This window comes from Petromyzon marinus, chromosome 2 (genome assembly GCF_048934315.1).
Source record: "Petromyzon marinus isolate PM22_M1 ecotype Great Lakes invasive population chromosome 2, UKy_Petmar_22M1.pri1.0, whole genome shotgun sequence".
NCBI classification, from domain to species: Eukaryota; Metazoa; Chordata; class Hyperoartia; order Petromyzontiformes; family Petromyzontidae; genus Petromyzon; species Petromyzon marinus.
The window spans coordinates 14,816,919-15,105,276 of record NC_133668.1 but is presented as its reverse complement, the minus strand read 5'-3'; the positions used below and the strand labels follow the sequence as shown (position 1 = coordinate 15,105,276).

The window sequence follows — 288,358 nt, the reverse complement described above, 5'->3', positions numbered from 1 at the left end:
ACGCCGTTTCGTATTTGCGCGCTTTTGAATAACCCCCCCCCCCCCAAAAAAAACAAACAGATCGCGTGTTTGGCGAGTGAGAGGAGGGCGGAGAGTGTGTGCAGGTCGAGCCTTGTTTACGAGCGATCGGCACCGAGATCGAGCGAGTGTGCGAGACGTCCCTGCAGGGGATGCATCTTACACCCCCACCCCACACCTTCGGATCGCACCTCGCTACCGCTGGTGACCGCGCGTTGCCACAGGGGTCACGAAACCGAACCGTGGCACCCGCTCGTGATGGAGCTGGGTTCAAATCCCGGTAGCCAGCCGTAAATAAATTCTATGTAAGCCAATTTCATTGAGCTATTATCACCTGTGGCCAGGTCGCTTCTTAAAAATAGCTCGGTGGGCTTTACCTGGTAAAATTAAATATAGTTTAGTTTTCTTTGTATTTTTTTTCGTGATTTGCTTACCTTTCTTATACTCTGCACTCCTATCGTGTTTTTCTTTTGTTTGTTTGTTTGAACGTTTTGACCCACCCTGACTGGACATCTGTGAAAACTGGCATTAAAGCTCATCCGATTCCTCCAGTGTAAATACATATTCTGATTAAACCGGGCTCTCGACTGTAAGCAAGGACGCCATTGAGGGCACATTAATCATCACGATTAAGTTTGCACTTGGAATAAATACTGTGGCTTTATCTAACATTGGTTTGACTGCCGTCTTGAGGAATATTTCTCTGGCAGGGGCATGCAAGGAAATGCGCCCCCCTAATGCGGATAGCAGTCGTTTGAAGGGGATTTCAGAGGCGTTTCTGTGATGTCTCCTTCCGTGGGCCGTTCTATACGCCCACGGTTACACCGCTCTGCCAAATTTCCGGATGGACACTTTGTCACTTGACATAACGCCGACAGCACGGTTTGCATAAAGTTAGGGAAATGCGAAAGAATGCTCCTGTTACTCTCGCTGTCGCCTTGCTTGAGTCACCTCACTTTGCATCGCAGTGCGTATACTGAAGCCCTGCTACAATGCGTGGGTGTGTAGTTAGTCTTGCGTCGTTGGATGTGCCATCAGTTGCCTTTGGTGTTGGGATTTTTAGCCCCTAGCTGGTGACGAACAGGCTGTGCATAAAGTGTGAAGTTGTTTTTGGTGGTCACATGATATCACCGCTTTTCGTGAAATGTTTCAGCGTGTTGTTATAAAGTAGACGGTGCATTAGACCTATCAGTCAATCAGATTCACAACCAGGTGAAAACCCAGCGGTGTTTATTGTTACTTCAGGAACCTCATGCATGCGATTCATTATTCACGGGATATTTTTTTTCCCCTTTCGCCATGGAAAATGCTGCAGTGGCTTGCGTCAAACTTTACGGCCAAACGATAAGCCCAACTAGTGGTAGTCGGACGGGCGATAGCTTTTGCCCTGTAGTGCTCGTTGTTGTGAAAAAATAAATAGCTTCGGTTTATAAACACTTCTCAAAGGACCTTTTAATCCTTTTTTGCGGCTTGATGAGTGGTGCCCCTGGCGTTCCCTGGGGAGAGGAGGGCGCAGTGGTGGCTGGAGTGGGGTCAGCGGCTGGCTTGCGCTGGTGCCAGATTCTTATCTAGCGTGGGTGTGCGTGCAAGCACCCCCCCCACCCCCCCCGTACATCACTCATCCAGGCCGGAGGGGGAGGGGGACCGACAACCCCCAGCAGCAGAAGCAGCCCTTGAGCGCAGGGCTGGCTAATCCACCGAGCTGTATATTTTTGTTGCCAGGATTTATTTTAACTGGATGTATTTAAACTGCCAGAAAATGACTGTTAAGGAAGACGAGTGGCGCTGTTGCGTTTGTCGAGTTACTTAATTTTTTTTTCATTATCGTGTAAATGCGTGCATTTTTGTGATAAACATCGCATTATAGACGCAAGATGGCGAGAAAAGCAGTGATATTTTTTTTGTAATTAGAAAACCGTACCTAAGTTTGCTTGTCGATTATAAATCCCACGGCAGGACTGGGTCCCTCCAGGGGCGATGGGCCTCGGTGCAGTTGCACGGCCTGCGCACGATAACTACACCCACCACTGATTCGCTCACTGGGTAACAATCTCTACGAACATTTGAACCTTTTTGTGAATGTCATGATTCATGAAACCCAGTATGTAATTTGTAGATTTCTGGTTACGGTCATGTTGCAACCAAAGCGCAGGGCAGTTCTGAGTAATCAGAGTCGTTAGTGGAGGTTAACTTTTGTCTCCTGAATATATATCTGGAACAAGTCGGTACCCACACTGTTATGTTTGGAGTTGCCTTTTTAATGAAAACAGCAAAGGTCATGGAGCCCACGGTGAATGGGTTACCTGGGTGGGTGGAGCAACACTCCAGTCAAACCTGCTCTGTTGAATAGCGGTCAACAATGGGGCTTAACGATGTAACGATCGTGTTTATGTAGCCACCATAAACGTTCAGAACACGTATGATGCGTACAATTATACATTCTTTGGGGACCGCAGTGGGAACGCATTTTAAAGCGAGAAGTTACCTTTGGCCATGTGTTTGCTTTATCTTGCCAATTTTATGAGAAGTGAGCTGATCAGAACAAAACATGGCGAGATTGGTCCACAGTTCTGTAAACTTTCTCCAACAAATCGTGCTGGTGAACGCAACTCTGGAAAGCTACTTTGCCGATAGACAAAGACATGTTTTGCTTTTATGCGAAGCTGTGGATATGCTCACAGCGGCGACGCGGTGGCGAGATGTTAACTCCCTCGCCTGGTACACACGAGGTCGTGGGTTCGATCCCGATCCCGACCCTGACGCCTGCTGTATATTTGGAGTTTTCGGTGCCTCTCTCCCCGTGGTCGCGTGGATTTTTCTTCGGGTCCTTCGGATTTTGCCTCCATATTTAGAAACGTGCGTTTAGAGTATTTGGCTGCTATACATTTAAACATAAGCCACTTCGTTGAGCTATCATTTGTGGCCAGGTCGCTTCTGACAAAAGAGCTAGATAGCTCAGTGGGCCTTACCTGGTGAAATAACGTTTTCAGTTATATTTTTTCATTATTTTGTTTATTTCCGCCATTTCAGCAGGGGCCTCGGTCGTGTATTTTTGTGGAGCACACCAGCGCGCGCTTCATTTTCAGCATTTAAATTGTATTAGCAATAAATAGTTTGTGTTTATTTGGTTAATTGTAAGCTGGCCGTGTTTTTGTAAACCAAGTAATTACATTTGTGGGGGTGATTTTGTTTACTCTGGCACACAGGAAAATGATGGCTTGTTCCACATAGGCTTCATTCAGTACCGGTACTGAAAGACGCGCATAGAAATGGTTGAAGACGCAGTGCAACAGAGAGTTAAGGGAGGTAATTATCTTCACAAAGGGTTGTAGATTATTGGAGCAGCCAGCCCTGTCAGTGCTGCGGAGGCAGGATCCGCTCATTTAAAACTCATTTGCATTCTTAGCACAGGATTTGTCCTGGGCTCGCACTCAGCTGGAGTGAGTAAAGCTTCGACTGAATAAGGGTGAAAATAACAGAATGCTTGTGTACGTAACAATTCATCAACTACACAAGTGGCCATAAAAAAGCAACCCTTATGCAATAGGGAGACTTTTTTTTTCTAGCCTGATTTTGCGAGAGTGACAAACAGCCCCATCCCATCCGTCAGGAGGCCTGGGCCCCAAGGGCGGTAACGGCAACAGCAAAAAAAACCGTGCCAGAGACAGCAGCAATTAGCTACAGCCAAGGTTGGGGGAGATTTTACTAGCTCAGATCCCAACAACCTCGTCCCACCAGCCCCCTCCCTGGAGACAGTGCTGATGTGATCTGCCCTTTTTCCCTGCACGCCTTGGTGATCAGCTTTCCCGTCTCCGTCCTCCCTATCCTCCCTGTTGGATATTTAGTATGGTATCTTGAGTGAACTTTTGGGATGGGTCCTGTCTTACACTCCCACATGATTGTGCAGGGGTGCTGGGCATAACTTGTTTAGACTGCACATGCCAAACTCTGAACTTGCAACAAAGTATTGATGTCTGAAACGTAGCAGTTTAATTGACAGATTTGTTGGATTTTGCTTACACAAGCCCTGCTTAAAAAACTTACACAGTGCAAACCGCCTCGCGTGCACTTTGTAAGTTTTTAAGTTTTCCTTGAACGTTCATCATTGCCACTCATCAACCTTCAACAAACATCAGCATCATCATCTCTCAACCATTATCTTGCATTGCATATGAATCGCCGTCCATCTTCAACCCACCACCATCAACATTGATCAACCATCATCCGACATGCTTCATCGTCCGTCGTCAAGCACCATTTATAATTGCCCAGCATTCGTCAGTCATCAAATGCCATTCATGCACCCACGCATGCACAGTGCCGGCTCGGTTACGTTAAACTTCGCCAACGCCTACGACGTCTCTGATGCTACCAAAGTGGAGTGACGTGGACAGCAATTTTGCCCTGCCTAAAAAAGCCCTCAGCCTTGACGTATCGCGTCCTGTTGTCGTGCTGCATGCCCGGAGACCCAGCAAATGGGGGGCAGGGGGGGGCTCGCGTTGCCTGTCGCAAGGGGTTTCCCATCGTAGGGTCATGTCGTCGCATCACGTCGCTCACTGCCACTTGGTTCCCACCGCGCTCCGCTGCAAACCGTCTGATCTCGTCGCACTCCACTGTAAAACGTGTGCCCACATCCACGCTGCTCTCTCAACGAAAGACGCGTGGGGAAAACAGGCAGCAGCAGCAGAAGCAGCAGCAGCAACAACCTCGCCGAGCCAAACCGTGAGAGTGTGGGGGCTGACGCCCTCCTCCTTCTCATTCCCCTTCCTCCTCGGCCACTTCTTGCCGGGGCTCCCGCGCCGATCGGATGATCGGCCCCCTGGCACCAGCGCCCTCTCTGAGGGACACGGCTAAGTGGCTGGATCACCACCGCCCGGAGTTATCCCACACACACTCCCCACGTACATCACCACCACCACTAATGCGGCGGTGGCTGCGTGCACGCGCGTGCCCGTGCAGGCGCACGTCGCCGACCACGGCTAGCGCTAAAAATAGCCATGTGAATATGCACCCGCCCCTCGCCCCTCCTGTGGGTCGGCCTTAATCCGCTGTGCAAACACTCACACGAGTGCGAGCGCGCGTAAACAATGACGGCGAATTGGTTTAAAGTCACCCCTCCCTCGCCCTACTAATAGCGCGGCAACGCTGCACGGACACGGTAGCCGTTAGTGAATTACTACCCGCGTGCCTCACACACACACACACGCTCGAATTACACACCACGCTGACACTCTCCCCACACACACAGAATTCACACTACACCAATCTTCTGAACTGAAGTTTATGAATGGCGCGTCTATAGCAAACCCTGTACGACCCGGAGTAAATAGTCGGCGAGCAGCGCCTAGCCTATCCCTATTCAATCCCTGGGTGCACTCTCACCCTTCTTCTCACCTCGCAGACGCACCCACGGTGTCGCACAGACGCGGTGGGAGTCGGAGGGACGAGGGTACCAGAGGTCTCTGCCTGGGGTCGAGTTGTAGCAGCACTCGCCAGCGTCCCTTGGACTCTAAGAGCGGCTGGGAGTCGGACCGGGCAGCTGAACTGCTGGAGGAGAACTACTCAACGTTTTCCCCCTCCCTCCTTTTATGCCCTCGGAAACCAAAGATCCAGGGTCACGTGGTGTTATCCTGCGCGGCCAATCGGGCGCCTACCTTTCGATTTTAAGCCTCGCCCCTACCTGGAGCGCTGCTTCCCATTCCGCCTCGATCCATTGTCTACGCCCCCGTCCTCCCACCCCGTCCCGCGGCATACGCAGCTGCAGTCAGTCCAGGAATTTCTCTCCCACATACTCTTATGCGCTGCTCGCTGAGTTTTTGCCCTCGAGGCCCTATCTCTCTGTGCTGTGAGTGTCTCATTGCGGTTCGCCGGGTGAGCTTCATCGCGCCCATTCAATTTAAAGCCAATTCACGAGGGCCGCAATGCAATTTGGCCTGGGGGGGGGGGGGGGGGGGGTTGGCCAATCTCCTGGCACTGGGAAACCGTGGGACATCCCCACTAGGGGCTCCTCGTGTAAAAACCCAGGGAACCAGGTGACCCCCCCCACGAGACCCTACGTGGTTGCGTGTGTGTGTTTAGTGGGGGTGCGTGTGTGTGTTTAGTGGGGGTGCGTGTGTGTGTTTAGTGAGGGTGTGCGTGTGTTCGTGTGGAGGAGTGCGAGGGGATGGCAGCGCCGGCGGAGTTGCTCTGTTGCTGTGGCACCACAACAGCGCTGTTGATTACAAACTAGCTTTTTTTGCCCATCCAAGGACGGGTGGAAATTGCAGTAAATCCGAAATATTCATTAGAAAAATTGTTCAGCTCATGCTTATTAATGAGGTGAGTGACGTCACCCGCTAATGGTTATTGGGGAGGGGTGCAGCATGTGGAGTGACGTTGCCCCCTCATGGTTATTGCAGAGGGGTGCGGCATGTGGAGTGACGTCACACGCTCATGATTATTAATGAGAGGAGGGGTGCGGCATGTGAAGTGCGCGACCTTGAGCGTTCGTGTAAATTTCCATGCGTGCATGAATATTAATGAAGGGGGGGGGGGGGCTCTTTTGCAGTGACGTCACGCACGGATGTCGCACTGTACTGCGTAGATTTATTTTTTACCGTCACTTTCTGTAAAGAAACGTCATATTTGAAGCGACTTTACGAAATAAATGATTAAATTCAGCTCGACCTTCCTCTGCGTTAGTATAAAAATCCACCCACTCATGAATATTAATGAGGGGGTGTGGTGGGCCTCATATAGAGTAACGTCACGTGTGGGACACACATATTCTTAGCTCATATTAGTATACTAGCTGTACTAACCGACTTTGCCCGGGACTTGGATCCACCACGCTCGGCCGCCTTTGTCTCCCCAGTAGCGATGTTCACACACCACACCAGTTACTCGTTTAGAGGCTGAGTCGACCTAGGGGAGGCCCAGGAGCGGTTGAAATAATCGTCACCGGTGGTGGTCGTGAGCGGGAATCGAACTCGGCTCGCCGGGTTCGTAGCGCAGCGCAGCGCTAACCACTACACTACAATGCGTTACTCTTCCACACACACACAGACACACACATACACAGACACACACACAGACACACACACGCACATACACACACAGCGTGCTAACCACTACACTACAATGCGTTACGCTTCCACATGCGCGGGTCACGTGACAGATTTGACGTCACAGCTCACTTGCCGTGCAAAGAAAATACGCATTATTGAGCTCCCCCCTCCAAAAAAGTGTATAATTTTTGCATGGTGTACAGTCTGGAAAGTACCCACATGGCAAATTTCAAGTTTGTTGCATGTCGGGAAGTACGCTAAACATTTTGAACAGACACACATCATCACAACTTTGCCTTTTATACATGTAGATAATACGTGATGAAGAGTCGGTGACTGACACGTGCTCCAAAATCGTCGCCTTGGCGTGGTGCGAGTATCCACGACGGTCCGAGGTCAAGAGAAAATTGTCCCAGCCATGTGACTGGACATGCCATCATTAGCCTAGGACCACCAATGGAGATGAGCACTTTCCAGCGATCGACGCGTAATAATCAGTCTACAAACCCAATGTAAACCAAACACAACATGCAGACGGCACCGCCATTTGAAAGTTGTGCAAACAATTAAATATATATATATTTACACCACACGGAAGGTTGCAAGTAATGTTTACACGTAAAAAAAAAGAATAGCGACATGCACACATTGTAACATCCGTACAATTATAATCCCTCGAAATATATTTATAGCAGCTGCTGCCGCAGTGCCTGCATGATTGGGATCTATAAACGTTCACTGACGATTGGACAGAGGCTTGTGCGCGATTGTTTTGTCATTAGTTGATGTTCCGTGGTTGTTGCTGTGGGTGCCCATTGTGAACGTCTCTCCCGGTGTGCGCCTCACAAGAGGCCCTGATGAGCACTCTGCTCGAGTGGCGGTGCCATGGCGAGGCAAATTGCCACCTCGAGATACGGCGTCTTGAAACAGTGGCGGCTGATTGCTTGGGGAGGTCTTGTCATAGCGATAGAGCACAGCGCGCTGGCCTGGTTCTACAGCGTTCCATAATCTCAACATGCAGGACGAGGACGTTATGTATAATAATACTGTAATGTCAATGGCATTTATTTACAGAGAGAACAGCCTCGCCGAATATGGCTCTTCTTTTCAGGAGGGTCCTGCACTGGGATGTTTGCCCAAACTTCGTAGAAGCAAATAAAAAAATGTTTTAGCTTAGTATGAGATGAAACTGGATTCCTCGGAGGAAACCCACTAAGAATACTAGAGAACAACACTGTTCATCATCAGGCGTGAATAATCCACTGCTGGATGAAGACTCAACCCCTCCCGCCCCAAGCCTTTCGCACAGATGGGTTCACGAATCAAATTGCTGTCGCAGCCCATGGGGGTTCAGGAGCTGTACACACCTGTATGAGTCACCAAGCGCTGAACGCCACAATAAATAAGCAGAAAACGTCTCATGCTTCTGTCCCTGCACATAAATAATAAAAGCACTTTACGCTTATATTTGTGTGCACGAACCCCCAAAGCGCTGTTCGATGTTGCCCATACGTTCGTACGCGCGCTCACCTGTGCCTGAGCTGTTGTCTATTTTCAACAGACGGGTCTACCTGGACCAGCCTGGGTTCACCTCTCCCCACGTCCCCGTCAGCTTTGATCTACCCCAAACCCCAAATCCCCTTCCTCACGTGCCCGTGCCTCCTCTCTCGCACCCTGTCCTCCGCCCTTCTCCCCCGTGCGTGCGAGCTTCACATCAGATTGCAGGGCGTTTGCTCATGGAGAAGGGATGGCCGTGTGTGTGTGTCATGCGTGTTTGGGGAGCAGTAGAGAAACGGTTTACGGGCTGCGCTCCGAAACCTGCGATCCGAGTTCGATTCCCGCTCACGGCCAACACCCAGTGACGATTATCTGAACCGGCCATGGGCCTCTCCTAGGTCGACTCGGCCTCAAACGAGTGCCTCGTGCTGCGTGTAAACATCGTCACTTTGGGTATAAAGGCGGCCGGGCGTGGCGCTGGCCACCCACTCCCTCGTGCACCGTGGCCGGCCTTTATAGGTGCTCGCTAAAAGCACTTGCCCCAACGGTCTTGTAATTCTGTACGGGGGATGTTTGTGTCTCTCTTGTCATGCGTGTGCGGTGTGCGAGGGAACGTGGGGTGCCCCGGGGCGAGGGTGGGTGCGTGTCTGCCGTACACGGGGGAGACAGGCTCCAGAGATAAAGTGTGAGTGACAGAGTGAGTAGCGGATACCTGGGGCTGTGGTCTGTTGTAGGGGGCAGTGGGAGTAGCGGTTCTCGTCGGTGTGTGTGTTCCAGTGGGGGCTTGGCGAGGAGTGTGTTGGGTGAGCTGTTAGGTGAGTAGTCGACAGGGCATGTAGGTGGTTGGGGGGGGGGGGAGTTACTGTGCTGTGTTGTAAAGGGGAGATGGGGGTGGTGTGTGCTGTGGGGTTGTGTTTGTGCTGTGGATGAGTGGGTGGAGCTGTAGTCGGAGGGGGAATTGAGGGGCGGCCCCTTTTGGAGGAGGAGGGAGGAGGAGGGAGGATGAGGGCGTGGGGGAGGCTCGGGTCTGCGGTGGAGCGGAGTTGTGCTTGGCTGTGATGCCACTCGCTGCTGACTTGAGAGACGGAGTGGGGAGAGCGCGGCGTGAAGTCTCCCCTCCATCCCTGCGGAATTGTGCAGCCCGCTGAGCCACGCGGAAGCCAAGTGGGGATGCGGTGCCTCTAATCCAGGTGAGAATCGCGGCTCGCACAGATCTCCCTCCTCCGCTCGGCTCGTCCTGATGTCGTCCACCCCCTGATTTCTGCTCCGCTCTCTACGGCCTCCAATCTCTCTGAGGTTTTCGTCTTGAGTGTCCATACCCCGCTCGCTACTCCGTTGCATTGCCCGAGAGAGATGGTGAGAGTGGGTAGTGGTGGTGGGGTCGGTCTCTCTGGACTGGAGCCAGAGTGAGGTTCCCTGCAGGGACCTGCAGGGAACCTCACGCTGTGGGCTCGCTCACTCATCCTGTTATCCGCGCTTGATCGCGGTTATTCGATGTCGCCGTCGCCAAAAGGAACTACGTGGAGGGTTTTGGTTTCACGCGAACCACATTAAAGCACACGCTTGCGTGAAGGCGTGGACGAGTGCGAGATATGTGCGTGGGTGTGTATCTGTGTGTGTCGTGTGTCGCGGTTAGCCAGCTGCGCTACGAACCCTGCGACCCGTTCGATTCCCATCTCAAACGCGTACCTGGTGCGGTGTGTAAGCATCGCCACTGGGGAAACAAAGGCGGCCGGGCGTGCTGTTGGCCACCCACTCCCTCGTTTTTGCCGTGCCGGCCTTTATAGGTGCTCGCTAAAAGCACTTGCCCCAACAGTCTCTTAAAGGCTATACGGGGGATGTTTTATCTTCGTGGTGAATGGTGAAAGATCATCACTGGTGAGTGATCTCTGAACTGCTCCTGTGACTCTCGCCGAGGTACGACTCAGTCTCAAAGGAGTATTTGCGCTGTCTTCTGACTAGTAGCGTTCGGGAGATAAAGGCGGCCGGGCGTGGAACCTCCCTCTCTCCAAACCGTAATACGCGCTCGCTAACAGTCTATAACGGGAAACGTTGAGCGAGGCAATGATCTGTAGAGAGTCGAGGTTGCTCCCAGATGTGTTTACGCATGTTGATATCATTGCCATTCATTATATACTCTCTATAGACATGCATGCAGGGAATTATGCTGACACAAATGGGAACACATTTATCAGAACAACATTTAGATACATGTTGGCTGTTAAGAAAAGCAATTGGGCTCGGGCAAGGCACAGTGTTGGAACGGATGATGGCCAATGGTAAAGACTGGTAACAGTGGCAGCCGAAGGCGTGAACATCAGATGCGCAGGAGCGAGATCGATTTTTGGCATTGTAGGATCGTAAGGTGAACGCGGCAACGTGGGAAAGGCATTCGTCCAGTAGTGGACAGACCAAGGGTGATGAGCAGCTGATTAAGAGCCCAAGCAGCACATGCGAAAAAAAGATTCCTCTATGTGGTCCATTGGCTTCCCCAACGTTAAAACAGGTCCCTGCAGGGTGGGCTGGTAGGAACATTGGAATTTTGCGCAATTTTATTTTTACACCCCAACAGCACGAGATTTCACTTCGTTAAAGTATTGAAAGGGGACGGACGGACGGACACATTAATCTATTGCAGGCTGGTACACTCAGTTTACAACTTCGTTCCTACCAGTATAATTGTGCATCTACTGAACTGCCAGAGCAGCCTGTATTTTGTAAAAAAAAAATCTATGAAGCGTCGGCTTAATCAAATCAATAACTTCAGCTAATACTATATCCCCCTTTAAACCCCATCGACAGCTCTGTGAAAATACCATGCATAACATGAATGTGGCCTATCGGCAATGAAACGTTAATCTTATTTCGCGGATCGCTCTGATTTATGAACATTGCGTTATTAACCCGGGAAGGTAACTGCGCTTTTATAATGATCAGTTTGAGCAGATGAAATAATTGCATCCCCTCCTCCTGGAGAGGCCGTCATCCAGCAGTGGATTAATAATGGCTGGCGATGAGTACGAAGTAAGCCTGTTGTGTGGGTGCACAACATAACAAAGTCGCATGTTGAAAATCCCGAATAACACATAATCCACCATGAAGGCACTCCGTAACGCGGCGTTTTGGAGTCTCAGTCGGGTCTGTCCGTGTCGGCGACCCTGCAAATATTTTCGCGCCCGGCAGGACAACATCCATCATGCACACCTCTCGCTACGGCTGTTATTTTTTTCTTTAATATGCCTTCGATAGCAATTTATTATAATGCGATTTTGTTTTGTATGGAAATAGCTTTTATTGTTCTTGCGATTTAGTCTTTTAGTAATGTTTTATTTTATCTGTACAGCACTCGGAATTGCATCTTTTGCACGAAATAGTGCTATAGAAATAAAGACTGGATTTATTGATACTAATCGCGCGCCTCTTATACGGTACTCCAGTCTATCAAAGACTCGACAATATTGAGTGAGAAATCATTGGGCACTGGGGAATGAATAGACGTATAAAGCACGAGTATTGACGTGAACGGCGCGCGCAGGAATAGATTCGAGGTGACGTCACCTCGGCTCCATGCGAGGAGGAGGAGGATCGTGGCTATAGAGAGAGGAAGGGCAGAGAAGACCGTAACCATTCCACACGCAGTGGCCCGCAGAGCCGCGGCGCGGGAACTAACAATGGGGAAGGAGGGAAGGGAGAGAGGCGGCTCCATTGCGTGTGAGCCACGGTGACTAGGAGGTGTTAACTAGCTCGCTCGGTACGCAGAAGGTCGTGGGTTCGATCCTGACACGACGCATTTGGAGTTTGCACGTTGTTCTCGTGGTCGCGTGGATTTTTTCTCCGGGTCCTCCGCCTTTTCCCCTCCACATTTAGAACCAACACACACGCGTTTAGAGTATTTGACTGCTGTACATTTCCACACGACCAGCCACTTCGTTGAGCTGTTATTTGTGGGCAGGTCGCTTCTGAAAAAAGTATTTGAAGCTCAGTGGGACTTACCTGGCTGAATTCAAACAAAATAGTTTAGTTTAGGACATCGGGATCCTGACGATGCATCACGCATCGGTTAATAAGAGACGGATATCGATTGTTTATGCTCACGTAACGTGCATGCATGGAAACTCATGCAAATCATTGTGTGAGAATCAGCGTTTTTAGATTCGTATATGCTGTATGTAATGGGTTCATGAGATTTGCTGTTCAGCCACTCGACGCTACTTTCTTCGCCACAGTGTGCAACGGATTCGGCGACGGTGTCACTCGACGAAAGCATTCGATGCCACCGTATTCTGTATATGGAAGAAATGCAATTATCCGCGTTGATGTCGGAGGAGCCTATCAATATTTCGCTCGCTGATAACTGGAGTTGTCAAATAATATTTGGTGGGGAGCGGTGGCGCAGTGGTTAGCATCATTGTTGAGTGATATCTGAACCGGTTCTGGGACTAAACTTTAGTGGCCCGCATTGACCTGCGTGGTGAAATATGATAAAACAATTCCCATGACCGGTGCGGGTTGTTTTGACAACAGCCGAATGACTAAGCTGATGTAAATGATCAATAATTTATTTAAATATGCCAGGGGAACGTGTGTGTGTATGTGTGTCTTTAATGCAATGCCGTGTGGTTGCTACGTGTGGGAAATTATGTGGATCATTGGGCATACACCCTGCTCCCATGTACACAACACGGCCTTGAACATGGAGATAATGTACAGAGACAAACACAAGCGCTGCCTTTTGATTTAAAGCTTTCGTGACTGCAGGGATTCATATTCTTGGTTCTTTCGGTAAAGTCACGTTGAAGGGAAACAATAAAATAATAAAATATATAAAACAATAAAATTATCACGACGTTTCGACTGTAACACAAACAGTCACACCTGATGATATACTTTATTATATTATTGTTTCCCTTCAACGTGACTTTATCGAAAGAACCAAGAATATAAGCGCTGGCTTGTTTAATACATTACTCTGGTTCACAGGTAACGATTCTCCGACGCCTGGTCTAATAAATGCATGAAATTAATCTTAAATCCAGGATAGCAATGTTGACCACCCACAGCCAATGGCAATTGGCATTCAACCTACGCTTGACAACAGGGGGCGCGCTGCAGTAACACTATGTAACACCATTTTTGTTCCTGGGTAGTACGTTTTATTTTCGAATTGCTTATGCCTCAAAAGTATAGAAAATGGATATTATTCCCCACAAACTTTGCTTTTGTGACCGGGACTTTATGTGAGGGAATGACACATTCACCCGTTTTCTCATTGAAAATAGATACATAAAAAAATATCACTGTCCTGGTCACAAAAGCAAAGTTTGTGGGGAATAATAGCAGCCAGTGTCTATACTTTTGAAGCATAAGCAATTGGAAAATAACACTTACTACCCAGGAACAAAAAAACTGTTTAAAAAAAAACTGTTACACAGTATGATCAATCGGAGAGATCTGCAGCCATATGCTTGCATCGAATTTATACTTTCATATTCCAGGACACAATGATAATAATTCCATCTGTATAGCGCCTTTCATAAGAAATCTCAAAGCGCTGTACAGGACACAGCGGCAGCAGCAGACACGGAGCATTAACATAATTATGTTATAAATACATTTTAAGAATCCATTTGCAACTGCTGTGGCGAGCAACAAAAACCAGTGACAAGATTGCTAAAGATATAATTTGTGACGCAAACCAAGTAAAACATGAGTTAATTTCTCGTGGAATATCCTCCGACCCCCACCAAATTCCCAGTGGATATTACCCGGGGCTCAGCTCCGAACAGCTCTGGAATGACATTGTAAGTCCTGCTTGAAGATGCAACCCAATTTAATAAAAACAGCTTTTATCTGCTAGCTACACATCGAGGCTGTTTGCCCCAGGCTGACCACACGAGTGTGGCACTTGGTTGATGAGTGAAACATACTCTAAATGCATGTCTGGTGAACTTCTTTCGCACCGTACGTATGCAACCGTGCTAATCGGAGGTGCGGGCTAAACGGGCATTCCTTTATTTTTTGTTTATATCAAATGACTGTATTTGGTGAAACTGCGCTGGCAATGAGTGATGCACAAGCCCAGAGAATGAAACGACTTATTCACAATTCATATACGGCCCGTTTGTTCAATCCACTGCTGGATAAAGACTTCTTGACCGTTTTTTTCCCCTGCGTCATAATACGTACATGGAATCGAGCGTCTAAGGATCGATACTTATCGATAGGTAGTGGGTACAGTAATGGGCATCACGTTAACCCGGCAGACACTCGAGGCGCTACCAATGTAAAAAAATGATAATCGGCTCTTTGAATCGAATTATGGGGCCCAGACACTTGACGTCATTGAACCGCCGGGGTGTATTTCTGCCTAAAAAGAGGAAAATGTATATCGGCGACGTTTAAGACAATTGCCCTTCTTCATAGCACACATGGTAATGTCGAGTGATATCTGAACCGGTTTTGTGTGCTATGAAGAAAGGGGGGGGGGAGGGGGGGGATGGTAGTGAATCATTCAAACGCGAACAATGACGTGTTGAATCAGTGTACAGAGTCGCTGTGCTGCCTCTCGCTGTGCGGCGAGCCTTGCCAAGTGCCCACCTTTGGCCGCGGCCCGCAAGTTTGTGAGTGGCTGCTCTGCCGCTTGTAGCTGCGGGAGATCAAGTGGCCTTATTGTGGACGCCTGCGTTGGGGGGGATGGGGTGGGTGAGATGGGGAGGCTGGGGGGGGGGGGTTAGCATGGGGGGAGGGAGATGGGGCGGGGGGGATACTGGATGGGGGTAGCGTGATCAGGGGAGTTGCAAGGGACGATGGAGCGCCACGGTGGCTAGGAGATGTTAACTACCTCGCTTGGTATACAGGAGACCGCGGGTTCGATCCCGACCCTGACGCCTGCTGTATATTTGAAGTTTGCACGTCTCTCTCCCCGTGGTCGCGTGGATTTTTCTCCGGCTCCGATTTTTTTCTTACCCCCCTCCACATTCAGAATCGTGCGTTTAGAATATTTGACTGCTATACATTTCCATGTGATGAGTCGCTTCGTTGAGCTATCGCGGCCAGGTCGCTTCTGGAAAAGAGCTACGCAGCTCAGTGGACCTCACCGGGTAAAATAGAAAATAGTTCATGAATTAACGATTCTCGTTAATTCATGAACTACACGATGGTGAACAACAGATGTATTGTTTTCTGTTATACTTCATTCGGAAATTTTTGCCTGTACCAAATATGTTTTGAGAATATATTTGTAAAGGATGCAGTTACATCTCTAACGTTATATAATTGTTGTTTTTTGGGGATTCAAATTAAACCACACCACAGCAAAAAGCCCCTTACCGCCCAAATGTTATCTCATCGTAGCCTGTAAATGTACGTAGTTATACGTTTTGTGTGTTGTTTACGGTGATGGCGGAGTGTTGTAAACCGCCATTTATAACATTACCTAGCGTCAAACGTAGCCGCTTTAGAGTGGGAAGCGAGAAAACGTTGCTAAGGTTGTCAGCCGTGCCCCTTTGTGCTTGTGACAGATTTCTTCTGCTCGTGGTCATTCATTTACAAGTGCTTCACTTTCGAACGAACGCAATGATTCACCCATAGCCGCAGCCCTTTCACTCTCCGCGCATAACAAACGAAAAAATTCGCGCGTCCTGGGTGCCAATTAACATAGATTAAAGCCAGTGTTTGACGCCCTCCATGGGTTCCGTTGTGAATCCTTCACGTGATCACTGCTGGTGCTCGGAGCTGCTGTGCAGAGTTGACAGTCGGATCGTCGCCTGCATTTTGTGGTGTCACTGAAGCAATTTGCACTCATTCTCACAGAGACCTATTCAACATTGGCTGCTACCTCATTATATATTATAATCACAATTTTTCAATCCTGAAGACCTTCCCTCCCCTTTTCAGCTACGGGGCTTGTTTGACCATACTTCACCATGCTGGGCAGTGTGGGTTTAGTGAAGTGGAGATCCTTGGATCTCTTCGGAGCTCCACTGGGTTCACGGCACACCGTGACCACCACTGCGCATCGCTTCGCACCAGTAGTTGCACCCTCGGATTATTGTTTCTGTAAAACAAAAGTCTCAGGTCTCCTTTTCAGGAGGATACAGCCATGGGACATGAGGCTCATTCCATTCATACGTTGGGTGAAACTGAGTATCCAGAGAATATGTATGCACAATACTCGGCACAGCAAGCGTCTGTCCACCTTGCAGTCTCATGTCTGCAACACCTCACAAACCCTCGAGATCTCCCGTTAAAATACGAGGCAGGGCTCAACCCCTGATAAGCTTCGAGATCCAAAGTGAGGTTGGGGTGCATTTAGAATGATTTGACCAAAGGCTGTGCACGTACACATTTGCATGTTTGGCAGTGGAGATGTTCAGTGCAAAGAAAGGTTGGACACATTTGGAATTAAGCCCGATGCTATGGCTGGCTCCCGCCCCCCAAGAGTGGATCTCATCATTTCCTGGGGTATTGATGTGGTGGGTAGAGCACTACACTATATCCAATTAGCGAGGCTTGTGGCGTTATTCTGAAAGTCATTTACTGCACATAATCGCGCCCCCGCTTGCCTCACAATGCGAGCTGTAATATGTCTCCCACTTAATTTCCCCAAATGTCCAACGCCCACTCGGATCGTGCTCAAGTGCGTGAAGAGCGGAGACATTGTTTCTTGCTTGCCGGTGTCAACAATTGAGAGACGCTCGCCGTCGACGTAGCTGGAGGCGGTGTCCGTCCCACTTTTACCTGTGGTGGGAAGAATTGGGTCACAACATGCAATGGATTCAAAAACCTTTGCCCTAGTTTTTTTTTTTCCCAAGGCACCCAGACGTCCTATTATTGTTATTTTCACTAATTCATAACTCAATGCTGCTGAGTGAAATATTTTTTTCTTAAAAAATATTGCGCTCTTTTACCGCAGTGTAAGCTGAACGCCAAGCAACGGAGATGAATGGGACTCGTGTGAGTAACATGATGCATGGGAGCGCTAGCGCGCGTGTGTGTGCGCGCGTTTGTGAGTGTGGCGGCCGGTGCACACGTGTTGTGTTAGCGTGTGGACAGGTCAGAGTTCATCAGCACGAGGCGCTTTCTTTCCCTTTAACCCCACCCCCACCCCCAGTGGGTCAAAGCTCCACGCAGCACGAGCAACGCATGAAAATCCCATAACGCTGCACATCGCCCGTGCACTTTACCGACCTCGCTTGACGCGTGTACGCTCCCGCACACGTGGCCGATCTTGCCACGGTTGCGCGTTGCCGCAAGTCAAACCACCGCTGCCTCGCAACATGGTGGTGTAGCATCGCAGTCACCCTGGGCAAAGAGACTTGCAAGCCGGACACTGTGGAAGCACAGACAAGAGCGACCCACATCTCCGGTCTTCTCTCACCCTCCATACTTTTCCACCTCCCTCCCTCTTCGCCCGCAACCACAAGCTGCAAACACATGCGCTCACACAGGCCGCCCGAGCGAGGAGGTTCTTCAGCTCTGGCGTCCAAGCGGACCGTGAGTGATGGGGGGGGGGTGGTGCAGAGGGTGGTGGTGGGGCGCCTTTTTGTCCCACGATTGCTCTTTTGTGCGCCGTCCTTGGGCTGCCTGCAACGGACGCTGGCACGGGAGGCATCGTCTGTGTGTGGGTGTTGTTGGTTGGTTGTGGTTTTTTTTTTTCTCCACGGTGGGAAGCCTGGCAAGGGGGAAGGTGTTTGGGGGGTGGTTACGAGGTTGGTGTTTTGGGTTGCGCGGGTTTCGTGTGTGTTTGTGAGAAGGCGGTGAGGTTGGTGGCGGGCGGGCGGGCGGGCCGGCCGGCGTAGGGGAGGTGGTTGGCTCCTGACGGTTGCTGGGGTGACAGCTTTATTCAAAACAAAGTCCGGCGAGAGCGACGCACAAAAGCGTTCCTCTCGCATCACAAGCGGCCGGGGGTGGCCAGAACCATGATAATCCGGAGCGCTCTCCCCTCCTTGCTTGTTCCTCGCCTGTCGGCTCCGTTTTTCTCACACGGTCACTCGCCGGCCGGCAGCGAGGCGCACGAGGACGCACAAATCCACCCCACACATCCAGCAGAAGAAGGAAAAAAAATAAACGGAAGCGTTTGACGAGAGTCTCAACGTGGATGGACCAAAGCAGCGAAGCGTGTTTGGTGACGTTTGTGTGGTGCCGAGGTGGCGATGTGATTGTGAGGTGGCGAGGTGGCACAGTGTGTGGGTGGTGGTAGGGTCATGTGGTGGTGAGGTGGTGGTGGTGAGGTGGTGGTGAGGTGGTGGTAGGGTGATGTGGTGGTGAGATGGTGGTGGTGAGGTGGTGGTGAGGTGATGTGATAGTGAGGTGGTGGTGAGGTGGTAGTGGTGAGGTGGTGGTGAGGTGGTGGTAGGGTGATGTGGTGGTGAGGTGGTGGTGAGGTGGTGGTGGTGAGGTGGTGGTGAGGTGGTGGTAGGGTGATGTGGTGGTGAGATGGTGGTGGTGAGGTGGTGGTGAGGTGATGTGATAGTGAGGTGGTGGTGAGGTGGTAGTGGTGATGTGGTGGTGAGGTGGTGGTGAGGTGGTGGTGAGGTGATGTGGTGGTGAGGTGATGTGGTGGTGAGATGGTGGTAGGGTGATGTGGTGGTGAGGCGGTGGTGAGGTGATGTGGTGATGAGATGGTATAGGGTGATGTGGTGGTGAGGTGGTGGTGAGGTGGTGGTGAGGTGATGTGGTGGTGAGGTGGTGGAGAGGTGGTGGTGAGGTGATGTGGTGGTGAGATGGTGGTAGGGTGATGTGGTGGTGAGGTGGTGGTGAGGTGATGTGGTGGTGAGGTGGTGGAGAGGTGGTGGTGAGGTGGTGGTGAGGTGGTGGTAGGGTGATGTGGTGGTGAGGTGAGGTGGTGGTAGGGTGATGTGGTGGTGAGGTGGTGGTAGGGTGATGTGGTGAAGTGGTGAGGTAAGATGGTGGTAGGGTGATGTGGTGGTGAGGTGGTGGTGAGGTGATGTGGTGGTGAGGTGGTGGTAGGGTAATGTGGTGAGGTGGTGAGGTGAGGTGGTGGTAGGGTGATGTGGTGGTGAGGTGGTGCAGTGGCTTTCACTAGATGGACCGTCAATAGCCCTCACCTCGTTCATGCCCAACAGCACTTCCTTGACTCCAATGTTTGTCGTGGTCAAATCTTGTAATAAAAATTTAGTCCACTTCCTGTTGTCCAATGAATTCCAAAGTTTGCACACGTACTCAGATCCGGTGACAATGCATGCCTGTATCAAAATCGGCATCAATTAATCAATTAATTTGCTCTTTTAAAGTAATTAACATTTTGTATGGACGACTTATTAATTATGTATATTTGTGGTGGTCAGAAATGACGCGGTCCCTAAATTCTCGAATCGCCTCGCCCAAGAAGCAGGCGCCACGTGTCTCAGGCGCGTCTGCTCCATGCCAACGAGTTACGGGCACCCTCACTCCACACAAACAATAGTTGTACAATGAAGATTCATTTCTAAAGTAATCAATTAATTCAAGTAAGCGTTGATGTGTGAGCAGGCGCCGCATCATTGACGTATTGTTTCCCTTCAACGTGACTTCACCGAAAGAACCAAGAATATTAAACGAAGTTATGAAAAAAAAGTTATTAAACTTTCATTCGTGGTCAAATCTTGTGATCAAAATGTCGTCCGCTTCCCGTTGTCCAATCGAGTTATTTACTTTTGAGTGCACTTTAAAATAAAACCGTTTAAAAAAAACTTTCTTAAAGGAGTATTTTTCTCTCTCGCTCTTGCACCAATACATGAGCTTGCGTTGTTCCCTCTTTGTCAAATTAAGCTTCAGCAGAAGGGTTGCCGAAAGAGACTTCGCTGTGCACACAGAATGGCACAAGCGGGATCATTAATTCACTTTTCCAAACAAATATTTTATTCTTCAATTGAGGCACACTTATAAACCGAATAACAAAAAAAAGAGATTAATACATATAATAGGGAGCATGGCGTTGTGCTTTTTACACTCATTCTATATTTTAGGTGCTGGCAGTCACAGCACGTGCGTGTACGTGCGCGCGCGTTCTGTTTATAGCACACGAATGCGTGCATGCCTGCTTTATTTCACGTGAAGCCCTCTCGTTGAACGCTGCTGCCAAACCAAACCTCGCGTGTGTCCCAGGATGGATTTCACAGGCGCTGGCTTGAGAGTCGCTCCAAATCCGTCCTGGCGTCTCTCCGCTGGGACCTGCTCGAACCTGAAGTCTCTCTATGTATTGATGTTAGCGAAGCACAAACATTTGAGCCCGACTCGAGCAGTGTGCCCTGTCCTCCGCACCGTGTGATTAGTTAACTAAAATGCTGCCATCGGCCGAGGGACGTCGGATAAAATAATAATAATATGATGATGATTATTGAAAGCAGATGTGCCCGGCGTGCCTTCGCGAGCGTGATGAGAGATGAGCGCACGGAGGGGGTCGCCCGTCGAACCGGCCCGCAGTGGCCGTCTGGGGGCTCCTGGCACGACGCGATGTACCTCAACGTGAGGATAAACCGCTTCACAAATAGAGACAATTGCCGCCGCAACACCTCTCTTCGCGTCCAATAATAACGTGGCCGAAAACGTTCAGGAATATAACGGTACGCCATGCCAGCACTGCTCAGCAAGCGTGCGTACTTGCCACTGCTCAGAAGGGTTCGTATTCCTATACACCACGGTGTTTCCGCAAAGGAGAAGCGGCAGTGAACGCGGGCCGCAGGACGAATATGTTTCGTATCGGGAACGTCTTCATTCAACGTTTCAACTGCTGCTTATAATAATAGTTACTAAGAATTTACAGCACTTTGTCGATTCGCATCAACGAGCACCACCCAACATGTCTTTGACTTATACTTTTGACTTCTATCCCCCCCCTCCACCACACACCACTCTGGGGTGAGGTTAGAGTCGGTCAATATTTACCGAGACTGAATGTTGATTCTTTATGCGAGAGTCAACAGAAGCGAGGCGAGTCCAACCGTAGCTGTTTCAGCAGAGTCCTCTTTTTTTTGTTGTATAACCAAACGGCGTCCAGCCGTCACGGCTCTCTCTCTCTCCCTCCGAACACTCCACACGGCACACCACCGTTGCTCGCCAGGTCAATTAGCGACACCGCTCGACGTCGGTGGCAAACGTTTGCCGCATCACGCCACCAAAATTCCCTTGTAAGCGAGGCTAATGCGGTGTCAGCCGATTGTGAATTGCCCCATCGCGCACGCGTGCGACCTCACCCCCCCCGTTACCTGCTGCTGTTGCATCACACTCGGCGAGGCATCTGTGGGAGGGCGGCTTGCACGCCTCTCTCAAGCCTTGGCTCGTCTCCAGGACTCTCCGGCCAGTGCGCCGCAAGTTGTTATTACTCCTTCCCCCCCCCCTCCCCCCGTTTCACAGTGAAGGAGCGCGTTGAACCCACTGGGAGATGAGGAGCAGAGATTTTGGTCAAATTGTTATTGTCCAGTTCTATAGGAAGTTTCAGCATTTACCGGATTTCAAAATAAATACGGGCGGGTGTTTTCTTGCACATATAATGCGTGAATGTCTAAACAGCTTGGTAACTTGTATTGTACGGACAACTTCAAAACACATCAGTAAATCTTTGAAAGGTTTAAGGGTTTTTTTTATCCCGAGTATCCATATATTCTCCCACTTTTTTTCCTTGCCACAGATACGTACCATGTCGCACTGGCAATGAAATTCAGAGCGCAGTGACACACGGAGGGGGGTAAGGCAGTGCCGGATTATCCTAGTAGCAAAAGTAACTACAAATGCTACAGGACCCGCGCTAAACGCTTCAGTGATTCTGCACTTGCTCTATTACTATAGTACTATACCGCCTTCAACTTTTATGAACAACCGGGTGTTTAAGGTTAGCGATTTGTCGTATTATCTGGCCGTATAGCAAATGAAAAAATACAATTACTTTACTATGCGAGTAATACATTTGTGTTTTAATATTTATCTATTTATTTAATTTAGGGTCCCCTTTATAACATATGCTACAGGCCCCGCACTAGCTCAATCCGGGACATGGTGGAGGTGCTCTTTAAATTATTGACTGCGTCGAATTTCCACTTCCCTCCGCTTGTAGGGAGCCTCCCAGGGTCAGGCAGAACTCGCAAACTCTGCCCGAGTTTTTTGTCGGCCGTAATTCCTCTACGGACACCGAGCCACTGTCTCTCGGGTCACCTGTGCTGTCACAAAGCTCGGCCGAGGTGCTCACGGGATCGCCCGTGACAGGCGCCGGCGCGCGCCGGGGGGTGTGGGGGGTGGGGTCGCTGGAATTTCGGCATCTGGCAGCCGCTGCCGAGGCTAAGACGGTGAGGGTCATTCACGACGATGGCCGTGGTGACGGTCGTGAGGATGAGGACGTGCGTGGGTTGAGTTTGAGCTGCCTTGCGTGGGCAGCTATGGCGCCTCTTAAAGAGCGGCTGTTATTTACGGCTGGTAGCAAGGGTTGGAGCGCTCGAGAGCAGATGGTTTCTATTGCTGGTGAGACATTAATTCACTCATTGTCGTGGTGCTCCCCATGCGTCCACGCGTGCATTTGAATCGGTCCGTGAGCGGATATTGAAAGAATAGCGCAGATTGAAGTAAGTGTTTTTGTACGTTGGCTAAACACCCCTTTATAACCCATTGTTTTTGGAGGCTGTTCTAGTGTATGGCACCCATAAATCATCAATTGTGAGATACATTCAATGGTGGCATTTAAGAGGCAGCGCACTTACTGGGTTTGCGGACCAATGTGCGTGGCGTTTGCGTGTTATCTAAACGTACGTGAATGCTTTTTTTCCCCTAAGCACTCGTACTTTTCGATTTTAAGCTTTCGTGACTGCAGGGATTCATCTTCTTGGTTCTTTCGGTAAAGTCACCACGTAGAAGGGAAAGAATAAAATAAAATAAAATTAATTATGTAAAATTTTTTATTATTTTATTATTTCCCTTCTACGTTACTTTACCGAAAGAACCAAGAAGACACTCGTATTTCCTTTCACTTATAAACATCCTCAAAAGGGAGCTGGTAAAGCATCGCTTGTGAAGATGAGTTCCGAGATTAATTTCAGGAGCTCCTCTCCTGAAGAGCTAAACTCTCGCTCCTCTCACAAACTCAGTCTGCAGCGGTCTTTCTGTGATCTTATAACACATCACGACACACGCCAAAAGCACTTTAGATTTCTAGCTCTGAGGATAACAGCGACGCTGCTCACTAACATTTCACAATTCCGACTAACACGATGCTAGCACCTCATTATATATATGGATGCTTGAGGAATGAGGCCGTGTACTTCATGAACCCTGGTGCTCCCCCGCCCCCACCCGACTTCTCCCTACGTGCAGTGCCATCGCGTGCGTGTGGCTGCTCTGTGATTAAGGAGGATTTACCCGGCTGCTCGATTATGCGATTGCAATTATGATAAGGCCACCATCCGCACATTAGAGGCAATCAAATAATGAGCGGTGCAATTTGACCAAGTGCGTGCTTTTGAGGGTGAGGCGCTGCTGTTGCCATGTTTGGGCGCAGATTTGTTATCCCCGTGGTAAAACTCAAAGAGGTGAGAGGCTATTCTTAGTTTTTTCGGTAAAGTCACGTTGAAGAGAAACAACAAAATAACAAAATATATATAAAACAATAAAAAATTCTCACGACGTTTCGACCATAACTCAAACGGTCATCATCAGGTGTGTCGGTTTGCATAAATTTATTTTGAAAACGGCATATTTATTTATATATATAAAAATAACGTTTGCGTCACGCGCAACGATGGCAGTTTGCCAGGACTAGTCCATCTATTTTTTGAAAAGAGGAGGGGGGAGACGAAATTTGTTTTTATGTATGCTGTCTGAAAGGCACTGTAAGCGTGAACAATCAATCAAGAACTGAAATGATTTATCAAATCTTTCCAATGATTGCTAAGATAGAATCCATCTTCTCGGTTGAAATTGTCTCTGTGTTTGTATATGTGGATAGCCTCATGAACGAATCTCTCATGGAAGCCAGATGGCTTACAAAGAACCTCCGTCTTGGAAAAGTCAATGGCATGTGAGCCTACTGAATTAGAACAATGATCTGCTACGGCCGAGGTGTTGGTCCTACCGTGTTTAAGGTCTGCTTTATGTTCACGAATGCGGTCCGAGATATGGCGTTTGGTTTCTCCAATGTAACTACTACCACAGAGGCAACTTAGTTTGTAGACACCAGGGTATTGTATGTCCGGAATCACATCTTTTACAGACGGAACCAGATCACGGATTTTATGTAATGTGTTGAAACGGACCTGGATCTTGTGTTTATTCAAGATTTTGGAGATCTTTTTTGTGATCCCAGCAATGTAGGGTAAAGTGATGGTTTTGAAAGGCTCCTCAAGAGGGTTCTTCTTCATGGTTTGAGTGATAGCTTTGCGGATTGTATAGTCGGAGTAACCATTAGCCCTAAGAGCTTGGTGTACGTGCTTGAGTTCACTGCTTATGTGTTCCTGGTCGGATATGCATTGGGCTCTATGATACAGAGTCTTGATGAGAGAATTCTTCTGTGATGGATGGTGGTGGGAATCCGGTTTCAGATAAGCATCCGTATGGGTAGCTTTCCTGTAGACAGAGTGGCTCATTGAACCATCAGGTCTCTTTTTAATTAGGACATCCAAAAAAGGTATCTTGCCATCTATTTCGACTTCCATGGTAAATCTGATGGCTGGGTGTATGGAATTGATGTGGTCGAAGAATTTGTCTAGAGCAGGCCGGCCATGTGGCCAGATGACAAAAGTGTCATCCACGTACCTCTTCCATAAGGTTGGGCGCAGAGTGGCAGTCTGGATGGCGTCAGTCTCAAATTTCTCCATGAAAATGTTAGCTATAACTGGAGAAAGGGGGGAGCCCATTGGGGTGCCCTCAGTTTGTTTGTAGAAAGTTCCATTCCAAGTGAAGTATGTATTGGTTAAACAGTGTCTCACCAGGGGGGGTACCTCAGTGTTTAGTCCTTGATGAACCAAGTCTTCAATGATTGCAATGGTGTCAGGTACAGGAACCTTGGTGAATAAGGAAACTACATCAAAACTGACAAGCAGGTCGTCTGGGGACAGGGAAATACCCTTGATTGTTGATACCAGGTGAGTAGAATTTTGTACCGTAGAGGTGGTCTTTCCAGTGAAAGGACGCAGGATTTCAGACAAAAAACGAGCTAGTTTGTAGGTGGGGGAGCTGATAGTAGAGACTATGGGACGAAGAGGTGTATCAACTTTATGTATTTTTGGTAAGCCGTATAATCTTGGTGGCCTGGCAGCAGAAGGTTTCAACGAAAACTGTTTAGATTGATCAATTAATGCGGTTGAATCAGAAATTATTTTGTTGGTTTGTGTGACGAGGCTGTTGGTGGGATCTCTTTTTATTTTTGTATAACTACCATCGTCGAGTAATTCTTTAATTTTGTTGTTGTATTCTATTTTATCCATGATAACAGTAGCATTGCCTTTGTCAGCTGAGAGAACTACAATATCATTCCTCTTTTTTAATTTATATAATTCAAAACGCTCATCTTTGCTGAGGTTGCTAGCTGGCATCTTAGCGTTTTTGAGGGTTGCAGCGATTTCAGATCTTGCTACGTCTGCAGCGATGTGACCCAGGCCCCTGAGAGCAACGTCTACTTGGGCAATTATATCATTAACTGGTATGTGTTTAGGTGTGACTGCAAAGTTTAGACCTTTAGCTAAAACGGATTTCAGACCATCGGAAATAGAACTGTTACTGCGATTAATTACGACTTTATTAACGTCTAACTTTTTGGTGTGTGGGTCCGGTCTTTTGTTTAAGAGGAGGTTAAATTTGGAAATCAGGTTTTCCTTACATTTGGTCGACATAGTAGCAGCTGAAGAGGCAGTCATATTGTCTACATGTTCCCAATCCGATGTGGACATTATTGCCGTCAATGATAAGTGTGATTTGTAGAGTGTCTTGTCTAACTGATCTAGTTCTGTGCGTATAAGTCTGATTTTTTCTGAGATAAGAGCTAAGCTAGTTTTGAAAAGAATTCGTTTCGCATTTGAAGAAGTTACAGTAGCAGAGGTGAGTGTAAATGCGATTGGTATTACCCCAGAGTCGCGGCATCTCTTCAGGAAGGTGAGAGACTCGATCAGCTGAGCTTTCTTATCCCGGAGTTTGTTGAAAGATCTTAAAGTTATGTGAAAACCCTCCCCGTAGAGGCGATTAAATTTTGATTTAAAGCTTTCGTGACTGCAGTAATTCATATTCTTAGTTTTTTCGGTAAAGTCACGTTGAAGAGAAACAACAAAATAACAAAATATATATAAAACAATAAAAAATTCTCACGACGTTTCGACCATAACTCAAACGGTCATCATCAGGTGTGTCGGTTTGCATAAATTTATTTTGAAAACGGCATATTTATTTATATATATAAAAATAACGTTTGCGTCACGCGCAACGATGGCAGTTTGCCAGGACTAGTCCATCTATTTTTTGAAAAGAGGAGGGGGGAGACGAAATTTGTTTTTATGTATGCTGTCTGAAAGGCACTGTAAGCGTGAACAATCAATCAAGAACTGAAATGATTTATCAAATCTTTCCAATGATTGCTAAGATAGAATCCATCTTCTCGGTTGAAATTGTCTCTGTGTTTGTATATGTGGATAGCCTCATGAACGAATCTCTCATGGAAGCCAGATGGCTTACAAAGAACCTCCGTCTTGGAAAAGTCAATGGCATGTGAGCCTACTGAATTAGAACAATGATCTGCTACGGCCGAGGTGTTGGTCCTACCGTGTTTAAGGTCTGCTTTATGTTCACGAATGCGGTCCGAGATATGGCGTTTGGTTTCTCCAATGTAACTACTACCACAGAGGCAACTTAGTTTGTAGACACCAGGGTATTGTATGTCCGGAATCACATCTTTTACAGACGGAACCAGATCACGGATTTTATGTAATGTGTTGAAACGGACCTGGATCTTGTGTTTATTCAAGATTTTGGAGATCTTTTTTGTGATCCCAGCAATGTAGGGTAAAGTGATGGTTTTGAAAGGCTCCTCAAGAGGGTTCTTCTTCATGGTTTGAGTGATAGCTTTGCGGATTGTATAGTCGGAGTAACCATTAGCCCTAAGAGCTTGGTGTACGTGCTTGAGTTCACTGCTTATGTGTTCCTGGTCGGATATGCATTGGGCTCTATGATACAGAGTCTTGATGAGAGAATTCTTCTGTGATGGATGGTGGTGGGAATCCGGTTTCAGATAAGCATCCGTATGGGTAGCTTTCCTGTAGACAGAGTGGCTCATTGAACCATCAGGTCTCTTTTTAATTAGGACATCCAAAAAAGGTATCTTGCCATCTATTTCGACTTCCATGGTAAATCTGATGGCTGGGTGTATGGAATTGATGTGGTCGAAGAATTTGTCTAGAGCAGGCCGGCCATGTGGCCAGATGACAAAAGTGTCATCCACGTACCTCTTCCATAAGGTTGGGCGCAGAGTGGCAGTCTGGATGGCGTCAGTCTCAAATTTCTCCATGAAAATGTTAGCTATAACTGGAGAAAGGGGGGAGCCCATTGGGGTGCCCTCAGTTTGTTTGTAGAAAGTTCCATTCCAAGTGAAGTATGTATTGGTTAAACAGTGTCTCACCAGGGGGGGTACCTCAGTGTTTAGTCCTTGATGAACCAAGTCTTCAATGATTGCAATGGTGTCAGGTACAGGAACCTTGGTGAATAAGGAAACTACATCAAAACTGACAAGCAGGTCGTCTGGGGACAGGGAAATACCCTTGATTGTTGATACCAGGTGAGTAGAATTTTGTACCGTAGAGGTGGTCTTTCCAGTGAAAGGACGCAGGATTTCAGACAAAAAACGAGCTAGTTTGTAGGTGGGGGAGCTGATAGTAGAGACTATGGGACGAAGAGGTGTATCAACTTTATGTATTTTTGGTAAGCCGTATAATCTTGGTGGCCTGGCAGCAGAAGGTTTCAACGAAAACTGTTTAGATTGATCAATTAATGCGGTTGAATCAGAAATTATTTTGTTGGTTTGTGTGACGAGGCTGTTGGTGGGATCTCTTTTTATTTTTGTATAACTACCATCGTCGAGTAATTCTTTAATTTTGTTGTTGTATTCTATTTTATCCATGATAACAGTAGCATTGCCTTTGTCAGCTGAGAGAACTACAATATCATTCCTCTTTTTTAATTTATATAATTCAAAACGCTCATCTTTGCTGAGGTTGCTAGCTGGCATCTTAGCGTTTTTGAGGGTTGCAGCGATTTCAGATCTTGCTACGTCTGCAGCGATGTGACCCAGGCCCCTGAGAGCAACGTCTACTTGGGCAATTATATCATTAACTGGTATGTGTTTAGGTGTGACTGCAAAGTTTAGACCTTTAGCTAAAACGGATTTCAGACCATCGGAAATAGAACTCTTACTGCGATTAATTACGACTTTATTAACGTCTAACTTTTTGGTGTGTGGGTCCGGTCTTTTGTTTAAGAGGAGGTTAAATTTGGAAATCAGGTTTTCCTTACATTTGGTCGACATAGTAGCAGCTGAAGAGGCAGTCATATTGTCTACATGTTCCCAATCCGATGTGGACATTATTGCCGTCAATGATAAGTGTGATTTGTAGAGTGTCTTGTCTAACTGATCTAGTTCTGTGCGTATAAGTCTGATTTTTTCTGAGATAAGAGCTAAGCTAGTTTTGAAAAGAATTCGTTTCGCATTTGAAGAAGTTACAGTAGCAGAGGTGAGTGTAAATGCGATTGGTATTACCCCAGAGTCGCGGCATCTCTTCAGGAAGGTGAGAGACTCGATCAGCTGAGCTTTCTTATCCCGGAGTTTGTTGAAAGATCTTAAAGTTATGTGAAAACCCTCCCCGTAGAGGCGATTAAATTTTGATTTAAAGCTTTCGTGACTGCAGTAATTCATATTCTTAGTTTTTTCGGTAAAGTCACGTTGAAGAGAAACAACAAAATAACAAAATATATATAAAACAATAAAAAATTCTCACGACGTTTCGACCATAACTCAAACGGTCATCATCAGGTGTGTCGGTTTGCATAAATTTATTTTGAAAACGGCATATTTATTTATATAAAAATAACGTTTGCGTCACGCGCAACGATGGCAGTTTGCCAGGACTAGTCCATCTATTTTTTGAAAAGAGGAGGGGGGAGACGAAATTTGTTTTTATGTATGCTGTCTGAAAGGCACTGTAAGCGTGAACAATCAATCAAGAACTGAAATGATTTATCAAATCTTTCCAATGATTGCTAAGATAGAATCCATCTTCTCGGTTGAAATTGTCTCTGTGTTTGTATATGTGGATAGCCTCATGAACGAATCTCTCATGGAAGCCAGATGGCTTACAAAGAACCTCCGTCTTGGAAAAGTCAATGGCATGTGAGCCTACTGAATTAGAACAATGATCTGCTACGGCCGAGGTGTTGGTCCTACCGTGTTTAAGGTCTGCTTTATGTTCACGAATGCGGTCCGAGATATGGCGTTTGGTTTCTCCAATGTAACTACTACCACAGAGGCAACTTAGTTTGTAGACACCAGGGTATTGTATGTCCGGAATCACATCTTTTACAGACGGAACCAGATCACGGATTTTATGTAATGTGTTGAAACGGACCTGGATCTTGTGTTTATTCAAGATTTTGGAGATCTTTTTTGTGATCCCAGCAATGTAGGGTAAAGTGATGGTTTTGAAAGGCTCCTCAAGAGGGTTCTTCTTCATGGTTTGAGTGATAGCTTTGCGGATTGTATAGTCGGAGTAACCATTAGCCCTAAGAGCTTGGTGTACGTGCTTGAGTTCACTGCTTATGTGTTCCTGGTCGGATATGCATTGGGCTCTATGATACAGAGTCTTGATGAGAGAATTCTTCTGTGATGGATGGTGGTGGGAATCCGGTTTCAGATAAGCATCCGTATGGGTAGCTTTCCTGTAGACAGAGTGGCTCATTGAACCATCAGGTCTCTTTTTAATTAGGACATCCAAAAAAGGTATCTTGCCATCTATTTCGACTTCCATGGTAAATCTGATGGCTGGGTGTATGGAATTGATGTGGTCGAAGAATTTGTCTAGAGCAGGCCGGCCATGTGGCCAGATGACAAAAGTGTCATCCACGTACCTCTTCCATAAGGTTGGGCGCAGAGTGGCAGTCTGGATGGCGTCAGTCTCAAATTTCTCCATGAAAATGTTAGCTATAACTGGAGAAAGGGGGGAGCCCATTGGGGTGCCCTCAGTTTGTTTGTAGAAAGTTCCATTCCAAGTGAAGTATGTATTGGTTAAACAGTGTCTCACCAGGGGGGGTACCTCAGTGTTTAGTCCTTGATGAACCAAGTCTTCAATGATTGCAATGGTGTCAGGTACAGGAACCTTGGTGAATAAGGAAACTACATCAAAACTGACAAGCAGGTCGTCTGGGGACAGGGAAATACCCTTGATTGTTGATACCAGGTGAGTAGAATTTTGTACCGTAGAGGTGGTCTTTCCAGTGAAAGGACGCAGGATTTCAGACAAAAAACGAGCTAGTTTGTAGGTGGGGGAGCTGATAGTAGAGACTATGGGACGAAGAGGTGTATCAACTTTATGTATTTTTGGTAAGCCGTATAATCTTGGTGGCCTGGCAGCAGAAGGTTTCAACGAAAACTGTTTAGATTGATCAATTAATGCGGTTGAATCAGAAATTATTTTGTTGGTTTGTGTGACGAGGCTGTTGGTGGGATCTCTTTTTATTTTTGTATAACTACCATCGTCGAGTAATTCTTTAATTTTGTTGTTGTATTCTATTTTATCCATGATAACAGTAGCATTGCCTTTGTCAGCTGAGAGAACTACAATATCATTCCTCTTTTTTAATTTATATAATTCAAAACGCTCATCTTTGCTGAGGTTGCTAGCTGGCATCTTAGCGTTTTTGAGGGTTGCAGCGATTTCAGATCTTGCTACGTCTGCAGCGATGTGACCCAGGCCCCTGAGAGCAACGTCTACTTGGGCAATTATATCATTAACTGGTATGTGTTTAGGTGTGACTGCAAAGTTTAGACCTTTAGCTAAAACGGATTTCAGACCATCGGAAATAGAACTGTTACTGCGATTAATTACGACTTTATTAACGTCTAACTTTTTGGTGTGTGGGTCCGGTCTTTTGTTTAAGAGGAGGTTAAATTTGGAAATCAGGTTTTCCTTACATTTGGTCGACATAGTAGCAGCTGAAGAGGCAGTCATATTGTCTACATGTTCCCAATCCGATGTGGACATTATTGCCGTCAATGATAAGTGTGATTTGTAGAGTGTCTTGTCTAACTGATCTAGTTCTGTGCGTATAAGTCTGATTTTTTCTGAGATAAGAGCTAAGCTAGTTTTGAAAAGAATTCGTTTCGCATTTGAAGAAGTTACAGTAGCAGAGGTGAGTGTAAATGCGATTGGTATTACCCCAGAGTCGCGGCATCTCTTCAGGAAGGTGAGAGACTCGATCAGCTGAGCTTTCTTATCCCGGAGTTTGTTGAAAGATCTTAAAGTTATGTGAAAACCCTCCCCGTAGAGGCGATTAAATTTTGATTTAAAGCTTTCGTGACTGCAGTAATTCATATTCTTAGTTTTTTCGGTAAAGTCACGTTGAAGAGAAACAACAAAATAACAAAATATATATAAAACAATAAAAAATTCTCACGACGTTTCGACCATAACTCAAACGGTCATCATCAGGTGTGTCGGTTTGCATAAATTTATTTTGAAAACGGCATATTTATTTATATATATAAAAATAACGTTTGCGTCACGCGCAACGATGGCAGTTTGCCAGGACTAGTCCATCTATTTTTTGAAAAGAGGAGGGGGGAGACGAAATTTGTTTTTATGTATGCTGTCTGAAAGGCACTGTAAGCGTGAACAATCAATCAAGAACTGAAATGATTTATCAAATCTTTCCAATGATTGCTAAGATAGAATCCATCTTCTCGGTTGAAATTGTCTCTGTGTTTGTATATGTGGATAGCCTCATGAACGAATCTCTCATGGAAGCCAGATGGCTTACAAAGAACCTCCGTCTTGGAAAAGTCAATGGCATGTGAGCCTACTGAATTAGAACAATGATCTGCTACGGCCGAGGTGTTGGTCCTACCGTGTTTAAGGTCTGCTTTATGTTCACGAATGCGGTCCGAGATATGGCGTTTGGTTTCTCCAATGTAACTACTACCACAGAGGCAACTTAGTTTGTAGACACCAGGGTATTGTATGTCCGGAATCACATCTTTTACAGACGGAACCAGATCACGGATTTTATGTAATGTGTTGAAACGGACCTGGATCTTGTGTTTATTCAAGATTTTGGAGATCTTTTTTGTGATCCCAGCAATGTAGGGTAAAGTGATGGTTTTGAAAGGCTCCTCAAGAGGGTTCTTCTTCATGGTTTGAGTGATAGCTTTGCGGATTGTATAGTCGGAGTAACCATTAGCCCTAAGAGCTTGGTGTACGTGCTTGAGTTCACTGCTTATGTGTTCCTGGTCGGATATGCATTGGGCTCTATGATACAGAGTCTTGATGAGAGAATTCTTCTGTGATGGATGGTGGTGGGAATCCGGTTTCAGATAAGCATCCGTATGGGTAGCTTTCCTGTAGACAGAGTGGCTCATTGAACCATCAGGTCTCTTTTTAATTAGGACATCCAAAAAAGGTATCTTGCCATCTATTTCGACTTCCATGGTAAATCTGATGGCTGGGTGTATGGAATTGATGTGGTCGAAGAATTTGTCTAGAGCAGGCCGGCCATGTGGCCAGATGACAAAAGTGTCATCCACGTACCTCTTCCATAAGGTTGGGCGCAGAGTGGCAGTCTGGATGGCGTCAGTCTCAAATTTCTCCATGAAAATGTTAGCTATAACTGGAGAAAGGGGGGAGCCCATTGGGGTGCCCTCAGTTTGTTTGTAGAAAGTTCCATTCCAAGTGAAGTATGTATTGGTTAAACAGTGTCTCACCAGGGGGGGTACCTCAGTGTTTAGTCCTTGATGAACCAAGTCTTCAATGATTGCAATGGTGTCAGGTACAGGAACCTTGGTGAATAAGGAAACTACATCAAAACTGACAAGCAGGTCGTCTGGGGACAGGGAAATACCCTTGATTGTTGATACCAGGTGAGTAGAATTTTGTACCGTAGAGGTGGTCTTTCCAGTGAAAGGACGCAGGATTTCAGACAAAAAACGAGCTAGTTTGTAGGTGGGGGAGCTGATAGTAGAGACTATGGGACGAAGAGGTGTATCAACTTTATGTATTTTTGGTAAGCCGTATAATCTTGGTGGCCTGGCAGCAGAAGGTTTCAACGCAAACTGTTTAGATTGATCAATTAATGCGGTTGAATCAGAAATTATTTTGTTGGTTTGTGTGACGAGGCTGTTGGTGGGATCTCTTTTTATTTTTGTATAACTACCATCGTCGAGTAATTCTTTAATTTTGTTGTTGTATTCTATTTTATCCATGATAACAGTAGCATTGCCTTTGTCAGCTGAGAGAACTACAATATCATTCCTCTTTTTTAATTTATATAATTCAAAACGCTCATCTTTGCTGAGGTTGCTAGCTGGCATCTTAGCGTTTTTGAGGGTTGCAGCGATTTCAGATCTTGCTACGTCTGCAGCGATGTGACCCAGGCCCCTGAGAGCAACGTCTACTTGGGCAATTATATCATTAACTGGTATGTGTTTAGGTGTGACTGCAAAGTTTAGACCTTTAGCTAAAACGGATTTCAGACCATCGGAAATAGAACTGTTACTGCGATTAATTACGACTTTATTAACGTCTAACTTTTTGGTGTGTGGGTCCGGTCTTTTGTTTAAGAGGAGGTTAAATTTGGAAATCAGGTTTTCCTTACATTTGGTCGACATAGTAGCAGCTGAAGAGGCAGTCATATTGTCTACATGTTCCCAATCCGATGTGGACATTATTGCCGTCAATGATAAGTGTGATTTGTAGAGTGTCTTGTCTAACTGATCTAGTTCTGTGCGTATAAGTCTGATTTTTTCTGAGATAAGAGCTAAGCTAGTTTTGAAAAGAATTCGTTTCGCATTTGAAGAAGTTACAGTAGCAGAGGTGAGTGTAAATGCGATTGGTATTACCCCAGAGTCGCGGCATCTCTTCAGGAAGGTGAGAGACTCGATCAGCTGAGCTTTCTTATCCCGGAGTTTGTTGAAAGATCTTAAAGTTATGTGAAAACCCTCCCCATAGAGGCGATTAAATTTTGATTTAAAGCTTTCGTGACTGCAGTAATTCATATTCTTAGTTTTTTCGGTAAAGTCACGTTGTATCATAGAGCCCAATGCATATCCGACCAGGAACACATAAGCAGTGAACTCAAGCACGTACACCAAGCTCTTAGGGCTAATGGTTACTCCGACTATACAATCCGCAAAGCTATCACTCAAACCATGAAGAAGAACCCTCTTGAGGAGCCTTTCAAAACCATCACTTTACCCTACATTGCTGGGATCACAAAAAAGATCTCCAAAATCTTGAATAAACACAAGATCCAGGTCCGTTTCAACACATTACATAAAATCCGTGATCTGGTTCCGTCTGTAAAAGATGTGATTCCGGACATACAATACCCTGGTGTCTACAAACTAAGTTGCCTCTGTGGTAGTAGTTACATTGGAGAAACCAAACGCCATATCTCGGACCGCATTCGTGAACATAAAGCAGACCTTAAACACGGTAGGACCAACACCTCGGCCGTAGCAGATCATTGTTCTAATTCAGTAGGCTCACATGCCATTGACTTTTCCAAGACGGAGGTTCTTTGTAAGCCATCTGGCTTCCATGAGAGATTCGTTCATGAGGCTATCCACATATACAAACACAGAGACAATTTCAACCGAGAAGATGGATTCTATCTTAGCAATCATTGGAAAGATTTGATAAATCATTTCAGTTCTTGATTGATTGTTCACGCTTACAGTGCCTTTCAGACAGCATACATAAAAACAAATTTCGTCTCCCCCCTCCTCTTTTCAAAAAATAGATGGACTAGTCCTGGCAAACTGCCATCGTTGCGCGTGACGCAAACGTTATTTTTATATAAATAAATATGCCGTTTTCAAAATAAATTTATGCAAACCGACACACCTGATGATGACCGTTTGAGTTATGGTCGAAACGTCGTGAGAATTTTTTATTGTTTTATATATATTTTGTTATTTTGTTGTTTCTCTTCAACGTGACTTTACCGAAAAAACTAAGAATATGAATTACTGCAGTCACGAAAGCTTTAAATCAAAATTTAATCGCCTCTACGGGGAGGGTTTTCACATAACTTTAAGATCTTTCAACAAACTCCGGGATAAGAAAGCTCAGCTGATCGAGTCTCTCACCTTCCTGAAGAGATGCCGCGACTCTGGGGTAATACCAATCGCATTTACACTCACCTCTGCTACTGTAACTTCTTCAAATGCGAAACGAATTCTTTTCAAAACTAGCTTAGCTCTTATCTCAGAAAAAATCAGACTTATACGCACAGAACTAGATCAGTTAGACAAGACACTCTACAAATCACACTTATCATTGACGGCAATAATGTCCACATCGGATTGGGAACATGTAGACAATATGACTGCCTCTTCAGCTGCTACTATGTCGACCAAATGTAAGGAAAACCTGATTTCCAAATTTAACCTCCTCTTAAACAAAAGACCGGACCCACACACCAAAAAGTTAGACGTTAATAAAGTCGTAATTAATCGCAGTAAGAGTTCTATTTCCGATGGTCTGAAATCCGTTTTAGCTAAAGGTCTAAACTTTGCAGTCACACCTAAACACATACCAGTTAATGATATAATTGCCCAAGTAGACGTTGCTCTCAGGGGCCTGGGTCACATCGCTGCAGACGTAGCAAGATCTGAAATCGCTGCAACCCTCAAAAACGCTAAGATGCCAGCTAGCAACCTCAGCAAAGATGAGCGTTTTGAATTATATAAATTAAAAAAGAGGAATGATATTGTAGTTCTCTCAGCTGACAAAGGCAATGCTACTGTTATCATGGATAAAATAGAATACAACAACAAAATTAAAGAATTACTCGACGATGGTAGTTATACAAAAATAAAAAGAGATCCCACCAACAGCCTCGTCACACAAACCAACAAAATAATTTCTGATTCAACCGCATTAATTGATCAATCTAAACAGTTTTCGTTGAAACCTTCTGCTGCCAGGCCACCAAGATTATACGGCTTACCAAAAATACATAAAGTTGATACACCTCTTCGTCCCATAGTCTCTACTATCAGCTCCCCCACCTACAAACTAGCTCGTTTTTTGTCTGAAATCCTGCGTCCTTTCACTGGAAAGACCACCTCTACGGTACAAAATTCTACTCACTTGGTATCAACAATCAAGGGTATTTCCCTGTCCCCAGACGACCTGCTTGTCAGTTTTGATGTAGTTTCCTTATTCACCAAGGTTCCTGTACCTGACACCATTGCAATCATTGAAGACTTGGTTCATCAAGGACTAAACACTGAGGTACCCCCCCTGGTGAGACACTGTTTAACCAATACATACTTCACTTGGAATGGAACTTTCTACAAACAAACTGAGGGCACCCCAATGGGCTCCCCCCTTTCTCCAGTTATAGCTAACATTTTCATGGAGAAATTTGAGACTGACGCCATCCAGACTGCCACTCTGCGCCCAACCTTATGGAAGAGGTACGTGGATGACACTTTTGTCATCTGGCCACATGGCCGGCCTGCTCTAGACAAATTCTTCGACCACATCAATTCCATACACCCAGCCATCAGATTTACCATGGAAGTCGAAATAGATGGCAAGATACCTTTTTTGGATGTCCTAATTAAAAAGAGACCTGATGGTTCAATGAGCCACTCTGTCTACAGGAAAGCTACCCATACGGATGCTTATCTGAAACCGGATTCCCACCACCATCCATCACAGAAGAATTCTCTCATCAAGACTCTGTATCATAGAGCCCAATGCATATCCGACCAGGAACACATAAGCAGTGAACTCAAGCACGTACACCAAGCTCTTAGGGCTAATGGTTACTCCGACTATACAATCCGCAAAGCTATCACTCAAACCATGAAGAAGAACCCTCTTGAGGAGCCTTTCAAAACCATCACTTTACCCTACATTGCTGGGATCACAAAAAAGATCTCCAAAATCTTGAATAAACACAAGATCCAGGTCCGTTTCAACACATTACATAAAATCCGTGATCTGGTTCCGTCTGTAAAAGATGTGATTCCGGACATACAATACCCTGGTGTCTACAAACTAAGTTGCCTCTGTGGTAGTAGTTACATTGGAGAAACCAAACGCCATATCTCGGACCGCATTCGTGAACATAAAGCAGACCTTAAACACGGTAGGACCAACACCTCGGCCGTAGCAGATCATTGTTCTAATTCAGTAGGCTCACATGCCATTGACTTTTCCAAGACGGAGGTTCTTTGTAAGCCATCTGGCTTCCATGAGAGATTCGTTCATGAGGCTATCCACATATACAAACACAGAGACAATTTCAACCGAGAAGATGGATTCTATCTTAGCAATCATTGGAAAGATTTGATAAATCATTTCAGTTCTTGATTGATTGTTCACGCTTACAGTGCCTTTCAGACAGCATACATAAAAACAAATTTCGTCTCCCCCCTCCTCTTTTCAAAAAATAGATGGACTAGTCCTGGCAAACTGCCATCGTTGCGCGTGACGCAAACGTTATTTTTATATATATAAATAAATATGCCGTTTTCAAAATAAATTTATGCAAACCGACACACCTGATGATGACCGTTTGAGTTATGGTCGAAACGTCGTGAGAATTTTTTATTGTTTTATATATATTTTGTTATTTTGTTGTTTCTCTTCAACGTGACTTTACCGAAAAAACTAAGAATATGAATTACTGCAGTCACGAAAGCTTTAAATCAAAATTTAGGTGAGAGGCTGTTTTCCTTTCGTGCAGGTTTTTGCACTGTAAAACAACAACGCAAAATAAGAATTGGCATTCTTCCCAGTGGCATTTAAAATGTTAATACTTGAACCCAGCCCCACCCCCCGCGTATCCCCACACCCACACGCCCCTTCCCCCCACACTTCCATACTACCGCAGTGGTTAAATTCGAGTCACAGTTTTCACAGGAATAAGGTTGCGTTTTTGTGATGGGCTGCAATGAACGACGATTCCACTGTCCGTTTGCATTTACTCCGCAGTAAAATACATTTGGATTCTTGATGCCTTAAAAAGAAGCAGCTGCTAGAAAGAAAAAAAAACGCTGAAACTTAAGCAGTCAAAGCGAAATAATCGCACGTGCTGGCGAGCGTTCTCAATCGATGAACACATCGTGGACGATGTGGACGGAATCGAGAGCCCGACTGCAGCCGTTACTCCCTGGAGGCGTTTCGTCTCCTCCTCGGAGGCGGCGGCGAGCTCACCAGCGTGACTTCATTTTATTGCGCTAGGCTCCACTCGAGAGTTGCACCCCCGTGTGGAGCTGCTGCTGCCAAGAGGAGGGCGCTATCATGGCAGCCCGGGCCCCCCCCCCCCCCCCGATCTTTATTAAATGGCCCAGCAGGGTTTAACGAGAACCCAAGGGAGAGGTGGGGCTGAGTGTCTTGGAAGAGCCCACCTCTCAATTCTGTCCATTGTGAACGTATCCGTCTTGCTGCAGTAATGGTTGATGGTATACACCGGGATTTGGCAAAAGTCCAAATGACGTTTCCCTCGGATAGCCCGTTTCAAAGTGTTGTTTTGGATTTGCCTGTGAATCAGCGAGATCGCAAGCAAAAGTGGGGTCTGTGCCAAGGGCATTTACGAGGATAAACCTACAGTAGTAATGAGCCCCTCCTGGTGAGTCTGATCTGAGAGTGACCCTCGGACACGTTGCATTCAGAGTCATTGGCTTATTATTTCATGTGGGAATGGCCGTATATTTAGGGGGATGGCGAGGCAGGAGAAGTGGGTGAGTTTAGTTAGTGGTGGTGTTTTTTTTTGTCGCGTCTCGGTCTGACGACGGCAGACCGTAAAACGCTTAAAGAAGCGTTTTTTCTGACGCCGTCAAAGAGTTCCAGTGGCGGGCGTCGGGAGTTAATGGGGCAAAAGGCGCCATGGCCACGCGGGGTGCAAAGTGTCACGAATTATGTTGCTCCTTTCATTGCAACAGCGGGCGTTAAAAATAGTGTCGCTGCCGCAATAAACGAGTAAATAAATATAAGAGAGAGAGAGAGCGAGAGAGAATGGAGCATAGAGAGGGGCGACCTCCACGTGCTTGTACATGTTTACGGGGACGGAGAGGCAGACCGGGTCAGGGCGGGGGTGGGAGCGCACGGCCGAGCGACGTTTCCCGTCGGAGAGGCGCGTGGGATTGACGCCCAGTGGTGGGGCGCCGGGGTGGTTGAGACACCTGAGCGCAGAGCGGCGTCTGACGATTCCCGACAGCGTGGCTACATGTCTCCCTCTCCTCGCTCGGATGGCAAAGGTCGATCTCTGGAGGATGATGCCACCTGCGGTTGCCGCCTGCCTCCTTTCCCATACTTTACGTACAGTTGCTTTGGGAAAGTGACATGCAGCGTCACACAGGCAGGCTGTCCACCGGTATTTCACCGTAGTCTGAAATAACGAGTGGGTACGCTCTCCGGCAAGGGCTGCCAAATGTTTTATTTGGTGGATCGCATACTTAAGATCTCTTTGCGGATAGTCGTGTCAGCATCAACCTGACCTATTTCTCGAAATGGGTATGAGCGCCTGTACCCCACAAAGTACTGGGTATGAGTAATTTAAGTATAAAATAAGAAAGTACTCCTATGCTGTTTGCAACGTTTATCACCCAGACTACAGGCCTGCCGCATCCACGCGCCCCACAGCAGGATAGGCGTGCGGTTTAGGATGCATTGCCGCACGGGTTTGTGAGCCAGGAGGTCATGTGGATTGTTTTACGGATCTCGTGGCTCGGGATGGCGGTGACGAGGTGGCACCGTGACACTGTTGTTGTTCTTGTTGTGGGGCATGTTTACAAAAAATTGGGCCATGGCGAATGCCTGCTGAGATCCGCCACAGAAAACATGACAGGAAGATTGCCTGTTTCTGTTGAACGTCAAGCTGACAATTTAACAAGGTTGCCACGGACTCTACCTTAAATCGTTCCAGGTGGTAATTGTTTTTCATCAGCTGTCGAGTGATGGGACGAGCAATAACCAAAACACAAAATGAAATAACGACTTCATTATCTGAAGAGGCTATCATAGATTAAAATGCATATTCAATTTACGCCAAATCGCGGCGTGATTAAACACCTCTGTTTGGCTAAAGGAAAATTACGTGGCGCTCCCGCTCCTGCATGGGTGTAAAAGCTTTCGAGAAATTCAACCAGTGCCTGGTGTCCAGATTTAGCCATCGTGGTGTCTCTGGGGAGCTGTGTTGCGGCTGAGCTAGGGGCCGGGGTGTTGTAAGAGGGAGCATTTTTTTCCCCTTTGCGGTTCATTTGCTGCTCATTCGGCACATTCCTGCCAAAGCCTTCCTCCAGAATGGGCTCCTCTCTCTGTTCACATTCCGTTAGATTCCGTCCGATCAGGTCGGTGCACTCGAGTTGATACTTGCAAAAGGCATTCACTAGAAAGCACAAACGCATCCCCACAATTTGTAACAAAAAAAAACAGACACGCTTCATTGTCCGGTACATGTAATGCATTGCACACGCACCATTACCGGCTTTGCTAGTTCAGGCACACTTATATGCGGACAAGATTAGTTTAAAGTTCAGTGGTTTGATATTACACTGATTTGGTTTCGTCACTGGTGGACATTTCCAGAACACAATTTGATTAAATACCCCCGCCCCCCCCAACCCACCAAGAGGGTGGCGATGAAACATGAAAACATTTGCCGAGAGTAGCACATGGTGCATGGTTGCGCGCTATCGTAGCAAGAGAGATGAGAGAGACGGGAGTGGCGAGGAGCCGAACTTCGCCACTCGACGCGCTCGGATGAAAGGGGGGGGGGGGGGTGGCAGCTGCTGCCCTGGACACTGTGGAGCAGAAGGCTCGGGCAGGCCACGGCAGATGCACTGGCACAATGCAACCAATCGACACCGCCGCCTTAATTGATTTACGGCGACACCTCACTGAGTTAAGGAGGTCATTAAATCGGGTCGCAGACCGCCGTTAACAAAATTTTGCGTGGAATATTTATTGCGTTGCCAAGAGGCGGCAGAATGCGTTTGCTGGTGACGTGTGCACGGCATCAAGCAAGTTGTTTGTCAGATGTTGCTGACGCCTTGCGTCTTGTGCAGAATGTTGGTTGTGAAATGAGCCGCTATTATCTGCCAGTCTTTTTTCAAGTATTCCCCTCTGACTTAAGACACAAAAGTTAATGTTCTACGTGAACCCCTTTTCGGCCTGGGACTTTGTCCCCCGCTCCCTCCACCCTCCGCTGGTCGCCCCAGCTCACCCGCTCGCTGTCTCTCTCTCTCACCGCCAGTTCATTTGCGTCAAATCTCGCCGGTGCTCGCCGGTTCTAACCACGCGCTCCACCTCCACAATTCTCCGCCCCTCCCCCCCGTCATCCTCGACTCCATCCCTCTGAGCCAGCCACGTAACCCCCGCTCCTGCCTGTGGTGGCTCGGTTCTCATGATGCTTCGCTGTGCGAGCACCCTGTGGGGAGAATTACAGAAAAAATAGCTTGCCCCCCCCCCTCGGCAGCCCAGCAGCCAACGCTGGCAAATCACTCCCAGCTGGCGTGAAGAGCCCTGGAGGTGGATTGGGAGATCGACTGTCAGGGATCGGGACATCACAGATGGACATTAGATAGTGGGGAACAAACAGTGGCACACAACTGTGGTAGCAGATATTACGTAATTAATTAGTTGTTTTCCCTGGCCAGTCTTATCCAGACTTTCTTAGGAAGGTTCATCTTTGGACGGTCAATGCAAATAAATGTGTTTTTTTATATTAGAGGACGTGTGAGTCGCTGGGGAATCCCCATAATATTTAGGGGGAGAGTACTCAATTTCTGCATGGATACATTTTAATCCGACCAGGCCGCTTGTGTCCTTGCAGTTGAGAGCTTTGGGTAGGTGAGAGAGTTGAGAGCCAAGTGAGGGCTCATTTACTGCAGAAGGCTCTTCTTCAAGGAAGGCCTTGGGTTTTAAGAACCACAGCGCAGCAAAACGGCAAACACGTCCGAATGTTGTTGCAAAACAACATGAGAAAAGATTACAATATGGTGAAGCACACATTCTCAAGAACAAACAATCGTGAAGCTAAAAGATGAGACATTAGGACATTTTCTTCAGCAGCTCCTTCTGTGTGTGAGCGCTTGCCTGGAAGCCTGGCATAAATGACGCTCGCCTCCCTTCTCGATCCAGCACCAGGGCCCAATTGACATGGGCACGGTGCCCACTGGGTGGGCACTGCTAGTACCGCATCAAACAGCAGCCGAAACTAATTTGGGAGTGTCGTGCCTCCAATTCTGAAATGGAATCGCGGATCGCAGAGGGGGTGGCCGTGGCGTGCAAGCGCTTTGCCGTGACTTTTAAAAACGATTTTTTTTTACCGAGGTCTCATTTAAGACATCATGAATCACACATTCTCGCACCTCCGATGAGCATAGTTGGCTGTGTATAGTGCGAAAGAAGTTCCACATACGTAGATGCATAAGACAACTTGTGATAACATCTTAAATGAGAAACTTGTGACCGTGCTCAAAGCAGGAACAATTGAGAAGGCAAGCAATACAGTAAATAATGAACTGACCTAAATAGCTAACGCAAGTACTAGGAGGGGCATGCAATTGATTTATTTCACTAAAGCTTTCGCTCGGTTATATTTTTTAATGTAATGGCATAGGCAACCTCTTAAATCAATTCTCTTGTAAAACCTGTTGTTAAATATACAGTATACAAGCTGGCATGCCAATCACCAACGATACAAATCAAAACAACAGTTTCCCCCCCCCCGCCGCCTCGCCTCCCATTCAACAATATCAAAAGTTCTGCCGGAATTATCGTCAAAAAATGCCAAACACAAAGGTCGCTGTGGCTCGGGTCGCTGGAACGATTCGTGCGTCTCCTCTTTGTTCGCCCTTCGCAAAGCATGGCAAAGAGAGTGGCCAAGTTATAGCCGTGCCCTATTTCCAGGGCTGCTGGGCCACTGGCAGATTGCGGTCACATCGGCAAGGCCTTCTCGTTGAATTTACCGCACTGGCGCTGTCTGTCTGCTAACTAGTAGGGGATCAGGCGACGCTTACTCACAGATATATGGCGTTCCTCTGCTCATGAGCGTCATTGCCCTTTGCGAAATGCGTCATTGGGTCTGAGAAGTCGAGCACACGCTAAGCCATTTGCCATATGTCATTCACCCCCGACTGCAGGCTACGGCGCGGGGTGCTTTGATAAGAGAGGCGCAAGGTCCAGTCCCCCCTCGTTAAGACTCTTTCCAGACAATGACCCCCCGGCAAGGACACGAGCGAGAGTTTTCGTGGCAAGCAGAGCTGCTCGATGGCACAGGGACAGCCTGGTCCATGGGGTGTCTCCCAGGAGGCCCAGCCAAGGCTCAAACTCTCAAGCCGGCTCTCAGAGCAGGAAGCCCGGTAGAAATTCGAGGACCTGGTCAATTGAGTTGAATTAATAATGTGTACATCACACTGGTCAGTGTGGGATGGTGGATATTAAGTTGGCAGAGCAGGACTAGTTCGGATACCACGAGCCACTGATGTAAGCCATGGCTGAGAATCGAAATCCCGTTGCAGGATTAATAGCACAGTGTCGCTCGCTCATGGCTGAGCCACTGCTCTCCCACCCAGTGGAATTCCAGAACTTTATTCCCGCAGCGAAATTCTTTAAACTGTAAGCCATGACCACTTGCTCAGCAAAATAACAATAAATACTTGTGGAGAGTCAATTTCTACCTGCAATGAAGGGGTAGACTCGTGTTATATTGCTTGGCTTCATGCAAAAACAAAAATAAACGAAAAAAGTTGTTCTTCTGCCACTAGATTAGGTGTAAGTTGTGATTGGCCGAAAACGCTTAAGGATCAGCATTTTCGTAGCGCGCACGCCGGCTATGAATTGTTTGCTCAGTTTTTTTCTCTTCTAAATTGTCAGCGAATCTGCTCGGAACGTGAGAGACCTTTGCGCGAGAGCGAGGGGAAATAAACAGCGTTAATGGTTTCGGTTGTGTAGGCTCTGCGAGGGCCGGGGGGGGGGGGCTCGCTGTGGCCCCCCACGTGCGGAGCAAGGCCTTTGATCCGCTGGAATGCACATTGCACTGCCGAGCGACGCTCTCTCCGTGGCGTCGGCCTCTGTGCAAGGCCCCCTGTGCCCCCCACGCATGAACTTGCAGTTGTCAAGCAAGCGGACGCAAAATTGTGTTGTGGGAAATCACCACACGGCCAAGAGGGAAACCCCGTACGCCGCACACAGTGCCGTGGATGCGATCTAGGAGGCCAGTAGCAGCCTCTTTGTGTCATCGAGGCTGGTGAGATCATAAGCAAACATGGTCGGGGCGGTGTGTTTGTGTGTGGAGTGGAATTGCAGGTGGGTGGAGTGGTGTTACTCATTTCCCTGCGTGTGGGATGAGAAATGGTCGCTAAAACACCACAATTGATGGAGTTCTTGCGAACAGTGTTTCAATGTTTATGTTTCACAATTGTAATTGTATTGTGTTTATGTTATCGGAGTGTTCATATTTTTAGACTATCTGTCACCCACAATGCCGTTTTCACAAACACTAAATCCGTGCGACAAAGGCAATATTATATATAGAGCTTTCGTCTAGTCTGGCTGGCAACCCCATGATTAATGTTTAACTCAAGTAAACAACTCATGGCAGCGCCAAATGATTAATGTTGTGTTGTGATGGCCACACTGAGGCGGTGCTGATAAAAGTTAGTGACACCCCGGCACACACATGGGTCATGGTGTCATTTTTATAGCGCTCAAGAATTTGGAGTTTAGACCAGGTGAGGTAATTTCAACCGTGACGCCACCAAACACATCTCAGTGTGCACGACAATGCCAACGGACGGTTGCTGCAACCTAGGCAAACGGAGGCATTCAGCGTCACTTATTGTCGTGAAAACTCTTTTTTCATCATTTCGTTTCGTCGCCTCGCCCCTGGCAGACTCGGCGAGGACGCAGCGAAGGCACGGACAATGTTCGGGCAGTGGCTGTAAGGTGCGAGATCTTCCACCGCCACCGCCGCCGCCATAATGGAGCTGTTGGGAACGTCACGCCTGCGATGGTGCCGATGGGTGGAGGCGACGTCGTTCGTGCGTGTGGCGCTGGTGCTCGGCGCCGCGGCGGTCACGCTGGGGGACATGCACGACGGCTCGTGCTCGCGCAAGGAGCACCCGCGCACGGCACACCAAGGTCAGCCAGCCAACACTCGCTCACCTGCGTCGGGCCCAGGCTATTACTCGTGTTGGGACAGAAATGGGTGGTGTTGACCCAACGTGTCTCAACGCTGATCGTACCTTGACCCAGCACTGGCCCAAAATTGAATTAACCTTTACTCAACATTGCCTATTTTTTGCCGAACATTGGCCTAGTATTGACTCAACTTGGCCTGAGATTTGCCCAACATTGGCCTAAAATGTATCCAAATTGACCAAACATAGTCCCAATATTTAACCAAACAATGACTCAACATTGCCCAACATTCACTCAATGCTTTGTCTATCTGGAATTCGGTTCACACGAAACGAAGTTCAGAAATTTTATTTTCAAGTGTACTACGACAGCTGTCTCTCTCAAATGGTCACTCATCCTTTAAAGCATTTTGAAGTCCCACTATAAACTATAATTATCCAGAAGCCCTATCAGCTGAAATGTCAACATCTACTTATCCTCTAATTCAAAAATATCATCCTACTTTGATATTTACCTGCTGTGCAGTAATACAATGTTGTAGGCACTGGTTGTGATTTATAGCTTAGAGAAGACAGGAAGGAGATTGTATTTATTTTTCTGGGATGGCATTTGTAACCGTCAGTAAAAAAATCTATATATATACTTTCCCTGTCTCCTTGTTCTGAAGGAGGATCATTGCAAAAGTATTAGCTTGGAAACAATTTTAGTTGTAATGCAGCGTTTGTTCATGATTACTGAGGCTTTATTTTGAACATATACGTTGAGTATTTTAAACATTTTATCTACTCTGATTATTGCACGGAAATAAATACTGTCATGAAGATGACTAGGTGGCGCTTGTGTTGGCGATGAACACAAAGGGAGGTCGTTGTGGATGTGTCTGGCTTAAAGGAACACAAAGTCACTTTACAAGCCCTGTCTTGTGATCGTCATGCATCTAATAAGAGGCCGTTGTTTTGTTAGGAAGAACTATTTCGAAAAATAAACTGTTCATGCGGCACGGCAAAACAACTTGGCTTACTTATATTCCGAGCGAAAAACAACAACGGGCCCACAGCTGCTGTCCGAGCTGCGCTCAACGGAGGCGTTGGTGCGATCGCTGCTGCCAGACTCCTCGCTCTCTCAGACTCGCCGTACCTCGAGCGAGTCGTAGTAGAGCCCACGGCCACTTCTGCTGCACGCACACACGCACGTATTAGTACCCCCGGACATCTGGTTTCGGGAATTTACTGACGCAAATAAACAAGTGGCACTCAAGCGCTGACGGTAAGACTGGCCCGACCAGCTCATGTGTGAAGTGCTAATTGTGAGAACTGCCTGCAGAAAGTGAGGTCGCGGGGTGGAGAGGCGGGACATCTGGCTCGTGCTGCGGTGGTCGTTAAGTCGGTGCTTGAGACATAAGAGGGGAATTGGAACCGAGTGGGTGTAAATCCCTGGTCTGCAGCAACCCCTTTAAATGGAAGTGTACTTTCCAGCGCGACACAATGATACGGTTTTAGGGGTGGCAGCAAGACGAGTGGCTGGGAGTAGACAGGGGTCTGGATCTTAAACACTCAGTGCCTACTTAAACGCATCTTCAATCACTCACTTTTAATAATGAGAGAGAGAGATAAACCGCTGAGACGGCACAGTGGCAATGTGAGCACGCCTTACATGTGACGTGAAGTGAATATCCCACAAGCAATGGATAATAAAATAAACAAGAAGCAAACTCTTAATTGAGTCTGCGAGAAATTGAATCACAGTATAAATGGACAGTCCTCTGTCATAGTTATAGAGCCGTGAGGCAGCTTCCCCCGATGCGGTAAATACGCAGCGCCTCTCGTCCCCCCTGGCTTGCCCCGCTGCGCCGAGCGGGGCAAGCCAGGGGGGCGCCGAGCATCCCAGTAGCGAGCGCCATATGAAAGGTGCCTGTTGGTATGTATGCATGTTGAACTTTTATCGCACCGTACACAGCCAACCACGCCAATCGGAGGTGCAGGAGGAAGGACAACAAACTAAACGCAAAAGCAGTTTTAAATGAAATGAGTTTTCAATCTAGGTTTGAAAGTGCACAGCTCCAGTGGCTTCGTAATGTCGGAAGATTCCACGTTTGAGCTGCCCGCGTGGAATCAACCTCCTCGCCCTGGGCACTAAACCCACTAAATGGGAGTGATGGGTTGCACATGCAGCGTTTCATTAATTAATGGAGCATAGATTTCAAACGAGAGCCCCGGAGGCAGGCGGCCGGCCGAGTGAGCCACGGCTGCGGCGGGCTGGAGCGGAGCGGCCGTTTTGATGCTATCGCTGCAAGAGTGAGGGATCTCAGTTTACACTCTGCCGTGTCAGAGCACAAAGCGACCTGGGCCGCGGTGGCTGCGGGGCCCCCGTGCTCCTGTCATCGTCGCTTCTCGGCTCGGAGCGTCGCGTGTCACGCGGGGGAGGACGCGCTTGGCACGGATCGTGGGTCCCATGCCACTGCGCCTCGCTTAAGCGCGCGCGGGGAGTGATGCCGGCTTTGCGTGCAGTCGTTCCGCTCACTGATGTTTACCGGCTAGTTTCCCAGGAGGATTATTGGCCAAAGCTTCATTTTCCCAGAAATCCCAATGCACCCCATCCTTGCTGAAACTATTTATTCCATCAACAAACACACATGTGTGTGTGTGTGTGTATGATTCTAGTGGGAACCAGTGTTTGGCATGGACGTATTTAACGTCAAATAAACGGACGCATCAAACGTTGGTGATTGACTGCCGTGTAGGCACAGCCTTGATATGTTCATCTGTGCAATAAGTCACAACCAGTGCTGCCTGTGATGCCGTCGGAGCCTTGGGAAACAATGCCTTCGCCCAAGTGTTACCAATTTTAATGCTGAAGCAAATGCTGCTGGGTAATATTGGTCTCGAAAGCCCAATAGACCGATGGACTATTACACAGTTTTTATGTGCGGAAAGAACAGAGTTTAGCATGCTTTTACCCATAACGCTGCACAGCAGGGCATAATGTGTTTCTGTTCTTGTCTTGGCCCATATACCGTGGGATGTTGGTGGCAGACCAGGGGGGTGGATGAGGGGCCCTGTTTCGGCCTTACCAAAGGAGTTGTGAGCAGGAGGCTGTCGTAAGGTGTGAAAGGCCCCTCTGGAACAGTTTACCACACTCCGGGAAGGGGGTTAGATCAAAATTAGTATTTTCTTTTTTTCTCTTAGACCAGCTTTTGCAGCTGTAGGTGATTGCTTCCAGATTTCGTGCACAAACAAAAATGTCCAAGTGAAAGTAACACTCGATGTGTTTCGCTGTTTCAGTTTGTGTTTTACTTACAGCGCCACTGTCCACAGTTTCTCTCGTTCTAAGTATGCGGAGCGCAGTCCTCCTTCCGCCGCGAGCCTCCCCGTTGAGGCTGGGCATTGCCGGGTTGCGTGCGTGCGTGCGTTCTTTCTGATGTTCAACTTAGATATCGCATGGAAATGACGCACTCAAGTTTTTTTTTTGGCCTTATGATCCACTGCCCAGCACGCGTGGCAGGGTATGTGTGTGAATGTGTACACACACAGAACAAAACCGCAAGCCTTGTCCGTGGAGGTGGGAAGCAAACGTAGGGTCAGAAGTGTGGCGCACATTTTTGGAATTTTGAGAAAATCCATCCAAGGAATGTAAATCACGGTCATGTGTCTACTCTGTGCTCCGTTTACTTGGGAGGGGATAAACATGAATCATCGCTGGTGCCGCACGATCTGCCTCGACACACGACCACCTTTTCTTTACCCAAGATTGTGACCTCTCCACGTGTCTCGCAAAGCATCTTTTGAGGTTAGAGTAAAAAAAGTAAAAAAAATAATTACTTGAGTCTTGAGCCCTCTGTGCTGGTGCTTTGCCCCTTTTGACACGCTCTGCTCCCACCCACACTCGGGGCCCTGACCCCTGTTACCCCCTGCTGTGCACAGATCTGGCTCCGTGGCTGCACGAGTTCACCTTCCCCGCTGCCCTCAACTACTCCCAGTTGACGATCGACCCTGCCCGCGCCCAGCTCATTGTGGGGGCCAGGTAATGCTGACCTTAGGCTCGTCGCCCCGTCACACCGCGCTTTCCGCCACGCGTCACCGGGACCCCACCACGCGTCACCGGGGCTGTACCACCAAACACCGGGGCTGTACCACCAAACACCGGGGCTGTACCACCCACCCCGAGACCCTGGGTGGCCTGCCCATGCTGCAAGTAGCACGGCAATCGTGGTTGTTGCACGGCTGCTTTTTTTTTTTTTACAAAATGACATGTTGTTTGTGGTCTTTTCTCGAGTTTACTCCCTCACTAATATTGGGAGTCCTGCTCATAGCGTCTCCCGTTTTAAACGTCGCTGTTTACGCAGCATTTTGATGGGAGATCTCATGGCAGTAGGGACAATTTAAGTGGGGTTTCTGCAGTTGTGGAAGGTGGCACACTGTGCTCCCAGCTTCGGGTCGGTTGAAATCTTGAACAATTTACCTTCTTGACTCTGCCTCTATCCCAGTATAAAGGTCACACCATGGCAAGCCAATTGGCATACTGCTTGTGGTGGGGTAAAAGTGTGGGTGCCCGATTAGTTCCGAAGTTAACCTTTTTTTCTTCTTTGGTTCTTTCGGTAAAGTCACGTAGAATGAGAATAAAATAATAAATTGATAAAATAAAATAACACAATAATATTCTCACGACGTTTCGGCCACAACACAAGCGGCCTTCATCAGGTGAAGGGGGCGAGACTGTCTGGTAGGACAGCGCTGGAGTGAGAAATTTAACCTTTTTTTCAGTAAAAAACAACGCTGGCAGAGCAGATTACGACAAAGACAAAACAAAACACACGCTTGCATATCGTGCTTAATCACCGGTTTCAGTAACGTTGACAGTTTGTTTTCATCCATTTTCTAGGAACTATCTGTTCAGACTCAGCCTGGCCAACCTCTCCTTAATTCAGGTGAGTTTAATTCTATTTAAATGACCATGCACAGCGAATGGTGGCGGGGGGGGGGGGGCTTAAGAGTGAATGGCGATCAATTCCACCGATATGCACGCATAAACACGCGCAGAGCCAACAGGAGGCGAGTGTTTGTGTAAAAGAAAAGCTGATCTCCGGCGGTGGCGGTGGCTGCGGCGTGTACGATGCCCCGTTGGTGTTTGTACAGCCTTTGTGCTGCTACGCCGAGCGCGGTGAGCAACGCACTCCCAAAACACCGCTGCGCTTCGTTTCACCGCGCGGCACACAACTCCCCAGGCCGCCGGGCCACAAGGCTCGGGGAGTGGGCGAGTGAGGGAAGAGGGAGAGGGCGAGAGAGAGAGAGAGAGCCGTAGTGTTTGTGTGCGACCCAGCCATGATGGGGCCCCGGCCAGGGGCGCAGCGATAGGGGTGTTGTGGAGTTGGCAATAGGAGGAGGGGGGAGGGTGCAGGGTGAGTTCTGGTCAGGTTAGTCGGAAGGAATTGCTCAGGGTGGAGATGGTGGGTGGAGACTGCAGGGATGGTGAGAAAGTGAGCGGGTGATGGCGGGAGTTCATACTCCGCACCCCTGGCTGATCCCTTTCACGAGAAAAATCACTCGGTGCTTCTCAAAAAACGTGCGGTGAGATGGCGAACAGCAGCCAAGGGCTGATTGGGTTGATTCCTGACCAACTTTCCGTGCCACTGCTCTTAATTCCAACAAATCCTGTAAGCATGGATTAAATTGCAGGTTACTTGCTTGAATCGCTTTCTTTTGAGTTCGAGCAAAAGACGTTCATTGACATTATTTTCCACAAGCCACATTCGAAGTCAACTTTTCCATGTGTAATGTTGACTTTTGAAAGTGCAGCAGCCAACTCACTGCTCTGAAGAGATGCACTGTGAAGTTTAGACGGGAGTTGCACATCGAGCCTCCGTGCCTTTACAGCCAGAGCACATCTGGTTTAGGCTCTTGGGCCGCATAGAGGCTGGTTCATTGAGGGGGCAGCTGCTGTCAGGAGGCCCCCTCAGTGTGTGTATATGTGGCCTTTATCCCGAGCTCTGAGCCACTGCAGGACAGATCGTGAATCCACTTTGTCTGGGAGACGGCCAACATGAGAGGACTAGCGTGCCACCATCTCTCTCCCACGAGTGAGGGAGATGGTGATTAAAGACCAGGTTACCTTGGCATTGGTATGCACAATAAACAAGTAATTTGCCTGAGAGCTTCAAGTCCAGCGGGTTGGTGTTCTTATTTTCTTACGATTGTACGTCTCTTTTTGGAAGATGAAAAAAAAATCGGATACATTTTGAATGGTTGCGTTGTGGCTTAGCTTTTACTGGCACGCACGTGAAAGTTATGCAAAACGTCAGAGCCAGGAATTAAATCCTTTTCCTTGTGTTTCGAGTCCGGCAATCGCAGCCAGATGGCTGGTTCTCATTTTACGCCAACTTTGGCCTCCATTATAGGTGACAGAGTCAGTTTTTTTTGCAAAAGAATTACGCCTGGTTTGTCAGCACCATGCCGTAGACTTTTCTCTGTTTAAATAAAAAAAAAAGTTTATATTTAAGGCACATTAACTTTCACTTTGTTGCTTGCATATGCATTTCCAGTGTTTATTCAAACTTATAAAACAAGTGTGTATGCTCATCTTTGCCCAGCGAACTGGTGCACATTCATCATCCATGGACCATGGGTCAAGGTTGCTGGATTATGCTCAGATCTCCTGCTTGAGAGATACCCACATGCACGTGCAAATATTTTCACGCTTGAGGCAGTGCAGCAAATCAGTTGCCGATTTACCTGCGTAGCGTTTGAGGTTTTCCTCGCACATACAAAAATAGGCAGACACAACATTTTCATATATTGGCCAAAAGTAGGAATCTCTGGAAAGCTTCTTGGATTAACAAACAAGCAACCCCTTTTTCTTCGCCAAATACATTCCTATCCTCACATCCCGAGGGTTGCCATGCGAGACGTCTCTCGGCCTCTCTTCTTGGTATCTCACGTTCGCGCTGTGACCCAAAATCTATCGGCAGCAGGGACGGGGGACGGCGGTGGGGGGTGGGAGGGGGGAGGGAGTGAACGGCAGGATTCTCGCTGAGATTTGCCACGTGGAAGAGCTGCTCCCCGCCAGGATCGTCGGCGAGGTCGAGGGTCGTCGTCGAGGTCGAAGGTCGTCGGCGAGGTCGAAGTTCGTCAGTGAGCTTCCTGTGGCCGTGCGGGGGCTGAGCCATGCACCACCAGTCCCGATCATCCGCAGCTGTGTAAATCGCTTATCTCTCAGGTGTTAGGAGGATGCGGGAAAATAAAGGCAGCTGTGAATTCTGCCTTAATTTAGTGGTTGAGGTGCGAGCGGAGGAGAGGTTCGTGAAGTGCGATTACTTTTGCGGAGGCCACTCGGAGACACGGCGTTTGGACCTAGCTGTGTCTGGAGCTGCTGCGACATCTCAGCCGAGACCTTGCAGGGCTCGGCTCTGTCTCACTCTCTGTCAAGAAAAGACACGGTAGGGGTACAAAGAGAGAGAGAGACAAAATGAGAGAGACATCTACCAACATAGAGTCAACTGCACCGAGGAATCTTCCACAAGTAAAATATCCATTACATTAAAAAAAATACTAGCGTCTGTTATGCTACATAATCGGCAAAAAGTGTGAAAATATTATGCACGTTTAAATTCAAGTAACAAAAATATATCCACAAAAAAATACTGCGGCGCTTCTTCGTGTTGGGATTTCAATGCTGGAATGTTTTTCCAAATGAAAAGAAGAAAGTGAAAAAAAAAAGACTTTCCGTTCGTAAAGAATGATCGAGTGGCTACCGACGTATTGGCTCGGTTCTAGGTTGAGCGGAGAGGCAGCTCGGCCTTTCAGCGGCGCGCGCGCGCGAGAGAGCGCGCGGACGCGCGGGACCCGGGCGTGCTTTGTGAGTGCCGGTAGAGACTCGCGTGCGACCCTCCCGTGCCGCCTGCGTGATCGCTCGTGCTCCCGTTGGCGCTCCCCGCATGTACGCGTTCGCGCGGTGACAGATCGTTTCAACGGAAAACCGCCGCCACTTCTGCGACTTGCCGGCGTGGTGGCTCGAGTCCATAAAAAAAAAAAACGGGTTTTCTTGATAGCATTAGTGCCGCTCCTTGCCAATGGGCCTCGGCGAAGTTGAAAGCGGTCCAAATTTGCGTGTTTTTTTGTGTGTTTTAAACAAATGCTGCCGCGGTGCGTGGACCTGAAAGAATGTCCACGGGTCAAAGTGTTGGATATCATATCGTTTATTTCAATGAGGCAAATCCTCTTGCCCGTTCTTTTAATGAGTCCCCCTCTCCCCTCTGTGCGCTTTGCTCATCCAGTTTGAGTGCTGCTTTTAGTCAAAGGCTGAGTGGAGTCCACCAGGCACCGTTTTGTTGCCCAGGTGCCTGTGGAGCTTTGGCTGTTCTCGGGGGCGCGAGACAAATCCATCACGCAGAAAGCCTCCGAGCGTATTTTCCCAAAAAAATCCGGCCAAGCGGCCGCACTTTTGGGCGCAAAGGTCACACGAAAAGCAAAACAATAGGCGGTGGAGCAGCTGGATCGGGTTACCTGCACGGCCGCTTGGCACGCCCCTCGACACAACTCGCTGCCTCCCTCCCCCTGGCTGGCTCGCGCGCCACCTTACCAAGCGGATCGTCCATCTTGACGCGGCAGTGCCAGGGAAATGGTCGATCCTGTTCCCCGCAGGAGGGCGACAGTGCCCTGCACCTGGTTTTGTCAACACCTGGTTTCATCAGCAGTTCAACGGAGTGGGGGTTTTTTTTTCCCGACCATGGCGGCAGTGTGAGCGCCATGTGGGGAGGGAGGGTCGTGGGCTCCTGATAGACTGGGGGGGGTGGGGGATATTCTCGCCCTCCTCCCACTGCAGGTTCAGGGCCATGCTGCCTTTACATGCGGGATGGGGGCGGGGGAGCATCCGTGCATTGGAGCTTTGCCAGATTTTATCAATAACATTTACCATTTCACAACTAACTGTTTTTTCGTCGTTGGTGATGTGCCAAATTTTGCTGATTTTTTGTCCAGCAAGCTTCCTCATTTAACTGCACATTGGATTCTAACCCATGCCCGTGTGCATTTGGGAACACAGAATGCACCATAACAACCCGCTGCTTATGTGACCTTCACTATCAAGTACAGAACAACATTTTATTCCGCACATTTGTAAGCTGCGGTGCACAGTGTGAGCAGAAGAACGGTTTGGCTGAGGATTAGTTAATGGCTTATTTAACCAACAAACACTTGGAACAGAGCATTTGAAGTTATTATTGAACTGCTAACGCTGGGAGGAGGATCATTTCCTGAATCGGGGATGCTTCCAGAGGAGGGATCAGAGCTTCACAAATGCCAGCTGGGAATTTATTTATGCCACAGAGAATTCCCGCTTGCAATGTGCCGTCCAAAGTCGACTCAGAATTTCCGCAGACTTCCTCTCCTGACATTTTTTGTTTGCCCTTAGTGAACGTAAAGCAGAATGGCACATCTCTGTGTTATTAAGCAGTCACTCACTTCCTCAATAACGCTGATAAATAAGAGACCTCTTCATGGCTCAGAGAAGATCTTATTTTCATTCTTAATGGATCTTTTTTAATCAGAGTACTTCGACAAAAACACGATAGCTCGCCATGAAAAACAAGAGAGCTGGCATATTAGGGTGAGCAATAATGAACGTTGACACATCTGCCGTTGAGCGCTTGCCAGCATCTGACAAGCGGTGCCGAGGGTTCGGACGGCCTCCTTCGTCAATCGAGGCCGCGTAGACGAGAGCGGAGAGCGTGCAAGTATTCTGGCCCGGTGGTGGCTCAAGCAGCCTTGCTGCGGCGTTGTTTGGACGTGGTGGAACGCTGTCTCCTCTCTGCGTGCCTGCAGCGAAGACGTGGAAAAGGGGAGATGGAGGCAGGAGCATTTTAACTGCACCTGACACTCTTGGCCACTGCCCTGTTTGTGCAGGCGGTGCGGCGGAAGAGCGCCCGCTCGTTGCAAGCGGCGCCCAGAGCCAAAGAAACGAGCTTGTGAACAAGGCCGCCCCGAACTCATCTCGGTGGTCAATCTGCACCGTAAACAATTGCCTGGCGCGATCGCCGTGCGCCGTGACATGGCCGTTTCCGAGTTGCGCGGAGGAGGCGAGAGGCAGCGGTTCGGGGTCTGTGGAGCGGGAGGAAGATCTGTCCGGGCGCACAGATGACTGCCGATGCTTGGAGAGGCAGCCTGGTCTCGTTTGAGTGTTTTTAAATTCCACAAGTCACGCACTCTGTGCCCGGTGTTTGTTGTGGTAGAGCCCTTCGTGGCAGAAGAGCGCTTGTAGTTTTGTGTTTGTTCACTTGGGTGCATTGGCCGAGATTATTTTGTTTGTTTGCTCGTCGTGTATTCCCCCAGTTGTGTTTACACTGACCAAAAAAAAACATCCTCACCTAACTTTTCCCTACCCACCTCCAGTAACGCGGTTCTCATAAAGCGTTTGCAGTGTCGGGAGCAAATAGACGAAGTGGGACGAACACAAATGCACAAAAGCATCACCAGTCAAGAGTGGAGTGCGGGGGTCACCCTGGTGTTGTCACTTTTTAGTTTGAGCGCAAGCGGACGCACCCGGCGTCCGCTTGTGCGCGTGCTGGGTTACGGCGAGCATGTCACCTGTCGTGCGCGTCACCGCCTGAGACCGGGTTCCTCCCCACCACGGGGCCGCCTGAGCCGTCCGGAGCTCGCGTCGCGCTCGCCGCTATTTTCCTTTCTCGTCGGGAAAAGGTCGAGAGCTTTTCCCACGCAGCAGAGTTGATCGTTTCTGTCAGGTGTCTTCCAGAGAGGCAAAACAAAACAAAAAAAACACGGCGTTCACATCTTGCCTCTCGGTTAGAAATTGCCCCTTTCAGCCGGTTTGAGAAGGTAAAATGCAGCCCAAAATAAAATCCATCGCGAAAGTTAAGGGTGCTTTCATTTGTTGCGATGGTCGTGCACAGGGCAGGAGCTGACATGGAGCTCGGAGAGGGCTGCCACCATTGTGACCACTGTCACGAGTAGATTTCTGGGGTGCCGCGGTTTGCGAGATGTTATCCGCCTCGCCTGGTACTCAGGAGGTCGTGGGTTCGATCCTAAACCTTGGCGCCTGTATACTTGGGAGTTTGCGTATTTTCTCGGCGTCCATCGGTTTTGCGCTCCACATTTAGAAACATGCATTTAGATTGTATGGATCATATACATTCCTACATGATATAGGCCACTTGAATGAGGCATCGTGTGTGGCTCGGTCGATTCTGTAAAAGAGCAAATAGCTCAGACGCTGTTCAAGCTTTTCAAGGGGCTGTGTACATTCTTACAGGGAAATGTATAATGTTGAAGGGCAAAGGTTATTATTCATAACACCTAAATTAATGTTGTGTTATGAAGATGGACCATTACCCAAAATGTCGCCGATTATAATTTTCCTTTTTAAGGCAGTGTAATTGACGAATGTGTTGAACGTTTTCATTATGCTTGATTGTGCTTCACTGCCAACGATGCAGTATCACCAAATAATGTGTTTACATTCTTACAGGGGCACTCTTATAGGCTTGCAAACTACAATAACAATGTGGCCAAAGTAAAAAAATATCGTGGATATGTGCACTCTGGTTGCATTTTAAACACCAGTCAACTCAGCCATACTTGTGACCGGATGTTTAATAATCTAAATTTTCCGTATTTTTTTTTATTTTTGCAAAAGAAACATTTACACAATAAATGTACTGCAAAACATGCTAAATAGATATTTCCTTCCTTTTGGGGTTTGTATTTTTATCATTCGCGATTTCTTAATTATGTCCATTCATTCACAAAATGCACTACATTACACACTATTACCCATAATTACATCTTGTTTGTTGGGATTGCATGGTGGCTTCAACATTTTACTGGGCTCTGATTTATACATGCAAGGGCTTGTCGTGCCAGTCTGTGATGGGCTCAAATTGCAGCTTTTGCGGTGTTTTCATGTCCACTTTATTTGAATACTGTGTAAGTAGTGCAGTAGGTATATACAACAATATTGTCATGCTTCCAACACAAGATTTTTTTTTTTACTGAAAGTGCTGTACTAAAAAAATGTTTTCTCGGAGACTTAAATTGCATCATCCACTGCACAACAACGACGATCAGTCTGCCCTTGGTTGGGGATAAAGTTCCCGTGCTGCTCTTGGATAGAAACCTCGTACTACACAGCAGGTGCATTGCGATTTTCTGTCACAAGAACGATGATATATTTTTAGGGCCAATTATCGCCCTTACAGTAATGAATTAGGAATAGGTTTTACCCTTTTAACTGGCACAAAAGCTGACACCTTTATTCAAGGCATCATGTTTGCAATAACAACAACACAAGCAGTCAAAATGCATATTATTATCAGAGTTGTCTTTTTTGTTTGCATTTTGACTGCTTGTGTTGTGGTTATTGCAAACATGATACCTTGAATAAAGGTGTCAGCTTTTGTGCCAGTTAAAAGGGTAAAACCTATTCCTATATCTTGTTACTGGCAAAGGAGGTCTCATAAAGTAATGAATTAATTACTTAAAATCACCGACAGCTCACGCCAAAACAAAATCGGATTAAAGTGCAACCCTGATGGGAGGCAAGAAAATCTTTTAACAACAGCATTCGCAGAGACGTTTGCAACAAAATAGCACGCGTAATGTACTGTTAAGGTTTGCCATATTATGATCTCATTCACTGGACATTTTTTCAGCACCGCCAAAACATGACCGTTTGGGTTCAGACACATGGCGAGTGCCATGAGAAAGTAAAAAAAATAATATAAAGTGATTGAGTATCATGTCACTGTGTGGCGGAGAGTGCCTTACTACATTTAGCATTAAGAGAGCCTTGAAAAATAGTGTTCGAGATATATATTCTTGGTTCTTTCGGTAAAGTCACGTAGAAGGGAAACAATAAAATAATAAAAAATATTAAACAATACAATTTTCACGACGTTTCGACTGCAACACAAGCAATCATCATCAGGTGTGAAACCCACAACAAGAAAATTTTAAAAAAGTGGCGGTTTTTAACGGTTTTTTTACGTAAAAAAACCGCCACTTTTTTCAAATTTTCTTGCTGTGGTTTTCACACCTGATGATGATTTCTTGTGTTGCAGTCGAAACGTCGTGAAAATTATATTGTTTAATACTTTTTTATTGTTTCCCTTCTTCGTTACTTTACCGAAAGAACCAAGCATATGAATGCCTGCAGTCACGAAAGCTTTAAATAAAACTTTAGTGTTCGAGATGTTATAGATGATCGCAGGAGTGACGTGTCTCGCAGCGAGTTTTGTGGCCAGAATTTAACCTGTGGCCATCACCAGTCATAAATAATAATAATAATACTGTACTCAACTGGCCACTGCTCTCAACGTGATACAGCATGCGGACGCTGTGCCATGGAGGTCACTTTACGGACGGATAATAACAGCGTGAAACGCCAGAGGTGACGCACGCGCGAGCACGTAGAGGCTCTCTAGGCAAGCCTGCTCACGTGTGGTGTGACACGGACCGAGCCGGCAAAGCTAGGAACGAGGAGGTGTTGGAGGAGGAGGAGGTGTTGGAGGAGGAGATAAAGACAGGGGTGGGTGCGGCAGGCAGATGGTTTCTCAAGCGGACGTGTAACGCGACGCCCTGAGACCCTGCACGGATGACTGTCGCACACCGCACACGCCGCTCGGACTTGTCGCGGTGCGACACAATGAGCAAAATCATCCCGACTCGCGCTCCATCCTCCTTGGCAGAATTGTCGGCGCCTTTTTTTCGGAGACTCTGCGTGCGACGACGGGGGCGGCACTTTATTCCCCACCGCTCAACTAAAAATAACCCCATTGTGCCACTGCCAGCGAGTTGGCAAGCGTGAGCAGCAGCAGCAGCAGCAGTCTCCGTCGGCCACAAAGGGAGAAGTGGAGGTGGCCCTCTGCTTTTGTCAGTGGCACGCACATTTCATAAAGACCCATCGGACGGATTTCTACCGCACTGATGGTATCAGAAATGATGGCATACTGTCAATAAAATACGTACTCGCCAAGATTCCCTGGTAAATTGTAAAAAAAAATGTGCTGTTTGTTAGCACCTATTGTGTGTATGTTGAACTTCTTTTACACCGTATGTAGCCAACTCTGCTCATCGGAGGTGTGGGGGAAAGGACAACAAACTAAACACAGTTATAAAGCAATGTGCATAGCTCAAGTGGCTTGCTAATATCGGAAGGAAGAACATTCCAGATGTTTTATTAATAAGAGCAGCACGATATACAAGGGAATGATCACCATACCTAACCACCTTCATTTTCTCACAAAGTACCCATGTTAGGCGAGGTTCACTTAGGGGTAGCTCAGACCAGGTTCAGTTATTATTCGATTTGTTGTAATGGCGAGTATTAAAATGCGAGTTGAAAGATTGCAGTATAATGAAATAGCCGCTAAAATACCACTTCTGCTACAAACACACACAGCACTCTCGCATAGCCGAAATCCTCCGGCGAGTCATTTTCGTCGAGTGGAACCCGCGGCCGTGGAATTACTGCTCATCCCCTCTCCGCCTTGCGTGAGCCAGGGCAGTGAAAGCTCGGATTGGCGTCACCTGGAGCCAGGGGGCTGTTCCGTCTGACCCGGGGCACATTCCACTTGGCCAGGTGTCATGGGACGTGCTTCCCCTCTGCCTTCCCAAAAAGACACCTTGAAACAACAACCCCTCCCCCACCACCCCCCCCCCCCAAAAAAAAACACGCCGGATAAAAACTCCCAAAAAACACAAGCAGTCATAATGGACTGGTGATGGATAGAATATATTAATATTTTTTTTTCTCACTCAGGTGCATTTGGTTTTTCTTTTATGTTTTCTAAAGGGCGGATACAGCAATGAAAGCGACCGTGTTTGTAATAATGTTTAGTCTGAGTGTGGTTTTGTGTTTTGCTGGACTCACACCTTGATGCTATGGAGCTCTCGCTTGCCTGGCGTCCACAATGAACATACCCCCTTTGATGCCCAGATTCGGGCACTCGCAGCAAAAATAACCCCTTCGTGTGCCGCTCCATCCTCACCGAGACACTGCTTTGGTTCGATGTTTTAAAAATAATAACTTTCATTAGTTTCCCTCCGTGGCAGTCACTGCTGCTGCTGCTGTCAGTCGATGTGATACGGTTGCATGTCTGTGTCTCGTTAGATTCCTGAACAACAAAGCTTACAGCTATGCATGTGACAACAAATGGCAGCCGTGGGGTTGAGTTTTTGCCTCCTACAAAAATAAAATTTCTAGCACCGATATCTCTCAATAAATTTCCACTTTTCTTCACATCACAACAAGGAATTAAATCCTGAGGGTTAACAGATTTTACAATGTTTACGTGGTGCTGCAAGCAAACACATAAAGAAAAAAATGTTCTTGCCGTCTAAAATAATAAATGGCAATAATCACTTCTGTGTCCAAGAGTTGTGGGTCGCCACAAGCTGCCGATGACAAACTAAGACACACGCAGGATTTACAATAATACATCTAGCTGGACTCGAACTTCGAAATCAAGAGATTATAGTGAGAATCATGAGAGAAGAGAGAGAGAGAAAACTGTGTCCGTATAGCGGTTGTGGCTGCCTCGTTACCGGAAGGCCTCCTCTGCGTGCGTGCGATGCGTGCGCAGGCCAGCGAGTGGGGCTGTGACGAGACGACCAGGAGATCCTGCTACAGCAAGGGCAAGTCGGAGGTGAGCCTCGCCATGAGCACAGCCGGCGTCGTGAGCCTGCCCAGCGTTTGCTGGGCATGCCGAACGAGTCGTACAAACCGTGGGCGGGCATTTGTGGTGGCCGAAGTTAAAGCATTTATCCGCCCGATTTTGTTCGTGCTCTGCAAGTGTACTGTGATATCACGTGCTGTGTCATCACGTCCTATTTTGCGCCAATGACGCCTAGGCAAAATGCAAATGCCGGAATTTGTGGAGTAATTCCCACAGCACCTTTTGTTTGTGCTCACAAAGCGATGCAGCGAGTCGCCCCAACCCAAGTTTCCACCGTGCCTCTGCAAGGGTTACGTGTCTGCACCGTCGAATCAAATCAGAACCGTTTAAGCTTGAGAAGCATGGCTCAATTTTAGAGAGGCAAACATTCTCCAGGGTGTGTGTGTTGTCATGGAGCTCTGAGGGAGACATATTTGTCGTGATAAGGCCATTGATAAAATTAAATATTTACGATGATAATGATAACGATGACCTCTTCGGGTAGTCAGCTCGAGGCGGCCGACATTTACACACGTTCATATGTCGCCAGAAAATCCAAAACGTAACCAGCTGGGTCATTCTAATGTCTTGGCTGGATTTGCTCGTAAATGGCCATGAAGGGCGAAAATATTGACTGATGATGATAACGAAGACCTCATCGGACAGTCAGCTAGGTCACACAGACATTTACATCATTGTTATTAGAAGCAATATTATTGTTAATAAATTACATACACTCACGTCGCCTGAAAAGCCAAATCATAATTGGCCGAGCAACTGAAGTGTTTTGGCTGCGTTGCTCGTAAAGGGCCATGCGCTGGCCAAGATATTCCCCGATTTTGAGTTGCGGCTCAGCACGCTGCCGCTCGTGAGCAAATTGAGTTGGTGTCCGCGTCCCTCACGAGAAATCGGAGCCAGAAGGGGCCGTGCAGAGCCATTCCCCACGTTCCCACGGACCGCTTTCGTGTTGAGCGTGCACGAGCGCAATGGGGGTGGGGAGGGGGGGCAGCAGGGGGGCCCATGGCCATGGGGGGTTGGGGTCACTGAGATTACAGCACGCCGAGGACCAAACAATGATTTCCTTTTAAGCGGTGGACTCGCTGGCTGCCTTCCACTCGTGTGCTTTGGTGATTTATCTGGCCCGCAACCCCTGGGGAGGGTGGATTAAAGTGTGACGTAAGGAATGCTGCTGCTATTCATCGTCGCTCAATAAAGAGATTCTCTACGAGATTGATGGAAATCCAGTGATGTAATAACATACAGCGCGCTCGCGATGAACGCTTCATCCCAATGCGACCTCTCTCCTGCGACGCGTGGATGGTGGCTCCTGCCGGGCGTTAGGGAGGCTAAACCGCAGGAAACACGAGAGTACGGCCATGCGGACGAATAATCTCTCGCGTTGGTTTTATGACGAGCCCCTCTTGTGCAATTGCACGCATCGCATTCTTTGCGGAGGGCTCGTCGTCGATATGACACCTGCATGCGATGAGTCCCCGAGAGTTGTCGTTTAAATCCTTTTGTGCGCCGGTGGCCGTATATTCGTTAGTTACTTGTGTAGTGAGTCCAACTGAGTCGCAGACGTTGTCTTCGGGAGCAACACGTTTTATTCAACTCTTAGCACAACACACTCCAGGCTATTAACACAACAAACTCTCGGGTGGTGACCACCCAACTAACCACGCTACGATGGAACTAGACACGGTTCCACTATCCCGGTCCGGACCACAAGCTGGGTCCCGGACCGCGTGGCTGGAGGCTTCTTCAAGCTTGACATGGATCTCCTGCCTCTCCAACAGCAAGAACCCCGAGCCCCTCACAGAACCCCCCTTATATTGGGCCAGGCTGGGGCTGGCTCCGCCTCTCGCCCCGCCCACCTTCTCGATCTCTCTCGCCCTTGCCCGAAGGCTCTCGAGAGTTCTTCCCAGACCATGTGACCACCCATTGGCCCCCTCCACCGGTGGCCCCCCCTCCAGTATCATCCGGTCACGTGTCCCCCAAGTCAGCCAGAGTACCATGCCCCCAACGTAACCCTAGCTGGCTGACACTCTCTCGCTCTCTCAACGCGAGCCCGCACCGCACGCTGTGCGTGGTGCCACCGCGCTTAACCAGCGCTCACCCAAGCCCCCACTAGGGCTGGTAGTACACCCCGTGTCTGGGGTGTACACACAACAGCATACATCCCGCCGTGGCCTCGCAGGCCCGGCACCACGCAGTGACATTCCCAGTCACTACACTTGAACTCAGGCTGCTGGGATCGGCATTGCGATCCCAGCAGCCTGAGTTCATTCTCTGATCGTCATGCACAGCAAAATTGGAAACCACCATCTGAACTCGGCCTAAACCCACACTGTCAACTTGGCTTAAAATTAGCAACTGGTTTAATCATGATCATCAGCGCTGGGAGACAAAGGTAGCCAGCCATGTGTGATGCTGTTGACAAGTGCCACTTGATGGCCTCGATGGTCTATTGGGTAAACGGTGCGATGCTTTGTCTGTGTACAAATGTGCGTTTTTTTTACCACAGCCAATGTGTGTGCGTGCGGGCACGTGTGACACAGGCGGAGTGCCAGAACTACATCCGTGTGCTGCTGGTGCGAGGAAACCGACTGCTGGCGTGTGGCACCAATGCTTTCACGCCTCTGTGCACCAACCGCACCGTGAGGGCCCCCCTCCCCTTCACACCACATGCTCACAGTCGCTACAAACTCGTATACGCAGCAGCAGCAGCTACAAAGCCTGTACACGCAGCAGCAGCTGGCAAGGTGCACAGGTCTCGGCTGGGGTTTGTGACGGTGGCAGGATGTGCGCAAAGATTAAACACGTGTTTGTTAATTATGACATATTGTCCATTTTAATCCAAACACATTCACAATCGTGTTACGTGGTGAGGTAGTAGAGCATGCACTGCACTATGAACCGGTGATGCTGGTTCAATCATTTGGCCTTCTCTGGGGTGAGTAACGATTCCTCTGGTGGAGATAAAGGCCATACAGTTTCCCCACATGGTCCCGGCCACACCACTCCCTTGTGTGTTTTGCTGGCCCTAAAAGGTGCTTGCTTATAGGGCTTTCCCCAGCAGTCTGTTGGATAAATTCACACGCTATCAAAACGTTTTTGCCGATCCTAGTTGAAAAAAAATAAACCTCGTTACTAACTTGCCCAATTTTACCAAAGTCAAATCACAGGTTTCGACGCGCAACACGAATCTTCTCTTGTTGTGTTGTGTCTTCGTCACCGTAGTTATCGTTGTTGCGTCCGTGCAGCTGGGGAACATCAACCGTGTGTGGGAGACGCTGAACGGCGTCGCGCGCTGCCCCTTCGACCCACAACACAGCGCGGCCACGCTGCTCACGGCGCGCGGGGAGCTCTACGCCGCCACCGCCGTGGACTTCGCAGGGCGTGACCCGGCCATCTACCGCAGCCTGGGCGGCCTACCCACCCTGCGCACCGCGCAGTACAACTCGCGCTGGCTCAACGGTAACCGCGCACCGGCACGCGGCAACTCGGCGTCACTGAGAAGCCCCGGGCGGGATGGCAGACCCTGGAGTTATTCAAAACAGTCAACAGGGGATTATTGAAACAGCCCACGCAGGAACCTCCTTGAGAAAGGAGCCTTGAGACTCGGCGAGGGAGAATAAAATGGTGGCGTTATTTAAAAGCGGCGTGCGGAATCGATACGTCCGTGTTGCTGCTATAATTAGTGTTTTGTAAAAAAAAAATGTGTTTAGTTAAACATTTAAACCAGGTGAGAGCCCCAGTGGGATGACGCCTATTTAACAAGGGTGACTTTGTGAATTGAACCTGTTTGCAACGTGGCAGACATCCCAGTACAGCTAACACACACTCATTGCTGCTTGCTTCTGGCACTGATATCCCCATCACGCTGGTTGCTGTAAAATTCCGGGAAAAAGTTAACTTTACGTAAATGATTCGTCATAGGGAGGATTGTAAATCTGCAGCTTGACCTTTGATTTGCTGACGTCTCTCAGGGAGCGGATAGCCCAACACGTACAAAGGGATCATTACAAACATGCTCCAGATATTGCTGTGCGCAATCCATTTTTTTTTAGATTTGGGAGTAACGTGAAACTAACGCCTTCCCGATAGTGGAATTGGCCATCGTGAACTTTAGTTGGCCAGAGGTTTGTTCCCTGGTCTGGGGGGGGGGCGCAGTGGGGGGGGGGGGCGGGGGTGTAAAATGAGCAGATCCATCGTGGCTCCGCTCGAGGTACACGTCGAGAGGGAATGTGAAACACCTGGCATTTGGCGTGACACCACGTTGGCCCCATTTTGGCCAAAGGATAAACATGTCACCTGACATCGCTAAATGGCGAGGTTTACACGACGCAGGCTGCCCTCATAGTCTACCATAAATATACATGGCGAATTGGTATCAATTGATATTTTCCTACTTTTAATGCATTCAAAATAAATGTATTAACCTTCAAGGTTAAGGTAATTGTGGTTTCGTGTGCCCTTATTTTGCGTGATTAATAATTGCACTTTTACATGAAATGAAGTCACTTGTAAATATCTTAGTTTTACTTTCTCTTAAGTGCATATTGACACGGCGCTCCTCAGCACTTGGTGGTTTGCGTCGGGCGTAGATCCACGTCGAAAAGCTTGTGTGCACAGACATACGTAAATATATTATCACATTGCTCTCTGCAGCTGATGTTGCAACACTTGGGGAGAAATTCGTTCCAACCGGGGTTTCATTTCTCACTCAATACATATCCCTGTCGACAGTCGCCTGGAGCTGACAGCACGTGACTCATAGCCGCCATAGCGAGAAGTAGACTGGATTTTACAGCCAAGTTATCGCAGTCAATCCAGATCAAGGAAACATTTTTTTGGATCACTGGCTGGAATTAAGCTCCGGTTTCCACCTCCTTTTCTTTGCCCCTGCAGAGCCGAGCTTCGTGCTGGCATGGGAGGCAGGCGGCTTCGTGTACGTGGCGTTCCGTGAGGTCGCCGTCGAGCAGGAGTGCGGGCGGCGAGTCGTGTCGCGCGTCGCCCGCGTCTGCGCCAACGACCTGGGTGGCCGCTTCCTGTTGGAGGACACGTGGACCACGTACATGAAGGCACGACTCGAGTGCTCGGGGACCCTGGGTTCCGCTTCGCCCGGGTCCGCGGCCGGTGCCGCTCCCGCCCAGGACGTGGTCGACTTCCCGGAGCTCCAGAGTGCCGTGTTCGTGCCCGAGGCTGGACTCCTGTATGGGGTGTTCACCACCGCGGGGTACGTGCGACTTCCCGCTGGTGGCGATCATTGGGGTTGTTTTACCGCACCACACTAGGCAGATGAGACCATACTATTTGGGGAACAGGGCATCTCAGGACCGGTACAGAGATCACTCGCCACCGTGGCTGATAACAATTCCCTTTTGCTGGGGTCTAGAAATCGTCGGAAACAGGAATAACGACATTTTATGAAGATAAGTCATATGTGTTGGGGCATGCGGAGATGTTGATGACATGGTGAAGGATGTCTTCATCCAGCAGCTGTGAGACCATTACTGATGATGGTTACACGTGTGCGAAGGGCCGGCACTGCGTGTGATTGACGTCGCGATCCTTTGTCGCTCGCGCACCCCTGCAGGAGCGGGCCAGTGGCCTCCGCCGTGTGCGTGTACAACATGAGCGACGTCAGAGAGACGTTCAACGGCCCATTCAAGGTCCAGGAGTCGCCGCGCACGGCCTGGCTGCCCCATCCCAATCCCAACCCCAACTTCCAGGTGCTTACCAGCACCCACCACCATGCCACTCACCTTTCACATGCGACTCAGTCACCCGCGACCATGCCACCCACCTGCCACCAAAAACTTCCACTCGCTACCCAACCGTGAAGGTCTGACGGTGTGCGGCGTGTCTTTGTTGCCGCAGTGTGACACGGTGCCGGACGGCTCCACCGCTAACCTAACGGTGCGGAGCCTCGTGGACGCCCAGCGCCTGTTGCTCATGGCGGAGCCTGTGACCCCGGGTGGGGGTCGGGCCCTGCTCGCCCGCCATGGCTCGCGTTTCACGCGCCTCGCCATCGACTCGTCGGCGCGGGGCCGCGGCGGGGTGGTGCACCGCTTGCTGTTCGTGGCCACAGGTAACCACGGCGCTGCAAAGCGCGCGGACTACAGCTGTGCCCGTCTGAGTCTAGCGTTTGTTCGACGTGTCGTGTAACTGCCAAGTGTTGTCGTCGCCAAGGCGCCTTGAGACATTAGTGGAAGGCGCCTTACAAATAAATGTAAATTATTATTATTAATAACGTAGATGACAGTAACAATTCACTAAATGTGTGCCTATCGTCACTACCCGGATTGGGAAAGGCAAGACGAATAATAATCCCCACGTTCGCAGCGAAATTGTCTTTCTCCCTCTCACCCATGTTTGCCCACCCTCTCCCCAGATGAGGGCACGGTGCAGAAGGTGGCGGCTGCCTCGGGCTGCGTGATCGACGAGATGGAGCTGCCCTGGCCCGCCGCGCGTCAGCGTGTCCGGGCGCTGCACGCGTCCCCTGGCGATGGGGCACTCTACGTGGGCACCGACGGCGCCGTGCTCAAGCTGCCCCTGGAGCGCTGCTCCGCTTTCCGCACAGAGAGGTGAGCGCCAACCCTCCCCACGGCGTTGCCGCAGCCTGCTCCTCACACGCCCGGCGGGGGCAGCCTAATGTCGTCCCGTTTACGTGAATTCGCTGCTCAGGCGAGCGCAGAAAAGGTCACGCAGAGACTTTGTTTACGATGCTCGTGTTATATTTTATTGGCCAAGTAAGTTCACTGGAACGATTCAGAAAGCGGCGTGCATCAGATGTGAAGTGGGAGGGAGCCTTGCCTTTGTTTCAAGGTCTTGCCGGTGGTTGTGGTTACACGGTGGAGACCTCGCGGCGTAACGTCTCCATTTGAGGACAACGCAAACAACGCCCTGCCGCCAGATGTCCAAGGCTCATCAATTACGCACGAGGCATTAACTTTTCCAGGAGGACCCCTGATGTGTTTACTTCTCTCGTGGGTCGAGAGTGCCGCTCATGCTCCCCCTGCTCCCTCCCCGCCCCGCATGCACACGTGTGTCCGTGCGTGTGTCTTTGTCATTGTCCGTGCGTGTGTCCTTGCGTGTGTCCGTGCATGTGGTGTCTGCGGGCATATGTGACTGCACAGCACATGTGTTGGCTCGCGGGACCCGTTCTGTGGCTGGGACCTGACCCTGAGACGCTGCACCACCCTGAGGGAGAGCTCCGGTTCTGGTGCTTGGCTGCAGGACCTGTCCCAGTGCCCGGTGAGTGCCCCAACCATGACCCAGGGACACCGCACGCACGGGCAGATCCTCCACTCCACACATTCCTCTACAGGAATTTGCCAGTGAACTGCAACCGAGGTCAGTATGCCCACACCTCTATTCCTGTACAAGAAATGCTTTATTCAAGACTTCAAAAGTCCTAGATTTATCATCCTTGACAGCGATTGACTGAAGCCTTTTCTCATAGCTGCTGTACATTCCCCCAAACACCTCTTAACTCTCACCCTCCTAGCCCTCACTCTTCTAGCCCTCACCATCCTAGCGCTCACCCTCCTAGCCCTCAACATTTTAATCCTGACCCTCCTAGCCCTCACTCTCCTAGCCCTCATCATCCTAGCCCTCACTCTCCTCGCTCTCCTAGCCCTCACCATTTTAATCCTGACCCTCCTAGCCCTCACTCTCCTTGCCCTCCTAGCCCTCGCCCTCCTAGCCCTCCCAACGCTAACCCTCGTGACCCCGACTCGTGGTGCTGATCTGCGTGTCTCCCCCCCCCTCCCCCGATCTCGCGCAGGTGCGGAATCTGACGGTGGACGGCGCGCTGGGGCCGTGGTCGGTGTGGGAGACGTGCCAGCACTCGGACGGCGGGGAGACGGGCAGCAGCTCCTGCCTATGCCGGCGCCGAGCGTGCGACACGCCCCTGCCGCAGTGTGCCGGGCGGCCCTGTGACGGCGCCACCGTGCAGGTGGCCAACTGCTCCAGGTGCGGCCTCGCTTGCTCGCTCGCCGCTTGTGCTCGTGCTCATGAGGGGAAAGGGGGGCCGAGGGGTTTTGTCACGTTGATCGGCCGTTAATATTGCCGCAGGCCACGCTCTGCCTTGCCAGAGCGTTCATGTCGGTTATAAATGCGTGTCTGCGGCTAGGAGCTTTCATCAATCCACTACTGGAAGAGGGGTTATTTGAACATACCTCACCACGTTTTACAAACGCATAAATACATCCATACAGACGTACACATTAACACACGTGCACATATAGACATGCATATGTATACACACACACACGCACAAAGAAACACAATATTTAGGGACAAGTAAGAGCAGATGAAAATAGTTGGTGGACACCGGGTCATCTTTACACAGAGCCGGACAGAATCTATGTGTACTGAGTGGACAAAACTCCTTCGCACTTCTCCCAACACTCGTCTCGTAACCTCTGCGTCCTCCGCACCAGCGAATGAAACGTGTCCGGCTGACGACGACGACGACGACAATGACGGAGGGTAATGATGTGACGGCAAGCAGCAGACACGGGGTGATGAGGTTGCGGTGATTTTGCCGTGTGCAGGAACGGCGGCTGGACGCCGTGGTCAGCCTGGTCAGTGTGCACCACCACCTGCTCCATGGGCTTCCAGGTGCGGCAGCGCTCGTGCAGCAACCCCAGCCCGCGGCACGGAGGCCGAGTGTGCGTGGGGCAGAACCGTGAGGAGAGGTGCGTGCACTTCGCGTCCCACCGCCGCACCCGCCAGTCACAGGGCCCTTGGTCCGTCCATCCGCCAGCCCGCCCGCCCCGACCAAATCCAATAGCGATGCTCGCCTCTCGCGTCTGTGTGTCTCTGTTGTTGGAAATTAAACTCAGCAGTTTGTTTGCGGAGTCATGTAGAACAATGTGTCCCAATAAATGCTGACAACCAAGAAAGAGTCGCTAAGGATAATGGTAAAGCCCATGTCTAATTGATGTTAGAAACCTAATTGTGTGTGTATATAGATGCACATCGGAAAAAACTGGAAAAAAAAAACCGTTCTCCACAGTCATTTGTTTTACAAAATAAAATGCAGGTCAGACAGTGAAACAATACGTTGCTCGAGTCGTTTTGACCCCACGCTGCGACCCGCGGCGGTTTTTGACGCCGCCGCTGTGCCGCCGCGCTGTGCTGCCAGGTTCTGTAACGAGCACACGCGCTGCCCTGTGCCGGCAACCTGGTCGCCGTGGGGGCCGTGGGAGCGCTGCAGCGCGCCGTGCGGCGGGGGCGTGCGCACGCGCAGGCGAACGTGCGCCAACGCCAACGCCAACGCCAACGCCAACGCCGCCAACGGGGAAGCCTGCGCCGGGTGCGACACGGTGAGAGGCGCACGCCACGGGCGCCTTCGACGCGCTCTGCGACAGCCACACTCTCTCTCTCTCTCTCTCTGAGCCTGGTGCCCCCTGTGACAAAGAGCATCGTAGCGCATCGGATTTCTCCAGGATGAATAACGGTTCTGATTCGCTCCTTGCTGCCCGAGCGACGGTCACGCTTTCCCTCACGCTGTCGCAAGGCTCGCACCGGCCTTGTGGAGGGTATCAATCCCTGCCCGAATCGGCAAGGCGTTCAGATTTAACTATCACGTGGAGGGGTAATTGGGGCAGGCTGAACGCATTTTCCCCACCGTCATATCACTGTCTAAAAGACGTAAATATACGCGAGGCTAATGTTTCAGAAACACAGCTGTTTGTCCCAGAGAGATTGAGACGGGGGTTCCTGCTCTAAGTCGTAGATTTTTGCAGAAGAAATAAAAGGTTCAAGTAATTTTAACAGAAGAGAGCATTTTACACACGTGATAATCACGAGTTAGGAAACTTCAAGAAGTCTTTGGCAATTAACACCCTCTAAGTAGTCCAGAGAATGCACGGTGTACATATTTTTACAAGCATGCACAATATGCACGATTGAAATGGACGCTAACTACGCCTGACATCTCTTTCACTTTCGTATAAATGTTTTGTTGGCATTTCATAAAACCGCATTAGCGAGATGTTCGGGCAGTCAATTTAATTCATCGCGCGATATTTACACCTGGGTGCTACTGCTGATATTTCCCGAGTAACCCTCGCGGGACGCGTTCCTGGCCGGAGCATGCATGCGTCGCACGAGTGGGAAGGGCACGGTGGCTACGTGCGGTGTGAGAATTTGTTTCCGACGCACACACGTGCACACGTCCCTGTGCGCCGTACGGGCTGGGCGTGCTCGGATGTACCCGATGCATCCGCCCGTTCTCCCCCTAGCGCGGCGCCACCAAAAATATTCAACGTGCCCCTTCTCCCGCTCCCCCCACCGCCCACCCCCCAGTGATCTGTGGAAAACCGCGGCCCAGTTGGCGGTTTGTGTTCGAGGTCGCGGTGTGTTGATGAGCCCGGTGCAGGAGGCTGCTGGCCCCCAGGAGGTACCGAGCGGTTTCCGCTCGGTACCCCCTCGGTACGGTGCCCTGTTCGGCTGGGCGTGGTGCCGATGTCACCTCAGGGCCACCCAGCTCCCCACCAGCCCCCTTTTCATACAAGATAAACAAGTTCTAAATTAAAAGCATCCATCATTAATGTGACCTGTAAATGTTACCGTAATGGCAGTGGACGAGTGGTCTGTCTTTGATACAATATATTATATATATGTCAATGTGTTTATATCTAAGGTGTACCTATTTTACTATATATGCCGTGCGCGCGGAGCAGTGTGGGGTAGTGCTTGGCACAATGTGCTATCGTCTCGGTTATTTGTCTTTCATTCATACCCATGATGCACAACTCTGATGAAGTAAAATTTTGATTTAAAGCTTTCGTGACTGCAGTAATTCATATTCTTAGTTCTTTTCGGTAAAGTCACGTTGAAGGGAAACAATAAAATAATAAAATATATATATAAACAATTACATTCTCACGACGTTTCGACCATAACACAAACGGTCGTCATCAGCACTCACAAAGGCCCTCAACATCAGGTGTATGATGACGACCCTTTGTGTTATGGTCGAAACGTCGTGAGAATTGTATTGTTTTATATATATTTTATTATTTTATTGTTTCCCTTCAACGTGACTTTACCGAAAGAGCTAAGAATCTGATGAAGTAATCGGTGTACCAATCTGGTCCGGTTCTATCCCAAGTCAACAATGAAACACACGCTGGCCTTGGTGTGTTGCTGCACTGACCTTGATAGGTGCTCGCTAACAACGGTTTCTCCAGTGGCCCAAGTTAAGCGTGGAACCATTTGACCTTTCACGTACATTTTCCACTGCGTACATTAACATGAGAGACAGGCGTATACATGTGTGTGTGTGTGTTTGGTTGAGTGCTCGGTGAAGAAGTTCACTTAACAGCTGTGTGGTGCTCGCAATGGGAGCACAGCGCTCTTCTGAAACACACCGGTTTTTTTTTGTCTCTTCTGTTGAAGCAACAGGGACCGTGATGGATCCCCTTTTACAGACTTAACGTCGTAAATAAAGCGGCAAAAGAGGTTAACTGTTTGGGGGAACCGCGCGATATATTACGGTGCCAGCGATGGTTTCGGCACTCTTCTGGAGCACTCACAAAGGCCTCTCAACAGTGGCAAGCGGCCAGAGAACAGAGAGGACAAGCGATGATTTATTCCATTGTGCGACGACAGTGGAGGCGCGCGTGCGCCTGGATCCCAGATGCCCGCGTGCGAGCGCGCGCGTAAAGAGTGCGCGGGGATGTGTTGTACGCAACGTGTGTGAGCGTGAACGTGCGGGTTTGTGTGCGCGGCTGTGCGCGCGTGCACTCGTGTCCTTGTGGCGGGGAGTGGTGGCGCGGTGGTTAGGGCATTGTGCGACGGCACTTTCCCCAAAAGCCTGTTAAGGCTATACGGGGGATCTTTGTTGTTTGTAAATGAATGTGCACGTGTGTGCGCGCATGTGTGAGTGTGTGAATGCGCATGCGAGACTGCGTGAGAGTGAATGCGTGCGTGCGTGCGTGTGTGTGATTGGGTGTGTGCGTTCCCCGCTTAACTTGGCCCACCAGGTCGACTCAGCCTCAAATGACTACCCGGTTCGATATGTAAACATCGCCACTAGGGAGACAAAGGCGGCCGGGCGTGGTGTTGGCCACCCACCCCCTCGTGTGCCGTGCCGGCCTTCATAGTTGCTCGCTAACAGCACTTGCTCCTGCAGTCGGTTAAGGCTGTACGGGGGATCTTTGTGTTTTTTTGTGTGCGTGCGCTGGGGAATAGTTTGGCAGACCATGAATGGAACGCATCCCTGTTGCGCTGCTTGGCTGAGCAAGACCCAGTTGCAATCGCATTCACCCTCGGTCCCAGTGCATCCCAGAACGGCACTCGCTCGTGCTACGAGCCTAATTGCAAGGGGGAGTTTCGCTCTTGCTGTTGCAGTCACACTTGTACTCGCCACTGCGTTAACAGCGCAGAGCATTGGGACAAATCGCACGCGTGTAAACTTGGCTCGCGGGGCATTTATGCAGATTGCTGCAACAGGCTGCGGCTGTTTGTGTTCACCCCCCCCCTGCCGTGCTAGCTAAGTCACAAGTAGGTGGATGGGCGGGCGGGTGGTATGGAGGCTCTGGCCACCCGTGCATGTTGGAACAAAGCTCCCTGCACTTTGCGGGACGCATTCTTGAGGCGCGTGTCACGGGCGGCAGGATGAGGTTGGACCGCAGAGCCGTGGGGCTCAGGGCAGGACAGGCTGGGCCTTGCGTGCGGTATGCGGCGCGCGTGCGAGCTCCGTGCGTGTGCCACGCCGCTCCGTGGCCTCCATTTGCCGGGCGCGTGTGGCAGTCGTTTCCTCGCACAAGGCTCTCACGATCGCCCAAGGCTGTCGGACACAATGCTAGGTGTGCGTGCGCGCGATCGCGTGCGTGCATTACATTGAATCACATTGCAGCGAGAGGTGTTGTAGTGGTTCATGCACCCCACTACCATCCCAGAGACCTGCGTTCAATGCCTGGCTGTGATGCATAATGGTGGTAATTGGTATCTGAATCTTATTTGGACCTCCCATAGGATGACTTGGCCTAATTGAAGTTGAGTACCTGGGAGAGTTTGGGTGAGTGTGGTGCTTACCACACTGCTCCCTCGCATAATGAATTTGCCTTTTGATGTGCACGCTAACAGCACTTTTCCTGACAGTCCACATGGCTAAACAGGGAATCTTTATATCTCTTGGATTACAATGTGGAATTTTGTTAGAAGATATTTTTCTTTTTATCGAAAGAACCTCGTAAACAAGCGTGTTGTGGTTTGGCAAAGTGGCTCATTAAAATTGCTCACATGTTCCTCCTTACCATGAACAATTTACTCCTGAACCTTCCACGATATGCCGCAAAGAATTTACAACTGAGAAGCTAGCAATTATTCAACTCTCCAAAATTCCATGCCCGCTGGCCTCGATCGAATCAACTTGGAAAATGTGCCGTGCGAAGAAGAGGTTGTAAACATCTTCAGACACCTGGTTTCCCTGCTTGTTTCTCCGTGTGACACACGTATGGCGTTATTAAGGTTTCACCTCTTCAGTACATTTGGTAGATAGAGCCGTCTCGGCCCTGAACAGCCGATCGCTATCTGCGTCATCCAGTTTTGTTTATCTTCAGGGAAGGGTTGAAGAGTCTTGATTTGTGCCGATTATAAGCGGTGCTGATCAGGGCCACCTGTTACTGCCACGGTCTGGGCTGTGAGCCACCCACAGAGCCGCGTTTAACCACACTACCTTACATTGCTGTAGAGCTCTTGCCATCGTTGCTGCATCCTTCACTCCGCAGCTGGCTTAGCAGAGATGGTATTGACCCCTGATGTCATGACAGAGTACAGCTGGAGGCTGGCTGTCTTTCTCACGTTAAAAGTTATATTTTCCTTACATCATCATGATCATTATTATGATATGGAGACATCATTCAAGTTCAATGTTTATCTTGCTGATTTTTTTTCTCATCGTGATTAACTGGCAATAAACTTCTCCCGGAATGAGAAAATTGGATTTTGATTTAAACCACGCAAGTAAATGAAGACAGCATGGTAATCCGCTTATTTGCCGTAGACTTGCAATGCCACGGGACTCGAAGGGCTTCACTGCGATCTTTGAATATGTCATTGCCATGCCTACTCATGCATCCATGATCATTCCTCCAAGTTTAAGGTCAACCCATTAATTTCATTGACCTTTAATGTTTTGCCATTTCCATTGAGACCACATTTATCAATGCCCATTCACTTCTGTAGCAGCAGAATCTTGCCATTAAACAGACTGCTGGTGCACGAGCTTTTAGCAAGCACCTATTAAGGCCTGCACGGCACACACCAGTGTGATGTGGCCAGCACAAACCCCGCTTCCTATGTCTCCCGAGCACTGATGTTTACATATCACACCAGGCACTCATTTGAATCTGGCTTGACCTAGGGGAGGACCAGGACCATTTCAAATGTTACCCTTGACACGACTGCTCGTTTATCTCCACGTTAGTCGCCGCTGATTTGGGAGGACACGTGTGGCAGGGAGGAACGTTTCCGTCCGTCGAGATGATGTATGTACCTTATGTTGAACTTCTTTCGCACCGTGCATAGCCAACCATGCTAATCGGAGGTGCGGTGGAAGGACAAGAAACTAAGCACAAAAAGCAGTTCTAAAGAAGTTAGTTTGTCGATCTAGATTATTTAAAAGTCCAGTGGCTTCCTCATATCGGAAGAGCGTTTCCGGACGGCTGCAGAAGCGCATTTAAAAGCGCGTGATGCGGCGACAACAATCTTTGTTCGTTGGCTCACCGTTAAATAATTTAACAAAAACCAAACTGGGTCCCGCGTGCCCTTCGCTGGTGGAGCGCAGGAGCACCAGGCCTGCCACAGCGACCCGTGCCCTGAGGCGAGGAAGAACACTCCGTGGACTCCCTGGCTGCCGGTGCCACCGTCAGCCGCTGGCAACAGGACGGGGGGGCAGCAGCAGCAGCAGGGGCAGGGGCAGCAGCAGCAGCAGCAGCAGCGTGGGGCCACGGGCCGCCACGAGCAGCGCTTCCGCTACACGTGCCGGGCGCGGCTCCCCGACCCCGACGCGCTCGACGTGGCGCGCAGGAAGGTGGAGATGAGATTCTGCGCTGCCGGCACCAACGAGTGCAGCATGGACGGTAAGTGGAGGAGGGGTGCCCAAGGGGGGTCACAGGAGACAGGGGATGACGGTGGTGTGTGGGTGGGTGGGGGGGGGCAGGACATGATGGTGGGGTAATGGTGGATAATCGTGGGAGAGGGCGGGGGGGGGGGGGGGCACTGGGTTTCAATAGGCACCAACGTAAGGTGGTGTGGAATGATGGAGATCATTGGTGATGGTGGTCAGCAAGTGGTGACGGGGGTCCGCGTGTAGCGATAACGGTGTGTGTGCGCGTGTAGTGATAACGGTGTGTATGCGCGTGTCTGCGTGCGTGCGAGTGGCCCTCGCCGCTAAAAGCCGTTGCTCTCGTGCTCTGCATTGCAGTGGAGGGGCCCAGGCAGACGGGAAAAGCGAGTGCCTCGTGGGCGCCGTGGGCCACCTGGTCACCGTGCTCGCGCGAGTGCGGCCGCGGCTTCCGCAGTCGCAGCCGGCTGTGCGTGAGCGGCGGAGGGAGCAGCCTGAACCTCCAGCAGCAGCAGCAGCAACAGCAGCAGCCGCCCTCCTGCCCCGGCTCCCCGTCAGAGTTCCAGGAGTGCAACCCGCAGCCCTGCCCCGGTACGCGGAGGGGCTCTGTGCCCGAGTGCGGTCGCCGACGCCTCTGTGAGCACGCCAGCCGCCGCCAATCGCGGGCGGCTGCTGGCGTCGCGGGCGGCGCGCGACGTTTACCGCGACGCGACGACCGGCGGGAGGGCCGGGTTTTACGTCGTCGCGACGCGCACGGCGGCGCGCGAAACACGCGCTCAGGGCAAGCGGATTTTGACGCACGCGGGGCTCCGGCGTCGCGTCGCTCGCTCTTGTCCCGTGCGTCGGCCGCGGCTGTTGACGGGCGGGGCTCGTTGTGCGATGTGCGCGCGGCTCCAGTGAACGGCGGCTGGTCGTGCTGGGCGCCCTGGTCCACGTGCTCGGCCACGTGCGGCGGCGGCCACCGGCAGCGAGGGCGCCTCTGCAACGAGCCGGTGCCGTCGCACGATGGAGACATCTGCCTGGGGCTGCACACCGAGGAGTCGCTGTGCAACACGCAGCCCTGCACCGGTAAGCACGCCCTCGCCGCACCACGCCCGCGCCGCACCACGCCCGCACCGCACCACGCCACACGTGCCGGTACTACACCAGGTGTGCCTCGTACCACACCATGCAAAAGCAGGAGGTCACAACTGACCCCAGGTGTTAGGGATTAGCTGATTGAGATGACTGTCAGATGTACCAACCGCACTCCTTACTTGTGCCACTTTGCGGTGTTTTAGCCGCCTGAGACTCATTGCAGACACAAATTCGCAAACATTCAAACGAACTCCATGTCCAGGGCAGTTGTCCTGTCACAGCAGCATCGCGCCAACCTCCATGTAGCCAAAACCTTTGTCCCAAAAAAAAAAAAACGAGTCCCAAAAAACCCCGTGCCATTATTTTTTTTACGCAACAGCTAAATATTTGTATTCAGTGAACGCAAGGGAACCCATGCCCCCTCAAGCGCTGCGACTTAAATTGAGAAGCAGAAAATAGTTTGCATTGGCAGCTTTGGCTCACGATGCAGCTCCTCAACGCCATGGCGCTCGGGAGAAGATTCCTCTGGGCTTCTTCGTCCATTCCTCTCGACGGCAACTCACGGCAGTGTGCAGACTCTGCGATGAGCACAGCTTCACACCGCGTCACTGTGCAATCCACTTCCATTTTTACAGGGGTGGGGGGGGAGTACGGGAGGCACTAAAGAAGGCTGGATTATCTGCTCAGGAGCACGCGTTGGTGGACACAGTGGGGATTCCTGTGTAGACGAGGGAATGCCAGGGTGAGCACGATGCGTTTGTTTGTGCAGTCACACACTGGAAAACATGAAGACAAACATCGGGGCGAGCATCTGTTTGTAAAGAAAGTTATCTTATCAATCTTCCCCAGCTTGATTCTGTATCTAGCGTGCACATGTGCTCTGGAATAGTTTATTTTCTACTTTGGCTAAAGATAGAGAAGATATATGCAAAGAGAACCCAAGGGGCTGTTGTGGCAAGTGCTGCTAATTAGCATCTATTCAGCACCTAATAATCCTGGCACAACATCCAAGTGGTGGGTGGTGTAGCGACGCGTGCTCTGTTAATGTTGACTACACTACCAAATTAGGTGCTTATTTTAGGCCGAGTTAACCTAGGACAGGCTCAACTCATTGTGCATGGCCACGAATATAAACACACACGCCCATACGATCGCTCACACGCATCCCAAAACCACCGAGATAAACGGGTGCCACACACATGGACTGGCAGACACACAGACACACACACAGAGACACACACACAGACACATACACACAAACACGTACACACACACAGATGTACACAGACACGTACACACACAGACACGTACACACACAGACACAGACACACACAGACACACACAGAGACACTAGTTAATTCAGTTACTATTTCAGTTCAGTTAATTTACTAGGTATAGCCCTGTGAGCCATTCGGCTCTTGAAAACACACACACAGACACATACACACACACACGTACACACACACACAGACATACATACACACACAAAGACACACACACAGACATACATACACACACAAAGACACACACACAGACACACACACAGACATACATACACACACAAAGACACACAGACACACACACAGACACACAGACATACATACACACACAAAGACACAGACACACACACACAGACACACACAAAGACACACAGATGCACACACACAGACACAAAGACACACACACAGACATACATACACACACAAAGACACACACACAAAGGCACACACACACAGACATGCAAACACACACATAGACACACACAAAGACACACACACAGACACACACACAGACATACATACACACACACAAAGGCACACACACACAGACATACATACACACACAAAGACACACACACAGACATACATACACACACACAAAGACACCCACACAGACATACATACACACACAAAGACACACACACAGACACACACACAGACATACATACACACACACAAAGACACACACACAGACATACATACACACACAAAGACACACACACAGACACACACACAGACATACATACACACACACAAAGACACCCACACATGCGTGCGGTGCCGTTGGCTGTGGCCTGGCAGGACACGCCCCCTGTTTGCACCGTGAAGACTCTAGCCAATCAACGCTGTCGTCCTGGCCCTGCGTGGATTCAGGGGTCTCTGTGTGCCAAGCCGCTTGAAAGCAGCAAACTCGGCGGGCTAATATTTAGTTAGTTTAGGACTGCTTCATATTAACTGTCAAAAAATAAACTTACATTGTTTAAATTACAATTTGGTTAATTGTATCTTTCAGGAAATGAGACTGGTAGCTGAGGTAACTGTTGTTTTGGCGGGGACTAGTGCAGTTCGCCTTCTGTTCGCGATCATAAATATTTTTAAAAGTTCTTTGTAACTTTACGCGGGTTGCAGTTAACGTGCAAACGTTGTTTTTGATAACAAATCGTGCTTCTAATGTCATCAAGCCCGACCACTTGAGGCAGTTGTCCGTGCATGAGAGGTACTAATAGACCTTCGAAAGAAAGAAAGAGAGAGAGAGAAAGTGCAGTGCGAATTCCCCCGGCGGCGGGGTTGAGAGTGCGTGCGTGTGTGATAAGCATCTCGAAGCCCGGCCACTCTGGCGCTCAGAGAGATAAGGCCGAGCTCAGAGGACGTGCTCCTGCCTCATTCGCGTGTCTCGCTCGCAAATGGTTTCTTGGTTTAAAAAAAAAAACGTTTTAAGACCCCAAAAAAACCCCACTATAATGCACCATTTCCAAGTGGAATAAAAACTGCCCCCACCCTCCCCCCTCATTAACATAACGAAAAAACCACAGAATGAAGTTCAAAGGCTATTGAATTCGCTTCAACATTTTAGAGTTACTTTCAGAGAAAGTTAAAGCGTTCCATCAGAACCGACGTGAAATTCCCGAAGGTTGGCAAAACATTTTTATGCCACAAAGTAGCCTTTGAAAACGGTAAGACTTGCAGAGCTGTGGAGGGCTGAGCTGCGGGAATCAATGTTATTTTGTGTTATTTCCACAGCCCCACCAGAGTGTTCTGGTAAGCCGAGATTGAAGCGTGCAGAAGGTTTGAGGCTCATTTCATCTGAAACGCCATCAAGACCTGTCCAAGCCACAATTAATCCCTCCACCGTTAAAGTCGCTCACTTGCGTTTCATTCTTACTTGGACCAAACCTTGGCGGCCCCCCTCTGTGACCGCCCCGTGCCCTCTCTAACCTCTGCTGCCCCCTTACCGCAGCCGGCTGGGGGGAGTGGAGCGAGTGGAGCGAGTGTGACGTGGTGGGACGGCGCCAGCGCTCGCGCCTCTGCTCCGTGGCCTTCCCTGATACCGAGCGCTGCTATGGGAACAGCACGGAGACGTCGGTGTGCCCGCAGCATCCCAATGCCATCGGTCAGTGCTGCACCGTAACCACCGCGCACAGACACATGGCCGGCCCAGTAGCGAAACTTGGAAACGTTGGCAAAAATCAGTCTCGGGTTTTCGAGGTCCCCGTGCAGACCTGGTGGCTTGCGACGTGTTTGTGTAAACTTGGCCGTTTTGCTGCAGATAAATTGCAGGCGAGTGGTGTCCAACAACGTGTGAATTAGGCCTCTTTTCTCGATGGGCCGTCAGATGGTTTGAAATTAAGCTTTTAGAATTATGGGTTTTCGCAGTCAAGGCTTGACGGAGCCTGATGATAGCTGTGCACTTTTTAATTAAATATGATTAACACTTTCTGATTTTCCATTCAATCAGCTGCATCTGTGAAACCACTGACCTTCTCGTGATCGATCAACCCTATTTGACGTCTTTTTTTCTATTTTTAGAAATACCAGTCAACGTTGCGTACTCAACGAAAGAAAGCAAAAGGTCGTGTGGAGGTATGACGCACATGTGTTCATATTTGACACCATGAGCATATATTTTAGCTTGTTTACGATTTCTGCACATGTATGTAGGATAAAATGTATTTTAAAAACGGAGGTATATTTTATACAAACAAGGTCAGCATATCTAAAACATAACCGTAACCAATATAATAATAGGGTTTTCCCCTTTTTTCTGGCAACAAAACTGAAACCTTTTTACGAGGATTCATGTCTGCATTAACCACAATACCTGCAGTCAAAATGCAAACAAAAAACATACTATGATAATATATATGCATTGTCCTTGAAACTGATTGGTCCACACCAAGGGACGGCTTTCTTTTGAGCCTTGACCCAATTGGTGCTCGACCAGATGACGCCAAAAGGCCAGAAAAAAGGGGAAAACCCCTATTATTACATTTTGGTACTGGCAAAGGAGGTCTAATGATTACCGTAACTGTTTTATTTCACTCAATTATAAAAAAATATATATAGTATTAATTTTCCATGTTAACACCCATTAGAGAGTACAAATATTAGGCTTCGTTAATATTTTTATACTAGATTTTTACAGCCGAAAAAAATGTTTCCGCCTTCCATCCACACTCACCGCAATGTATCATCATGTTAGGCGCCTTGGGAAATAAGTGTAGTGCAGATTGTATTGATCGTGGCGGTGGTGGTGACCTTGCGCCGCATGGCCCCCTCAGAGTTCCACATGGTGCACCTGGTGGCGGCCGGGGTGGGCTCGGGCCTGCTCGGGTGCGTGGTGTCAGCGCTGCTCCTGGCGGCCGTGGGCCGGTGCCGGCGGCCGCATGCACCCCGCTCACTCGAGCACCAGCCTCGCCCGTCACGCGCCGGGCAGCGCCACGCCCTTCCTCTCAACCCCTCGCTCAGCCCCACGCTCGGCAAGGTGGACAAATACGACTCGATCGATGCCATCAAGGTGAGTGACCTTCCACGAGAATGCAACTGGGAGTCGTGTTGCCGCTCTGCCCTGTGCTGAGCCCAATTGCTCTTGAATGTTGGCCCGTACGTAGGAGCTCGATGGAACTTTACTAAAACTGATTTTGTATCATACACGGTGCATACATTTCTCAACATTGTTTTATTTCAAACTACATTGTGTGTGCTGTTCTCTAATGAGCCTTGGTTTTTTTTTCGCAGGTCCTCAACAAAAACTATCTGATCAACGAGGAGAAGACAAAGTGCATCAATTCCCACGTGCAGACGACAACCAAGACTTTTTCCAACACGCTCTACACGGATGTCAACAAATATGAGGACTACTGAGCGGGCACCACGAGCCACGGAATGGCAACGCGAGCCAGCACAGGCCGAGGCCACACCGCGGTCCCCCAGTGGAGCCATCTCGTGGAAACACAGGCCGAGGCTCAGCCCCTTACTACGAGCAGCAGAGGCGACACTTAAATTAGGACGCCAAGAGACGAAAGGTTCTCGCTTTGGCAACAGAATCTTGATGAGAAGTACAAACTTGGCGCGGCAGTTTCCAAACTTTTGAGGCGATTGCTTGGCGTTGGAGGCATTGACTTCAAGTGGCTGTGCTTGGATGCGTTGCTGCATGTCTGGTGAGAGGCTGGGCTGCTCTCTCTGAGCACAACGTGCAAAATAGAGGGCTGCTTTCATTGGATATTCATGTATCGCTGGGGAACTGATCATAAAGTCCAACACCCTTTTTAAATGTTGCTGGTGAAGGAAGAGAATAAAAACACTAAAGAACAGGCGAAGATGAAACATACAACGCTGACGTGATACAGATGTAACAACTTTTTTTTGTGTTTTATGTAAATAAAAACATTGTCACGATGGACACAGAACTAACCGCCATGAGTTAAAACAATACTGAATTACTTGGCACTTAAACCACTGCAGTCACTGTAAGCAGATATGTACAATATATATAACTGAACATAGCATCCACTTTACCTTGAGAAAATTAGGATGACCCTGGCTGTCGTAAGCAAGACTTTAATAGAGCATAAAACGAAAATGTAGCATGCTTTGTTGGCTTTATTTCGGCAAAAATGCTCATTTCAAGTCAGCTGTTACTCTTCATGGCTGCTCCGGCAACCTGGCCTGCAACTGAGCATTTAATAATTTAGCTTAATGAATACGAAATAAGCACTGTCTGTTCCAGCGACAAATGGTGCTGTTCAGGTTCACTGTGAGAAAATGTCGATGGCACTCGACTCGTCTTATTCCTCCCTTTGTCTTTTAAGTGAAGTCTTGCGAAAAGCCATGAAGGCAGCCAGATATAGGACCACAAGGAGTGTGCCCGCCACGCACCTCACGGGAACCATAACAACATCTATACATCACAGCGGCGTCTATTGTAGCAATCGCAACAGTGAATGTGTGTTATCGTCCAGTTTAATGCGTTTGGAGCTGCCAAGAGTTACATCACTGGTCCTGGGTTGAACAACGTGTCTTATGCGCTTTGGAGAGTGACCACATCTGATGAGAACCATTTATGATCCAGGGAAGTGTACTGGCAGAGAAGGCAATCATTTGCTTTGGTGCTATCACAATGAATGTGCAAGCTGATGGTTGAGGAAGTTGCTGGACAGGCTTCCTGTGGGCCCACGGGTCCAGTAAAATTAACGCTTTCACAAGGTGCTTGGTACAATTCCAAAATCACGTGTAAAGTGGCTTTGCCTTTTTCGCAGGTTTTTCCGTCTGTTAAGATTGTGCATTTCCAACACAAAATAATATCCTGATTGCGTACAAGCTGCTACACTTGAAGTCTTTTAACAGGAAAGCAAGGTGTTTTTTTGTATTTCAGCTTTTTTAAATTCTGCGTCAGCGTCCCTTAACCCCCATGTGGTATTTATCCAGCGTTGTGTGTTTATACCGAGGAGAATATTTAGATCCCTTGCACGTGTCAGCGAGCGTCGTCTTTGCTTAAGTCCCCGTGGTGCCCGGCGTGCGAGAACAAAACTCAATGCAGGCGTGGGCCGCGAGGAGTTTCAGTCCGGCTCAACCGGACACACACACACACAAAAACGACGACCTCCCGGGAAGTTGCGTTTTTGTGTGTGTGTGTGTGACTGGCAAGTTGCTAATTTGTGCGTCGAATCATGGCAAGCACGGCAACCTGCTGAGCCCTCGCGGTTCGCGCAGCCAAAAACGTGCCACGGTGGTTGTGTGATTTCGAGTCGGGAGCGGAGAGGTTAATTTTGTTTGTTTGTTTAAACAGCCTCCCAACGTTGTGATCCTGAGCCATAACGACACACGAATCCAAGCTCGTTTCAGAAACTACATTTACACTGCTGCCATCCAGAGGCAGGTGTTGAAACACTTTGTTATTGTGAAGTCTACAATCTGGAAGCAATGTGCATTTGCACTCGGGTTGCCGTGCAACTGAAAAATTGGATTATGCGTAAGGGGCCGTCCATAAATGACGTCACGCACCTAGGGGGGGTGGGTCAAACATTTGTGACGATGTGTGACGAGGGGGGCGTTTGAGAAATGTGACGTCACATCAAAATGCGCAACTTTAAATAAATGTAGACAACACGTTCTACTTAATTAGACTTTTTAATGTTTTCTCCTACAACATCAGAGTGCAGCGCCACATTAAATACGGACTACAAGGACAATAGTTTAAAGCTATTTTAAGCATGTTTTTTTTCGGGGGGGGGGCAGAGCTTTGTGACGTCATATTTGAGGGGGGGGTCTGACTTTTTGTGACGCCGTGTGACGATGGGGGGGGGGTCAAAATTCGTCCAAAATCGCGTGACGTCATTTATGGACGACCCCTAAGGTGCGGGTCACGCGAACAGCAGTGGCACATTCCATGATGTTTTAAGAGATGAAGCGTTAAACAATTGGCCTATTGTTGTCTTAATGAATTGGCCAAACCAAGGTTAGATTTTTTTAAATGGCAATTGCCGCTAATGGATTGATAACTGCACAATTACAGCTCGCGTAGGTTTACGAATTATTGGTTTTGTTTGCTGGTAAAAACGTGACATTGTACGAGACAATTAACTGCGTCGTCTCTGATGGGGCGTGAAACCACACGTGTTTTGTGTTGGTACTGTCCGTCGACTGCTTGCAGTGGATGGAGACGCTGGCAGTGGGGAGTCTGGATTGATGAAGCCTGGGTGTGTTGGTTTGCATCACTGTTGTGACTGCTCATTACCACATCATTATTTTCTTCACAGACCATACATATTCCTGAGTGTGGTGCTATTTGCACAATTGCTCTGGCTATCATGTTGCCATCTCCAATAAAATGTCACCACAGAAAGGATCTGTAACTTAAATCTAACGTTAACCTGATTTACACGCACGGGAATAAGATTCAGTCACGTGTCACGTTGCCGTGTTTCTAAATGCATGTTAATGTATTTTTTCGGACTCAATGCTGGCAGATTTTGTTTGAGCTTTTTCTGACCAGGGTGGCCGGGTAAGCGGAGCGGTACGTGAAGTAGTCACCAGATAAATGTTGCATATTGGGGGTTTAAATCCTGCCGATAGTTGTTTCTGTATTAAATTACCAAATGGCACATTTTCCCTGTGACAGCATAGCAACACCATTCTATCGTGTTGCCATAGCTAACATCTCACTTGTGAAAAATTGTCCATGCTAATGTAATTATCATAGTTACCCTTTTCAAGAAAGCTTTTTGACGGCTTCTCACTTGGTAAAAGACCTGTGGTATCTAACAAGTGGAGTCCATGCATCACCATTATTGCATCATTTTTTTTAAGACCTGTTGTGTTCTGACTTTAAGACCTGGGGCTCAGTCCTGCTCACGGCAGCTTTACCGAGGCACAAAACAAATAAGCAGGATTGTCCCAACATGTGTTAGTCATGGTTTAAAATGTAGCTCCAGCATATTACTGCCTTGTTTGTGAATAGTGCATTCGCAATGCCCTGTTGTATTATTTTTTTACTTGTACAGTGTAAAGAAAACTTTTTTTTACGAAAATTAAAATGACATTAGCCTCACTGGACTAAAATAAACTCTTAACAGAAAACCTATGGCCGTTTGACTTGTGGTATATTATGCAGTAACTGCATAATCCTGGGTGGTGTTTTATTGGTGGGTTATGGACAAAGGTTTGTGCACCAGAACCTTTGCTAAGAATGTTCGTATCCATGTCCTTTAATTCACCGGAATAACAATAGCTCTTATCACAACCACCACCATTCTAGTGTTGCAAATTGTAATGCATGATAGGTTATGCTGGCAGTGATGGTGGTAGTGACCGATAGCTTTGGTGTTACTATGTTAGTCATTTTAATTGAATGATTGTTGGCGATGCTTGTGATCATGGTGATTTATTTTTTAGAAATGTTACCACACATGCATAACAACCCGCGTTCCCCAATTACAATTTTGTTCAGTCAAATGAGACAAGTCACTGGGTTATAATTTATTCCATCAAGTGCACCGAGCAGTACATAGTGGGAATTAAAGTTATTTACAAACATCCGCTGCACAGCACCTCCACGTTTGGCTTTGTACAAATACTATATAATTGTAGAGAAGAAAATAACACATGTAAATGTTTTAATTTTGTACAATACACAATATTACCCAACAGTACATTAAATACGGTGATTGCAAAGTGTCTGCAATAGCAGTGTCAATTGGCCACCAATGTGAAAATGTCTATGGAAACGACTACCACTCACCTGATGGAATCATTCAGACCTTTGTTATACACTTTTCTGAGCTGATGTTTACACATCTTTCAGACATCAATTTTATTTGGTCAATTATGCATTCACCAGAATGCTTGTGCGTAATAAAGCACAACACCCATATTTGGAACCAAAATATACAGATATCCTTATAGATGTGCATGATTAACATGTTAGGATCGTGCATTTTATAATTGTATGTTCATAAAAGCCTCAGGTAAGTCACGTTTAGCATTGGAAGATTTTTATTTACTGAAAAAGTAGTATCTCTGTGGTGCACAAGCATATCCCTCTGGAGATTTAAAAAGCTTCTCTTTAAGTGAGTCATGCATTCAAGATGTTGCCTTGAACCGCACTACATTTTATGCGGTGCCATGGGTCAGAAGTTACCATTTTAAACCACCTACATTACTTTACCAACACCACTCCTAAACACAACACCAATTGACATGTTCACCTAAAGTGAAAAAAACTAGAACAATTTGGAGTCACGACACAAAATACCCTGGTCATCTCCTTAAAGTAAACAAGTTAATGTACAAACTGACAATGTAAGAAAAGGAAAAACAAGGCACACAATAGGCTGGGCATTAGGAATGAGTTCACAATTGTTTTTCCATTTGCATTTATGGCACATCTAAAATGCCAATGCCACACAAGCCGAGTGGGATAAACTTTTGGCAATAAATCATGATCGCTTACCCCAACAACTGCCGTCCATAATGCAGCCACATGCTACATATGCACAGCAGTTTCCTTGCATTTACAGCATCAAACGGAGGCCCATCCAATACGAGACTTTATTTAACGTGAGTAAAGTATATATAAATAACAAAATATTACAGTCTTTCCAAAGGACTGAAACATAGAATAGTAAAGTGCATTCAAAACCAGTCCATAGGTGCTCACCCCCGAGCACGACATTCATAATCCACATATTAGCTAATGTACTTCCCGAATAAAAAAAAAAGATAATATGCCAACATGAAGTTTGTGAAATGAGGATAAAAAAAGGACTTAATTACACCAGTACTTAACAATACAAAAACGTTTGAGACATTTTGGGCACAATCCCTTCTGGAATAGAAGTAATTCCACAAGGCAAAATAAATAAGATTTGAACAATTATTTTAGCAACGTGTAGTCTTCGTGAGAATTCTTTAAAAGAAATGTCATCCAAAGTCATCCAAAGTAGGGAGAATGCTGTCAAGGGGAACCAACGAAAACTCAACAATTAAAAATCTAATCGTATATACATATGTAAAAACATGTAACACTTGTTCTTAAATGCAACTGCTTCTAAATAACAAACGGACACCTGCTCCATGTAACCATCAGAATACTCACGTCTACAGGACTTTTGGGGCACAGGCTTTTGTGTTACGTTGTCTGTCGCAAGTGAAGGTCAAGGAAGCCGTTCGTTCCCCGCTACAATTTCTGTGCAAGTTTAGCCAGCAGTGCCCACTTCCTTCAGGTTTTCAGGGTTAGTGGGGGCAACACGACAGGATCGTCTGTGTGACACGTCACACAGACAGGAACACGTCGAGATGGAGGCGGTTGTAGGTTTCGGGCAGCAACAGTATCCCCAGCACGCCGCACGCGCACGAACCCGCCAAGCACCAACTCAGCCACGTAACCTCTGTAAGCCACGTTCGCAAGAAAAACAAAGACAAAAATCCCCCATATAGCCTAAACAGATTGCTGGGAGAATTGCAGTTAGCGAGCACCTATGAAGGTTGGTATGGCACACGAGGGGGTGGGTGGCCAGCACCACGCCCGGCCACCTTTGTCTCCCTTGCGGCAATGTTTACAACCACAACCAGGTACTTATTGGAGGGGAGGCCCAGGACCGGTTCAGATGGACGTGCAAAAATACACACAAAACAACGGAAGCTTACATGAATGCATGGATGATTCTGTAAAATGGACACGATAAGCACAACTTTCCAGAGACGATTTCAGTGTAAGTGCAATGGTGTTTTCAATTAATCTGCAGTTTTTCTAAAGCCATAATGTCTACGAATACAAAGAAATCCAGAGCATTGAGTAGAGGTGATTTTGCTGAAACCGTCTCGTCACTGTTCTCTAAAGCACAGGAATACGTTGTGCCGTTGTGTACATGATCACATTCCATGTATTACATGGCATGGATCAAACAGATGAGAATGAGCAAGTATAATTCTCACAAACTGTATAAAGCATTAGTGCGTCATTCGACTATCAATTGAACGTACAGCGATGCTCATAAGACGTGTAAAGTCGGAAAAAAACCTATGGTATTGCTAAGAAATGTATGAACGTAGCAACGAGGCATGTTGCACATCCACCACCTTGCCACGCCATTGGCAGGCAACGATTCGCAAGTGGACGCTGGCAAAAGCAGAGATGCACGTGTCGTGCCTCACCGGCGAAGTGCGATATGAGGACGTTGAGCGGGACACCGACCGCCACGACGCTGATGAAGGCGGCGAGGCCACAGCTGAGTCCCTCAGGCACGGGGAAGGTGGCCTCAACCACCAGCTCAAGCAGCAATGGCACGGCACTCACCAGGCACGCCCCGAACAGCACACATGTGCCCAGCAGGTTCCCTGCACAACCGCCGACGTATGCGCACATGCGCAGGGCAAATGCCTTCGTCGGGTAAAAAATAAAAACGTTACTGCTAGGCTACCTTGTGCTCATCTCCCGACATTAAATGGGGATTAAATTCAAATACAAATAGCGTACCTAGGACGTGCGTCTCGGGCTGTCGGACACAAGATTGATTATTCTCCACCAGGGCATGTTGCAGTGATGTCACTGCATTAACCGTGTATTAAAATCTATAGGTCACAGTGACTTCACTGGAGTGCCAGAGACACTTTTGAGCTTTGTGCCAGTCTTTTTTTTACATTAACAAAGACCCAAATGTACGTCAGACATGACAGAACAGCAGCCTAGGTACGTAGCTACAAGAAACATTTGATGGGCTTGGTATTCTTTTTAAGCAGCACTCGCATCTTTATTAACAAGTGAAAACGGCTAACCACTACCAACTAACATCATTAGTTTTGGGATCATGCTGCTGTGATGAACCCAATAAAATCCCTCCTGTCACTGTTTTGACTTCACAGTGCCTTTGGACTGGGCGTGCTCACATCTCATTCCACTGCCAGTTGAGACGTGTGGAGGATTAATGCCGAGCAGCGTGCGGGGGCTCAAACCTTTGTAAAAGTGGAGAAAGGGGATGAGGCCGAGGCAGCTGAGTGTGAACCACACGGACACGATGCTGGCTCCCGCCAGGAGGGTGAGCACAATGACCTTGAGTTGTCCCGTGAAGTAATCGGCAAATCTTGCACAGGTTCCCATCGCAATATGCAGTGTTACAAACCCGCCGAAACTCAAGTCAGCACGCAGGCTCTTCATAACCAGGAGCAGGGCACGCCCCGTATACAAAACATCCATTGACTGTGCCAATGCTCATGTAATTTACAATAAATGTGAGCCATGCACTCTATCCTACAAATATAAATCAGTCCTTGGAAATGTGATGAAAATCCTTACATGGCAGGACACAACAAAGCTAGTATATTTGTTTACATGTTTTTGATATTGCTTAAAAGGCAACTATAAAGAATTTAGGTTGATGTAAACACTTAAGAAATTTAATTGTTGCCGTTTTCGTTCCATTAAATTACATAGGCCACTGAAGCACACTTTCCCACAAAAACGTGACTAAACTTGGAAAGCAGTCAAAAAATGCTGAATTTTGCTTTTTAAACTTTAGGCAGCTCATTCAAAAGATATACACACAAAATAAAAAAAAACTTGGCAGTTAGTTTGTCTTAACACTATCCAGCTGGGTAATGGCAGAATGCAGTTTGTACTGCGGACCTGATACAATTGGGGGTATATTTTCATTTTATTAGTCCAATGTATATTTGCCACACAGAAACAAACACACATTATATACATTAGTGATTCCAGAGGACATGCATTGCAGAGTGGAGTCACATGGGACCGTGTGAATATACACATTACACGCAGAAGCTATAAAAAAAACATTTCCCATGAAACAATGAAGGAGCAAAAACCACGTTGACGAAATGCTGCAGGGTTTTTTGGTTAAAGATGACAAAGCTTACTAATAACAAAAAGAAAGCATGCAAATGCTGAAAGGAAAACTCAAAACTCGGTTCACCCTATCCTCAGGGTACAAGGTTGTGCCATGCCACGTGAACCTGTCATTCCAGCTTTCCTTTCATAATGCACTGGAAGAGCAACATCTTGCTCAATTGAGAACACTTTCAGGCTGTTGTTTAATGGGCCAGTGATCGTCAGACGCTTGGTGTATGTGCATCGTTAAAAAAAGCCATCTCAGATTTCTTCTGAGCACTAACCGTAATACCTAAATTCACATTAAAGCTTCAACACAATTCCCCCAGACATCCCCAAAAATAGCTTAAAAGCTCCAACGTCCTTTGAACGTGATCATTAGCACAAAGTAGTTTATACGCACATCCGGTTTACACAAGCTACTTTTCCACGCATGCTCTAAAGTGCGACTGCAGTATACCAAGCAAGTAGTTATCCTCAGCAAAAGATGAATTTACGGAGATAAAAATACCACATCTCACCTCGCGACGACGAGGGAGCCTGCACAACCTGCCATGACGGCAGCTAAGCTGGCCCAACCTGCATCGGTCTTTGTGATCACAACGCCAGGAGCCAGAAGAAGACAGTAAACATGAGCAGCGCATGTGCGTTATGACGCAAATCACTTTACCAGAGCAAAGAGCTCGCAGAGAAACAGTTGTGAAATTCAATACCACGTCTATATTTTGAATGACATCCAACAGTTACGTGCTATTGATATATAATACAGATGATGTTTGTGTGCTCAGAACCACAAATACTGAAGATTTTAAATTATAATAGGTATACATTTCGAAGATTATAAAATGTAAGTAACAAAGCGGAATTGGGTATATGAATGCAGTAATTAAGTTCACACAGACATCAGGCGTGGTTGCCAATATTTTTTGTTAACTATGAGCACCCACCGTTGAGACCTTATCATGGGGAAGGAAGCAGTTCAGTTGCTTCAGCCAGGCTATGCTCACTGCCAGGGGCACAGCGTACAGCAAAATCGCCACCCAGCTCCATGGCCTTCTGTAAAAAAGAATCCCACATGCTGCTTTGAAACAAGGCAGTGGAGCACCAAGAGCACTTGTACCTCCATTGCATTAAGAAGCAATCACAATGCTTCGTTTGTCACAATATGACAGTTGAATTAATAATGCATCCGTGTGCTTACGTGAGCAGGCGGAAAATTGCCTCACAGTAGCCCAGCCGAGGGGTGGCAGAGGAGATGCTGGGTGGAACAGGTGGATGAGCAGGGAAGTATAAAATCACAACCAAGAACAGTGCCATCACCACGACTAGCTCTGTGAATCAGGGACCATACAAAGCAGAGACAAGACAAACATCAATTGCACAGACGTGTAAAACATCAATTCTCGTAAGTGTTATAATGGGTGTCATGTGGCTCCCTCACTGTGCTGGTTACCAATTACATGTGCCCATCTTAAACTGTACTTTTGCTGAGCATTTTCAACACAAGAGAAATCATGCCATCCACTTACCAGCATAGAGCAACAGCTGAATTCTGTGTAGGGCCTCTGACGGGGTTCCCAGAGTGGGAGGCCTCATTTGGCCATCGATGTCATGAGGGTGTGGGGCAGATCCCATGTGGACAAGCAAGGGCTCCAGGAGGAAGGCACAGGCACCCCCCAGGTAACTTGTCAGTACCCCCACTGCCGTCCCTGTGGTGCGTTCATCCTGCAAAATCAGCGTGTCAGCCACAATTAACAACCGCGCTCTGTTTTACTACAATGCTTTCACTCGACACTTGGTATTGCAAGTGTTCATGAGATGGTAACTCGTTTATGTAACAGCAGAAATTTCCAAATTGTAACAAATTCTAAAAATAACTTTAGATATGTCACCTTATAAATGATGGTGTCCCAAGATGTAGCTGCTCAACCCCCGAGCTCTCATTACTCTGATAGTGGCATTGTCTTTGTGCTGTTCGCCTTTTGGCGTCCTCTGGTCTAACACCGTTTTGAGACTAGGCTCAAAAGAAAGCCGTCTCTGGTGTGGACCAATCAGTTTCAAAGACAATGCTTATGTGTTTTTTTATTTGCATTCTGACCACAAGCATCGTGGTTAATGCAGACATGATTCCTTGTGAAAGGTTTCAATTTCGTGTTTTAACATCTTAACACCTGTTTTGTTGCCAGAAAAAAAGTGGAAAACCTATTCTCATGGAGTCTTTATGTATGAATTTAAATAAAATATTAGCTGACAAGAGCGCAACAAATATTAATACATAAACTTCATACTTGATATCAGGAATGCACCGTTTCTTTTTTTGTTGTACAGGGTATGACATTTCCAATCAATAACATTATGAGAAATTACACGGAACCGTCTATTTAGAGACACCCGATGCCTAATATAACAAAGGCCAGACTTGTTTTGCAGTATTTCAGCATGATCGAGTCAAGCGAGGGGTGAATTTCTTGTACCTGTGGAAACCAGGCAGTCGAAAGGTATGGGCCAGCAGCCAGTGCCACGGGGCCAGCCATCCCTATAACCAGTTGTCCCGAGTGAATCAGCCTAGAGTGGGAAGCCGGAGAACACACTCATCACCGGCTCACACCAACACATTAACAGTCAACGGTAAATTATATAAGAACAGCATCAAATGGAGATTTCATGCAAGATACTTTCAAAATGAGCACTCCTGTCTCACTGTAATCTAGGACTGTAATAACACATCGAACTTTTGCTTTGTTTATGGTAAGAATCACCCATTGGATCTCCTTCACACGGCAGCCTGTGCACTTGTAATTGAGTACATATTTTTCAGCTACATTCATCTGCATTACAGCGTGCCCAGGGAAAACTCCTGGAAGCGGTGTGAAGGAGCAGGCCAGGGCTTTTTGCTGTTACATAACCCTGCGGGGGGGGGGGGGGGGGGGTACGTACCATCTGCGAGCGTCGTTCATGTCAGTCGGAATGCAGCGGAGTCCACATCCTGTCGTCAGCAGAAACAGCGAGGCCAACAACGACACTCGAAGGCCTGGGCAGTGGACGGAGATGGCAGCGTATTAGGGGCCAAACAATGTCAGCTGCTTACTTACTGCCACCCTCGATGGAAATTCTTCATAGCAGCCAGAAACGTGTAATTTGCTCGTGCAGAGGCAATTGCTTATAACAGCCGTAGTGTAATTATGTGCACATGGGCATAGCCTCCCTAGGCAGTCCACCATGCTGATTGAGCAAATTATATACATAATCAGCAAAGGACAAAAAAAACACTCCCTTCTCACCAGAGCCAATTCCATGGCTATGCCCACCGCGTCCTTCCACGCCACAGATTAACCCAAGTGTTCTGGACATGTCTTGGTCAACACTTTGTGCAGTAGAGTGCCCCTATAACAAAACAGTGCCTCTTTACACCATAGTAGCGCCGATGAACTCTTGACACATGGCCCAAATGATCACGTATCGTGCGCAATGCCCTTCGGTGTCCTGCTCAAACGCGTGTGCCCATGTGCACTGGCCATAATCAGAGGGCCCTATCCATGATCATGCCCACGCGCCCTGACCAAAGCCCTTGGGCCCATGCCCCAATGCCCCTCGTGCCCCGGCAATGCCCCCAGGCTGCACGCACGCACCGCGCTTGTCCACGAGTGCCGCGAGGAAGGGGAAGGCCGAGAACCCGACCGCGCCCCAGTTCGCCAGCAGGGCCACGTCCGTGTCATTGAACAGCCCCGCGGCGCGGGCCGTGTCCTGCACGGGCAGCCACGCGTTCCGCGCCAGCCCCTGGAGGAAGGCGAAGGCGGCCAGGGTGGCGAGGACGAGCCAGCGGCACGGGGAACGGGCGCGGGGCCCGGGCGAGACGCCCAAACCGGGTCCTGTCTCGTCCGCCCAGAGGGCGCGAGTCCAGCCGCGGCGCGGCGAGGAAAGGAGACGCTCCCGCTCGTCGGCCTCCTCCTCCTCCTCGTAGCGCGACATCATGGCGCCGCGCTCACAGTCACCCTCGATTAGTGAACGGCGGCGGTGGTGGTGATGATTATGAACAGTGAGGATAACAGACGGCAATGACAGCGAGTTTCGGAGTCGTCCTCACCCACAACGGTGGCGGCGGCACCAACAATAACAGCCGCACCCCCCCCGCCGCCAGCGTGAGCCGAGCGGAGAACGGGTTTAAAAATCGCAAGACGCCCCCGGGGCCGACGTTGTAAGCGTAGCGACGAAGCACGAGCGCCTTGGGTGCCCTCAGAACAAATCTGACGAGTGAAGCGTCGTTGGCCCAAGTGCCCGGATGTATACACAGTGAGTTGAGGTGACGTCACGCGGGTGCGGAACCACAATCGGCACGGAGCGCGGGGGAGGGGCACGTGAGGAAGGGGCGGGGCCGAAATGGCCGGAGGCGGGGTTGCGTGAAGGGGAGGGCGGGGTTGGGTATTCGCGGGGCGGGGCCTGTTCTCGTGGTTGGGCGGTGCAAAGTGTAGGGGAGGGGCCAGGTGTGTTGGAGGGATGGACACGCGCGAAGGAAGAATCCGATGAGCTATAAAGCTCTTTTTATCCTCACCGATGTTCCAGTAGGGGCACGGGGTCAGAAAGTTGCAACAACAAGCAATACAAAGACACGACATGAGTGCTACTGTGTTAGGTTTTTAATTCACACAAAATTAATACAAACGTGGCCAAAAATAAAATCAACTTTTAATTATGAATACGTAAAGTGCACCAGTCGTTTAGAAGATTGCAATTGCAACTTTTATCTATATACCGTCTAAATGCGAAAACATACTGTTTACAGATATTTCACAGTCCATATGATCACTGTTACATTGCATTTATGGCTTTTATTTTGGTGATTTCGAAAACGTTTTTTTGGTTTGGCCATGTTTTTGTTTATTGTAGTACGGAGTTAGACCGATGGCCTAAATCTTAGTTGTTTTGTGGTTGTTGTTGTTGTTGTTGTTTGACTTGCATCCCACTGGGATTTTTGCACACAGCGTTGGTGTACGGTGCTATTTCAGGAATATTTTGATGTTTTTTCCTGGATTTTCTGTTTGCCCAGTCACATAGTCACTTTAAGATGTTGTCTTGTTCATGTTTTTGTTTTTTGTTTGTTGCGGTTGCACCCGATTCAAGAGCCGAATAGCTCACAGGGCTATACCAAATAAATGGAACTATGGAACTAAACGGAGTAGTACATTATGACATTTTAATAATAGACTGCAATAAGTAAAATGCATGATCCAAACAAGGGTCCACCACAACACTACAAAATCGCATTTCCTCCGAATCACGTGTTTCCAAATACACCTGGCCAAACTAGGGACTTGTATAAACTCTGCTAGATTCAAAATTGTAGGCAGGCAATTTAAGGCATCGTTTGAACATTTGAAGTCAGTTCAAGTCATGCCGCATTGACTGGTCTTCATTCTGCTGTGGGCTTGTTCTACATATTCCTAACGTATGACCGGTCAATGTAATGACCACGGTTTTATTCCCCATCCCGCTGCAATTAGAGTTCAACTGCTGAGGCTTTTTTTACCGACCCCCCGAGGATTTAGGAAGCACTGAGTTGACCCTGACCAGGATTTGAAATGTATGATAAGTTATCACTCATTATGTAAGTGATAAGCTGCATAAACATTAGCTTGTACGATCAATGGATGCTTGTGAAGTAGCGTATACAGTATTTAAAATAATTTCGATCACAATAACCATTATTTTTACTTTTATGCACCAGAAACATTTAGCAAGTTATTGCACTAACTGTGGAGCATTAATGCATGACTAGGAAAAAAATAAGAATAGGTTTTACCATTTCTGGCAATAAAACGGGTGTTAAGATGATCAAACACCAAATAGAATCCTTTGGCAAGGAATCAAGTTCGCATTAACCACACGTACTTGTGGTGAACATGGAAACAAACATGCTCTTATAACACTATGCAACACAATTTTTGTTCCTGTGTAGTAAGTGTTATTTCCTAATTGCTTATGCCTAAAAAGTATAGAAAATTTCGATTTAAAGCTTTCGTGACTGCAAGGATTCATCTTCTTTAGTTCTTTCGGTAAAGTCACGTAGAATGAGAATAAAATAATAAATTAATAAAATAAAATAACACAATAATATTCTCACGACGTTTCGGCCACAACACAAGCGGCCTTCATCAGGTGAAGGGGACGAGACTGTCTGGAGGACAGCGCTCCAGCGCTCCAGCGCTCCAGCGCTGTCCTCCAGACAGTCTCGTCCCCTTCACCTGATGAAGGCCGCTTGTGTTGTGGCCGAAACGTCGTGAGAATATTATTGTGTTATTTTATTTTATCAATTTATTAGTATAGAAAATGGTTCTTATTCCCCACAAACTTTGCTTTTGTGACCAGGACAGTGATATTTTGAAATGTACCTATTTTCAATGAGAAAACGGGCGAGTTTATGTCATTTCGTTCACATAAAGTCAGAAAAAATTACATATGAATCAAAATTTACATTTATTCATACTAAAGTAATACAAAATGACTACAAACGATTTAGTAAATAACAGGAACAAAAACAATCGTTACATAGTGTAATATATGCATTGTCTTTGAAACTGATTGACCTACACCAGAGACAACCTTCTTTCGGGCCTAGTCTCACCAGTGTCAGTACAGAGAACCCCAAAAGGGGAACAGTACGAAGACAATGCCCTAACAGAGCGTTTATAGCTCGGGGTGAGCAGCTACAAAATGTTTGATTGTTTTTAAAGCAGCTGAGAACGTGAGATGGAATTGATAAATGATATATGCCTGCATCACTTTTTTGTTACTTTTAAATCTTCTTCATCGTGGCTATTGAAGCCTTCACGCCCCCATAGTCACTGAACTATTGCATCAAGTGATGAAAATAATGGATAATTTCTTGTAGCTCTGTTGCAGACCAGACATCTCATTAGCTCGTATATATAACAGTTCTGTAAAAAAAAACAGACAAAATGAAATTAGAGAATTGTGAGAAACGAATGTTGCTCCCCAGCAGATGGAGGCGATGGTGGAGAGTTGACGAGCTGTCATCCACTGCATCAAACAGCGATAGCATCAGCAATTCCCAGGCACCACACTGAAGATTTGTCAAACAGCAGTGCCCACTGAGAGTTAAGGAGCACGGGGGAGCTTCCTGCCCAAATGTCACTTGCATCCTGTTTACTGTGTGCATCTGATAAGATTGCAATGAGATGACCTTGAAGTCTGGGAAAGAAAAGATTAGAAATCCTCGGTCTTTAAGGAGGATTTTAAAGAGTATGATGCTTTGGTGGGAATGTGAATGGTGAAAACCCCCGTGACACCACAGCAAAACAAACACATTATACTAAAAATAACCTGGATCTAATATAGGCTTTCATTCATCAGTGGACAGACAAAGAGCTTTGGAGAAAAATGCAAAAAAATATTTTTGGAGAAATGCATCGCTGATCCTTAACACTCTTTCAGTACGGTGATGCTGGAGATATTGGTCATTATTGAGAATTTTGTGCGTGGGAAGAAAACTGAGTGCCACGAGAATGCCACGTAGATTGGCAGCCTACTTTCTGGATTGTATTCTAAAGGCCACATGGTAGCCCGCAAGTGGGTATCTCTCACAAACTATGATCTCTGCACGACTACGTGATTCACCAATCCCACCTCCAAAGTGTTGGATCATGGGGCGTGCGCCACCACACATGGCTGACATTTAGCATGTTTCATTTCCAACATGGGCCATAATCATCCTAAACAAACAGTAACATCTCACATTCTCACGGTACACTTTCGACAACATAAAATGGTGATGCATCCTAATAGACGACCACACAGGAAATAAAACTTACGAAGTAAAACCCCGACTGAGGGGTAAGGTCACTTTCCTATACCTCGAGAAGGTCTGCTCGAATACCCCTTATGTTTACGTTAAGCTCAGAGAGGTGCATTGAGTCATGTGCTGGAGTAGGAAAATAGGCGCTCTCCTCCACAAAACCTGGCCCTATGTGGATTTATTTAGTAACCAGAGTCTGCCTGCTGCAAGTCAGTCCCCGAATAAAGCCCGTGTCACTCACACGGGGTAGTTACGGCTCATTCGCTCCTCACCACTATGCCTCTTGTGCACATATCTGATGCATTTCTCGTCGCATATTGGTCCCTGGAAACAAATCCATTAACACGGAGTGCATTTTGCGCAGCTAAAGAAATGGTGGAATACATTACGGGCAAAAAAAAGTTATTTAGTAAAAAATATATTTTTTTCTATAGCTATATCTTTTTTTTCCAGGGAACTGGTTTGTAAGCATGGGCTGTGCTAAAACAAAGAGAGCGGAATAGTTTCCTCCGAATAGCCACACATTGGCAAGCAAACTCCTTCCTTTGGCTTATTTTTAATTCATGAGGAATGTCCTTACTTCAAGTCCAATGACTGCATTCCTTTACGAAATATATAATAAACATGCAATAAACATATAAGTGAATGCAGTGTACGATGCTGTGCTATTTAAAATTAATCAATGAGATTGGGACCGTTTCTTCCCTGCAGGTTGTACAATGCCGCGTCTAAGTGTGACTTCAGTGCAGCTAGAAGACATTAGATGTTTTTTTTTGGAAGGAAAAAATACATTTACACAAAACTGAAAACAGTATTTTCACACAACGACAATTTTCACGCTGCGAGGCTGCATCCCCATGATGTAAGCCCAGTCACACGTTAAATACAATATAACCATTTGTGAGATTTCAATTGTATGAGATTAACAGAATCACAGATTAGTCAATTGGTTTGGGGTGGCGGCGGTGGGCTCGTGGGCCGGGAGCCATGGGGGGGGGGGGGGGGTGGCAACACAAAGGGCCCTTCCAAAACTGCACGTCAGTCACGGCGCCACGAACAATGAGCAGTCTCATGGCGCGGAGCGCAAGGCCTGCCGACGGGATTCATTGCGGGAGAAATTTGCATTCTAATTCCGACGTCCTCGCCTTGTATTGCCCATCGTTTTGTTGAACCGAAAAGCAGAGCTGTGATAGTAGCAGCACCAGTGGCTGTGTCGTAAATCACCGCCGCTCCGCTGCGTTTGTCCTGAGCTGTCTGCTAAGCTTTTTTTTCTGGCAGTTGCCTTAAATATTTATGGAAATTCATTTAAAAATGTTTCTTTGGCTTTCCCCATTTTACCTTATTTGCTTTCTGCCTTTGTGCGCCGTGAAACTTCCTACTTCCATCTGGCCACAAAGACCCGGGGGACCGTGTTTGGGAAATATTAGCGGAGGGCTGGCACGGCACGGGGAGTTTTCCTGATCACAGTTGCACACTGAATGTTTGGCGAAACAAATCCCCACTCGCTTTTTTAACACAGCTTTCCTGGAAAATTACATTTTGCATTACTGCTAAACATATATATGCAGCATGTGTGTAAGCAGTTGTCGAAATGAGCTGGTATACGCATGGTGGTAAGTCATGCCGGAACTTCTCAGTTACACTAAACGTGTATACTGGCATTGTTTAAAACGCTTCCGATACCTCTACGACGATGTTTCCGCAGAGGGAAAGCAACGGTCATTAGCATGCCCTACAGGACGAATGGGTTTCATACTGGGGCGTCCACCGCGACCTTCACCAGAACAAGTATTAAATCGCAGATACCAGGAGAGATGGAGACAGATTGTGGAGGCTTTCATCTAGCGGTGGATCAACCATGTCTGATGATGACGCCACTGATATAAACAAAGGCCATTTTCTCTACCTTCAATTGAGCATTGGGTAATGCATTGGGTAATGCTCCATTCATTTGGAGGTCTGGAGAATTTCTATGATAAGCATTAATGTATTTTCTTCGTCAATAACTATTTTTATGAGCCACGTGTCCTAGCTGGCCAGTGTTCAAGCCTAAAAGCAGAGTGGTGCTAATGGAATGAACCCTCCAGAGAGGACATCCACTGTGGAGATGGAGAGATGAAATCAGCTCGTGTGCAGGACCAAGGATCAGGGGTTGGCAAACCTGCGGCTCCAGAGCCGCATGCGGCTCTTCAAAGACTCAAAGACGTTATTTAGTAAGGACACCGGTCTCGTATTCGCATGCATTGCGTCTCTTAAGGTGCGTTGAGTTTTTTACCGAATTCGAGAAAAAAATAGTTCTTCTTGTTACGTTGGTCGCCAAACCCTGATCGAAATGGATTGTTGCATGACTAAGTTATGGAGGAAGATGGTGACGGGCGAGGGACGTTTTTCATCCAGCAGTGGATATATCGTGGTTGATGATGATGAGGACCAACACTTCTTCTGAAGGATACCCAATGCAATATTTCCCACTCACGTTACCAACCCAAAGCGATGTTAGGTTGTGTCTCTCCTCGACTCTGTGATTTGAACTCTCAACCATAACTTAGACACACTGCCACAGCCCCACAGGCTCGATTAAATGTTTTAATAAGGCCATTAAATAATAATTTGACCCACTTGACTCTAAATTGTTTTAAATCTTCCTAGATTCACAATTGATCGTATTGTAGTACCGTTACGGAGAGAGAGATAAATTGCCTGGTTTTCCCCAGTAACGTTGTCATCTTGTTGAGGAAGCTGTCCAGGGAAAATTGTCGCTCCAGAACATTTTATGTAAAAAAAAAAATTGTCAGTTGTCTAATATCATTTACTAAACACCACTCGAGACAATCCATTGGCATGTAGTTCTCCCCTCTTTCAGTATTGTTGTGAGATATTCTTATTTTTGTAACCTCAGAAGTGGTAACCCTTGCACCACGTGGACAGCATCGTTGGCTTGTCCACGCAGCGTCTTGGGGCCTATGGTTGGGGGATTGCCCTACCTGCCGCAGTTGGTGCAGCCCCATGGAATCCACACTGTAAACAGTTTCTCCAAATGCTGTGGGGCAGCAAATCCACATGTCAAACATGTCACTTCCTTGCCACAGCAGCTTTACAGCAGCTGTGCACGGACCTGCCTTTACCACCAAAAGCTCAGAAAAATCCTCCACTTAAATCTTTACCTTGTAAAGGGCTCGCATTTTTACAAGGTGTTACAATGTCCAAATGCTCAATTCCTAAGCATCACCTGTAACCTAAAATCCCCTTGTCTGACATAGTTGTTTATTTAAACAGGTTGTGCAAATGAAATGCAGTGCCAACATAAACTTCAAATAGTTTTGCCAGTCTAAGACTCGTGAGTAGAGGATAATACCGAAGGCAGAAGCACCTTTCCCTGATGTCAAATGGAAACGCTTAACGGTCCATAACGGGTCTGTTAAAGGTCACGTGGAACATCTTCATGGTGATCTAAAAAAGGAGAAAGGAACTTGATGGGCATTGCACAATACCGCGACCTTGCCTTCCGTGCCAATGGCGGTGTCACGTCAAATTGTTTACTGCAACAAAGAGGCCTTGATTTTCAGATAGGATTGCTCGCTTTGCTGGTGATTCCTGCCCCCCCCTCCCCCCCTTATCGTACCCATCCATGCATGCATGGTTGAACAAGGCAGTCGTGAGACAGGGTTCCAGATCAGACGGACGGTGAGTTCTGCCTCGGGTTTTTTTTTTACAGTTAAGAAACTCACGCAGCCACCTTGGACAACAGATCTGGCCGTAGCCCCAGCGCCCACTGGTGCAGTAAACATAATCACTGGTTTAAAGCTTTCGTGACTGCAAGGATTCATCTTCTTTGGTTCTTTCGGTAAAGTCACGTAGAATGAGAATAAAATAATAAATTAATAAAATCAAATAACACAATAAAATTCTCACGACGTTTCGGCCACAACACAAGTGGCCTTCATCAGGTGAAGGGACGAGACTGTCTGGAGGACAGCGCTGGAGCGAACACAGCCAAGCTCAGACCGCGACCTTTAAGCTGTGTGAGAAGAAACAGAGCGCCTTGACAAAGGAATTAGCATAAAAATTAGCATTTAATTGGCGGACTTAGCATGATGAACGGTGTAGAGGGGGTGAACATGTGCAGACCGGCGAGGGGGGGAGGGGGAGTTTACATTTTGATGGTGTGAAAAGGGAATTTAAGCTGCTGCGAAAGTTTGGGATACCACTACTTGAAAAAATATACTGTACCATTGAAAATTAGTTTAATGTTTGGTTCGGATAATTTCAATGCTAAATTCTCCTGTTTGATTTGTACTAGGTGCCTCTGTGGATGTGTAGGGTTTGACTTTAACATAGCTATTTCTATGACCAGTCACAAGCTAATCACTCAGTTATTTAAATGCTAAATTCTGCTGTTTGATTTGTACTAGGTGCCTCTGTGGATGTGTAGACTTTAACATAGCCATTTCTGTGACCAATCACAAGCTAATCACGCAGCTATTTCAATGCTAAATTATCCGAACCAAACATTAAACTAATTTTCAATGGTACAGTATATTTTTTTCAAGTAGTGGTATACCAAACTTTTGCACGCAGCTTAAATTCCCTTTTCACACCATCAATATGTAAACTCCCCCTCCCCTCCTCGCCGGTCTGCACATGTTCACCCCCTCTACACCGTTCATCATGCTAAGTCCGCCAATTAAATGCTAATTTTTATGCTAATTCCTTTGTCAAGGCGCTCTGTTTCTTCTCACACAGCTTAAAGGTCGCGGTCTGAGCTTGGCTGTGTTCGCTCCAGCGCTGTCCTCCAGACAGTCTCGTCCCTTCACCTGATGAAGGCCACTTGTGTTGTGGCCGAAACGTCGTGATAATTTTATTGTGTTATTTTATTTTATTAATTTATTATTTTATTCTCATTCTACGTGACTTTACCGAAAGAACCAAAGAAGATAATCTCTGGTTTACTGTTGCGTTATAATTATCGCCACCTGCACATGTTATCTGCTTATTCCAAAAGTCGAGGCGAAGATCACTTCCTGCCTGACCTGGAGCTGCGACCAATGTCACAAGAGTGGACAAAGTCAGAACTGCGCAGCTGATAGTCCATTGTAAATGCACATGATAAATGGTTCGTAACATGATCAGAAGTACCTTATTTTCCCATTCAGCAAAGTCGCAACCGAGTCTCATTTCATATATATGGGCGCTGCATGTTTTTTTTTTGTAACTAAACTCAAAATAAATTAGATGTTTAGGTGCACAACTTGTTTTTATTCTCAATAAACGTGAAGTTAGTGTTCAACAATAAAACGGTAATCGCTGTTTTATAACTAAAAACAACCAACATCAAAAGCCACGACCGGGCCCGGCTCAGTCTCAGTGGGAACGAACACCCGTCTCGTCCCCCACTAACCTCCACTCCCCCCGGGGCTGGGACTGTGGCCAAATGTAAGCGATGTCCTCCTATTAGTGTGTCCTCACCTGCAACGATAAGCCCCATGGTCGATGAGAGCCCAGGTAAGAGGCTCCTGGCACAGACAGAGTGAGACACGGTCCCCTGCCAAGGGATCAGACTCAGCAACATGTCTCCCTCTACGTGGCTTCATTGTCAAGGGAATTGTTGTTTTTATTTTATTTTATTATTCGACCAGTTTCTTTTGCCATAATTTATTTCTGCTTGATCCCATTTTAAGGCGTTCGTACAAATATATATGTGTTCAGTCGTGTGCACATAGCTCCAGTATTGAATTCATTTCGGCACCTTTTTCAAAATCTGGATCAGGGGGTTTCAAACGACCGGTTCTGTTTTTCCCCCAAATCCTCACAGAGCCCTGTGTGCATGCAGAAGACAGGTTTTATGATCAGTTTCATACCAGCGCTGGATAATCCTGGAACAAAGGCTGCCTTGTGGCTTCCCTTCATCACATCGGTGAAGCTGGCAAGCCCAGCCCGATAACCTATCGGCGGCGGGGTAGGGTACGAGCCGTGGGTTCGGCGGCTGGCTTGGGAGTTGTGGGGATGTGTGATGGGGCTGGGGGGGGGTGACGAGAAAGCGGGAGACAAAGTGCTCGCACGCCTGCAGCACAAGCCTCGTCTGTTGAGTCCGAGCGCCACGCGAGCGTTTCCTCTAACACCCCGCCAGGCTTGACGGACCTTGACCATCAAACGCCACCGGTCATCCTTAAATGATGCCATGAAGTGCTGTTCGAGCGCTTCACACGTAACACAGTAAATAGCACCAATGCGGGAGTTGATCATTTTTTTTTGTGAACGTAATGAGCAGCCTCGTAAGCTGAAATGTGCCTTCGTATAAACGGTTAAAATCGAAATGCTCGGTCGTCTCATTTCATACGCGCTCTTCTGTTGTTGTGTGAGTATAAAGCCCTCGGCACGCAAGCATTGAGCGTCGCGTGCCATCATCACTACAATCGCGAGAGCGCTGCTCCGCACGGGAACACGAACGGCCGACCTTGCGTGCATCGTTCGAGTTGCTTATCGCGACTCGACTGCACGTACAGATCCACTAATCCCGTACGCATGCAGGTAAAAATATAAATATATGAAGGGCATTTGCTTTTGATGGCTGAAAATATTCCCTCCAGGTGAGGTGATCAATTGCCCAGTTGTCTGCAGTTGAAAAAAAAATGTTCAAAGGTGCGTGAGAGAGGGGGGATCTTGCAGTTGAGCTGCCACGTGCGGTGGCTGGCCAACGAGCAGCTTCGCCCGCTCAAGGTGCGCCCAGTCAACACCCTGCTTGGCATGTCTCCGTGGTGGTGGTGGTAAAGAAGAAGAAGGAGAAGGAGGAGGTGGAGGAGGAGGAGGAGAAGAAGGAGAAGAAGGAGGAGGAGAAGGAGGAGGAGGAGAAGGAGGAGGAGGAAGAAGAGGAAGAAGACGAAGAAGAAGAAGGAGGAGGAGGAGGAAGAAGAGTGAGAAAAAAAACCTCAAGTGCAAAGCGGAGTGGAAGGATCAGAACTGCGAGTCCCTGGAAAGAGCACAGTTACGCACCCTCGCATTCATTCATTTATTGCAACACAGATAACGGTTTTATTGTCCCCGCATTAATTTTGTTATGCACACTCTCCCAACTAACTTTATTTACATTATTTTTTTACTACAAATAGTGATATAAAAAAATAAGTGTTACGGTGCTTAGTTCTTATTTTAGTACGCGTTTAAATCGCTAAAATGTATAATTGAGCATAATACTCCGGGCGTATCCTTAATAGCTGCTTGGCCATGTCGAAGCTTGGTGCTATTTTACCTTTAAAGTTTCTGCACACAGCACTACTATAGGCATGCAGATGTGTAGACTCTATATACGTAATATACTTCGATACTTGTACAGTCATTGTTTACAACAGTAATCACCTACAACCTTTTTACAAGAGATTGCAATATAATTTTTCGTGAGCCAGCCTAGGTAGCGTTGCATCAGACAAGGTTGATTTACAAAACGAATGACGTCTGTGCAATATATTGTTATAACAGACGAACGTGCTTTACATTCAAAATATGGCAGAGGTGCGAGCACACAGTCACACCCTTTCAACTTTTAATACATTATCTTTGGTTCTTTCGGTAAAGTCACGTAGAATGAGAATAAAATAATAAATTGATAAAATAAAATAACACAATAAAATTCTCACGACGTTTCGGCCACAACACAAGCGACGCTGTCCTCCAGACAGTTTCGTCCCTTCACCTGATGAAGGCCGCTTGTGTTGTGGCCGAAACGTCGTGATAATTTTATTGTGTTATTTTATTGTATCAATTTATTATTTTATTCTCATTCTACGTGACTTTACCGAAAGAACCAAAGAAGATGCATCCTTGCAGTCACGAAAGCTTTAAATCGAAATTTTAATACATTGTACTATGCTTCTCCGAAATGATCAGGTTTGACAAACTTACGAAGGTTTAATCTAGAATTGATCTAGATTTGAAGTTTTCGTGACTGCAAAGTTTCTCCTTAAAAAAATAAACGTGAAACGAGAACTGCCGTACGTCCTGACTAACGATGGGTATAAAACCCAGTCGTGGCTGTGAGAACACTTTGACCACGGTGCTTGCTTGAAAGAAAGAAAGAAAACAGCCCATCTTTTCTCCGCATCCTCGACCAAATCGTGCAAATGCAAGATACGAGTTCCACAGTCACCAATTCAATACCCACTCTATGTGGCGCACGCCCCGATCTGAGACCATGACTTTACATGTATGCGACGCTCGGCCTGCGAGAGTCGCTTGAAGGCAGGGTTCCACGTGCGTGTGATTGCACGCGCGCCCTCTGCGTGACACCGCTAACGAGGCACAGCTGCCCGCCCGCCAGGCTCCGGCGAGGGCCCAGTTGCCCTCGCCCGAGATTAATTTCTACAAAAAACGTCACATCTGTGTGCATTTAATGAATTTCCTGGGGGGGGGGGTCTGATTTATTTCTCCAGCTTGTGTGTGTGCCTGCGTACACCTCCGGAACGGGCAGTTTTTTGTCTCCTTGCAGGCTTCCTCCCAGCAGCGAGCCTCAGGCGTGTGTCCTTCACCGTCAACAGCACAGATGCCGCGTGGAGGAGCAGGAGGTGGTGGCGGAAAATGTCCCGTGATGTTGAGTTCCCCGTGTAACCAGTCCCGCTGGGTTTCATGTTTGTTTGTTTTTGCCCACTCGTGGCGTTTATTCGAGTAAAGTAAACGCGACGTCGAAATCAACATATTTTGTCGGGAAATAAATGTGTCCTACTTCAAATAAACTCCATAATAGATGTGTTTTGGGTCAGATCGCGTACATATATAAACGTGACGTTAAACCCGCCACCACCCGACACAGCCAACTAGTAAGGTTTGTCACGTAAACAGAACGTGCCAATTCGTTACTAGTTCAGCACACCGGTGGGTTGCAGAGTAAACCCTCAACATTTACAATTCAAGTACGACGTTTTGCCAATAATTACAACGAGCATCATCAGGCGACAGCCAGGGTGGTGGTGGCGGGTTTCACGACACATTCACATTTACGCGATCTAGCAAACAATACACCTCTACTGTGGATAATATTGGTCGCGAAAGCCTAAGTGTTAAATTGAGACAAACAACTATATTGTAATCGTCCTACAATGCATATGAAGCACTCCGTTGAATGAGGGAGATATATTTTGAACACGTACACGCCAAGCCATATTCCCGAATTCAAAGTGTGGTCAACCCAACGATTGTGTCCCCTGGCTGGTCTGCCATGCATGACCTCGGCTCGGTGTCGGCCACGGCACCACCTTCATCGGCTCGCTGCGTCACCTGCGGCACGCGACGTATGCTGGACGTTTGTTGAATTTCTTTACTTATTTCGCACCGTACGAAGCCAACCGTGCTGATCGGAGGTGCGGGGAAAGGACAACAAACTGAACACAAAAAGCAGTTTTAAATAAATGAGCTTGCAAACTTGATTTTTTTTGTAATGCATAGCTCCGGTGGCTTTCTAATATCGGAAGAAGGACCCAATCCGAGAATTTCCGGTGTAGATGTTCGTCGTCTGTAGTGGACTTGCACGCTGCAGGTAAGGAACTCACTGCTTCTGTTTCAAAGCATATACATAAGCCGTGCTTCACTGAAAGTCCCCTTCATCTGGCCGCTTGCTCGTGCCCTGGGACTCTCATGGAAACTGTAGTGGCTACATCGAGTTGTGTAGAGATGCGAGACGTGGGGCCACTTATTAGTGGCTGGAATGCAATGCACAATTAATATCCAGGTCCTCTGTTTATTCAGCGTAGATTCTTCTTTGTGGATGAAGACCGACTGCCCTACTGCTCAGATGATTTAAATAGCTTAGAAAGTATCGTTAGCCGCTATGCCATTGTTTACTCGTAACCCGTAAGGGAATTTAAACACCTCCAAATCGTAGCACGCTGAGGCTCAGCAGATCCAACGAAATACATATATATTCTTCCATGACACGGTGGGCAGCCTAAAGCCCTCAACTATGATTTTGTTACACGCATTTTAACAAAGTTGTGTTAACTTTCTAGCGTGGATTGCGATTATATTAGTCCAGCACTGATCCTGGAGGGGTTGGAAGCCACGTGCTCGCTGCCGCACTAAGCAAGTCACAGCATAGCCCCTAGGGCCTAGGCAATCGTTTATCCGCAGCACTAAATTAGCACGTGCGCAGTCACGGACAAAATGTGTGGCTCGATTAATAAGGGGGCGCTGGTGGTGCACACAATGTTTGCTTTATATTTTGCACAATCGGCTGAGTTAAACGTACTCCAGGTGTACACGTGAAAACGGCAGACCAAGAAACGTTGCGTTCGAATGCGTCTTTGCGCATTGTCTAGCTGTCGTGCAGCTCACTCAACTGCAGCAAGGCTGTCACGTAAAAACACTAAGGCCCGCGAGGTGAGCGGGCTTCGTTTGGAATGCCTTGACCCATTCATTCCACACCGACTCTTGAGGTTGCTAAACGCGCGCTGCCTGTTCCGCGAAGATCAATTGCGCTTTCGACAGAGTGCACCTTGCCGTTTTTAGATGGCGTGGTCGCTTGCAAAACGACACGCGCAGCCAACGTTCACCTCTTTCTACATGTCGCGTGATGGCTACACCAGGCTGAAGATGGGTCCTCGTTGAGATTTTTGGGCATTTTTTTTATTGCACATTTTTGTGTGCAAGAACCACCTGCGTGCCGAGCGAAAATCGCAACCATTATTAAGGAAATAACGCTCAAAAATGGCACAGTTAGTTGAGTCGACTACTTTATGTAATGCCTACTACAGGCACAAGAGCCCTCCAGGTGGACAAGATTGAACAATCTGCACGCGAGCCCGTTAATCTCTCACGGGCGACTCCGAGTTGCGGGATTAAATACAGGCCCTGCCATCCGCACGCGGCGTGGAGTTTGCCGGACACTCGGGAAGGCATTAAAGGGAGGCTCGATGGCGCTCACACCCAACTCGGCTCACTGCGTGAAACAAGTGCACCCCTGGCAGCAAACCGGCACTTGTCCCGTTAATCCTTCAGGAGTTTAAACACGGGGATCGTTCAATCCTTTATTTACCCCCAAAATATCTGGTTTCCAACTCTCGTGTTTTTGTTAGCGTTAGCTGGCAGAGACGGTAGTCTAAACAGAGAGGCCCTCCGAGGAGCGAGCGGCACTCTGCTACGGCTGCACTGCCAACCCCCACACCGGTCCCAACTGCACTGTGAGCCGAGCGAGCGAGCGTCCCTTGGGGGTGTGAGATGACCCAGTGTGAGGCCAGGAGGGGTCATAAGGTCCTCGTCCCTCGGTGCCGCGCCCAATGAGCCGCCTCACCGCCCGTCTGCGTCGAGTGTTTTCTTAGAAAGGGGACACGCAATGGCCTCTAGTTTTACCCACCCCATCACCCGCTGAAAAGTTACGAGATATGTCGTGCTCTCTTTGTTTTAACATTTCACACTGTTAGGTGACTAACTTTGAACCATGCGGCACATGCATGCATCGGGTACAAATGCGTAGCATAATTAAAATATGCAAGTGGATTTAAAAATAAATATGAAATGAGTTGAGGTTTTCGTTACTGTATCAGCAATCAGCCAATCACCTCGCTCGTGTTACAAAAAGCAAAACTGAAGACACTAAATCGACACAGAAGGGCTCACATGTGTAGAATATATAATTTAGCACACATAATTTGATTACACTTGGCGAACCAAACAAATCATTGCAAAATGTTGCGATTTTAAAGCTCTGCTTACATGATTAAATTGTGAAATATAAGAACAGATCATAGGATCATTTTATTTGATCCCAACGACGAGATCATATTAAAAAATAAAACATAACTGAACCCAGCGATCATAAAAACCGTATGGACAACGTGTTGTGTTTAAATGTTTAGTTCAACTGAACTCGATTAGTGAAAACGGTCATCTCAAAAATCAAACTACACCATTAATAAAATCGCGTACTTTTACCCCATTGGAGACATGGTTAGAATTAGCGTCACTCACTCAACCACTCAATCAGCTCAAAGACGTGGAATAAAAACCTTGCGTCTGAGTAGTGTCAGAAACAGGGGCTGCCATCGGAGTTTGTTTAGCGCACAAACAGAAAAAACGCGCGCCCCTTGGCGCGTCTGTGCGGAGCCACGCACGGCACCCAGACGGCACCCGGCACCCGTCTGGCCCCAAGGCGCAGTGGACACCGCGCAGGTCAAGGGGTCACGGGGTCAGCTACAGATTCCTTGCTCGCCCCAGAGACCAAGCTGCAGGGCTTATCGCTTGATTTGAGCGGAGTGCGAGGCGGCACGGGGGATGGTCATGGAGTATGAATCTCTACCTGCCGGTCTTGTGAATCCTTTAGCTTTGATCGCTAGATGCCCGTGCGTTCGTCTTGCGATCTGGCTTGACAGTCTAAATGTCGCGATGATTACGGTACAGGTAATAAACAAAACAAAAACAGTCGTTGATCAAATTCAGACCGCATGATGCCGAGTGCTGTAGCAGTTTCGACATATTTGGAAATTCCTGCTCATTATGATAAAACGTCGTCCTAACTTTTTGAGCAGTTTAGGGGTTACATTAACCACAGGGAATTAAACGAATACATCGAGAGATTGCAGACGTATCTCAGTGTCAGCATCGTTGCCTCCACAACCTGACGTTTGAACCTTAATATAAATACATTTTAAAAAACAGCATTTGCTATATATTCTTAGTTTTTTCGGTAAAGTCACGTTGAAGAGAAACAACAAAATAATAATATATATAAAACGTGACTTTACCGAAAAAACTAAGAATATGAATTACTGCAGTCACGAAAGCTTTAAATCAAAGCATTTGCTATATTAACCCTATGGCGGGACCCCGGGGAAGTCAAAATCGTAATTCATTAATTAATTAATGTTTTTTTGGCGACTCCGTCCCACCTCGCACATAAACGCCGCGACCCACCAGAAATTAATCCTCTCGTTCTTCACGTTGCCAAAATTGCCGTAGTCATAAACAAAACTGTTGAAACTTTGATTAGCGCATCGTGTCGACCTCGTCGAGAGCAATAGATTGCCGTGTCGTTCGCCTTCAACAGACACAACATGACGTCGCAACGCAGTTTATGCGAGCGCCGGGGGCTTATGGGACCCCGGGTCCCGCCATATGGTTCAATTATCTAGAAGAAGAAGAAGAAAGGTGCCGTTGAGATATCCAATCGCTTCGTTCCAACGTGTTTCCCACAAGTGAATGTTGGGCCTTGGCATCACAATACAAAGCTGCCATATGTCTTCATTTGGCGCAGGATGTAAACACACCTCCGAACAAAAAGAAACATTCGGCACAAACGGCGCAGCACTACGTATTAAACCAAACTCCTTTTCTCTTCTGAGACTGACAAGCCGAGAGCGAGGCAATGACAGGCCATTAAACTAATTATCGGGCTTTATCCCGAGAGAATGATTTCCAGGCGGCGTCAGGTTGTGCTGGCGCACGTGCGCCTCATTTGCGGGTGCCCTAATTACAAACGTACAGTGCCCCCCCCCCCCCTCTCTTGAGCCTCACGATCCATGAAAGCGTAATAAGCAGCGATAAAAATGAATCCTTCAATCCTTCATCTCTCGCTCCCCAGCCAAAGCGCATGAATTTACTTATTTCGCACCGTACGTAGCCAACCGTGTTAATCGGAGGTGTGTGTGTGGGGGGGGGGGGAAGGACGGCAAAGTAAACACAAAAAATAGTTCTAAAGAAATGAGTTTTTTTAATCCAGATGTAAAAGTGCATAGGGCCAGTAGCTTCCTAATATCGGAATGGAAGAGCGTTCCAGACGGCCACAGAAGCGCATCTGAAAGCGCGCGGTGCAGTGACCACCGCCTGCGTTCGATGGTGAGGCCAAACACCGCCACGCTGCCCGAAGTACGCCCTCGGTGTCTTTTGTTCGCGTGTGCTCAGCAACGACAAATGACCACAAATCGTGAGACTTTGAACAGGCGAGAGGATTATGGAGAGCCATTTAGTGTTTTGATTCATTGTAAACACGAGAGCGGATTATGAATTACTGCATGGACACCCGATTATGCCGCAATTGTTCAACAGCCCACAGACGCGAACAGGAGCCGTGCAAAATGAAAGGTGACTGGAGTCACCATTGCTTGTTATTGTTAGTGCTAACAATAGCTTTGTCTTCCTGACAGGTCATTATGTTGAAATCTAGACAGCATTCACAGTATTATGAAAACTTGCGCTCGTTTTGGGGGTCTGTCAGTCGTATTCGAGTGATGTGTTTTTGTTTTGATCCCACAGCACTGCGGAAAGATTTGTGGACAATCGGATTCTTATACTCGAGTTCACGCGCACAGACGAGGAGACGGGCAGAGACGGTGTGGGAGGGGGGGGGTCAGGGCCAGGTTCATGGGTGAAACCATGCCATGCCGCCCGCAGGGCCCAATTGCGGGGTGAGTGAGTGAGCAGCGCTCTCTCCCTGTTCCCTGAAACCGCAGTATTTTTAGACGCAGGGGGGTCGGGGGCACGGGGACAGACACAAGTTCTTTTTTTCAAACGAATTTACAACGCAGTTGGAGCCGTGCGTGCCTCAATGCGCCCCCTTGCATGCGCCCCCTTGCATGCGCCCCATTCCCCGCTTCACCCCCCCACCCCGCCCCCCTGCTCGCTGCTGCACGCTTCTCCCTCTGGGAGAATTATGGGGTACTGCCCTCAGGTTTGTACTAAGCACCCTGGCGGACCTTAATAAGGAAAGAGGAAGGGAAAAAATACGAAGTCCATGCGTTATAGCCCAGGGTGTCACCCTTCATTACCAAAGCAGCTCATTGTTGCGGTAGCTGCTACGTTGCACGCTCAGAAGCACTCCCATCTTGGGAAGCCGAAGGTGAAAAGTGGCAACGGTTATGCAGCATCAGTTTCAAACATGATCCCTAGATATAAAACACATGCCTTACATAACCGTAAACTTGTATTAATACACTTTTAATTAATCACCCCTAGGTATATCTTGTAAAACAGACTTGTCTCGATCAGTTCTGAACAAGTCTTAAAGGTTACCGGCAAGCATATACCTAGATAATCTTGATTTGAAGCTTTCGTGACTGCAGGAATCCATACTCTTTGGTTCTTTCGGTACAGTCACGTAGGTATAAAATAAAATTCATTATCTTGCTTTGCTCATCCATGTTAGCCAGACTTCTTGGAATGAGTTGTGAGTGTTATGTTTGAACGTAATGGATTATCTAGGTATACATTTTATTTTATTTTATACCTACGTGACTTTACCGAAAGAACCAAAGAGTATATACCTAGCTGGCCATTACGTTCCAACATAACACTCACACTCCTTCCAAGAAGTCTGGCCAGCATGGATGAGCAAAGCAAGGTGCCCTCTGGAAAAGTCATTACCGTGCCTCGTAGTGGATGTTCTTCTACCAGCAGTGGCAGAAGCAATTAATCCCAAGGCAGCACCTGATACATTTTATATTACTCGAGTACTGGCGACCCAAGTTGTACGTCAAAATGCAACAACTTAAATTGCAAATGCTATTTTGAGAGCTAAGCATATATTACATTTTGCACAGTTTCATGGATGATTAATGCAGCTTATAACTTACCAAACTGTTGTTGCTTCAGCAGGCTTACACATTATATAGCAAGTTCATTAGACGAAAATTGGGGTTTTCGGTCACCGAGAGGGACGGAAGAGACATCAACGTTTTGACCGACCTGCCTTCAGCAGGATACAAGCATGGTCTCGACTGCTCTCATTTCACCCCGACGGCCAATTGACAAAGCCCTACTCGGACATGCAATCGGACTTGAGTTGAGTTACAGCCATATGAGGGCACACAGATCTCTATTTATTAAGTTAAAGTCAGAAAAAGATTTCTTTCATCCTCCTTCTTAAATCTGTGCTGCTTCTCAGATCAAAGTTCATTTCAAGCCATTACCATTCTGCAGACTATTTTCCATCTAGTGACAATGCACAAAGATTGCCATTCTGCGCATGCTAATGACATCCAAATGCAGTTCTGAGGCACGTTCTAGCATGAGAGCAGTAAATGGCGTAAAGCCCATCACTGCGAGTTTCAATTTTATCTCGCAAAAAGCCACGTGAACTGCACGTTTACAGTAACCTCATATGCATCTGCAACCTATAGATTTAATGAGAACACGTTAAACTGTCAAAGCTGCCCAGTGTGCAGTTTAATAAGCCGACTGAAAATGCAGCTGTAGTTCAAGGAGAGTGAATGTGAGCTGAAGCCAAATTATATCGGCCACGTGTCATCGTGTCCATCAGCTCGCTATTACATGCAATTTGATTCCAGGGGTAGATGTAGCAATAATCAGACACAATGGAAGAAAGAGGCTGCCTGTAGATGGGACCAACATGAGAAGGGAAAAAATAGAGTTTATGAAAGTGTTCTCTTTGTCATCTCGAGAAGCATTCGCCTATTTTTAACATTCGTGAATTTTAAACTTGTTCAAAGTAAATTCAAGCTGGTGGACAAGATGGAAAATAATCTTAGAACAGTACGTATATATGTATGTTGAGCTTCTTTCGCACCATACGTAGCCAACCCGTGATAATCAGAGGTATGGGGTTTTCTCCCACTTGAAAAACCACGTATGAATGCCTATGCAAAACCCATGCAAAATTCTCTTGAAAAAGATTCCTTGGATTTCGTGAGGTTTTCCCAGGCCATATCATTATTTATGCCCCTTACTGCAGTGTCAAAGTCCAGGTTGCATATAACACCAAGTGCTAATACAAATCATCCCTTTACCTTTCAACTCAAAAGTAGTTTTGTATTATATAAATACAATCCCCATTAATGTTTCAACAATAGCTGCATGCAAGTAATGTATCTTTTACTTGTTTAAAAAAGGAACAATCGGCTATGCAGGTGTTGACATGTTGTAACGACCAGGTACCAAGGTGAGACCATTGAAGCGAGTTAAACATTATCCCTGCGATACAGGTGGCCGGTTGAAGGGGACCACCATTTATGCCAATGACGACTGGGCTGAGACCTCCTTCTCAAGAGTTGATCGGCTTGCACTGCTCCTCTCACTGTCCACAGTGCATGACTGACGGCAAGGATGGCGACGGTAGAAACGCACTCCGAATGTAACAAAGTAATAAAGCACATCAAACAAACAAGATTTTTTTAATAGCAATTATGCATGAGTGGAAAACGGCTTAGAGATGTTTTACGTGAACACAACAGTGCATTGTTGGCACCAAAACGAATACTTCTTGGTAGAATAAGCTAAAACAAGATCAAGATGCCTTCATAGCCAAAGTAGGCGAGGCCACCAGCATCTCCCCAACACTTTCTACCCTCTGCCAGATCCCGCACCTGCTGCACTATGAACACGCGACCCCCAAGTTTTACCGTCACAATATCCCACCATCTAGCTTTAAGGTCATTCCCTTGGTCTTCGGACTCGTAGATAACACCCAGGCATATGATTTATTTAATTCCCCTCAAGATAGAGGAAATGGTCAAATATCCCATTCAGCATCCATGTGTAACAGGTCAAGAACGAAAACTATATGGGGTGTACGCAATAAACTGCCCAAGGCATTAGCATCATGACCCTCTTTCGAAGCGTTTGTGTTGGAACAATTTTTCAACAGGTCTCCAGTAATCACAGCTGACATTCAAAGTGAACCAGCATAGTAGGAATTGTCAGTGTTTGGGCGCCCTCTGTCGTTGACGTTGAGGCATCGTAATAAAATAAAAAAACATCTGCTTGCTTCACTTTGCAAGACTGTAAATACAAAATTGCATTCGTTTTATCACATAAATGAATTGCCTTGTTTTACGTCCAGGTTTTGAAATATCTTCAATATATTGGTCACTTTTATTTGAAATCATATTCATTTAAGAATTATGACATCAACATCCATGCCTTATATCTAGAGTACTTTAATGTGTATTGTGGGTTATTGTCCAATATGCTGAATTTTTTGTAAATTCTCTACAAAAGTTTGTACTGAATTGCCGTGTTTCACGTTCAGGTTTTGAAGTATCTTCAATTTCTTGGTGACTTTTATTTGAAAGGATATTCATTTAAGGCGTATTTCATGGCATTCATATTGCAGGTATATATCTAACATTTGTAAAAAGTCTCAATATACATGTGTAGTGGGTCCAACTGAGTCACAGACGTTCTTCTTCAGAGGCAACACATTTATTACACAACACGTATATACAAAAGGGCTAGCTGCCCCTTTACCAGATACAGCCGACGGTGGTGACCACCCAGCTAACTACACTACCATACAGGAGTTATGGCTACAACGGACCCCGTACTCGGGTCCCGGGCCACGTGTTGGTGCCTCTTCAGATGTAGGACGTGGAGCTTCCAGCTCGCAGAACGAAGCAACCCCAGTCCCTCCCAGGGACCCACCTTATATCCTCCCGGGTCGGGGCCGGCTCCGCCTTTGGCCCCGCCCACCTTCGAGAGCGTTCCAGCTCTCTCTCGATCCCTCTCGAGAGCTCTCCCCGGACACGTGATCACCCCCTAGCCCCCCCACCTAGGGGCCTCCCTATGGACACACCGGAACACGTGCCTACGGGCTCAACGAGTGCCACGGCCCGGGGCAACCCTGCCCCTGGGCTGACACTCACCCGCTCCCTCCTGTGGTGCCATCGCTATCCCAGCGCTCACCAAGCCCCGCTAGGGCTGGTACTACACCCACCCACGGGGTGTACGCGATGACGGTGCATCGCACGCCGTGCTCTGCTCGAGCCAGCATCACTCTGTAACACACACGATGCTGTCCGCGATATAAGTACATCGCACGCCATGGCCCTCTAGGGCCGGCACCATACAGTGACATCACCAATGTCACTACACATGTTCAAGATATTTTGACCCTTTGGATTTATAAAGCACGCGTATGACATTTCAAGTTGATGTACAATAGTTGGAAGCGAGAATGGTGATGACAGGATAGGGATGTTTTTCTCCGTACAGAACAAGAGGGACTGCAGGCCATCGAACATAGACGGTCACCGCATCGCGCGCTTTCAGATGTGTTTCTGCGGCCGTCGGGAATGCTCTTCCTTCCGATATTCAGTAGCCACTGGAGCTACGCACTTTTAAATATGGACTGAAAACTAATTTCCATTGAATAGGTTTTCGTATTGCGTTTTGTGTCCTTCCCCCGCACCTCCGATTAGCACGGTTCGCTACGTATGGTGCGAAAGAAGTTCAACATAAATACTGATAATAGTATGGTAAAGGTGTGAATGACGATACTCCAGACATGCAATCACAGGCAGTGGAGAGGGGCAAGATATAACAACGCAGATATACCATGCCTGGACATTGTTAAGGCCAAAAACTATTATTGAAAGGGGTTGCAAGCCCAAAATGTAGCCATGCTGCCCAAGACCATTCATATTAAAACATTTTCTGAAGAACTTATGCTCTGATGTTAACGTGCAATTTTAATCTTTGGTAGGAGACATACATAGGACAGTACTTAAAATAGCAGCTGTGCTGAATGTCTTGGTGGTTTGGATTTAAGCTGTTGTAATTAATGTGGACAATACATAATGCAGCACTTTCATAAAGTTAAAATACGTGATATATTAATTGGTTTGTGTTGTCGGTCACATGTGGATGTCTGTATTCATTATTCGTACATGTTGCATTTAGTTATCCTTTAAAATATATTCATTCCTAGCTTTACGACCTTGATTTTATGAAGCGTTACATGTTTTTGAAGAGTGTTTCCTTCAACCAAAGTAATCTCAACTTAAGAACATTGCGGTCATACTGGAGAATTGAGGGCTATCACCCGAGGTCGAAAAGCGTACACAATCTGGCCCAATGTTTAAGTAAAAAATATGTGACGGCATCTAGTACAATTTGTCCATTATTCACTCAATACACTGCAAGGTTGTTGGGTAGCATGTATTGATGTTCATTACCGAATTTACAGTACAACCACCATGAAGTCTCTACGTCACTGGAACATGCTACAATATAGGTCTTTATGAAAAATGCAGTGTTGATTGGCATTCAGAAAGTAACACTAAGTTGAAAATTAAATGGAATTACGTTTTTGTTGATCAATCTCTGAGAAGCTAGTCGATAACTCCGTTACATGAAAGTGCTCACCGTCATTTACAAAGCAGGATATTTGACTGCTCCAGCCATTTTGTTGTATGGAAATTGAAAAGCATGGACAAATAATTTTAACTGCATGTTGAGTTTGGTAATCAATTCAATGGCATCAAGAGTTGCTTGCTGTACAGAGTTCATACCTCCTGCATAAGTGTATAATGGGCAGTGGTTGGTTATGTAAAGTAAATAGCTGCCATGTGCTGTTCTAATGTGATTGTAGTGACTGGGAATGTCACTGTGTGGTGCCGGGCCTTCGAGGCCACGGCGGGATGTATACTGTTGTGTGTACACCCCAGACACGGGGTGTACTACCAGCCCTAGTGGGGGCTTGGGTGAGCACTGGTTAAGCGCGGTGGCACCACGCACAGCGTGCGATGCGGGCTCCCGTTGAGAGAGCGACAGAGTGTCAGCCAGCTAGGGTGACATTGGGGGCATTATACTCTGGCTGACTTGGGGGATACGTGACGGGATGATACTGGAGGGGGGCCACCGGTGCAGGGGGCCAATGGGTGGTCACATGGTTCGGGAAGAACTCTCGAGAGCCTTCGGGCAAGGGCGAGAGAGATCAAGAAGGTGGGTGGGGCGAGAGGCGGAGCCGGCCCCAGCCCGGCCCGATATAAGGGGGGCCCTGGGAGGGGCTTGGGGTTTTTAGGGTTGGAGAGACAGGAGATCCACGTCAAGCTTGAAGAAGCCAGCTTGTGGTCCCAGACCGGGATAGTGTCACCGTAGCGTGGTTAGTCGGGTGGTCACCACCGGAGAGTATGTTGTGTTAATAGTTAATAAAAACGTGTTGCTCCCTAAGACAATGTCTGCAACTCAGTGAGACTCACTACATGATTAAGAACAGTCAATTGATGTGTTTTCTGGTTTTAATGAGTGTTGCTCAGCCTGTCTGATATTTTACTCGATGTGAAGGGGGATTATACAAGAACCGAAAACGTGTTGCAATCCAAAAACACCTTCTAGAGCTAAGCAGCACAACCATGAAAACGTATGCAGTAGGAGACCAGCCTGTAAGTTTGACGTCCACATACATACAAAGTAAAAATACACAAATGGGAGCTTAAAATATTTGACAAATTGAAGGACAACCCCAGAATGCAATATTTAATGGCTTCCACAAACACAAGTAACATGCAGTTGTAAAATAAAATTAACTCAGAAAATGTAACAAATGAAGATGTCACAATAAGGTTCTGCTCCAGTCTTGTCTACATATTCTAGATAAAACGTGCCACTCATCAACTGGACTCCACAGCCATTTCACCTCCTACCAAAGATTTTCAAACTGTAGTTATTTAAAGTATTTAAACACTGACAGAATGAACAATTAATGGAGCAGATGCTGAAAAGCGTGCACAGAAGTAGAGAGGTGAGTGCTCAGTTACACTGAGCTGAGGCGAGGAGCACATAGATCAAGGAGTAATGAAGTCAGAGACAAATCGACTATTGAGAAAGGTAGGCTTGAATAAGACATGCTCAAAAGGGTGACAGCTTGCAGACAAGACTGGTGACAGAATAACTGAGAGGATGTGCCCAGGAAGATGACCATCATAAAGAGGAGGAATGAGATAAGTTAATGTGCAGGTGTGTTGTGGCATCACAGGACTAAGATAAATCGTGGCAGTGGTGTGGAGTTACCTTCATCCAGCATCAGATAAACAATGGCTGATGATACATTCAAATTATTACTATTATGTGTAGTACATTCCAAACATATATAGTTGTATCCATTCATCTAAATCCAATGAAATGTAAATAACATTTAAATCTACTGTACTGTATTTTCAAACCCGCGGTGTGTCACATCAGTCGGGCTGTGTTAAACTTTTTCTTTGAAGCTTTTCAGCTTCAACTGTTACACTTTTCTCCAAGGTGTCACAATGATCCAGGTAGCTCTGTGGCACAAGTGAAAGTTCGGATAAATACTTCAATAAAATGCACAAAAAGAATCACAATTGGATACTTTTCTCAACTTAGCATAAGTGTTAATAGACTGTATAGTACTGATGAAGACTTGATGACGTTATCATATAATAAATTGTTACAGCTTCAGACACCTGGCTTTAAATACATGTTTTGGGGATTTTTCACCAAAAACAAAATACCACGTTTCAAGTGCTTTATCTATCACAATCCTAACCACATAAACTTAACGATTGTTTTACAAACTCTTTGTAATAAACTATTTGTGGAATAAAAGTGTAATTTCACTAAACCTTCCTTCCCTAGGCAATCTTATTGACTAATTAGTTTTCTTAATGTAATAGAGATGATTATTTCATAACATTGTTTTTTAAAGATAGAATAATCAATATTTTTGGCTTTAATTTTCTTCAAATTAAACTGCTTCATTTTTAACGATCACTTTGACACAAAGTATTAATTTGCATAATAGATATTTCAAAAAATTAATTAACAATTTCCGGTTGAAACACATGACAATATATGTAGTATGTCACTGTGAAATTATGAAACAATTTTTCTTCAAAATTTCACAAGTATCATACTGTTATTTACAAATTATTTATGCATGCAAATTAAACTTTTTTTTACTGGTGGCTAATTGATCATTAATATAACAGTATTATTTTTCTTACTAATTCCCGTACGTACATCTATCACAATGTCATAATCACCAGTCCTAATGTCCATACCTGAATTTTCTTCACGATCCTTTTTCGCTTCATTCGACAGTCTGAAAAATTCTCCGGCAGTTCCTGTTGGGCAATGCAAGATACATTTAAAAACATCCTCAGCCACCTCTCAAATTGTCAGTCTTCATGAGGCCACCCCTTGTTGATTTACTACAAAATGGTATGACTCACTGGACTCCAGAAATACAATGGTTGAATCAACCCCTGACCAGAATCGACCCCTGAACAGAATTTGACTCATAACCCCGAAGACAACTATTCCAGTGTTTCAGTGTTTCCTCCGGTCTATGAATCTGTGCAGCCGTGGGCCATGCGTGAGCCCTAACCGTGCCGTCAGCTTGCTCCAGCAGCTTCATGCACTGTTCCGTCACGGCCTTCACACGCTTCTCCAGCTTGGTCAGTGCCTGCCCCCGCAGATTCTTGTCCAGGTAGCCCTGGTACAGGCACACAGGGTTCAACGAACTTCAAATAATTCAGCAAAATCCTATACAAAATGGATTAGTTTAGTCTCATTTGTGTGCTGCGTTCCATAATGCCCACAGAATGAGTTTGAATAGCTTTATATTCCATATTGAACCAATATAAAAGTGGTATAAACCAATTTATGGTACATTTCAACTATGCTGTAATTCATTATACTCTGCAAAGACACACCATCAACTCCTTGTGTTAAGATAATTTAAAGCATAACATTTAAACAGCAATAGAAGTTTTAATAACAATTGTAATAATACTTTCCTGATTACGGTAAAAATAAAGCAGGCTTTATGTTACTGTTTATTTTAATTGCACATTTAGTTACATTGCAGTACAGTTGGGCTGGGCACATTGTATAGAACACTCACATTTTCTATGCCTTTAAGCTCCACTTGGATTTCATTCAGCCTAAATGAGAGTTGCTCTCCAGACCTTTCCATTTCTGTCAGTCGTTGCAATGCACTTTCCTCTTCGGGGCTATTCTGCACAAAAGCAGAATCTATTAAGTTAATTGTACAGAAAAACATGCAATTTAATTCCACTGTCACAATTGCCTTTAAAGCATCACATTACATATTTAAACATTGTGTGCCACTTAAAACGTCTCTCAAGTAGCTGCATTTACCTTTTTCCCAATGAGCATGATCTTGCATCCATTCTTCATCCCACATGCTGAAATCATTCGATCAGCCTCTTTTAGGGTGTTCAAGGATTTCCCTTAAGAATAAAAATACAACCAGGCAATACTAAATGTTTTCCAATAATACAGAAATGTAAGTTTACTGTCAAAATTACTAAATCAATGCTTGCACTCCATCTGAGATATTACATCACTGTCATGTCATATGTATCACTGAGGCACCTTTGAAAATGAGCTTCTGGTTAGCCTCGGGGACAGCAGTGGCGGCGGCGACAGCCTGAGCGAGGTCGCTCAGTGTGGGCTCCTTGCCGCCCGGACCCCCTGGGACTTGCACACTGTGCTTGTAGGAACCTATCTCAGATGCAGGGGGTTCAGAGGCACCACGGAGGTACAAGGGAGATAAATAAACATGGTTAAGTCACTCGTGGGTGCTGGACGTCAGTGGCTTCTACACCCATGGACTTGGCCTCAATGCAGTAGCATTGCACTCCCGTGTCCCAATCCTTCACTCTCTCCACTGGGTCAGCTCCTTCCCTCGTGTTTCCCTAGTGTCACCCATAACTCAGGAAAAGTGAATTGAGATGCAACTGCATTTACATGCTGTGAAAATGCTAAAGGCTGTTAATGTTGCAAGATAATTTACTCATGCCAGAGGATATAAAAAATAATAATTAAAAAGGTTTCAACTTACTGTATATTGAACTTATTTCGCACTGTACTTAGCCAACCGTGCAAATCAGATGTTCCAATAGAAGAGATGTTGATAATATGAAACTGATCATGACCTCTTTATCATAACAATGATCTTGATTGCTCTGGTGAAACCTATAGGGGGTTATCGCTGACCTTGGCCCTAGCCTTGCCAACCCAGCCCACCTACATCACCTCTATTCGTTACTCGGAGAAAGCCACCTGAGCACGTTTCATCTCTGTGAATTAAGCCACCATGACGGCCTCACGAGACGGTTCATGTGAGGTCAATCATTTTCACAATTAGTTACTCAGGAAAGTCACACTGAGCGCGACGGCTCTTATTCAATACGTTCCTGTATTGGGAACGGTTGGCTAACACCAATGCCGTTGTATCCCACTGGGAGTTTTGCACACAGCGTTGGTGGTGTAACGGTGCCATTTCAGGAATATTTTGATGTTTTTTTTTCCTGGATTTTCTGTTTGCACAGTCACGTAGCCACTTTAAGATGTTTTTCTTGTTCATGTTTTTTGTTTGTTGCGGTTGCACCCGATTCAAGAGCCGAATGGCTCACAGGGCTATTCCAAAATAAATGGAACTTTTAAAAAATGGATGTCTTTAGCCATGGGAGGAAACTAATGCAGAGCAAAGGTGAGCATACAAACTCTACATGAAGGCGCCCGGGTTAGAAATTGAACCCAGGACCCCTTCTTTCTGTGACGCACAAGTGTTACCCCCACTGCGTCACCCTGCTGCCAGTCAGTGACAAAGCACCGCACATACTCTGGGAAATTCGAGAGGATTGCGGTGGGGTTAGTCCTCTTTTCACCTCGTATCAATTATACAACGTCTAGGGAATTCGAACGCTGGATTCTATGCAGAGCGATCACCCGTTTCTATAGCATTGCTAAGTCCATAATGAAGCTTTTTTGTTTGTTAGATGGCGTAACTATAAACGTGTCGGTAAACGCTGTCACGTAAACAATGCGTGCCGATTAGTTACTACAGCACACCAGGCGGGGTGTTGGAGAGTAAACCCACAACATTTGCAATTCAAGGACGACGTTAATCATCAAAGAAACGTTGTACTCGAATTGAAAAATGCTGCGGTGTTTTCTAACACACCGGTGTGCTGAAGTTACTCATTGGCACGTTTTGTTTACGTGATAAACCGGACGAATTGGCTGTGTCGGGTGGTGGCGGGTTTAACGACACATTCATTTTTACGAGATCTAACCAAAAAAAACCCTCGTATTATGGACAATATTCGTCGCTAAATCCTACATGTTAAACAGCAACACCGTGTTTCATTCACAATTAATTCACAAGTACTACAAGTAGTGCACGATAAGGTCACACCCCTCGACTGCTATCGCCGTCCACCTCATCTTTAGAATCGATGTGTCATAGTTTTGGTGTCTTTCCTCCGCACCTCCGATTAGCATGGTTGGCTACGTACGGTGCGAAAGAAGTTCACGAGTTATTTTGGTGATTTCGAAAAACATATGGTTAAGCCACGTTTCTTGCGGAAGTGCGGAGTTGGCCTGATAACTTGAATCTAAATTGTCTTATGGTTGTTAGTGTTTGTCTTGCATCACACTGGGATTATTGCACACAGCGTTGAAATACGGTGGGGGCTTTTTTCTGGAAGATTTGCTGGTTTATCCCAGGATGTTTCTGTTGCACGTCGTCGTCGCTTTAAGATGTTTCTCTGTTCATATTTTTGTTTGTTGCGGTTGCACCCGAGACAAGAGCTGCATGGCTCACAGGACTATACTTAATAAATGAAACTTGAAACATACAGTACATACAGTCTTACCCTCACACCCTCTCGCTTGTCCCCCTTAATTCCCTCCCTCAAAACAGCAACCCTCCATCACCCCTCACCATCACTACCCTCACCCCAGCCACCCCTCAGCATCACTACCCTCACCCCAGCCCCCCCTCACTCACCATCACTACCCTCACTCACCATCACTACCCTCACCCCAGCCCCCCCCTCACTCACCATCACTACCCTCACCCCAGCCACCCCTCACTCACCATCACTACCCTCACCCCAGCCCCCCCTCACTCACCATCACTACCCTTACCCCAGCCCCCCCTCACTCACCATCACTACCCTCACCCCAGCCCCCCCTCACTCACCATCACTACCCTCACCCCAGCCCCCCCTCACTCACCATCGCTACCCTCACCCTAGCCCCCCCTCACTCACCATCACTACCCTCACTCACCATCACTACCCTCACCCCAGCCCCCCCCCTCACTCACCATCACTACCCTCACCCCAGCCCCCCCTCACTCACCATCACTACCCTCACCCCAGCCACCCCTCACTCACCATCACTACCCTTACCCCAGCCCCCCCCCTCACTCACCATCACTACCCTCACTCACCATCACTACCCTCACCATCACTACCCTTACCCCAGCCCCCCCCCCCTCACTCACCATCACTACCCTCACCCCAGCCCCCCCCTCACTCACCATCACTACCCTCACCCCAGCCCCCCCTCACTCACCATCACTACCCTCACCCCAGCCCCCCCTCACTCACCATCACTACCCTCACCCCAAACCCCCTCACTCACCATCACTACCCTCACCCCAGCCCCCCCTCACTCACCATCACTACCCTCACTCACCATCACTACCCTCACTCACCATCACTACCCCTCACTCACCATCACTACCCTCACCCCAGCCACCCCTCACTCACCATCACTACCCTCACCCCAGCCCCCCCTCTCACTCACCATCACTACCCTCACCCCAGCCCCCCCTCACTCACCATCACTACCCTCACCCCAGCCCCCCCCTCACTCACCATCACTACCCTCACCCCAGCCCCCCCTCACTCACCATCACTACCCTCACCATCACTACCCTCACCCCAGCCACCCCTCACTCACCATCACTACCCTTACCCCAGCCCCCCCCCCTCACTCACCATCACTACCCTCACCCCAGCCCCCCCTCACTCACCATCACTACCCTCACCATCACTACCCTTACCCCAGCCCCCCCCCTCACTCACCATCACTACCCTCACCCCAGCCCCCCCTCACTCACCATCACTACCCTCACCCCAGCCACCCCTCACTCACCATCACTACCCTCACTCACCATCACTACCCTCACTCACCATCACTACCCTCACTCACCATCACTACCCTCACTCACCATCACTACCCCTCACTCACCATCACTACCCCTCACTCACCATCACTACCCTCACCTTTACTCGCGACTCTACCCCCCGGGACCCTCACCCCGGCCCGGGTAGCCCCGCTAGGCGAGGTCGAGGTCCCGGTGGCTCTGCCCAGGCCGCGGACACCGCGAGTCGCGGAATGAGAATGAAACGAAATTGAACGACGGCGCGAATGAAGACGTCGCACGGACGTCCTCGGCGCTGCCACCGCCGCCGCCGCCGGGGGCCGCCACAGCGCGCTCACGGACGGCGACCTCACTCACCGTGCGTGAGGGTGACGCTCAGCATCGCCATTCGCGCCGCCGGCTTCCCTTCCTTGAATGGGGGCGGGGCGGGGGGGAAGCACTACGACGCGGGGGGTGACGTCACGCGTAAAACCGTACGGGGTCACGTGGAGGGTCACGTGGAGGGCCACGTGCAGGCGCGACAACGCAGCACGTGGCGGTGGCGTCGACTGAAACTCCCGTCCAGCAGAGGATCTCGAATGGCACCGGGTGACACCACCAGAGGGGGTGACACCAAAATGGCTGTACAATTTTTGTGCAGTGTTTCAGCAGATTTTTTTTTAATTAAAATATCCCTGTAGTTAAATCTAACAACAAAACAGTTTTTGTAAGCCCAACTTACATGTACAATATACCTACATGGCTAAATAGCTATGCTAATTTACTTTTTGAACCTTCGAATGCGCTCCGGTCAGAGCTGTCATTATTACCCAATTACAGTGACACTTCAAATCACGTGGTTTCGTCTGCACGCGCTGCAAGCATTCGCTGTTGTTTTCGTCGCTGATGGTGTTTTTATAGTAGCTGGTTTTGTCAAATTTTCTGGTGTTTTCGCTACAATATTGTGGTAATTAGTACCTATATCAATAACTTTTTTGAGAATTGCGTAGTAATTAAAGGAAATATTGTAATTTAAAGGTATAATTGAGCATTTTTCTAGTTGTTTATGTCACTACTTTTGCCATTACATTCAGTGATATACGGGATTTACGAGTAACATGAGTACAAAAACATTCCATAGGATTCTGTATGGTCTCTACGGGCGGAGGTCCATGTGGGGTGACACCATAAGTTACCGCACTGGGTGACAGCAACCCTAGTGACGCCATTGTAGAATGGAATTGTTTTCTTGTCAAGAATCTTCACGGTGTCACTGGCAACTAAAAAAACAACTTTAAAGTTCTTAGATATTCACACATGGGCTGTGTGTACCATGCTGTACAAGAAGAGTTGAAAGCTTCGTTTATATAATTATAAAAAACCAACACGTGCAGAGATATGCCTTCTTATTAACGCCACAGCAGTTATGCATTAAACGGGGACAACAGTGACGTCACAAGAGGGACATCCACGACTTAACTTTAAAGTGTATTTTCTCATTAACGAATTCTATTTACCTCTACGAAACCAAGACGTGCAGTCTTATTGTTGCTAATTTCACCAACCTATTACAGATGATGGGGCTGACCACACTTTTCCTGCATTTGTATGTTCGGCCACTCCATTTTATGTAGGAGAAACCCAAAGCATGCAGAGAAAACCACGTATGAGGCGGGGGGGGAGAACACGAGGTCATCTTGCTCATATAATTGAAATATTTCTCCTGGATAATCCCTTGAGATGGATCATCTCGTCGTGCGAACATGTTCGCGGTGTCAATTGACCACGTATATAGCAAACACAGTCATGACATAAAAAAAACACAATATAAATATCTAACGTATGCTGGATGCATTGACACCATGCACGTCACACCTAAACGTCTAAATACATAAATAGTTAATTTGTGTGCAGCGCCCGTTCATAGAGAACGTACGCTAACTGCAACCGTTGGAAATGTTGGACAAGTGGATTTCAATTAAATATTTAAATAAGTTGCACTTATGCGCGCATAAAACCACATTGAACACCCGCGCGTTTTAAACTCTGCTTCTTTGTTACTGCAAATACTAATCGCAGGGTGAACAAGTAAAGTGGACCCAAGAGTTGCTACGCCAGCTATAGTTATTTTCCAGTTCATATATTCCAGGAATCAAACTTTTTAGATGAAGTGGGAGGAAGTCCCAAATTTCAAACTTGAACGAAGGTAAAGCCCCTGGGCCAGATGGGGGAACTGCGGGCATCAACAAACCACGTACTGTACCAGAAATCTAATTCTGGAAGTGACCAATGAAAGTCAACTACTGTTTCGCATATGTAGAATAAGAAAGACATTTGAGTCCAGTGTAAATTCAAGCAATCATCCAAGCCCTCAGAAACCAAGGGCAAAATGAAATATATTTTATAAATAATACAGACCATTTGTATAATAGAACAGCTACACTGAGAATGCCTATAGAAAGTATAAAAATATGTATTAGATGGGAAATCAGCCAAGGAGACACGATTTTACGAAAGTAATTTACAGCAACATTGGAAGGTTTTCTTTTTTTACCAAAATTGGAGTGGAGAAATAAATCGATAAACATAAATGGAGACAATATTTACCATTTCAGATGGGCCGGGAACCCATTCAGAGGCTACATCATAACATATTTATCAACAATGTCATTGCGGTACAAGTGCTTTGACAGAATCACCTTTCTCTGTATTCTTTGGGTCTTTCGGTAAAGTCACGTAGATGAACCTATCTACGTGACTTTACCGAAAGACCCAAAGAAAATGAATTCCTACAGTCACGAAAGCTTTAAGTCAAGATTTCACCTTTCTCTGCACGGGATATATTTTTCTTGTGGAATACCTACACAAAAATGCACGGACCTAGACTCGCAGTGTATATTGCACCTGGTCAGCACACAGAAACCCCCTGGCTGCGGCTCGTGCAATGTTTACACTGCGCATATCCAGGAGGAAACACGCCCCCAGGATGCCAATCCTCAGCATAGATCGGGGCAGCACAAACGCGTGGCATAGAAAGCTAAACGCGAGCAGACAATCACGGACTGAGTCTCAAGTCTGGCTGCCAGTGCAGGAGAACTCCACGCTGCCATAAACACAGTTCAAGGTGAGTAAAACATCGCACGAGATCACTTCTCCACCTGTAGTAACATATGTATATTGCGCATCTGTCAGACGCTGACTTGTGACGATGCAGCGTTCACATCTGGAGTCGTAAGTGTGGAACCACGGGACATTTCACGTCTATATCTTAGCCTCTTTATAAAAAAACTCACTTGTATGTTTTTGTTAGTTGTAGCATGCTTCGTGAGAGATGGCCTGCGGCTTGAAGCGGCCTTCATCCATCAGTGGATTGAGCACGGTTGATGCTGATATTTGTAGAACGTTTCCAGACATAAAACGCTGACTTGTTCCGTCATAGCTGTTGCGTGTTTTATCATGCAGTTTTCATGCAGTGTGTTTGAAGCACTACAAATAGTCAACAATGTTTTTTTTCAAGATTGCCATGTTTAACATGCTGAAGATGATATTATAGAACGCTCTCCAACACGTGACTCGTGACCTGGAGATGGTAACTGGATTTTACACAAACCATGTTGTGCAGGCACACCGCGAATACGTGTGAAGTGGAAGAAGCTTGGTGTTTTTGTAAATTTATAATAGTTAAACCACTTAACGATGTCGCTCAACGTTCCTGTGTCTCGCATTTAAATCCGGCTTTAACATTTATTCAACCGATTTACATATTTTCGCCAATGTACAAATAACAGAATAATACCCTCACAAAACGCACAATTATTTCCCCCTTGAAATTAAAAACGAAAGCCTGTTTTTTTTCACAATACAGTATATTCGTTTTAAAATGGCTTCTTTAAAAATACAAAAGTTTATTTTTGTGAAAAACATAAAAGCAATGCTTGTGGTTATTTTCCACACGAACAAAATTGTTGTTCATTTACGTAACCCATAATGGTCTGACACGCGCTTCCACATTTAGAATAGTGAAGCAGAAATTATTTGGGGATATTTTTTTTTTACATATATAAAGAGACACATGGACATAAACAAAATCCAGTAAAGGTCTCTGGTGGTTTTAGGTGAGCGCCTGAGTCAACTTGCAATGCAGTCACGAGTTGCCTGAGCCCCCTCCCACCCCCACGAGAGTGGGGTTTTTTTTCTCCTCCTTGACTTAGCAAGCGATGGTGCCCCACAGCGGACACAAAGAGCCCTCACACAAGCACCTGACCTCCCCTGGAAACACGACCTCTGCTCTAACTTTGGGGCTGTCATCATCGTGCCATTAACAGCCACTCGCGGCCATGTGTACAGCACACCGCATTTATTACACACGCCAAGCAGTGTTATTTTAAAATGTTTTCTCAGTTAATGCCAATTCTTAGTTTCTTAATGGCGCACACTCATAAATTCACTGAGCCAAACGCACCCTGCGTGCTAGGTACAGGGTTAAGTGATGAAGCGCGGACGATTGGAGTTTACGCACGCCGGAGTGTTTGACGTGCAATCCTTCTCTGTAACCGCCTCTCGGATTGCGGAAGTTTCCCAGCTCGCCGTGCCGTGGGACATTTGGGCCGAAAGCCACGCAAGCCCGTGCCGCCAGGCAACCGTCTCCCTGGCACTGTGGGCAGAAACAAATCCGTGCCCGTGTTTCAACGCACGGGCATAACAACAAGAAATAGAATCTGTGAAAACACATCAACGCCGCTCCGTCGCCTTCGTCCTTGATGGGACATTTACCAGGGGAGTTATCTATGCCGGTTTTCCTACAGTGCACACCGGTGTTGTAATGTTATTTAAATAGCACTGCCTTGTGATTACCATGACTCGGCAAAAAAAACGTAAACGGTTTACTATTTAAAGCACACGTCATTGTTATCCGATTCATTACGAATGTAGAATTCACTGGATATTCCAAAATTCCTTAAATCAGCAGCACTCCTGCAGCTGCTACTGTCCATTGGTCACCATCATCACCACCACCACCACAAGCTATTCCACTTTGAGGAGATGACAAGACAAACGTAATGCTTCTACACTGTGTTCTTTACACTCCCTGAAGTAAGGCGAAATCTTTTTGTTCTACAGAATTGACAACACATCGATTGCACTACTTGAATTTGCACAGAAATGCAATGGTTATGAATCGGAGTTAACTCAAATGCGCAGATTGTAATTTTTTTCCATGGCTAACGGACCAAATAACTACTCGTAAGTCGGTGTTGTCCAACGTATTTGTGTGTTTAAGGTGCAGACATTCGCTGCACTTTGAAAGTGAAAGAGATGGACAGGGTGGAGCTGAGGTCAGCGCAGGATGGACATCACGAGAAGCCACCAGCATGGAGGTAAGCGACCTCACGCCAGACACTCCTCATCAGCACAACAAGCTTTCGAAGAACACTTCTACTCTGCGGCGTAACACTTCTCCCGTATGGCACATGCAGGGCTTACTTCCAGGTCTGTCTGTCTGTCCGGGTCAGCGACCTCGCAAATGATCACGCACCGAAACAGCACATGCAGTAAAGGTATTACCCTCGCTATGGCTGTGGCTACCAGTGTATATGAATACTATTCTTTCCTCCCTGCACTGGCTCCGTGTCAAGTACATAATCGACTGTAAGATTATTCTCATAACGTTTAAGGCCTTCAATGAGTTGGCTCATACATATCTCACCGATCTGCTTGGGTTTTACATTCCACTGTGAAAACTTAGATCTGCTCAAACTGGGTCTAACTCATTATTCCAAAGACCAGACTGTGTTCTAGGGGAGACAGAGATTTTTGCAGCCAAGCTCTGCGATTGTGGAATTACCTTCCACGGTCGATTAGGGCATCTCAGTCTGTTACACTTTTAAAATCGCATCATAAAACTCACCTGTTTTTACTGCAAGCTTTCTCCATAACTTTAGCTTCATGCAAAGTGCTTTGATGTCTTGTAAGAATTGCGCTATCCGAAACCGAGTTCATTATTATATTACTCTAGTCTTTCAACAACGTTAAATATATGAATTGAGAAATTAAGCCGTGGGTTAATGTTAATTTAACCAGAAGGGTAACAATGTAATGTGGCATCCTACTACATTTAAAAGTCCCAAAAACTCTGACTTAGGTTGATGGCCATGTGTGCCTGCACATAATCTGATTATTGGACTTCTAAAAAGCAACTTCACTACCACTGTGTAACAAAAAAAACTCCCACAATTATTGTTGCCTCGATTAACAGCACGAACAGGAGCTCTGAGGCAATTACCCGCATTGCGTTTTGAGTCACCTGATCTCTGGCAATTCACAAAATTCTCTTGCGCAACAAGTCCCTTGGGCAGTTTCATGTGCACCCGTAAGATGTGGTCGTGGTGCAGGGGTGCACAATCCATGGCTTTTGTCTTTCCTATCTCTCTCTGTGCAGGGCAGGGCTTGAGCAGGAATCTAGGGGATCCGCCAGACCTGTGGCTGGGGCTATGCAGACGTCCCCCACGAACACCTCCATCTCCATCAGGGTTACGATGAGGTACGATGTTTGTCTCTGTTACATGAAGAGGTTGTGCTCACAACCGTCGTATAATCCGATTTTACGTTTAGAAACACAAGTCTGTACTGAAAGACCTTTGTATTATTAAGTGTTGATGTATAACGTGCTTGTCTGGAGATCAGGTTCTCAGCATAAACAGTCTTTAAAAAGATAAAAGTTAGAGAGAGAGAAAAAAACCCAACTCATTCCTGGTTCGCTGCCGATACAATTCCACCTGTTGACAGCTCTTTTGGCTCAGCGGCTTCAGAACGTGACCTTCAATAACGTTAGCATTCACGCGAAACTTTATCTACGGTCTACTGCGCGCTGCATTGATGTAACAACACATGCGCTTTCTACAATCATCACGCGCGGGTAAAAAAAAAAAACTAAGCCCCCTGCATTAACGCCGATTGTATAGAGACCCATGCAGCTCCAGCCTGAAGGAAGCAGAGCTCGGCTGCACGTCGGACGGGGTTGACGCTGGGAAAATGGACTTGGCACCGACACTACGGGCCCTGGATGGTCATTGCAGGAAGGCGCACAGCAGGCAAAGCGGAAACAATGTCGCCTGGGAGCTGGGCAACCACAAGCATCAAACAAATGCACGTGAAATGCCAACTCCGGTCACTCCTCACTCTGGGGGACAATCTCTGCGTAAAGAGGGAATGAGTGAATAGCGCCGTGTGCGTATTACGTGCATGCGCACATGCACAGTGCTTTTTGTCAATCCACTAGCCGGATGAGGGCCTTTCCAGGCAATGCAGGTCATGGGGGTTATATGGTCATACTTCATCACGCTGGGCAGTGCAGGTTGCCGAATGTAGGGTGGTGGGGGGGGGCATAGTACAGTACAATATATTTTACCTCACTGCCCTCTGCTGCCCACCTTGTAGGCCCGCAGCTAGCAACAACCTCTTTGGTGGTCACCCACGCCAGACCTACATTATAACGATACTATATTGGGAATTAACTAATTAATGAGGTCGGGGGTAATTTTTTAATACGTCAGATTGTTAAACGGCAACAACCCATAAACCATTGCCCATAACAACCATACACGTACATGTGTTTCTTTTTTTCCAATGGCAGATATAACGTTTTTATACCGTAGTGAAAACATGGTGTAAACTGGAGACCGCGTGTTTATTCCCACAGGTGTGTCTGCCACCTATTCGCAGCGCATCACTGCCATTGCCTCCCCCGCTCTCCCGATCGCCGGCGGAGGGTAGCAGATCCCTTCCCACGCTGGGGCTCTCCGATCCCCACCCAAGGAGTCGGGCGCAGCTGCCCAATGTGCCAGTGTGGCTCAGGCCTCCTTCCATGCCGAAAAAATGCTTCTCACCCCTTCCCGAAATCCATTCCAAAACTTACGCTGAAGCTAATTCATCCGCGGTTGGCATTCGGCGATTTTGCGACACACCTGAGGACTGTGTTACTAACAAGGAGAGCGCCGATTTTGTGTCGCCAAGGAAGAGCCACTTTCAGGGTGACGAAGTCAACGTCAGACGTTACAGAACATTCCCGTCTTTTTCTCAGACGCATCAACCTCGTTTGTGGTCATTCGTGCCGGGCCGTGTCCAGCACATGAGGCCCACTGTCACACAAGCATTACTGCCAGGGAGAGACTTTGGTGTTCGTGCTACAGCACACGGAAAGAACCACCCGAAGGATTTCGAATCTCACCATGACGACGAAGGGACAAAGACGACTCCTAAACACGCCAATGTTGAACACCGTGTGAGTGATTACAACGGGTCTAAAATTCTTGCGAATGATGCGAAAAACCACGGTCCGCAATTGAATCAAGATATGACGAAAACATGCTTAAATAGCAGCGCGGTGAACGAGTTAGTGCCGATTGTACAGGCACTCCACAGCTCAAGTAAAGCCATAACTCCAGCAACAAAACACGAAGACGCAGAGACATTGTCAGAACCACGCGATCATTGCTCAGGGGAAAATGTTCAACGTCGTAAACCTAATGGTTGTCTTAAGAATGACTCCGTAACTGTGGAAGATAAGAGTGAAGTGTGTGAAAGCCATCAAACCCTGTGTTCGCGAAAAGAAGAGGTGGACACTGAACCTGTGAAAACGGAGTTAAATGCAGTGGTCCTACTGGGAGTGAACTCGGCTGTGTCTGCAGGGATAAAAGTGGTTGATGTCAAGAAGAGGACTTACTTGTCATCGCACACTGACGATGTGAAAGCCACTGCAGTGAACAGAAGTGTGTCAGTGAGGAACAGATCCCAGTGTCAGCCTGCAGCCATTTCCCCTGACCTCATAGAAAACACAGTGGACAAAAATAAGCCTTTGAGTTACACGGTTGCTTTTTCCGGTCATCTGTTAGCAACTACAGAACGGGCAGTGCCAAAGGAACAATTATTCGTCGGCAAAAATAAGTCAAAAGAAGCGACTCCGATCATGACGACGCACGTGCCCACTCCACCGCTGCGGTGCAGCTGCCAGCATTTCTGCCACCCTACAGAAGCGTCAGAGACAAGGCAGGAGAGAGGAGCTGGTGTCACCAGTGGAGGGAATGGCAGAGACAGTCTCGTTAATGCGGAAAATGAAGATGGAGCCAAGGTGTCCCAGAAGCCAGAGTCACGTGCAGAAGTGGTAGGGAGTGAAGCGAGGCCAGGTAAGCAGGGTGGACCAAACGGAGAGGCAATTTATCCGCTCATAAGAGTGTGGAAGACAGAGATTGAAGAGTCTTTGGTGAAAAATGCGGTCGATGTAAATACTTCCTCAACGAAAAATGCTCTGAGAAAGGGGCTCAGAAAGACGAGTAGGGCAATTTCCTCGGGCGTGACAGCTGAAAAATCTCATAAAAAATATACAGTCAAGCATCTTAGAACGCCAATAAAATCTCCATGCCCATCATCACCTCAACACGAACACATCAGCCCCAACATACTCGGCATTCCAAGGGAAGGAATGTCCCAGGGCACGCAGGTGACCAAAGCTCGTTCTGCAAAGAAGCATCTTGCTCGACACTCTGCACTGAAATTAAAGCTGCACGACGACAACACGCGGGCAGCCTTGAACTCATGGAAACCCCACATTTTCTTGGAGAAACTTGGCCCGCCCTCCATGTCTGCCGTCGACTTTGCGAAGCTGAATTACGACGACCTGTTCTCCGAGTCTGCTCGCAAAGATGTGCAGACTCCAGCCATTTGGCAAATGTTCACAGGCGCCGTGTACGTTGCACGGCGGCAGACGAAGCCTTTGCAAGGTCCTGTTCGGCACCCCCGCTCTGTGTCTGCCGGACAACCCAAGTCACCAGCTAACGCTCGCCCACGTGGCCGAAATGTTAAGTTGCACAGCAATGAGGGCCGTGCCAAGAAGCTCAAGCCCAAGTTGGGCTTTCCTTCCAGACAAAAGGGGAGCCCAGCGCGAGCCGAGCAGAACCACGCGAGATCTAAAAGTGTCGACACCAATGGGGAGAATAGAAAATTAGGCGACGAGGGGAGAGAGGACTCGCGAGAAAAAATACCCGTTGAGCAGGAGCCGCCTGCACGGGACAAACCACAGCTGCTTGGCACTCTCAAGGAGGACACTTTTGAAAATTGCAGAAATGATTTCACTGCACTCGCCTTACAGACGTTCAAGAGGGAACCGTTAATTGAAAAGCCAGATTGGCACACATCAGGTTCGCAAGGTGTTTCGGGGGCAGCGAGCCTCAGCGATGATGCTACACAGGATCAGACGATCACTTGGATCAAGGGAAACCGGCTGGGCAAGGGGGCCTTTGGCACTGTGAGCATCTCAACCCCCACTACCTTTTCATTTATTCGATACGTAAAGCTACCCGGAAAACAAATGTCTGCCTGATAGTTGGAACGTTTTACCATAATAATGTTATAAAATGTAGTATTAAAAAGGTAAAACTGATTGGAAAACTAAAAAGCCAAAAGGCATGAGAAACTGTGAATAAAAACAGGTTTAAAACATCAAGGATTTACTTTTACACATTATTTGTATTCCAATGACATTAGATATAAATATTTCAAAAAGGAGTCCTGTATTATAGGCGTTTTCATTGATCTCCAACAGGTGTTCCTCGGGCTGACAAACCAGGGCAAGCTGATTGCCGTGAAGGAGCTGGAGCTCAGAGACGCCCAAAGCGCGAACGGCAACCAAGGTGGACAAAAGCAGAGCGAGCTGCAGAAGCTGCAGGATGAGGTGGAGCTACTCACCACCCTGCATCACCCCAATGTGGTCGAGTACCTGGGCACGGAGATGGAGGGAAACCGCTTCAGCATTTTCATGGAGTTTGTGCCAGGCGGAACGGTGGCGGAGACGGTCCGGGGGTTTGGGCCCCTCGGCGAATCCGTGTGCCGTAGCTACATCGCGCAAATGACCCGCGGGCTCGCCTACCTGCACGGCCACGGCGTGATGCACGGCGACGTCAAGGGGAGCAATGCGGTGATCACGCCCGCCGGTGTCGTTAAGCTCATAGACTTTGGCTGCGCTCAACGGGTGGCACTGGCACTCAGCTGCCACGAAAACGGGGGCCTGCACTCTGTGCACGGCACTGCCTATTGGATGGCTCCAGAGGTGATCAACGGCACAGGCTACGCACGCAGGGCCGACGTCTGGAGCCTGGGCTGCACGCTGCACGAGATGGCTGTGGGTCGGCCACCCTTTGCCGACATGGCTCCCATGGCTGCTTTACTCCACATTGGCATAAGGAATGGGATTATGCCTGGTCTGCCTCAAGCTTTTTCCAAGGAGGCACAAGAATTTGTGGAGCAATGCTTCATCAGGTGAAGATGCGTGGTTCTCAGTAACACACTCGCATTTGTGTAATGATGGTTATGAAAGTGTAGGTAACTGCAAACTCGCCGGTCTAAATATTAAATTCTGAGTAACTATGTCTTCAATCAAGTATCCCAATGTCAATTGAAGGAGAGCCTTCTCAAGTTACCTTACCATATTAAAATCCAATTTACAGTACATAAATTATTAATTTTATATCAGCTCGACTGAGGCTATTTTATTATTTTGAATCAAAAGTACCATTGCGTATACAGGAAAATGTAATGTTGAAGGACAATGTTACGTGTTCCATTTAGTGATACAATAATAGGTGTAAAGTGATGAGGGTAACATCTTTGGCTGTGATTTCAGGGACAAGCTGAAGAGGCCATCCTCCCAGGAGCTTTTGAGTCACCCCTTCATCTGTGAGGAGCCGTGTGCCCGGTGAAACAATTGAACGTCAATGTATCTTCGTGTCGCCTGTGCTCTTCACGCAGAGCATCATTTAAGACAACAGCGTAGTCGTCGGCATAAACTCAACTGCACTGTTTAAACACAATGCACCGGAAACATCCAAGTGTCATTATGAAGAGGACCGCTTTTGAACAGAACAAACATTGAAATGGACAATGCAAAATTGTTTATTTTCTTTATCACGTGCAGCAAAAAAGCAGTTTTTTAATGCAGTTTTCAACTATACATGCCTCCGTGAATGATTAAAATGTCAAGGTTTGTTTGTGGTTGTAAAGAGTTCAGGCCATTTGAGACCTTACTTCTTAGCACTTGACAAGTGGATCTTACATCTAGTTTTGCAGCGGTCTGATGCACATTTTATACAGCGATTTCATCTGAATTGTCAGGAACCCAACATTAAAATGGTTCATACACAATGCCTTCTGAGGCATCAAGCATTTTAAATTGAACATACATGTAATGTACAGCCATGTTATGCATATCATTATTTGTACTTTATTTAAGGTGGAACTAAGTAATATCTGAAAATGTATTATGATACATGCACTGCAAGTACTCTCAATTGAATAAAATAGCATTTTAAAACATAGTATGTTAATTAGTTGATTTTGAATGCCCACATTGTGTAACTATTATTACGCTTAGCCAAAGGTTTACAGTTGCCTATTGATGACTTAATTATCATGCACAACTGACCGCCAAATCTGTCAGCCTTGCCAACTGTGATTTCCACAGGACAAACCTCGTTAATCTTGTGCAGCAGGTTCTAAACTATAGGACTTTCTGAATCGGGAAGATCCACAACTAAGAAGCGTTCGTTAATTCTGCAAAATAATCAATTCAGTAATTCAGTTCTGCATGCTGCAAAATAAAGGCATACCCACACGTTGAATACAGATTCCAAAATACAGCAATCTAAATTCCAAAAATGCAAGCTGAATTTGCAAACATCTTTGCTCAATAGCACAATCTGAATTGGTTTTGACTTTTATGATTGTGTTCACAGGGAGGAATGTGTAAATTAGCAACCCTAACCCTGTTTACCATCTTTTAAGTCGACTTTAATCATGTCCAAAGGGTCACGTCGAGCAATGCACCTTAAAGCTTTTGCATCATACAGTCCAAAAAATGCAAACAAACGTATGCATGTAAACGCTGACTTTGCAATTATTATCATTACATACAACCGAACATTAATTTAATTCAAAATTATGCTTATGCAACATTAATTAGAATTAGTTTAAATGAGCATTTACTCCCATTTGTAGTTTTGATTCTTTAAACCAGGCTGAAATCTGAAGTGTTTCCAATGAGAAAAAATTGTGGTGGCATGTAACGTTTTATCAATTTAAAAACGTTATGTTGTGTATGCAATCAAGGAGAGTTTAGTTTACCAAATATGATGTCCAAGATTGATGTATACAAAAAGAAATATACGACAGCTTCAAAAACCGCGAAGACGGTGGGATTTCACGACTCATTCTTGCATGTCGAAGTAGTCGATGACAGGTTCATCTTTCGCCACTGCTGGGACATCCGACGCCGGCTTTTCAAGGCTAAGGGCACACAGCCAGAGAGGGCCAGTTATGACTTCGGCAGTCTAAATTACTCAGGCAGAATGCTATACATAGCAAAGCATTTGGCCACATTCAAGCAAATAAAGTATTAAACCAATGCACATGCATATTAAGTGATTATGCAATAAGGCAAAAGCCTGGACCTATAAAGATTTTGAAGTGAATTACACCCACATACATAAACCCAGTAAGGCGTTAGAGTTTTCTGTGTACACTCACCGATTTGTGTGGTGTGGTATAGGGGGAGGAGGTTTGGGTCCCAGCTCCCTCTCGATCAGGGCGCACAGGGGTGGGCTTGGGTTGCACGACTTCCCCCTACAAAAAAAAACATAATAAAATTGTATCAAATGTTTTCAGGGAAAAAGCTGAGGTAAAATGTGAGGAGTTGGAAGGGACTCTCAATGAGAGATGTGGCAGATCGCCAGAGGTGGAAAGCATTTAAAATGAACACCAACTGACAGTTATGAGGATAACCGAGTTATGATAAATCAGTGAAGGTAAACTGAAAGTTGACACCAGACAGAAATTCCGTGTGCAAGCTCCATAAATGACCAAATATTCAAAATGACCAAATAGTCCTATTTTTCCCATCCTTGGATGAGTTTCTCTCCGCATTTTATGCGGGTAATGTAAACTTAACAGAGACGCGACAAGAGATCAAAACAACTGGAAAGCGGAGGTGTGGAGAGCACAGAACATGGGGGCCTCGAGTGTTGGCAAGTGAAAAAAGCCCAGCAATCGCACAGGGAATGGTAAGAGCAAGGGCAGCAGACCTGATGGCCGTGACGACAACGTTGCGCTTGGGCTCATTGTCGTAGCTCAGACTCTCAAGCGCGTAACTCTCGGCCAGCTCGTGAATCACGCGCCGGTGGTCACGGTTCATGGGCGGAAAGCAGTGGCTGCGACGTGCGTGTTTGCCCTGTGCACAAAAGCAACCGAGAGGCACTTAAAACACCAGGGGGGCCCGGCAGGTGACTGTTCGTACCTCCAGGGGCCTCAATAACAAGGTTATTCGGGTCGCACTCGAAAATATATAGCTGTAAAAAAAAAAATCACGTTATGTTTTGACAATGATTTAACATGTGAAAAAGTAACTTCTTGGATTAAGTTTTGTCGTTTTTAAAATGTATAACACACTAGCTTCATTTGACGAAAATAAAGAAAACAGTTATTCTTGAACGTCTGCAGTTGAAAATGAAAGTGAATGAAGCCGTTCTTCCCACCCACCTTGTTTGTGGCTTCTACCAGATTGCGTATCTCGTCTTCTACTCCACGCACAAACTTCAAATCTTTCCTGTAACGCATAACATCGCTCTTACAGCCACTACATGGGAAGGAAATATGAGAATGTGGGTCACTGTTATCAGTCCATCGTACCTTTGGTTAAACCGTCACGCGAGTTCATTTTCTGTACTGCCATTATTATTACACTGCTCTCAGAGAAATGTTGGTTTTATCGTGAAGCCGCCCCACCGCTACCCACCTTTCCTCCCCTTCCCCAGCCCCCATTACTACTACCCACTCACGCTGCATCACTCAAAATAAGCTTTCTTTATCCCACAGTTGCCAAGTCTCGCGGGAAAAAAGTGGCACCGTCTTTAAAAACATGTCCAGAATTATTATTTCGCATGGCTGATGTAAATGCGGAGCAACAACTACAATTTAACATTCAGGTGGTCATGCCAAACAACCGCATCAGGAGCAGCGGAGTGTATCACTGTGATGTCTTCTTCAAATCTGTGGATCACGCATTGCATCGTAATATGTAGTACAGTATCTTCTGGATGGCCACTGTCGCACACTGGAGAGTATTTTTTATTTTAGATTTGTGATCCATGGATGTGGTAGCCACTGGCATGTCGGGCATCCCAAGATGTGAGTATCCTGGAGCGCCAGGACATCAAGTCCGTGTCTGGAGGAAGGGGGCGAGGGCTAAAGATAGAGGGGCGGGACCTCAAGAGGAGGGGGTGGGGCCTCAAGATAGAGGGGCGAGGTCTCAAGAGGAGGGGGTGGGGCCTCAAGATAGATGGGCGGGGTCTCAAGAGGGAGGTAGGGAAAAATAAACCCAAATCTTCAAATAGAGAAGTGCATCAACCATGAACTTCCTTGATTATTTAAGGAAATTAAAGCATGAAATAACATGTCTTGCAGGGAGCAAAAACGTAATGCCGCAGATGTGGCTGTCGGCCAACTCGTTATGAAATGTTTTGTCCATGTGTGTCAAAGTAATTTAAAACGTAAATATTTCAATGCAACCTTTCATGCTTTATATACTTTGTTCAGCCAGCCTTACATGATTTATAAAACGTATAGATACTTTTATTCATTTCCATAAACATATGAGCTATTATTACTCCTGCAGTGAAGGAAAGCACACGGGTACTATTAATAAACATTACCTGGCCTCTTCCTTCAAGAAGTCAGAGTATTTCATGGCAGCTGCTTTGTTGAAGGGGTTGGTGGATGGATCAATGTTCAGGGCCTCTGCCAGCCGTCTGGAAAACAGAACAATGAATAGCCATGACAAATGTTCGAAAATGAACCACCAATGCACGTAACGACTACACAACAATTTTTCCATAGGTTATTATGTGTAGGATATAATACGCAAATAATAAATGTATTTCACCTGTTTCTCTCCAACACAGCACACTCTTCTGTACATTCCAGTCTGTCAAGAAACAAAAAAATTATCACTGCAAGAAAACAAATATATAACAATGTTACAATATTTTACAACACCATACTTGTGGGAAACATTTAAAAGGAGATGGTTTTTCTCGAAAGCGTAATTACAACACTGTTATACACCTTGCATACCACGACATACCAGTGAATTGAATAAGATGCCTCTTGGAATTTTGCATCAAACTTCCACAAATACTTGGCATTGTTTTCTAGGTATGCAGTGGCATAACAGCACAGCTTGCAACTAACAATTATAAACCACTTGTCACTTTAAAATATATATGTAACCAAAACATTAAGAATGTGTTCATTTAATGGAAGGAATCAATTGGGTTGTCTTTCTTTAAACGCAGACACACATGCAATGTTAACTTTAACTTATTTGACCAAGTACTGCTGGTGAGCTTTTAGAATTAGGAAAGGAGTTGGGGGGGGGGGGGTTTGCAGGGGAAGGGTAGGCGGGAAGGGGGGGTAGGCAGGGGGGGGTTAGCACGAAGTATGGGAGCACTCCTATTTTCCAGACACTTGTAATTAAATCAAGTGGGAGATGGCCACATGACATAATATCCTATTGTAGAGGTGCACATCTGGTAGTGAGATGAGTAAATTTAGTTGTTTTCATTTATTTTATAGATTTTTTTTTACCTACGTGACTTTACCAAAAAAAAGCACAAAGAGTATGAATCCTTGCAGTCGCGAACGCTTCAAATCTCGAAGTGAGATGAGAGTTGTAGGGATTCTACTGCGGTGCACTCTTTCTTTAAGTCTTTAAGTGTGATAAACAAAACACCGTGTGCACCTGGACTGCTGAGCCTCCTTCTCAGTCACAAGTTTGGCGAGCTCCGTGCACTCTCCCATCTGCATGTCCGAGAGCTTGCTCACCAATGCTATTGTAGCAATTCTGCAAAGGTAGAACAACCCACAACCACGGATCCACAAAGTTGCACATTGTTAGCTTCCCATGTCGCAAAAGGTTCGTTGACAGGTTTATGAAAATGAATAAAAACACCTCAAAGCATACTCCACGTTAATTTGTTTAACAGTCCTTACAATCAAATCACAGGCTACATGTAAAATTCCAAAAAGGCATTCTAAAAAAATATGATCTAATAATGCTCGTTCAGATTGACCAGGGATTGTTTTTGATGAGCGTTACCGATTTGAAAGAGGAATATCAAGTCCCAGCTGGGTTTAGAGCCTCACCGCTGGTAGGAGGAGGACGACTGTGAGCAGGGAAGCTTCTCCTTCCTGTGACCGCAGCTGCATTGCAGTGTCACCTGCGGGAAGGCGGACGCGCACATCAGCTCGCTGCAGCACCGACCTTGCACAGGCATCTTGCATGTATCATGTTGAATTTCTTTCGCACCATACGTAGCCAGCCGTGCAAATCGGTGGTGCGGGGGAAGGACAAGAAACTAAACACAAAAAGTAGTTCTAAAGAAAAATGAGTTTTCAATTGCGATTTAAAAGTGCATAGCTCCAGTGGCTTCCTACTATTGGAAGAGCGTTAGACGGCCGCAGAAGCGCATTTGAAGCATGCGATGCAGTGACCGTCTTTGTTTAATGGATAGCCAAAAGCCACTGCAAGGATGACCAGAGTTTGCGTGATGGTTTATGCTCCTTTACGAGATCAGCAAGGTATTGTGATACAATCGTGGCAAGCACTTTGTGCGTAATGAGTTCGACATTATAATCTATTAAATCAGCATTTGCGCCAGTAAATTCAAGTGGGCACACCGTACCTCGGCTTTGCATGAGGTCCTGGGACACGGCAGCCCAGGGTGGCATACAGAGCCACAAGGGTGGGCACAGCCTGACCGAGGGATCGTGCAGGGTTGACCGCACCCCAACACGGCAGAAGGCTCTACATCCGGTTCTGCCAGGACTCTGGGCACACACTCTCCACGGTGGCAGGCCTTGACACACTTGTGGTGTCCGCACGGTAAAGTCTTCTGGCAGGGCAAGCCACATGAAATCTCCCGCAGGTAGCATGGGATATTACGACGTAGCTGCAGTGTCAAGCAGGAAACAAAACAAAAAAGCATCACTCCATTTGTTACTTGGTTGGGTCAAATACAGTGCTGCAATTAGCTTAAATTGATTATTAAAGGGAGGCTCAAGAAACATGGGAACAAACCTCATGCTTGCCTAGACACCACCTCTCAACCAGGTGTGTGCAGGGAGGACACTTTTCATCACTGTGGCACGTGTGGTACACTGAAACGAGAAAAAAATCTATCACAGCTGCAACTCCTTGTGGTTAAACGACTGCCACCACCTGTCATTAGTAAATATATCTTACTCAGAGCAAGCAGTGCCTCAGTGAGCAGAACTGTAGACTCACCTGGATGATCACAATCATGCTGGCGCGAGCAAGGCTGCTTACACTCGGGTGGTTTTGTGCCGCATGACACTGGGGGGAATAACACCTCAGCTCCGCAGTAGCACATCAGCTCCTCAAAGCCTGCAAAGCACAATAATTACATATTCTGCTGAAAAAATGTTGCAATTTTCAACACATTACACTCTGTGTTAAGTTTGTTATCCTTCGCCCGCAACTCTTGATCCGCATGGTTGGCTACATACGGTGAGAAATAAGTTCTACATACATACTTAATGTAGTGGAATAAAAAATTGTTGGCTTCATCAACTTTATATTCATAAGAAATGAGCAGGAAAAAAAAACTTCAAGTGACACGGGCGGTAAACCCAAGCAAAAGGCAAGAGAAACCTGCACTGTCAATCACGCGCTACAAAGACGATGAGAATGAGGTTGACAATGATAAAGCACACAAGGACCACCATTACTGAAAAGTATTAAGATCTCTTTGTTGGTGGCCACTTTGCATTACAGTTTACGTGATAAGAACACTCATTAAAGCAGAGGAGCAATGGAATAACACATTACGAATATCGAGGCACTGACTTGCAACAACTAACCTGAAAACTGCTTATGTGTTCACTACTGCACGATGCATGGAAACACGCACTTGTCTGCCAGCATGACTGCCAGTTGCTGAGATGGCAGGGCTCCTCAATGTGTTTTTTACACATCCATTAATGTTAAATCACTGTTCCACAAATCTGTGTTCCTTGGTTCATTCGTAAACCCACAATCAGCTTTGAACTTTCATTAATTTCTTCACAGATTTCCGATAGAGGCGCATTTTTTTCTCTCTGTTGTTTTTGTATTTACCAACAGATTTCTATACTGGGAAGGACTGAAGATTCAAATAAAAACGACCACATAGCAAATGGAAAATAAAACTCACGTACGGATATCAGTTATTCTCTTTGGAATGATAAACAGGCTTGGTGTGATCGGAAACGGTTATGTATTGTTTACTGTGTTAGCGTGCTTATGTAAGAAAAAGTGTGTAGTCTGTGGACATTCTAACGGGGAGCCTTGTGGCTCTCAAACCTGGCCATCTGCACCATAAAAGATCGTGACAAAGAGGCTGTGGTCTTTACTGATGGTCGGCTACAAAATGTTCTTGTGCTTTGTAGCCTCAAATCGGTCCTCGAGTCTGTGGTTCACATTCGGGCTCGGATTCTTTCTGCACGATGCATGGAAACACGCACTTGTCTGCCAGCATGACTGGCAGTCGCTGCGATGGCAGAGCTCCTCGCACTTGTGCAGCTTGCACGACAGCATGCGACCACATATCATAGGACACGCGTGCTCGGGATCCTGCTGGGAATGGGGGGGGGGGCAAAGGGAACAGGGGCTTGAGAGGGACGGACTTGCTTAAAATTACATCACTGCGGCCCCATGCCTTCATGGGTGTCCAAAACCAGAAGACTCGGCCGAGAATAAACTTCATGTTTTAGGATATGAAGCAAGTGATATTCCTGCATTGATACTTACTTGAAAGTCAATTACAAACTACAGCGACATTTGCAAAAGTGACTTGTAACTTTCAGAACTGTAGCAATTCAATTGAAATGTATTCTTTCTTTGTATAATTTTTAACTATTACTGTTATGTTTTTCCGTGCAACATTTTTTTTTATTTGAGTTTATGTACGATTGCTTAATTTATCCACCTATAAGAGTTCCTCTGTAATTTTCTGCCATTGCCGATCCAACTTGGGCTGAACACCTGTGATAAAGTGCTTTATAGCTCATCACGTTCTGGTCTCTAACTGAAGAATAACATATATTTATAACCATTTCCTGATGCAATTTCTTTCATATAAATTACTTAAAACGTTGAATTCCATTTGACAAACACATACACACCAACGGACCCTTTCAACAGACTTCAGATTTTATGCATGACAGTGATTGCACCGAGCCTCTGGGTGTCACCGACGTCTGAGCTGAAGGGATTGCTTACCACGCAGCACACTTGGTTGCATTTGTGTCGGCCACACTTTCTCTTCTTGTTGCACCGCCTGTCGCAAATGAAGCTCAGCCCTTCTGCAAAACAAGTCATCAAGTCACACGCAGCTTCTTAATACTTCTCCACAAGCTGAAATTAAATTCTTGAAAGAATTCAGCCTCCATTTTACACACAATCATGATTCACAACACATACATAAGCTTTTGTAAACCTAATTTATATTTGTTAATCTGTCATTAACTTAGTTTTTTTACTTTACTCAGATCAATGAGGGAGATTGTTTTACATTTATAAACTTTAAAATGTGTGTTACTTGCAATGTATACAGTGCTTTGTGCAACACACTAATCGCCATGAGCCATCTTAAATGTACTTCTTTAGTAAGCATGGCAACATGCACATGTTTGGACAACCCGACCTTTAGGATTAATACTGGTTATTGAAGAATTATATTCTTGGTTCTTTCGGTAATATATGAATCCCTGCAGTCACGAAAGCTTTAAATAAAAAAATATTAAATAATTGTTAAAACTTTTGCTTTATTCAGTTATCACTTTTCAACTGAACTAAATGTCATATGTAACTTGCACTTATATCCAAGGAAAATGTACACAGCACCAAAACACAGCCTAAATGTATCAAAGTAATGAGGGCACCTTGCGACTGCTGTGGACACCGAGGGATAATCAGGTCCCATCGGCCACACAAATGACCGAAGAAATTGAATGTCCCTCAAGCACAGCGTTCCTATGGGTTTCCATTGTTCCAATTAAAATGTATCGTCTTGAGTGGGGTCAGGAGTAGGTAAAGAACCAACATGCTATAAAATATTCGTTAAAAAAAATATGTATAACCAAAAACCTAACCCATAAACAATATGTATGGCTTGCAAATAGTACAACAGGCCAAATGGGGTTTGACATGACTATATTTTGAAAAAAAAAGTTATTTTAATGAAAACCAAAGCATTTATGTCACCTAAACTAGTTTTATCTTGTGAAATGTGGTGCTACGTTATAAAGCAGCTGTATTCGGGAAATACATACTAATTGTATGTATGAAGCATCTCCTTACGCCGAAAGGTTTCAATTTTTTGGCTCAAATGCTTTCTGCATCATACCGGTCAACCCATACGGTTTACCGGCATTTTTTGACAGGGAAATTGGGATTTGAGGTCCATACCGTGTACAGCTCTTTCACTACGGGCACATTTTTGGGGGTTTTTTGTCCATTTGTTTGTGTTTCTCCCTTATGATGGGACTTTGTAGGATGAACGTTAAGATTTACAATGGCACGGGGTGACCAATACAGTCTGAATTGGTCAGCAATAAGGTAGGCACTCATACGGGGTATACAGGCATGCTGCATTGAGTAGCCATGAGTAGATAATGCTCTCAAATATTAAGTTATTATTTTATTTCTGCACTGAGTAAATAAAAAAGCTGTTTTATATGCCGTTTGGTTTCACATTTTTTTAGTCTATATTACACCAATATTCATATATATTGCACTATATTTAACTTGTTTAAAAATATATGACACATCAACAATGTGTTTTTAACACATGCATTAATGTTAAATCATTGTTCCACAAATCTGTGTTCCTTGGTTCATTCGTAAACCCACAATCAATTTTGAACTTTCATTAATTTCTTCACAGATTTCTGATAGAGGCGCATTTTTTTCTCTCTGATGTTTTTGTATTTACCAACAGATTTCTATACTGGGAAGGACTGAAGATTCAAATAAAAACGACCGCATAGCAAATGGAAAATAAAACTCATGTACGGATATCAGTAATTCTCTTTGGAATGATAAACAGGCTTGGTGTGATCGGAAACGGTTATGTATTGTTTACTGTGTTAGCGTGCTTATGTAATAAAAAGTGTGCAGTCTGTGGACATTCTAACGGGGAGCCTTGTGCTCTCAAACATGGCCATCTGCACCATAAAGATCGTGACAGACAAAGAGGCTGTGGTCTTTACTGATGTCGGCTACAAAATGTTCTTGTGCTTTGTAGCCTCAAATCGGTCCTTGAGTCTGTGGTTCACATTCGGGCTCGGATTCTTTCACTGCTACACAGGTCGTTGGTTCCAAGTGCCCGTGCCTTTTAAAAATGCGCTACAAAAGCAAGCAATTGATTCACATGTTTAACGCCATTGTCTTGGCTATCTTCCCAGTGGCCTTGCCCTTCTTCATTCCATTTTCCACGTCACAACTCACAAATGTAACTTTGGATAAAAGCAAGTACAGTTTTAGGGTCCTGCTTCTACAAGTTTCCAAACAAGACTTTTAGGCTTGTTCATGGTAAAATCTTCATATTCTTGAAGGACGTCTCCACAATCGTTTTGATGGTTGTGGTGAACGCAGCGATCTTGCACATATTATGCAGGCACAGGCAGCAGGTGAGAGAGGGCTGTCTGGTCTGATTAAAACCATCACAAATGAGGTACATTCTGCTAGAGTTATCATCACTCGTCATCCTGTATGTTGTATTCTTGAGATTAGATATGGTCATCTCCGTGAATATTGCCTACCCATTTCTGGGACATTGAATAAAAGCTACAATGCTGCTCAAGAATGTGGTGGCTGCCTTCTATGAAACAGTCTGTCATTATGTGCTTGTGGCAGGAAACCAGAGTTTAAGGCATACGTTCAGACAATGAACATTGCCAAAGAATATTATTGCAGCAAGCAATGTTTTTGGTTACTCATCAAAGTGTATACACTATTTCCTTCAAAGTGTAAGTTTACATTGTGTTTCATCTCCATTAACATGTCATTGTCCATATATGACTCCTTCTGCTCTGTGATACATCGTCTTTTTGGTGAATGATAACTGAGAATTCATTAAATCATCATTGGTGTAAAATTATTCGTTGGGTCTTTCGGTTTAAATTTCATATTAACATGAATAATAATCAATAATAGTGAACCTATAAATTTTGACTTAAAACTTTAGTGACTGCAGGAATTCATATTCTTTGGTTCTTTTGGTAAAGTCACGTAGATAGAAAAATTATAAAATAAAGTGAATAAAAATAATAAAAAACAAAAAACACTGATGTAGACTGTAGACTGGTTCTTAATCGGAGTGAGTGTACTGGCAGTCTATAAGGTAGACTTATTGGTTCCTTCAGTAATAAAAAAAATAAACCACGACGTTTCAATCGCAACACAAGCGGTCGTCATCAGGAAAAGGGGGGTTAGCCTCTAAAGGCAGAATGTTTATATAGATTTAGAGATGGGCGTAGCCTAAGTGTCAGCAGCATGGGCGGGGCAGCTAATGTTAATATAGAAGACAAGCAACTACACCAATCAAAGGGCCGTCAGGTAATCATTGCACCTCGCTCCACATACCCACACTGCTGATGGTGGAGGTTGACAAGAAAAGACAAATCAAGTCATGACCCAAAGTGGTTGATGACATCTTTCCAATGATTGCTGAGTTTATAACCATCCTCACAGTTGAAATTGTGTCTGTCTGTATATATGGATGGCTTCATGAACGAATCTTTGTTGAAAGCCAGTAGGCTTGCAAAGTACCATCGTCTTAGAGAAATAAATTTTGTGCGAGCCAGCTGCATTAAAATAATGATCAGCCACGGCAGAAGTATTGGTCCTAGCGTGTTTGAAATCTGCCTTATGCTCAAGAACACGGTCCGAGACATGTCGTTTAGTTTCTCCAATGTAACTGCTGCCGCAGACAGCTTAGTTTGTAGACGCCAGGATATTGCATGTCAGGAATCTTGTCCTTCACAGATCGCAAATTTTATGTACTGTGTTAAATCGGACCTGGATCTTGTGTTTGTTCATGATTTTGTAAATCGTTTTGGTTACCCCTGCTATGTAAGGCAAGGTGATGGTTTTGATTGGATCCTCAGATGGCTCCTTCCTCACGGTGATGACTTTGCGGATTGTGTAGTCAGAATATCCATTCGCCTTGAGAGCTTAGTGTACTATTTGAGTTCACTGGTTAGGTGTTCATGGTCGGAGATACATTGAGCTCTATGGTGCAGCGTTTTGATGGGGGAATTCTTCTGGGATGGATGGTGATGGGAATCAGGTTTTAGGTAGTTGGTAGTATGGGTTACTTGCCTGCAGAGAGAATGGCTCATTGAGCCATCTGGCCTCTTTTTTATTAGGACATCCAAGAAAGGTAGCATGCCATCCTTTTCTACCTCCATGGTGAATATGATGGATGAGTGTAGAGAATTGATGTGGTTGAGGAATTGGTTCAGAGCTGGTCAGCCATGTGGCCAGATGACAAACGTGTCATCCACGTACCTCTTCCACAAAGACGGGCGTAGAGTGGATGCCTGGATGGTGTCCGTCTCAAATTTTTCCATGAAAATATTGGCTACAACCAGAGAACCCATTGGGGTGCCTTCAGTTTGTTTGTAGATTGTTCCATTCTAGGTGAAGTATGTATTGGTGAGGTAGTCTCACCAGGGCCGGTACATCACCATTCAACCCTTGTTGGACCAAATCTTCAATGATTGCAATGGTATCGGGCACAGGAACTTTGGTGAACAAAGAAACTACATTGAAACTAACGAGCAAATCACCTGGGGATAGTGAGATGTTTTTAATGACGATACCAGGTGAGCCGAGTTAAGTACAGAAGAGGTGGTCTTACCAGTGAATAGCTGCAAGGTATCAGACAGATATCAGGCCAGTTTGTAGGTGGGTGAGCCAATGGTGGAGACAATGGGACGAACGGGTGTACCTTCTTTATGGATTTTTGGTAAGCCATATAATCTGGGTGGTCTAGCAGCAGAAGGTTTCAAGGAAAACCGTTTGGTCTGTTCAATTAATGAACCTGAATCAGTGATGATACTGTTCGTTTTTGTAACGAGGCTGTTAGTTGGGATCTCTTTTAATTTTTGTGTAGCTACCATCATTAAGTAGGTCCTGAATTTTGTTATTGTACACGGTTTTGTCCCTGATGACCATGGCATTGCCCTCGAAGATTAATACATGTACAGTAATTTAAGCAACCAGCTCAACTGTGAAGCACCAAGTCAAATAAAAATGGAAAAACGGATTTATGCTTTTGTTTAAAAACTTACACGAACGTATACATTTTTAAATGTGCAATGCGTTTACACTAGTATCCTTTGCATATTTATTTGAGACCATGATACAAATGTACCATGGAAGAGAACACCAGCACACCCACAGTAAAGAAAATTATAGAAGGCCGTCTTGTATTAAGATAACGAATATTACCCTTTGGTCCATATTAAAAGCCCATCTAAAACTAACATTCAAATATTTTAACTCAAAGTCCAAAGCGATGCTCTGAGTATAATAATCTTAAAAAGGTAATCAAATGTAATACTAATGAACAGTAGTTTAATCCGCAAGACATCGTGTAATTTAAATGTGCAATAAATTACATCATGCAAAAAAACTATGTTATACTCTAGGGTTGATACAACAACCTTGATTGCATAGCATGTCAGAAGTAAAAGAATACATTATATCACCATTCGCAATTGAATTTAACATGGAAAAAGAGTGACCTGGACTTGATGTAGACCTTGGTAGTTTTAAGTATGTAAATTAATTGAAAATAAGCATACAATATTATCATGTTAGAAATAATGCAAAGTTTTTTTCTAGTTTAAATATCAAATGTTAATTTGCAATAAGATTATCAAATGATCTTTAACTTACCACTTTCTTGAACCTCCACACAGGGGACCTCCTACATGGAAAAAATAGTTTAACCTCACGTAGACAACAATTTGCCTTCTATTTTTGCAAATAGAACACAATATTTTGGTGAATCTATTGTTGCTTTTCCTGTAAAAACTAGACATTTTAAATGATCACATATAACTGGAAATATAACTATAAACATGTGTTGAGTTTCATCTAGCACAACTACACATACGGTGCAAAGCTGGCTAAACTACAAAGAACAAGTTACCATACGGCAGTGTTTCTTCCCTGCTTTCGGTTATATGCAACACATTACAATCATTCTCATGAACTCCTCAACATAATAACGGCAGCATGAAATACATTTTCAAGTGAATGAAAACAATCTTGCAGTCCTAGATGTAACTTTAAAATAAAAGTTCGTTCTGAACCAGACTGATGTTGTGAACTTGCATTCGTGTAAACTGATTAAACCTTTTTGTTAGAACAAAATGATAACTCATCACCACATGTTGTAGTATGTGAACCGTGAACAAGATTCTCATAATTTCCCTATGAACAATTAAAAAGGTATGGCCTCATAAAAAGGTGTAAACAAATGTTTTGACAAACAGCAGGTGCCCACCTTAGTTTTGCATCCACATCGACAAACAATGGTAGACACACCTGTGCATGGTGCACAGGGCCCCTCGTGGCATATAGCCGGGCAGGTATGAACCAGATCTGTTAACAACAGCAAACATCAACCACATATGAAAGATTACTACTATTCCATACACAGAGAACGACAACAAAGTGCCAGGTGGATTGTATGTAAACAAGCAGAGGCGTCACGAAATGGGGGTTTATAGGGAGTATTTCTCCTTATTACACCAACAGTTGTGCATTTTTAGAAAATCATGCAATTTACTCAGTTTTGTATTTGATAAAGTACATGAGTGACACAAATGGGCACTCACCCTGTTAAACAGTTTGCCCTTATGTTAAAGTGGCAGTGAGAAGTGACCGGGCATTCAACCGTTGGTGAACAAAACACTCCACGGGCACAAGCACACGCGCAATGTTAGTTCTTCTCACCATCTGAGCCACACGGCAGGGGCTTCCCGCACACATTGGTGCAAGTGGGCAGGGGGTCTGTGCAGCTCTTGCGCTCTGGGCTGCCCAGGTCGAGAAGCTTCTCCAATGATGTCTGTCCACAGGGACAGCTCCCAGCCTCCCCAGGCAGCAGGGGGCAGAGCCGGCAAACGCCTGGGTGGCACAACTCCTGGCAGCAATGGTTTCCACAAGCCAGAGGTCTGTTCAGTGACAAAGTGGAGAAAAGAGAGTAACTTTTATAGTCGCTAATGAGTTCAAAAAAAGTAGAAAAAAGAGAGATGTCAATGCCCATATTTAACAAACGGTTGTATCTGTATTTGAATTCAATTATGCATATTAACACCGCTCTAAAATCCTTTTCATTGATGTGAAAATAACAATCGCCACTTGTATACGATTTTTCAAAGAGTGTCGGACTGACCGGTTGCATGGCTTCTCGCAAGAGAATTCTTTAAGTTCTCCCCCACAGGGCACTTCTCTTTTGGTAGCTCCACAGTGACACACTGCCAGAGGTTGAGAAATATACACATATACAGCATGGATATATTAGAAATTATATAATGGCAACAAACATGAATAACTATTCCTGCTTATCATACCATATGCACACTTTCAGGCCTAACTTTATATTATCACAGGCTTTATACATCAATGTAGATTATTTTGTTTCAACTTAACTCACATATATTGGAAATAATTTTAAGTAGGCTTCAAAACACTAAAATTGTGCAGGAGCAATAGAAGTTATAATTACGTCTTCTGCAATCATTGTTAGAAGTCAAACCTCTTTAGAAAATGTGTATTATAAAAATGTTGAATGCCTAATTATTTATTATATGTCACAAAAAGTGGCAGTTGAGCAAGAAAAATCTAATTTGAGTTTCCAATTATGTTTCAGTTAAGATTGTAGAACACACCTTGTACCACCTTAATGGGGCATGATTCACAGTTTCCTGGATGACAGATCAGAGCACAGGTGTGCTTCCCACAGTTCAGCAGGTTGTCACAAACTTCGGAACATCGCACTCTGGTCGACTGACCACAACGCACAGACTGGCTGCCAGAAAACGCACACAGTAGAATTAAAACCAAACAGTAACAAAGCTTGCAATGCGAATCGGATAATACAAGTCTTCAAAGACAAAACCTATCCAGTTCCAATAGAGAAATGAAATAGCAAAGGGGTAAGTGTCGTACATTCAGGTGAGGAATGTTTATAATAATATAAATTTTAGATTACGTTTCTTAAAAGAAAAACAGAAATGCTTACCTGCTTCGGCTACATTCACATTTTTTGGTGAGGAAGGCAGGGCATGATGGACATGGGCCAGGATGACAAAGGCTACAGAACATGGAAACAAGCAACATGTTCAAGTCAATTATTCGGCATTCGACAAGTATAACACCACGCCAGGGTTGCATAGAAATTATTGTTTGTGTAGGAACAACACCTGCCAACCTACATGTTGCAAGGGTGAAGGCAGTCGCTGCCCTGCCTGTGCTTCGCACACATCTCTCCGCAGCTGTGTGGGATATCCGTCCGATTCCATTCAGGGTTGAGAACCTTGCCTGAATAAAACGCCACTATTTACTGTATGGAATGAGCCTTTATTGTAGAAAATAAATTCGCACGTAAGAGAGATAACACTTTTATATACAAAAATACATGTGTACTGACCACAGAAACAGCGGTAGTTCGATGGAACCTTGTCGGTAACATTCTGACAGGCTGGGCATCGCCAACCATCGCTCCCATCTACACATGTACAGGCCACAACAAAACATTTCACTAAAAAGACATGTAAACAAATTACATGGATTAAGTTGTACACGAAGTGTAGATGCGAGTTTACAATTGAAGCCTTTCCCATGAGTGGCAAGAACCATGTTTGTAAGGTGATCGAGTACCTTCAACTTTGGCAGTGGGTGAACGTGCCCACTTATTGACGCAGGGTAAGTGGAAGAGATGGTAGCAGTTCTGGCAACTCCACACAGCTGAGTGGCCACGTACCCTCTCACAACACACCATACACTCATATGTGCTGGCCATCAGCTGCTCGATTAGCAAACCTGCATGCACACGGTGTATATAACAAACTGATGCTACAGATTTTAAAAGGTCTCCTCAAATCCCGAAATGAGTATGTGGTCTTAAAATCACATACCATAATGGAAATGCACTTTCGAAATAACAGATATTCACAAAAATTATAAATTGATAATCATAAAAACGTTGAAATATATTGTAAATGTTGATATAAGCATAACAAAAAAATAAAATGTATCCATACACACCTGTGTGGGTCTCTTTTGACTTGTACACTTCAGGTCCTGGTTTTTTGGATTTTCCAGATTTTTTCTCAACATCTGATTTTTTCTGAATGCTATCTACAGGGTAATTGCTTCTTTTATGCACTAAATCTTTACCATGCTCTCTAGAGGGTTGATTCGTTTCAATTGATTCAGCTTTGTTGGCATTATCCAAAGGTTTTATGGATGTTTCTAATTTTAAATTAACTTTTGCTTCATCAGCTCTCTTTACAACATGGGGCATGCTTTCACTTTCATTTTCAGGTTTTCTGTTGCTTCTCCAATTTGCTTCAGATGAGCCTTTACCTCCTTTAAAGTCCCTTTCATATTTCTTTTCAGATCTGTTGTAATAATTTCCTTGCTGATGTGTATTACCTTCTGTTTCATGTACTCTCTGCTCTGACTCGTACATCTTTGACTTGGTTTTCTTGGAATACTGAGGTTTTTCATCCTTCTGTTCCAAATTAAAAACCTTGCCTACTTCGGGGCCTGACATTCCCCTATTTACTCGAGATCTGCCGCTATACTTATCATGATATTTTGGCCTTGTTCCACTTCCTGTGCCAGTATCTCCTGCAGCCTTCTCACATGAGGCACCCCGACTGTAGCTTTCACCTGCAACTTCCCCCTTGTGGTCTGTGCTGCTCTGTGCACCGACTACTGCCGCTTGTCCAGAATTATAATTTAAACTTTGGTGCTGTGTTCTGCCCGTAATGCCACCAACTTCATAATTTCCACGGGCTTTTCCCCCATCGGACAAAGGATCACCATATTGCTTTCTATTCCTGCGAGCATTTTGAGCACCCGGTTTATTTTCTGTGGGGTTCAAACTGCTTTTACTTTCTTGTTGAACGAAGGTGTCTGCATCACGGTTTGCCTCCCTTCTGGGAAACCCATCAGCAGCGTGGCCTCCTCTAGGATAGGAATCTTGTGCGCGGCCCCTGTACAGCTCTCGCCTAGGAAAGGGCCGCCGTGGACCGTCAAAGTGGGGTCTGACATCAGCGTCGTTGTCACTTGGCAAATGTTGATCCACATGACCAGAGGCAGTACTGATTTGACTTCCAATGCGCTTCTCGGCGACCCGTGCGTTGTCCAAATCTCCATCAAACGTGCGAGATCTGCTCTGACGAGCTGTGTCGGAATTTTTCTGAGCTCCTGTCGGAGGAGGGGGGCATGCTCTGCTGCTGTCAGAGTACTGGATACCCCATTGCGTTGGGTCCGATGGATTGAAGGCTGCTGCTTCGGGATTCAAGGAACCCATCGCCTAAAGAAAATGTATTCAATATCAATCTTCAGTAATTTACAATGCTTACACTTGCATAACGGGCCGACGTATCCAACGTAGAAAGCAAACGATCGCTTGAACATTTGCCAATTTTAACTATAGAGTTAACCGTATTTGCCCACTGCACAGAAGCAATTAATTTGCATCATTTACCATAATATCTAGCAAGTCAGTTACACAACTAGACATCAGCACCAGATAATACATCAGCTGTGAACATATTCATAGTTGATGAACAACTTCGTGAAGTTACATATTAAATGACGCGTCGTGCCGACAACGTTCTTACGAAATACACTCGTAGCACATCCAATCCTTTCCACTTCCACCTATATATGTTTATCTTTAATTTGTTGTTTATCTTTCATGATTTTGTTGTTTATAAAGTGAGGACAGGTCGTGAGCCAGGCATTCGGGCTGAGATAAGGAGTCTAGCCTCCACCGGTCAGTTGAATGAAACAACATCAAGTATAAATCTTGCCTTAAAGCTTTCGTGACTGCAGAAATTCAAATCCTTTGGGTCTTTCGGTAAAGCCACGTAGATAATACGTGACTTTACCGAAAGACGCAAAGAATAACATCAAGTATTTAACGCTTCACTTACACGACTTTAAATGACAAAGGTAATATTTATAATCTTGAGGCGTCTTATGCAACTGTAACGTAATCTCAAGTTTTAGTGCAACAATGTACACTATTTAACACACCGAACATGTCGCCGATTGCATAAACCACCCTAAAGCATGTTCAAATTAGATACAATTGAAGGGCAATCGCCCTTTGTACTAAAGCCACTTGCACAACGCACCTCGGTCAACAATTTCCTTAACGTGGGAACACAAGTGACCATTTCCCTTATTTTACTATGGGGCGGGCAGAAAATGTCCTACTTTAAACCGATCGAGACTCGACACGAAGGGAACAACGTCTGAACTAAAATGAAGACACTTGGTGAAACTCCCTTTTAACCCTCACGGTGTACGGAGAATCAAGTGTACCGCATTCCCGATTTTACACTCAGACGATCGTGACACATTCACACCGAGAATAAATCATCCCCGGACTCTCCTCCGATTTGCAACGCAGGAGCCCACCACCTTGCCAACACGGCCGAGGAAGATGACCCAGCCACCACCCCCACCCCGATGTTACACGGGGTACTGGGAAGGAGCCTCGCCGTTTTGACGCGGGGGTGAGGAGAGTGAGGGGGGCCCGGCTGGATCGAGGCCTGGGCCTCCCTCAGCCCAGGGCATGCCCGCGACGCGCAACTCACCCCCAACGCGGGCAGAACGCGACACCGGCTCCACCTTACGAGGCTCCCACCCCCCCCACCACCACCACCACCACAGGCGTCTACACGGCCCGCTGGGTTCCCCTGGGTCTCCCCGGGACTCCGCGGTTCACCCTGTCCACCACCACCAACCCCCGCCGCCGCGTGAGGCAACTCCGCTGAGCCCTTCTCGCCTGGACGGGACTTCCCTCGTGTCCCCGACGGACGAAACCAGCGAGCGCGATGACGTCACCGCGTAACGCGTTGACGTCACCTCCATACGGGTGCTTTAACACCGGACGTAATGACATCACTACCGGCGTAACGACATCCACGTGCCAGTGCGACGCGATTGACGTCATAGTTCGGGTTCGAAATTGGGACGATCGTGTCGGGCAGGGGTTGGGAACCTTTTATTCCTGCCAAGGGCCATTTGGATATTTATATGACATCATTCGCGGACCATACAAAGTTATCAACTTAAAAATGAGCCTGTTATATTTGGTCAAACATTTAATTAACTCACCACCAATGCGGTGGCTGGAACTGCTTCTCTTTGGTTAGGCGTGGGATGATGTTAGCTGGTATTGACGATGTTAGCTGGTATTGATGATGTTAGCCGGTATTGATGATGTTAGCTGGTATTGATGTTAGCTGGTATTGATGATGTTAGCTGGTATTGATGGTGTTAGCTGGTATTGATGATATTAGCTGGTATTGACGATATTAGCTGGTATTGGTGATGTTAGCTGGTATTGACGATGTTAGCTGGTATTGATGATGTTAGCTGGTATTGATGATGTTAGCTGGTATTGATATTAGCTGGTATTGACGATGTTAGCTGGTATTGATGATGTTAGCTGGTATTGATGATGTTAGCTGGTATTGATGTTAGCTGGTATTGACGATGTTAGCTGGTATTGATGATGTTAGCCGGTATTGATGATGTTAGCCGGTATTGATGATGTTAGCTGGTATTGATGGTGTTAGCTGGTATTGACGATATTAGCTGGTATTGGTGATGTTAGCTGGTATTGACGATGTTAGCTGGTATTGATGATGTTAGCTGGTATTGATGATGTTAGCTGGTATTGATATTAGCTGGTATTGACGATGTTAGCTGGTATTGATGATGTTAGCTGGTATTGATGTTAGCTGGTATTGATGATATTAGCTGGTATTAACGATGTTAGCTGGTATTGATTATATTAGCTGGTATTGATGATGTTAGCTGGTATTGATGGTGTTAGCTGGTATTGATGGTGTTAGCTGGTATTGATGATGTTAGCTGGTATTGATGATGTTAGCTGGCATTGACGATGTTATCTGGTATTGACGATGTTAGCTGGTATTGACGATATTAGCTGGTATTGATGATGTTAGCTGGTATTGATGATGTTAGCTGGTATTGATGGTGTTAGCTGGTATTGATGGTGTTAGCTGGTATTGATGATGTTAGCTGGCATTAACGATGTTAGCTGGTATTGACGATGTTAGCTGGTATTGACGATGTTAGCTGGTATTGACGATATTAGCTGGTATTGATGATGTTAGCTGGTATTGACGATGTTAGCTGGTATTGATGATGTTAGCTGGTATTGACGATATTAGCTGGTATTGATGATGTTAGCTGGTATTGACGATGTTAGCTGGTATTGATGATGTTAGCTGGTATTGACGATGTTAGCTGGTATTGATGATGTTAGCTGGTATTGACGATGTTGCTACTCGCAACTGCTTCTCCAGGTGTGCCCCTAGATTTATTGAATTTCGAGTCCCGCCTGCGGTTGCCTTGGCAGGGCCACCAAATGATTTCGCGGGCCTTTTACTGCCCGCGGGCCGGACGTTCCCCACCCCTGGTGTAGGGTATTGGGTTTGTTTCACGAGAATAAATCCTGTTTAGCCAGTTGTCCGACTATATTACAAGGGAGATCCGTGGTGCGTGAACACAGTAGCAGCAGCAACAACAATAAATCAAGACAAAAAAACCGAACAATATTGCAGAGAACGAGTGCAGGGGTCCGAAAGTATCATTGCACAACTAACGCAGTACGTAACGGTCGCAAGAGGCGCCATAAAAAGGTCGGTGCGAGCAAGCATTGTATTTTGGTCAAATATGAACATTAAGAGGGGGAATGAAGGGAAGGAACCAAGTTGTAGATGAGCGTCACATGTATTCCAGAAACATCGAGCAGCAACGCGGACATTTTTTGCCAAAGTTTTAACGAATCAATTTTGTGCACAGACGCAATAAACGAGGGTATCCACTTAATCAGACGCGAGGTTTGCTCTTCTCTGTGTTGAGGCGTAAATCACGACGACTCGGAGGCAGATCTTCATGTAGGGGCTTGCGCCAGTTGTTTTATTAAGGACTTTTCTTCATACACGACTCCGTGTACTGCACGCTCACTGCCTACACTCCACACCCCAGGGGAAGGGTACTGGGGATTACCTAGCACACCCACAGGCTACCCTAGCCTGGTGCTAATTTCCCCGTACCCCGGGGTCCCATCGCTCCCCCAGGGGAAGAGTACTGGGGAGGTCCCTAGCACACCCACAGGCTACCCTAGCCTGGGGCCAATTTCCCCCTACCCTGGGTCCCATCGCTCCCCCAGGAGAAGGGTACTGGGGAGGTCCCTAGCACACCAACAGGCTACCCTAGCCTGGTGCCAATTTCCCCCTACCCTGGGTCCCATCGCTCCCCCAGGGGAAGGGTACTGGGGAGGTCCCGAGCACACCCACAGGCTACCCTAGCCTGGTGCTAATTTCCCCCTACCCTGGGTCCCATCGCTCCCCCAGGGGAAGGGTACTGGGGATTCCCTAGCACACCCACAGGCTACCCTAGCCTGGTGCTAATTTCCCTCTACCCGGGGTCCCATCGCTCCCCCAGGGTAAGGATACTAGGGATTCCCTAGCACACCCACAGGCTACCCTAGCCTGGTGCTAATTTCCCTCTACCCTGGGTCCCATCGCTCCCCCAGGGGAAGGGTACTGGGGAAGTCCCTAGCACACCCCCAGGCTACTCTAGCCTGGTGCTAATTTCCCCCTACCCTGAGTCCCATCGCTCCCCCAGGGGAAGGGTACTGGGGAGGTCCCTAGCACACCCACAGGCTACCCTAGCCTGGTGCCAATTTCCCCCTACCCTGGGTCCAATCGCTCCCCCAGGGTAAGGGTACTGGGGATTCCCTAGCACACCCCCAGGCTCCCCGAGCCTGGTGCTAATTTCCCTCTACCCTGGGTCCCATCGCTCCCCCAGGGGAAGGGTACTGGGGAAGTCCCTAGCACACCCACAGGCTACTCTAGCCTGGTGCTAATTTCCCCCTACCCTGGGTCCCATCGCTCCCCCAGGGGAAGGGTACTGGGGAAGTCCCTAGCACACCCACAGGCTACTCTAGCCTGGTGCTAATTTCCCCCTACCCTGGGTCCCATCGCTCCCCCAGGGGAAGGGTACTGGGGATTCCCTAGCACACCCACAGGCTACCCGAGCCTGGTGCTAATTTCCCCCTACCCTGGGTCCCAACTCCCAACTTCACACGTTCCTGGCTCCCCGCAACGACTCGAACACGTCACGGGTTCCAACCTAGATATCCCAGGGGGACATGATGTCACCGTCCCGCCCCTGTCCATGACGTCACCATATGTGACATCGTACCGGAAGGCAAGCGTGACATGACGTCACTAACTACTACTCTACATCTGTAAGAAGCCGATGAGCTGCTGCAGTCGCGTCCATAAAATTTGTCACCTAACCTCCCCTTTGCAGCCGATTGGCTGGTGGAGTGGGAGTTATGATGTAATCCATAGCAACCACTGACGCGCCGTCCATGTTTGCGGAACGAATGCCATGCGCCGAGGAACTTCGCATTTTGCACCACGCATCTTCGGTGCATACGAAAATCACTGTCTGATATGATGTTTATGTACTCAGGCCCCCGTCTAAAACCTCCAGACTTTAGAATCGGGTTTAATCGCGAGTGACTGAATCCTGTATTTTAAATCCAGGATTCTATTGGTGCTGGTGTCAAATGGCCCCATGACGATTTTATTCCTAACGAACAAAGGGGGGCCCATGTGGCACTGTGATGCCATGACCACGGAGCAACTCCGCAAACGCCGTGATCCCCTCCCGGACCCCGCACTAAACACACACCCGCACACAGCGCACCCACGTAGTGTCCTGATGGGGGGGGGGGGGGGGGGTTGCCTGGCACATTGGGTTTTAATCCGAAGGGCCCCTAAAGGGAGAGTCCCATTCGGCGGGACGGCAACACCGACCAAACCGCTTTAATCCGGAAGGGGGATGGCGGGCGCATACACAACGGGTCGAGGCGTAACGTAAAAAAATGCTCCAGGTAAGGGCGGGACATCAGTTTGCTAGGCGCATGATTGGCTGCGCAGCGCGACATCCCCATGGGCCTTTGAAGTTAAGAGAATAAAGGTGGGAGCCCCGGGAACGTTACGCCTCTTGTCTTCAACCCCCGGGCCGTCGAGACCCTCTTCCTGCCATCCTGCCTCTTCGAGCCGCTCACAGCATCCGTGTGATGCCAGCGAGTGCAGCTGCGAGACAGTGACAGAGGTTAAGTCGTTTCTCGTCCTTCTCCCTACGACTCTCTCAGCGTCCGTGGGATGCCGTGAGTCCAGCTTCGAGGTACGTGGTAGGACGTTAGAGCAATTGGGTTTGTAGGCAGAGTTAGGCTAAGCTCTTCGCGCAAAGTATTTGCGCCGGTAATAAACTTTAGTTCAGAGCATCGGTGTAGTGTGACTTCTGTGTGTGGGTGGAACCTCGGCGCGATGCTGGTAATTTGGGCGTGTGTGTGTGAGGCGCGCGTGTATTAAAATATACACGGCCGCCGACGCTCTCGCGTGTTTAGAAGCTCGCGTGTGTGTGTGTGTAAAAAACGAGCGCCTGCAGTGTGCCGCGTAATTAAGGCGGGGGCGGGGTGCGATAAACCTGCTCGCCGGCGTTTACACAGCGACAATGGCATTAACAGCGAGGCATGCGCGCATATTCATATCGCCGCCGGTCCTTTTTGTTTAGCGCGAGCCTTTGTGTGCGTGCAGATTTGGGCTTAGCCACCCGGAGGTGCGCGTGCATATTCATATAGCCCTTTAGCATTAGCCTTTGTGTAAAACGAGCGCCTGCAGGGCGCGCGCGTGCACGCAGCCGCCTTGATATTAGTGGTGTACGTGGGCGTGTGCGAGATAACCCCGGGCAGCGGTGAGCCAGCCACTTAGCTATGTCCCTCAGAGAGGGCGCTGGCGCAGGGGGGGGGGGGGGGGGCGATCATTAGATCGGCAGGGACCCGGCGAGAGGGGCCGAACGGCGCAGTGGAGGGGGCAAACGTTGCGCTCAACCTGCCCAACGAGGGCGGTGGGGCAGACGTTGGCCCCCACAGCACTCTTCCTTAGGCATCCAGGAAGCTCTGGGCGGCTTTGGTTCTTCACACAGTATAAACTGTCAGTTACAAGAAAGATCTTTCCCCAATTTTGGAGATCCAACTAATTGGATACCGGTTTGCTATGCAGACAACCTTTGCGGGGGGGGGGGGGGGGTCTTTAAACGATCTAACCCAGGGGTCGGCAACATGTGGCTCCGGAACAGCATGTAGCTATTTAAGGACTGCTTTTTTTTTACAGAATTTGAAAAAAATGGCTCTTATTTTGGTTGCCGACCCCTGATCTAACCTTAATCCTCCCCTCCTTAATTTTGTTTTTCTTATTGGACGCAACAGGAAAATTGAATTAATGTGGTTATGCAAAAACATCTTGAAAGTTTTTAAGCACGATGTATTCATCGACACAATTCCTTTATAACCTTGCTCTCGTATACGGGGAAAATATATTAACTGCCAAATATTATAGGCATGGTCCCTATATTTGGGTCTTAGTTCACCGCAAAATACTATACATAACAAAATTATATTTCGCTTCATTGTGGAGACTAAGTAACAAAAATAGAAAAAGCAGACAATACGTAACCTCCGATTAGCACGGTTGGCTACGTATGGTGCAAAAGTTCAGTTCCATATCGCATATCAAATATTTTTACACAACCATCCGCTCCATGGCCTTCTGGGAGTGCATAATTTCAGCAACACTGATTCAAAACAAACTGGACCAGTTTTGAGCATCTAATCAATAATCAGGCTTGCATAAATCAATGCAGGTTAACTGCCAGATGTCATCAGCAAGGCCATCTGGCTGTAACAAGATGTTATAGGCAGATGTTATAACATATGGTTGTTTATCTAGAAGGAATATTTGCTATATGATAGCGTACTTATCTGGGGTAAGAAGTACCATGGCCAACTCAATTGTACTGTATGCATAAATGTGCTCAGAAATAATGTTACATGCAAAATTGCAACAAAATAACAAAGTTTAATCACTTTGATATCAAAATCACTCCAAAATGAATGTTCAATACAATGTATTTTAAAGTGTGCTTGCATACATGTAAATACATCATTTACTGTATACTTATTACAGCGCCGCACTCCAAAAATGTATAAATATAAATACAGCTATCACCAGTGTAGTAAAATCAAGAATGAGCAGATAAAAATAACACATTACACAGGTCAACAGAATTTTGGGAAAAACTAAAAGTTTACTTATGACATGTAAGCATGAAAACAAACTCCAAAGCCATCCATCCTACAACACCACACCAACATCTCACAATGCAACACCACCGACTGGAATTGCGCATTATTTTGTACTTCAAAATAGAATTGCTGCATATGCTAAATTCCAGGGGAAAAAAGGATATATAACTTGGAAACTATTTGTTTAATACTCAGTTCCACTGCGATTTTCGAAGAGTTCCATCAAAAGCGGTGAGAAAACATTTGTAATTATAATTTATGAATCTTGAATATTGTAATTGACAAACTTAGTTGTTCACACTATTAAGCTCTGAATTTTGCTTTATGGATTAATACCACGGAAGTAGGCATGTGACATCGAGCAGAATTCTATGTGAAAAGCAAATTCACTGGTCACTGCTGTTCGCAAAAAAATGTGTATTATATAATTTTAATGTCATATTTCCTCTGATTTGTCAGTAGTTTCCTGCCCTGCCCTCCCTTATATTTTCTGGCGTTTGCAGTGGAGGAAAAAAAACCTCAAATACGTTCAAGAGTTATCAGTACTGTAATAATATCTGAGAATGTAAACCTAAAATACCGTATTGAAATGATGACTTCAAAGTGAGGCATGTCCTGTGTGACTTCTGTTAGCTTTACAGCCATGGTGCTCAGTCACCTGCACTCGCACACCTTCAACATCCTCATCCCCTCCATCACAAACCATTTGACACCCCCCTTGTGCCGTGCCATGACCAAACCTGGACTATTCATGTTACAATGTTCATTATGGCTTTGAGAGCCTAATAGCAGGACTGCTTCGAGATGCTCGAACTGCTTGGTAGCAAAGTCAAGGACTTTGTTTATTGTGGGAGGTGGTAAAAAGGTCCAGCTTTACCTTGTGAGCGAGCTTGATCACCAGAGTGCAGCCAACTGTTTGATGCAGGTTTGAAACCAGCATTCAAATATTGTAATAGAATGTTCATCACACAGGACCATCTTCCTTAGTCACAAATTCTATCTAGAATTTTTTGTAGAATCATTGAAACTGTGCAAATTAATGTATTGTACATACCAACAGAATACCAGCACTACTTAAGGAGCGAAACATTGTGCTTTGATGCAACTCGTGTTGTACATAAAACAAAAGCTTCAGATAAACACCAATTCCACTGCCAGCTAGAGCTTTTTTATATAGAGAGTTTGTGACGAACAACAAATTTCCACAATTTTAAAACATTTTAAACTAAATGTACCATTAATACTTGTCAGCCAGTTAAAGGTGTATTTTTTGTATTTAGTTATCATAAACTTATTTTCCAAGTCTTAAACATTTTGATTTATCAAAGAGTTGTACATTTTTCTTTTTTTTACATAAAAGGCAAATTATTAAATCTACGCTTTGGCTTTTTATAAACAACAGCCAACATAACTTTGAGTCAACTCCATTGAAGCCTTTGTATATGTAAATTGTGATTTAGGATCACATAGAGCCAAGGTTGGTCCATAAAACCTGAGACCTTCCAATGAAACGTAACCATTCATTCCTGAAAATGGAGTCTCATTACATGGAACCCTGTGAGTTAGAGACCACATGTCTATAAAGACCAATTTACATGACAACTATTGGTGGTCATCATAACTGCAAATGTTATGTTATTCACATCCTATATGGTCTAAGATGTAATGATAGAATGCACAATTGTCAGAACCCAGAGTGGTACAACTGTATTTTCTCACATATTGTGTGCATGTGACTACATGAATATTCACATACATATGCAGAAATCCAAAACACTGGACATTCTGACAAGTTCCCAGAAATGTCTTTACCACATTATACAACACAATAAGGATGATCATGTTTTATCATAAGCTACAATGATTGGCATTAGTGCAAGCGACATAATGTAATTGTCACAACAGTTCAAGACATCCTGTAAAATACGTCACAGCACTGGAAACGTACGACTATGTTTAACTCATAATGCAAACACAGAAGCACAAAATACAATTATTTCTACATCTCATTTACATTGCAACCACAAACCTCTGTGGTGGCCGTTTGTGTTTAGTTCCTCCTGGGTGCTCATAGAGACCGGTGGAAAGATATATATTAGCTTTCCAAATGGCCACATCACACTGTTGTCATCAGACTGCCTGTTGAATAAAGCTGTCACCACGTGGTCCACATCTCCAGTTGGTACATGCTGTTCACAATTTATGAATGCTGCAGCCAGCACACCATCATGCAGCAGTGCAGATAAAAGCATGTCAAGAGCGTGCAAAAACGTAGCACGGATTTTGAGAATTTTTAGAAAAATTTTTTTATCCGCAATTGCACTAAAATGTATAGAGCAAGTCGAACAATTTGTAATCATTTATCACCCTTAACCGTTGTTTTACATATTAACATATTGGTTACAATGTCTGCCCTTTTGTAAAATGAACACATTCAACCAATGTCAAATTAACGTATTAAGTGTATTTTGGTTACAACTAATTAATTTGGTAGGGAATACATTACATTGGTTTTATAGAATCCAGTTAACTGTAAAATAAAACCACCTGTATATATTAGTTATCAAACATGAAGCATTTCCAAAAATAAAAATTGCAAGTGTTTTTTTTTTAGAAACTTTTAACAAATCGGTCAATCTGCACCAATGTATTTTCAGTGCTTGCAATTATCCAGTTATACTTGGAGCAATTATTTAATCGCTCAGCTATCCAAGGGCACCACTGTGAAGAGACAGATTTCAATTCTGGCATAACCTTCGCCATGGTGATACACTACACTTGGAGGGCAACCCACAAACGTTTGCCAACAGCAAACACCTTACACATTTCGATACTTGGATCCCATATTTTTACAAATGATAAACGCAATTACAGTTTACAATATATGTAGCTTCATGAATGCTGAAACTGTGAAGGAATACCAAATGTTACATGTACAAAATCTAACAATAATTTTCCTAAGAAAACCGTTAACACAACATGAATTCCACTGAAATAGCTACACGCGTCAGTCCATTGGTTACTAGTTTAATGATGTATTAGTAGCAAACTGAGTTTTGGGGGTTAATTCTTGTGCACGTAAAAAGCCCTGTTTTCATTTAGTTTATAAATTGCAACTTTATGTAGTCATGGCTAAAAGCATTTTATCAAGTTGTCAAGACCAACGTTTATTACTTAAGCTACTTCTGAAGTTTGCTCTAAAGGCATCAAAAACACGCACACATAGCTTGTCACCAATCGCAAGTCTAGGAAAACACAAAGCCGGAAGTAATATTTATATGCACTGGACAGCTATACCAGCTGGTAAATAGCATTAAATTTAACGGTAAGAGAGAAGCCTAACAATTTAATCCATCTCGCTTGGTTTGAAAATATTAAGATGACGTTGTGACAACTGTAATCATAGGATTAAAACTGGAAGCTTATACAAAACAATCTAACCTTTTATTTGTTTTAATGTTGTATGTTGGTGACAGTTAAACCATCCGAATTCAGCGCTGTAATTAACATGCATAAAAGAAGCAAAAAAAGGACAAATAAAGGATTCCATCACACCTGTCCGTGAATGCAAAGTGGCCGTGCCCAGTAATACTGTACGCTTGGAGTTTAACAAGTGTAAACTCAGTCCTTATTGCTGGTGAGGGTAACACCATCCTGTGGCACCTTCCATGAAGCAAGCACTAAGCTGTGCCACAACAGTGCATTCCAACATTTTCCCAGGGCTCCCACGCATTACACCATGTAGCTTCAAATCTTGCAGATGATGGTTATGGCCTTGTAAACTTTTTTCTAACGATGTTTGATTCTTTCGCAGACGAGGCTTGTTTTCGATTCAAACCTTGTACTGTTTTATGAGTTCATACAAGAGATCACCTGAGATCACCATAAAGTGATCAGCTCTGGAAATTGGTATTTTCAGACCAGGAATTTGTGATTTTATTTAGGGCTCCAAGATTTATATCCAGTCCCAAGTAAGAATATCCAGCATGAAATGTCTCGAAGCCCAGCTTCAGTCCTTTTTTGACAAAATGTCTATTGGTTGCTCAATTACTAACATCGCAGTTTTGGCAACAAACACATTGGAAATAAACAACTCAAAAGCCAAGCGCAACACAAGTTAAAAAAAAAAACTTGACAAATCAGCTGTTTGCATATGCAGAGTATATGTATGGGTCACTGCTGCATGTCAGTACAGTCCTGTTGATACTTCTTCAGACCAATTTCTGCCGCCACTATTCCATCTCGGAATGCACTTCAATGACAGTAACAATTTCGAGAAAGATACATCAGCGTCAGGGCCTGTGCTCTCGTAACCGTATTTCTACCACAAGGAGGTAAAAAAAAGGCAGCAGGAAGCACTGAGCAGTCCCAGAAGAGCTAAATATCTCTCCCATTTTGACACATTACCCCTTATGTAGGTCTGTCATCTGCAAGTGTTGGGAGGCAGTAGTCATAGGTGCGGCTGTGTTAAGGCGCACGGGTGAGGCCCATCCATCAGAGGATCACACAGCAGCGGCAGAAGCGGGCACGTGGCCCAGGGGCCACCTGAGGAGGGGTGCTGGGTGCAAAGTAGGCGTGTACCTTGATTTCTGGCAAATGAGCCTGTGGGATGAAAAAGTCATGTTGGGAATGCATAAAACGAAGAGACGTGTTTTACAATGAAAAAAAATTCCAAAAGTCTGCGTCATCGCATGCAATCAAATGCTGGGCAGTGGTAATTTCTGTTAGTGGTCCAGTGGGTGGAAATTAGGAATTCCTTTGGTTGAATTCATCCTGAAGCAGAGTAAAGATGATTTCATATGATGGTACACATTTTACTGACCTTGGACATATAGTCTGAGCCAACTCCACATGGCTTTTAAACTGTCAGAATGTAGCCAAAATGCACATATAGCAATTGTGTCCTAAGTAAAACATCTCCAGTTACATAAACCATACTTAACACTTTAATATTGTAAAATGGCAAGAAACAATATCGGATTAATGATCCAAGGGTTACCCACCCGCAGGCGTTTGATTCCGGCACGCGTGATCTGCTGGCAGTCGTAGAGCTCTACGCGTTGCAGGCTCTGGCAGCCCTTGAGATGCTCGAGAGAGGCGTCCGTCACCAGGGGGCAATTGTCCAGCTCTAGCACGGTGAGGCGCTCGTGAGAGCATGCCCCATTTCCCAGGTGCCGGATCCCGTCATCCGTGATCAGCTCGCAGTGAGAGAGGCTCTGCATGTGTAAACAAGGGTATTTATTATTATTATTCACTTTGGAGTGGGGCTGGTTGTTGATAACTTCGTGTTCAACTAAAGGTGCTTTCGAGACACTAACCTGTAGGAAGGCAGTACAGAAAAGTAGAATTCTAGCAGGCTAATTGTTCTGAGTGTGAGTGTTCACCCTCACGGATGCATAGATTTTATCCAGGCATCCTAACTTTCTTCCAAATACACAAATACTCAAAGTGTTGGCCAAACATCTTGAGCAGCGCCCTCCTGAAAAAAGTCTTGGAGAATCAGTGGAGCTATTTGGGATAAAGAATTGTATGTCCATAATTGTTTCATTATTCCTGTATTTGTCATTACAATTTAAAACAAATTATTTTTTATAAACCTCCAATGTACCATCACAACTCATATCACCAAACACAGCAATCATGTTTCAAGACCACCAAACATGGACATTTACATTTTCTCTACATGTGTGTTGCATTACACATACCAGCACCTGCAGGCGAGGACAGTGCAGGGACAGCTGGATGAGTGTAGCATCAGTTATCTAAGAAATAAAGAACACGTAAGTCTCTACTCACCAGCAACACACACCTCAGCAACTTAATATACAAAAATACACCTTGGCCACTCAAAACACACCAATACTGACGGTTTTATAGCTCCCAAAAAAGAAGTGTAACATGCATACAATATTAAGACACGTAAAAACAATGGCATATGCGATAAATAATTCTAGTCTTACCTGTCAGTTCACAAGTCTATAAAGTATGAATGAGCGAGCCTAATTTTGTGCTTTTCGAATAAAGGAAGAATATTTTTAATTGAAGATAAACCAGTTAAATTACATGTGAAAATATTTGATGCCTGTAGTTCCCCCGAAGCACAAGACCAAACACTACAAAAATAAAAAAAATAAAAGTGAGAAATTAATGAGAAAGACAAATCTAAAAATGTTATTGAATAAAAAGAAAATAAACTTTGGTAAATACAAGTTCTGGGGAATATTATAGACACATTTGTAGTTGATGTGTAAGTCTTATGATTCCAGATCTGGAATTTTCATCGTAAAAGCTCCAACCACACTCTTAAAGAGTGTATTTCCTCTGCAGTTTGGCTATTGCAATTTCCTGTGACAACGACTGGTTTAGCATTGCCTTTTCCCAAAGGTGCAGCGCATGCATAAAACAAAACCCAGTGCTATTTAAACATTATAGTTACGAATGTGAGGCTCTATTGTTGACAACAAAGTGTCCATAGACAAGAGGAGCTAGAGCATGCACAGTATTACACCAAACAATCAATTGTAACCAAAACAAATGCTTCCCTTCCACTGTTGCAATTATATTAAATGTCATGAAAAAAATAGAAATCTAGACTGCAAATATAAGCATCATCTCGTCTATTGAGTGAGTTGCCAGGTATGGTGCAACAACAGTTAAGGAAAAAAGCCACACCTGGATGCACTCTTCCAAGTCCATCTTCTCCAGGTCATGACAGTTCTACAGGTGAAGACATTTGAAAATACCCCCTTTAATCTCAACATTATTTCAATTGTATGCATGCCAGTCTTGTAATGGCTTTACTTTGACTTTTTATATATATAATAAATAACAACATTCACCTTACCCTGGCAAGCATTTGAAAGCCTGTGTCAGAAAGCTGAGAGCAGCCGGCCACCTCCAGTATCCTATTGGTAATAAACACAACAGTTATTTACTTACCATTAAAAACAAATATAAAAACTATATCTTACACGTTTGGCTACATCTGCAGTATACGCAGATGCAGCTAAAAATGCAAATTAAGTTCACGTAACAAGTATAATTTAAATGGTGTTAAACAGCGCTCTTTGTAAGACAGAATCACTTAAGACATGCCTCATTGGCACAACCACAGCTTAGAATGCACTCAGATCCACTCCTAGTACCCGGATGTCCACCCAATCTCTAAAAACAGCCAGCACAACAACATTGTGCAAAGTGAACAAACGCACCGTAGGTGGTAGCAGTTGTGGCCAAGAGCATTGAGCAAGGCGTCGGTGAGTGCGTTGCAGCCTGACACGGAGAGAGACTGCAGCTTGTGGCAGCCACGGCAAACCGTTATGACACCATCGTCAGTCACACGCTGCACACACAGAGGCAATGCAGTGCGCTTTTAAACAGGGTAATCTACAAGTTTTGTCTCAAAAAATAAATCCATTGTAAAAACAAACCAGACTACATGAAAGGGACTAATGACGGATGATTTGTCTGCCACATCGTGTATTTATAAGAGGAGCGTTTTCTTCTTGTCATTGGAAACATTCTAGTGTTACAGGTTGCTAAGAAATTGTTTGTTCGTTCCTTGCGAGGGTCCCAGTGGCAGCATGTTTATTAACGCAGTCCAGACCTCCCTTTCCCTGGCGACAGACTCTAGCTCTTCCTGGGGAATTCCCAGGCGTTCCCAGGTCAGCCGAGCGACATAGTCCTGCCAGCGTGTCCTGGGCCGGCCCCGGGGTCTTTGCCCAGTGGGACGTGCTCGGTAGGGTTCCAGGCGGAGTCGACCGGGGGGCATCTTTACCAGGTGCCCGAACCACCTCAACTGGCTCCTCTCGATCCGGAGGAGCAGCGGCTCGACTTTTGAGGCTCTCCCGGATTACCGAGCTCCTCACCCAATCACGGAGAGTGAGCCTTGCAACCCTGAGGAGAAACCTCATATCGGGCCCCTTGTACCGGCGATCTCATTATTCGGTCATTACCCAAAGCTCATGACCATAGGTGAGGATGGAAATGTAGATAGACCAGTAAATCGTGACCTTTGTTCAAGAATTCAGCTCCCGCTTCACTATCACGGAATGGTACAGTGCCCGCAACACTGCGGACGCCGTACCGATCCGCCAGCCGATCTCCCGCTGCCACTTACCATCACTCGCGAAAGAGACCCCTGAGGTATTTAGTATCCTCCACTAAGGGCAGCTGTTCCCCCTTCACCTGGAGAGAACAATTCACCATGTCCCGGGAGTGAACAATGACCTCAGATTTCGAGGTGTTGATCCTCATCCCAGCTGCTTCACACTTGGCATCAAATAATTCAAGCGCATGCTGGAGTTCACAGACTCACGAGGCAAAGAGGACGTTTATCTGCAAAAATCAGCGATTCCCCTGTACTGAATACCCTCCATACCTTGGCTGCGCCTTGATATCCTGTCCATGAAAATCACAAACAGGAGTGGAGACAAGGCGCACCCTTGGCGGAGTCCAACACCCACAGTGAACGACTCTGATTTAACGCCAAGCATACGGACACAGCTCTCACTCCGGGAATAGAGGGAACAGAGAGCGCACAAAAGCGGCACCGGTACATCGTACTCTCGCAGCACCCCCCACAAGACATTGCGGGGAACACGGTCATATGCTTTCTCCAAGTGTACAAAGCAGAGGTAGACTGGAAAAGTATACTTCCATGACCCCTCAAATTTCTGAGATGGAAAAGAGCTAGTCCATTGTTCCACGACCATGACGGAATCCACATTGTTCCTCCCGAATCTGAGGCTCGACCACCGGGCGGAGCCTCCTCTCCAGCACTCTGGTATAAGCTTTACCTGGGATGCTGAGGAGTGTGATTCCTCTGTAATTGGAGCACACCCTACGGTGTGCTCCAATTACGACCCCAGTTTGCCTATCCTGAGGTACTATACCTGCTGTCCAAGCAACACTGAAGAGGCGTGTTAACCACAACACTCCTACACTGTCCAGAACTTTCAACAACTCTGAGCGAATCTCATCCACCCCAGCAGCTTTGCCATTACGAAGGCCTTCGACCACCACAGAGACTTCAGCAGCCGTGATGGATCCGACCCCCCCAGCTATTTCCAGGGATGCCTCCTGAGAGGAGGGCATGTCCGCCGGGTTGAAGAGCTCGTCAAAGTGTTCCTTCCACCTCTCGACTATCTCCTTCGTTGATATTAATGTTACGCCACTCTTACTGAACACAGCATGGGCCACGTCCCGTCAAACCCTGCTCAGGTGTCGGATGGTTTGCCAGAACATCTTTGTGGCTGTCCGGTAGTCCCTCTCCATGGCCTCTCCAAACTCCTCCCATGCCTGGGCTTTCGCTTCAGCGACTAATGCAGCTGCTGCCCTCTTGACAAGCCGTTACCTCTCAATCGAGTTGGGAGACCTTTTTCCGAGCATATCTCAGGGGAAGCCTCCTTCTTTAACTTGACAGCTTCCCTCACCACTGAGTCCACCAGCAGGTCCTAGGGTTGCCACCATGACAGGCACCAACTGCCTTCAGGCCACAGCTCTTCGCAACTGCATCCATGATCGAGGTCCTGAACATCGTACACTCGGACTCAATGTCCACGACCTCCCCTGGAATGCAGGAGAAGTTTTCTGTACTGGGTCTTCCGCCAGACATTCCCAAAAAACCAGCACTTCGTTTGGGCCTTCCACATCTATCTGGTCAGTGACCAAAATGTCGGACCCAACTTACCACCAGGTGGTGATCATTTGAACGCTCTGCCCCTCTCTTCACCCGAGTGTACAGAACATAGGGACTTAGGCCTGATGATACAACTATAAAGTCAATCATTGACATTCTGCCCAAGGTGCTCTGGTACCACGTACTCTTCTGAGCATCCTTGTGTTTGAACATGGTGTTTGTTATTGACATTCCGTGACTAGCGCAGAATTCCAATAACGTCTCGGTTTCAGATCAGGGGGGCCATTCCTCCCAATCACGCCTCTCCAGGTATCTCCATCGTTTCCCACGTGAGCATTCAAATTGCACAGTAAGACTATGGAGCCAGTAGGCGGCACTCTTGTCGGGCACTGCACCCACCGCAATTCATGTTACCTACACCACTAAATGTGCATCAAATGCAATATGCAGTTTACATTCTATGTTAGTTAAGATTCTGCTTTTGTAGAATGTGGTTTACAATCAATTAAGACCACAGATTTTTTTTCAAGTGACGTTTGACACTGAACAGTGCAAGAATGATGATGCATTTTTTTTACGAATCGGACTAAGGGCTGATAAAAAATATTTTCCACTCTACGCACACTCCCAAAATGATTTATCCTTCTGGATCAGCCTTAACAAAATAACTTAAAATGTACGTTCAACTTTGTAACTTACCAATAAAGTATTAATATAAAAATTACTTTGTATTGCTCAAAGCATATACTAAAATATTCAGTCACATTCTAAAGCTAATTACAACATCCAACATTACTATTCATCAAAGCAAAACTAAAATTGGGCTGCTTTAGATTCATTGGTCATTCATTTTAATTTGTGCACATTTGACCCAAGATAAATCGAGCCTTTTTAAGCAATGCATAATGTACCATTTGTCCAAAAGGGTATTTAATGGCAGGAAACTATTTTATGCCAAGAGAAGTCCCCTAAAAGAAACAAAATATCATGTGAGGAAATAGGGGATGCATAATTTAGTGGCCAAGGCAGTCTAATTTCACAGACTGTTTAAATTTTTATGTTATTAAAATAAAGGGCATGTCGCCACAGTCGATAATTAAAGATTTTCTAATTAGGTTGTCCAAGTACATGGGGACAATGACTTATTAAGTTACGTCCTCCGAGGAAAGATCAAATAACAAAACATTTACATTGGATAATATGCATATTTTTTCAAGTAAAAAATCACAACTCCCTAAATTAGAAAACAAATAAAATAAGTGACAGCCCAGAAATTAGGACAATGGACTCCTGACTGCAGTGTCATATATATCAATAAGAAACCTACAAATACAAGTAACATTTTTATTTTAAATTATACAAAAAATGGGAAATTCTATAAACCCTTTTTAATCTTAATGATAAAGTATAATTAACAGGTAAAGGCTTGAGTACATTTATTCCAATCTGTGTTAAAGCAATAGCCCAAGACATCGTTGAGGTTACATTCCCCCCACCCCCCCCCCCCCCATAATTTACTGAATATAAAATACTTATTTAAATAACAGACAGAGATAAGTTTGCTGTGTAATAACAGTTACTCTCCCGAACAGTAGTATTTCTCTTTTAATACTTAATAGAGGCTGCCTCAGCCACGCTGAGCTGGGAGGCAGGTCGTCTGTCAGACGTGGGCATGTGACAAGCATGACATATGAAGGCCCAGGGGCGCAGTGCTGGGGAACGTGGGGAGGTGGGAACCTCACCGAACAGTTCTGCAGGTTGAGTGTGACCAGCTCAGGGCAGTACTTGCCTATTTGCTTCAGCGATACATCATTCACCTTTGGAATACACACGACAAAAGCAAACATTGACAGATGATGACAAAGTAGCTTAATGAGCTCACCGCAGCATACTTTACGGTACAGACCTGTGCATTGTAATTAGCCTTTGTGAACAATGTACCTCAAAATTACAATTTACAATTTGGATATATATAGTGCCTGAACGTGTCCACATTTCATTTTGCTGCAGAAAAACAGTGAGCATGTATATTTTACACAGCGGAGCAATCCCTTATTGGAAAAAAAGGAGGGTCTTGAGCCTTGATTTAAACAGAGGCGGGAAGTCAACAGGACCTATTGCTGGTGGAAGGGGGCAACCTCTCACTGACTGAAGACCCACTGGCAGCTCACAAAAAGCCTGTGATGCAGCAGCAGTGTGTGTGGGGGAGAGTGATATGGGATGAGAGAGTGATACAGTGGAGAGTCCATGGATGATTTTGAAGATGATGTGATCTTGAAACTGATCAGGGATTGGATTTGGAGACAGTGGAGGGATTCAAGTTTTGGAGAAATTATCTCATTTAGGGGCAGGGGTGAGATATCTAGCAGCAGAATTTTGGATCATGTTGAGTTTGGAAATGAGGTCTCTTGATGGAACCGTAGAGGAAAGAGTTACAATGGTTGAGTCGGGATACCATGAAGATATGGTTGAGTCAAGAAATGGCAGATGTTGCAAAGATGGAAGGATAAAGTTCTGCAGAGTTGCGATATGTGGGAAGAGAATGAGAGCTCAGGATCAATAACAACTCCATGTTTCACACACTCTCTGTCACTGTAATATCCGTTCAGAAGATGCACGTTAAAAGAAGTGTTTATTGAGAGCAGACTTGTTTTCTGATAAGTACTTATGTTTTTGCAACATTAGCTGGAGAAAGTTAGAACTTATCCAAGATGAAATCAAGTGGAGGATGTGAGAGTGGACAGCGAGGCTACACGCTTAGTCAATGGAGATGTAGAACTGGGTTTCCTCGGTGCAGAAATTATGATTGATGATAAATCTGGTGAGAAATTTTCAAAGAGGAGATATATGAAGAATAGCATGGAACCAAGAATAGCATGGAGCATTGTGGGAGATTTCCATGTATGGAATTATACATTGAAATTTTCAATAGGTAAGAGTGGAACCAGCGGAGTGTGCTGCGTACGCCTACATAGTTATGAAAACACTCAAGGAGGATGGAGTGGTTTATGTTGTCATGAAAACTAGGACAGTGATCAACAGTTTGCAGAGGGGTCATTCACTGCATATAAAAGAGCAGTTTCAGTCAAATGGCCTTAGAATAAACTATATTCATGGGTGATGAAGACCATGGAAACCATACATATGCAATATGCCGTTTCTTATATGTTGCACAACATATAAGATAATACATCGACAATATCCAAAGTATTTTGCAAAAGCAATGGTGCAGACTTTCAATGTTTACCTCAAGTAAGCAAGTAATTGAACTGCTGCAGCAGAAATTTGGCTCACCATGTAGCAGCCTTTGAGCAGAAGCACTTTCATGGAGTGACATTCCCTGGCCAGAGCAGTAATACCGTCCTCTGTCACTTGGTCGCACCATGACACGTTCAAATGCTCCAGCCCTTTGCACCCATCACTGACACAAATATGTATACAAGTGTACATTTTTTTATGGTATTGAATGCTTTACTACAAACAATTAATCTAAAATAAATTTTAACATATTGTCTGAGATATTACTTTATAGGATGATTAGGTTTAGCTGCTAAATAACACAAATATCCCAAGTATAATTGAGACTTAACATACATTATCCAGAAACACTGACACCCACCACATTCTGTCCACTAAAACCTACAAATAGACATGAATATTTGAATGCCCTTTTCTCATACCAATGGACTGCATTGGAAGCCTGTGGGCAATCCCCATGTGTAATGGCCCAAAGGCAACGCGATGGAAGGTCATGGCAACTCAAAGCCACCGCAGGTCCTCCCACGGAGACTGGGCCTGAAGTCTGCAGCTATGCATGTTGGCCATTGCCTGAGAGCCTTGAGTGAGTGGTTAGTGATGGCCGTGCAGGAAGTGAGGTCCAGCTGCTTCAGCTTGGAGCAGAACTTGCCAAGGCTGGCGCACGTGCTGCACACGCAGTCAGTCAGAGTACTCAACAGGCAAGAAATGCATCTTTTCATCACCCCCGAAATAAGTAGCGCAAATGTACGGCTCACAAAATAAACGCTGACAAATTAACAAGTTTCCCCATCATGGGACCTCCTTTGCCAGTACCAAAATATGAGAATAGGTTGTCCCCTTTTTTCTGGCAACAAAACAGCTGTGTTAAGATATTAGAACACCAAACTGAAACCTTTTATAAGGAATCATGTCTGCATTAACCACAATACTTGTGGTCAAAATGCAAACAAAAAACACACTGATAATATATGCATTGTCTTTGAAACATAACTCAAACGGTCGTCTTCACACCTGAAGACGACCGTTTGAGTTATGGTCGAAACGTCGTGAGAATTTTTTTATTGTTATATATATTTTATTATTTTGTTGTTTCTCTTCAACGTGACTTTACCGAAAAAACTAAGAATATCTTAACACCTGTTTGTTGCCAGAAAAAAGGGGAAAACCTATTCTCAAGTTTCCCCATTTTTGAATTTGCATGTTAATCCATACATATGCAATATCTCTCACAAGAACTGAGAATATATGAAAAATCATTTTTACAAATGTTTTCATTGTAATAGAATAAATAATGTACAGCTATTTGTCAATGCAGTTATAGATGTAGTTCTCTCCCCAACATGTCACTCACAGGGATTGTTTGATTATACTTCATCATGCTAGTCAGTGCAGGGGGCACCAAGGACTGGTTCAGTTATAATTCACCACTGATGTTAGCCTTGGCCAGGAATCAAATTCACACCGCCGAGTTCATTGCAGTGCGCAAACCACTCCCATCGGTTTTAATTTCATCAGTAAGATTTCATTTTTAGAGTTTTTACCACAACAGAATGGGTTACTCTCATATCTCAGCATCTTAACGTAAACTTATAGCTACTGATAAACTCTGATAATGTTTTCCTATTCACCTGTCTACCTTCTCTTCTCACACAGGTATGTAACATTGAATACTCTTAAGTGACAAATATTGTTATGGGTACTTCACCTTAAAAATGTTAACCTCATTGCATACATATTTGACACAAGTTTTTTTTACAATTATACAGCTATTATATTTACACATTTTAAATGACTGAGCACCTATCTGTTACATAATGCTTGGCTGAAATTGCTCATGCTACAGTGTACATTGTATTGTGACTAAATTAAAGAGCAGTTGAGATATGCAACTGTGTATTTTCGCTTTTTAGCATATGTTGAATCATTACCAATATGGAAGGTGATTACTATAGCCTGGTGATAGGTAATGGGAATGTGTGTTTTCTTCAGGAAGACCAGTCAACTTACTTGTCTGTAATTTTTGTGCAGCCGTTAAGACTGAGTGTTTCTATATTCCTGCAGTTCTGCGAAAATGTCCTGCAAAAGAGCACGCCAAGAAGTTAAAAATAAACAAAGAACACTTTATACACATAACTCTGTGCAACCGAAGCGGCAGTGGCATCAAGCATCACATTTATGAAATGCAGGCAAGCAGCAGTTTAAGTATGTATGAGAGAATTACCATGGTACAACATTTAAAATGCAGAAATAAATCTGCATTTTACCCTTTTGCAAAATATTACCGTAAAGCCAAAGTTAATAACTTTAAAATTAGTTAATAAATCATTGATGGTTCTAGAAATATGGCGCACCGTACGGAATTCACACGCCATCAATCCAAGATGTAGCGGCAGACATTTTAGGTCAAGAAAATGTAATCTCCACATCATTAATGCAGAATGGACTGAAGCTATATGATGGATGTGACAAAGTTTAACACTTTCAATATTGAATTAGCCTAGGTATCGAATGAAATTAACAGCATCAATCAAGACCTCAACCTCAAAATGCATACAGTGTTTGGGAAGATGGGGAGAAGCAGTAGAAAAACACCCCAGTCAGCAGGATGAACTTTCGTGGTTACAATAAGCACATGAAGCACAATGCAATAAGAAAACATATAGGAACACCGCTGTTGTAAATCAACCAAACAAATGCTCGTATAATGATTCGCGGAGGATTTAGCATAACCTGCCAAGTATCACTGCTCTCAAATTGAATGCAAACTTGAAATGTTCAGTGACACGTTATTTGTTTCAAAGTACTGAACACATTGATGTCCAAAAGAAATAAAATCTGATTTTTGTACATAAGCTTACCATGCCTGTTGGGAAAGACAAATGTGTGGCAAATGTACATACAGTGAGGGAAAAAAGTATTTGATCCCCTGCTGATTTTGTACGTTTGCCCACTGACAAAGAAATTATCAGTTTATAATTTTAATGGTAGGTTTATTTGAACAGTGAGAGACAGAATGACAACAACAAAATCCAGAAAAACGCATGTCAAAAATGTTATAAATTGATTTGCATTTGAATGAGGGAAATAAGTATTTGACCCCCTCTCAATCAGAAAGATTTCTGTCTCCCAGGTCTCTTTTATACAGGTAACGAGCTGAGATTAGGAGCACACTCTTAAAGGGAGTGCTCCTAAGCTCAGCTTGTTACCTGTATAAAAGACACCTGTCCACAGAAGCAATCAATCAGATTCCAAACTCTCCACCATGGCTAAGACCAAAGAGCTCTCCAAGGATGTCAGGGACAAGACTGTAGACCTACACAAGGCTGGAATGGGCTACAAGACCATTGCCAAGCAGCTTGGTGAGAAGGTGACAACAGTTGGTGCGATTATTCGCAAATGGAAGAAACACAAAAGGACTGTCAATCTCCCTCGGCCTGGGGCTCCATGCAAGATCTCACCTCGTGGAGTTTCAATGATCATGAGAACGGTGAGGAATCAGCCCAGAACTACACGGGAGGATCTTGTCAATGATCTCAAGGCAGCTGGGACCATAGTCACCAAGAAAAGAATTGGTAACAAACTACGCCGTGAAAGACTGAAATCCTGCAGCGCCCGCAAGGTCCCCCTGCTCAAGAAAGCACATATACATGCCCGTCTGAAGTTTGCCAATGAACATCTGAATTATTCAGAGGACAACTGGGTGAAAGCGTTGTGGTCAGATGAGACCAAAATGGAGCTCTTTGGCATCAACAACTCGCCGTGTTTGGAGGAGAAGGAATGCTGCCTATGAACTCAAGAACACCATCCCCACCATCTAACATGAAGGTGGAAACATTATGCTTTGGGGGTGTTTTTCTGCTAAGGGGACAGGACAACTTCACCGCATCAAAGGGACGATGGACGGGGCCATGTACCGTCAAATCTTGGGTGAGAACCTCCATCCCTCAGCCAGGGCATTGAAAATGGGTAGTGGATGGGTATTCCAGCATGACAATGACCCAAAACACACGGCCAAGGCAACAAAGGAGTGGCTCAAGAAGAAGCACATTAAGGTCCTGGAGTGGCCTAGCCAGTCTCCAGACCTTAATCCCATAGAAAATCTGTGGAGGGAGCTGAAGGTTCGAGTTGCCAAACGTCAGCCTCGAAACCTTAATGACTTGGAGAAGATCTGCAAAGAGGAGTGGGACAAAATCCCTCCTGAGATGTGTGCAACCTGGTGGCCAACTACAAGAAACGTCTGACCTCTGTGATTGCCAATAAGGGTTTTTCCACTAAGTACTAAGTCATGTTTTGCAGAGGGGTCAAATACTTATTTCCCTCATTAAAATGCAAATAAATTTATAACATTTTTGACATGCTTTTTCTGGATTTTTTTGTTGTTATTCTGCCTCTCACTGTTCAAATAAACCTACAGTGAGGGAAAAAAGTATTTGATCCCCTGCTGATTTTGTACGTTTGGCCACTGACAAAAAAATTATCAGTCTATAATTTTAATCGTAGGTTTATTTGAAGAGTGAGAGACAGAATAACAAAAAAATCCAGAAAAACGCATGTCAAAAATTTTATGAATTGATTTTCATTTTAATGAGGGAAATAAGTATTTGACCCCTCTGCAAAACATGACTTAGTACTTGGTGGCAAAATCCTTGTTGGCAATCACAGAGGTCATACGTTTCTTGTAGTTGGCCACCAGGTTTGCACACATCTCAGGAGGGATTTTGTCCCACTCCTCTTTGCAGATCTTCTCCAAGTCATTAAGGTTTTGAGGCTGACGTTTGGCAACTCGAACCTTCAGCTCCCTCCACAGATTTTCTATGGGATTAAGGTCTGGAGACTGGCTAGGCTACTCTAGGACCTTAATGTGCTTCTTCTTGAGCCACTTCTTTGTTGCCTTGGCCGTGTGTTTTGGGTCATTGTCATGCTGGAATACCCATCCACGACCCATTTTCAATGCCCTGGCTGAGGGAAGGAGGTTCTCATCCAAGATTTGACGGTACATGGCCCCATCCATCGTCCCTTTGATGCGGTGAAGTTGTCCTGTCCCCTTAACAGAAAAACACCCCCAAAGCATAATGTTTCCACCTGCATGTTTGACGGTGGGGATGGTGTTCTTGGGGTCATAGGCAGCATTCCTCCTCCTCCAAACACGGCGAGTTGAGTTGATGCCCAAGAGCTCCATTTTGGTCTCATCTGACCACAACACTTTCACCCAGTTGTCCTCTGAATAATTCAGATGTTCATTGGCAAACTTCAGACGGGCATGTATATGTGCTGTCTTGAGCAGGGGGACCTTGCGGGCGTTGCAGGATTTCAGTCCTTCACGGCGTAGTGTGTTACCAATTGTTTTCTTGGTGACTATGGTCCCAGCTGCCTTGAGATCATTGACAAGATCCTCCCGTGTAGTTCTGGGCTGATTCCTCACCGTTCTCATGATCAGTGCAACTCCACGAGGTGAGATCTTGCATGGGGCCCCAGGCCGAGGGAGATTGACAGTTCTTTTGTGTTTCTTCCATTTGCGAATAATCGCACCAACTGTTGTCACCTTCTCACCAAGCTGCTTGGCAATGGTCTTGTAGTCCATTCCAGCCTTGTGTAGGTCTACAATCTTGTCTCTGACATCCTTGGAGAGCTCTTTGGTCTTAGCCATGGTGGAGAGTTTGGAATCTGATTGATTGCTTCTGTGGACAGGTGTCATTTATACAGGTAACAAGCTGAGATTAGGATCACTCCCTTTAAGAGTGTGCTCCTAATCTCAGCTCGGTACCTGTATAAAAGACACCTGGGAGCCAGAAATCTTTCTGATTGAGAGGGGGTCAAATACTTATTTCCATCATTAAAATGTTGTTATTCTGTCTCTCACTGTTCAAATAAACCTACCATTAAAATTATAGACTGATCATTTATTTGTCAGTGGGCAAACGTATAAAATCAGCAGGGGATCAAATACTTTTTACCCTCACTGTACTATTAAAATTATAGACTGATCATTTCTTTGTCAATGGGCAAACGTACAAAATCAGCAGGGGATCAAATACTTTTTTCCCTCACTGTAATGGCTAAAACTAAAAAAATGGTGTCCCAAACAAGCATTGCCAAGCAAAACGGTGAAGATTTACATGGCTGGCTGCCCTGCCACACAACTGCAGGACGTGCCCATTCCGAATCATATACGCGACAGTTCTGCCGCAACGTCAACTCTTAACATCAGCAAGCCCACTCTTAACCTGGCACAATCACCTGGTGTGCTCCTAACATACCAGTGTCATCCAGTTAAACATCCTGCACTTTTTTTCTGCTCAGAATTCTAAGACCCTATGGGGCCAGACTCAGTGCCGTACTGTAAATCACTGCTTCGGCTGAACAGAGAGGAGCTCTCAAGAGGTTTAGGCTGGTTCAGTCCTTAGGGAGTGATATTGTGCTTGATGGAAGAATTGAGCTTAAGCTCCATCTTCAAGGGCATGCACAGACACACAGTCTACAAGCTCTGGAGGAGATCCAAATAGAAGACTGAGATTGACTGATCCCAGTAAGAGCTGTACAACACTTCACTCCCAGGGACAATTGTTGAATTGGTCATAAATACATCAACAAAGGTCATCGCAAGACAAGGGTGTGCATAGCTATGCCACAATTGAAGGATTTCTGTGTAAACATTTAGTAAATTTGTTCTAAAACTATGATCAAACAGGTGATCTTGTTTATTTGATGTTTGCAGTTATTCCATCTGGTCTGGGAATTTTCTATTTATTAATATGGATAGTGGTTATATTCATATTATTTGGGTCTTTCAGTAAAGTCACGTAGATAGGTTCAAAGAAAATAACAAAAAATAACAAAAAAAACTACGTTTCCATCGCAACACAAGCGTTCGTCATCAGGAAGAGGGGGTTAGCTTCTAAAGGTAAACTGTTTAGAAGGGTTTAAAATGGGCGTAGCCGAAATTGAGCAGCCAATGTTAATGTCAGTGGTGGGCAGCGACCGCGACGGTGGTTGGTTTTCCCACCAATCAAAGGGCTGCCCAGTAAAAAAATTCATAATGTAAACGTTGAGCGGCCTCCACAGCTGGCGCCCTGAGGTGGCTATGTTAATGTGAGAGATTAGCATGTTAATGGAAGATCGCAAAGCAAAAACCTCGAGCTCAGTTAGCGAGGTGGTTGTGTTAGGGTGGTTATCTTTTCAGATGTGGAACATTCTCCTTGTCTGATTTTTTGGGATTCTTTAGGAAGTATGATTTTTTGCTATATTTGCAAATTTGCTGTACTAGTTTCATTATTTTATCTTTCACATGTTGTAGATTCACCTTGCTCTGTGAGAGCTACTGTTTAAAATTGACCCATCTCCAACTTTGTTTTCTCTGCTGTCACACACCCATCTTCATGTCTTCTTTTCTCAAAATTCATTCCTCATTCTTGGAAAATTATTTTACAGTTCTGCATATTCTAGATTGTTTGACATTTTCATCCCCATTCATCCGGATTCTTACCTTCAACATGCTTTATATGATTTAAAGCTTTCGTGACTGCAGGGATTCATATTATTGGTTCTTTTGGTAAAGTCACGTATAAGGGAAACAATAAAATAATAAAAATATAAAACAATAAAATTCTCACGACGTTTCGACTGCAACACAAGCAATCATCATCAGGTGTGAAAACCACAGCAGGAAAATGTTCTTGCTGTGGTTGAAACGCCGTGAGAATTTTCTTGTTTTATATTATTATTATTGTTTCCCTTCTACGTGACTTTACCGAAAGAACCAAGAATATGCTTTATATGATTCCAGATAACTGGATGAGGCTATTTGAGGGCAAAGGTTAACTAATTGGCTTCATTCTCCAAGTGGTGCAGTGCTGCAAGTGAATGACACACGGTCATAGAGGATGCTTACCGAAGAGCACTGTCCCCGACGCCTAAGCACCCTCGTAAGCTCAGCTGCCTGAGAAAACCGCCACACCTCTTGGAAATGTTCTCGACCACGCGACCCTGTCACATGTACAATAGAGACAAAGATCCCCCGATATGACTGTTGGGGCAAGTGCTGTTAGCAAGCACCCATGAAGGCCAGCATGGTACACGAGGGGGTGTGTGGCCAACACTACACACACACACAAAAAAAACACATGGCACAGACGAGAACCAGAGTGTACGCCACTCACAAACTTAACAAGCCTCTCCTCCAGGGAAAAAAAACCTCATCACTGTCTGCGAGCATCAACCTCGAAAGGAAATAACACACAACACAAACATTTTCTTTTTCGTTTTCATTTTGACAATTGCAGAATAATCAGGTTGGTCAGCAACCATGCCCCAGCTTTATAATGGCTTGGCAAATGCTTGCTTTTGCAATGCCTGCAAGCTCAATATGGTCATTTAAACTTGAAGAGTATAGGAGTGCATAAGAGGAAGAAATAAACGCGTTTTATTTTTATAAGACAGCATCAGTAACATGCTTTATCAACCACATCCAAGCATACAGCAGGATGGCACATTGCCTATATACAGTTGTTATACATGTACATATTCATTACAAATAAGCACTACAAGCACCACATTGCATTAACCAGCTGTGCAGGATATACCGGACCATTATCAAGAGCGTAATCACACCTACAGGAACAAAATATTATCCCAATTTTCTGAACTCCTCAGTTCCCCTGGAAGCTGTACTGCTGGGGGTAGTCAGTCCTCCACCTTAACCCTTCACATGCCCAACTCCCCCAATAAGCCGTGCATGCAAAAAGCAGGAGCAGCCAACACCATTTAACTACACACCCTACTTCAATTACAAACAAGAAGCACAAATCACATGGGACTCAACAAAGCAAAGCAACTTGAACAACAAAGAATGTTGGAATATACATTCAGATTTCCCCTGTTTACTACATATCTGTGAACCCCTTATCCGTGCCTACCTTATTAAAGACCTTATTGGTCACCCCGTGCCCTTATAAATCTTAACGTTCATCCAACAAAGTCCCATCACAAGGAAGAAACACAAATAGACAAAAAAATGTGCCTGTATTTAAACGGCTGTTCGCCGTATGAACCTGAAAACTCAATTTCCCTGTACAAGAAAATGGGTAAACCTCATGGGCTGACGGGTATGTTACTGATCTCGAGGAAACAGAGGCTATTACAAATGTATTAAACCATGCGGCGTAAAGTTGTGAAAAAATTAAGCATTCAAGTTATTTCATTTTTTAAATGCATGGTGTTAAAGTTTTACAGCAAATATCACACGGTGAGGAAACCATTTCCAGAGCTGCCACAATATTCATATCAGACAGCACTCTGCTCACAGCCAACGCAGTTCCTATGGAAAACCATATATATTTAACACATTTAGCACACTTAAATGTTAATAAATTTAATTATGATTATATGTAACCATCTTCCCAGTTTAATAGAGTTTAAAGACTTACATATATATCTTCTCAGTTTGGTATACCTCAGAAATATACATTAGATGCTTTTTAGCTAAGTCACTAGAAAACTTAAGTATAACTATACATTTATAAAGGTGCACTATTAAACTGTTAACACTTTTTATTGTGACAAGATATTTCTGATAATCTAACATTATGTCTTCTGCATCTACATATTTAAAGATTCGTTGTATAATATTGATTATATCACAATCCACTGAAATATGAAACAATTCTAAGTGTAAAATGCTTTACATTTGTGGATTACATACATTACATACAGTGCCTACAAAAGTTAAAACACGACATGTGCCTAATTGCTTGAAGCAGCTGGCACTCAGTGTGAATGTTAAACTCCGCTTCACACATCGCTGATGAAATGCCAGCATGTCACACCAAAAGCACAATAATAAAAGGAATACATTACTGTTTACCAGCTCTATAAATTAAAAATGAAAGCATATTTTATGCAATAGTATCACAACAGCTCAAGACACTATTAAGAGGAAAACTAAAAATGTCCAGTATTGAACATGACATGAACTACCTTAAATCACTATTAAGGGTCAAGCAAAAAAATCACTTGCACTGGAGAGGAGTAACAATGGGTTAAATTCATTTCATCCCAAGGGGATTTTGGGAGCCATGCCTAGGAAGATTCATAAACCCAGTCATGTCGCTGTTAATGTCATCTCGACAGGGAAAAAATATATTATGTTACTGATGATGACAAAACATGTACCCCCAAAGTCTGTAACTGTGGACATCACTGCGTTTCAGGTAATGAGTACACCTGTCATGCCCATCACAGAACTCCTATATTTAGATGTTATTAAACAAGCATTAATTATAAGCGTCTATAAACCACTCCAGAAGAGGATCCTACGGCTAATATTATTACTGCTGCTGTATTAGGAACTAGCGGGAAGTACCCGGCGTTGCTCGGGGAAAAAAGATATTTCAAAACTTCCCTTAAAAACATAACATATATAAATACACAAGTACTAAGCTATTGTGAAAGGCCGGCATTCCGTTTGTCTGTCCATAAAAAAATTTTTAGAGGCTTGAAGAAGTCCTGAATGAAAAAGTAACAGAAAGTGTTGGGTAAATAGTTGATCTAAAAGGTACTCTTTGGTTCTATTGGGTAAAGTCACGTAGGTGACTTTACCCAATAGAACCAAAGAGTATGGATCCTAGCAGTCACGAAAGCTTTAAATCTAGGATCTAAAAGGTGTCAGAAAATCGTCGACCTCCCCCCCCCCCCACAAAAAATATTTTTACTCCCCCCTAGGCATATATACCTACACACCCTACATGCAACAGAGTAGTGTCTAGTGACTGTATAGTAGTATCTGGCTCTACAGTAGTATCTACTGACTGTATAGTTGTATCTACTGACTGTATAGTAGTATCTATTGACCCAACAGTAGTGTCTACTTACTCTATATAGTCGCATCTACCGACTCTGCAGCAGTATATACTGACTATAGTGGTATCTACTGACTGTACTATTATGTACTGACTCTATAGTAGTATCGACCGACCCTACGGTACTATCTACCGACTCTATATTAGTATCTACTGACTCTATAGTGGTATCTACTGACTCTAGTAGTATCTACTGACTGTATAGGAGTGAACTGGCTGTAGTAGCTATACTAACTGTATAATAGTGTAACGAGCGACTTCCGCGAAACGTCGTGTTGAGGGTACTTCTTTATTACTCACACTGGGCACAACACTGGCAAATACTTATTCCTTCTCACACTGAGTACAACGCTAGGTATTAATGTCTCTACTGGCTACACACAGCCGATCACTCGGCGTGGTCTCATCGCCCTCACTCGGCTACGCCGCTGGCTGGCCGGCGTGACGATGACGGCGATGGAAACCACGCAGGAGATCTTCCACATGGCTGGACGATGGAGAGAGATATCGGCGAGCAGCGACGCAGCCAAGACCCAAGACCCCACACACGAGCCCCGCGTCCACTCCCCCTTATATCCCCCCAGGCGTGGCTAGGCCCCGCCTCCGGCCACACCCTCTCGTGGAACCTTCGAGCAGATTCCTGGAGTTTCTCGGCTAACCCCACCTGTTACCTTTGGCCCAGATAGACCTCCTCTGATTGGTTGTTACTTAACCATGCCCGTACCCATGATTCCCCTTCAAGGCCAGCAGGTATCACACTGTTATTACATCAGTACTAACTTCTTGAATAAAAACTTGCGTGACTGCAGGAAATCATATTATTTGGTTCTTTCGATAAAGTCACGTAGATAGAAAAATAATGGGAGTAAAGTGAATAAATAAAAATTAAATCCATAAAAAAAACACTAATGTGGACTGTAGGCTGGTTATTAAGTATGGTGAGTGTACAGGCAGTCTATAATGTACACTGTAGCAACAGTTATTAAGCTGGGTGAGTGTACTGGCAGTCTATAATGTAGACTGTAGCCTGGTTCTTAACCTCGGTGAGCGTACTGGCAGTCTATAATGGTTATTAAACGCTCTCTCAGTTTAATAACCATTGGTACAGTCTACAATCATAAACTGCGAATATGCTCACCAGCTTAATAACCAGGCTAGTCTACATTATAGACTGGCAGTACACTCACCCAGCTAAATAAGCATTGCCGCAGTCGACATTATAGACTGCCAGTACACTCACCAAACGTAATAAGCAGGCTACTGTCTACATTATAGACTGCCAGTACACTCACCAAACGTAATAAGCAGGCTACAGTCTACATTAGACTGCCAGTACACTCATTCAGGTTAAGAACGGGGCTACAGTCTACATTAAAGACTGCCAGTATGCTCACTCAGTTTAATAACCATTGCCACAGTCCACATTATAGACTGTCAATAAGCTAAAAAAAACAGGCTAGTGTACATTATAGACTGGCAGTATGTTCACCGAGGTTAAGAACCAGGCTACAGGCTATATTATAGCCTGCCAGTACACTCATCGAGGTTAAGAAGCAGGCCACAGTGTACATTGTGGATTGCCAGTACATTCACCCAGCTTAATAACCATTGCTGCAGTCTACATTATAGACTGGCAGTACACTCGCTCCGATAAAAAAGCAGGCAACAGTCTGCATTCGTGGTTTTTTTGTATTTGATTATTTTTATGTTATTTTTACTATTTTTATATTGCTTAACTGCAAGTATTACTATTATTTTTACGTCTACGTGACTTTAGCGAAAAAAACAACAATATAGTACTTACTTAACAGTGCCGTAGTGAAGCCTAGTCCCGTGCAGAGGCCCCGGCCTCGCCTAGATTTCCCAGCCGGCCGAGGTGGCACCTTGGCAGGCTGGGGCTGGGCCGCTACCCCCCCCCCCACCATCCCACCGCCCGCTCTACAATAACAGTATCTAAGCGCTAGATTAGTATCTCCCGACCCTATAGTAGTAAGTGAACACATTGGGGTGGGGGGGGGAGAAGAGGACATAACACTTTTGAATAATAAACCTGTGCCTTGTGTGTATTTTTTTCGCATTTTTTACACGAATGAGAATTCCCCCCTCCCCCCACCGAACGCGTGTGCATGGCTAGGGACAAGCACGGCTTTGTCGCGCAGTGCGCAGATGCGTACTTTGGCGCGCGCTCAGCAGCATAAGGAAATAAATGAATGTACTAAATTGGTAATTCAAATACTTAAAAGTTGACGGATGCAAAATCGGAATACCGCTGGCTCACCACGGGGCGTATTGCGTGATACCTGGCAACTTTTTTTAAACGTAAAACACACGGTTCGCAAGCCAAATCCTTCGCAAGTTGCGGCCACACACAGACAGACACACAGACAGACGAAAAAATGCCTTTTACAGGTTAGATAAAACAGAATGCACACCTAAGGTTATTTTGTTTTGATCTGGCTAGGTGGCTCAATAGTAAGAGCGGCTTGCAATCAGAAGGTTGCGTATAAAATCCTGGTTGTGGGTTCATCATCCCTCCGAGGTTAATCAAATGTGTTAGACTTTGTGGGGAATTAAAACAGTGGTTGTCCTATGGATAGAATTGTCCCCGCCATACAAATGTGGAAGTTTCACCATTGGCTGAGGGCTATACACAGGAAATGAGGACCACTTCAATGGTCATGAGTAGAAAATTACTTTGACTTTTAATTTCTTTTTAGCTTACTTCTGCCAAAGATCTGCTCAGCCAGTGAAGGGAAACATAACTTAATTTACTGCGCAAAGAGCAGAAAAGTTTAACTAATTTTATAATTAACAGTAGAAGACAGTAAGACGATGTGCCCTAATGTTATAGGATTACTGCTACAACTATTACGACCACCGACAATGATTAAATTACTTGTAATGTTAAGTTTGATAACTCTTACCTCAATGTCCCTTTGGAAGTTGAAGAGATCAATCTTCTGCCAGTTGCTTCCATCAAGGGCCAGCACATTCCATGCCTATAGGGTTAAGTGCAGAGATGTCAAATTAGTTGACAATGAACAAAACAAACACAGCCATAACTGGCACTGAACATGAGTATGGTACTATTCTACTCAAGTCAAAACTTAACAGAGAGCTTCAAAATACATTTTATTGTGACTTGCCTATCACAGGATAGATACATCAAGCATGTAAATTTTAAGTGCCAAGGCAAATACATCCGTATTCAGTGACAAAACACACTAACAGAGAAGAAATGACAGCAAAAATTTTTAATGTGGATTTTTATAAAATGTTTCTTTGTTAAATCGTGCTAAAATGGCAAATTAGGAGTCAGTTAAGTATTTACACTGACCTAAATGAAACATAACTCAATAAGGGCTTAAAAGAAATGCAATGTTTAAAATAAATTCTCCCTTGAGGTTCACTGTTCGGCAGTTCAGCTTTATTCACATCGCGTGCACAAACAAAAAACTATGCCTTGGCTCCTAACGATCTGCCCTTGGCCATTCCTCACATGGCATGTGAGCAGGGGTCAGAGTGCATTGCAGGTTTCCCTACCCGGTAGAACAAGTCACACTTTGATATTCCAGTATCAGGTAATGGCTAATAAAGTACACTGTATGAATTAAATCATTATATTATGCAGCAATTAATGCTAGGATGTGAATAATCACACCCATCACGTTGACAAATGATGAATACGTAAGAGTGTTAAAGGTGCAGCCTGGGAACTTACTCTGGACACCTGCGCACAGCGGCACAAGGTAACAACATCCAGGAAGGAGAATATCCTTGGGAAATAAAAACAGATGCATACGAGACGTTAGGGAACATTCTGCACAAAGCAACAGCACAGTAGAGTTACACTCTAGTTTGTAGTCCGGAGGCTCCCACGTGGCTCATTAACTCATTCAGGGCGCATGGAGAACATAGGGAATCTGTTATTTATAACATACAACCACTGGGTAGGAAATATTTTCCTGTGCTTTTTTAAATTAATTTTCTAAAACTCAAACATTTCAATTAAAATCACCAATAAACCCAATGTTCAAGGTGATGCCTATCAGAGTGCACAACTATATAGTGGGAATTTAAGTTCTCTCACCAGAGCATTTTAAGTGCTCAAAATGTAAGAAAGTTATAAGGTGGGAGTTACCAGAACCACAAATAAACTTGCATTAAGTGTTCATCTCAGTACACTTGACTGGTTAACAAATCGTTCATTCTGTCAAGATTGAGCTATTGTTCCATTTAAATATTCTGCTCGGAGCACACCTTTATTAATTTCGAAATATATTACAACAGAGGCATCTAGCTGTGACAATATTTGCAAGAATCCGACAACTAAAATCCTGCTACTATCCAGTTATATTAAAATACAACAAAATATATGTAATGGTGCCATGGTGTAAATGTGTAAGTTAAATGATGCATGTATAAACAACAGCCTTCTCTGAACGTGCTGCATATCTCTTTAAGGAAGTTGTACCATACCAGTGGCTCAATCCAACATCTAAGAAAATGACAAAAGGGACATTGTTCTGGGCTAAATACTCTTATATAAGCACACGTTATTTGTGATGAACGCTGCACTTCACGTCGTATTCATGCTGGGGGCGCTGCAAACCTACGCACCCCCTGCATTAACGACGGAGGCACAGGGACAGACGTTCGATTACGTTGGAATCGATCTGCAGACGGCGGTCTTCTCACACGGCCAGCTCTATGTCGCCTTATCTCGATCCCGCAATCCCAAACAGGTGAAAGTTCGCATCGAACCGAACTCCCAGCAAGGCCATCTACTTAACGACGAGAGAAGATTCACACGAAATGGCGTTTTCAATGAAGTCTTCCAGAGGTAAAATTATTTAAGGTTTTAATGAAAAAATAAAATTATCTAATTCAAAACATAATACAATTCAAAGGGGTTTAATTTTTAAAGTTCAAAACGGAGGATCGGGTGCTTGCGTGAATGCGTCGTTCGTGTGTAACTTTTTTTGTTACTTTCCTGGCCGAAGGCCGTAAATGGTTGTGAGGGGGCACCGCAGGCACCCCCGAACAAACCATAGTTATGTATATTCATGAGCAGGTGACGTCCTCCAAATGGACACCCCCCCACCCCTCCTCATTAATAATCATGAGCAGGTGACGTCACTCAATATAGAGTACTCCCCCCTCACTAATAATCATGCGCAAGTGACGTCACTCCGCATCAAACAGCTCCCCTCATTAATAATCATAAGGTGACATCCTCCAAATGGACACCCCCCCCATTCAGACGTCACTCCACGTGGGGGGCCGAAGCGCCTCCTTCCCACTCCACGGGAAAACTTACAACCCTCACTACAAAGGCAGAACCCATGTCACGCAATCTCCGTAACGCTGTTGAGACATCAACGTAAAAAGGACGTCATGATGAACAAGGGATTATAACCTTAAAATGAAATAGGTCTGCGTCACCGCGCCCTTACAAATTGCACACGCATTGATGCAATGAAAATCATGTCGCAGACTGCTTTTCGCTTGCAAGTTTCAGATTTGCTGTAATACACATGTCCTTGGACGGGCAAAAGGCTAGTCATTTATAAATAAATAGATAACCCTGTATACTCATTACAGTTTTCGTTAATAGTTTGCAACATGTGTTATACTGAAGTCAATAAGATACATTTTCATTGTGGAGAAACACAGCTGATCACCTGCACACTCCTACAATCACACGTAAGCCTTAGTATGCTAGCAAATTGACTTAGCTATACGTATAAGTAATATTTAAAAAAAAAAAAACTTTTTTTTAAACACGCTTTAATGAAATGTACTGTACTAGCAATGGAAGAACTCCACGACTCCAGGAAGTGGTCCCGAAGCTTGCCATAATGTAAGGAACCGTGGTCATTTACAGACAACGTGAGTTTACCGTGGACAATTAGAGCCAAGCCGAAACATAACAGAAAAAATAGAATGTTTTAAAATGTTTTTTATTTTTTATGATAGAATATAGTATTGTCATCAGTGTGACATAAGTATACCAAGTTTGCAGTCGATACCACATTGAGAAGTGGGCAAAAAGTGAGTTAGAAGATTTGAAGATACAACAACAGACAAAGTAAGTTAATAAGAAGTGTGTAATAAAGAAGACCCTTGGACAAGACATGCACACTCGTGCAAAAAGTAATACAATGAAAGTGGAATTTTTGGTTAAGAGAAAGAAAAAATGCTCAGCTCTCAGCAATATATTTAATATTTCGGAAACACGATGGTTAATTGTATTACTAGTTGCTGTATAAGTATACCTTAACAGTGGCCAAAAAGAGACCAGTTAATTTAATGCTGTAGAGAAAAGTGTCACGGTCTTAACTAATGAGTTTTTACAGGATCAAATAACATTTTTAGCTTAATATTATCTTATTAAGCAATACGATGATTATAAAATTGAAGCAGTAATTATGTAAATGAAAATAGAATGCAACACACTTATAAAGAGTGCGAATAGGATTGTAGTGACATCGGGGATGTCACTGCATGGTGCCGGGCTGAGGGCCAGGGCACGCGATGCACTGTCATCGCATACACCCTGTGGGCGGGTGTAGCACCAGACCTAGCGGGGCTTAGTGAGCGCTGGATAGTGCGGGCACCACGCATAGCGTGTGGTGGGGGCTCCCACGAGGGGCAGCGGGAGTGTCAGCCCAAGGGCAGGGTTGCCCCGGGCCATGGCACTCTGGTTGACCCTGCAGACACGTGATCTAGAGTGTCCATAAAGAGGCCCCCAGGTGGGGCGACTAGGGGGTGATCACGTGTCCAGGGAGAGCTTTCGAGAGGGATCGAGAGGGAGCTAGAAGGCTCCAGAAGGCGGGCGGGGCCAAGGGCGGAGCAGACCCGACTGTCGGGGGATATAAGGCGGGTCCCTGAGAGGGACCGGGGTCGCTGCATTCTACAAGCTGAAGCTCCACGTCCACCAGCTGAAGCCTACATCTCAAGTTGGAAGCCCTACGTCTTCGAGGCAAACACGTGGTCGCGGACCCGAGTAGGGACCCAACCCTTCGTAGCAGTAACCCCTCTGTATAGAGTAGTTATCTGGGTGGTTACCACCCTAGGCTGTATCTGGTGAAGGGGCAGTTACCCCTTCGTGTTACGTGTTACAAATAAATGTGTTGCTTCTAAAAGGAACGTCTGCGACTCAGTTGGACTCACTACAGGATGAATGAACAGCTTCAGCAGTCCTTTTTAATAAAATTCACACACACCCACTATCCTAATGGTTTAGGTTAACATGACTTATTACCACATTTTCAGGACAAAAAATAGGAGCGCACACACAGCAGACTACAAGACTGGGCCCTCTTAAGCCGATATTTACTGACAAATCCCTATTCCCACGCATGTCCTAAAAAGGTTGATAGATGCAGAACACGTTATCCAGGGACCTTCTGGCCCAATTGGCATTCATGTCACCAAAGCTTGTCAGTCTGATGAACTGCTTGTGTATTTCCTTTTATTCCTTCCTCCTTAATTCTGCATTCCTCAAACTTGCTTACAGATTGCACTATCGTACCTGTGCAGCATTCCCTCAGAATTTGAATGTGGTACGTTGCCAGGTGATACTGGGAGTCCGCAGCTCATATGGGTTGCACAGCCTGTGTGAATGAAGCCAACAATGGCTGACCCAAAAACAGACATGTGAAAACCCTTTGATTAAACCATTTCAATTAAATTTACTCACTCAAGTGGTAATGTTGTAATTGCACCCATAAAAATAAAGAAATGTAAGCCGTTCCAAAAAAATTACCCCTATGATAACAATTTTCTGGATGTAAAAAAAGACTATTGGCCTTACATTCGATATCAAACTATAAAGGCTGCCCTCCATAACTTACTGACATAATCCACAAGCTTGAGCCAACCCACCTGCTGAGCTCGATAAAGGCACATCACAGGAAAATGCCGATTAAAATGACTTCTGGATAGAAGCAGCAGCTAATATGCATGTATTGCTCTTGCAATAATTAAGACATTCGTTAATTGGTAACGAGCCAAGCATTAATGACTTAAGTGAAAATGGAATTCAATAGAAGCCTTTTCCGGCTGAGAAAATGGGATATATCTCCTATATAGGTCAATGTTTATGAGAAACATGAGTGCTGAATTTAGCTTGATAAGAACATTTAAAACAATACACTTTTCCAAGAGAAATCAATTTTATGTTGCGTGTTATGTCAATGGCAAGACGATCAAGACAATTTCAAATTCATAAAAACCAGTTCGTACAAGAAGTTGAGGATGTGGCAGCATTTGTATTTCAGGTAAGTCCAGTTTCGTCACATTTTAACCGATGGGAGAGCTCCAAACAACATACCATGCAAAGCGAGTGTGACTGAGGATGTCCCAGTAGACTATGGTCTGAACCTTAATCTTGTTTGACTGTAAGACCAGCTCAGATAATTGCCTTGAAATATGCAACAGGCATATTCCAGTTCACAGGCCACTCTCATCCTCTACAAGCAGAAATCATTTTAAACATCACAAAGTACAAGTGCCCCCCTTCCAACTACAAGCTAACATCAGGACTCAAGGTAAGTGAAAATACAACTTTTCTTCTTTTTCTATTTGTTACTTTATTTTATGTTGCATTAACTATGCAGTATTTTTAGTGTTACATGCAAATCTACAATATTTATTCTTAATGAGTTTAACAGTGCTTCCCTTTTTGTTGAACCGTAATACATTTCATAGCACCGACCATATGGGCATTTAAATAAGTACATTATTGTTCCAACTTATGAACCTTTGACTTTTGAACGGGTCTCATGAACAAATTAGGTTCCTAACCCGAGGACTGCCCATATAGTAAAAGGTAACTTATGAATTCCAAAGTAGAACAAGTTTCAAGCACAAATTATGGCTAAGCAGTAAACAGTATCAAACACTTCAAAAAGATTTACACATTTGGACATACACTTCTCATACTGCATAGAGTTTAGTTTACGGCACAAAGTTAACTTTTGATTCAAAACACCACCAGTGAAAAAGTCTACTTTCAAATGTCGATATATGGAGATTAAACAAGTATTTTTTTTTCAGGCAGTGGAACACATGCAATAAAACATGTTTTTAACACGGGTACTGAGTCTTCTTGGGAAATCAAAAGTCTCAGCTATGTCCATATATACTCTATATTTTATATAATTAACTGTTTTCATCTTTTACCTTTACTTGTATGCTACGTAGTAATCTTCTGATGCCACGATCTTTTCAGGAGAGAATATCTTATGGACTAAGAGCATAATGTATGGCATCAAACTGATTAACAGTAAACCATTTAACATCAAAACCATATGGTCTAGTACTGTCAGGAAATCACTCATGTTTAAAACAGCAGGCCTAATATATAACAAATTTAGCATATTTATATATTTTTATGACATGGTCTTACAGCAACTCTTCTAAGAGCACCCAGCAATATGAGATTAACTAAAGGCTGTATTTCAATCTCACTTGCTGATAACCATGAGGACACAGTGCACATATTACGTCAAACTGCTGACCCTGTGTGTACACCCCAGGTCTTCATATTTGCCACGCAAAACAGTCCCAACCCCCACTGGGTGTCAATGATAAAACAGGCACTCAAGGACAAACAGCGAGAGAGGTGGCCTCTGAACATCTGCTCCTGAGGGAGTAAACAGAATTTGCCAGTTCGCGCCTCTAAACTTTGGCCAATCCCTGCCATCATCATACCCATGCCATGGTTGACCTGTCTATATGTTACAAATACAGCAAAACACCAATACAACTGGACTGCCACACATACAATTAATTGTGCTTGCATTTTGTGAATGTGAAATCTACGAGCTATTATATCCCTGCAAAAACTGGAAATGTGACAACTCGGAGCAGAAACAGGTGCAGTTTTGTAAGGTGGGTGCGTGCAAGTCTTTTTCATCCATAAACTCAGCACAGACTTGAGGTGCTGGGCTATACAACGTTAATTTGCTTTCGTATATTAAAACAAACCCCAAGATGTATTGTTCCTGGTAAAAATACAGGTGTGTTGTAAATTCTACATTACCTTAAGCTAATATATTTCCCTATGATCCACAATTATTTTCTATAGAATATCTAACCACAAAAATATACACTTACCGTACTATCATGGATTAATACTTAATATATTTAGTTGTCTAACAACAAAAAGCTATTTGTAATATTCCAGCAGATAGACAGTGCAAAGCACAAGAGCAATCAATGTTAATTTTTTTAGAGAACAGAATTATTGGCTACAACACAAACCAGCACGCTTGCTGTCACAGCATGGGAAAAATTCTATGTTATATTGCTAACGTGGGCTGGACACATCACAGCCCACATCTGAATGAAAGCTCTGCAAGCTTGGCATTAATAACATGCTGATGGGCCAGTCACATGATATGTTTAACTTCTAATGGATGTGTGTTTCACATGCAAATATCCAAAATGTGCAATGCATTTCACAGATGTGGTGCATTAAATCCAAACATTAAAACCTCGAAACCATTTTCTAGACTTTGCACTGAAGTGTAACTATGCAAAATGGTAGTGTTTCCAATAGTTAGCTCGAACTTGCATGGTAAGTAGAGCAGCAATTAATGTTTTTTTGTATTTGCAATGAAACATTTTAAGGTTAATTTGAGACTGAACTGTATATGCGATTTCATTTATTTGTACTGGAGTACTGTATTAAGTCATGTTTCTCAGACTACATAATTCATTAAATATATGCATGTCAATTGCATAGGGTATAATAGACTGCATTACTGTAGAAGTATATACAGCCTGCCTATTAGACTGAGGTCTTGACCAATTCGAACCCGTTAAATCGAGGGCGGAATCTAATTTTCAGTTCAATATAAATGATTAAAGAGTGCAGTAACAATGTATGAATGTATTATTGATATTGGTACGTGGGTAGACTTGGTTATTTCATGAACAATCAAGTACTGGCACACCGGTTGAATTGGCACAAGTTAACATTTTTCTTCTTCCTATATTGTTGCTGATTTTTTAGAAAATATTTATTCTAGGATAGAATAACTCCCGATTTGCTCTTTATTGCTCAATACAATACTTTGCTACCTGATGCGAAACTGACGGTGCAAATGCGTTTTTATGATTACAGTATAACATTTGATTAGCTAGCTAAGAAAGCCTCAATGATCTCCAACACTATTCAGGAGGGTCCGATTATGAGTTTTTTTGTAAGAAAAATAAGCTACAGTGCATGTCACCAAGCTTACCTCAGCAGCAGCTCCTTAGGAAGCTTTCTGTTAATAGCGACTTCATCACCACCATTTGAAAACATCTGCTTACAAACATAAATACAAGTACATACAAATCTCAAGTCTGATTGGTTGAGTCAACAACATGCATGTACAGTATACAAAATATAACCTGTTGCTTAAATAGTCTAAAATCTAATTTCGTATGCTCAAAGCTAAAATCTCAATTTCCCATAATTGGAGGGACCCAAGAACTGAGAGGGTGCAACCATGTATGCCAGTTAGTGCACAAACATTTAACCACTACAGAAAAAACTTTGAGCATACGAAAGTAGCCTTGGTCCTTAAGTAACTGTAATTTTGTTAAACTTGAATTTCCTTTTAATAACAGAGTATTAACAAAGTATCAACATGGGCGGATGTGCCTAAATAAACACCGTCTAGTGGATATGTATACACATGGCAAAATACTTTTAAGGGTTGTGAAAAAACAAACAAACATTACGTTTGGGAAAGTAATCTTACAACAAGGCTTATATCTACTGTGCAGCTAAATTCCAGATTTTAAAGCAAAATCAATGCCCGTCAAGTACATTATTGTTATACGACAGGATTACATTGTAATTCCACCGAGGTGAATACAATGTTTAGAATTGCCAAGCGTTTGTTTCTAGTGGTTATTACTGCGGCCAGTGGGGTTTTAATTTGGTTATGAAATATTTGCACTGGCACACAAATGTCCCACCCCCATGCCTATAATGTTGGGGGACGATGAAAAAAGTAAAATGGCCGAGGCATGTCGAGTTTGAACCAACTCCACTGATGCAGACCCAAAGAAATAACCAGTTAGAACCTCCACGCCACGCCGACACCTACCCAGCGACACAGCCTGCATGTGAACACCGCCTTCAAATAAAACCAACAAGATACTATTTGCAGCCACTGTAAGATGAAGGAGAAACTCTTTCCCAACAAGTTTAGGCACTGGTAACTTATTTACCTCTAAGTGCAATTCACACAATAGCTTTTTGTTTTACTCATTTCAAGACAAACGACTGCCAATGTCACTTCAATGTTCAAATTATGAGGGCGAAGGAGTCAAAAGGGGTCCTACACCATCAGCCGACTGTGGCTCATAGATAAGGATGCATGGAGGCACTCTGACACACCCCAGTCACAAGAACAAAAGCAGGGCAGATGAAATAACTGAAAAGCATCGTGGGCTAAGCAATGGACAGAAACAAGAGTGGAACTGGTGGTGATTGGCTTGGGAAATTAGAACAGGTACACGTTCGTGAGAAATGTAATGCATGTTTGTGCGGTTGCAGACGTCTGTTTATGTCTATGCATCTACGTCTGTGCTAGCCCCGGCCACTTCTTTATGACCCTTGAGCTACACCAATTTCAAACCTTTTAAGACAAGTCTGCCTCAGCAGCAGACCATGCTTTCCCACCTGATGATGGGACGCTTGTGCTGCGCTCGAAACGTCGTGATTTATTTTATACCTACGTGACTTTACCGAAAGAACCAAAGAGTATAGAATGGAGGTGTTTATGATTGTATATTGTGACAGTGGTGGTAGTGATAGTTGCATCAACTGCATTAATACGAGTTGAAGATGGTGGTGGTAGTTTTGATGATAGATGTAAGAGTCGTGCCAATGCTGCTGATGGTTGTGATGATATAAGCAGCGGTAATTACGAATGTATGGGGGGGGGGGTTGACTGTAATAGCAGCAATGTACAAAAAATGTGGTAGTGGCAGTAGTCGTAATACTTAAAAATTGTGGTAGTTGTGCCGACAGCAATTACAGCCGTGGCAGAAACAAAAACAGCAGCATCTACTAAGCAGTGACGATGGTGCTGACAGGGGCTGTGAAGATGATGACAGTGGTGATGCTCTTGCTGGTGGTGGTGGGGGGGGAGAGCATGAGTAAGTTGCTCTGCGAGATGCGAGTGCGACCCAAACAAGTCGCTGTCCCCCACCACCTCCTCCACCGTTTCGACCGACCCCACCAATCCCTCAACCACCACCAGTCACCACGAGTATCACCACCACCATCACCACCACCAGTCACCACTCGCATCACCACCACCGGTCACCACTCGCATCACCACCACCGGTCACCACTCGCATCACCACCACCAGTCACCACTCGCATCACCACCACCAGTCACCACGAGCATCACCACTACCAGTCACCACGACCATCACCACCACCAGTCACCACCACCATCACCACCACAACCAGTCACCACGAGCATCACCACTACCAGTCACCACGACCATCACCATCACCAGTCACCACTCGCATCACCACAACCAGTCACCACTCGCATCACCACCACCGGTCACCACGACCATCACCAGTCACCACTCGCATCACCACAACCAGTCACCACTCGCATCACCACCACCGGTCACCACGACCATCACCACCACCAGTCACCACGAGCATCACCAACATCGTCTCCAAAAACCACAGGGGTCCCTACCCCCACCCCGCCACTCGCACCAACCACTTTCCACTACAACTCCGCCTACAAAGTCCACCATCGCAACAATTTCACCCCACCCCAACCCATTGTACCCCACCAACTCCACAAACGACACCGGTTCTCCATCACCCTCCCACCCCCACCCCGACCTCCTCCTCGTCCTCCTCCTCCTCGTATCGCCTCACCTCGAACCTGCTCCGCGCCACGCCGTTGCAGGCCATCCCGCCGGCCGGGGCCTCGTCCCCCCGGGGCCGCAGCCGCCCGCTCAGCGCGCACAGGACGCTCACGCACATGCGGCCCGGCAGTCGCCAAACACCGCCTCCGCTCCTCAGGCACAACGCACACAAACGCACAACAACAACACCACCACCACCACAGTCGTCGTCGGTGTTATTATCATCGTCGCGGCTGCTGCTGCTGCTGTTGTTGTAGTGGCTGAGTAAGGAGAGAGGCGGGGGAGACAGTGAGGGGAGTGGTGGTGGTCGTCTCTCATGACATTCGCTATTACACCTCCTCCTCCTCGTCGTCGTCGTTATCGTCGCTGTCGTGAGGGTGAGCGGCAATGATCCTCCTCCTCCTCTTGTTATCGTTCTCTCCTCCTCCTCTCGTTCTCTCCTCCGCCTTCCTCCTCCTCCTCGTAGTCGTTGTTGTTGTTGCCGCCGTCGTCGTCAGCTTCGGCCAAAGCAGACGCGCCCCGCCATTGGAATCGCTAGCGCAGATGCGCTCCTCCCATTGGCCCACGCGAGCGCGCATCCGGCGGGTGGGTGGGGGGGGGGTTAGCGCCGCGCCAATGCGCGCTACCAAATGTGAAGGCGGGGAGGAGTCGGCGGCGGGCGCCCCGCGCGCGCGCGCGTCCTGATTGGACGGACGAGGTTCGGAATCGCTCGGCAATATCCGCAACGAAGGACGGCGGGGCGGGGCTTTGGGCTGTGGGTCACCCCCACCCCCCACTCCTCCACTCTCCCCCTCCCCACCTTTCGTGAACGGGCATTTAAACGCGAGGCGTCCAACGATTCGGGTCGTGTACCCGGACGCGTCGATTCTTACGCTCACGATAGACGGGCACGTAGTGCGCGTATCGAGATTTATTGACGCGTGCGCCATGTGTGCAGATTGTATTTTAATCGTATTGTTCGGAACAAACGTATCCGGAAAGACCAAACAAAACCAGGGGAAAAAAGTGGTGATTCGATTTACGCAAAATCAACCGCATCGTTGTGTTCTGCATCGACAGGTGCCTATTTTAAATGTGAAAAATGCACAATAGTCAGAACTGCGGGTGAGGTGGTGGGGTCCTGGGACGACTGGGTCCTGCGGGAACGTGGTGGGAATCCCGCTGTGCCGGAGGCTTATTAGAGCGCATGGGACCCAGCGTGCCTGACCTAACATTACACCCGGGGCAACTTATAGCACGGGGCATTGTGAATTCGCTGTCTGCACTGATGATGATGGGCTTCAGCGCGACATCGAATATTGGGAAGGGATCCGGGTAATATTGTAATGATGATTCGTCATAATGGAGAATCACAATCGTCGTCTATGGTTATATTATCAGTGGGTTTGATTAGACTATTTTTACTACAGGTGTCATGTAAAGTGTCCAGGTTAAACTCTCGCCGATTGTGAATTGTTACAATTACTCTTGCTTACCCATGAAATCCACACCGAGTCCCAAGACTTTTATTCAGGCGTGTCACGCCATGATTTTGGCAGTCGGAGGCAATGTTGCGATATGTAATCTTAATTGAGTAATTTGCTGGCAATTTTTTACAATTTGACAAATTATAAAATTGAACTGCGCATGACGCTAGGGGATCTTTAATTTTAATTACGTGCAGTAATAATGAGGGTGTCTGCTGGATTGGAACCGTCAACCTCTGCCAGGCCATGTCACCTTAATGATGGTGAAACCGATATAAAATATAATACCGTATTGCGCGCCTCGGTGGCGAGATGTTTACTACCTCGCCTGGTAAACAGGTGGTCGTGGTGTTCGATCTCCACCCCGACACCTGTATATTTGGATTTTGCATGTTATTTTTTCCCCGGTTCTCTCCCTTTCCCCCCCTCCACATTTAGAAGCATGCTTTCAGAGTATTGGTTGATATACATCTCCACATGATAAGCTACTTCGTCGAACTATGTGGCCAGGTCGCTTCCGAAAAAGAGCTACATAGCTCAGTGGGTTTTTCCTGATAAAATAAAAAATAGTTGACATGTAATTTGCTGGCACAAAACATGAGTCACATTTTCAGCACCTTGCTTAAGGCTGGTGGAAAATTCTCAAACTTGTGACATGCCAGCATAGGTCATTGGGGATATAGTTTATCAAATGAGGTTCCGTGGCCTAAAATTGTGGTTTCTTCTTATTTCCTTCTTACAAAGCAAGATGTAAAGTGCATAGATATGGATGTAACCATAGATCAATTATAATATCTAAATACAGTAACTTCGTAGATATCTGAGAATACCACATCGATCACATTGATGCCATGACATAAAAGGGACTGAAATTAGAGGTCCAGTTGTCATGTCGTGGGTTTTAACGTAAAAGTCTTGAGAAGTTGTGATGCAATTCTCCAAGTACTGTAACGGCGTGCCATTTTGCTTTTGTTATGGCCACCCTGTGGACACACTAGGACGGTGAATCATCGCTGGCGATGAGTGATGATTATGTAGGACGGATCGGGTTAGAGGGAGAATGAGAAATGGAAAAAAGGAGTTTAAACTTCTCACCTCTTAACATTCCACAAAAGGTTGTGAGCAAGCCAGTCCAAGTAGAGCTCATAACACTTAACATTTAAAGAGAACGCCAATACTGTAAAAATCAGGTGAAATCTGTGCACCACACACATTATATACTGTAATTAGAATTATATGCTGTTAACAAAAATAAATTGCAGATCGCTAAAAATAGATTTCTAAGGGCATTCATACGGGAGTGTGGTTGAGATGCCCTGTAGAGAGAGTGGAAACAGAAGGCAGACAACCCTTCCACGTACTTTCCCCACCATCCATCTGCCACGTGGACGGATTCTCAGGATGATAAACAAACCAACCTTATAGCCACCCCAGCGACCAATCATCAACCACCGACGGCCACCAGTGTTTGACACGCATGCACAAACAATGGCAATCCAGTCACAGCTGTTGGATGGTTTAGGGAGGTGTCCTTTGCCACTTTGTGTGCATACTTTGGTCATTTCGATTTATTGCCACAAACACCACGACACACACACGACAACGGCAGGCGACTTTGTTTTCATTAGTTTTGGCCATGTATTAAAAAAAAATTCATAACATGTACATATACGGAGAGACAATTGCATTGCAGTTGTCAGTGGCATGAAGCCAAGGAAATTATCAAGAGCTTTTTTCTTTAATGCAGGACAGTCCATTGAAATAAAAAGATAAAATTTTCTTAAATCTCAACTACAGCTGCTTGTATATTTACAACTCCATATAGTCGTTTACAATAGAACACCGAGCTACAGCACTTAGCTGTGATGCCTGATGTTGACAAACATCAATAAACGTGATTGTTACAGTCTGCTGGAAGAGGGAGTTATGTTTTGTATATAATGTGGAATGTTGAGTTGCTGATGATGCTACATTGTTGTTAGCTGTCAGGAGTAAAACAATTAAAAACTGTAAAAAATAATTCAGTCGTAAGCATCCCCGTTAACATTCAGCAACAGTGTTGACATTCAAAAGGACATTCCCTTGTTTTAATCTAGGATTTTTTAGAGTGATTGTTCGTTATTTTGTGTATTCTATCAGTTTTGTTCCACTTATATGTATATGATACAGCTTAATAAAATCCCTTGGTCATGATGTAATAATGGCTTGCTGAGTTTCCCTACATGTTCATTGACTGTTTGTAAAGTAGAAAATATTGAGGTATTACTTTTCTCCACAATGCTTCTCTTTGCAGTAATGCTGACTCAATCCTCGTGCAAACTTATAAGAGCAGTAGCCACATGATCTAATTGTTTCACGTTAATTTAAGAACATATTCACTGTAATCAGTATCTTAAGTGTAAGGCACTGACCAACAAAAACCTTATTTGTTGCACATGCCAAACGCATCATTGCCGATAACTCAAACAGTGCAGTTATAATTCAAATGTCCAAAAACAATGGTTTGAAACTTCGAAACAATGCAAAATAAAAAGCATATACACAGCAGTAAATACATTTCGGTATGCAAATGATAAGATACAGTACCTGGTAACATAGAAATACGGTTTACAGTACATATACCTATAAAATGAAAGTAACGTAAAAAATGCTCAACTGAAAAAATATCCTACAAAACACTGCAAAAACAGCAATACAGCATAATTTACTCAGTTGTGTAATCGATAGGTATCCAAGACACTGAATAGCACTGAGCCATCTCAGTTACCTCTTTACAATTTTTATGCTTTCCCTGGAAATTATTTAGGGAGAAAAACACAATGTTACATAGACCTTCATGGATGGCATGCGTCTTGTTATATATTTTAACTAGCTTCACTACCCGGCTTCGCCCGAGACTTGGGATTCTTGTCTGGGATTAATACAACGGCCTACGCGGAGGGTTGGAGGGGGGATGCGTGACGTCAGCAGGCACACTGCGTGCCGTTTCCGCATGCGGGTGACATCACAGATGTGACGTCACCGCTCACTTGCCGTGCAAAATATATCCATTATTGCGCACCCCCCCCCCCCCCCCCCAAGTAGAAAAGTCTATTTTTATACTTTTTGCATTGTGTACAGTCTGGAAGCTACCCACATGCCAAATTTCAAGTTGGGAAGTATGCTAAACATTTTGAACAGACACACATTCACACATTTCCCTTTTACATATATATAGATGTACAAATATGAACACATTTTTCAAGCAGTGAGAACATTTCTGACAATCCCAGCTCTCTGCATTACTGTTTGTTCATTCATGTTTGGTGTTTTCTTGTTCATGTTTTTGTTTGTTGCGGTTGCACCCGATTCAAGAGCCGAATGGCTCACAGGGCTATACCAAATAAATGAAACTATGAACTATGAACTAAACACTTTAAAAAATGTTACCGAAAAAAGAAAACTCCTTTCAAAGAGAAACACAAGCTCTCGTATTCCAGTGCAAGCTTATAAATGCATGAAACATGATGCAAAGCATCAATGCTTTTAAGTTGTCCATTTTTAAATGCACACAACACCTATAACTGATTGTAAAAGTTTTCTTTCATGACATCTAGTTTTGCCTTGGAATTCTTTGATTTTTATTTATCCTAGAGCTCAATAAAAATCTAAAATGGAACTTCTTCCCCCGTAAGGATAGGAGGAAAAAGTGCCTCTATTTGTTGCAACTATGTGAGCCTCAGCGGGGTGTTAAATTCAACAATTGACTGCGGGTTTTTGTCTCTATACATGGGAACTGATGGGAGTGCTGAACAAATGGATCAGTTAACATTATGCGTGGTTTCTGTAGTGTGCGTTGGTTCCCACGTGCTTAGTGTGATGCTCACAGATCCGCAAGCGACAGTCTCATAAAAGCTGTCCTGAAATAATATTCAATTTAGTCATCCTAATTCCCAGCATTAAGTCGTGACAAAAAGTATCGTGTTTTTTTTCAAACGACATCATTGCAGTAATGTGTTTATTTTAACGGCTCACAAGAAAAGAATGACAAAATAATGATTGTGCATCATGCTCTGCCTGGTTATGAATGCGCTTGGCTGGAGGTGGTGGATTTTTGTAAACAATTATCTGGGCAACATTATACGAACAGCAAAAAAGGTTTAAATTTTAAAAGTAAACACCATCCAACATTGCATGCCACATAATTGTGCGATGGGGAGGCGTAACATTTGGTGACTCACTTAGGACGAACATAGTCGCAGCTGTTTTTACCTTCAATGTATCTCAAAGAGTTGGCAACAATATTGAGGTTGTCGCTTGTCAAGTACAAAAAATAAACTCAGGATGGTTCAACTGTGTTTTAATGAAAAATAGCATTCAACTAAATAATATCCAACGTTCGTTGTAGGTACCAAAAGCAGAGAGGCAATATACCAATATAGTGGATTGCATCAAGACGTATTTTTCACTCGCATATTTTCGAATTGAAATTTTAATATGCATTTGAAAATATGCAAACAAAATACTCTATTTAAAAACAAATAGCGTTAATAATATGCATATTAAACTGATAACCTATCGGAAATTGGAAAGCCGATTTGATGACAAAGTGAATGGTGAACGAACATTCAATGTATATGAAAGCTCCGTGGGTGAGGCCTTCTGATTGCTCAGGATCACTGGCAGTGACATGTGCCTGCATCGCACACGGGCACGTAAGACATGCATCAACGGCCCAGCATTCTTGTGCGACACAAGCCAAATGGGTGGAAAAGTCACACTGTTTGGAATGCTGCTTTGTAACAATTCAGGTTATACTGGGGATGGCTTCTATTTACTGCAGTCAGTATACCCTGTGTTATTGAATGAGAGTGTCAGGTACTGATGGCTGCTGTTACTTGAAGACGAAAGAAGTACCTCTTCATTGTCTCAAACAAAATCCAATGCACCAACACGTGACCATTGTGTTACTGCTTCAGGGAATGCATATGAGCATTTTCAAGTGACCGTTGTGTACCTATATACACAGAGGAAAAACTCTTATTACATGTTTACATAATTATGTTGGCCTTCAGTTAACAAGACAATCTTCATCAAGATTTGGCATTTAACTTGGAAAAAAAAGTTTTCAATCAAAATATCTGCATAAATCTATATCCCTTGTTCGTGCCTTTTAAGCATTTAAAAATAACATTTATTCATCTAAGATGTGCTCCTAAAGTTCCAACAGTTCTTTGAATACAGATTGTTAAGGCATCAAGGTGAGGAACTTGCTTTCCTCGGCCAGCGTGGACAGCATGGAGCTCATGTCCCCGATGGCCATGTTGGACATCCCTGAGGTGACTGTTGGGAGCGGTGGGGCCACCCCGGGGAGTCCAATGAGGCCCATGCCAGTGGAGACCGTGCCCACCCGCCCTGGAGGGACAGTGACCGAGTCGCGCGGGGTCGTGAGGCGTGACGATGCCTGGGAGAGATTCTGCAGGAGACTGGGGCTCAGTGGGCCCGACACCAGGCTGAAGTGGTCGCCATCATCCAAGATCATGGCCTCAAAGTCTATCTGAGAGGGCAGGGAGGCCTCCAAGCTCAACATGTCCATGGATGTGCTGCTCGTCACCTGATCAGCCCCTGGTGACAGCATTTTCTCTGTGGGCTTCTGTAGGCCATCCCTTTCTGTCACGTGAGGCTGCTGCTGCTGTGGCTGCTGATGATGATGGTGTTGGTGAGGGTTACAGCTCATCGACTGGCGATGGAAGTTACCACCTCCCTCGACATTGCCATGCTCGCTGAAATTTGCCATTCCGCCATCGTACATTTGAATCTGCCCAGTATAGTGTGTCGCTGATCCACGGGTGAGCATCACGTTGGATTGTCCGGTTGCCTGCGTCCTCATTGCCCTGCTGGAACTGGAACCAAGTGCACTGACAGGTTGTACACAGCTTCCCGAGTGCGCCAACTGTTGAAGGTTTCCATTTGACGAGAAGGGGTTCTGTCCTCCACCTGACTTTGCATAAGCAGGAGGGCGAGGGCGCATCGTGCCCTGCGGGTGTTGGGCTGAGCTGTAGTTCTGCTGACCTAGGCCCAGTGCTGGATTCTGCGACTGAGATGGGAAAGCTGCACGGCCTGGGCTCACGCCTGTGTGGGCTGGAGAGCCGTAGCCCGAATGGCCTCCCGCACCCATCGTCCCACCTTGCTGCGCACTGCCTCGGTTCATCATCATCGTGGCTGGATTCTGATCGCCGCAGAGGCTACCTAGTCCCTGCTGCGGCACTATGTACCCTTGCTGGGACTGGGAAAAGTTCTGGCTGGTCATTCCTTTGGCTGGGGTTGCAGACACCACCTGTGCACAGGAATGCAGGCCATTCCTAATCTGTGGGTGTTGCATGCAGCTGGCCTGATGGCCGGGGCTTGCTGGCGTGTTGCCACATGCATGGGGCCGCTGGACAGAGCCTGCGCTCACCACCAGACCACTTTGACACACGTGCTGTGATTGCGCCTGCGCCAGGCTTGCCTGCGCCGGGCCTGCCTGCGCCGGGCCTGCCTGCATTACGTAGCCCTGACTTGCACTGGCCTGCAGGCGACTGGGTCGTGAGGAATTAAACTGATTTTGCTGGTGCTGGGTGCTCCCGTTCATCAGATTCTGTTGATAGTGGGTCTGCAGAGGACCCACAGGAGCCTGGTATTGGCTGTAAACTTCGTTCTGTCGCACTAACCCAAGGTTGGGATTTGTGATTGTTCTGCGGTGGGGCACAGCAGGGTTGGCACCAGGGCTGTTGTCCATGCTGCCTGAACTGACCTCATTCCACTGGATGGGCAAATTATTTTTGTTCGAATCCGATGGCATGATATGATTGGGGCTATGATACTGCGCCTGATTGGCAGGGCTCAGTTGGCAAGAATTCATTGCTTGGTGCGACTGAGAGAACCCATTATCCGTGACCATCGCTTGCTGATGGCTGGCCGATGCATTGAGGGTATTGTGGTTGGCTTGACTGTACATGTTCATGGCGCCCTGGTAGCCCTGCTGCGGATCCCCGTACCCAATTCCTCCATCCACGGTGCCCGGGCCACCCGTCAGGCCGTTCTCCTCAGCCACAATGTACTGCATCAGATCGTCCGGAAGAACCATGTCTTCTTCTGGGATGTGGCCCTCTCCCTCCATCGCCATGGCCTCCATAATGACGTTTTCGCTGATGCTGGGTGGTCGTGGCGAGTACATGCTGCGCTGCAGGCTCCCGTCGGACCGCGTGTAGCCGCTGGCCCTGAGCCCACCGCGTCGGCGGTCCGACGGCGGCAGGTGCGGCAGTATGTTCAAGCTGTTGTATCTCTGATATTGGTGGTGCTGATGCTGCTGCTGCTGCTGCTGCTGGAGGTACTGGTGCTGATATTGCTGCTCCTGAAGGCGACTGTGATACTGATGAGTGGTATTTAGTGGTTGCCCAAGCCTCTGCGGCAGCTGACTGTGGAACAGGCCCGGATGGTTGACGTTATCACCGGGTTTGCGTACCGGGTCACTCGCTCTTCTCGTCCCGATGCCGGGGATCTCGTGTGGCAGCGGAGTGCGGCTCGTGCCGTAGCCACACACCCCTCCATCACTGCACCGCCGCTGCTGCTGCTGCTGGTGCTGCCCAGAGAAGTGCTGTCCCGAGTGTGATGCGGCGCTTGACTCCCGCATGTCGCCATCGCCGTCCAACATCAGGGCCATGCGGCTCCTCAGCCCCATTCTTTCCATGTGCAGAAGCGGCGTTGGGGGTGGCCCCCCTGTGGCAACTGCATACTTGGCCTTCAGACGATACTGCTGCAGAGGTGTGAGACCTGGCAGGCCTGGCAGGTGCCCTGCACCGCCGCCACCACCACCGCCGCCGCCCTGGCTGGTCTGGCTGGAGCGGCGTGAGGCGTCAGTGGAGATCGGGTCGTAGGAATCGGCCGTGCTGAGATGGCGGCGGTATCCATTTAGGTGGCAGGGTGACACGCCAGATGAGCGCCGGCTGCTCAGGTAAGCCGAGCTCAGGTCACTGGTAGCGCTATCCCGACGCTCGTTGAGGCGGTTCAGTGACATCAGGTCACTGGGGTAAAGCTCAGGCCCGCGGGGGTTCACTGGGATTATGGTTGGGCAGCCATTGACGTTTTGGTGACCTGTGTGTTGTGAGATTCAACAAAAAAAGCAAAAATTACAATTGCATAAAAAATACAAGTACGAACTGAAAACGAGTAAAAACACGTGATCCATTTTTGTTTACGTTCTGAATTTATGAAATTCTTCATTTTGTTGATGTAATAAAAAATGAAATATGTAAAGAAACAACATTTTCGATTGGTTTACATGACAAAATCTGCAATAAATCAATAAGTTCTTAAACTGACAACTGCTTTTCTACGCGTTCAAAACTATTTAGGAGCCTCCTAGGGCCACACAGAAAGGCCTTCACGAGTGTCCCGAGAATGTTACCATTGATAGGAGGCAGCTTGACAGTCCCGGGTCCCCCTCGCGTGCCCCCTCTGGTCTCTGCAGCCCACGAGTCGGCGGCGATGACGCCACGCAGCCGCTCCTGCTTCATGTGCTCGAGGCGGTGGGCGGTGGAGGAAGCGGCCGACGAGCGTCGAGCGTGCAGCCCCACGCCAGGCCCATCCTCCCCAGGCTCCTCGCCACCGCCCTCCACCTCGCAGAGGCCGGTGCCCTCGCCCAGCTCTGCCTCCCCCTCCGCCACTGCCGCCGTCGCCGTCGCCTCTTGGGTGCTGAATGGGGAGAGCTCGCTGCTGCATGACGACTGGCTCCCTGGCGACATCTGCGAGAGATTTCAGCGGGGTCACTCGCATGAAGCAGCCGCCCTGCTTTTATTTTGTGACGATATGGCGCACGATACCGAATAGGTTTTTCGCAATTGCGGGGTACAGCTCTTGGATGTGTTTTTTGGCTGTTACCGTGCTTTGGTCAGCACGATGTCCAACTTCCCTGAAGAAGCTTCCAGCACGTTGAGCGAGACGTCAGACATCATTACAACATTATGCGGTAGAATCCGAGAACACATCAGAGAGCTACACAGCAGATGTAAACTCATTCGCTATTTTTTCTCTGCTGCAGGAGAGGACACAGGATGATTGTCATTGTGGGGTGTTTTAAACTCCTTTCATGAATACAGTATATATAATTACTTGAAAATAACTGTGGCCTCGGCACATAAGGTGCTGTTTAACAAATGATTATTATGATATAATAATGGTAATAACCATATTTCCAAATGCATTATGCCATAAAAATGCCTACAATGTCTGTGTTGTTATATTCGAAAATGTTGTTTGAAGTTTGAAGTACTCGTCTACATGTGATCATTGTGTGGTCACAGAGCTACTGGCACGTGACACTATCTTTAATACATGATGGAACATTCATAAAGTTAACATTTCACTGCTGCCTGTAGGGGTCAAGTGATCTGGCAGCTAGAAGGGTGACTCAGGGTACAGACAACAGGAACAGAGAAAAAGGAACGGAGGCGTTACCCAGCCTGCAGGCCGAGGCCCGGCCTCAGAGCTCCCACGGCACGAGCGGGTGGGCACACAGCTCTCCCGGGAGAGCCCAGAACCCACTCCCAAAACGACGCTTCCACGCAGCCGGGGTTATTGAGAGGAGAGAGTCGCATGGACCGCAAGGTGCACAGGAGAGTTAGTACGCATAAATCAGCAGCACGTTAGTGACAATTGCTCGGAAGCAGAGCTCTGGGAATGGCAAAAGCACACAAAAAAATGATGTCCAGTACACAGACAGCTCGAAATGATGAAGTCACACGGGGAATGATTACAATGAAGAGCAGAAAAAGTGAAATATGGCCACACTGCATGCAGAAAACACAATCTCCATGCACAGTTATCATGCCACACCTACATATTTGTTGCTAGCTGCCAAGTAACGCACATTGACTCAAGCGAGTCCAAAACTCTGAAGGCTCTCACCACCGATTTCTCTGATTTGACGGATTTTATCTCCACGTCATTGCCGTTTCCCCTTCTGTCGGAGTGCGTGGAGCCGGGGCTACCCAGGCCCATCTTGCCCCCCCCGCCAGGCATGCCCCCCACACCCCCACTGCCCGGCTGGTCCCTGGCCCCCCCGCCCGACGGCCCGCGGGGGTTGGGGGTATCTCCGCCACGCTGCTTCTTGGTGACGTGCGCTTCGGGCCCGTGCACCGTCTTGACGTGCTTGCGCAGGGAGCTGGGGTCCGTGTAGCGCTTGGTGCAGCTGGGAATCTTGCACACGTACGGTTTCTGAGTTGGTGGCGAAGGGCAAGACACAAGGACACATTTTGAAGTCACCCGGTGATGCTTTGCGTACATACTTCGGCAAATAAAGTTTTATAAACCGTGAGAGGTCGATATGACAATTGCAATTAGGAGAGATGGGATTTTAAAAAGGTACAGTAGTTGAAAAATGAATGTTACATATAGTATAATGTTGCTATTATCTGAGTATATTCCCATGTAAAACGATATATATTTTAAAGCACATCCTCATTTCTTAAAGTTTTTTTTATATATATTTTCTTTCTTTTGCACATAGTTTTTGGTTGCAAGAGATATTGTCTCAGCGGGCTCTTGTGTGGTAAAATAAAGGTTGTTTATATTTGAAAAAGAGGAAAGAGACAACATGGGAATAGCAGCTGAGAACAACTTTCTTTGTATGAAAGTCAATCCTCAGCTCTCCCTGGCCCCTGTTGCCCACTGTACATCTGCACTCTGACTCTCTAGGCCAAGCTACACACACTGGGCCAAATGCAGCAGTGTGCGTACCAACACGCTAGCCTCCAGCAATCAACTTGGCTCAGGACTTGCCTCACGCAAATGTGGTGCAGACAGCGTAAGCAGTCCCATTCTCTTTGGCATACTTTCAAAGAAGCCAAACATCAGTAGGTGGATGTGGCACATTCTGAATTTAAAAGGCCTCAAGCCAAATTTTTATCCCATTCCTTTGAGGCGAGATGGTAGCAGATGGCGACCCACTCCTCCAGGCCAGGCATGGGTAAGGAAACGTTTTCTAATAAATTGTAAAAGTATTTAAAAATTATAATCATTAATGTAATCAAGCATGAATATAAATATTATCTCTTTCACAGATTCTTCAAGGTTTATGAGCAAATATCACAGGCTGCACAATTTATCGCCGTGACAGCAAAATAGGGGCCATCAGAGTCAACGCCAGGACAGCACCAGCCCTAGCGATGACTGTGCAAAGCATGGCAAACAGTAAGAGCTTCTCGATAATTAAAATCTTGATATACATTCCATACTTGACGTCTTTATCGTAACTGTGCATTTTGTAAAATCCATAAAAAGCCTTTTACTGTATCCACGATGAATTGATAACACTCCCAGGAAGAATCGGAACTTTATCAGAGATTTGAATGGGAGCACGGTAATTGTTCATGATGCACAAGCGATGCTGCACACTGTTTCATTATTTGCCTTATATTGAATAGTAGTGTGAGAGGCTCCGTTATCTCATACACATTAGGTCCAGCAAAAACGAAAACTGAGTCTGGTACAAACACTATTTACCAGGCCCCATCTCCATGGATGCTTCTGGTTCCTAGAGCAGCTACTTCAGCACGCCCAGCAATCGCAAACACCATGCCCTACAGGACCGAGTTGATTGAAATTTAGAAGTAATACAACCATAAAAATTTAATCCATATATTCAAGAGGTGGCTCCATCCACTAGGGACTTAGGTCCATACGTGGACTTAGGTCCATACTTCCATGATTGTGGTGAACATTCCGTGCACCCTCTAGGGGGCGTTTGGGGCGTGCATCGAGGGATGGCGCTCACCTCGTTGGAGTGCGTGCGGTTCTGATGCTTGGCACGGTCGGACGCGTTGGAGAAGGCCTTGTTACAGCCCTCGTGCTCGCACACGTACGGCTTCTCGCCCGTGTGTGAGCGCAGGTGCGTCTTGAGGTTCTCCAGCCGAGAATAGGCTTTGGCGCAGCCCTCAAACTGTGCACGATATTCATTAATGCATTGATTCACAAACGCCGCTTTATGGGACATTAACACATAACTGGGGTGTGAGACAAGCCTCACCCATGAGACATCACAAGTAACAGCGGTTGTCGCCGACGAAGCGAAGTGGACTTTCCACCACTGGCTCAGGACCAGTAAGGTAAGGATGAGCGAACATTTATTTTAGTACGTTTAATAATTTTTTTAATGTTTTAGACCAATATACACAACATACAAATCTTGCAAACGAACTGCAATACCAGTTTACATCTGCTGCCCATAACCTAGATGACGTGTATTATTTTGACGTATAAATTATGTGTCAGAAAAAAATATATAATTTTGTAACCGTCACAGAAAGATGCATTGTCCTGTGTCAAAATATAAGGAACGAGGGATCAGCTCAACGCACAAAAAAATTAAAGGTATTGTTTAACTCACATCCTTAAAACGCAACAAAACCGTTAGTAATTCACCTTGATCAATTCGAGGAAATATTAAATAAACACCAGTGAGCCTAAACATGGCCTCATTAACCCTGCTGGCACACGAGCCTGCTTGGGGTGTGGGTGTCGCCATATAGTGCCCTCATTGTCTCATCGAGGGATATTAATTATGATGGCCTTCAGCCCACGGCCACTTTCACAATCGAGGCCAGACAGTTACAGAGCACAACCAGTGATTGTTTCCCGGCCCTGATGAACCGAATCGGCACAGGTCTCCGACCCACGGCGACACAGTAGGTGCTTGCCGCCCTGCTGAGGCTTCCCGTGGCGGGGCTGCACGCCGCGGAAAGTTGCCGATGGTGAAGTGAGCGGTGCGACATCTGAGCGTATGGGCGCAGAAGGAAGGTTTGCCACCTTTGACGGTCAAAAAAACCGGGACATATCTTGGGAAGGACATCTCACAAGACCAAAAAATGTACGTGCAAATTGATAGTCTTAGCTGGTGCGTTGTTACGCGACAGAAACTAATCATGACTTTGAATGTCCCCGGGGAGAATGAGATGTTTTCCCAGGATGGCTCCCTTAAAAAGAGTGGCAATCCTGAGAAAACTGGGGCAGGAGGGGCAACCCTAGCAGGGGGGGGGGGGGGGGGGGGGCGCCCGGGTGAGGCTACGCCCGCTGCGAGCGAACGTACCGTGCACTTGTGGGGCTTCTCTCCCGTGTGGCGCCGCATGTGCACCACCAGCATGTACTGCGCTTTGAAGGGCTTCTTCTCCCGGCTGCAGTCACGCCAGCGGCACACAAACTCCTTGCGCTCCCCGTGGATGTGCTCGTTATTGATGTGCTGCAGGCAGAGCAGAGCAGGTCGCAGGTCAGAGATGGGGGCAAAGAACAAAGGTAGACAATGTGAAGAATAAGAAGGGCATAAAAAATTAAATTCTGGTACGAACAGAATATTTCCCGCCAATGTTTGTGGCAAACAGCGTTACTTTTTCAAAGCTATCGCCAGTCATGATATCTTCACTGCTGGATGGAGGCCTTCCCAAGTCATTTCCATCACTCACGGTCTCGTGACACAAGAAGCCATCAAGTTAGTGCACAGAAGCTGCTTTTTTATCACTCCATCTCCACGGTGGCCATTATTTCAGTTGCATTTACCACTTTTGCCTGCCATTCCATCATTTATAAATATTTAGTTTTTTGTGCTTTGGCATGTGAGAACTTGGATATCGTCATACATTTGCATGGAGACAAATTACCTTTTCAGTCAACACTTTAGAAAATTCTGGAAAATAATTTTCAGATGCGATATAATTCTTCACATGTATTCACAAAAAAACTTTCTCATTACAACTATTTTACCTGTCATGCCACAGTGGAGTATGTGCTACGGGACGGGTCTGTGCTGGGTGAATTCCGTATTTCGATAGGAGTTTAAATTATACATTTGCAATGAGCCGGCATTATGAGACCAAAATTTCACAAATACCCCAAGGTGCTACATCCAGGACTCACATTGCAATACCCACACAGCCCTCCACTCAGTTAATTATAGAGTTATAATATCTGTTAATATTTTTTGTTACCGCTGTCCATTTATTCAACACAAACATTTTATCCAGGCATTCAGGTACACAATTAAATTTTTATGTAAACTGTTACACATATTTTAACACCAAGATAAACAGTGTTTTCAGTTGCCATAAGTCTGCAGATACTGAAAATGTGCCAAAAATAACCCCTAAAATATATTTAAATATTTTATTATGACATGTATTGTACAGTTCATTCCTGGAAATGCCTTCTCTGTGGCAGGCGCATATGTCACCTTCAAATAATGATGTACGAGAAATGAGAACTGTTAAAAATTAATGTGGCTTTGTGCAAAGGTAGCCAATTGCATACATGATTCCTCAGGGATCTCGCAGTGATTTGTTATTTTAACTTTGCTCCTGAGAAAATCGCTGCATATCTTTACAATAATGTATGCACGAGTGGACAAGCAATTTAGCGCCATCCATCAGCATCCGTATTATATAACTACACATTTGTTCAAGTAAATATAATTCTAATAAACATTTTTTTCTCCAGTACAGTGCTGAAAGGTTGATTCGTCTTAACATAAATTTGCAATCGCCACCTGAACTTTTTGCCCAATTGAGATCATTGTTTATTAAAGACAGCACGCCAATTAATTATACGGAACCCAAAGTAAAGACATCCCGCCTGCTGAGCCGACACGCCATCACATCATCGCATGCTGGCGCTTTGCGGGTACGACGTGCCGCTGGTAATTACACCTGAATTAATGGGGTCCCAGCAATCCATTTCCTCAACCCCGCATCACAGACCTCGTCACACACTCCCGAGCCACGACCCAAAATAAATCAACGCTGGGACCATTCCTCACGGAAATTTGACACCCGTGTCAAGGTCCTTCTTGGCAGCATCGGCCCCTCCCCCGCGGGCCAGCCGAACGCAACGCCGCTAATTTCTGACGCACGACCGCCGGTGGGGGTTAATATGCTGCCCCCACGAGTTAACAGAGCCGTGGTGGTATTTGTCAAAAAGAGAGGACCTGGAACGGGGGTTGGCCACCCGCCACCGCTCATTGTCCCTGCGTTAATGATCTGGGAAAGAATTGCGGGGCAGCTGTGTGAATAACGCCTGTCGCCGAGACGGATTGCCGATGCGCTGGCACAGCGTTTGTTTAAGACGGAGGTGCGGGATCAAACCCGCATTCACACACAAGGTGAGGCCGTACGACGTGAGGCGTCCACTCAACGCGTCCGAAACGAGCCGGCGAGCAGGGCGCGACAAAACACGGCGCGGAGTGAGACCCTCGCAGTCACCACTAGATGGTGATATATATATGCAACGTGAGACTGCACGAACGCTGGTGAGTTTGACAAGACGCCCAAGTCACGAACGGGTGTAAGTGTGTCCATCGTACGTGAGCCCGTTGTGGGTGTTTGCTTGTGTGTGCAAGTGAAATGTGGGACGACTGAATGCATTGTCTCATCACCAACTCCGCATTTCACATAGCCTCCACGAGCAAACCTGGGCATGCAGCCCAGCTCAATTATTAGGTACGGATCCTGCTCAGGAAAGTAAGACACACTTGGAACAGTGTGCCCCGTGACAATTAAGTTAAACTAATCTAGTGGCACACACACACACGCACGCATCCTGGATTATAACATACACCCCCCCCCCCCAACTTTTGCTTTCATATCACAGGGGGGAAAAAAATTCATCTTTTGGCGCGAGGAATGCGGTCTATGTTTTATTACAAGCACCCGACAGGGGCGCGAGATGGCTGGCTGCGCAACTCACGTGCACGAGCTGCTCCTGGGTGTCGAACTCGCGCAGGCAGTCCTCCCAGTGGCAGTTTGTCTCGTACACCGCCTCGGGCTCCTGCTTCAGCTCGTCGCGGTCGGCATCCTCCTCGAGCTGGGTCATCATCTGCTCCTGCTCCTGCTCGCGGGGCCGGCGGCGCCGCCACGTAAAGTCCAACGTGAGAGACGCCGGAGAGCCACACGCGGACGTGGGATTCCTTCCCTGGGCCGTGCGCCGTCTCCCTACTCTGTAGGATGGGGTGCTTGGTTTGTTGTCCTTCCCGCCCCCCCCGCACCTCCGATTAGCACAACCGGGTTCTTCAACCAGTGGCTCGTGGGCCAGATGCGACCAGTGAGTGTTCTCGGGCTGGCTATGCGGAGCTATGACCCTAGCGAGCGATGGTGGCTCGCCGAGACATAAAGAGATACAGATTAGTGAGATGATAAAGAGATGGAAAAGATAAACATGAGAGCTGTAGACGAGAGATAGAGATCAGCCATACAAAATAGAGATAAAAAAGACAAGAGGAATAAATACGCGGCCAGATTTACAGACGTTATAATATCATGTGACATAACATGTGACGTGATGTCATGTGGCCCACCAACATTCGCTCACGTTATAATGTGGTCCACTGGAAAATAGTCAACAAACCTTAGTATAGATGCTTTTGGGAATGATGTAGCTTGACAAAACCCGATGGTTTTAACTCCCTACTCAAAAGACTGTGTCCCTCATGTGCGACCCAGATTTTTCTTCATTTTACCCACGTGACTTTACCGAAAGAACCAAAGAGTATGGATTTCTGCAGTCACAAAAAATTCAAATCAAGATTTTAAAAACTGTTCCCAACTGTCAACTGAGAGAATGAGATAAATGGGAGAATGGTTTAGAAACTTCTAAACTCCCCGTAAGGTTAGCATGGTGAATATATGCTATATCTTTTTTTTACATAAGTAAAAATTCATAGTACGTACATCAGAGCTTCTTTCCAATCACAATAAGCCCCGTCTCTACTCTCTTCAAGAACAAAAAACACTCAAGTCAATTACGTTTCTTACAATAAATATTAGTTACATTTATGAACGAAGCCAATATCTTTAAACACTTCTGCCAACGACCGTATATAGGTCACATAACCAATTTTGGAAATTTTTATATCAATCTGTGAATCAATAAAAAGTTATTTCAATCAATTAAAAACCCACTGACCATAATAACTCCATCTTTTAAAAGGGAATCCTGGTAGAAATACAATGTGAACTGATATACTGTTCACAATCTCTATCATTCGCCGTTTGCTATTTAAGGGGCCTTTTCCCTTGAAAACAGTTTTTGTCTTAATTTAAATGAGTGTTAAACTAACAAACTTTGGGTTCACGTTAATAAATATCTTTTTTGTGTTTTATTTTAAAGGTCGCGTCAAGCAGCTTCACAAGTAAGATAAACGCAGCTGTCCACATGTATTCATACACAACTCCGAAGCTCCGCGCCGTGTTTCCAAGACACTAATCACAGCGCTCAGAGCCTGACCCAGAGCCAAGAGTAAACAGGAAGGCTGCCAGAGCAAGTTCACTCACAAAAAATGAGGCCACAAATCAGAACCCGAGCGTGCAACGATGTTAATTCACCGACCGAAGGGCCACGTGTTTATGTACAACAGCTGTAACGCCTCTCGTTTGTGCTGCAAGCTTGCTGGTGCAGCGCCAAGGATGATGGTTCTGCTGCGTGCTAGTTTATGATTTCCCGTGCCTTGTAAACAGCACCTGCCGCCCATCTCGCGACGCGGGGCTGCCTCACCCAGAGACAACTGAGCTGCAGCTACAGACCCGTGTCGTTTTCCCCCAGACCCGTGCCATCTTCCCACAGCCATCCTCAGTTGGCTTAAGAGCTCCATGAGGAGGTGGGGTGCAGTCTGGACTCTTGAAAACGAGATAAACACGTAATGTCAGAGGTTGTTCACGGTTGTTTGGCAAAGAGTCCAAGACGGTATTCATGGGACACACGCCTGAGGCTAAAAATGCTTCAGAGTATTGCCATTAATAAATACTACATTGTTAAAAGAACACACAATATACTGTACCGTGAACTCATAACGATAGCAAGTGGAAGGCCACGCTGGAAATTCATGCTAAGCAAGGGGGCCAAAGTGGCTGAGGAAAAGTGGTTGAGTGAGAAAGAAGGAAGCAAAGAGAATGTGGAGAAAAGTATTGAAAGACCTTGAGCAATAACAGAGATCAGCCGTCCTCTGGTGCTGGATGACATGCTGCCCGCACGGTGCCTGGCAAAGGCTGCAGCTTGAGAATCGGCCTCTTTAGCCACCAATGGCGCCGCATTGTGACTTACAGTCAATGAAATCCTTCAGCGCGGGCACCATCCTTTTACGAGACGGGCAGATGGCATGAGACACACATGTTTGGATAATGGCCATTCTTCTCTTTGGCTCAGCTAGTGTGATGTGCATTATCATATGGTCAATACAAAATTACCGTCATGGTGGGCTGGAGATGAGGTGGAGTTGTGGGCCGCTGGTAGATGAGTCTCGTGGAAGCCAGTCACACACGTGCCGTTTACCCACCCGACGGTCGCTCCTCTGACACTCACCTGCGTGACGAGTGCAGCCGCCATGGCCGAGGCCTCAATCTTGGCCTTGGTGCGTTTGGTGTGGGCCTGCGGGTCGCCCGTGCTGCTCACAGCCGCCTCGCCGCCCGACTTACTCTGCAGGGTGGCAAGCAGAGGGGCACGGCTTCAGCTACACGTGCCATCCATGAAAGAAACAGCCACTGTGATGCGAATTTGAATCTTCACGCAGTTGACGCCTTTCATGTTCATTTCTGTCCTCTCATGCTCACACGACACCCATTTTCTTACGTGAAATGTACAGACGGATGCCACTGATGAATAATTTTGATGACTATCTGCTTTCATTGAGTCAGCCCTCTTGAGAGGGAGACGCAGGGCTAACACCGCTGTGTAGGCAGCAGAGCGATGGCCCCCTGTGCTAGCCTGGGACTCTAGAGTGGAAGAGTGGACCGATGGAAGGGGCAGTACCTCCGTGGCGTCGTTCCGGCCTGAGGAGCTACCGGAGCCCAAATGATGCCGCAATGGGGTGTGCGTGGCGGAGAGAGGCGGCAGCGGTGGCGTGTGACCGAAGGACGAGCGCTGCCGGCTCAGGATCTGCTGCAAGGCCATCGGTGTGGGGGCACTCGGGAAGCCGATGGCCGGGCTGGGTTCAGATGCAACCAGGAGGGAAGGGACAGGGAGGGGGACAGACAGCACCCAACATTTTTAGATGCCACAGTGATGGATTGATCGCACGAACGCACGATGGAAAATGGACAAGTGCGGTGATGGAATGGCAGCCAAAAGAAGGGAATACATCCCAGAGGACGACCGACCCCGGCAGACTTGGAAGAGTTGGATTGTGGGAACGTGGGCACATGAGGTGATAGTGTAAGAAGGCCTTCATCCAGCAATAAATAGAAAAATGTTTCACGATAAGAATCTATCCACCGGCGGTTGGTGGACTACTCATGCCACGGCGGTTGTTTGATGTTGCTTCACCACGCTGGTCAGTGTGGGTTTTGAGGAAGTGGGCTCAGGGGAGGGGGGGGGTACAAGGACCAGTTCAGATATCACTTGCCACCGATGTTAGGCATGGTCGCGAATAAAACTCGGGTCGCAGAGTTCATGGAGCAGTGCACTAACCACTGCACCACTGCCCTCTCCCCCATCATGATGTTGATGGTGATAACTTCAATTGTCTGAAAACATGAAATACGATTAAATGCACCTGTATTTTTTTCTACATCTGTATCGTTAATACATGCGTTAAGCAATGATGTTGAATCATTAGATGAATCTGAACAGCAATTTGCCACAAATACTGACTCGCTGAGATGAAATAACCACACAAGATACACTCCACAATGTGTGTGTGTCTGTCGAATTGTATATTTCAGCACTGCTCTTTCATTTGCATACACAAAAGTAGCCTTTGCGATATGAGATTAAATTCATATAAAAATCTCACAAAAGGAAAATGTTAGACGTGCTCACTGTGAACATTAAATATTTACTCCATCACAAACACAATAATGGACGGTCCTCTTTAAGCGTCTTAAAAACCACGTCAGAGCTGCGTGACCTTTAATACCCAACTTCGGTTTATTCACAATAAATTATAAACGATGTGCTGCGTCCTCGCACGGGGCCCTGTCCCCTGCACCATCTCACCCCTGCCGCTCTCCGTACCGTGACCACATGAGCGCGTATGGTGCAGTGGCGCCGCATCGTTGGCATGGGCTCTGGTGCAAGGAATTAAATGGGCCCCCCCCTGTTCAATTTCGCTCTCCGCCCCCCCCCCCCCCCCCCACCTTTCTTCTTAAATCGGTGCCTGGGCCCTTTTAGCCTTCTGGCCCGTGGGCACCGGTGCAGTTGCACACTCGATGGCTGTGCCAATAGTGTGGTTGCACACTCTTGTTATGCAGTGCTTTGGACACCGGATTGGTGAACCATAAATTCGTTAATTTACACCTTCTAGGTTTTCCAGATGAGCACCACTGTATTGTCAGCAGTCGACAGTGAACATTCTATGAAGAGACTGGCACCAGCCATAAGAATGTAAATTTTCCGAGGATCTTATGGCCATTACTATCAAAATTAGCTCCACCTACCGACTATTTGAGCATGTAGACACGCTGTCCTGAATTGTTATTTTTAAGGCTTTCCAACTAATGTGGACCGTGTTTATGCATTAGTATTGGGCAGGGCACGATAACTGTTGTAAACATGATCCAATATGAGCAAAACTTCGCTCTAAAGTTTTTTGTAGCTTTTAGGGCCGTACCCAATTCAAAACCAGACAAATTGATCAAAGCATCTGAGTCCAAAGGACTATTTGCAAATACGCAAACACATTTTGCTTTGACAGGAACCTGCCGGCTTAAACCAATCTGACGAATATGCATTTTTTTAATTCCCCCATTTTGTTAATGTCTCAGAACCCCATTTCACCTGACAGCGCTGGCCGACAGGTGCCCGTAGGAGCCGCTGGCCGCCGAGCTGCTGCGCGAGCTGCTGAGGAAGGCGAGCAGCGAGTTGGGTGATGAGCGAATCATGGCGTGCAAGTCCAGCCCCGTCTCGGACGCCGGCGAGATAGACAGTGCCCGCTTGCGGCTCAGCCGGGCGCCCCCGACGCCGGCAAACGCCCCTGGTGGACGTGGGCTCGAGTAGCGGGAGGCGGCTATGGGGGGGGGGGGGGGGTGTCAAAAGAGGGCATTGATCCTGGCGTCAGCCTCGTCTTCAGCATCCTCACCGTTTTCTTCACGACGACGTCATTGACAAATCATCGAGGTGAGGACCACGTGTACGACCGAGATGGCAGCACGTGTTTGAATGCACCAATAACGATGTATTTGGGTTGGCGACATTGCCTAGCGGTCGTGCGTTCGGCACTTCTTGCAGAGGTCCATGGGTCGATTCCGGAGGTCGCCCCTGGTTAATACTGCAGGTGTATTTAACTGTAAAAAAATACAACGCGCCATCTGCTTCACTGTGGGCGTTAAAGATCCCGTGACATCATTCGCAAGAGTAAGCGTCAATGGTCCGAATTTGCCAAATTTTAAAAGTTACTAGTAAAGTAATGAATTGGAATTGTGTGTAGAAACCTCCTGCTGGAAAAGAGTCATGATACTCAGTGAGGCGTTTATGGGTAAACAAGCTTATAAAAAAAGTTTGAAATTAATAATTACAGAGGTTATTTATTACATTTTTTTTGCCATCAACCAAAAATCTGTCTATTAGTTCACCACGAGGTATTCATTTAAGAGGGCACATGCTGCTGATGAGGCTCCGTGTAGTAAAAGCCAGTGCAGGATTTTCTTTTCTTTTTATTAATAATCATGGAAAACATCATCCACCGCTTAAAAAGAGTACAATTTCCGTAGGGTATTACATTTTGGCAAAACATCCCATGTATTTATTTTGTTACACAGCATCTGCTGAATAAGCACATAGATGCATGCCATGGAGTATTTTGATCCTTTTTTGTGTTCGCGCTGATTAAAACGATAAACTTTCTCTGACAATGAGACACCCACAGCAACATGAATCACACTATCCATTCTGCTCCAGTACATATTGTGGGTTTTCCTCTCCTCTTCCACAGACATAAATATGTAGGATTCTTAAGATTCCAAAAAGCTCAAGGATCAAAGGCAAACTAAAGCCCCCTGCCAAGTAAAATGGAAGACGCTGGACGTATTACAGTGAAACAAGGCAGATAACTTTAACGCTGCTCTGCTTGAGTTGAGTGCATTTTGAAGCACTGGTGTTTTATCCAGTTCGCATCTCATCCTGCCTTGCGTTTTGCCACAGCATTACAAGAGCTACTAATACGCAAACTTTATTTTCAGAGGTTTGTGCGTGTGTTTTGTATTGTGGATATTCGACGGCAATTCACGCTTGATCGGAGGCCAGGGACAGTGAATAAGCCTTCTGGTCCCTGTCCAGCGCACGCGAGCATCACTGATTAAATAATATCCGACTGTTTGTACACATGCATGCCGCTTGCTGACTGTGAACCACTGAACCGGGAAGAAAATTTATCTTCCGTGAAATCACCTGTGCAGTCTGCCTCATTAATAAGGCCCGCTCGCGTATTCATAAGCCGAATCAAACCCGGAGAAAAGGGGGGGATTGGAGGAGGATGAAAAAAATCCGCACAGCCATTTCTCAGCGCTGCCCCGTGCATGATTTACGACGGCCTCGCCGCATGTGAGCTCCCGCACCATTAATTTTGCGTAAACCTGCCCGCCTCGGGCCCCCCAAATAAAACCCGTGTAAGCAAGGAATCACCGCAGGCCCACGTGTAAAATGAGCAGGCGCATTCTTTATTCAGATTTAGACGTATTGCCCTGTCAGGAAGGACTGCACTGTGCATTAGGACTGTAGTATTACGCCGGGCGGTAATATCCGAGGAGCAATGGTGTGCAGTCACAAGAACAGCATCCCCTTAGAGCCAACGTTGAATGAAAGCATTCCTCCAGTGACCTTAAAGCAAAAACATCGCCGAGCTTGACAGTGGAAGTAGAAGACAGACCTCCTCTAGCCAGCTGAGAGGTAAATTTATCCCGGTCGTGACGTTAAACCCACGTACGGCGATGTTGTCACTGAAAGATCACTGTTCAGGAAGCGAGCGGAAGCCACTTCAACTATCCTTCCCTCGTCTGGTTCAAGAACCCAAGTGTTGTATTTAGAAAAAAATGATTGCAAAAAGCCATATATTATTTATGACACCATTAAAGGCATGTTTTATGTATTTGGCCTAAATATTGATGCATCAAACACAGCACTGTGCTTCGTGTTTATTATTGCTCACGCATCAAAATGTGAAATGTTGTTTTTTAATAGGATCAAGGATTTGGTTTCAAGGCCATAAGTCCGTAACTGCCATCGTCACCTCGTGCCAAAGCCAAGAGACGTTTACCAATGGCTGGGCGCCACGTTGAAGATTTCACTGTCGGCAAGTCCGCCTAGGGACTGGCCTCATGTTATCCCAAAACGCAATGACCAATGGAGAACTGACCACCGGTTCCAGCTCCACCCATGAACCAAGATGTACAAACAAAATTCTGCTCTCGACACCAGCTGGATCGTGGCTGTTGGAATCTGTTGTCGGCAGCAAAATAGTCTGCCAAAATGCTGAGAGATTCCTTAGGGATCGAGGAAGAGGGAGGGCCACTTGGCGAAGGTGTTAGAGGGGAGGGGTAGTTTTTTGGGGGGGGGGGGGTGTGTGGCAGAACAGCTGGGTGGATATCCTCCACGACCAAAAATACTTTGTTAACATTCACGCCGAGGTGTCGGCCAAAATCGATGCCCTGACACTTCTGCCCATCCAGCTGTCAGCACGAGGGCCACTCTGTGCCGATGCACCAAGAGACGACATAATCTCTATCTTCTCGCAGCTGTTCACTACACCGCGTTGTTTAATGGACCTTTCACCAGAGGCTTGTACTTTGTTTTTTTTTTCCGGCGAACTCCTGTTTTACAGGCACAGACTACAAGGAGATCTCCAACAAATGCCAATTTAGTCTATAAAATTGTACAATTTGATTAGTTTTCTTTTTTCACTTGAGGCATTAGAAACTTGTACAAATCTTAATAATTTAGTGTTTGTCATGTCAGATATTTTATTTTTATTATTATTAAAGGTTGATGGAAATGCATTTAAATAAATGAGCGTAAATAAGTGACAACATATCTTGTCTTGGTAACGCATTTCGTCAAGGGGCACCAGGCAGTCGACGTACTGTTGCATAAAACCCCGCAAGCGATTACACTGATTTAGTTTCCCTTTGGTCAGCTTTAAATACTAACGGAGGTGTTTTATTCAACTGATTGCTGCCGAGGACTACTGGCGAAAACCTGGGGCCTACCGTCGAGGTGGTGCATGTAGTCAAGGGGCAGGCCGGTGGGACCCAGGGACGGGTGGGGTGGCAGCATTCCCGTTGAGTAGGCCGGACTCCCATGGCTGGCCATGAGCGCCAGGTGCTGGTAGTACTCGGCTGAGGCGGCGCCAGGTGGCGGCGTCGGGAAGGTGAAGGCCCCCCGCTCTTTCAGGGCCTCATGGGAAGCTGAATAGGCCACAAGGGAGACAGGGCAATGGGACGACGATTTGGTGAGGTTCAGGGAACCCACACAACTTGACTTCCTGACATCTGAACAATAACAAAGCTGGTGGTGATTAACATGGGCCAATGTTATTAAACAGGTATGAAACTAAAAATGTGCAGATAACATTAACACTTGTGATTTTAAATTTAAATATTTAAAAAAAACATCGTTACATGTGTGTATTAAAATAATGAAGAGATTGACCACAACTTTATCTTTAGCTGGATACAGATTTACCGGATACAATTCCGCTTGACAGAGAAAAGACCTTGGCCATGTTTTTGACTGGTGTGTATGAAGACAATTAGGACGCCTGTATTTCAAGGTATTGGAATAAAAAGCCACTTTGCCATGAACATTGTCTTCACAGCACTTTATGAAGTTTTGTGCGCAGAATAAATAAAAATGTTCATGTTGCAGTAATGAGACAATATTAATCGTATTTCTTTAAAATACTACAGGAAGCAACGGCAAATATCAACAATCACTTGATGCGTCGCAGAAAAACCGTGGTCATTAAATGTGTATTCAAGGCATCAATGTCGTTAAAGCTGACTGCTAAACTACTGGCATGCTTTATTTATTTAATAAAGCATTAAGGTGGATTTTAATCACTGAACTTCTGGTAGTCACTTTAAGTTTATTGTTATGGTAATTTAGCAAGTTATAAAATTAAACCACGAGCTTTTATGATAAATAATTCACTGTCCTGAAAATTACATGAACAGTTAAAACTAAAAATCCTTTCCCTTGGGAAATATACATTTTTGGGTGTGTGAAAGCACATATTCTTCTGTGTTTCACATTTACAAATGCCAACTGTAGCAGCCAATTGCGGGGCCTGCCTAGCTCATGCACTTTATTAGGGGTCTGACAATACTGGGATTTTGTTCACCACGTCAAGAACTTTGATGAAAAGAAGTAGCAATAATAGCGTGACAGGAACACATGGTCGAATGGGGCTCTGGTCATTTTTTTATTTGAAAACAATACAAACTACACCTCTCGGAAATAAAACATCCTTGCCTGATGTATATGTTGGTCGACAGGACGTCTGTGCCGGTAGTCGGCCTCCTTGTGTTCCAGCGCAATATTGAGCATTCACTGCCAGCACACAAATCGGGCCAAACATCTCGGTGACCCAGCAGCACAAGCTCAACCGAGTGGCAGGACACATACTGCAGGATGGTGGCAGCATGGTAGGGTTGCCACCAGTCCCCGTTTTCTCAAGACGTGCTCTTTCTGAAGTAGCTGTCCTGGGTAATTTGTAACTCTTCCTGGAACATTAAAAATCCTAGTTGTCAGACACCTAATGATATACCACTCAAAATACTACATTTGACTACGGTTATTTCCTCTTCTAGTGAAGTGAGATATTCTTCTTTCCATGATATGTCCTGGGTTTGTGTCCAAGAGTTGGCAGCCTTAGAGCATGCATTGCTGCGTACCTTCGGCAGGGCTGAGGCCCCGGGCAGCCGAGATGACCGACAGGGAGGGGCTGCTGTGCATGGAGCGCAGGTATTGCTCCACATACGGGCTGACGAACGCGTGCGCGTGTGCATGCGCATGCGCGTGGGCCGGGCTGAACGGGGCCTCCAGCCCCGAGACTCCGTGGTGTGGGGAGAATCTCACGTCCGAGATCGCGAGCCTTGACGAGATCATCGGAGGGCTGTGGGGCAATGCAGGGCAAGACGCACAACGAACATGGTTAACGTTGTCCCAACCTCCAACTCTATCGACAGCGTGGTACAAGCAAAGGCTCTCTCGGGGAGAATGTCTGGTCAAACTCGGCAAAATGTCTGACTCCCGTAGCAGCCCCTCATAAATCCCACCTCACGCTGTTCCCAACACTTTCTCGCTATGGCTCCTGCCTTTAGAAAGATGGAGCGCCGGTTCTGTTGTCTGTCAAACCTGTGCCAAATGGTTCAGAGGGAGAGGCAAAGAATCCCAACGGTGGGCGCTGCTCCCTGGTGTCCTGGGGCAGGTCGCAATCCCTCAAAAGTGCAAGGATAAAATTGCTTGCCACTCTGACCAGTAAGATCTGCCTGGATACGAGGAGGGTTGTTTATTTAAAATTGACAGGGAAGGCATAAAGAAACAAACGCTGCCTCACAAAGGCAATCATCAGGGGACTGAATTACTCTTACACTGCAATTCAAAAATCTGGTTCAAGTGTTGTGCAGAGAACACTCTGAGCGGAGAATAATGAATAATGTTTAATGAAACATGACACATAAAATGCAAATGCCCTTTACGTTTACACAGATCAAAAACGTGGTAGTTTTTTTACAGCTCCAAACACGCGGGCACACTTTAACTCAGAGCAGTCTGATGGGCCTGGTGAGTGTGCACATAGGTATTTACAGCACAGTTGCTCCCAACAACTAATCCGGAATAAGCCCCAAGACATGCGACTGTGGGCCACATTACAGCAGCATTTCTCCCCTGCCACATCCCACACAGCACGCTCGTAGTTGCTCATAGCTGACGCATATAAGCATTCACTGATGGATTACTCTGGCCGTTATTAGTCCCAGGATCAATGACCTAAAGAAACCTGCCAACGTGACAAAACTCTCCCCGGCGCGATCGTCTCACGTTAGCGCCACGTCCTGTAAGCTCCACTGCCTCTTTTCAGATTTCTCACAATCTTGTTTTCATAACCACCGCTTAGCGGACTTCAGCCTTGGTTTGCATTTTTGTTCCCCCCGCTTTTGCCATTTCGCGCACACCAAAAAAAAAAGCCCACGGTCTCGGGCGTCAAGTAATACGAGGTGACATTTCTGGTCACGGCGAAACTCGCTTAAGGTCCCGAGTCAAGGCGCCTTTGTGTTTGCTGTGCCACTCCGTCCCCAACCGCCGGCCCGTCCGCCCGCCCGCTTTGCCCCCGTGCCGCTCGCAGCACGAGAGTGAGAATGCGACCTCCACCGTTGGGGGGGGGGGGGGGGCCGGGGGGGGGGACCCCGGGTGTTGTTTTGACAGTCGCAGATTAACACGCACAACCTGCCGCCTCGCGTAGCTGTACAGTGCAGCGGCCAGGAGGAACCAGCAGTTAGTTGGTGGATTACAGCAAGAACATTTATTTTATTTTTATTGACTGTAATTTACTTTCGCCAGCCCCCCCCCCCCCCTTTTAACAAAGGCAATACTTCGCACGTTCAATCCAATTAACGTGAAATATTTTCCACGCGCATATCTTCTGTAGTTATAAAGAACCTCCTCGTAAGTTACGTCGAGCTGACAAATTGTGGGTTAAAAAGAGAAATAGGATGAAAAAACGTAAAATTATGCTTTTGTCCAACTTGAGGCAGGAATAAAACGTCTGCAGGAAATTCCGTCCCCCGCCGCGCATCTCAGAATCAGAATATTTATTCATACTGGGGGAATCTGATGAGCTATAAAGCTCTTTTTCACGGATGTTCAGTAGATCTGGCGGGGTGCGAGGCTGTGGCCTTTCTCCCGTGAGGCTGCATGAGCACTTTCTGTGGAACTGGCGTGACCTGCAGGAGGGAAGGAAAGAATTTTTGGAATGATGTGGGCAGGGCCAGATGTTGAGGAGATAAGTCCCCTTCAACTGGGAGGAGATTGCTCGAATCATCAGAATTCCAAACTTTACACTGTCCAGGGGAAAAAAAATTAACGATAAGAAAATATCAAAGCAATGAAAAGCGATATGTAGTGTACATTTACAACTTTCATTCGATGCAATTGTGTTGTATTTCTCATACTTAAAGCTTGCTGAATCATATAGCAAAAAAAAAATTCCGAAATTCATGAATACAGACAATGATACATTTTCTTTGACTCAAACAAATCGCTCTCAGGAATCTGAGAGTAAGAGTGACTTGTTACCTTGCATGTCCCTACCTCTGCCAGCATTCTTATACTTTGAATAAAGCAGCCCTCAAAATGCCCGTCTTCTTTTCGGGCGATGTTTCAAAGCCCCCCGCGGCCCAGCCAGCGGCTGCCCCCACTCTGTGGCCTCAGGCCTTCCTTAGAGTCGGGTAATTCAGCCCCATCCCCCCCACCACTCCTCACGCAAGTCCCCCAGCCCCACTCCCACCGAGCAAGGTAATTTGAGAAAAGAGTGACGCAGAGCTCTGATCCGTCCATCCCTCCTTCCTCATCTGCCCGTGACGAGATGCTATCTGAGGAGGGTTTTACACTCAAACCCCGGTTTAGTGGGATCCCCACCAACCCTCCCCCCAACCCGCTCTCCCTGCCAATGTTCTTCTCTCCCACTCCCAAACTCCACTCCAACAGAAACGAAAACAAAAAGAATGTGTTTGAGTCTCTGTTTCTCGTTCGAGGGGCTCAGTGAGACACTTCCACAAAAAGAAATACTCTGAGGGGAAAATATCCTCACAAGCTATACAAGGAACCATCGTTTATGTTGTGGTGGAAAGGTCACCAAATAAAATTGGTATTTATTTAATAATACGTTTTTGTTGGACAATGTTTACAACAGAATAATTTCCATTTTGTCCTTCACTCATTTCTCTTGTTGATTCCAGAAGGTTGTCTTCTCTCTCTTTTTTTGCATTCCGGCATATAAAATGTAACACAATACCCACACACACACACGCGCGCGCGTGCGCACGTGCACGTGTGTTTCTCTCAGGAATGCAATTCTTTAACAAGGCAAGGAGGGAAAAAAACAGTGCGAGTTTGTAGGTGCATGCTCATTTAAGTCACACATGTTAATCGTTTTTCTTGCCGCCACATGGGCCACATGAGTGTCTGCGTGTCTCACCGACATCAACACCCGGACTTTGATAATTGCAACTCCATGAGCAAACGCTATTTAAACATCCATTTTTTTTACTGGATGTACAAAGATGTATGGGTGTTTACCAAACACACATTAGACGCAAATTTCAAACTCAAATATTTTCTTGTGGAAAATCGGAAAGCGTTTATTACCTTCATCTTGTCACCCTGTAACTTTGCACGGGGTTGAAGACCGAATGCATAAATGGCTCACTCTTCAATTCCTTCAGGAGTCTGATTTATACGTGTGGGTATAAGCCATATTGATTAAGGAGCCAATGGAGTTGTGCTCACATGCTTTTGGGGGGAATGTTATTGATCACCCCGTGCCCAACAGAGGCGTTAAAACCGCGGACAGCTTGTCCAAGCCAAGCAATGGGTGGCGCACGGTGGTAGGGGCTCTGTGGCATGTCCGTGCACCCACTCAGCTGCATGGCAGGGGAACAGAGAGAGGGGAGGCCACCCGCCCGCGCTGTCTGCATTATCTCCTTGAAGAGCAATGGGCGCAGGTTTGGATTAGCCGAGAATGTGTTCAGATAAACTCATTGGCGCACGCTTCCTTTTATGAGACGCATGAAAGAAAATGATGACAGCGAACTGACCCGGTCTTTGGAGTGGGAGTAGAGGAACGTTGTTTCATGTGGTTGAATTTGTATTTTTTTTAATGCTGTTGAGTTTTAAGAATTTTGCTTACAAAACAAGCGAGTCACTGCAGGGATGTGAAATGTTCGTTTCCATCATTTATCACTCCCCAGACATTTTGTGCATTGCAAACGTATCATTACAATTGTGATGGATGGGTGCAGAAGTCTGGGAATGGCTTTGAAAGCATTTGCTGTATCCATGTGCAAGTCAAGGAGAGGCTCCGGTGCAGGACAAAATCCCTGCTGAGCTTATCGCTCCGCGAAACCGTTTAAGTCTCTTTCTCAAGACAGTATCTCCTCAATACATGACCGGCATCTTTTTGAGCCGAACCTCTTCGCCGCACAATAAATCACGCACGGGCAGCAAATATTCTCAAAGCGTAAAAAGGTGCAGGGTGTGCAGGCAAACGCTAAAACCACTTGTCCCTGCTTGCGCTCCATGTGCCGCAAATGGGTCGGCGGGGCCTCACGACGGGCGCGGAGGAACCGCCCTCCCGCTATCGAAGCCGGGAAGGCGACGCGCCTTGGCGACCGGACGCCCGCCATCTCTCCACTATTTTGCCGAACAATGCCTCAGCCGCCGAGTCGTCCCCGATCACCCGGTCTGATTCGGTTAGCGGTGCACGGGCGGCACGTGGGATGCGAGTGGAGGCTATCGGTCCGAATGAGTGCCATTAATCACGGCGCGCAGGGCTGTTAGGTGTCCCTTTGTGGGGCTGCTCTGTTCCCTGTCAAACCCCGAGGCTGTGGCGGCGGTGGCGTTATCGTGCCCCCCCCCCCTCCTCCTCCTCTCGCGCACCTAAACAGCCGGCGTGATGGATGGCCGCGGGCTCCTGGCCGTGCGAGGGTGTGCGTCACTCTCCAGCACATTGCATTACTGGCACCGACGCCGGGATGTGGGGAGGATCGCTGCCTCTAATCTTCAGAAAATTTTGAGTGCTTGGAAAAAAAGAGGTTTTAAATGTTTTATATTTTTTTGCTGAGCTTCGAAATCGGCCAAAGGAGAACATTATGGCAACTTTCCGCCATACTTTTAAGCATATTGCAGAAGTTTGTTTTTGTGTCCAGCCACTTTACGTTGCAGCGAGGTTGCTGGAGTTGTACGGCCATCCCCTCGCCTCCGATTGGCACGGTTGGCTACATACGGTGCAAAAGAAGTTCAACATGCAGCACATACATCAGGGATGGGTGCTTTGGTGAGCACAGGGCTCTCCCAGCTGGGGATTCTGCCATCAGACATATTTGTGGGTGGGGTAAAAATGCTTAGTTGAAATCAAATGTTTTGTAAATGTCAATTTTCAAGATATATCCACAAGCCCGGTGGGCTTTGCATTTCATGCATTATTCAAAAAAGAAACCATAAAATGTCCACAAAATTCAGACTCCGCACTTGACATTGAGTCTTAAGTAATTTTGAAGCTGCAGTTATTTTTTTAATTTAGAAAAACGTATTTGAATTAAGTGCAGATTTTAAAAGTAATGCTTTATCATTCATCCTACCCTAGGGTTACACTATATTTAAACATGTTTTTAAGGTGGGAAAGCATATTCAATTACCCGACGCATATTTATGCAAGAATAAAAATAAATTGCTACAGCTAAAAAAATAATTATCCCAAGCATGGAGTGACAAAAAATATAGCCGTTTCTAGCGCTGACGCCGATTTAAAATAAACGTCGACTCGCAGCCGCTGCCACAGAAACAGCGCCAGCGGCAGCTGCACAAACCCCAGAGCATGTTCGACGTAACGAACATCATTAAATATTTGTCCACAAAGTATGCCCACTGAGCGAATGATGCACTGCGCTGTTAATAAGGAGCTTTCCTGTGTTGACAAACGTAGGGCCGAACATGCCATATCGGTGATACTACTAACACCAACACATCGTTGAAAAACTACAGTCAATATACTGTTCGTGTAAGATGCTGATATTTTGGGAAATGGCTCTATCCTTAAACGCTCCTTTATTGTTGTACATGTTTAATGAGGTAGAGTTGGTCATTCCTGCTGTAGGACAAGCGGCCGAGCTGCATCCACTGCCACCCTTACCCGCGACACCCGCAGTGGCTGCGCCCCCCCCCCCTGCCCCCCCCCCTCCGCCGTCGTAGCGCTTACCCATGCAATGGGTGGAGGTGGGGCGGCTCGAAGTAGTAGCGGCCCTCGTGGTGGCGGCTGTCCAGGGGGATCGGCGGGTGGAAGGCCGGGAAGAGCGGGTGAGGAGCGGCTGCACAACAACAAGAGATGGGGGGGGGGGGGCAGGCAGTTAAGGGGAGGTCGGATGGGGGGGGGGGGGTTTCAGCGCTAAAGCTTCAAGTGCTGTTGTAGTTAATTATCACCAACGAAGCCAACGGCACGTCGACCGAGTCCAAGCATAATTCAAGCCAGTAAATACACTCAGGGGTGATGAAACAAGATGCAATGCAATACAATGTGGGTTTATAGCACGTCCTCTACTTGCACCCGCATCTCAAGACACTGCACAGAAACAGTAGGACGTTTGCATCAATGGGGGAAAGGAGGCATGTTGGTTTGTTCCTGCAGATTTGACACATTTTGGAAGGGAACGAGCACTCACACACTTTTCGATTTAAAGCTTTCGTGACTGCAATGATTCATCTTCTTTGGTTCTTTCGGTAAAGTCACGTAGAATGAGAATAAAATAATAAATTGATAAAATAAAATAACACAATAATATTCTCACGACGTTTCGGCCACAACACAAGCGGCCTTCATCAGGTGAAGGGACGAGACTGTCTGGTAGGACAGCGCTGGAGGCGGACGCGCTGAAAGCGCTGCCCGCCGCCCTCGACGACGACGTCTTGGCGGCGTTCCTCGCCATCCCGCCGTCCGAGAGGTCCACCCTCACGCAGGCATTTGACCAGATGGCCACTGTTTTCGAGCCACCGCTGAACACCCGCCAGAAGTTCGCCGTAAGACGTAAAGGGGATGGTGAGTCGGCTCTCGCCTACCGAAGTGCGCTCTTGGCGCTGGCGAAGGCCACGTTCCCATGAATGGACCACGACGGCCTTGACGCCTTGGTCCTCGAGAAGATGTTGGGAGTCGCGAAGGACCTCCATACTGTGCTCCCCACCGAGGACGGTGAGGTGTCTTCACTCAAGATCGCCAGGTGTATACAGGCGCAGCAGAACCTGCAGAATGACAGGGTGTTGGTGGCGTGCGCTACGTCTTCCACGGAGCCTGGGGCCCACACAGATGAGGAGCCTGCTCCTGCATGCTCGCTGCACCAGTAGAGCGGCATTCGTCGGGGTGACGGCGGCCGGACGACCGGCGGCGGGCGATGTCTGCATCATCCCAGTCCAGCAGTGGACGGGTCGCCTGCTACGACTGCGGCCTGCCGGGGCACGTCCAATCGGGCTGCCGGGTTCCCCGACGGCGGCCCCCGGAATGTCCGCCTTCCAACGACTCCCTGCTTCCTAAGGCGAGTCATGGCGCATCCCACACTCGGCCCTGGGGATCACTTCACCCATCAGGGGGTCCGATTTGCGTCAGGGTCGCGCGCGGGTTCGGGGGGAGTCGGTGCATGTTCGCAACGCGTGGCCGCTCCGACCGGATCAGTATTCGGAGCTGGCACATCGAGTGGTTGTTGTGGCCGCGGGATTGTCGGCTGTGCTTTGGTTCATTGAGGGGGTTGAGGTTCGCATGCTGGTTGACATCGGCACGTCTTCAACCATTATTTCCGACCTCATTTACAATATTTTGCCCCCCTGGTGTCGGGTTTTGGAGCCGGTGGATGCTCCGTGTTTCCCCGCCAACGGCAGATTGTTGGGGATAATCGGTCGAATAACTGTTGAGTTGCGCATTGCCGATGTTAAATTGTCGGGTCATGTTTTGGTTTCTACGGTCCTGGCTGTTCCATGCTTACTGGGGACTGATTTCCTCTGCAAAATGCCCCTGAAGATTTGTATCGACCAGGGCTGTTTGGAATTGCTGTCGGAGCAGCGTATGGCATTTCTCCCGTCTCCGACCCGCATGTGTTCTGCTAAAGCCACGGTGCAAGCGCTTGCGTGCCGAACGGTGCGGATTCTGCCCGGCGCGCAAATGTTGGTGCCCCTTCGATTGCGTAAACCGCTCGATGTGCGCGCTGAGGGGACGGTATTGTGTTGGGTCCCTAAAATAAGCTTCGTTGGAGGATGTCACTTATAGCGGCTCAGACGCTGGTGTTCTGGGACCAGGAACCTTTCATACAAGTCCTTAATGCCGGGTCGGACACGACGGTCATTCAGGAGGATTCTGTGCTTACACATGCGTCTCCGGCTTGTCCGGAGAAGGATGTTGTGGGGAATGTCGGGGTCGGCGTTCAGGCTCACAGACCTCGAAAGGTGGATGAGGGCTGGATAGATGGACTGTGCTCTGAATGTGGCGATTTATCTGGGGGACAAATGGGGAAGCTGAGAGTGCTCCTGCGGGAATTTTCCGACATTTTTAGTAAAAGTAAATTTGATATCGGTCGCACGTCCCTTTTGAGCCACCATATTGACACAGGAAATGCCGCCCCGATTCGGCAGAATCCTTACCGCCTGAGCTCGGCCGAAAAGGAACATGTTCAGGCGGCGGTTGATGAGATGTTGGCCGCAGATACCATCTAGCCATCCACCAGGCCATGGGGTGCTCCGATCGTACTTGTTAAAAATCACGACGGCAGTTTGCGGTTGTGTTGATTTCCGCAAGCTTAACAAGGTTTCTGTTGTGGATGCATACCCCTTGCCTCGTATGGACGATTCATTGGACACTTTGGCGGGCGCGTGGTTCTTTTCCACCCTTGACCTTCTGTCAGTCTTTTGGCAGCTGCCGCTTGACGAGGTTTCAAGGCCCAAGCCGGCTTTTAGAACACCGCAAGGGTTGTTTGAGTTTAACTGGCTTCCGATGGGGCTCCACTCCACGCCGACCACCTTTCAGCGTCTAATAGAGTTGGTTTTAGCGGGCCTCCAGTGGGATTCATGCCTAATATATTTGGATGATGTCATTGTTTTTGGTCGCACGTTTGATGAGCATTTGGATCGCCTGTGGGCTGTTTTCATTAAGATGCATGCGGCCGACCTGAAATTCAACCCCCAGAAATGTCACCGACTCCAAAAATCGGTTCGATACTTATATAGTTAGCGAATTGGGCATCGCGACAGACCCGGAGAAAACTGCTTGCGTTGGGACATGGCCGACCCCCACCTCGGCCAGCGAGTTACACAGTTTTATCGGCTTTGCCTCTTACTATCGCCGATTTGTCGTGGGTTTCACATCTATTGAAAAACCTCTCCACGCATTGACAAATAAGGGCCAAAAATTTAATTTTGGAGGAGGAGGAAGCTGCGTTCTGCTCCATTCGTCGTGGGCTAGTTAACGCCCCGACTTTTCGTTGCCATTCATTTTGGGCACGGACACCAGTAATACCGGCATTAGTGCGGTGTTATCCCAGGTTGTCAATGGCGTTGAGCACGTGGTCACATATGGTAGCAGGGTGCTGTCTCCTGCCGAGCGGCGGTACTGTGTAACGCGCCCTCAGGTCAATTGTCACGCTGGCTTGAAATCCTGCAGGATTTTTCGTTCCAAGTTACATATCGTAAGGGTTCTCGGCATATGAACGCCGACACCCTATCGCGATTGCCCGTGGACGTTGTCGACCGGCCGGGTCGAGGGGACGCTTGCAGGCGGAGGACGCGTTTCTCCTTAAGTTGCACTGGCGTGTTAGGGAGACCGCCGGTGGCACAGCTCCACGAGGTGTCACCTTGTTTGACCTGCGGGGCGGGCTGCTCATGTATTGGGACGGAGCATTGCGCCGTTATGCTATTGTTGTCCCTACCGCCCTGCGTGGCGAGGTTGTATGGGCTGTGCATAAACGATTGTTGCATCTCGGAGTGCAGAAGACGCTGGCCGCTCATAAATTGAATTTTACTGGCCGGCCATGGCCTCCGACATCGAGGATCTGTTTAACGGCTGCGTATAATGTGCCCGGGGGAAGCCGCCAGCGAGATCCTGTTGCCCTCCGCTGCAATCCATCCAGGTGTCGCGTATTAACGAAATTGTTGCCCACGATATTCTCGGGCCGTTTCCTACTTCCGAGCATGGAAATAGGTACTTGCTCGTAGGCGTTGAGTATTTCTCATGCTGGCCTATGGGCTGGCCGCTCCCGAATCAATTGGCTGTGACTATTACTGAGGCGTTCCTCAATGGCTATGTTCTGGATAAGGGTGCCCCCAAGCGCCTCTTGACGGATCAAGGTAAAAAAGAATTCATCCAAGCTGCTGCATGAGGTTTGCGATTTGCTGGGGACAAAAAAGTACGCACGTCACCGTACCACCCGCAAACAGATGGAATGGTCGAATGCCTACACCGGACTCTGACCTCCATGTTGAGTCACTTGGTCAGCGAGTCACAGGTCAATTGGGACTTGCATATTCTTGCGTTTCTCGCCGCTGGCTACTCTCCCTTCTTTTTTATGTATGGGAGGGAGTATGATCCTCCCATCGATGTGCAGTTATAAGCTGCGCCTGCCGCGAAAGTGTCCAAAATTTCTGATTCGGTTCGTTTCACTCTTGTCAAATTTTCCAAGGCACAGGAAGCTGCCAGTGTTAACTCCTGGGCCAGACAGTTGGCCAATGAGCGGCTCAAGGGAGCCCGTGTTTCCCTGTGCGATTGGACTCCGGGGGACAGGGCCTGGTTGTGTTTCTTTTCTGCCCCCAGGCGCCGTGCGATTGATGCCTCGCACGCGGCCGCTCGTGTCGGCCTCGCGTGCTCTGAACGTGAAGGACCCGATGACCCGGCCTACCGCTCTTCGTGAGGAGCCGGCTTCGTCGGGTCGAATTTTTGTTCCCCCCAGGCCTTCCAGGGCGAACAAGCCCAACCCGCCTGGAGGCCCGGCGTCACGGACTCGCTCAAAGACTCGATTCGCATGATCCCCGCACATTGCACACTCCCACGCCGTCATGGGTTGTCGCGCTCGCATGCGTCGTGGCGAGTATTTGGCTGGTCCTGCTCGCCATCGAGCTCATGGGCATTGTTACACGTTGTGGGTGGGAGATGTTGACTGCGGGGACCTTGTGTGACGTGCTTGTTGGATTGTTATTTGTTCGCTGTTGTGTTTTTTTTCCCCTCTTTCCCTTTTATCTCAGTGTAAAGTTGTACAGTTGAGTTTGGGTAATTTATTGCGCTGTTATGTTATTGTTGAAGCACACTTGCTTGTTATTCTTTATATATGTACGTCGGTTGCTTTCTTGCAGGACAGTTGGCAGCCGGGACGGCTGGATGCTATGGAGGGGGGGGGTGATGTATTGACTCTGAATGTCACTGTGTGGTGCCGGGCTTGTGAGGCCACGGCGGATAATATGGTGTCATTATGTGCAGCCCGGTTACTGGGCATAGTACCAACCCTAGCGGGGCTTGGGTGAGTGCTGGTTAGTGCAGAGGCACCACGTACAGTGTGCGGTGCGGGCTCCCGGTGAGGGAGCGAGAGAGAGTGTCAACCAGCCAGGGTTACGTTGGGGCATGATACGCTGGTTGATCTGCCGACACTTGACCGGATGATATTGGAAGGGGGCCGCTGGGTGGTCACGTGGTATAGAAGAGCTCTCGGGAGCCTTCGGCAAGGGGCAAGAGAGATCGAGAAGGTGGGCGGGGCGAGAGGCGGAGCGAGCCCCAGCCCAGGCCGATATAACGGGGGCCCCGTGTGGGGTACGGGGTTCTTGACTTGGTGAGTGAAGATCCACGTCGGGTTGAAGAAGCCTCGAGCTGGGTCTCGGACCGGGATAGCGAGACCGTGTCTAGTTCTGCCGTAGCGTGGTTAGATGGGCGTTCAACACCCGAGTGTTGGTTACGTATTGTTGTGTTGAGTTGATGTAATAAAGTGTTGCTCCCAAGACAACGTCTGCGACTCAGTTGGACTCACTACATAGATAATGTATTGTACCAGATGAAAACCCATTGAGCAATAGTTATCTTTGTTTCCATGGAGACTTGGCATAAATATAAATACCTACATGATACAAAAATATGGTAGAAATATACAATGAGCAAAAAGCTTGGAAAAATGTGCATTTATATACTGTACACATCTAAATGCAACATAAAACGGAAAAAGTGGTATTTATGGCTATTATTTATTTAATTGAGTGGAAAGATAAACATATCTGCACCAAATGACAATTTTCAAGCCCTCTTCCAATGTTGAATTTTTTTCTCAAACACTGTAATGTTTAAAATCAAGACTGCTGCTTAAATCTCTTGTAAAGTATAAAATAATATTAACTTAGAACGATTAAATTTTGATTTAAAGCTTTCGTGACTGCAGTAATTCATATTCTTAGCCCTTTTGGTAAAGTCACGTTAAAGGGAAACAATAAAATAATAAACGTGACTTTACCGAAAGAGCTAAGAATTAGAACGATTAGTTTCTCACGTTGCTTAAATGTAAAAGGTTCAGGTAACCAGCTCTTATGCCGAGCCATATATAACTCGTACACTTTTTCCATAGAAATATGGAATTGTCGCCACTTAAACCGGGCTATCAACTGATATTAACCACTGCTCCGTGATCACTAAAGTGGCGACACACTTTTTTTTTTACAGTCAACAGAAACTGGCTGTTTCTTAGCATCTAACTTTCCTCCTTCAAATATTACATTTAGCCACTTTTTGTGATACGCTAAGGATCCCGAAAACTGGTTTAGATCTGCATTTGTTCTCTCTGGCTCCTCATGGTGTTTCACTGTTTCTCCGTGTTTGTTCCTGCTGCTACCCGGCCGTATTGAGACATCATTGGCGTGTGTGAATCTCATACCCAAAGCTGCCCCATTTAGAGCCAATCTACCCGACCAGCGACACGGAGCTACGTGGGTCTCTAAGCTGAACAGCACTCAGGTGCTCACGGAGAGGATTAAGGCACAAAATGTCGATGGGGGAAATGATTTGATCCATTACTGGTTTCTTCCCTCTAATAACTGCCATCTGTGTCAAACACATCCGTGAGCATAATGCTGCGGTGGAGACGCACAAAGAAAACAAATCCTTCAGCCAGGGCATAAGACGTCAAGCTGCTTTAACAAAATTCAAGCATTCCTCAATTCCCGTGCGGCAGGGTGGAGTGCATCTGCAGGGTGCCCGACACCCAGCGACAGCAGCAGGAGTGATGTTTCCTAATGATGGAGGGCTGCTCTCCCGCGTGTGTAGAACACGTGTGTGCTGCTGCCACCGACGCCGCCACCGCCGCGCTTTCAAAGGTTGCCGTCATTAGCGGGCGCCTGCAAATTCGTTCCTCAGACCCCACCATACTGCACCGAAAAAAAATAGTTTCCATGCTTTCACTCCAGACTACATAACTGGGTGCTTATTCCATTTTACTCCCCCCCCCCACCACCACCAAGGTTTTGTTCAGCTGGATTTGGAGTTTTAACACACTTGAAAAAGAATGCGGTCCAAGTTGCATGATTGACTATGCCTTGTTTAATGTCAAAACTGACACTGTGCATTATGAACCTCGTGTCAACGATGGCCTCCACGGGTTTGCTCAACCCATGATCACGTAAGGGACTAGGACGGAGCTTGCGCGCAGAAGACGTTGCCGACCCCAGTGTTAACACACGAGTGTGGCGTAAACGCGTGCACACGCGCGCGCGTTAACGGGCCCGATCGGACTTTGTGGCAGCCCACACGTTCCCACGAAAAGTCCGCACACGGGAAGGCGTAGATTACAAATATTAACTTCTGTCCGGATAATCAACCACCCCCCCCCCCCTTACTCGATTGCCCCCGTACACCTACCCTCTACACACGCACACAAGCGCGCGTGCATGCGTGCATACATGCGCACACAAACGCACCCCAAGAACAAATCCATCAGTGGCACAAGCCAAACAGAGGCAGGGGAATTGCTTCCTCTCGAACGGCTGTGCGGAGGGGCAGGGTGGGAGGCCGGCAGGGTGGGGGGGGGGGGCCGGCAGGGGCTGCCATGCGGCTGGTGGCGGCTTCTGCGGCAGGAAACCGGGCCTCACGCAGACGGGAAATGCCAGCACGGAAAGCCTCCTCCTCCTCCTCCACCGCCACGACCGCAGCCTCCACCGGCACAGGGAGTGAGCCAATGCTCAGCCCTCATCCTCTGCAGGAGGGGTGTGCGCTGAGAGTAAATGTGCAGCGGTTGAGGGGGGAGGGAGGGGGGCAGTGGGGGGTTGTACTTTTATTAAACGAACGGGACAGGCCAGCAAGATGCTCGTAACGCTGCCCAGATTCACCGGAGCCGTGCGGTTTCGGACGCTCTGAAAGCAAATGGCAAAGTCAAATCGAACATTTGCTCAATATTAAGTCAAAGCTCTAAAAAGAATATCAAATGTTAATTAAAAATAACTTTTGCATCTGTTTCGGTGAATTAGTTACTTCGAGGGTGGAATGTATTATTATTAAAAACCATGAGCATCCAAGACCAGCACTCACGGTCCCGCAGCAGAAGGTTCCAATAAAGCCAAAGCCACAACAAAGTAAATGGTTTTTTTTGGCTGCGCTAAACAAGGTAAGGCTATACGGTCACAGAACGCGAGTCACCATAATTACCTCTAATAACCGGGCCAGACGGGGAGCTTTTTGTTATTGGGGAAAGGGCCAGAGAGGTATTCTTTACAACAGGCGGTACAAGATTAGACGATTAGCCTTGCATTCCCATGCCACTAACGAGGCAGCACCAGGCAAAAAGGTCAGATGTCATTACTACAGTTTCGCGGGAAAGGGGACCGGCTCGGAAGGGGCGAAGAACGAGCGGGCCTTAGACGCAACCTCGTGTAGTCGGGCATAAAAGTGCACGCCGCGCTACCGCAGGGAACCACAACAGATGCCTGGTGCGTCAGCCCTCACAGAGAGCAGGACGGCATTAATAATTATGTGGCCGACATGAGAGCGGCTTGGCGGTTATCGCGGCCGGCTGGGTTCAGGAGGTAGCGTGCGTGCGCGGAAGACAGAATCGCCTAGCCTGCTTCCAGCCGTGGACTCGTGCCCACCCCGGCGTTTTTTTTCTTCTTTATGAGTCACGCTGTGGCAGAGATCACAAACAACAACAACAAAAACAGCTTGCGAGACTTCACAGGAGACGACGAGGCTGACGTGTGAGATGCTTGCTTGTGGATTTCGAATGACCCATGACACTCTCCATATTTAAACAAAAAAGGAAAACTTTTGTGTCATGGCACAGCGAAGTGAGCAATTAGTCACTCGGAGCAGAGGCTCGTTGTGATCGAGCTGTACGCACCTCGGTGGAGGTGCTAGACTGCTCAAAGAATGGCTTAGGTGAATAAATAGGCGATTAACTATATTGATTAAAATACGAAGACTGCAATTAGTATTGAGATGTGGCATTTCAGCGACTCGTGTTTTCATACCTCCAGGTATGGAAGTGACGCACCACCCAAAGTCGCTGTTTCTGGCCACTTTGAGGTTAGGTTGGTGAGCCATGGAGTGATAAAATCATCGCGAGCACAAGATACCCACATGGCGTACAATAGAATGCCTCTATGTGAGGGAGTAAATCAAGTAGGATTCTAACAAGCAATCTGTGTGAAGTTTGGGTGTTATCCTCTTCTGTGCGTGTGTTTTCTCCCGGGTATTTCTGTTTCCTCCCACATTCAAAATACTCGACAACAAACGGAAGAGAGAAATTTGCAAAGTAGGACCTGGAAATCCATGCTGAGACTCAGCATGGCTTTCCTAGGTGAACATTCCTGCATAATTTTACAAAGTTCATACACTTATAGAGTACAGCTGCACTGTTATAATAGATGCCAGAAAAGGTTAATACCTTTTCACTTTGTAACAGATTAAGTGTGACAATAAAAGCTCAAGACGCAGCCCAACGTGGCTAACCACACTTTAGATTTCTACTGTCTGCGTTGGGATTTGTATTTATTGGTTTCACACACTCAACTCTTATTCATCATCATCTGCCATGGTCGAGCTACTGCTGGATGAAGGCCTCAGGCCATCTCTCAAGGTCCATTTTTTCTCTCCATTATAAACGCTTGAACATTTGTGGAACCGACGAGTTATACATGTGCGCTGAATGTAACAAATATATCTAAATATATATAAAATATTACACTGGTCAGTTTTACCACGCGATTGAGCAATGTTTCAGGTTTCAGTTTCACTTATAATAACCCTGTGAGCCATTCGGCTCAATGTGATGTTAACACGCCCCTCATTATCCGTATGAAATGTCTATCACAGCAGCGAGATGTGGAGGCCACCGTACCGGGATGCCGGCAGCCCTGAGCTATGGCTCTCAGGTAACGGAGCCCTACGTTCGAAGCTCTACCTCGCGTACCGCTCGCTCGGTTACCAAGCAGCCGGTGCTCACAGAAGATTCGGCTTCCGCAGACGGCACTGGCTATTTCGCAGCAGATGAGGTTTACCTAACACAGTCTTTTGTACACGGTCTATATTGTACCTATTCTGCTCATATATAAATGATCATGAACTGTATATGGACATGTGGGGACCTCTTTATTATTTGTAGAATATCATATTAAGAGAGTGACTGAGTGGTGGTGCAGTGGTGAGCGCATTATGCTATGAACCTGATGACCTGAATTTCATTCTATTCAAAACTAACATCACTGCTGAGTGATATATGATCCTGCCCTGGATCCCCTCTCGGTCAACTCAGCCTTAAATGAGGACCTAGTGCAGTGTGTAAACCTCAGCATTGGGAAGACAAAGGGTGTGGTGCTGGCCTAATCACCCACTTGTGTCCTATTCTGGGTACCAGGACTTGCCCTAAACAGTCAGAATGGCTATACAGAGGATCTTTGTCTTTGTTATTAACAAGCAGCAGTTGTTTATTAACACTGAAATCTATGAACTGAAACATGCAACTCCCTCCTTTTCCTGCTCTGAAGAAAATGCACTGCCCAAAATGTAAGCGAACTACTTGTAGATGTCTGCAGCAGTTTTAACGACGACTTTGGGGAGGTGTTTCCAGTCTGTGCTTGCACACCACTGCAAACACAGAACCTTAAATTCACTTTCAACATGAACTGAAATTTGGACAATTAGAATATCTATAATTTCTTTCATAAAGCAAAAAAAAAGATAAATATCAAACCATAAAACTTCATAGCAAAGACTTTGGGCTTAGTTTTTAGCAAAGTGGCACAATTGTGCACCTGGGACAGACTACTCCTGAGGCAACCTCACACGGCATGGAACGTGGGGGCCTTGGCTCAGAATGTTGGTGCTGGGTGGCAGACCCTCGACTAGAACCACGCAACCAGCTGGCCACGGTGAGCTTGCATCTCTGACAACGTGGTACCAGCGAGGCCAGCGGTTGGCATGGAAACATCGTCGTCGCTTAGCGCCTGGGCCCCACTGACCAATGGACTTCAGAGCAGTTGCACCGCCTGCACGCTCAATAGTTAAATCACTGAGTGAGACCCTGACCCAGAACAGAGCCAGAAGCTTCCATCATAAAAAAACAGAACTATGCTCGCATCCGTTCGGTGCAGCTTGCAAAGTTGACTTTGGAAAGCTCCCATCACTGCAGTCTCCCTCCGAGGCGAACGACGTTTTAACATCGGTGCACGTGTGCGTGCACGCGTGCGGGAGAGTGCATATGTGTTTGGCGTGGGCGCATGCCCTGGCGCTTTGCTATGAAAGAAAATTATTTATCGCGCTGCTCTGTGCAAACACTTACACAGTAAAACTGACCAGTTCTATATTTTAAATATTTACCGTACATGTATAACCCGTCAGTTCCACAAACACTCGCGTTTATAATGGAGGCAAAAAATTGAATCAGTTGCCTAAGGGGAAAATTGGACAGAGTGCAGCAACTGAGCTAATCCTCTGGCGACTTGGTTCTCAAGTCAGCTGTTTTCTAATTGAATAACAAAACGTCTGGAAGATCCATATACATGCCGTGCCATACACGCCACAAGTTCCTGCAAGATATTTCATTGAGTTTTATTACTCATTGGTAACAAAAAAAAAACACATTATAGCCCTTAAACGGGACCACCCACGGAAAAAAGGACTGCTGCCAAATGCATTGAAACGGTAACGCCGCTGCGCCCGGCACAGGGTGGGTGGGGGAGAGGCACATCGGTGGCCCCTCGGCCCTGTGTCTCGAGCAGTGCCTCGTGTCCAGGGCTTTCTCAGAGTCGCACGTGTGGAAGTGAAGCAACCGCTTTCCTCGCCGCGTCACGCACATCTCAATTAAGCGCAGCGCCCCCAAAAGGGGGATGGGCGTGGTGCCTGCCAAGGAGGTGGCACGCACAAGCCAGGACCCTGACTTGTGCGTGCAGAGGTTGGGTGTACTCCTCACGCTCGTTACATATGCTTTGGCCTGTCCAGTTTCCTCTCACATGGACAGAAAAAACACACACACAGGATACAAGGGCATTGGCTCAACCACATGACAAGCTGGACCTGGCTTGCCAGGTAAAAAAAATTCAATAGAAGAAAGCTTTTATTGAAAAAGTGCCTGCTCCATGCGTGTATGTAGAATGTGTGGAGTGGTAGCGTAGAACCTACGCTCCGTCCGTAATGTTCCCACCTGAGAAAACTCCCGAGTCGGCAGCGTCTTTCCAGCTGCTTACTGGGTGTGAGGGGTCTGCACTAGTGAGTGTCTCACAAAGGGCTTCGTCACGCAGATTCGATCGCGTGCGTCGCGCTGTCCAGCCACATCGTTCCGGCTTCGTATTAATCACCTATCAACGTGCACGTATCACCGACTCACGCCGATTTATGTTTGAGTATAAAGTCACGCATGTCGGGAGACGTTGTAACTGATCGTTTGTGGAGATTGGACTTCAGTATCAGCCTGATGTCATCTGTGAAATAGTGGACATCTGTGAAAAAGAGCATTATAGCTCATTGGATTCCTCCAGTATAAATAAATATTTGGATTCTGAATGATCCCCTTGTCAGTGCAGGCCACCCTTGAATAGAGGCAATAAGTTGTGAATCTCAATTTGGTTCATTTCAACTCCTGATTAAATAAAGGATACAACATCAACAACATTTTGGTGCCTCCTTCTCAATCGACATTGCCAGAATTGCAATCATGTTACATTTATATTACATTATACAGCACTGTTTGCTGATAGCATTAATGGCAAAATAATTTGAGCTAAGTTAATTGTCCCATAAATTCTGCATTAGACCCTTTTGCTACTGCACTAACCAAGGTTCCTTTCTCGGACTCGTATACAAATCAATTCTGCTCACTACTACACGATTCAATCCAGTCCATGTGATGACTTTGGATGCCTCATAGACAGTTAGTGCTTCTGTAAACATTGAAATTCAAGCAACCGCTGACATTTGCAGCATGGAAAACAGAGAAAATGAGATGCGTGTAAAGCAGCTAAACGTATCCTCGCACGCTCCCACCCCTATGGAGTCCTGGCCTTACCCCAGCTCATATTGATATCGCGACGGCAGACAGTTTTTTAAAATTCTCATTCCACACAGAGACGGGACGAGCTCGCTGCACTGCATCTGAAAGATCCACGTCGCCTCTTCTCCGCCAGAAGACGTCACAGTTTAAGGACAGCGAGAGCCATGGTGAAGCTAGCATGCCGAGACGCAGCAACGGGAGATGTAGTGGGTCACAGGAACACGAGGAAACGCTGGTGCACACACCGGCTGCCCTGACCTCACAGCCCCTTGTTCGCTAAACAAGTGAAAAGCACTCAGTCACTTTCTCCTCTGGTCCGATCGAATGAAACCAAAATATGTTAACAATTTTTTGGAATTTCTTTTTTCTTGGCAAACCGCTATAAAACAAGCGTGTCCGGAGACTGCCCGTCACCTTTATGAGGTGTTTTGTCGTCGACAAGTATAAGCTGTCCCACAAAGTTATTAGCGGACTCTCTCTCTCTCTCTGTCCACGCTGTAGGACCTGCCCAGACTCCAGCAGCGTCCCACCAGACATCGCAACATCGCGTCGCGAGCGCCCCGAGGTATCGAGCACCATTGACGAGCTGCGGCAGCGTGGACGCTGAACTCTCATGGTCACAGTTAAATCTGGGCCCAAGGAGGCGGCACCAACGAATTGAGCCGAAGGAGCAGTCGTGCTACTTTAGCCACAACTTCCCCGACGCTCCTCCGCAACTCAAGCAGACGCAGTCGTTCACGAGAACATTTCTCTATCAATTCTCAATCATTTACAGACTGCAGTAAATCCCCTTTATATGGTTAATGCATTAGGCAGTGCTTTATAGAAATCTGTAAAGTTAAAAAATATATATATTTCTCCCAGACCATAAAAAGGATACATTGCTGATGAGTCAGTGGGAAAAGTGATTTGATTTCGCTGACATTTCCGTTTGAAACACGTAAAGTAACATTTGCTGTACACGTGTCACTTTCAAAGAAGATTGGGGTTATACATCACACCCCCAAAATTAAATCCATTCTTTAAGAAATGCGTCTAAATGCGGGCCACCGTGCACCTGCATCGCACAGGGTTTAAAGAATGAGAAAAACAACAAAAAAAGTGCGACTTACTGGGTCTCGCATGACATGCGGCTTGCGACGCATCAAGCCTCACTCGCTCGCGCCAACAGATCCCATCGCGGGTGAAACGGAGGTAAATCCGGCAGCGGGACGGCGCGCTGGTGGCATCCGCGATTCACCGGGCGATCTGGGAATTCGCGGCGGTGGCACGCGGCGCGGACGGTCGCACCGGCACGGGAGTGCCGGCGTTGCCGTCCGAACAGAGCGCCGCCGCTACTCCGAGCCACACCACCGTGGGGCTTGGGCAGCCCCCGCCCCTGCCCCACATGTTTTCCACTTGGCTGCCGATTGCCTGCCCTTTTTCGACGTGGGTGTTCTCATTTAGGCTTTGCCTCACCCAACCCATCGCATCCCCCCCCCCGCCCCTGCGGAGAAAAAAAATACCCCAACCCAAAACACCCCACCACCTCCTCCCTGAGCCTCCGTCCAAACTTCCCTTAGCCCCTGGCTCCGATCAGCCCAGCAAAGCTTCTCTCCGCGTCCATCCCAGGGTCACTGTTTGTCCCCTTCGTTTAGAAGGCACGGCGGGCCCTGTGCCGCCTAGCGCAGCATCTCGTCACATCGGCCCCTCTCTGCGACGGTGGCATATGCCACCGTCCACTCTACATGCAGACCTCTGTCGTTTAATCCTGCTCGGCGAACACTATTGAGGGCCGGGGGCTTAGAGGTGCTCAGGCTTGATCCCCTTAACTTTTCATATGCATAGCCAACGATTAATTTGCAGTGGTATCTTTTTTTTGCGCTTAAAAACACAGGTTTCTTTTCATGTATTTGTTCCTACGTTCTTTGTGACTTAAAATGGAAATAACTAGCTCATTTGCTTTTGCCATCAGGAAATGTTTCTAGTTACGTTGACAGCTAGTGATAAGAATCATTTATTTATGCAGGGAAGCCTCGCTGAGCTTCAAATGCTTTTTTCTGGAGTATCCTGGATTGTGAAATTTGGCCGCACATTGAATGAGTGTTTGTGACAAATAGAAAGATATTAAAAGTGCTCTGAAGTATGCGAATTGTTCACAAACGATATATGTTCGTCAAACTTACGCGAGTTGCGAATTCTGCATTGTGATCAGCATAAAGTTTCGGTCATTATATTTGAAAATCGTTGAAGTAAAAGTGAAGAAAAAAATCCTCAACTTGTCAAGTTACACAGAGCGTTCACTGATTTGACAGGGCTATTGCAGTTAAACCAGGTGCTCTTTGTCAGTTCATTGGATCTGACCAAACCTGACATTGAAACCCACCATCAGGGCACTTGCGTGGAGGAATGCACTCCCACACAAAATACGCCCAGGGCTCGGGGGGTCAGGGTTCACGACCACATGTGCCGGAGTGACGTCTTTTCAATTACGCGACATTCCTGGAGTGAGGACACAGCTTTCATCACCACAGTGACTTCCTGCGTCCGGCTGCAGGTGAGGAGTTTACATCGATCATAATGAAGGTGCAAGCGTGGGAGACTCCTCACGTGCAGCGTGCTCGCTCTCGCGCTCCGCGGTTGCACGCAACGGCACAGGTTTGCTCGCAGCGCGACTTTGCCGAAACGTTTATTACAAACATCGCAGAGCGGTTAAGTGCGAGGCCGTTAAGCCTCACCACCGCTGACGTGTTCTGCCGAGAAGCAAAGGCATTCACGATTTTCCCTGGACCCAGAATGGAAGGGTCCTCGTATAGCTGTAACATTTGAATGTATTTTTGGAGTCATTATAAAAACAACAAAAATCCGATTTGTTATTTACAAAGGGTTCCATTTGTACGTATGTATGTTAAACTTCTTTCACACCATATGTAGCCGACAATGCTAATCGGAGGTGCAAGGGAAGGACAACAAACTAAACATCTGAGAATGTTTGTGTGACTAAAGAAGCCTGAAGTGACTCTGAACGTACTGTGCATCGAATTCCCGCTGTAGCATTCACACGATAAAACACATGAATATATGATACGACGTCACAGCAAAGACAAACTCTGCTGTACAGCCGACTCTACGTGCCATTTACATTCACCCCATCTCACTGCCCACCGCCTCCGTCCCATTGCTGCTGGGTGCCATCTCTCGCTTTTCACGCCCCGTGCCCCGCTATCGGCCTTCCGTGAGCCACCGCATCACAAAGCGGGCGATTGTCTCTCCTGCTCGAGTTCTCGCGCGCGCGGTCAAACGAAGGCTCGGTAAACAATAACAAACAGAGCGTGACCCCCACCGAGTCCCCCTGACCGCCTCCCCAACCCCGCCCCCAACTTGCGGCTGGACTGGCGTGGGGCGCGTGTGTGCCTCTCACCGTACGGCGAGTCGATGCAGCCGTTCCTTGGGTCCAGCGGGTATCCAGGCGGGCGGAACCCGCCGAGGGATGCCCCCGGGCAGTGCAGGGTGTGGCAGGATGCAGAAGCCTTCTTAGCGGTGGACGAGGTGGATGAAGACGAGGCGGAGGATGATGGCACGGGCCCCTCATCGGTGGTGGATGTGCTGGGCTCCTCGGGGATCTGACTCAGGGCTGGCTTGCTGATGCCGCCGCCGCCGCCACCGCCGCCGCCAGTTGTGCCGGCAGTGCTCAGGAGGTGCAGCGCGTCGCGGCGCTCTCGTACGTAGCCGGCTCCAGGGCCATCTTCCTCTGCAAGGAAACACGGAGAAGCACAGTCCTGACTCGAGGTGTCTTAAATTAGCCTAAAATATTCAATGTTTAGAACAAAGATTGTTTCTATGTCTCTTATTTGTGATTCTAACATCAGGATTTCCCCTAACTTTTCTTTTGCTTTTTTTGGTACGTTTCTGAAATCACAGAAAAATGTTAGGGTACGCAGTACACTTTGGAGCAGGACAAATGCAGGCAGCCTTGCCCGGGCACAGTCCTCTGTTGGGTACCTGTGCCGAGTTGCATAGAGAAAGTCCACCCCTCTACACGACACTCTGTTGGAGATGTCAAAGTGACAAGGAAGATGAGCAGACTCACTCGGCGGCGTGCCAGGTGAGAGAGGACGTTTATGGCCCCCGCCCTAGCATTTATTTAACAGGCAAAATGCGCTCCATGTCAATCTGATGGCTCTGCAATTTTACGCTGATGGCAATTGCTTTATTTGTAGGTAAACGGCCAAGCCGACTCGGTGATTCAACCGTTGCCACTGAACTCAATTCGTAACAGAAAGCACTCATTGCGGGCCATCAAACTCCAGGCCTGCTCTCAATCAACACCTGTACCTACGCTGCCAAAGCTTGCAAGACCAACACTGCCGACGCATCCTTGCAAAGCCAGGGCTAGTCTCCGTGTCGCTCTTGATTATTGCTCGCACACGTTACACTGGAAATGTACGACAGACGGGACGAGACGTTCGGTGGGAAGCAAGACGGTCTTCTTTATCTGCTGCTTTGTGACGAGCGAGTCGGGTCCAAACGCTGAACTCGCGCGCGCTGTGAATGCTGCATCTCTGCGATGAATGGGCCGAATCCAATCAACATGCCTGTGGCTTCAGGCCACCAAGCCCCATTCAGGCCTTTCAGGCCAGCATAGCTAGCCGCCCTAACGAGTGCTTTTGTTGAAAGCAGCATGTGTCAAACCGGATGCCCTCAATTTGACGACATTCTTAATTGCGGAATATCCCTCAGCAGTTTCACTTTGAAGATGCTCGCACATCAATGTCCATCGATGCAACGATGGATCGAGAAATTTAAAAACGCGGGGGGGGGGGGAGTGCAGGAAGCGGGGTGGGGGCGGTGTGACGACGACGTGATTGTAAAATTGGAACAAACGCGAAAGGAGAAACTGACAAATGAAAGTCCCAGAACTCCACACTGGCGTCATTAATTCAATTTCAAAGCACAGTCGGCGACAGGATGAGAAGTCCAGTTAAAACGGATTGCGATGGCCGGTATGCTTAACCCCTACATTCCATAGCACAGGATCCAGGCAACTGATAAAATGGCATGTATTTATTTATTAATATCCCCCCCCCCCCCAATCAAAAAAACAGAGCGCTCTGTACAGCAGAACCCCCACTTGATCCGCAAAGAATTTTCTGTGGCCCACTCTCCGAGGTCCCCTGCAGGTGCCAGCTGACGAACCCATCCCCCCCCTCCTCCAACACCACCCACGCCCCCCGCCTGTCTCTTGGTGTTCCTGCTGCTGCTCAAAGCAGCCACGTAGCAAACCCCATCCCGGGCCTCAGCAGAGCAACGATGATGGACCACCGCTCCCACGGGGCACAGTCCCCACGCACGGTGAGATGGGGACAGACTTGCTACGTGGCCACACGTGTGTCGTCTTCTCACACGTGCGTTAGGGGTCCAAAAAAAAAACGGTAGTGGAGGCGGCAGTGAGCTCTCCACAAGAGGATGTTTAACAGTGATTTGGCATTTTACAAGGACGCAGCATCTGTATTTGGTCAGCGTTGTTCTAATTTGCGGGATATAAATCCACTCGTAGCCGGAGACTTGCAAATAACTTCAAGTGAAAATAAATCGTGCACACTCACCAAACCAACGTTTCTGCACAACGTCACGGGCATCGTAGTAAGCATGTGCGTGAAGGCAGTGAAATATTCAGTTCATTTATTCAGTTCATTTATTTCGGTATAGCCCTGTGAGCCATTCGGCTCTTGAATCGGGTGCAACCGCAACAAATAAAACCACGAACAAGAAAACATGTAAAAGTGACTATGTGACTGTGCAAACAGAAAAGCCATGAAAAAACCCAGCAAAATATTCCTGAAAAAGCACCGTACACCAACGTTGTGTGAAAAAAATCCCAGTGGGATGCAAGTCAAACAACAACAACAACCTCAAGAAAACTTAGATTAAGGCCATAAGTCTAAATCCGTACTACAACAAAACAAACATGTCCAAACCAAAAAACGCTTTCGAAATCACCAAAAAATAAAGCCATAATTGCAACGTAACAGTGATCATAGGGACTGTGACCGAATTTTTACAATAAACTACATAAATAACATGTAACACCAAATCCTAGAGCCACAGCTGGCTGCGTGAGTTACTGAATAGACGGAACTTTGCGACGACAGGCGCAAATGCGTTTGAATGTTAACCTCTGTTGTGGTGTTTGGCTCAAACTCGTGACAGCGCATGCTCAGAAACACTGTCCGTGGCAGCGTGACTGATCAGACCCCCACAGAGCCCTGCTCTACCCTCCCAAAAGTGCCTTTCAGCTGAACAATTCCCACATTTCCAAACGAAGTCCCCCACCTCTCCCCTTGCCCAGGCCCCGATTAGCATTCCTCACCATTGTCACAGTCCTGATCCCTCCTTCTGCAGACCCGCACTCTTTATTGGGTAGAGAGGTCGGGTGGCTAATCATTAAAACAACCCCGCTCCTTCGTGGGCTGCTTTAGATTCATTCCTCTGTCCCACAGAAGCACGGGAGTGTGTGAGAGGGGGGGGGGCGAGTGTGAGGGGGTTAGAGCGAGAGGGGAGCGCCTCGACGAGAAGGGGGGGGGGGTGGAGCAGCCGGCTAGGAAGGATGGTCTATTATCCCCGTTTACGTGGGACAAATCACTTTACAAACATTGCGCGGGAGAGGGTCAATAACCGAACTCAATGGGCAAGGCAAACTTTACAAGAGGCGCGCAAACTCTTGCGTTCGCACCGGACACACACCGCTGTCCGCTGTGCGGGCCGGTTCAGTTTTTTTATTGGCGAAAAAGTGCCACAAACGAGAGATCTTGCCCAAGCTGTGGCAGGAGAGCTCAGATTTACGCTTGAGCTGCTTGAACCGCAGAGCTCCATGCACTCTCCGCCGTTACTGGGGATTTCCCCCCCTCCTCCTCCTCTTCTCCCCCCTTTGGTCCCTGCGTTGCTGCAAACTTTATTGTTGCCTCGACCTTTCTTCTGAGCTCCCTCCCGTTCCTTCGCCCCGCGCCTCCACGCCGAGGTTCCCTGCCTCCACGCGGCGCTGTCACAATAGCCCTGGGCTGTGCCCTGAATGGAGCGGCTCATGCATGAGGAAACTCATTCTGGGCCGAGCGCGATAGGATTCCGGCAAAATGTCTTTTCAGCACTTGTAGAATGCTTTTATAGATGCCACCAAAATGAATTGCCCCCCCCCCCCATTCTTTCCCTATTCCCAATCCTTCAGTCCACAAGCTCCAACCTCAAAGTCCAGGAGAGATCATCAGCAAACGAACACCAAGCAAACGGCTACAAATAGCACCTTGATTGACTCCTTGTACAACACCAATGTTGATTTGTTCTACACTTGCTGATGCTTCCTCTAAATTTGGAAACTGGGATATTTTTTTAAAGACCAAAATAATATAATACACAAGACAAATAATGCAACAACTATCACAAAAGTTGCTGATTCCGCTCAGTAAATTGAAACATCTGAACCGACTGTGTTTCACGAACTGCCCGAGGAGTGCCTGGGAAATGCAGACAAATTGTGTAACATTTCTAATTAAGTAATCTATTGATCTGCAAACCCAAAAAAATCTCAACTTAACAATTAAAAAAACCCATCTACAACTGTAACGTTGTCAACTGTGCTAATCGGAGGTACACATGCTATTTGCTGATTGTTTTTGCATGTTTATGATCATGCTGATAATCACAAAAGTTAATGCTTTTTTTTACATTCAACTGAAACTATACTCGAGCTCTCTCTTGTACGCCCTCCAAATAGCCCACAGTGCAAGCCATATCCCCGATATTAATTAACGAGACAATGTAACCCTGATACCTAGCTGCCTATATTGACTCCTAATTCAATCCTAGCTCGATCACAAGTTCCGCTTCACTTTTTCCAAGATCCTATGAGAACTCACCCCTTGCCTGCCTCTGCTATCCCATTTCAGTATCTGCCCTTTCACGTGCCCCGTGTAGCTCCAGCAACCAAGGCCTCTCGTAAAAACCCTGAGTCATCTTCTGTTTAATGGGACGTTGATCCTTCTCTATAGTGACCGTTATCTCAAACTCCCCTCCTATGGTAATCTATACAGCTGAGACCATTCCCAACAACTTCCTTATCCCCTCTGCCGATTGGCTGCCCGTGTTTCTCTGTGCAGCGTCTCATTTCCCTCTCCGCCTTATAACTCTTGACTCCCTTCTGAAAATAACCGAAAATGAGGTGCTTCTCTTCTTCCCTTTGTTCCCCAGGCACACGCGCCGCGCCCCTCCCCCCCCCCCTATTAGTACAGCGTCTGGAGATGCAGTGGCATTTATGCACGGCATAAATCTAAACTGGAGTGTGTAATCAGTGCAAAAATCTGAAACGAACACGGATTAAAAAAAAAAAACATGTCACCGCAAGCGATTTGACCTACACAACGTGAACTTTTCTCCACAGCCAAATACGAGAGCAGAAAAAAAGCACAAATGTACAACAACATTTACTCACAAGCACGAGGTAATGGCTCGTCGAGCTTATATTTCGTGCAGAATTCCTCGAGAGGCACCCGCACCACACGCACGAGGCGGACAAGCGGGGTAAGTGTGCATGAGCGAGCGAGTGCGTGTTTGCGAGTAAGTGCGCCGCGTGAGTAAGTGAGTGTGAAGTGGTTGCTCCAGGCATTTGCCCCGGAAACCAGGCGCTTCTCGACGCATGGCCCTGTTTGATCAAGCGTCCGCACGCCAGCGGCTTCAGAGACGTCTCCACAAAGCTGCAACGAGCCACTCGGGCACCCTCCAACACAGCGGCGGCGGCGGCGCCCGCCTGCGTGAGAGCGGTGCCTGGTGATAGGTGACACCGAGTGCAGGCGGTGCCAGCGGTGGTGGCAGTGATTACGCGGGCTATGCGAACTGCTGATGAGCGTGGAGGGATGCGATTCCGAGGACGCTATAAGATGCAGATCAGCGCGCACACGCGCAAAGACAAAGATCCCCTGTTTAGCCTCGACAGTCTGTTGGGGGCAAGTGCTGTTAGCGAGCACCTTTGAAGACCGACACGGCACACGAGGGAGGTGGGTGGGCAACACCACGCCCGGCCGCCTTTGGCTCCCCAGTGGTGATGTTTACACATCCGCACCAGATACTCCATTTTAGGCTGAGTCGACCTAAGGGAGGCCCATGACCGGTTCAGATAATCGTCAGTGGTGTTGGTCGTGAGCGAGAATCAAACTCGTGTCGCCGGGTTCGTAGCACAGTGCACGGATACTCGTGAGGACACGGTGGAATAAATGTGCAGCAACGTACAACTGAGAAGACGGCATACAAGTCCGGGTAGGCAAGGAAAATAGTGGTTCATTGTCATGCATATGTACAGACAAATACACAAAGAACACTATCCTTTAATGTGTGCAATGCATCCACATTCGTACGTATAAATACACAAGCACAAAAACGCGCGCGCGCGCACAAATCAACGCGCACGCATTAGTTTGCAAGTGTATTCTTATTATAACAGCCAAAGTATCAATAGTCGTGTACGCGCGCCTGACCATTCAACGGTCTGCGACTCAGTGGGTTTACAATCCACCGACGAGAAGCACCCCGAATACTCGAATTTAGATTTAACGAGCAATTTAATCCGCGGCCCATTTGGAGGCGACTCGAAAGGCGGCTGTGGCTGCGTTTGTTTTGCTGTCAGCGCCAGAGGAGTGTTGACCTCACCCCCCGCGCACACAGCGTGTGCTTGTACCGTGCGCCCATTCGACCCCCTAACAATGGAATACATTTGCAAGCACTGGAAACTGTGAACTCAAGTGCCGAGTTGTGTTTAGCAATGAGCGAACCCCACTGGGAAACCGTGGTTTATAAACTTCTTCAATTGCAGTATCGCCTCTCCCCCCCCCCAACGGTTGCGACTTTTGTTCAAGACCGTTTGCAAAATAGAGCAGGCTCACTTTGATTTTAATCACGGAGGTTTTTATTTTTATTTAAACCACCTCGTTTTAAGCGAATTAAATCAAAGCGTGCGATTCGGAGCACCGATTGTGTAAAGACGCGGGCTCTTGCGACGAAACAACAAAGAGACCGTACGATTTTGCAAAAGACGCCGTCAAGAGCAGCCTCGACAATATTCAGTCGTGCTTTTTAACTCGTCAACGTAAAACGACGCGTCCCAACGAGCGTCAAGAGGCGCGAACAGCCGACGCGAAGAACACCGATTGCTCCCTGGAACAGAAGAAAAGCCTCCCCTCGATTCAAACACGTCGGCGAAATCACCAATTCTGGTCTTCATGCCATCAGATGCCGATCACACGTGGACGTCTTCGCCACACGCCTGAGTGTTAGAGCCGCACTCAACCAATGGCAATGCCGATTCGATGTACTCGTGTCCGATGTGGCTATTGTTCGCAGTAGCACTCAATAACAAACGAACAGAAAGTGCGGAGCGGGCCGCCGTGAAGGATGCCCGCGCGTCTCCCTTGCACGCGCAGCGCGGCCCTGGCAGTGGAGGCGTTGTGGTGTCGGGGAAGGGCAAAAACGAAACCAACCCCACACTCCCCCCCCCGCCCTCCTCTTCAAACGCATTTCACACTCGCTTGGTTAAAGTCCGATGAGCAAGCCGCCTTTGCCCATTTCAAATCGTGCGCTGTAATCCTGGCTGCAGGGCCGTCTCTGCGAGGTTGCTGCTCGCGAGCTCACGGGGATTTCACGGCGCGGGTTGAGATACCGAGGGGTGGGAGTTAGGGGTGGTGTCTGACCACAGATATAACCCCCCCCCTCCCCTCTCTCTTACCCTCTCCTCAAATTCTCTCTCGCTCGTTCTCTCCCTCTCTCGTTCGCCATGCCTCTCCATGCCTCTCAATTAATCTCGCAGGGGGTGGGGGTCACGTGATAATTAGTGATTACGTTTCTGAATGATCGTACCTAATTTGGTCGAGAAGTTGGATGTGGGTACCAAACATTTCCAACTTGCAATGGATGTTCAAGTCGTTCTGTGAATGTTAAACTCTGGGGTAAACTTTACGCTTATCGATGTCATCACACACGATACGTATTTGCTGGGAGCATCCCCCCGGTGTTTTGTTCAATGAACATCAAATACGTTCTTATTCCAATCCAGTAATTCTTAAGTTACTTGGTGTGACATCATCACCAGAATCGTCCTGAATAAGAGTCTTCTTGATGACTTGGGGAGGATTTTGCATATCAACGTTATAAAGTTGGCACAAACTACTTTTGTTAAGTACCGTTGCTCCATCTTCTTTGGTTCTTTCGGTAAAGTCACGTGAGAATTTTATTGTGTTATTTTATTATTTTATTCTCATTCTAGGTGACTTTACCGAAAGAACCAAAGAAGATGAATTCTTGCAGTCACGAAAGCTTTAAATCGAAATTTACCGTTGCTCCAATCGAATTATGCTTCTCTCTGATAGTTGTGAATATATGTATTCCCAGGTAGTATTGCAAATTAAATGAAAACTTCTGAACGTTCTCCAATATAAATGACGGGGATTTGATTCCGTGAGAGCAAACGCTTGTGCCAAAATTGCGCCGATCACTGGCAGAGCCAGTGGCATTTTGCGACCCCCACTGCCACCGTGTAGCATATCATTACGTGTCAGGGACTCTATGAGATGATAGGACAATAGTCTGAGTCCATAATTGGCAATAAGTAACGGCAAAGCAGTTATAAGTGACTCACAGAATTGTGCGCAGTCGCGTATACAGAGCCCACGACTTCCCTGAAGGCATCGACACCTTCAGCGAGCGCGATGCCGATCACACAACGCGGTTCGAATTCGACCCTCGATCGTTGGCTGCGCCATCGCCGCACTACGCGTCTAATAAAAAGCAAGGGACAAGTCCTTACTTACTAACAACTCCTCTATCATTTTCATTACTGGAGGGGTTGCCCCCCCCCCCCCACCTGAAAATCCTGGCTCCGCCATTGGTACCGATAGCCGCAGTCGCAGGGAGCGAGCACCACTCAGCCACTCCTCGTTCTCACACTCGAATCCGATCTACGGGCCGGCGGGCGTGCACGGGGAGGGTCAGCTTGGCCTTATTTGTTTTGGGCTTAGCTCTGCAATGGCCAGTTCCTTAAAATCACCAAACCGCAGCAGCAGCAGCAGCAGCATGTGTATTGAGTCCAACTTGTTTATGTATGCTTTTCAAGGGTAAATAACAAAAAATAACTTTGGATCGTTAGGCAATTTGCCTACTTTTTTTAATGCCACTCAGCAGGGCACCCGAAAGTGAACCCCGGAGGAGTAATGAGAACCAAATAATCAAATGAATTGCACAAAACGTTAGGGTTTTAGTTGAAACACATGCTCAAGCTTTTCGCGCGCTCGCTCCGTCGAAGTCGAATGGTAACGCGCGAGCATCGAAGTGATCGCTGACCCCGTGGCCCCCCCTTTCCTGCCCCTCTGCCCTCCCACTGCCCTTCACTGCCTTCGGACCTGACACAGCCCCGCATCGTCACACAGCAGCAGCATCCGGGTAGGATTTTACTCGGCTCCTTCGTGCCGGTGTCTCAGGTGACACCATCGAGTAAAGAATGCTAACAACAGCTGGCTCAAATCCACGGCGGCGGGGAGATAACGGCGATTTGGGTTTGCACAAGAAAGGGCCGTGTTACTGCTGCCTTGCACGCAGGCACCACCCCCACGCTTCGCATGTTGCTGTGCGCAGAACAAAAAAAACCCAGGGTTTTTCCATCCGGGCCTTATTCTCTAAGAGACATGTGAAAGTAATTACAGGCACATTAACTGCGTGTTTTAAACCCCCATCCTCACAGGTTTCTCTTACAAAAGAGGCTTCATCATCAATGCACTCTCAACTGGACTTTTGTTGACAACCTACCACATACATGCAGTAGCACCTACCTGTCTCGTGCCTACTTACACCACTAAAAAAACGAGGTGGTACTCACTGGATACTGATGTGATTTGATAAATATGTTGTGGCTCGATGAGCATTACTTAAAATCAGTTACCACCCCTTGCCAGAAACAGAGCTTTATCACAGTTTTAACAGAGTAGGTAACAGCCACATTTTTTGCGAATCTTGTTTATACCACGGTCCCCGGGTAAACAGACCCGTGCCTCATACAAGGGTGTTGCAGTGTTGGCTTCATCCCCGATCAAACGTGGGCCTGGCCGATGTTTGTTAACCACAGCATCTGCAGACAGTCGCAGGTGCAGGGGTGACGACCCTCAGACCCGATGCCATCGCGAGCGCAGTGGCGGGTGAAAGTTGCTGGCAGATGGCGTGGAGAGGCAGGTGAGTGCACAGGCTCCACTGTTACAAGCGCGACGACGGACAACAACTGTAGTTTCTCTCTGCGCCCGGCTAACGGCACAAAAAGAACATGACACCAGAATGTTTGACGGCACGTTTGGGATGGCTCTTTGGTATGCGGCGGTCGCCACTCACGAGCCGCTGGGAGGACAGATGCTGCCCACCTTCTGCTTATGGTAAACAGCTTCCTCCACTCACGGCGTAGTCTCAGGCTCGCACGACGGTTATTATTCTTATTATTCCACTCGATTTTGGTGGAAACACCCTGCGCCCCAAGAAATGTGGGCTCAGTAGCTGAAATCTGCCTTTCCATATCACAAACACGTATTCAGAAAAACCTACCTGCAGTGCTACGTATTCTTCAAAAAACATAAACACCAAGGTAGGGTTGCAAAACATTGCATTGCACTCTTTTGCTGCAGAATCCAGACCTTGCGCAAAATCACAACGTGCGGTAAAACATCTGCCAGTGAAAGCCATGAAACCGTTTCCGCAGTGAATTTGCACCGTGCACAAAAAATGCTGATGGACTCGCTAATTATACGTGTGGGTGCTCTGTTTTCATTTACTTTACGTGACCGTAAAACCAAAACTGGTATAGGGTGGCACTCGATCTTGGCATCGTCACACGCAGCAACAAGGGCTCAAGTGGAGCTCGGTCGGTTGGCGAGCCGAGGCATTCCTCAGCCAAGCGAAGGGCCGCGGGGGTGGAAGGCGGTGGCCTGCTGGGCGTCAAGGCTACTTCTGCCGAGCCCTCCGGCATCAGAGACTCCACGCTGTGCCCTGTCGTCAGCTGCTGCTGATCACATTATCTCTCACCCACCTGAAACCACAACCCCCGCTTTCTGGAATACGCTCGCTAGCCTCCTTTCAACTCCTTTAGCTGCGGCACTATGATTGTTGGATTAACGTCAACACCGCCAATCAAGTTTTTTTCTTCAAATTTTAATAAAGATGGTTCTTAATGTGTAGTTTCATTTTCATTAAATAGACATACAGAAGTAAATTTCCATATGTCCATATGTATTTTTTTATCAGTCATTTTACAATAACTATAATTTTTGTCCATTCATAGTCAATGTGTTTAATGCGTAGGCTCTTAATGTCATGAACTCCACAGAGCTGTGATTATAATTATTAGTAGGGGGGTCTGTGATACGCAGAACGCCTACACTAGTGAAATGTAAACTATAAACTAAACTATTTTTATTTTAACCAGGTAAGGCCCGCTGAGCTATATAAGCTCTTTTTCAGCAGCAATCTGGCCACAAATGATAGCTCAACGAAGTGGATTATCACGTGGAAATGTACAGCAGCCAAATACTATAAACGCACATTGATCCTAAATGGAGGGAAAAAAACAGAGTACCTAGAGAAACATCCATGCGACCATGGGGACAGAGACACACAAACTTCAAATATACAACAGGCGTCATGGTCGGTGTGGAACCCATGGCCTCCTTGCATACCAGGCGAGGTAGTTAACATCTTCTAGCCACCGCGGAGCCCCGTACATTGCGACGGAGGGTGAACATGGGTGAGCCAAATGGACGATTGGTGGTGCAAGGGCCATCCCAGCACCGCCTTAGCTCTAGCCCCGCTGGTGCTGACAATATATTAAGGGGTGCCTATAAACTGAGTGCATGTGGCATTGAACAAGCAGTGTCCATATGAGTTGATTTATTGAAAACAAAAATTCTAATTTCAAAATAACCCATGAGCGAATACGTAGACGAGAAAAACTAAAATATCATGCTCACATTCATCTGCCGTGAGGCCGTGTTATGACATCCCTCCCTGTTGGCTGTAAGAGGCAAAGGGCCCTTTAGTGCCGGGGACAATGAAAGCTCACCTATGTCCTCAGCTTATTGGCCCACTGTCATCGGCTCCCATGTAATCACCACATGCCAAATTCCTTTTAAGAGGGAACCGGTCTGGTCGGTGGAATGATGTGGGCCACGTCAAGGTCTGTCTGCTTTTTCCCTTGTCCATCTCCACCCCATCTGCACGGTAAACTCGCTCCACAGGCTTCGGTGCCACCGATGCGGTTGCGACGGGACGAATATTGAGATGAACATCGCTCGACCGTACCCACTTAATAAATAATTGGAAAGAGGTTAATGAAAAAGGTGTAGATGAATATGGCCGCAAGGTTTGCAAGACGTTAAACAAACCCATTAGATGAGAGCTCAGATAAGCGGCCTGAAGCCAACAGCTGAGCCTGAGAGGAATTAAAAAGCCATCAGCTCTAAAACGCAAAAGTCCCGCAGTTTCCCGTGGAGACCTCTCGCTTTGAACGCAGACCTCTGTTGATGTTTCCTTTTCATCTGGCACGGGTGGCTGTGGGACATGGGTTTTTCTGGCCACTGGCTCGCTAGGGGCTGCATCAGTCTTTACTTACGGTGCGTTTGCCATATCACATTACCCCTCGCCGGAACTGTCAACAGCCCCACACGGCACAATCCCAGGACTCGGCTCCGCGCTCGCTGCTGGCGTGAGGGCTCGCTCTGTTCTCCTGCGCGTTCCCACTGAAGTGTTTTTGGAAGCCTTCCCAGATTGTCAAAGGCAAGATAAAAGCTCCTGCAAGGTTTGTATTGTTGGAATTTGTTGTTGTTGCTGGTGTCATTTTCAAATAATGCATAACAAGACTCATAGTTGAAAAAAATATTCTATCGCATATTCACTGAACTTTGGGTGGATCGGGCTGCATGCACATTCCCATAAATATGCAGGTCTCAGCAGGGTTTAAGAATCACTTTGCCTCTTGCGTGCAGATCACAGCACCTGTTCAAATGCACCAGAGCTGCCCCTTTTTGATCTCCATTATCCATAGCCAAGGCCCTAAGCCAGCGGCTACAGAGGATGCTTCTGAAGTTTAGTTCCCGAGACTGGGCCATCACGGCACATCGCGGTGCTGCCGATGACTGGCGAGCCGGCTCGTCAGGACACCCTGGATACCGGACACCTGCTGAATGGCTCAGCGGCAAAACAAACAAACAATGACACACCAGCGAGGAGCCAGACCAGGTTTATATCGGAAGGCACAACACCTTTGAGTGTGTGAGGGTGGAACCGATATTTTTTTAACGTTCGAATCAAGTGTTTTCGTTAAAACACTACTTTCATTCATACTCATCTCCCACAACTACCTCCAGAACTTCACGTTCACTTCGGCCACTATCTCCAAGCTGACACAAAGGACTGTACTGTCTCGGTCCCCGAGTACGGTTGCAATTTTGTTAAATACCTTGAGAGCCCCGTCTAAATCTAGTGGGGGTTACGCTCGGCTTCGGCGCGAGGGCGCAGGATGTTGCCAAGTCTGGGGGGTGGCACTTCCAAGGCCCCTGCAGGCAGATGGAGCCAAGGCTGTGCAGATGGACCCTTGGGGACTCGCACCGCATCTTCAGGACACGCAGCTCTCTCCGCCAGGTGCACAAGGCTCCGCGCGGCTCCGCGCGGCTCCACTCGCAGGACGGAAGAAAGGGGGGGGGGGGACAGCTACCCTCGCTAAGTCAGGCGAGAGGGAAGTCGTCCCAGCAAGCGCTTGGACCAAGCTGCTTCGCCATCATCGCTGTGCCAGCACTCCCTTGGGCAGCCCCGGATCAGGAGCTTTTTGAGAAAATGTGTGGCCAATTCTCGTGACAATAACACACGGTCCTGCCTCTAGCCCGACTGCACCAAGCCTTCCACCACGCACCAATCTTATTGTTTGTGACCAGATGCTTTAAACATGCCTCTAACTTGAACAAACTCAACCCTGTAGCCAAAATAAAATTGATATATATTAAAAATGCCATATGTGTATAATTATTTTCTATTACTGGAAACATTTGTGTTCCAGAACGTCTACAGTTTATTCTTTATTTTTTTCCTCCTTTTAAAGCCAAGTTTACAAACCATAAGACTGAGTCTCTGGCAAGCGGACTGCAATATCTGTTTGAAGAAAGGAATTCTTCAAGTCAATTTTATATAATCAGCAGAGAGATAATCATATATGGGTCCTTATCCGAGTATGAAGAAACTAAAAAATATAAAAAAAATTCCAACCGACAATGTGTCCCTTCCAGAGAAAAGAGCATAAAGCCCCAGAGACACGGTTTCCATAGTACAAACTTCCCGACTGCCTGTATCTCTGCCAAGCCCCTCTTGCCCTTAGCACTCAGGAAGCACGGACCATGACCACCACCTTGGCAGACGGACATATAGACAAACAGATGGACGGACACATGGATGGGTTGCTGGGTAGCTGGGTGGATGGGTGGATGGGTGGCTGGGTGGACAAACAGGCAGACAAACAGGCCGAGAGTCGTACGGATGGACACGTAGGCAGAAAGGACCCGAGCTAAATGCGTGTTCCCATGGGCATGAGACTGGGGCAGGAGACACTGATCTCCCACCACTCGCGAGGGAAGCTTTTGATTTTGTTTAGAACTCAGGAAACACTCTGCTCTTCCGGTGGGAGAACGAAAAAGGATAGCCAAGTGAGACGTGGAGGGTGCATCCAAGCGAAAAATGGCAGTGTTTTGAAAAAAGAAGAGGGCTCGAAAGAGCCGCCAGTGTCAGTTTGGTGGACTTAGTGGCTTGAGACTGACAGAGCTTATTAGGGGACAAATCGGCTCTGGCCTCAGTCACTTGGGGTGTGTTTCTTTCACCATCTGTTGATTTCAGTTGACATTTTGTTTTCAACTTGGTTTCAATTTTATTTTGTACCAATACTGCTAAACCAAAAAAATAATATGTACGACGTTTAAAAATAAAACATTCAAATGACGCCATAAGGGGATAAAACATTTTCATATTACAGCAGAAAACTGTAATAGAAACAACTTCAGTGTCAGAATATTTGTCAAATGTATTCTATTTACTCTTTGGTTCTTTCGGTAAAGTCACGTAGAAAGAAAATAAATTAAATAATAGAATACGACGTTTCGATTGCAACACAAGCAACCATCATCAGGGAAGAATGAATTAGAAAACAAACACAGTAAACTTAGAATTATAATGCAATACAACACAGAGAGTCGGCTAACACAACAGTCAACACCCCACCTGGTTGATTACGTTCTTCCAAAGATTGCTAAATTTGAGAGAGAGACAAAACACAGACACGGGGACACACAGACAGACACACAAGCAGAGAGAGAGACAGACAACACAGAGACACACAGAGAGAAACACACAGAGACACACAGAGACCCAACGCCTCTGTGCCGAGGCCTTAAATAGAGAAAGAAGGGAGGGGGGGGGGCAGAGAGAGAGAGGTGGGTCTGCTGGAGCAGAGAAGTGAGCATGTCAATGAGAGAGTTGTGTGGAAATCCACCTCGCGGCGGCCGAGGGAGAGAAAGAGCGAATGGACCATTGAGAGCCTGGTACATTTTATAGAGAGAAATAGGCAGTTTGAGAAATAAAACTTGGCAGATTTTTGGAAATGTAATGCAATGCAACACAGAGAGTCGGCTAACACACAGTTAACGCATAGCCTATGTGTCTCTGTGTTGTTTCTCTCTGCTTGTGTGTATGTCTGTGTGTCCCCGTGTCTGTGGTTTGTCCCTCTCTCTCAAATTTCACAATCTTTAGAAGAACGTAATCAACCAGGTAAGGTGCTGACTGTTGTGTTAGCCGACTCTCTGTGTTGGATTGCATTGTATTTCCAAAAAAATTGCTACGTTTTATTTTTTCTCAAACTGCCTATTTCTCTCTATAAAATGTACCAGGCTCTCATAGATCCATTCGCTCTTTCTCCCCTTCGGTCGCTTCGGGGTGGATTTTCACACAGCTCTCTCATTGACATGCTCACTTCTCTGCTCCAGCAGATCCACCTCTCTCTCTGCCCCCCCCCCCTCTCTATTTAAGGCCTCGGCACAGAGGTGTTGGGTCTCTGTGTGTCTCTCTCTGTGTGTCTTTCTCTGCTTGTGTCTCTGTGTGTGTCTCTCTCTGCTTGTGTCTCTGTGTGTCTCTCTCTGCTTGTGTCTCTGTGTGTGTCTCTCTCTGCTTGTGTCTCTGTGTGTCTCTCTCTGCTTGTGTCTCTGTGTGTCTCTTTCTGTGTGTCTCTGTGTGTCTCTCTCTGTGTGTCTCTGTGTGTGTCTCTCTCTGCTTGTGTCTCTGTGTGTGTCTCTCTCTGCTTGTGTCTCTGTGTATCTCTCTGCTTGTGTCTCTGTGCGTCTCTCTCTGTGTGTCTCTGTGTGTCTCTCTCTGTGTGTCTCTGTGTGTCTCTCTCTGCTTGTGTCTCTGTGTGTCTTTCTCTGCTTGTGTCTCTGTGTGTGTCTCTCTCTGCTTGTGTCTCTGTGTGTCTCTCTCTGCTTGTGTCTCTGTGTGTCTCTTTCTGTGTGTCTCTGTGTGTCTCTGTGTGTCTCTCTCTGCTTGTGTCTCTGTGTGTGTCTCTCTCTGCTTGTGTCTCTGTGTCTCTCTCTGCTTGTGTCTCTGTGCGTCTCTCTCTGTGTGTCTCTGCGTGTCTCTGTCTGTGTGTCTCTGTGTGTCTCTCTCTGCTTGTGTCTCTGTGTGTGTGTCTCTCTGCTTGTGTCTCTGTGTGTCTCTCTCTGCTTGTGTCTCTGTGTGTCTCTTTCTGTGTGTCTCTGTGTGTCTATCTCTGTGTGTCTCTGTGTGTCTCTCTCTGTGTGTCTCTGTGTGTCTCTCTCTGCTTGTGTCTCTGTGTGTCTTTCTCTGCTTGTGTCTCTGTGTGTGTCTCTCTCTGCTTGTGTCTCTGTGTGTCTCTCTCTGCTTGTGTCTCTGTGTGTCTCTTTCTGTGTGTCTCTGTGTGTCTCTCTCTGTGTGTCTCTGTGTGTCTCTCTCTGCTTGTGTCTCTGTGTGTGTCTCTCTCTGCTTGTGTCTCTGTGTCTCTCTCTGCTTGTGTCTCTGTGCGTCTCTCTCTGTGTGTCTCTGTGTGTCTCTCTCTGTGTGTCTCTGTGTGTCTCTCTCTGCTTGTGTCTCTGTGTGTGTGTCTCTCTGCTTGTGTCTCTGTGTGTCTCTCTCTGCTTGTGTCTCTGTGTGTCTCTTTCTGTGTGTCTCTGTGTGTCTATCTCTGTGTGTCTCTGTGTGTCTCTCTCTGTGTGTCTCTGTGTGTGTCTCTCTCTGCTTGTGTCTCTGTGTGTCTCTCTTTGCTTGTGTCTCTGTGCGTCTCTCTCTGTGTGTCTCTGTGTGTCTCTCTCTGTGTTTCTCTGTGTTGTCTCTCTGCTTGTGTGTCTCTCTCTGCTTGTGTCTCTGTGTCTCTCTCTGCTTGTGTCTCTGTGTGTCTCTTTCTGTGTGTCTCTGTGTGTCTCTCTCTGTGTGTCTCTGTGTTGTCTCTCTCTCTGCTTGTGTGTCTGTCTGTGTGTCCCCGTGTCTGTGTTTTGTCTCTCTCTGAAATGTAGCTATCTTTGGAAGAATGTACTCAACCAGGTAAGGTGCTGACTGTTGTGTTAGCCGACTCTCTGTGTTGGATTGCATTGTGTTTCTAAGTTCACTAGGTTTGTTTTCTACCTGATGGCGATTGCTTGTGTTGCAATCGAAACGTCGTATTCTATTATTTAATGTATTTTATTTCTACGTGATTTTACCGAAAGAACCAAAGAGTAATTCCTGCAGTCACGAAAGCTTCAAACCAAGTTTGTATTCTATTTAGTTTTACTCATGCCACAACAGAGATTAATCCTGAGGTAATACGAACCCCTGCAAATGGAAAACAAATACATTGTAATAACATTTCACAATTATACTCTCATTAAACCAAAATCACCACAAATTACGTGAGCAGCATATTAACAGCAACGAAAAACCAACAATAATGCTCATAATTCAGAATTATCATCACCGACCACATATTCTTACCAATGATGTGCTGGCGAAAACTTATTTCCCATCAATTAGTGGCATAGAAGCCACTACACCCCCCCACATTTAGTGGAAACTAGCTTTCTGCTCACAACATCACCCTTACCTTTTCGATTTGCCGTGATTAGAAGCAATGGATAAACAACGGAGTTGATTTGTCTTTATCATCATTAGACGCTGGAGCTCAGTGTTGCCACCGTCCATCCCACGGCTTGCACAAGGACCCCTCCTTGCTCCACCTCAGCGTGGGCACGTTCTCTCCTTTGGCTACCACTCCGTCAACAGTCTCGTCGATCGGCTATCCCCCCCACCCACTTGTGTCCAGCCCAAGCCCATTTTAATTTACTGCCAACATAGCGACTTTCGTTTGCGGTTGTTGGCCGATCCATGCATGGCTTTTGTTGTTGTTGTTGCTGCTGCTGCTATTTTGTCTCATCCGACTTATTGCCCTTGTCGAGCAGCCTCAAACTTACCGCATCCGAGCGCGGTAAGTTTGAGTTTGTCACATGCGAGCAAAGCCCTGTCTGTCGTGTGCGATGGTGGCGGGGGGGGGTGGTTTGTTTGAGGGAGCTGATCCACCCCAGCCCCCCTAGCCCCCTCACCATTTCTTGTTGAAGGCTCAATTCACCGTCGGACTTCTTAAGAGTCACGTAAAAGGAAGAAAACTAAAAAGCGTCCAGTTAAACGATTGGCGAGCCAGCCTTTTCTAACACAAGGAGCGAGTGCTTGAGCAGCGTGGCACGACAGACACGAGCAGATCATACCGTTTGATTCGTTCTGTTTAGCGCTCAACATTTGTTCACAGTTCGTTTAACACTGAACGCGTTAAATGTTGACCTAAAACTTTCGTGACCGCGGGAATTCATATTCTTTGGTTCTTTCGGTAAAGTCACGTGGATAGAAAATAAAAATAAAAAAAATTAAGACAGCTTGTGTTGCGATCGTAAACGTCGTGGGTTGTTTTTTGCTCTAATTTCTAATTTATTTCAGATTTTTTTTCGTATAAATTTCCTACCTACGTGACTTTACCGAAAGTTGACTGCGTTGTTGCGTTGTGCCCTCCTCCACCCACCCCCCCCTCTAACCGAGTGCACACTGCGGGGCCTACCGCTGTAGAGTCGTGCCGCGTGGGCCCCACAGGAAAGCACCCCGGCGGGGTCGCGACCCCGCGACTCACCTTGTGACGTGGTGGTGCTCGACGCGGCAACTCGCTCGGGGGCCCCGTCCGACGTCGATCTCGCGCGCCCCCCGGAGCTGCCCGCTGGTCGCTCAGCACGCCCGGGTGTCTCCATGGTTACCGGCATCACTCGGGCACCCCTGGGGCAGGGGGGGGGGGCAATGGAAGCCACCTTGTCGGGCACGGAGCGGTTCCGAGACATCATCGCCCAGCATGACTTTAAACTTTCGTGACTGCAGGGATTCATGTTCTTTGGTTCTTTCGGTAAAGTCACTTAGGTAGAAAAATAATAATTAAAAATAAAGTGTGAAAAAAAACTCCGAACATAATAATAAAGTCCACATTATCGATTGCCAGTACACTCACTCCGATTAAGAACCAGGCTACAGTCTACATTAGTGGGGGGTTTTTTCACTTTATTTTCTATTATAATTTTTTTTATCTGCGCGACTTTACCGATAGAACCAAAGCACATCACCCAGCATCTCGCTTACTCGTCCTCCATTACTGATCTTCTCAAAGACTCGCCTCTTTGTCGCTCACCTTCTCCACTACCAAACCTCCTCCACCGTTCAACTCATATGGCTCACTTACCTGCTCCGAAACTCAGGACTGTAACCTCCTCCAAAAGTTACTCGCCTCCCCGTGAACTCACCTCCTCTGCTGACAGTCAACTCATAAAGAAACTCGCTCACCTCCCCAATAGCTTACTAACCTCCTCCTCTATCATTCACGAGCACTGTGTTTTTTTTTACTTTTTACATGATCTTCAGCGATCACCACCAAATTGTCCAAAAATTAGAACCACCGTTGAATTTTTATTTTGAATCTAAAACTCATCGTAAAAAAATGACTTCCATAACAAAAATGACAGAGCGCAAAAAAACACGCGTGCCATTTTATGAACATTATAATTGTTCCTTTTTAATTTATTACACTAAAACACTCTGCACTGTTGTTTTTGTTGTCCCGTGAGACAACGACTGGACAGCACTTTCCACGAACCCGTCCTGGGCCTCCCCTAGGTCGACTCAGCATCAAATGAGTACCTGGTGCGATGTGTAAACATCGCCACTGGACAGACAAAGGCGGCCGGGCGTGGTTGCTGGCCACCCACCCGCTCGTGTGCCGTGCCGGCCTTCATAGGTGCTCGCTAACAGCACTTGCCCCTACAGTCTGTTAAGGCTACACGTGGGATCTTTGTCTTTGGCGTTGGAGCTTATTGCGTGTGTGCGGCAGGAGGCCCGAATTCACTCACAATGCCATCCACGTCCCTGCACCTCCCTCCCTCCTATCCTCCCCCAACCCTTCCCACTCTGTTTGCGCCCAAGTTGGGCCATTACGTCCCGTGCATTGTCCCGCCAGGGTGAGTAAACATGTGCATCGCGCCAGTAATCCTCCTGCGTGCATTATTACAGGCCAAATAAACTACGGACCTTTCTGCGAGGCTGCAAAAACCCTCACCTAAAGTCTTAAATTAGCTGTGCTTTTGGCTTGTTTACAAAAGACACTGAATCTGCTCGGGGGCTTAAAATGCATCAAACTGCCCACGGAATTGTGTCATCGTGAGAGGTAAAACACAGTTTGACTATTGGTTAAAATGGAACTGAACTCTTTAGGAAGACCCAGTGTTTTGCCCAATCGAATGGGAAAAAAACTCCATTATCATCTATAAAATAAGCAGTAGCCAATATTTTAGGCAATTGCCCTATTTTTAGAGCAGAGAGAGCAGAACAACATTTGACGTTTGAACTAATCCTGCCTTGCTCCCCCACATTATTTTTTACCAACCTTTATTGGCCATTGTGGTGACGTTGGGTTAAATACACCTCTATGACTAATATGGCATGGGGGAGGGCATTCAAGCAGCAGTGGTATGACACAGGGGATGCATTATGTATTTATTTACATCATAGTTTATGATAATGAGAGACTGGTAGCTTTCATCAGAATGTTTAATAAGTAGTCGGTCATGTAAGGCACTTGTTTTACAGTGAGAGTGGAGCTCACGGCGAGCACATTCACACCACGTGTTGCCACATCACCCAAACGGACCTCTCCACAATCATTCCCACTCTGTAAAAAGATCAACAGAATTGCATTGCAAAGAAATACATCCCCTCCACCCACCTCCTGATTAAAAACAGAATCCCCACACACCACCACCATCACCTGATAAATAATGCCACATCACCATATCTGGGAACAGATATAAATACGTGTAAATCGCAACCATACTACATATGTGCCTTTTAAGTGCAACATTAAGAGCAACGACTGGACCGAGTGGTCGACGCGCACGGCTGGGGAATGCGAAGCCGCCGGTAATATAATTGTCCGTAGTTTTGCAAACTCACTGCAGATGCCCCCCACACGCGACGCGAGCGAGGGCCGACGGCGGCACCGCCGGCCGGGAAAGGGAAGAGCTGAGGCAGCCGCCCAGAGGGGCCCCGGATCGCCGTGTCAGAGGTCGCACCCGCCGAGGTCACGGACCCACGGGAGCTGGGCTCGGGGGCAAAGCTGTGATTTTCGCCTTTCATCGTGCAAAAGGGGCCAGCGTTCATCGCAAGGAGGAATATTGGTACTACACGGGGGCCCGATTTCAATGGTCCCTTGAGCGGTAACGAATTGAGGATCTTCCACAAAGTGAGGTTTATTACCAAGGCTTCGTGCGCCTACAAAAAGTCCCCTGTCGGGAGGCAACTCGGAGTGGCCATAGAAGAAAGATGAAACGTTTAGAACATTTTCTGATTGTCTTCATGCTTCTGTATATCTCTCAGCTCAAATGTGCATCCGTCTGCCACCCAGGCACGCTCCTTGTCATAATCAAAGGAGCGTGCCGCTGTTAGGCGAGCTTGTTGCATTTTAACCGTTATTTAAATGAACCACATCTAATTTGTAATGCTGCGAGAACTTAACGGCTGTAAATATGTCCTTGAAGACACTTTCTCTACATAATTCATGCTGTCGGTCCTGCCCACGCTAATTGCCTTGAAAGCAGCTTGAAGTTTTGGGAGTTCACATCAAGAAAAGCAAACTGTTTTGATGATATCGGTGAGACCGGGCCGCTGGAGATTCCATTGGCAGGACACTAGTAATAAAGATATCCCAATTGTTTATACTCTAGAAGTATTATGACTTCAAAATAATCATATCAGAAAGCCGACCCAATGCTTTTTTTCTTTTCATCCAAGGGTTTGGCCGTGTGACCAAACCATTAGTCAAGTGCACACTTACCGCCCTTAACAAACGTACAAGCATTGGCGTAATTCCTGCATTGCAGCAGTGTACACGCACATTTCCTGTCCATAAATCTGTTATTAAGTTGTACGGCATTAATCATGCAAACATTGCCCGCTGAAAAACCAGACGCGTCTGCTCCAGCTGATTCGAAGTCTCCCAAATGAATCTCCCACAGGCCGAACTTTGCGAGGAGTCTAAAGCGCCGTGAGGCCTGAAACAAGGTCTGAGAGGAGTGGGTGCCGCTGGAAGCTACAACATCGGACACCTCGACGAGGAGCTGTTTGGCGAAGCATGGCCCCTCCAAAATGGATACTTCGCCCAGATCGACCCAAGGATCTCCTGATCACAAACCTTCAGTTGCTATCACAGCTTCGGTCCCAACGCGTTGCATCACCGTCGTCATCATCATCACCGTCGTCATCAATGTATTTTACGACGTGCAATTTGCATAACGTCTCTTAAGCAGACATTGCACCTCATCCAGATTAAGATCTTTGCGCAGGTAAACTCACGGAAAGTGCTGCCCTGTAAAGACTTGAATTGTACATTCATGAAGCTGTACAGGAAACGTGTTTACATCCAGTGAAATAGGCGTTACAGCTACAAACTGCGATGCTATTTTACTTCTGTTGCAATTTTACGGGACCAAAAACTATTACCACTTTATGATTGTCGTGTGCCAACTCAGTTTGAACGAGATTAGGTTATGTTATTCCACAGTTATCGATGTCCGAATTATCTGACGCAAGATATTTTTGCCGTGCGTATGTAGCTGCACGAATGAATTGTCGCGGCGTGAGACCACGGGGGATGGCGACGGCTTGGGGGAGGCATTCATCCAGCAGTTGATAGATCACGGCGAGTGATGATGTTACAGTCATTATTACAAGCCCTCGTGGTTGTGTTGCCCACGTGAACCCACCGAGCTGGCAGTGCTGACTCTCCTCGCTACCTCTACACGGCTCATTCCTCAGAGGCTCTCGTGAATTCATCAGCGACATCGGCACTCGCCAGCATTGCTCACGGAACACTGCCTGGCCTATTCCGCGTAATAAGCCTGTCATGACTCCTGACCCCCCCAAAAATGCCTTTGACCCTATTTTTAGGGATATTTCCACAAAGCATGGCACTGTTTTATGGCATTCATTAGATGTTGTTGTATGGCCTGAAGCCTGCCGATGTTTCAAGGTTCCTTTTTTAAAAAATAAAAAACGAAATCAGCTTTTTCGAGCATAATTCTGTTACGCCTACAACACGTGTCAGCAGCGATGTGTCCATTACGTCTGCGCATCTTGTGGCTATTTTACCGTGAAACTCCCAGAAAGATGTGTTTGTGGGTTGTGTCACGTGTTGTTTGGCACAATGTCCGACGGTGTCACTAAGCTCCAAGAACGTGGACCGAAACATCAGATATCATGTCAAACAACACACAATACAAACCGAAACAACACATCAGAGCGCTAGAATGTGTATATCTAACACCCACACGGCCAGCTTTTCGGACCTGCAATGTGGGCCCTAAGCCCCCATGGGCCATAAAATGGTCAGGTTTTCACAACAGATTACCATGCCCTGATCTTACCCTGGAGGCATAAAAGTCTTCTTGCTAATAGCCAGCCAAGGCCTTGTGAGAGGGAGCCTTTGATTAAAAAAAAGTCGGCGTGCTATGCATGGGACAGAATGATGAGGTGGGCTCCTTTTAAAGTTCACATTTTTGTTTTCACATTGGTTGAATTTTCACATCACGGCCAACTTAAAAACATCGCCACCCTGTGCAGTTCAATTCAGCGGGCATCTACGTGATCGGGTGAGCTTGCACAGACGCGAAAATGGTGTGTTGCCAGTGAAATCTTGGGCACAAACGAATGATTAATAAAAATGCTTCAATGCCGGAAAGATGGACAACCACCGTGGACAAGCGCCATCTCCTGCAGAGCGCCCGGCATGTGGCTCTCACTCAGCACCCTCAGCCTCACCCTCCTTACTGCCCAACCCCCACAACCCGATCTCCCGGCAGTGACTTAACGGAAACATTGGGTGAGGTAACTCTAGGCCTGAATGGAAGCTTAGAGAAAATAATCACAGATTTACACGGCACTTAAGCTCACAATAGCGTTGTGGAGACTGGCATGCGGAGGCCCTTGCAGTGCTTATTTTTTAATATTTTTGGCTTTGCCAGACTCGCTTTCATTAAAACAAATCGTCGGAGAGACATCGACCTGTTTCCAAATGCGGTCAAGCTAATCCGGCCGTCTGCCATCGTGACACCATACATCGCCACATTGTCACACAAACTTTGCAAAAACAACAAGATCGGATTGTAAAGTGACTCCACAATAAGTACGTTGTGATATGTGCATCTACCTTCGTATTGTTAATGCAAGTGGAACGGCTTTCATCTAAAATCAAAGCTTCGCAGAAAACACGTTACGACACCTGAACTACTGGAGATTTGCGAGCGGGTTAAAGAAGATGCCTCATCCTCAGAGCCGGCCATGGGATTTCTGCACTAAGGACTCAGCTGCTGGGATCCAGGGGGAGCTGCCCTCAATTCTGCATTGGGTCAGGTCTGTAGACCCTGCAGGGCACTCCGCACCTGGCACCAAATCCCAAAGCCCCGCCTGTCATCATTACCAAATTGGGGCCTAAAAGTTTGGCTAAAATGTGCCTTTAAGTAAACCACTTGCAGGCCCTTAAAACGTGCAAGCCGCACATTTTCACGCGTGAACACGAGCTGTTGTGCGCACACGGCCACTGTCGTTTGCCCTCGTGTGGACTCCACGGACGCGTCTCCCCACCGTCCAGGCAACACTGTGCAGCACAGAATTCGCTACGGTTAAAGTGGCCCACGCTCGGCGCTGTTTATGCCATTCTTCACTTGATCATCACACCGGCCAGACCCCTCCCTGTGATGAATAGCCATGTTCCGTGGATCCGGGAGTTGAATTATTGTACACTGGCAGGCCCTCAGTCTAGCTGCATGACACCATGCATTCAGGCAACTTGGGAACTCCCCTTTCCTATCTCCTCCGACTGCAGAGCACCCAGCTGCACTCTGCACCACGCGAGCGAGCGGCATTTTACGTGCCTATGGTAATTTCCTTGTCTGCAGGATCCCCGAAAGGGCCTTCGCACCCCCATCCCAACGCTAGCATGCCTCGCACGCACAGAGGAGGAGGAGGCGGCACTGGTGCACTGTGCCGCTGCACGCAGACAAGAAATGCACACCTCCTTTGATGTGCTGGTGCACGCGCAAGCAAATTGTCAGGCGGTCCCCTTTGAAAAAGGGGGGGTGGGAAAAATCCGTTCGAATACGCACGTGCGATCCATGCAATGAAGCGCGTGTCTAGTTGCGCCGCAAAGTTCTGCGACCAAGGGCCGATGAATCGTCGCAACGCAACGCCGATAAAATGGGGGGGTACCAACTCCACATCAGCAGCTAAAGGTAACAAAATAAAATTAACATCAATAACGCCGTTTGGTTCATCCCGGCATGCTGCTGCACTGAGTGTGGAGACGCTCACTGCGAGCGTGCCGCTTGGGATGTTTTGCCAAAGAATGGCTCAAGTTGGAGGGGAAAGAAACCCCGGTGTGAACCTTTAATTTCCTTAAATAAGAATGCCGTACATATTCTTGGTTCTTTCGGTAAAGTCACGTAGAAGGGAAACAATAAAGTAATAAAAATATTTTTTAAAAAAATTATTGGTGTGGTTTTCACACCTGATGATGATTGCTTGTGTTGCAGTCGAAACGTCGTGAGAATTGTATTGTTTTATATTTTTATTATTGTATTGTTTCCCTTCTACGTGACTTTACCGAACGAACCAAGAATATAAATCCCTGCAGTCACGAAAGCTTTAAATCGAAATACTGTACATGTTTCTTAAACATTGCTCAGTGGTCGAAAGAGTGGTTGTTTTGGCGAATCAGACCAACGCCGGTCATGTTTCAGCAAATTTGCTGTGCGCCACATCATGGAAAAGGGGCATCTGCTGTGCCCTGCACACTACTGCAGCGTAGCCATGGAAACAGCACTGGCGGACAGGACATACTTTAAGACATTAACCATGGGAATGTTTGTACTGTACATCAAAACTGTACCCTGTCATATCTCATTATGAAGATACGGTTCATAAAGTGAGCTCAAAACTGGAGGCTTGTTTTACAACGCCACCAAAGTTTTAGTGGTGAAAATAGCCCACCATTGACTTGTAATGGAACAAATATGCAACATGGTAACGTTTCAGGTCTTGCTTTAAAAGGCAGTTTTGAGAAAATGAATGACTATTTTCAGGCTGTGTTTCTACACCACTACCATTGCAGCTGATCGTTTTTTTATATGTTATAGAGCAGTGTCTTTTCCGTTAAACTCAAAGTAGAATAATTTTCACTGACACAAAAAAGCGTTACACATTATTTTTCTGAGGCCCCTGAATACACGGCAGATACACCAGATTTAAAAGTGCGGTGGTCTTCCTTAACCAGCATCCTGCGATCGACATTAACCTCCCGAGAACAAATAAGTCACGACAGAATCACGGAGTTGGTGAGTGGCCCAATGCAGCCTGGTCGTAATCTAATACGTTCCATAAAAGTGGCCCAAAAACACGAATCCTACAGGGTTGAATATCCACTTAGAAGTACCGCTTGAAACAACATGAAGAGTTACAGACCGAAAACTACGGAGCCCAACAAACAGCACGAGCTCCAAAAAGTAATTTTCTTAAATTAAGGAGCGTGCCCTCCACAAACCTACATCATCGCTGCTCAGAAATTACAGTCAACTGACGGTAAACAAGAACACATGGGGTTTACAAACTATAGCGGCAAAAGGAAAATATAAAGAACCACAATTCTCGACGGTGAAACGTTGACCGATTCCCCACTCTTATTTCCAAGTCCCCATTTTAATTCCCTAAGTATCTTTGCAAGAATCTGAGGAATGCAAGCGAGTTCAGTCGGCAACGGCGCGGCGTGCATGAACTTTACGGACGAAAACCAAATCGTTGCCCTTCGCAAGCGATTCGGTATTAAACGCAATTGTGTTCTCGGCAAGTATTAACAAAAGAAAAGCAAAAATAAATACACGCGATAAAAACACAAGCGTAGCAGTTTGATGGCGTGCATCTCTGGCATCCGTGGCTCCACCTTTAATGCGAGACAGCTGTGCCTGCAATAGCAGCCATGTGAGGTCACTTCCTGCACAGCGGTTCACTCTGTGGATCACCAGGCTGGGCCGTGTTGTGGGATATTGAGCAGGGAGGGAGGGAGTGAGTAAAAACCACAGTGTACAGTAGTAGTCTAAGTGAACTCATAACTTTACAGGAATGCCCCTACGTTTGGCCCACCAAATAAATTCAATTCACGGAGATAAAAGTCAGGTCACACATCTCACTGAAAGGACTGGTAGTGACCACCTCAGTAAAACTCTCAGTACAAATGAGAGAACAATAAACACGGTTTTTAAATACCGTAGATCGACAGTCTGCATCTGCATCAGGAAAGTGCTCAAGTTGGGACGGTCTGAGGTTTTCCCAGTTAGATATCTACAACGCTGTGGGGCTCCCCATATTCAGTCAATCGAATCGCATGCTACATGAAGTGTACACAGCTTTGAACCTCCAAGATTGTATTGCCAAAGCCTGAGTTACAGTAAATTAACAAGCAAGGTCTCGCACCAGACAATTGGAAAAAAACAACTCTAGATCCATTTCATGACTGAATTCAGATGGCAATATTATTACCAAAGCTTCACACTCATTCTAATCACACAGCGACAGCAACATCCCAACTTTTTCCTTCCTGCTCCCATACACGAATATTTCGCACAGTTCTTAAATAGTCCCAGCACCCACACTGCCAATTTTCCCGTAATTTACTCAGAAATGACCTCTCACCTCTACATGGCAATGCTAGCTTGAATTACGCCCGTGGGTAACTTGAAGCATTGGGTGGTGAATTCCAGTACGATGTTAGCCGGCACGAGATGGTCTCCCTTGCTCGATGCGCCGAGCCCGGCACGGCACAGAGGTGGTGCTTCACGGCGAACTACTCTCTGGGAGATGGAGCTCCGAGCCCCTCCAAGGGAGAGACGGAGCTCCGAGGCCCTCCAAGGCAGAGACGGAGCTCCGAGCCCCTCCAAGGGAGAGACGGAGCTCCGAGCCCCTCCGAGAAAGAGACGGAGCTCCGAGCCCCTCCGAGGGAGAGACGGAGCTCCGAGCCCCTCAATGGGAGAGACGGAGCTCCGAGGCCCTCCAAGGGAGAAACGGAGCTCCGAGGCCCTCCAAGGGAGAGACGGAGCTCCGAGCCCCTCCGAGGGAGAGACGGAGCTCCGAGGCCCTCCAAGGGAGAGACGGAGCTCCGAGGCCCTCCAAGGGAGAGACAGATCTCCGAGCCCCTCCGAGGGAGAGACGGAGCTCCGAGGCCCTCCGAGGGAGAGACGGAGCTCCGAGGCCCTCCGAGGGAGAGACGGAGCTCCGAGCCCCTCCGAGGGAGAGACGGAGCTCCGAGCTCGAGGGGAGGGGAAAGGCTCACGGTAACAGCATGCGACACGGAGCAAAAATCCTAATGACATTAAGCTGAAATAACAAGTTGCGTTTGCGGAGAAGTGTTTGTATAACTTCATAAAATGTTTACACAGTGTCGGATCAGTCATGCAATCGTCTCGTATCGGCCACGATTGAAGAAGGAACTCGGAATGTTTTTTATCATAACCTATTTTTGTGGTCCACCTATGGCTTTGCTTTTCGCCGTTAATCACTCCATCAACACGCCGGTGGATATGAAAGCACGGCCAGGAGGCAATTACAGAAAGCCTCCCTTTTAAGCCAGTGGATGATGTCGATGCGCTTGTCAGCGGAGATATCGGATGGGCACACGATGTTGAGAGACGGGACTTTTTCAGCCATAAAGGAAATGTCTGTTCCTTGTTAGCCGACGTAGTGCGAGCGAAGCAGACTGAAAAAAGCACGATTTTGGTGAAGTAAATTTTAAATGAACCTATTTTCCACTGAAATCGTGTCGGTCGTGTTGCAGGAAAACGCAAAGCCACGGTGTGTACATGTGATGCTGTGCTAAGTGATGTTACAGAACATCACAAAACAGTCATTGAAGAGATACGGTACACCAATACAAAATCAACACTCACCACTTTAAGAACATAAGTCCAGCACCTGAGTTTAAAACAATGTCGAGTTGCCTATAAGCATGTGGTGTTAAATGTTGGAGAATTTGTGATATAACATTTCACGCATCATACAGCATAATTATATAACATTCCTGCAAAGGATTTGCCTTGTTCAGAACGTCACACGTAATGATTTTGACTGAATTATCCTTCCTTGCACCTCCGATTAGCACGGTTGACTGTGTACAGTGCTAAAAAAGTTCAACATACGAACCTCATCCACTCCATGTTATTATGCGTGTGTGTGTATATATTATTTTACAGCCCTTTGTCAATCCGAATGCTCCACATTGCGTTTCAAATCATGGGGGTTGTTTGGCCAAACTTTATTACGCTGGTCAGTGCCAGTTTGTTAAGGAGAGCCCAGAATTGGTTCAGATATCACTCACCGCTCATGTTGGCCGGCAGCCGTGCATCAAACTCACGTCGCTGGGTTCATGGTGCATGCGCGAATCGGATTGCGAACTCACATGCCATTGTTGTGAATTTAACATTTTGGCGAAGATCAGGGAGCGTTGGAGACGACGATGACGATTGTACAACGTACAAGCATCATTACACGTTGTAGCAGTCATCAGAAAATTCTGCTCGGATTGTGGCGCACCGAAGCCAACACATCGCACTGCGCGGCGCGCGCGTCTCGCGTTATTTATGAGCGGCTCTGTTTGTTTAAGTGACAGAACATCTGCTCCCCTGAGAGCGTTCCCGAACTACGGAAACTGTTTATTTAAGTTCCGATATTTATTTAGACTTTTTTTTCTCTCTCTCTCTCTCTAACCGTAGACACACACGCGTGCAACGCGCACATTACATCGCTATTGAATTACAGCGGTTTGCCCGAATGCAGCGACTGTATCGTGCAGGGTGACGACTCCACGTGTGATTTAATCACAAGGTGAGACGCGGCTTCGTGGCAATTGTAGCGGTGGGATTTGCCCAGCGACGGCTTTGGAAGACTTTGCGCACCGTGTCCACAGCCACTAACCCAGTGTCACCAACAAACACGCACGAACACTGGTGCCGGTGTCTATCCAGACACCTTCCCGTTTCTCCGTCCGGAGGACACAGAGACCACGACGGGAATCTCAGAGCTTGAGACAACAAAGCAATTATCTCAAAATGACTCCTAACGGCCACTCGCACTCCACGCAAAAGTGCCTTTGATGAATGCACTTTACACAAAAACCGGACCATAAACATACCCATAGCGCTAACCGCAGTCCTAACCGTAACTCTTAACCCTAAATCCATGCCTTAAGCTATCCCAGCAACTAACTCTTATAAAAATCTGAATTACCATTAAAACAGTTATTTCGTGGGGTTTCTTCAAGCGCTATTTAAACGTCTCATATTGTACGAGAGTCGCTTGAAACGACGAAAAAAAATATCTCGTATGCACGTTGAACTTCTTTCGCACCGTACGTAGCCAAGCGCGAGGAATCGTAGGTGCGGAGAAGATCCCCGGCAGGAACACGCCAAGTGCGAACGCGCAGTGCGCAGAGCCTAACGTAACCCCTGCCTCACGGCACATCCACCCCGAGAGAGAGGCGAGAGAGAGGCGAGAGAGAGAGGCGAGAGAGAGGTTGGTTGGGGGGGGGGGGTGAGGGATTTCCCGGTGGATGAACACCGAGCGCGTGATCGCCAAACGCGCGCGGTCAACCAACCTCGTCGACTTAAAACATCGCGCGCGCGCAAGAGCGCGAGCTACGCTTTTGTGAACGTCGCGCGTTCTCGACGTCTGCCCACACTCGCGAGACGTCGTTTATTCGCTAGGCCGGTGCCATTGTGCCCGTTTATTGCAGTTCCATTGAGGCAGCGTTCGTCAACATTCGCTCGTCGCTGTACGAGAGAGTCTTTACACGCACACACGCGCGCGCTCGCGCGCTCGCTAGCGCAGCGATACACATCTCAGCAACTTTAAATACACCACCCCCGCCTCCGTCGCCCACCTCCGCAGCTATTAAACCAATGGGCCCGCGATTATTGGAGTAAATTGCCACTAATTCTGTTTACCCATTTCGTTGAAATCGGCCTTCTCTGTTGTAAGCTCTCCGTGAGCATTCGTCAGCAAGGGATGTCGCGTGCGTGCCGGGCAACGCGCCGCGGCTTGGGATGCTTTCAACAAACGGCCAGGGAATTTGCGACAGTGCCGTCCTGGATAGATGTACTGCATGTTGGACTTCTTGGGCACCGTACGTAGCCAACCGTGCTACTCGGGCGTGCGTGGACAGGACGACACAGTTAAACGCGTCTCCGTGCGAGTCGGTGATTGACCTGCAGTTGTGTGGACCAGCGATATCTGCTCCACGTGCCACAAATAATCCACGCCACGTTTCCCTTTGCCCGGCCACGACGATGTCCGCGTCGGTCCCAGGAATAACAATAGCGTGGTATTAATCTCGAGAGTAGCTCGTATCTTACTAAAACTAAATGAACTCTGCTTGTAGTAAATGTTCGGGAATTCCTAAGTTAACTCGTAAGTGTAGCGGTGTTCGCGAATGCACGAGGCACGCAGGTAATTAGGCGGGACACGAACGCTTCCGACTGCAATGATTTTAAACACGTACAACTGCATACAGAGATCCTCCCCAAAAGCCTTAACAGATTCAATCTAAATTTGACAGATTCTTGGGGCAAGTGTTGCGAGCGAGCACCTATGAAGGCCAACACGGCACACGAGGGAGTGCGTGACCAGCAGCACGCCCGGCCGCCTTTGTGCGATCGTTTACACACCGCACCACGCAGTGATTTGAGGCTGAGTCTACCTAGGGGAGGCCCATGACCGTTTTAGATAATCATCACTGGTGTTGGCCGTGAGCGGGATTCGAACTCGGGTCGCCGGGTCCGTAGCGCAGCGCGCTGACCGCTGCGACCAGGAGTCGAGGTTTATCAGAATCCGCCACACCGCCCCAAGCCGCTCTGATGAAACGCGAACACATGGGGGGGGGGGGTGGTGGTGGACCCAGGGAGGACATCACTCTTCTCGCCGTAAGAATGTGAAAGTTCCACCACACGCTCAGCCAATTATGCACACCACGTATACCACCAACGCCAAGCATTTTGTTTGTTTCACCGAACCTAAAGGCGGACTCATTTAGTTTGAATTCCATTCTTGCAGTGGCTTTTTTTGCGTGTGTGCAACGTGTTTATCCAACGCTATCAATTGATTACACGATACGCGTACGTGTTGGGCGAGTTTAATGCGACCGAACTGCACGTGTAGGAGGACGATGGGTTTTCTGAGGTTATCAGTTGGAGCATCTATAAGTAAATGTTCATGTTGCAGCGATAACCGCAGTATACAGTGCGTTATATTTTCACGAATCGCAGCTCAATACCGTCAATAATAATGCCCTTGGTTTATATAAAAAATAAAAAAGCCTCGCTGCCTTAATACTTTAGTTTTTTTTCCTCGAAGGGTTTCGCATTATTTAAAGCACTGTTGTACCAATTACATAAATGAGTGTGATTTGGGAGCAAACCGGAATACCCAAAGAGGACACACACACACACATAAAATGGTCAAACCTCCGTACAGATTGGTTAAATTTTCAATGTTTGTATTTTATGCGCGCATCAGCGTGGCAAGTTAGCTATTACATTTTTTTTTTACTGTGTATTCCTTCATTTGAAGCTTTCGTGACTGCAGGAATCCACATATTTTTTTGTTCTTTCGGTAAAGTCATGCAGGTGGAAAATTAATAGATCACGACGTTTTGATCGCAACACAAGCAACCATCATCAGGTGAGACAAACACAGCAGAATAACTGCTGACGCAGGAGTCTCCTGCGATCGCAACGTGGTGATCCATTAATTTTCTATCTACGTGACTTTACCGAAAGAACCAGAGTATTCCTTGTTAATGTTTCATTCGACTGAGAAAAATCAAATTGCCCATTCGCCAATAAACACTGCAGCATTCGAATGCCAAATATATATTAGACGACTTTTCGGAACACGCCCCTTCTTCGTCGTACCCGGAGAAAGAAAAGCCATTCCAGAAAAAAAGTCGTCTATCATCTACGTTTTCCTTATAAGGCCACAGTGTTTTTGACGAATCTGCCGAGTTGGTGTTGTGCATTGTGTTCGTGCACCACTGCCAACGCAGCAGCAGCAGCATCACCAAATATATTGTGCAAAATTGGAATGAAAAGTTCCGTCTAATACAAACACCACGACTAAACACCACTTACATCTCACTATACCACTGCGGTGTGGACAGGTGCGACATGTCGGGGATTTCCGTGAAGCCGCCGCTACATCTGAAGTACCCCGAATACTGAGAGATGTGATTTCCCCCCCCCCCCCCCAGCGCGTGATGCGCACAGCAGAAGTCTAAGCGCTTGCACTCCAAGTCGAACTCTCAAAACCGCACTGCGCGGACCTCAGTTGGTAATGATGAAAGGCAGCCACCACTCTGCTCTGCGTCAAAACCAACTCACGTCGCACTTGCATGAAAACCGCAAGGTACAGCAGGCGTAATTGTCTGGGAACGGACGAATTTTCATCGACAATTGTGATTAGCCTCGTGTCTTTTTTTTCCTGACCATTTCAAACGACGTAGTTTGATTCAGAACTTCGATTCGAGCTCTCAAACAATGAAAACATGGTCCGTGCCACGCGTTAGTTTTTTGTTGCGTGTGTGTGGACGTGTGTGTGTGTGTGCGGGGCTGTGTTCGTGTCCCGGGAAATCGTGGAGCCATCATCATCGCTATCATCATACGCGCCAAGCTGGCGTGGTGAGGTGCACGGTCTCCACAGAAGGCCACCTTTACCACGCCAGCCTTCGCGAGTGACCCGCGGGCGACACGGTCACTGCGCGGCGCGCAAAGTTTCCCAGGAGCGCGCGGGACTTCAGTGTGGCGAGTCACTGACTCCGCGCGGGAATCGCTCGACTCGCGAGAAGAAGAAGAAGAAAACACCGCAGAGGAGAAAACGCGCGACTCGATGAGTCTGGCTGCTGTCTCCTGCACTCTCTGCTGGGAAAGCCCCATTGTGGGGACGCAGAGCGAAGGACTTTTTTTTTTAAACGCCGAGTGACCCCGGCGGATTTGCGCCGGCTTTGTTGTCGGCAAAACCAACAAGGCGCTTTAAAAACAGCGGCCCGGTGCGCGCGCCCGTGCGTGCATGTGCGTGCATGTGCGTGTATGTGATTGTGCGCGTGTGGCCGTGCGGGTAAACAGCGCGCATGAGCGACCACACACCCCGGGGAGGAGCGAGCCGGGACCCCGTACCTGGCGCCGGGGAGAGGAGGCCGCGGCGGCGGGAGGCTCCGAGAAGCACAGGGACCCTCGAGCGGCGATCCAAGCCGCCGAGAAGGAACGCAGAAGATGAGGATGATGCAGGGAGGGCTGCCGTGAAGGGGGGCGGGGGGGGGAGGCTGCTGCCTGATCGGGCTTGGCTGGGCGGGTGCACGAGGAGGAGGAGGAGGGAGGGAGGCGGGGAACGGCCGCTCCTTCAGCAACTCGGTGCAGGCAGTGCAGCTGTGCTCTTCGCGCCGCGCTACTCCATGGCGGAGCGCGGGTAGCTCACGTGGGTGCAGCGGAGAGGGGACTCCTATTAACTCGCGCCGCTTGTAAACTTCTCACTTCTCAAACTTGACAGCGCCCCCCCGCCCCTCGGCTCGTCGCGCAGCTCGTTGGCCGCTCCTCTCACTCCCTCCCCCCGCACTCTCCTCCACCTCTTCCTCCCACCACCACCACCACCCCCCGAACACCCCTTCCTCCCTCCCCGCTGCCAGCTCGCGTATCCGTCCGGCTCATGCCTTGCGGATCACGGCTAGACGTGAACACCCCTAGCAACTCCGCTCCACCCCAACCGACCCCGACGCGTCTTCATGCCCCCCACCCACCCACCTCCACACTCGTTGTAGAACCTTGTCCACCCCCCCCCCCTGGTTTATTGCGCCCCCTCTTTGTAGAACT

The 288,358-nt window shown here is 46.7% G+C and overlaps 7 protein-coding genes and 1 long non-coding RNA gene across 17 annotated transcripts; 3 read left to right on the top strand and 5 right to left on the bottom strand.

Annotated features, from left to right (window-relative positions):
* Positions 1 to 9,556: 9,556 nt before the first annotated feature.
* Positions 9,557 to 86,577, top strand: LOC116946504 (semaphorin-5A-like). The gene is made up of 22 exons (XM_032961468.2): positions 9,557 to 9,751; positions 45,645 to 45,892; positions 49,813 to 49,912; positions 50,771 to 50,816; positions 61,479 to 61,541; positions 64,109 to 64,207; positions 64,814 to 65,027; positions 66,462 to 66,789; positions 67,150 to 67,285; positions 67,434 to 67,644; positions 67,948 to 68,140; positions 68,693 to 68,810; positions 69,343 to 69,530; positions 70,115 to 70,258; positions 70,708 to 70,888; positions 76,363 to 76,657; positions 77,002 to 77,232; positions 77,539 to 77,709; positions 80,956 to 81,108; positions 81,525 to 81,578; positions 82,277 to 82,512; positions 82,734 to 86,577. The coding sequence occupies exons 2-22, from the start codon at positions 45,733 to 45,735 to the stop codon at positions 82,857 to 82,859; spliced, it is 3,447 nt and encodes a 1,148-aa protein (XP_032817359.1). The 5' UTR covers positions 9,557 to 9,751; positions 45,645 to 45,732; the 3' UTR covers positions 82,860 to 86,577.
* A 380-nt stretch (positions 86,578 to 86,957) lies between these two features.
* LOC116946510 (solute carrier family 49 member 4 homolog) lies at positions 86,958 to 95,489 on the bottom strand. The gene is made up of 10 exons (XM_032961477.2): positions 94,968 to 95,489; positions 94,276 to 94,369; positions 93,813 to 93,903; positions 92,868 to 93,063; positions 92,540 to 92,669; positions 92,286 to 92,394; positions 91,860 to 91,927; positions 90,447 to 90,574; positions 89,649 to 89,831; positions 86,958 to 88,882 (listed from the first exon to the last, which is right to left on the bottom strand). The coding sequence occupies exons 1-10, from the start codon at positions 95,308 to 95,310 to the stop codon at positions 88,767 to 88,769; spliced, it is 1,458 nt and encodes a 485-aa protein (XP_032817368.1). The 5' UTR covers positions 95,311 to 95,489; the 3' UTR covers positions 86,958 to 88,766.
* A 24,830-nt stretch (positions 95,490 to 120,319) lies between these two features.
* Positions 120,320 to 127,275, bottom strand: BAG1 (BAG cochaperone 1). The gene is made up of 7 exons (XM_032961491.2): positions 127,170 to 127,275; positions 123,224 to 123,352; positions 122,987 to 123,078; positions 122,730 to 122,843; positions 122,211 to 122,318; positions 121,885 to 121,947; positions 120,320 to 121,125 (listed from the first exon to the last, which is right to left on the bottom strand). The coding sequence occupies exons 1-7, from the start codon at positions 127,198 to 127,200 to the stop codon at positions 121,036 to 121,038; spliced, it is 627 nt and encodes a 208-aa protein (XP_032817382.1). The 5' UTR covers positions 127,201 to 127,275; the 3' UTR covers positions 120,320 to 121,035.
* Positions 127,276 to 129,550: 2,275 nt separating this feature from the next.
* MAP3K19 (mitogen-activated protein kinase kinase kinase 19) lies at positions 129,551 to 139,154 on the top strand. Of its 4 annotated transcripts, none has more exons than XM_032961556.2 (7): positions 129,551 to 129,915; positions 132,073 to 132,169; positions 133,231 to 133,332; positions 133,754 to 133,937; positions 134,491 to 137,091; positions 137,389 to 138,101; positions 138,466 to 139,154. In XM_032961556.2, exons 2-7 carry the CDS (start codon positions 132,108 to 132,110, stop codon positions 138,539 to 138,541), a joined length of 3,738 nt encoding a protein of 1,245 aa, XP_032817447.2. In that variant the 5' UTR covers positions 129,551 to 129,915; positions 132,073 to 132,107; the 3' UTR covers positions 138,542 to 139,154. The 4 variants fall into 4 exon arrangements, with proteins under 4 accessions (XP_032817447.2, XP_032817426.2, XP_032817456.2 ...); XM_032961535.2 differs by lacking the exon at positions 129,551 to 129,915 and adding an exon at positions 129,935 to 131,885; XM_032961565.2 differs by lacking the exons at positions 129,551 to 129,915; positions 133,754 to 133,937 and adding an exon at positions 129,935 to 131,885.
* NFX1 (nuclear transcription factor, X-box binding 1) lies at positions 138,719 to 159,059 on the bottom strand. 3 transcript variants are annotated; one of them, XM_032961499.2, is made up of 24 exons: positions 158,811 to 159,059; positions 156,238 to 157,516; positions 155,851 to 156,012; positions 155,621 to 155,698; positions 155,406 to 155,511; positions 155,213 to 155,284; positions 154,860 to 154,999; positions 154,364 to 154,445; positions 153,925 to 154,142; positions 153,473 to 153,570; positions 152,860 to 152,890; positions 147,172 to 147,254; positions 146,415 to 146,526; positions 145,177 to 145,296; positions 144,970 to 145,049; positions 144,575 to 144,841; positions 144,036 to 144,109; positions 143,632 to 143,733; positions 142,774 to 142,815; positions 142,544 to 142,639; positions 141,372 to 141,438; positions 140,918 to 141,063; positions 140,364 to 140,459; positions 138,719 to 140,123 (listed from the first exon to the last, which is right to left on the bottom strand). In XM_032961499.2, exons 2-24 carry the CDS (start codon positions 157,511 to 157,513, stop codon positions 140,045 to 140,047), a joined length of 3,627 nt encoding a protein of 1,208 aa, XP_032817390.1. In that variant the 5' UTR covers positions 157,514 to 157,516; positions 158,811 to 159,059; the 3' UTR covers positions 138,719 to 140,044. The 3 variants fall into 3 exon arrangements, with proteins under 3 accessions (XP_032817390.1, XP_032817399.1, XP_032817407.1); XM_032961508.2 differs by having other exon boundaries at positions 146,415 to 146,523; positions 158,811 to 159,058; XM_032961516.2 differs by lacking the exons at positions 146,415 to 146,526; positions 147,172 to 147,254; positions 152,860 to 152,890; ... (8 more) ...; positions 156,238 to 157,516; positions 158,811 to 159,059 and adding an exon at positions 145,823 to 146,393.
* A 6,109-nt stretch (positions 159,060 to 165,168) lies between these two features.
* LOC116946565 (F-box/LRR-repeat protein 20-like) lies at positions 165,169 to 203,631 on the bottom strand. 4 transcript variants are annotated; one of them, XM_032961606.2, is made up of 16 exons: positions 203,413 to 203,631; positions 203,088 to 203,229; positions 200,422 to 200,486; positions 192,888 to 192,942; positions 192,091 to 192,165; positions 186,202 to 186,296; positions 180,321 to 180,389; positions 178,884 to 178,979; positions 178,350 to 178,476; positions 176,798 to 176,872; positions 172,627 to 172,757; positions 172,260 to 172,320; positions 172,088 to 172,132; positions 171,121 to 171,177; positions 170,419 to 170,631; positions 165,169 to 170,017 (listed from the first exon to the last, which is right to left on the bottom strand). In XM_032961606.2, exons 2-16 carry the CDS (start codon positions 203,193 to 203,195, stop codon positions 169,910 to 169,912), a joined length of 1,380 nt encoding a protein of 459 aa, XP_032817497.1. In that variant the 5' UTR covers positions 203,196 to 203,229; positions 203,413 to 203,631; the 3' UTR covers positions 165,169 to 169,909. The 4 variants fall into 4 exon arrangements, with proteins under 4 accessions (XP_032817497.1, XP_032817518.1, XP_075926570.1 ...); XM_032961627.2 differs by having other exon boundaries at positions 203,088 to 203,226; XM_076070455.1 differs by having other exon boundaries at positions 203,088 to 203,232; positions 203,425 to 203,631.
* Positions 203,632 to 206,157: 2,526 nt separating this feature from the next.
* Positions 206,158 to 288,055, bottom strand: LOC116946583 (zinc finger protein GLI4-like). Of its 2 annotated transcripts, none has more exons than XM_032961640.2 (15): positions 287,669 to 288,055; positions 272,005 to 272,144; positions 253,168 to 253,497; positions 236,498 to 236,606; positions 230,415 to 230,635; positions 228,729 to 228,926; positions 225,307 to 225,535; positions 223,342 to 223,516; positions 222,895 to 223,008; positions 220,288 to 220,428; positions 217,646 to 217,795; positions 216,335 to 216,499; positions 214,468 to 214,776; positions 212,969 to 213,305; positions 206,158 to 212,655 (listed from the first exon to the last, which is right to left on the bottom strand). In XM_032961640.2, the coding sequence occupies exons 2-15, from the start codon at positions 272,129 to 272,131 to the stop codon at positions 209,771 to 209,773; spliced, it is 5,490 nt and encodes a 1,829-aa protein (XP_032817531.2). In that variant the 5' UTR covers positions 272,132 to 272,144; positions 287,669 to 288,055; the 3' UTR covers positions 206,158 to 209,770. The 2 variants fall into 2 exon arrangements, with proteins under 2 accessions (XP_032817531.2, XP_032817539.2); XM_032961648.2 differs by having other exon boundaries at positions 220,288 to 220,422.
* LOC142929330 (uncharacterized) lies at positions 225,546 to 229,322 on the top strand. Its single transcript, XR_012945607.1, has 2 exons — positions 225,546 to 225,645; positions 227,704 to 229,322. It is a non-coding gene; the product is annotated as an uncharacterized LOC142929330 (long non-coding RNA).
* Positions 288,056 to 288,358: the final 303 nt, after the last annotated feature.

Coding starts and splice junctions, on each gene's coding strand:
- LOC116946504 (XM_032961468.2), top strand. CDS start 45,733: ATGGAGCTGTTGGGAACGTCACGCCTGCGATGGTGCCGATGGGTGGAG. Junction 77,233..77,538: donor CAACCCGCAGCCCTGCCCCG/GTACGCGGAGGG, acceptor GCGCGGCTCCAG/TGAACGGCGGCTGGTCGTGC. Junction 81,579..82,276: donor AAGCAAAAGGTCGTGTGGAG/GTATGACGCACA, acceptor TGGCCCCCTCAG/AGTTCCACATGGTGCACCTG.
- LOC116946510 (XM_032961477.2), bottom strand. CDS start 95,310: ATGATGTCGCGCTACGAGGAGGAGGAGGAGGCCGACGAGCGGGAGCGT. Junction 93,064..93,812: donor CGACTGCCTGGTTTCCACAG/GTACAAGAAATT, acceptor CTGATTTTGCAG/GATGAACGCACCACAGGGAC. Junction 91,928..92,285: donor CCCATGATAAGGTCTCAACG/GTGGGTGCTCAT, acceptor GTGATCACAAAG/ACCGATGCAGGTTGGGCCAG.
- BAG1 (XM_032961491.2), bottom strand. CDS start 127,200: ATGGCGATGCTGAGCGTCACCCTCACGCACG. Junction 123,353..127,169: donor GAGCGTCACCCTCACGCACG/GTGAGTGAGGTC, acceptor CATCTGAGATAG/GTTCCTACAAGCACAGTGTG. Junction 121,948..122,210: donor TGGAGCAAGCTGACGGCACG/GTTAGGGCTCAC, acceptor ATTGCCCAACAG/GAACTGCCGGAGAATTTTTC.
- MAP3K19 (XM_032961556.2), top strand. CDS start 132,108: ATGGACAGGGTGGAGCTGAGGTCAGCGCAGGATGGACATCACGAGAAG. Junction 132,170..133,230: donor GAGAAGCCACCAGCATGGAG/GTAAGCGACCTC, acceptor CTCTCTGTGCAG/GGCAGGGCTTGAGCAGGAAT. Junction 138,102..138,465: donor GTGGAGCAATGCTTCATCAG/GTGAAGATGCGT, acceptor CTGTGATTTCAG/GGACAAGCTGAAGAGGCCAT.
- NFX1 (XM_032961499.2), bottom strand. CDS start 157,513: ATGGGTTCCTTGAATCCCGAAGCAGCAGCCTTCAATCCATCGGACCCA. Junction 154,446..154,859: donor CCCCATTAAGGTGGTACAAG/GTGTGTTCTACA, acceptor AACCTCTGGCAG/TGTGTCACTGTGGAGCTACC. Junction 153,571..153,924: donor CCTGCCGTGTGGCTCAGATG/GTGAGAAGAACT, acceptor TGTTGTTAACAG/ATCTGGTTCATACCTGCCCG.
- LOC116946565 (XM_032961588.2), bottom strand. CDS start 203,195: ATGTGCGTGAGCGTCCTGTGCGCGCTGAGCGGGCGGCTGCGGCCCCGG. Junction 171,178..172,087: donor ACTTGGAAGAGTGCATCCAG/GTGTGGCTTTTT, acceptor TTTATTTCTTAG/ATAACTGATGCTACACTCAT. Junction 170,632..171,120: donor GTCCTCGCCTGCAGGTGCTG/GTATGTGTAATG, acceptor TTACACATGCAG/AGCCTCTCTCACTGCGAGCT.
- LOC116946583 (XM_032961640.2), bottom strand. CDS start 272,131: ATGCCGGTAACCATGGAGACACCCGGGCGTGCTGAGCGACCAGCGGGC. Junction 253,498..272,004: donor GAGCACCACCACGTCACAAG/GTGAGTCGCGGG, acceptor GTTTCCTTGCAG/AGGAAGATGGCCCTGGAGCC. Junction 223,009..223,341: donor GCCGGAACGACGCCACGGAG/GTACTGCCCCTT, acceptor GCCACCCTGCAG/AGTAAGTCGGGCGGCGAGGC.